Source organism: Gouania willdenowi, chromosome 17 (genome assembly GCF_900634775.1).
Source record: "Gouania willdenowi chromosome 17, fGouWil2.1, whole genome shotgun sequence".
Lineage (NCBI taxonomy): Eukaryota > Metazoa > Chordata > Actinopteri > Blenniiformes > Gobiesocidae > Gouania > Gouania willdenowi.
In genome coordinates, this window is record NC_041060.1 from 28337196 (window position 1) to 28575773 (window position 238578).

General features: G+C 38.1%; 11 protein-coding genes across 23 annotated transcripts; 7 read left to right on the top strand and 4 right to left on the bottom strand.

The window, feature by feature from the left end:
* The first annotated feature begins 5220 nt into the window (after nt 1-5220).
* On the top strand, nt 5221-11141 carry LOC114478937 (uncharacterized). 2 transcript variants are annotated; one of them, XM_028472302.1, is made up of 6 exons: nt 5221-5493; nt 6526-6708; nt 6808-7065; nt 8984-9088; nt 9350-9367; nt 9927-10442. In XM_028472302.1, the coding sequence occupies exons 1-6, from the start codon at nt 5424-5426 to the stop codon at nt 9980-9982; spliced, it is 690 nt and encodes a 229-aa protein (XP_028328103.1). In that variant the 5' UTR covers nt 5221-5423; the 3' UTR covers nt 9983-10442. The 2 variants fall into 2 exon arrangements, with proteins under 2 accessions (XP_028328103.1, XP_028328102.1); XM_028472301.1 differs by lacking the exon at nt 9927-10442 and adding an exon at nt 10455-11141 and having other exon boundaries at nt 5222-5493.
* A 7221-nt stretch (nt 11142-18362) lies between these two features.
* On the top strand, nt 18363-28427 carry cdc20 (cell division cycle 20 homolog). The gene is made up of 11 exons (XM_028472273.1): nt 18363-18490; nt 18583-18808; nt 22336-22475; nt 23187-23283; nt 23361-23486; nt 24598-24794; nt 24870-24964; nt 26865-27102; nt 27657-27782; nt 27929-28046; nt 28150-28427. Exons 2-11 carry the CDS (start codon nt 18628-18630, stop codon nt 28326-28328), a joined length of 1497 nt encoding a protein of 498 aa, XP_028328074.1. The 5' UTR covers nt 18363-18490; nt 18583-18627; the 3' UTR covers nt 28329-28427.
* Nucleotides 28428-36954: 8527 nt separating this feature from the next.
* On the bottom strand, nt 36955-43156 carry LOC114478929 (elongation of very long chain fatty acids protein 1-like). Its single transcript, XM_028472288.1, has 8 exons — nt 42428-43156; nt 41746-41831; nt 40394-40584; nt 40236-40316; nt 40098-40154; nt 39892-39997; nt 39602-39741; nt 36955-37781 (listed from the first exon to the last, which is right to left on the bottom strand). Exons 2-8 carry the CDS (start codon nt 41804-41806, stop codon nt 37473-37475), a joined length of 945 nt encoding a protein of 314 aa, XP_028328089.1. The 5' UTR covers nt 41807-41831; nt 42428-43156; the 3' UTR covers nt 36955-37472.
* A 40892-nt stretch (nt 43157-84048) lies between these two features.
* LOC114478806 (protein BTG3-like) lies at nt 84049-88935 on the top strand. The gene is made up of 4 exons (XM_028472088.1): nt 84049-84221; nt 84439-84576; nt 85323-85437; nt 88795-88935. The coding sequence occupies exons 1-4, from the start codon at nt 84049-84051 to the stop codon at nt 88933-88935; spliced, it is 567 nt and encodes a 188-aa protein (XP_028327889.1).
* Nucleotides 88936-96423: 7488 nt separating this feature from the next.
* On the top strand, nt 96424-114534 carry LOC114478939 (bcl-2-related ovarian killer protein-like). 8 transcript variants are annotated; one of them, XM_028472307.1, is made up of 7 exons: nt 96434-96584; nt 96682-96758; nt 96956-97043; nt 97174-97485; nt 99089-99217; nt 108658-108821; nt 113654-114534. In XM_028472307.1, exons 4-7 carry the CDS (start codon nt 97263-97265, stop codon nt 113777-113779), a joined length of 642 nt encoding a protein of 213 aa, XP_028328108.1. In that variant the 5' UTR covers nt 96434-96584; nt 96682-96758; nt 96956-97043; nt 97174-97262; the 3' UTR covers nt 113780-114534. The 8 variants fall into 8 exon arrangements, with proteins under 8 accessions (XP_028328111.1, XP_028328108.1, XP_028328110.1 ...); XM_028472309.1 differs by having other exon boundaries at nt 96959-97043; XM_028472306.1 differs by having other exon boundaries at nt 96437-96588.
* Nucleotides 114535-115228: 694 nt separating this feature from the next.
* Nucleotides 115229-123985, bottom strand: thap4 (THAP domain containing 4). Its single transcript, XM_028472315.1, has 5 exons — nt 123857-123985; nt 122281-122443; nt 121197-121306; nt 118598-118701; nt 115229-115930 (listed from the first exon to the last, which is right to left on the bottom strand). The coding sequence occupies exons 1-5, from the start codon at nt 123879-123881 to the stop codon at nt 115814-115816; spliced, it is 519 nt and encodes a 172-aa protein (XP_028328116.1). The 5' UTR covers nt 123882-123985; the 3' UTR covers nt 115229-115813.
* Nucleotides 123986-125548: 1563 nt separating this feature from the next.
* agxtb (alanine--glyoxylate and serine--pyruvate aminotransferase b) lies at nt 125549-131614 on the bottom strand. The gene is made up of 11 exons (XM_028472278.1): nt 131267-131614; nt 129909-130101; nt 129713-129777; nt 129502-129602; nt 129343-129413; nt 129177-129261; nt 128977-129075; nt 128803-128872; nt 126041-126136; nt 125806-125934; nt 125549-125729 (listed from the first exon to the last, which is right to left on the bottom strand). The coding sequence occupies exons 1-11, from the start codon at nt 131534-131536 to the stop codon at nt 125622-125624; spliced, it is 1287 nt and encodes a 428-aa protein (XP_028328079.1). The 5' UTR covers nt 131537-131614; the 3' UTR covers nt 125549-125621.
* Nucleotides 131615-139290: 7676 nt separating this feature from the next.
* kif1ab (kinesin family member 1Ab) lies at nt 139291-181562 on the top strand. 5 transcript variants are annotated; one of them, XM_028472242.1, is made up of 49 exons: nt 139291-139600; nt 141102-141278; nt 144170-144243; nt 144410-144589; nt 144765-144833; nt 147211-147389; nt 147472-147583; nt 148114-148191; nt 148279-148344; nt 148434-148451; nt 148537-148615; nt 148712-148790; nt 148915-149057; nt 149192-149230; nt 150699-150898; nt 152038-152117; nt 154333-154408; nt 154484-154563; nt 154643-154749; nt 154844-154927; nt 158759-158939; nt 159079-159151; nt 159705-159795; nt 159896-160044; nt 160933-161111; nt 161195-161332; nt 161429-161547; nt 161638-161723; nt 162895-163030; nt 163318-163489; nt 165256-165346; nt 165431-165549; nt 165638-165693; nt 166249-166357; nt 166459-166525; nt 166684-166768; nt 166861-166966; nt 167251-167274; nt 167405-167519; nt 169966-170099; nt 170193-170254; nt 170334-170479; nt 170741-170932; nt 171018-171089; nt 172639-172745; nt 174861-174980; nt 175141-175333; nt 175403-175521; nt 178257-181562. In XM_028472242.1, the coding sequence occupies exons 2-49, from the start codon at nt 141173-141175 to the stop codon at nt 178312-178314; spliced, it is 5148 nt and encodes a 1715-aa protein (XP_028328043.1). In that variant the 5' UTR covers nt 139291-139600; nt 141102-141172; the 3' UTR covers nt 178315-181562. The 5 variants fall into 5 exon arrangements, with proteins under 5 accessions (XP_028328043.1, XP_028328047.1, XP_028328044.1 ...); XM_028472246.1 differs by lacking the exon at nt 167251-167274; XM_028472243.1 differs by lacking the exon at nt 149192-149230.
* A 7518-nt stretch (nt 181563-189080) lies between these two features.
* On the bottom strand, nt 189081-194454 carry espnlb (espin like b). The gene is made up of 6 exons (XM_028472089.1): nt 194440-194454; nt 193181-193310; nt 191491-191609; nt 190679-190858; nt 190238-190607; nt 189081-190111 (listed from the first exon to the last, which is right to left on the bottom strand). Exons 1-6 carry the CDS (start codon nt 194452-194454, stop codon nt 189081-189083), a joined length of 1845 nt encoding a protein of 614 aa, XP_028327890.1.
* Nucleotides 194455-198041: 3587 nt separating this feature from the next.
* LOC114478940 (ras-related protein Rab-6B-like) lies at nt 198042-207053 on the top strand. The gene is made up of 8 exons (XM_028472311.1): nt 198042-198264; nt 200389-200447; nt 200907-200960; nt 201431-201536; nt 201647-201758; nt 202999-203092; nt 204650-204716; nt 206063-207053. Exons 1-8 carry the CDS (start codon nt 198195-198197, stop codon nt 206125-206127), a joined length of 627 nt encoding a protein of 208 aa, XP_028328112.1. The 5' UTR covers nt 198042-198194; the 3' UTR covers nt 206128-207053.
* A 696-nt stretch (nt 207054-207749) lies between these two features.
* On the top strand, nt 207750-223313 carry aire (autoimmune regulator). The gene is made up of 11 exons (XM_028472090.1): nt 207750-208224; nt 208340-208514; nt 208761-208889; nt 208981-209046; nt 215112-215173; nt 216024-216145; nt 218749-218818; nt 219324-219446; nt 219558-219661; nt 223008-223071; nt 223173-223313. Exons 1-11 carry the CDS (start codon nt 208078-208080, stop codon nt 223311-223313), a joined length of 1203 nt encoding a protein of 400 aa, XP_028327891.1. The 5' UTR covers nt 207750-208077.
* The last annotated feature ends 15265 nt before the right edge of the window (nt 223314-238578 follow it).

Below are 238578 nucleotides of genomic sequence, written 5' to 3' on the forward strand. Positions count from 1 at the left end.
AAAATGTGACAAAGTTAACTATATTACTCATTAAATATTTATTAACAAAATATATAAAAAAACCAAAAAAGTAGGTATAGAGTTTTCCTCTGTATTATGAAATGAGTGCATACAAAACAGTAAATTAAAAATATATATTTTTGTGTTGTTGTATATTGCAATAAAATAATGTATGGTCATATAGCACACCCGGACTTGCCTTACGGCACACCAGTGTGCTGCAGCACACTGTTTGGGAACCACTGCATTAGCCTGGGCAATGTGCTCTGCCTCTTCCTTTGTGCTGTGATCCCAGACCCAGTTTCCCTCTTTATACTCTTGGATTTCACTTTTTAAAAGAGCTCCAGCTATCACAGCAACCACAGACAGCTGCATCTGCGTCCACCATTGATATGTATTACATACAGTAAAGCGGTACAACGTGGACAGTTAACAACAATAAGTAAATCAATATAATAACATGAGCTGGGTTTAGACCGTCGTGAGACAGGTTAGCTTTACTCTACTGATGATGTGTTGTTGCAGTAGTAACTCCATATGAACGAGGCTCAAACATTTTTAAACTGTATACAAATTAATTAAATTGTACTCAATTAAATAAATTCCATGATTACACATTTCCTAATGTAGTCCAAGTATGACCAGTCGATTTTATTCTCCAAATGCTTTTATTCTCCATTCATTATTAGGAGCACAGAGCGCTTTCTTTTCTTTTCTTTTTTCCCCCTTTTCTCTAACAACCAATCACAGGTTTTAGCAGACGGCATCACACCTAGTAACGGGGTCAACCGCACCTCCTCCATTCTATCCATAAGCAGTGCCCCTCATTGGCCAGTTTAGGTCACGTGACTAAGACTAAACCTAACCCTAACCCTAATCCTAATCCTAACCCTAACCCTAACCCTAACGCTATAACGCTACGTACGTTTAATTTGGTAAATGTACCAATAGCACCGAGGGTTGTTCGTACGGTAACGAATAGACACAAATTCTGTCAACTCCTTGCTCAGAGTTGCTTTCAGAAACTTCCTGAATCACTTTTAAGATAATATTCCCTGTTAGGAATGTTTAGGCTAAATAGGAGCTCTCTGAGAGACTCTGAGAAGCTTCGTGAATACGGAGCTGATTCTTTTGTCAAAAATTCTCTCTCTGATAGAAATTGTCTATAAGAGGATGCTGGTTGTTCACTTGTTATCACAGCTGACTCTAGTTGCTTTAGCTTTGTGTTATTGACTTCAGCATACATTTGTAATCTAGTGTGTGGCTATAGATCACTGCCAGCTGAGCTATAAAAGTCCACTCTCCAGTTACAGCAAAGTGTTTATACAATAACTTCCCTTTTTGTGCTGCATACCTTTCCTTATTAAGAATGCTCTAAAAGCTAAGGCACTGAGACCCACATGCAAGTAAAAAAAGAATTTTAATCATGACGTGTCATCACATCAGCATATTATACCACTAGGTTACGCGGTCAATGATATTATATAGTGTTGCATGTTCTAAAATTAGCTGAGCTTTACTCCATACTCTGACTAAGTAATCATTGGTTATGATTCAGATCAGATAAAACAACATATCAGGAAGTTTGCACATTGTGTGTCTCCCCAATCTGTTTCTCCTGATGATTAGACTGTATGTAGAGTATCTAGGGATATCAGCGACACCAAGTACAATATGAACTGATTTAACTTCAGATGATGAATATCTTCTTTAGATGGGCACCACTGAATCACTGATGACACACAACAGTGGATAAATGTTGTTGTTGTGTACACTAGTTAATATCACTACTTCTCTGTTATTTGTGAACGGATCGGGCTGAAATTTGATAGGTATAATTTATGGATATGTACACGTCAACGCTCGGACCCCAATTTTTTATTTGAGGCCCGGGGGGCTCCAAGCGGCCCCAAAAAAACAAAAAACAAAAGTCAATTTCTCATTTATTTGCGAGTCAAATATTACGATGGTTGGTGGTACCAAATCATTGGCACATAGCAATATATAAATGGGGCCCATTACCCCGTACGTGTCACGGGGGCACCAGGTTAGATCGGAATGCAGTTTGATATGAATATTCTATGAATGAATATGATGAAACGCTCGGAACCCTTATTTTGAAATGGGGCCCGGGGGCCGACCCCCCCCTTTTTTTTTGGCAATTTTCATTAAAGTTGTTTTCTCGTTTATTTGTGAGTCAAATATTGCGACAGTTGGTGGTACCAAATCATTGACACATACCAATATATGAATAGGGCCCATTACTCTGTATGTGCCACGGGGGCCCATTTTTCAAATGACTACTCCTCCGTTAATGCTCGTTGAATCGAGCTGTGATTTGACATGGATATTCTATGAGCGGATGTTAAGAGCCTCTAGGAGACCTTTTTTTACTCTGTGGAACTGAGTCATTTGACTGAATTCTCGGGAACGTGGTAAGTACTATTCAAACTTGTTTTTGTGCAACCTCCACTCAATTTTTATTTAACTATTATTTATATGTGGCTGATATAACCCAATTAGGAAGAATGTATGAATTTGATTTTGATGTTGTTTTTTTCTTTTGTCCTATTTAATTATTTTAAGCATCACATCTCTATAACATCTTAAACTTTAGCTTATTTTTGTTTGTTTTGGTGTGTGTTATGAAGATGAAATATTTACTCTTTTTTTTTTTTTTTCAAATAAAATGTATTGTTGTTATAGATTATTTGAGGCAACACACTTAGAGGTATAGCTAAATGAACCTCCAAGGAGGTATTGTATGGGTATTTGTATGTGAACAAAACACTTATTTCAGGCCCTTTTTTGCTGTCGTGTTAAAGTTTGACTTCTCTACTTTATGTACGCTTCCGCGTCACCTCAGGTTAAAATACAACTCCAGCCTAACGTAGAGGCAGTTGTAAGAATCACTTTCTTCCATTGCTGACATCGTTTACAATCTAAAAAGCCTAAAGTACCTGAAATATCTTTAATATGATGGATTCTCACAGCTATCACCAGCACTTTCTTGGACGTTACCTGAAATTCTTTAACTGGCTGTAGTTTAAAATCACTTTAATCAACCAGCATGAGGGTTGCTCAGTTTTTTACAAGAATCGCTTTCCCTCTTGCACAGTTTGCATATTTTTATGGACATACACTTTATGCTGACGCATGGGGAGAAAAAGCACATTTTAGATTTTTTATTCACATAAAAATTAATAGAATAAACTGTATTACACATGTAACCTAATACATTAGTATTAATGCTTTATTTAACAGCTCAACTAAATGTACATCTTATATTTGAGTACATCTTCTAAGCAATCATTTTGGTGTGGAGTAATATCAAACTATAAGGTTCAAAATATATTCTATAATCATTAAACTGATAATTGCCTAGCAGCAGAAATGCAACTTTGTTTTTGCACACACTATATCCAAGGAAGTCTGAAACAAAACAAAAAAATGCTTTATATAATATTGTCCCACTGAAGTAGGCTGTGTGATTTGTTATTGTAACACCAACATGTTACATATTGCACTCAGATGTTTATGAGGCATCCATCAACTAATTCAACTCAGCCTTGTAGTTATGAAACAGATGAGTTCTTTCCTCATCAAAAATTGTTTTTGTGTGGCAGCTTAGACAAATAGTGTCATCAACAAAAAGAGTATCGACAAACTAATTATAGGTTTTTAATAAGAGTAGCAGGAATTTAGACCCTGTGAAAGCCTTGTGTCGTTGAGAGGGTAACATGCCTTGCATTCAATATTAGCTGTTACTTTACTAAATAAAATATGGTAGTAGTTTGGGTGCTTTCCTCCCCTTCTCCGTTGAAACAAAAACTGAAAATGTTAACTTTCTATCCAGGTGAGCTACATCTAAAAGATGGATGCATTTATTAAACAAAGCAAAACAAAACAAAAAACTATTTCCTGACATCTGATACATTTATTTTTTATCTACATTTGGTTAAGGCATGTTCTGTTAAGTGCCATTCCAAAATACACAACAATGGGACAGAGCATGATTGAAACAAAGGCGGAACAAAATCCCAATCCATTTTCAGTAAAATGGACAGAATTTCAGTCTAATGTATCATAAAATGACAAATATTTTAAAGGAGACCATTTATTATAATTAGGGTTGTCGATGGGCTGAAGGTTACGGTTAAGTTTATAGTTATGGGTTAGCATTGACTTATAGACAAGAAACTGTGCTTTTGTCCACTTTTCTAACAAGGGGTTGGAGAATGTTGTTCATTTGGATTTTGTCAACTGGGATTCTGACCGTTGTGGTTCTGATCATTGGCATTATGCCATGGATTCTATAACCAGGCCCTCATTACCCGTTTTTTTACGGAAGCAAATTAGGGCCAATTTTGATGGTGAAAATAATTTTGGGTAAATCAAGAATAAAGTCGAAATGTTGAGATTAAAGTTGAAATTCAGAGACTAATTTTGAAATGTCATGTCAAGATTAAAGTCAAAGTTTAGAGTCAAAATTTTGAAAATAAGTTCAAGATACAAGATCGTGAATTATGTTAAAGGTCTGCGAATGAAGTCAAGTCTACGGAAGCTGACGAGCGCCAATTCACCATATGACAACAAGACCAGATTGTGGCCGTCTATAAAATGTATCGATGAATGCGTTAAACTATAATTCAAAGTTTGGTTTAATAACAAATAAATTATTTTTCTTTTAGCTCATAAACATGGCATTGTAATCTCTTTAAGGACTCTGCAGACTGTTGTTTTGGCTCCGGTACCAACAGCTGCTACTGTCATTCCCATCTGTGGCTATTGAGGAGCTCTACGGAAACAGATTAGTGCCAGTTTTAATGGAGACGGTTGTCATGTATGGTGAATAGGCCCAAGGTCAGCTTCCATAGATTTGACTTCATTAGCAAAAAAAAAATACTTTTATCACAATATTGTGTTTTAAGTTTATTTTTTAAATTTCGACTTTAATCTCGTCTTCCGTACATGTGTACATATATATATATATATATATATATATATATATATATATATATATATATATATATATATATATACAGTACATGAGTACATGTACACAAACACCTCCATATGTTTATTAGGCTTTTACTTTAAATTTCTCTCTCTCTCTCTCTCTCTCTCTCTCTCTCTCTCTTTATTTTACAGTAAATTATATCCTGGATCAGAGCTGTATATATGACTCTGTCCTGGATGAAGTCTGCCGTCCAATAAGGAGGCGTAAACCAAGTCACATGACGCTCGACATTTAAAGTCAGGCTAAAGTGCTGAGGAAGCGGAGGAAGAGTGAGTGAACTGGGGCATTTATTCCTGATCCTGTTGTTTCTAAATGGATTAAAACAATCGTGGTTATTTAAAACATAGCAGCTGCTCCTAACTGCTCATCACTTTGCTGTGCTCGAACGAAAAGCAGGAGGAAAATGCCTTTTCTCTGCGTGTTTGTGCTGATAATAAGCCTGGAAGTATCATGGGCTTTTCCTCCTCCTGTAGGTAAGATTAGAATATATGCTTGTTTAATATACATACGTATTTGCACGGATTTGTAATACAGGTGCATGTAATTCGCACGGATAACTTCCACTAGTTTTTTTTTTTTTTTTTTTGGTTTGTGTAGATATTAGTGTGTTTTTATTGCCCTACTTTTTGATAGGGTTGTTATTTATATTGGATCTGACATTTAACAGAGCGACACAATGATACACAGATTGACACACCCTGTGTTTGTTGTTCAGTGTTTATTAAAGGAAGTGTCTATTGATACGGAAACGTATCAGTAGACAGGGAAACTATGGGTACGTTTTCCGGACCTTTTCTACATTAGCGTAATGTGCCTGTGTATTTTTACTCTGTCAGGATGGCCAAGAGGTCATGGGACTCAAATATTCTGTCTTCCGCTGCTGAGGGTTCGAATCCCACTTTTGTCATATATATATTTTCATTTTAACATATTTAACACGGCAAATTCTACCTTAAAAATACATATACGAAAAAATAAACATTGTTGGGTATTTCCTGAGTACCCAACTCACCTAACTAATAAAAGCGTTAGTGGGGTTGCTAAAAATAAATATGAGCTAAAATAAAATAAAACTGAGGAACTTTAAGTCACATGGTGCATCTATCACGTCACCTAAACTGGCCAATGAGGAGCGCGTGTATGAATAGACTGGCAGTAGATACAAACGTATCAATAGCCACAGCCTTTATTGAAACAACGAGACAGGCGTTGGTTTGAGTTGTCAAAATGTGGGGCGGATCCCAAAGAAAAATTTCCCACAGTAAACAATGTTCATTACATTAAACAGGCATGTTGCATGCACACTTTATTGGTTAAAGCAATTAGACATTTAAAGAGGAATACAAGAATAAAGAGTACTGCACACATTCATAGATGCATCGAGTTTAAAGTGAATGATGAGTTTATAGGTTTATCTGGTAACCTTTTGTGAGACAATCAACTCTACAAATCAGTCCATCGATTTCTTTTTTTTCTCGTCTTCTTCATTTGTTGCCACTCTTTAGATACCCTCATACTTCAGATCCAGCAGTGGGGAGTGGTTGGAGACCAGAGGGTCGTGGATCAGGTTTTTCTCAATGGAATCTCCTTTACCAACACAAGCCAAGAAGTCGGCAAAGTCATCCAAAGCTTGTCAGCTGATGCACTCCTTCCTGCTCTTATCAACATCAACCAAACTTTACTGCTGAGTAAGTCCATCATATTGTGTTACCAAGGGATGTTGTAAAAGGGGTCAAACTGGTATAATCAGAAATTTCCATACAATCCTTGGTGTCACTTGTCCTTAGGAAACCAAACCATTCTTCGCTCCCGAGAGTGCATACTGGAGGGGTCTCAGTTGCACTGGAGTGACCGAGTGTTTTGCAATGGAAAGGTTTATCTGACCTTGGACCTCAATGAGCAATGGAAAGCAAACATACCTCAAGCGCTGGCCCTCAAAGAAGTGTGGGACCAGAAAATGCAGAACTCAAAGGTAGAGAGTGTCCAGCTGCAGAAGGGTTGCATCAAGCTCATAAAAGACTTGAGGCTGCCCGAGGAACACTCAGGTAATCTTTACCACACAAAATATGGATTTCAGAGACTTGGTGTGTACTTCTTAGGGTTCCCACAGTCAGAATAGTATTACTATGGAGAAGCTATAACACTACTATTTACAATTCCAGAAAATCTTACAAGAACACTTGCTAATAATAAATACTACCCAATGCATTAGATGTTCTAGTATTGGCTCATCACTTTAACAGATTGTGTCTATAACAGATTGAATTCTACAGGGAAAGGTGTTTAATAATGTTTAGAAGTATGTTTACAAGCATATCCCTGAGATCAGGCAATGATACAGCGTCGGCTGTAGTTCCTAATAACGTATTTTTGCACATTGTTGTGCAGAATTCCTGTTTACAAGCAATCACATTTTAGTAGTAGTTTACCTCATAATAAGAGAGTCCTGTGTTCTTGCATGTTCTCAACCTTGCATTGTCCAAAAACACATGTTGGGTTCATTGAAGTCTCTAAATTGACTGTAGAAGTGAATGTGTTGTCTTTACGTGTTGGACACTAACTCTCATCTTGTTTAGGATGAAGACATAAGAGAAAAAAAAGTGGATAAATGAATGTTTGGAGGCCTCTTTGTTAAGAACTGTAACTTAACTTTTTAAATTTTCATTTTCCCATTCATTTTCCTATCCACATTTTAAACATTTTAAACCATCTTCAACTGATTTCAACTTTTAACATGTTCAGCTGTCTGTTCACTTTCACTTAGACCTTCAACCCATTTCAACCTTTTTCAACATTTTTCAAACCATTTAAAAAAAGGCTACTTTCTCACCCCATTTAAACTTTTTTCTGCTAATGCTAGGTTAGTGCTAATAAGGCTAATACCATTGTTAGGCTAATGCTACTGCTAGGCTAATGCTAAAGCTAAATTAATGCTATTGCTAGGTTAATGTTAATGCTAGGCTACTGTTAATGTTGGGTTAATGTTAATGCTAATGTTAACTTTTACTGATGCTAATGCTAACTTATGTTAATGGTATTGGTAGGCTAATAGTAACGCAATGCTAATGTTATTGCTAGGTTGATGTTAATACTTATTCATGATAATGCTAATTCTGACCTATGTTAATGGTAACTTACACTATGTTATTTTGAGCGAGCGGGTTGCAAAACAGATAGATGGATCTTCTGAATTTACTTATGCAGGCCAGCACCTGCATTATTATTATTATTATTATTGTTATTAATAAAAATAGTCATCAGTCATCCATTTTATTCAGGTGTAAAAAAAACCCAAAACTGCTTAACTAAGTCATCTTAAGATACAAAAAGACATTTGCTGTCAGTTGATGTAGCCTATGTGACGTCAACCTTTTACGCCTACATTTAGGCACAATATGGTTAAAGGCAAGTCAATTTCCTTTCCTCAGAGGAGGCCAAGGACTCAAGTCTGAGCCCCCCGAGTGGCATCCAGTAAAAGCAGTACTGTACATGCATCCATTCATCCATTTTCCAACCCACTTGCAACTTTACAGTTCCACGGGGGTCTGCTGGTAATTATCCCAGCTGTCATTGGGCGCTAGGTGGGGGTACACCCTGGACAGGGCTCCAATCCATCGCAGGGCAACACACACACACACACACACACACACACACACACACACACACACACACACACACACACACACACACACACACACACACACACACACACAAACACACACACTCCCATTCACTCCTACAAGCAATTCAGAGACTCCAAACAACCTGTCAGTCCTGTTTTTAGACTGTGGGAGGAAGGTGGAGAAAACCCAACGTAAGCACTGGGAGAACATGCAAACTCCACACAGAACCAACACCACTGCCAATGCATGCCCAGTAGAGTGCAAATTGTAATTCCACAGGTTTTTACATTTACTTGTTTTTAAACATATGTTTAATCATGTTACACATGTCTTTTTTTAGCTGTTGATGCCGGAATTTCTTTGCCGAAGTTTCTAATCCCGATCATGGCCTTTCTGACATTTTCCGGATTGATAATCATCACCTTAGTGGTTTCTAAGGACATGGGTAAGAAAGAATGTTTTTCTTTTTTTTTTTTTTCAATGAGTAAAAGTTTCATTTACGCATCACATGAGTTATATGCTGACTTATGTGCAGTTTATTGTTCTATAAAATTCTTCCATTATTCCTTTAATCCCTTTTAAAGAACATTGATAATAACATGACTTTGTTTTTAAAGCCTGTCTCGTCACATGATTTGGGTATGTGCTCTCATACATAAAGCACGGTCATGTGATGTGTTTTGTCTTTCTCACACTCTCTGTCTAGGCCTGAGGCAGCCTGGAGGTAAGAGAAACACATTTGAGCTAACACAATTTAGAAAACAGAAAAAGGTTACATATTAAAGGAACCTAGAGAGAGAGATGGCATTTTATTGTCTAGGGACCTTTGCCATTCCTAAAATAATATATGCTTGTGGTGTGTGGTTGGCCTTGCTCAACTTTCTTAATATATCATCCATTCACTAAACATCAATTTTAGTTTGACATTAGATGACTCCAGTACTTAGATCAGGAAGTACAATAAACTTAAGAAAACATTCAAATCTTGCCTGGCTGTGATCTCCTGCGCCGCTCTGTTACAAAATGAACAATGATCTGTAGAGAAGGGGTATTAAACTCAAGGCCCACGAGCTAAATCCGGTCTATCCTAATCGGCTTGTGGGACGATCTTGCTAAAATGGGAAATTACAATAAAGATTCATCCAAGAGTGTCAAACTAATTTTAGTTCAGAGGCCATATTTAACCCGGTTTGATTTCAAGTGGATCAAACCAGAACATTCCATGTTTTTGTGAAGGAAATATCAATAATGCTATTCCTGTGCCTTACTTTATTCATTAACAGATTTAAAGGACGGCTTACAGATCAAGGTGAATCTGCTCAGAGGCAAAGCATTCTAAACTAAACTAAATATTAGAGTGTTTTACTGTGCAGCAAATGCTTTCCTCATGTTTACTCAGAGACGTTTTAAATAATCATGCTGGGGGCCAGATCCGAAGTGAACCCTATCTGAACCGTGGGCTTTGAATTGACGTGTGTGCAATTGTCATTAATTATCATACAGTTACAGATAACTGATACCTTAAGAAATGAATGCGTTTACACATAGAACAGATGAAAAAAAAGGTAAAATCACACTTTAATGTATAAAATTGCCAGCATTTTTGTGCTCTTGTTGTCCCACACAGTGATTATTTTTTTATGCGTTTATTTAACATGATCTTTGCCCCGACCACCATATTAGCCACTGATAGGACCAAAATGTGAAATGTATACATTTTTGTCTTGCTTTAAGCCATCCTACCTTTGTTTTAAATGTGGGAAGTTGACAAACAAAAGTTGAAGCTGATGTTGTTCTGTGTTGTTGTGCAGGTGTGATAGGCTCTATCATACATTACCCTATCGACGTCATAGACAGTGATGAAGGAAAAAAAGGCTACAGCTACCAAACCTTATAAGCAAAAAGTCATTATTTCAGGTTTCTCTATTTGTTAATGTTGTTTTACATAAAATAAACTGTGGTCCTCTATGAATGTATCAAATGCACATCCACCTGCAACCCACAGTCAGAACATTGAAACGTCTTTTTCACGTGAACTTAAGCCTGCATGTATTCTTCACCCTGTTGCTTTGAATTGCACACATTTTAAGTGTCCTATGCACATGTAAAGAAATGTAAGTATAATGTAATTACTTGACTGCTTCTTTCTTTTGCTTGCTTTATAACTGAACTATGAGCTTACAGATTGTAGGTATCCAGAATTCAATGGAAGTGTTCAGTCTTAAGCAATGGTTTCTGTATGTGGCAACTTATTTCACAGGCCATGTTTAGTTCAACCAATGGTTGCACATATATGAGCACACCTCTACTCAACACTGAAAGGTTTGAAATCTGCTGATACAAAAAGTCTTAAAGCAATGTTTGTTTTCTGATTGTGAACTTTGTTGCACTGATTTTGTGTTTTTGTGCTGTTATATCACGATTCATTGTGTAATCTTGGTTTGTTCATTAATTCTTACAGAGGATGTTTAAATAAAGTATTTTTCATTACACTTTTATTTGACCTTTTTATTTTAATGTTCAGAATCAGAATCCTTTTTTTTTATTGTCATTGTACAAAGTACAATAAAATTGCAAAAGCCCCCCACAACACATTGAAGTAGCTAGGACAGATACAGTTATCATAAAAATCTACAACATAAGGTATGGTGAAAGTATTGTCAGAGTAAAAGATTCATCAGTATAAAAGTTAATCAGAATAAAAGTGCATTGGTATAAAAAGATTCATCAGTATAAAAGTTAATCAGAATAAAAGTGCATTGGTATAAAAAGATTCATCAGTATAAAAGTTAATCAGAATAAAAGAGCATTGGAATAAAATATTAAAATAATAAAAACACTCAAGTTCAGAAAGATACAGTATTTTATTTCTTATTATATAAGTGGTGATGCTGGTGTCTATGGTGTGTGTTTATTGTTTAGAGAGGAGAAGAAACTGTTGATGAGTTTGGTGGTACGTGATCTGATTGTCCTGTATCGTCTCCCTGAGAACAGAAGGGTGAAGATGTGATGACCCGGGTGACAAGTGTCTGTGAATGTTTTTTGCTCTCCTGTAGTGTCGGTTGTTTGCAATGCCCTGAAGTGATGGAAGAGGGCAGCTGATGATGTTTGGCAGTGGCTATCCGTACGGTTGCCATATCAATATATCAATGTTCTATCCCAGGGGTCTGCAACCTGCCGCTCTGGAGCCTCATGTGGCTCTTTGACTCTTTTGCAATGACTCCCTATAGCTTAAAAAAAAACTATTGAAATGAATAGTTTTTTTTTTTACGGAGGCTATTAATGATTAATGACAAATAAAATCAAGTTTTATAACAATTTGTTAACCTAAAATAAATCACGTTGTGCAATGACTTGGACACCTTTTTTCTCCACCTCCTGCAACATCTACAGACTATCAACTTTCCTGCAGTTGTGGCTAACCTTAAGTTTTAAATTTAACTGGTAAGATAACTAAACCAACAAAAACACTATTCTGGTAGAAAATAGAGATTTTAAATGTGTGGGGACAGATTAATTTAACTGCTAATGTGCAGGTTAAATATGCATGCTTTATGTGTGGCAAGAAATTAGCAATTAGCATGTGTTGACCACATGACCATGCATTATCAAATTCAAGTTACTTTTTGTAGCATTTCAAATACATTAACTAAAAATGTAAACTGAGATGCTTACGGATCTCAGTTTATGCATTTGAAGATGCAAGATACTGTTTTATTTCTTTATGTCAATTTATTTCATTTTAAACTGTTTTTAAGTTGCCGTTCACATGATCAATATCAATCAAATAAAATGAAATCAAACATTATTCTATATAATTTTAACTGTATATAATTTAATTCACTGTATTGTCTTCATTGAGAAGGTATTTTTTTGGCTCCAGGAGGACTTTAATTCAGGTGAGATGAGGCAAAATGGTTCCTTTGAGAGTAAAGGTTGGAGACCCCTGTTCTATCCGTACACAGCGCCCCTCATTGGCCAGTTTAGGTCACATAATAAGTCAGTCATTGGCCAGTTTAGGTCACGTGACTAAGACTAAACCTAACCGTAAACTTAACCCTAACCTTAAACCTAACCCTAAAAATTGTTGTGATACAGTGTTATAACCTAACCCTAACCATAACCCTAAACCTAAGATGCTACGTATGTGTACTTTGGTAAACGTACAAATAGACACTTCCATGACTTTTTCTGCTGTTGCTACCGTCTTCTGTAGTGATGATTTGTCTGCAGCTGATCAGGCTGCGTACCATGTTGCGATGTCATATGTTAAGACTCTCTCAATGGCAGAGTGGTAGAAAGCTACCAGCAGGTTTGTACATTGTATCTTTTCAGGATCCGGAGGAAATGGAGGCGTTGCTGAGACTTTTTGATGGTGGATGTAGTGTTTGTGGTCCAGGAGAGGGTGTACATGATGTGTGTGCCTAGGAATTTGTAGCTGTGCACTATTTCAGCACAGTCACCATTTATGGAGATGGGGAGATGGTCGGCTCTGCTTTTGCTGAAATCCATAATGAGTTCTTTGGTTTTGTTTGTGTTGAGAGTCCGTGTGTGGTGTAGTTTTGCCTCAAAGCAAAGAAGCAGTTTAGCACCTCTGCCAGCAAGGCATCAGTGTTCAAGATGTGGAAAGTGTTCCCCTTGAAGTGGGTGATTTGCTCCACTTCCTGCCACACCATTCTTGTGTTTTTGTCTTTGAGATGTTCCTCAATTTTGTTTTTGTAAAGCCGTTTAGCCTCTTTAATGCCCCTCTTAAGGTTTGCTCTTGCTGGAATACATGGCCCTATCACCTGATCCAAAGGCCACGTCACAAGCTCTGAGGAGTGTTTGGGTCTCTTTGGTCAACCAGGGCTTCTGGTTCGCAAAAAATTGAAAACACTTCTTTGCTGTGACATTGTCTGTGCAACTTGAGATGTAGAATAGGACAGTCTATGTGTATAACTCTGGATCCTGATTTTCAAACAGATCCCAGTCTGCAAAACAGTCCTGCAGTTGTGGGAGAGCATCTGCAGACCATTTTTACAGTTTTTGTGGTGGGCTTTGTTTTCCTCCTGAGTGGGGTGTAGGCTGGGACAAGGAGCAGGGATACAGTATATGGTCTGACAAGCCCAGACGTGAGAGGGGTACTGCTCTGTCGGCATGCTTAATATTTGTGTACATATGGTCAGGGTGTGTGAATTTGGGAAGAACAGTCTTTTACATGCTATGACATGTACTCCCTCAGGGTGCGCCTTCTGATGCTTGTTTACAGTGTCATACAGGGTGGCTGATAGGGATGGGAATCAAAACCCAGTTCTTTCTGAGAACCGGTTCCCAGTAATCCAATTCCTAAGAATTGTTTGTTTGCTTGCCTGTCAATTCCGCTTATCGGTTCCTCTTACGTCACAAATACGTAACAATAAACTCCTCCAGCTCCTGTATATTATGTTTGCTAGCACCAAGTGAAGCTCCTTCACCATAAAGTTGTTTGCTGTCCACCACGGAGAATCCACCTCCTCCACCCGCAGCAGCGCTGTCCTCCGTGCTGTGTTTGTAGCGTCTCCGTTGCTAGGCTACTCACTTCCGGGTTCTGTACACTCGCGCAAAAGTTGCTTCTTGCACAGACTTTTCTTCCGAAAACAATAAACTTCCACAAGAACACACACCTCGTCACCAGTTTATGTCCTCATAAACAGTAATCAGACACACACACACACACACACACGGCTGATGATGTCACATGTAACAACGGGGACGGCGTCTCTGAAGGTCCATTTATAGAAATGTAAACAAAGTCTAAACTAGAGCTTTACCGTTTAAATGCATAACATTAAGTGCAGCTGTACTTTTGGTTAATATGTTGTTTTTTACAGAGTAATTATTTGTTTTATGTCTGAATTAATTTTGGATCAAGTTGTTCAAGTTCAAAAGGAGCACTGTCAATATTCTCAAATGTTTGTAGCCAAAATGTGTCATATGTTGTAATAATAATAATAATAATAATAATAATAATAATAATAATTCATCAATTTTATATAGTGCTTTTGCATATATTATTATCCAGTGAAAACAATCTATACCTGGTAGATTAAAAAGAGAGCTGATATCCCTGCAGGAAATTAAAGAGACAAAGATAATATCATAAAGAGTTAAAGCAAACAAATCCATTTGTATTATTTAATTCCCTCACCCAATGAGAATCGATAAGAGAATCGGTAAGGAATTGAATCGATAAGCAGTATCAATAATGGAATCGGAATCGCAAAATTCTTATCAATTCCCTCGTGGCTGAGAGCTATCAAGTCATCATCTGTGTCTGCTTATCCTGTACGTTTACAGAGGTAATCTCACTTTAGGATTGGTTGGAACACATTTGCCTCTCAATCTCAAAACCAAGACAGGGACAAGTTTGAGTACAAAAAGCTGACAAATATGAAGTATAAATATGCAACATAATTCATTAAAAAGAATGAGCAAAACTTGAGAGCTGATTCCATGGTTAAAGAATGTAAGGAAAGCGCACAGAAGCCTTTTGTAAGGATGTAAAAATGGTTAATAATAGTAAACCCTCTGTACAGTTAATGGTGTCTCTGGGTCAAATACTGTATGATTGCAGAATACTGGCGACAACATTATAGTGTACAAAGTGAACCATATCAGGTTATTAATGTTGATGCTGTAGATAATATTAAAACGCACAAGGTTTATCAAGCAATCGACTACAAGAATTGATCTTATTGCAGCTGAACATTTCAAATTTGAGGTTAGCGCCTCTCCTTGCCTTGTGCTTTACTTCTTTTATTACAAATGGCTTCGTCCCAGACTCTATGATGAAGGTTCTTTTTGCTCCTGTGTTGAAGGATAAAGCATCAAAAGTGGGCTGTTCAGATATTTACAGACCTGATTGCCCTTGCAAGTATAGAGGGTTTTCACCGACGTCACTTTATGGGCAGTAACCAGGATGCGCGGCCATGCTGGAGGATGTTGACACTACATGTTGGAGGCTCACAGAGGTGTACTCTGTGATGGATAAATCACAGAAAAGCTCCTCAAAATGCATTATAGATGCAAAGGCACACAGGGAAGGACTTGGTCCACAGAAGAGGGCACGATATTTGATAAAAATACGGTTTATTGAGGTGCAGATCCATATGAGTCGGCTCCCTCGTCTTGGATCAATGATACCCCGGAGAGTCTTCCGTCTATTATGTATCTTGATATAGTCAGGTACCTGGATTTCACCAAGCCCATACACAGCGAAAGACCTTCAATCTTATGTTTGGAGGTCGGCTGCGGCTGCAGAGGCTCGAGTTAGCAACGGATATACTGTATATCAGCAGATAACTCAATCAGTTCTAATAATTTCACAGTGAACCTGCAGCGTAGTTACTGTAAAATAGTATACGACTGCCAGGCAATCTTAGATTCAGGCAAATCAAACAGTTATAGTCTGTTAGATGCGACTACTCTGGACCTCGAGCCTCAGACTGCTACTCCGGCTACATCCAGTGGCCTAGGAAGCAGCGGAGCCTCGAACCAGATGTAAGCGGTGTGTCAGAAGCAGGAGCAGGTCGAGCCACCAAGCTAAATGCTAATCCTCAGAGAACGCTGCTTCCTTCCATCCTGCGTTCTAATGTCCGCTCCCTGGAGAACAAACTGGACTACCTGAAGCTGGATTTAAATGTAAGACGGGAGATGAGGGCGGCTGTGTTTGCATATACATCAATAACAACTAGTGCTACAACGGTGAGCTAGTCTCATGTCACTGCTCTCCTGATGTAGAACTACTGACTATAAAATGCACTCATTGTTCTCCCCAGTGACGTGCCGTGACCACTAGGGTTGGGTAGGCACGTTTCAAATCGAGACCACCAATGACAATTTCATATGTTTCTGCAGGCAAGTGTTAATTCAATTCAAATCAATTTTATTTGTATGAAGCAATTTCCAATAAAGTCATCTCAATGTGCTTATCAAAATCTAAAATTCATAGTAAGAAAGAAAAAACCCAAGATAAACATGAACAAGAATTTAGCCATCTAACAAAATTAACATCGTAAAACGCCATTAAAGAAACATAAACAATTATTTAATATAGCCTCCATACTCTCCCAACAAGATATATCTCATGACATGGCAGCACATCCGTTGTTTGTGTTGGAAACACAGAAACGCGGAGAAAATGACAACAGCAACAACTTGGAACAGCCTCAGTGAGGAGCATCCACAAAGCCAAACCTTTCTTTTGTATCATTCACTGTGAAAAGTATGAAACATTTTTTGACCTTACCTTTGCTGAAGGTCTGGTAACTCAAATGTTGGTCTCCCATCTTTTAAAAGCTGTCGTTTTTCCTCAAAAAAAAGTTTCTCTATCATCTCTGGCGCTGTCATCCTGACTGTAGTGTTATCCCGCCCATTCTTTAGAGAACATAGCAGCAGCGGTCACATGGCATCAATTCACTAATGCACTGTGAACTTACGTAAAGCATTTAGCATTGCGCGGCTACGTCCAAAGGCAGCTCTCTACGCTGCCTTTGGACGTAAATGGTTGTCATCTTGGGGAACTGACTGTGCATGCACAAACACGTAAAAACACGCAATGGGAACAGAGGCAGAGGAGCAACGTGTCTTTGGGAGGGGGCGTGGCCTCCCTCTGCCTTACAGAGGAGTGAGACGGTGCAGCTGTTCCAGGAAATAGCACTAATTAGTAATTTGGGCTATAAAACGCACAAAATGCGGACACTTTCAAACTTATAGGTACTGTCGGCTATTGGAAATGGAAAAATAAATAATTTATAATTATATTATAATTAAAACAAATAATCCAAATAACAATTCACCCTTGGGTAGGCACTGCCTACCTTGCCTACCCTGACGGCACGTCACTGGTTCTCCCCGATCTGTTATAACTTTTGGCAGTTTTTAAAACTCCACGTTTTTCAAGGTCTGACCGATTAGTACAGCCAAAAACACGGCAATAGTTCAAAATTTCCTCTCAAAATTAAGGATTTGCCCGTTTGTGTGCTGTTTGTAAACTGGCTGCTTATCTCCAAAATGGCGACTTCCGGTTTGATGACGAGCCGTGAAAACCCTCTATACTGTTCAAAGTTCTGGAACAAATTATCCTAGCTAAGATAAAATATTTGGTAATGTGAGAGAAAAAAGTCATTATGAGGAAGAAAAGTAACTATTATGAGAAAATATTTTTTATGTAAAGTTGCAAAGAAACATACAAACATGTGACAGACTCATTTTTCAATAAAGACATATTTATGTACTTCCACTATTTTTGTACATTATGTACCATGTGTTGAATTCTAAGAGCTGAATAAACAGCCAAAATATGTGTTTTGAATGAACTGTTTTTCAAAGTGTCATTAAGAATGGTAACAGTCAGTGTTGGTAGACTGCAGCAAATGCTCAATTTGTATCTCATAATTATGACTTTACTAACTCACAATTACTTTACTCACTCATAGTTATGACTTGCCGTGGTGATATTTATTATTATTTTTTAGTGAAGAAAAGTAACTGTATCTTTCCGTCACGTCCTATACACTCTGACCGCTAGATGGCGATTAGTTTTCATACAGACTCAATCTTTCCAAACAATTCCTCTGACGAGGAAGTGTAACCAACCAATCAAACTGTCGCATATGTTGATGTTGCCATAACAACTTCCTGCGATAACGGTTGCGTCTTGAATGAGCCAATCATAGAAGCGCTTGGTGGGATTTAAAAGGTGTGTCGTCATTTCTCCCAGATTCAAATCTCCATTGAAACACAGCACTGTTGCACTCTGTGTGTGGATGAAAAGACGAACACATTGTTCTGTTTTTGCTTACACTACGACTCAATTGTTGCCGCAAAGGTATGACATTTTTTGTGTTTAACGTGTTTGTTCATTTGCGTGAGTAAGACTCATAAGTAACCGTGAGGTGTTTTGTTTTTCTTCTTTCACAGGATCACATTTCTTCTCACAATCAGGCGAGTGAGAAAGTGTCAAAGATGGCACAGTTTGGGTTTGAGAACGACATCCACAGTATCTTAAAGCTGGACATGCCCATCACAAACGCTCCCATGGCGCGGTGGCAGAGAAAAGCCAGCTCCTCCGCCATGAGCAGTTTGTCTCCCATGAAAGCTTCAAATGCTTCACAGAACTCTTCAAAAACGCCGAGCAAAACGCCAGGTAATGTTTGGAATTGGGGCAAAGATGGTTTCCATTGACAACAATGTGTAAAATCCCGCTTTACATGTTAGAGCTGGGCTCAATTATATTTTTCCTGTACAATTACGTGTAAATTACGATTACAATGACCAGCATTTTTCCCAATTACAATTAAATTACAAATGTTTTTATTAATCAGTCAATTATGTTTAGATATTCTGTTATTTTATAAAATTGTTTTATTTTATTTATCTGCTGCTGAAACTGTGCACATTTTCTTTGTGGAACTAATTAAAGTTATTTTTATTTTTAAAGTTCAATTACAATTGATCTGAGCCTGAAATAAATGACCTAAAAGTTAACCTTCCTCTTTTATTAGCATCTCTTATAACGTGTCCTAAATCAGTTGTAAAATACACTAAAAACTAGGGGTGTCCCGATCCGATATGTATATTGGATATCTGTCCAATATCAGCCAGAAAACGAATATCAGATTTTATGGGACTGCATCTAAAATTTCAGATATATACATTTATTCAGTTGTAGAATACTGTAGATGTTATGCTGAAGGTTAAAATTCATGTAACCAATTGGTTAATAATAAATGGGTTAGTTTTTCCTCATATTTACTGTTGCTGACTATTCTCTGTTTGAGTAACATCACATGATGAAGCCTTTTCTAACATTCCAGACTACAAAATAAGTAATAAAAGTATGTATGATGCATCCTGATATCGTATCGGCCAATACTCAAGGCTGCAATATTGTATCGAATCGAAAGTGAAAAAGTTGTAACGGCACATCTCTACTAAAAACAAATATCTATAATCTAATTTGTTTCTTGTCTATTGGTTACCGTGTTTGGGTTCTAAATCAGTGAAAATATAGGTTTTAATATTTTTGGTGTGAGCATCTGAGCCTTTTTTTTTTTTTCAGTATACCCCTCAATTAATTTTTTTAAGTGGTGAAATGTGGGAAAGCTTGATATGAAATAGTTTTTAGTTACATGTGTAGATCTGTACTTAAAACTAACATGGTTCCCCAATTTTGCATTAAAATATGATTAACAATTTTTTTTCATGGCATTTACAATTAAAAAGTTAATTTTCTAAACACAATTACAATTTAATTATAATTATGGCATATTTGTAATTATCAATTACACGATTCCAATTAATTGACTCCAACCCTGGAACAAACTATTTATCTTGATTGCTATCCTATGTTCTGAAACCCTTATGTAATTTGATGACTCATTAAAGAAAATGAAATAATTTAATCAAGTTAAGATATACTAAACTGGGTTGAGTTGAAACGTGTCACTTTTAGGCCATGCTTCTAACGTTATATGTAAACCACTGACATCTCATCTGTGCGCTGTATGGTAGCTGAGCTTTTATACCATAACTACCGTATTTAGGGTGTGAAAGACTGACACATTTTTCCACACAAAGCTCACTCACCATTCTTTTATTTGACTGCTAATTAATTAAAGGCACAGTGATGGAAATAATCATTTTCACAGAGTGAGGAGTATGAAATTGTTAGAAATCTCTTGTTATTCTAAAGCAGTGTTTCTGAAATGGGGGTACGCAATGGCTCTACAGGGGGTACTTGAGAGGGAAATTAACAAAAGAAAGCATTAAAAATATGGAGTTTTTTTTTTTTTTTTTTTTTTAAAGATAAAAATGATAATACTTAATATTACGGCAACAAAAACACTCAAAATAGGAGAAAAAATATACTCAATAATCAGAATTATTTGTTAATAGCCACACAACAGAGTTGGTGGAATTTGTTTTTTTGGTACAGCACATCATGCTCACATCTCCTGTGTAAGTTACATACAGTACATACAATTAAACAATGCAATATTACAGATATAAGTTACTCTAAGTATGAATTTAGTGTCCGTATGGCAGTGGGGAGAAAACTGTTTTTAAATCTGTCTGATTTTGTTGTCAAAGACCTGTAGCTCCTCCCAGAGGGCATTAGTGTGCAGTGTGGTTGTGTGTGTGTGTGTGTGTGTGGTCTGAGGTTATGTGTGACTCGTCTGTGATGCAAAGTCTCTATGGATGGGTTAGGGTTAACTGTCCAAGTTACCGTACCAGACTCTTATTAATGATGTGAGGATACTCTCAATTATGGCTGTGTGAAACTGAAGGATAATGTTGCGTCTGACTCTGAACTTTTTGAGCTGTCTTAAGAAAAACAGTCTTTTCTTGGCTTTTTTTGTAGGTATTATCTGCTTGCTGTGTCCATTTTATTGTTATTGATGTGTGCACTGAGGAATTTGAAGCAGTCCGTGTTGGGTGTGTTTTGGGAGTTGATTGGAAAAAGGAGTTTTGGGAGTTGGTGAACGAGGGAAGTCAATTTTAAGTTCCTTAGTTTTTGATGTGTTGAGCTGAAGGTTATTGTTGTGACTGCTTGGATGACCTGGGCACGACAATGGTTTTCATTATAGTCAGTGATGAGTCAGATTGTTGTCGTCTACGTATTTAAAGATGGATACTGAGTTGTGTGGCGATGTGAGCATGTTTGTGTAGAGGGAGAACAACCAGGACTATAGGACAAAGAACAAAATGACACCAAAAAGACACAAAAATACTTACTATTACCAGCAACACACAAAACGGCAACAAAGACAGTCTAAATGAGAGAAAATTTCATAAGATCACTATAAAACTAACAGACATACAAAACGACAAACAACCAAATTACACCAAAAACACACACAGAGAATAATTTAAATAATACTAACAACATATGACAATGATGATAGAAATGATATTGATTAGAACATAAACTGAAAATACAAGAGTCAGTCTTGGTCTCACATCAGAAGATGATCGTAAATGATAAACTATCAAAATACATCTATTCAGGAGGCACAAAACACGTTCATTCCACATATTTACAAAATGAGATTCTTTAAAATGTGTGTTATCACTTATTCATTCATCATAATGACTTATTGTTGTTTTTTCACAGAATTCTGAGCAAAATGTTGTAGTTGAACAATAGGGGGGTACTTGATTCAGAAATAAAAGAAAGGGGGTACTTGAGCCAAAAAGTTTGAAAACCACTGCTCTAAAGCATGAACAGTTTCTTTTACTGGAACTAAACAAACTATTCCACGTCAAAATTCCCTTTTCATGCCTGACTAGAACCATGTGTATCCTGAATTATTGTTTGTATTAGGTCGAGCCAATGGTTCAGTGTTTCATTACAACTAACTGTAATAGCCTCCACTTACATGCAAGTCTAACGTTGCCTAAAATGCAATAATTTGACGTTATCTAAAAACCGGGAAATGCTTACGCAAAAAAAAAAATTGCTTCAGAAATGAGTAATGGAAATTTGGTGAAATATTTTGAAAAAGTTTTGAAAAATCATTGTGAAAAAAGTGTGGGAACCCTGATATTAAGGATGTATACATTTAATTTTTTTGCTGGGTAGATCACGCCTCACTGACTTACAGGGTTGTTATAAGTCAACCTATTCAAATAGTCTACTGCTCATAATTAGAATGTTGATTTTTATTTCAGGCAAAGGGAAAAAAGTGACACCTTCAAAGATGGGAGGTGACCGCTATATTCCTTACAGGAACAGCAAACAAATGGATATTGCAAGTTTCCTTCTGGCAAAGGAGAATGAGTCTGGAGATGCAAAAACGCCAGGGGCATCGGTGAGTTTACACCCACACATTCAGTCCTTTAAGGGGGTTCATATGCTTTAAAATTCTACCCCAGTACGTAATAGACAATTTGATAGTCAACATGTTGATGAGGAGACTATGTATGGCCAGTCAATCTATTGAGTTGTAGAGACTGTTTTTGAGCGCTACAACACTATTGCTCTGTAAACAAACAGCCAAAACACAACAAAACTTAAGTTTTTACTTAAACACTGTTGTGTAAACATGGCTCAAGTGGGATGGGTTTACAAGTTTTAGTAAAACAGAGGCCAGGCTTAGTTAATAGTAAGGAGAAAATTCCAGAAGGAAACTGTAACGATAATAAACTAAAGAACTTTTTTCTGAATAATTTTTTGAAATCTTAAGTCTAAATGGGACTTATCACAACTTTATGTTTTTTCAGGAGTTTGTATATTTATATTCTTTTTTCATGTTCACATTGTTGCCATGGGAACTGAAGTTTATAAAAGTGGCTCAATGACACTTTAAATTTGTAGAAACCTGTAGACTTGATTTAAAACTTTGTTCTTTGTATATTCTGCATGGTACAGCTATTAATAGATCTATATATAACTATCACCCATGTTTTTGTCCCATATTAGTATGACAGACTGATGGCAGGTTGTTAAGGAGAGTACTGACCTTTTTCCCCCACTTAAAGCACTACTTTTACTGTAAGCTTTACATGTTTGTCATTTAAAGGAGAGTCAGAAGGCGTTGTCTGTCCAACTGAATGGCTATAACATTGAAGATGCTAAAATCCTCCACCTTGGTGGGAAGCCACTAAATGCACCCGAGGGTAAGGACGTGTGCAGTTTTACATGCAGGCATCTTTTGGTTGTGGAGAACTTGGTTCCATCATTGTTTTGTTTGCAGGATACCAAAACAACTTGAAGGTTCTCTACAGCCAGGCCACCACTCCTGCATCGGTCAAGAAGAACAGATTCATATCTTCCACTCCAGATAGAATCCTGGATGCTCCTGATCTTAGAAATGATTTCTGTAAGTACACACACTAGTGACAACTAGAGTGGAGTTTAAAAAAGAGTTTCATTGTGATTTTTTTTATTTTTTTTAAGTTATTTTTTTTACACCTTACTATGGTGATTTAATTTGCTATTTTTTTTTTTTTTACAAGGTCCCCTTCTTATGTATTTTCAACAAACATAATCAATGTAATGTGTTTAGTTAACAATATCAGATGTATTATACATACATTGTTCTTTCTTATAGGCTAGGCTTACTGTATGCTAAGATAAAGGAAAATGAAGTTTATTTATCTACTTCAATTACAAATTGTAAACTTGACTACTTTGACTTGCAGTCTTGTAACCATGACAACGTGACAAAATTCTGCCAATTGGAATTAATAGCAAATTTTTTAGGTAAATCAAAGTCCCAGTTAACATAAAATAAACAAGTGTATGTTCTTTTCGAACCTTAAGAAGGAAACAAAACTTTTGAACACTAATAAATATTATATTCACTCAATAACAGCAGCACACAACACACTAAACTTATTGATCACATCACAGTGAATTTATTTCCTCTGCATTTCTCTCATATCCCCTCACTGATAATAGTGGCTTCCACAACATTGTGGGTGGTTCGGGAAGCAAATTTGGAGTGGTGGAGGGAGGGAAGGAGGCAGGCCTGCTGGGTAACTGGGGTAGTGTCGGACACGGCAATGGCCAGGGCGAGGCCGGCACAGAGTGGGGTTTCAGTTCCGAGCGATGGACCGCGGACGCCGGCGCATCTTCCATGAGACGCGTTGCTTGGCGGGGGAGCGCAGCAGCTTTTTATAGCCAAAATAATTCCTCACAACTGACTTTTTGGTTTTAAACTTTGTCAAAGTCAGCTTCTGTTGAGCCTGAGGTTGTTGTGCAACAAGTTAAAGCAGAGCTTTCACCTCTCCACACACTGCTCCGCTCGCAAGTTCCGTGACTAGAACTTCTTTTTTTTTTTTTTTTTTAAATGGCAGCCGGTTAGGAAATCTCGTTTTATCGTATTATTACAAATGCAAATAATCATGTCGCCACAATGGCAACTTATTCCAATTTACATAAAGGACAATAAATGTCCTCATTGTCAAAGATGGTGTTTTGTTTTTCAGATTTGAACCTGCTGGATTGGAGCAGTAGAAATTTTCTGGCGGTGGCACTTCATGACAGTGTTTACCTTTGGGATGCGTCTCGAGGAGATATCATCCTTCTCATGAAGATGGCACATGAGGAGGACTACATCTGCTCACTCTCTTGGACCAAAGAGGGAAACTACTTGGCTGTTGGTACCAGTGACTGCAAAGTACAGGTTGGTGTGACTACAAGTTAATAACTAAAGAAAATGGCTTAAAGAACTTTTGTGCTTTTGCCACTCTTCCCACAGCTGTGGGATGTTGAAAATCAGAAGCGTTTGCGCTCTATGGCCAGTCACACGGCTAGAGTCTCCAGTCTTAGCTGGAATGATCATGTACTCTCAAGGTATGGTGGGGTTTTTTTTTTTTTTTTTCTCTGCTACTGAGATGTTATGAAGATCACATGTCGTTGCATACATCTAGTCATGTTTTTTCTTGTACACACTATCATTGTCTATGCCTGAGGTCACATGGGATACTGGGTATATAAGCTTTTGCGCGTCACTCTCTCAGATGACTCTAGTCCTGTGTCGTCACACGGGGCACACACAGCCTGTATGACGTTATAGGGTGCCCACTCTAACTTTAGTGTATTAAAGTTATTTTGTTTGGTTTTGGTTTTTGAAGTGGGAGGGTAATGCTGGGCAATATATCAATATTTCTAATTTATATCGATATATTTATAAGCCCGATATCACACGGGACAATATCGATATAGTTCATTTTGCGTTAAAATAGCAATGCATTTATTTCCATTGGCCAAAAGTCTGCATCTACAGGTATTTCTCCTCTCCCCCTCCCGTGTCCATGTCTCACACACAGCCACTGTGCCCTACGACAAAACAAGTGTAAGCTGTGGCGTACCATATCATTAAAGACATGGTCCCCATAATAATGTATGACATGCTCAGTAAAACACTGTGCGAGTGTGTGTGCATGCTGTAGAGATCCGGAGGTATCCGCGGGTCGATAAGGTTGTAAACGGGACCCAAAACAACTCGTTGGAGTCACACTTTGTTTATTGTATGCAGAAGAAGCTCAAACACTGCTTATGTCGATTCAGACAGGATGGTAACAAAGCTCCATCCATGCGCTCAGTACAACCCATGAAGAAGGCAGGTCTGACTCAACATACCTTACGTTACCATGGCTCCCTTAAAGGGACAGTCCTCAGAAGGCGACCATTACTGTGTGTGTTTAGTAGTGGGAACTGTTTATATATTATGTATGCCACTTAAATTCACAATTGTCAGTAATAATAATAAATAAATAATTGATAGTTATTTATTATAATAAAAAAAAAACTGTACAGAACTTTGGTCAGCTGAAGGTGTTTTTGAAAGTTTGATAGATTTTGATATTGTTCTCTACACCTGTTTTAAATATGACTACACTCCAAATACATGTTTTGTCATTGTGTTAATTCGTCTCTGTAAAACATGCTGTCACAGTACAACAGGGACAAGTTCACAGGTGGAAGGATTTAAGCAGGTGCACTAAAAAATCATTCCAAAATATGTGCTTCAAAACAGAAGACTAAAATAATTAATAGATTAGTCGACTACAAAACTAATCGTTAATTGCAGCTCTAGAATTAACCATGGTATTAAAGTTGATATCCGGAGTTTCTGAGAAATCTGTTTATATCATTTTTTTGAAATGCAAAAAAATATCTAACATCATTCATATACGTCAATGCATATAAGTCCCGCCTTCATCCTATAGACCCCTATACAAATAAATAATCTCGCCGCAATCGCACCGGGAAATAGGCTGTCAACTTCCTGTAGCGGAGACTGTCAAAGTGAATGCGTGTGCTTAAATTGTGCACAGAAACAGGCAGCGCGTCACAACAACGAATGGCTAAATATGATTTTGGCTCTTACCTCAGAAATGTCCCTTGCCAAAAGAATAACGATGACCTATATCAATGCGACCTTGTTATGTTCCGCGATGCACGTGCACAAAAGTAGAGGTGTGGCTTCTGGTAGAGGAAGTGAAGCTGTTTAGGCAGGGACATCGAGACATTGGCTTTTGAATTTTCTCTCTTTTCATCCTCCGGATATCAGCTTTAATCTGTTGTTTTATTAACAGTTTAACCATGAGTATCCTTAGACTGATGGCATCTGGATATCACCCAACGAGAAATAGAAGTTTTCCTTTCTCTTTTAAAGGCGAGGGATGTGGATTTTTCAGCCTTGAAAGTGTAATGTACTTTCTGTAAAATATGTTTGTAAATGTCACAGTGGCTCCAGATCAGGGCATATCCACCACCATGATGTGAGAATGGCCGACCATCACATTACCACCCTCAACGCACACTCCCAGGAGGTCTGTGGCCTGACTTGGTCTCCTGATGGGAAGTACCTTGCCAGCGGCGGCAACGACAACTTGGTGTGCGTGTGGCCCCGTGTGCAGGACGGCAGCATCAGCAACGACAGCCAGACGGTCCGCTGCTGGAGCGAACATCAGGGAGCTGTGAAGGTGAGGTGCTGCTTGCAGTTTAACCACTTCATCACATCTCAAAACGACCAAATGCAATTCAAACAGTTTCCCTGGATGAATTAAAGCACTGAAATAAACAAAATGTTAAATGATCTTCAAATTCATTGAGATGTATTCATGAATTCTCCAAGGGTTTTATTAGCTGCACAATTTCATATCAGTTTTTCAATATTGACCTACATTAGCATCATGAGCCACTTAAGTGGGGCACGCGCATAAGGATTTCCTGAATCTGAAGAGATTTTATATCTTTACAGACTCCACACATAAAGATAAAAAGTCAGGTATGAAACTGTTTTGATCATACAAATCTCAACAAAGTGTACCACACACACACACAATTGTCCAACCACTGATCTTCCTCCAAGCCAGAAATCTTGCATGATCAAACTAAATTAAGAATCTCTGGTTTGAGTATACGAATGATAAAAATAGGATTTCTTCTTCCTTTTGTTCATAATAATAAAAAAATACTCATGATCGACCCTTGAAGCTAATTTGTTTTGGTGGTTGTGTTGCACCTTGCTTTCTAGGCTTTGGCCTGGTGTCCCTGGCAGGCCAACATCCTGGCATCTGGAGGCGGTACCAGTGACCGTCACATTCGAATCTGGAACGTAAACAGCGGCTCATGCATCAGTTCACTGGACACTCAGTCCCAGGTAGATGCACCCTCTGAGACCATGTGCTGTGGTTTTATGCACCACACTAAAATCAAACTCTACAATGGCCACCTAAATGGTTAATTGCATTTCAAAGTATGCCATTAAAGCCCCATATTCTTCCTATATATTTTTTGTTTACTCAGATCTCATCCTTGGTGTTTGCACCCAACTACAAGGAACTAGTCTCTGCTCATGGATACGCTCACAACAACGTTGTCATCTGGAAGTACCCCTCGTTCTCCAAAGTTGCTGAGCTCAATGGTAAGGGGTCCGTGTGTTTTGCAGCCTCTCAGTGACTTGTATCAAAGACCTCCAAACTACTGCTTTTTAAACTGAACATTTGTAAATAACATCATCTTTCCAGGTCACGAGGACAGAGTTCTCAGTTTAACAATGAGCCCTGACTGCACCACTGTGGCCTCGGTTGCTGGAGATGAAACGATTCGTCTGTGGAAAAGCTTTGAACTTGATCCTCTCAAGAAGAAGGCCAAAGACAAGTTTATCAAATCTACAAGCGGTGTCATCCATCAGTCCATCAGATAATTTACTTGGTGTTACCTTTTTTTTTTTTAAGAGATTAACTTTAGATTCGTTTCCCGTGTTGGAGCCCGTTAATATCTTCATTTGATTAATTGTGTATACACAGGCTTGCAAATATATTAAATTTCATATTTCTCATTCATTAGCAATGATACTGTCGCTTATTTATGACTTATAATTAACTTTTTTGTAATCTGTAGGACTGGCATTTATTGAACATGGTAAATAATAAATGGTTTAACCAATTTGCTTGAGGATGTGTCAGAAAATGTGCGTTGTGTGCAACACAAACACTCGCATTCACTCATACGAGCAATTTAAAGACTGAAGTCAAGTTTTTGGATTGTGAGAGCAGGTCAGAAAACCCACGCTAGCCCGGGGAGAACATGCAAACTCTCTACAGAAAGCACAAAGTGTCCGCCCCAGGACTTGAACCTAGGACTTTCTTGCCATGAGGCAAGACACAAGTAATTATCTTTTGGAAAAAAGAATTCCAAACCCTTATTTCTATATTTCAGCTGTGACCTGTTGGTGCTGATTACTTTTTCATTTAGAATAACTAAAGTTTTAGTAGCTGCAGTAGACAATGGCATGCACCCAGTCTTTGAACATTGCCTCAACACCATTTGGTTGCTGTTAGTAACTTTATTCTCTATAAGAGAACTGAATCAGGCCCACAAAAGATTTTGCCAGAGTGAAATGACAGGGATAGTGTTTCATTACGTCAAACACATTTTAATACCAATAAATTACACTAAATGTTTCTCATGCACTTTGGATGTGTTTTAAATAAATTATACAGGGGTTCTCAAGTCCGATCCTTGAGCGACCTGGGCCTGTATTCCTAAAGATCTGAGAATTGTCTCAGAGCTCCTAACTTAACCTAAAAATTCCTTGCAAGGAGTCTTAGCTTAGGAGTGATTCCAGAATATTTTCAGAGAACTCTGAGCAAGGAATGGACAAACTCTTATCTTAGTGAGGAGGTGTTGTTGACACCCCCCCCCCGCTAGGTATGAGTCATTTCAAAAGCTGTGATTGGTTGATCCTAAAAGCTAGATAAAAAAATATACTTTTGGTGATGATGGGCAAAGGATGAACCCTCAAATCAATTAACTTAATCATACATTCTAATCTTAGGAAGACTGTAATTGTAAATTACATTTCACATGCAATCTGGTAAATGAATAGTAAGCTATACTTTAAAATTATCATACAAAATGTGTGAAAACTTTGGCCCACTTGCACAGTACTCAAATAGTGAGTTATATTTATTTGCTTATATTAATTGCCAAGCTGGTAATTTTTGCACTTTCAACGTTTAAACTCAATTTGGTATTAACAAGGGTATAATGGCTCAGCTTGTAGTAGAAAAGAACAAAGAAACCCAACTGGACAGAGGAACAGTGTTTGCTTCTTGCTTTTGCTTGAAATCTCTTCCTGTTCACAAAGACAGCTTCATCTTCTGACAGTGCAGTTATTCGTACGTGCTGATGGAGGGTTGTGACCAGTGACGTGCCGTGACCACTAGGGCTGGGTAGGCACGTTGCAAATCGAGACCACCAATGACAAGTTCGTGGTTCTGCTGGCAAGTGTTAATTCAATTCAAATCAATTTTATTTGTATAAAGGAATTTCTAACAAAGTCAATACGCTTATCAAAATATAAAATTCATAATAAGAAAGAAAAAAACCCAACAAGATCCACATGAACAAACATTTAGCCATCTAACAAAATCAACATAAAACAACATTAAAGAAACATAAACACATCACATAAAAAAGGACAAAAAAAAAAAAAACGTTAATGATGAAATTTATGAAGAAGATGAGAATGTTTGACAATGGAAGAAACGAGGTTTGATGTAAAATTATGTGTTCAAATCAGGGGACGGATCTGGATAAGCATAATGCTTTTTTCCGTCGCCCTTTCCGGCATGCAAAAGGACAAAAAAATAAAATAATAATGTGATTCTGCTCTGAATGTCAAAATGAATTTCTGTGATTGCAACCATGTCGGAAATGAACTGAATAAATAAATAAACAATTATTTAATATAGCATCCATACACTCCCAACACGATTTATCTGATGACAAGGCAGCGCGTCTGTTTGTGTTGGAAACACAGAAACACAGAGAAAAAGACAACAACTCGGAACAGCCTCAGTGAGGAGCATCCACAAAGCCAATCCTTCCTTTTGTTCCAGTCACTGTGGAAAGTACCAACAATGTTCTGACCTTACCTTTGCTGAAGGTCTGGTAGCTCAGGTGTTGGTCTCCCATCTTTTAAAAGCTGTCATTTTTTCTCAAAAAAAAGTCTCTCTATCATCTCTGACGCCGTCATCCTGACTGTAGTGTTATCCCGCCCATTAGTCAGAGAAAGTAGCAGCAGCGGCCATGTGGCATCAATTCACTAATGCACTGTGAACTTACGTATAGCATTTAGCATAGCACGGTTACGTCCAAAGGCTGCTCTCTACGCTGCCTTTGGACGTAAATGGTTGTCATTTTGGGGACCTGACTGTGCATGCGCAAACACGTAAAAACACGCAATGGGAACAGAGGCAGAGGAGCAACGTCCCTTGGGGAGGGGGCGTGGCCTCCCTCTGCCTTACAGCGGAGTGAGACGGTGCAGCTGTTCCAGGAAATAGCGCTGTTCCAGGAAATAGCACTGTTTAGTAATTTGGGCTATGAAACGCACAAAATGCGGACACTTTCAAACTTATAGGTACTGTAGGCTATTGGAAATGGAAAAATAAATAATTCATAATTATATTATAATTAAAACAAATAATCAAATAATCAATTCACCCTTGGGTAGGCACTGCCTACCTTGCCTACCCTGACGGCACGTCACTGGTTGTGACAGACCCAAGTCATTACTGCTGCATTATTGCGTTTCCCCTGTTACCAAATACCTCAGTGTTTCGGGTGATATTGCATTGTGGTGTTGGTTTGGAGAAGTAAGCGCATCTCTATTGAGATCACCCACAAGCATCGACTCCTGCTGCTGCACGATCCAATCTGTAGCGTGTCATTAATTCACTGTCATACAGTGTTTGGAGAATATCTCTCCTGCCTCTTCCGTAACTAACACACACAAAGCAAACGTCTACATTTCTAAAAGGTAAAGATGGAATGATTACAATCATGGGGACATTCTGGCCACCCACTTAAGAGTTGGTGGCAGCAAAATGTAGTCTTCAAAATATATAATTTTTTAAATCACTTTATTTCCAATTAAGATTTGACGTGCAAAAAGAATGTTCCAGCATTTGCCCCCCCAGTTTGACTACAAGACATTTCGCCATTGTAATGTGAGGTGAAATGTCTATAAGTAAAAGTCCAAATTCTTTATCTAAGATACAAGCAATATCTCAATAAACAGTATATAATAAAAACAATGTTTGAATTGGTCTACTGGTTATTGTTTTGGGGGCTGTATCATAAATATCTTGTCTTAAAGCTGCAATATGTAGAATCATGACACTTGTATGGAATCAACCACGCTCCCCCCTCCCCTCCCTGTTTTGAATTCACCGGCATCATCGAGCTCTCTGCGATTTTTTTTCTCAATGTGTTTGAGAGACTCTGACTTGAATGCATGTATCAGTCTGTAGTTTGTTGTCTGTCCTCACCTTGCAGAGGCTGTTGCCATGAGCCCCTCCTCCACCATGAAGCGCTGACATTTTGCTCAGAATATTATGAAAAAACAACTATAGAGCATAGTGATGGTATGAATGAGTGATAACACACATTTTAAAGAATCTCAATATGTAAATAAATAAAATAAAATATTATTTATACCTTCAATAGATTTATTTCTATAGTTTTCATAATTTCCTGTCATCTCCCGCCTGGTGTTGGACCAAGACTGACCTTTGTATTTTCAGTTAATGTGTTCTAATCAAGATAATTCCCATCATCTTTATTATGTTTATCAATTTTTGCAAAGAAAAAGCATTATAAATCCCCATAATGGCTATCTGTACAGTTGCCGTATCAATATACCAACATTCTGTCTGTATGCAGCGCCCCTATTTGGACAGTTTAGGTCAAGTGACTAAGACTAAACCTTACCCTAAACCTAACCCTAACCCTAAAAATTGTTGTGATATAGGGTTATAACCTAACCCTAACCCCAAACCTAATCCTAAACCGAACCTTAACCCTAAACCTAATCCCAACCTTAAGATGCTACGTAACGTAACCGTACCAATACCAATAGCACCGGGAATTGTCTGTACAGCAAACGTACAAATAGACTTTCTATTTTTAATGCTTTCATTTGTAAATTTCCCACTTTTTAAATTTCAAGAACCCCCTGCTGAGCCATCGCATACCCCTAGGGGTACAGGTACCCCCATTTGAGAAACAATGCATAACATGTTACCAGATTTTGTACTGTACAATATATGAGTCGGTGCCCTCTATGGGTTGAAACCCGGCATTGGCTGAGAATAAGGTTAGTGACATTTTGGCAGCTTCTTAATCACAGACCACCCCTGTTCCCCACCCCTCCTAATAAAACTAGCACTAGTTTACTAATATTCTGCGAATAGAGAGTATTGAGCAGATAATTAGTATAGAGATTGTTCTTTGGAGAGGTTTATACCACACTCTGGGTGTGTCTTAACTGCTCTAGAATCCACGCCCATAATCCAGGCATTTTTTAAATTACAAACCTAGTCACATGTCAGCAAAATCCTTGGGGTTTAGTTACTCGTAAAGCCAGCTGCAGCTTCATAATTCTGCTTTTGTCAGATGTTGGACATTTGATAATCTGTTCCCATTCAAGTTGTACAGCATTTATGAGGTCGGGCACTGATGTTAAACAGGAAGACATGGCCTAAATCTCCATCCTAAATATCATAGGATTCATATAGGAGTTAAATTCAAACATTAAGAGAACTGAATCAGGCCCACAAAATGATTTTACCAGAGTGAAATGACAGGGATAGAGTGTTTCATTACGTAAAACACATTTTAATACCAATAAATTACACTAAATGCTTCTCGTGCACTTTGAATGTGTTTTAAATAAATTATACAGGGGTTCTCAAGTCCGATCCTTGAGAGCCCTTGACCTGCATGTTTCCAATGTCTGGAGTGCGTTCAAAGCACATACAAGTAGTTAAAAACAAAGTTGCCAAAAGCAGCTACAGTACATCCAATGGAAATTACAACAAATACTACATACCAAATCACTTAAGACAATCTATTCTTCCCTTGTTGGGTCACATTTAAATTACTGCTCAGAAATCTGGGGAAACACCTACAAAACGTATCTTGAACCTTTATTTAAACTACAAAAAAAAAGCAATTAAGATTTTATATAAGGCACCACACAACGCACACACAAATGAACTATTTGAAAAGGCCAAATACCTAAAACTGCAAGAAATAATACACTACAACACACAGATTCTCGCATATAGGGCATCACTAAAAACACTCCCATACCAAATACAAAAACGTTTCACATACAAACACACTGCTTATGAACTAAGACATAATAATGTGTTTATACAAGAAAGGGTTAAATCTAACGTTGGAAAATACAGCACTGTCAACAGAGCTATTACCAGCTGGAATAGCCTTGATGCAGAGACAAAACAAGCGGCAAACTTGGCTAGATATGAAGAAAAAACTCGGAAGACATTTTTGCAAGAATACGAGATCAACACATCAATGAGAAAGAAGATGAACTATTCTTTTGAACTGGAGGAACACAAACAACGTCTGGGAATGAAATCTACAGGGAAGAAGGACGACACGAACAACGATGGAGAGGAAGAATAAAAAAAAAAAAAAAGAAGACAATACTGACTACAGATGAGAATAAATCCTACACAAAAAAGGACAAAAAAAAAAAAAAATGAAATTGTGTTCAGAACCAAAGAATGTTTGACCAGAGAGACAAGCTCTGATGTAAATTTTCTGTGTTCAAAATAGGGGACAGGACTCAGATAAGCAACATGCTTCTCTCGTCTCCTTTTTTGGCATGTACAAAAAAAAAAGAAGAAAAAAAAAAGAAAACTTCTGTGAATGCAACCATGTCGGAAATAAACTGAATAAATAAACAAATAAAAAAATAAAAGTTTTCCTTAAAGTGTAGGACGTTTCTCTGTCTCTCTCTCTCGTACCCTCAAGGACTGAACATATTTCCCCAGCAGGCATTTTTGCTCCTCAAAAAATATAAAAACAAACATCAGCTTGCTGCGGCCAGTCGTGTTTTTTGAGCTTACTGAATGAAACGCATTTACCTCCTAGATCGAAAATGACTACCCGGATCTTTACAGGTTCCGAGTGCAATCGAATGTAGCATTACTGCTCCAACACACCTGAATCTACTGATTTTCTCATCAAGCAGAAAGCCTGATTTTGAGCTAAAATCAAGTGTAATTGTAAAGAGTACATATATATATATATATATTCCTTATTTAGATAGCATATGTTGTGATGTGTTGTCCTATTTAGACCATTGGTATTCCAAATTTGAAAATCTTGAAAACTGATGTTGGAAATTCAATCCACTGAAGTAAAAGTAAAAAGGGTTACTTGATTCTATCTGGCAGAAAAGAGGATTTCTAAATCTGGTTCTTTTTAATCTAGATTAAACATTTTAAATATCTGGCTCCAGGATATAGTATAAAAAAATCTTTTTCACAAAAAAAAACATGTTGCTATGTATATGTATACTACATATTATGCCTCCTTTTGTGTGAATTACTGCATGGAGGCATGAAGGAAACCAGCCTGTGACACTGCTCGGGTGTTATTGAAGCCCAAGTTGCGATAGCAGCCTTCAAATTTTTCTCTTCACAATACCCCATAGATTCTCGATGGGGTTTAGGCAGTGACGTGCCGTGAGCACTAGGGTAGGGTAGGCAGGGCGTTTTAAATCGAGACCACCAATGTCAACACCAATGACGATTTCATATGTTTCAGCTGGCAAGTGTTAATTCAATTCAATTCAATTCAATTCCACTTTATTTGTATAGCACAATTTACAACAAAGTCATCTCAATGCGCTTATCAAAATATAAAATTCAAAATAAAGGAAAGCCGGTAAATGGTTGTCATCTTGGGGAACTGACTGCTCATGCGCAAACACATAAAAACAAGCTATGGGAACAGAGGCAGAGCAGCAACGTGCCTTTGAGAAGGGGTGTGGCCTCCTCCTGTCTTACAGCGGTTAGGAAATAGCGATGTTTAGCGATTTGGGCTATGAAAAGCAGAAAATGCTGACACTTTCAAACTTATAGGTACTGTAGGCTCGGAAATTGAAAAATAAATAATTTATAATTATATTATAATTAAAACAAATAATCAAAAATCACTGGGTTTAGGTCATTTGAGATTGTTGGCCAACCAAGCACAATGACACAGTGATCATTAAATCAGGTACTGATGTTAAATTCATCTGCAAACTTAAAGTAGTATCTCTATAATCCTGAACAGCAGATGGAATGTTGGGTAGATGGTTGCATTGACTTTGGACTTAGAAAACCAAGTGGACCAACATCAGCAGATCACGTAGCTCCACAAATCATCACAAAATGTGAAAACTTTTCATTCAACCCCGAGCAGCTTGGATTCTGTGCCAATCAAAACAACCTTTAGACCCACTCAGGAAATTGATTTCCAAATAAAATGCAAAATTGACTTCATCTGAAAAGAGGAATTTGGGCCATTGAGCAACAGTAAAGTCAATTATCTCCTTAGCCCAGGTAACATTCTGACCTAGTCTCTCATTAAGGAGTGGCTTGACACAAAGAATGCATTAGTTGTAGCCCATGTTCTGAATGCTTCTTCAAGCATTAACTTCAGCTACAGCCCACTTTGGACATCTAATTTACCAAGATACTGGATTTTTAAACCAAAAACACCATTATTAAAAAAAAAATCCATATGAGATACACTTCCCTGTGTGGAATATGTCTTTGATGTATGGCTTTTCCTTTTTCAATGTAATAAATCAACTTTTTAATGATATACCTGTAAGTTTACCTCATAGATAGTTTTAATTGAGAGAAATCTATCATTTAAGGATTTTTATTTGCCTTAAGCTGCGCAATAAACAACATGTAAGGACTAAAATCAGTCCTTATACGTGGCTCAGGTGGTAGAGGTGTCATCGTGTGATAGTGCTTCAAGATGACTTGTTTGTAATTGTTGTAATTTACACTATATAAATAAAAATGAATTTAATTTAATTGATCGAGAGGTTAGGTGTTCGATTCCAGTCTGTGTAAAAATGTTCTTGGGCAAGACACTGAACCCTAAGCTGCTCCTAATGGTTGATTAGACCTCGCATGTCAGCTCAATCCCATTGGTGTGTGAGTGTGAACGGGTGAATGAGCTGATATTGTAACATGCTTTGAGACTACTTCTGTGTGGGGATAAAGTCAGATATAAATCAAGTCCATTTACCATTTAGAAATGATTTTCACAAAAATAGCTTAATACAAAACTCAGATGTACCTGTAGATAAAAATTAAAACAAATACAAGTTCTAATAAAGGCAAAAATGTAATGTATGGATATTGTAATAACAGCCATTTTATATTCTTTCCAGGTTGTCTTCTCTTTCATGATGTCATCACTTTCCTAACACACACACACACACATATCTAAATCTGGTTTTATTTCAAAAGATAACTTAAAAACAAGAACAAAAACCGAAATATTTAACAATCGAATTGAAAACTTTAGTTTGGCATAAACGTTAAAGCTGTTATTTACATGTACTGTACCAGTCATCAGTGAAAATGTGATACTCCCAAGCAACTGAAGACCATGGCAGACAATCTGTGGTGCAGGTCCAGCACATGTGAGAGAAGTCAATGTTGGAGAATACTACTAATAATGAAATGAGCACCAGTCTTCATACAGTGGTCATCACAGTCAATAGTTTTTTTTTTAACAACGACTTACAAACACAAGCAGCGAGCAGAGATCACTGATCAAACACAATGTGTACGGAGGTGTGCTTACATTTTCACAAAAGACAAGATTTACATGAAATCTTCTGTGGTTTAGATGTGGCACTTTGAAATCTGTGCCACTCTTAACCTTACACATGGATAACATATCCATGATGCTTGATCTTAAAGTCTATGTATTTCTTTACCATCCAGTCACCAAGTCAAATCTCCTTCACTTTACCGAAGAGGACATTGTTATCGGTGCAGAGGTGAGCATTCCCATTTTCTTGGTGTTTGCCATTGGCCACCACAACGTTGGGCTTGCTGGTGAGGCCGTTTTGTTTAGGCTTGTTGTCACTGGCGGGGAGTCTCTTCCCCTTAATGTATGCCTGCAACCAAAAGTTGGAGAACAGCAGGAAAAAAAAGACCCCGTACATCCAGATCAGGTGAATCCACAAGGGGAGCTGGTAGTTACAGTCCTTCATGAAGTAGTACTGGCTGATGTGGATGGACACCACCACAAACTGAATCTGAAAGAGGACAGAGGAAGAACGAAAACTTTGTTAACATCTATTTCTGGTTAACAGCTGCATGATTTGTGTTCACCTTTTATTCCAGGAATGAATTAAAATGAAACTGCAAGTGCAGGGTTAAAAATGACATCGGGGTATCCACTTTTTTCTTGCTCACAAGCTTCTTGTTCAATGGACTAGTCACTGTGTATGAGCAATAGGACGGCTAACTACCGGTACATGATTTATTTGACTAAAGTCTCCTATTACACAAGGAAAGACACAGGATTGGCTCGTAAAGCTGCTTGTTTGGCCAGTGTCGCACTCCTGACATGTTTTCTATTTTGTCAATTAACATGTATTGGGTACCACTGCTCTAGTTATATGGCAAGCAAGATGTGTACCCACAGCGTAGATCAACACAACAGAGTTACAGTGCAACTAACATCACCATTTATCTACGTCCCGATCGGAACTCGGGCCCAATAACGTGGTTTCAGACTCGATCGGAATCGGACGTTATCTCCCGATCAGGACTCTTATGTATATGTATCATTATCATCATTATAGGGGTGGGCGGTATACCGGTTCATACCAAATACCGGTATATATTTTCGTTATGATGTAAATTTTTAATATACCGCCGTACCGGTATATTGATTACACAACGTTTGGAACGCTACGCTGCGCCGCGTCAGACCGGAGCCTTTTCAATGTTACACTGCGAAGGTAAACAGCAGTGCTCTGGTTATGATGTAAATGGATAAGAAAGCTCTGAAGCTGCAGAACTAGTAGAACATGATGACACAGAAGAAGTTGTGTCAAAAAGAGGAGGAGCCCTGTCTGTTGTTTGGTCGGCAGAGCAAGTTGGATGCAGAGCGGAGGTGGAGAGTTGGACCGAAGTTCTCAGACGTTTGTGAATAAAGGAGTTCAACAGCAGGTAAATCCCTACAACATTTGTTTTGTTTGGAAGAGACGAAATGTATCGTTAGCCTCTCTGGTAACTAGCCTGATGCTAGTGTGTGTGCGCACTGCGCACAGATGTTCGGGGGCATGTTTGTTTGCACGTGCATGCGTGTTTGTGTGCGCGTGCTTGCACCAGTGTTTGTGTGATTTGTGTGTGAGAATAGACCATCCCAAGTACTGCATTATTTCCTATATCAAGCGCCGACAGCAGGACGTGCAGGTGTGTTCTAAATCAACCTCTATCTGCAGACCTCACACACTTTATTCAGTAAGCACCGAATACTTTACGTGCTCTGCACCTGCAATGCCAACAAAATTAAGTTTTCATACTTTTCATCAAGAAAATCATACATTTCAATCTGTGAAACTAAATGAGGAGAGAAAGCAGTTCCTTAAAGGACATTACTGGCCTTACTTTACAGCACTGTGGCACTTTAATTTTCTTATTTGTTAACATGCCTGTTGGGTATTTTAAGATGAGGCACAATTTATTTTCATATTAGACATTTTTATTTAATATTATTCAATCTTGCACTTGGGTCTAAAGTGATTTTTTTTTTTTTAAATTTATGGCTTGATTGATGAAGCTACGTCAAAGAAGTGCTCTGTTTAGGGTTGAATGTTAAAATAAGGTGAATAAAATAAATAAAGGACATCCTGGATCTGTTTTTTTTTTTGCTTTTCTTTATCTTTTTATTGTATTATAAAAGTATTGGTTCGGGACTCGGTATCGGCAAATTCTCAAAATCAAAGGACTCGGAGGCAAAAAAAACATGATTGGGACATCCCTAGTTTGAACCACCTGGGTTACTGTGGCATGATGCCTCTAACTAAAACATTCAGAAGTGCAATATTTGAAGATAGAAACATACAAGCTGGATGGCTGTCAAGTACTTCTTCCACCACAGGTATTTCTGGAAGCGAGGTCCTGCAGCAGAGAGTCCGTAATAGAAGTACATGATCACATGGACTGCTGCATTCACCATGGCATGGAAGGAGCCCATTCCTCCAGCTACCAAGCACAGAAATATTCACATAAACATTAGTTTTGTGTATCATGTATCATAAATCATGTTGTTTGCATCACAATGGGTACAGGTTACACAAATACATCAGGTTTGTAATACTTATGTTGATTTTGTATTTACAGTCTGAAACTCACCAGGTGTCAGGGTGATGCCCCACCACCATGTCCAGGGCATAAAGGAGTGATGGAACACGTGGAGAAATGTGATTTGGCCCTGTCTCTTCCTCAGCACAAAAAATACCTGAAATAAGATGCTGTCATTAATGATGGCTCAGGAATATTATCGTATCTATTTAGTTTAAAAAAAGAAAAAAAGTTATTCATAGGCGGAAAGTTCTTACGGTATCAAGGAGCTCGATGAATTTTGAAATATAAAACAACCAACCCGCTCGGATCATCTGTGGAAGAAAAGCGGTTCTCAGGTCAGAAATTGCAGAAAGTACAATGTTAAAGGAATTCAAAAGGTGCAACAACCCTACCCTTAAAGTCTCTGGATTCCTGGATGTGTCAATGAGGTCACATCTCCATGTGAAGGTAGTTCCCCAGCCCGACATCAAGAACTAGATGTAGACACCACATCAGCAGCTGTTAATAACTGCAAGCATTCATTTACAAACCAAACGGGTTGTTTTCCTACCTCATACACTATGTAGCCGTTGAATAACACCATGCTGAGGTTATAGATAACCATGATAGAGTTAAGGGTCATAGGTTTACGGTTCGCCATGAGGCGAGGCCCCACATAAACTGAGAAGAGGACATAGCCTATGAGGAGAGTTGTCATGTGCACAGGGGTCTGCATGAGAGGGTAGTCTCTGACTCTGTCATCTGGAAAACAGACAAACACACACATGCATGTAAGCGTCTTAACACATCAACCTAGTCAGACATGGGAAATGAAACTGGTTTAATTGTTAACGCACAACTTTGCAAAGTAAAATTGACATTGTATTTTTATAAACTGCTCATTCAAACCTTGAAAGCATTACATGCTAGATGTATTGACGTCAGGCCCCTCAATACATCAGGGCAGGGGCTCCTTATGATCCCAAAAACTCATTTTAAAACTCAGGGTGACCTGGCATTCCAGGCGATAGCACCAAGACTCTGGAATAGCCTACACCAGTCTCTCCGTGAGCTTGACTGTGTGGAGTCTTTTAAAAAGCATCTGAAGACCGCGATTTTCAGAAAGGCTTTTGGTTAAATTGTTTTTAATTTTTATTATCTTTTTATGATGTTTTTACTGTTTTTTTTTAAATGATCTTGTGCTTCATGAGGATTAGCAATGATGTGATGCTGCTGTTGTTTTAGTTTAATATTTGCCTGTACAGCACTTTGTGATTTTATCTGTGAAAAGCACTATATGAATAAAATTTACTTACTTACTTACATAGGCATGTGCTCCAGTACATCCCACAAATTAGATAAACCTGCAGAACCTTCACCAAAGTAATCAGACATTGTCAAACAAATCATAAATGACCCACTAAAGTGACATTTGTAGACATTTAAAGTTGTATTATTGCTTTTGTTTTTTTTTTGTTTTTTTACTATTCACAAGGATTTACAAATTATGGTAATTATCACAAGTATGCAAATTTAAAAAACTAGTTCATGTTTTAAAGGTGGAACACATTTAACCACCGATCACTGTTTGACAGGAAACGTCTCCTAAAATAGTTTTGATCGTAAAAACCAGTAATATTTTTTCAACAGTATCTATCGTACAGTATGGGCCATTTAATACAAAAATCTTCCTGTTCATTAACATATCTGTGTTTGAGTCTGCTTGTTAACATATGTTCACTGTAAATTTACTTTTTTGGTCATTTTCAACAAATACGTGTGTACTGTCATCACACCCATGTTTAATCAATTTGTTTTGTTCTGATTGATTGAAAATCTGAAACTGAGTGACATCAAGTTGTGGATACAGTTTAAAATAAAAAAAACTAATCAACCCAGTCTTTTTTTATGAAGTAGACTCACCTATTTTTCCCTTGAGATAATCATGGAAGCTTTCAAGGCTTGATATGGCTTCTCGCAGCATGGTGAGTGTTGGCTTACTTTCAACACTGAAAATGAAGAAAAAGGCAACTATATCAGACAGTAGGTGATGATGAAGAGCTGGAATTAAGGTTGAGTGGGCAGGTGGGCAACAAAGCAGACAATCCAGCGGCTTCCTCTACAACTGAACAAACAGAAGACAGCTGGATAGACTCAAACAGCCGCTTTGTGCCCCTGGCTACAACGTTACACACAGAAAAGGACAGACCAACTGGAAGCTCCTTATGTTGCCTAATACACTACTCCAGCACTGTGTCAAAAGGTTGTGTACGTTAGTCAATAGATCTGATGCTTGAAGTCAGTGTAAACACAATGAAATACTCATGCTGACTAATAGATCAAGTTAAACAGGTGAGACGAAGAACTTGGCCCATAAGGCTGCTGTTACAAACTACAAAATTTGACTCTCTGTGGGTAGAAAAAGGCCTGACTAGTGTGATCCAGCTCATTCAAACTCCTAGCCCAGGGAAACCCTCAAAACACACTAGTCTGACCACATTGCAGCACAATGAGGCCAATTCTTTACTTTTAAACCTTAACGGTTGATCAGTGGAGGCACAAACAGGTGATTCAAATTTTTCTTTGCTTTTCACAGGTGACTCACCCTCTGAGCACACGTCCTCCTTACTCTTGCCTGGAAAAAGAGCAGCTGCACAGCCTGAGCAGGCAGCACACAATTCAGATGATCCAACAGGCAGCACACAATTCAGATGATCCAACAGGCAGCACACAATTCAGATGATCCAACAGGCAGCACACACTTCAGATGATCCAACAGGCAGCACACACTTCAGATGATCCAACAGGCAGCCACAACTGTGAGAGTGATCAGGTAGAAAAGAAGCTGACTTCATCCAGAGCTACTGTGTGGGTGGCGGCCTACACTGCTGTCCTCAAAACAGTTAAGGTAGGAAGCCAGCATGGGTTCACAGTGCTGCGGGAAATACTCAAAGAGAGGCAGGGTGAGTTAAAAGCAGGAGAGGCAGGACAAGTTGAGCAATGATAACTAAGGATCCAGGCTCATTTAGCTCATTTAAAGCCCAAGGCACTACTATAGACCATTAGTTTCAGGACCACACCCTGTTTCAGTACTTGGCTCCACCCACTTATCTTCCTATCCTTGCTGAGCCTGTTAGTGATTGGATAACCTTGTCAAGGTTGGAAAAGGGGATAGGATCAATAAGTTATAGACCAAAGCTAAATAATAACAGATCTAGGTCAAAATACAATAAAGTAAAAGGAAAGAACAACCTAAATCTATCTAAAGTGTGGCATAACTACAAATAATTATGTTCCTCCCACAGATTATAGGACAAAGGTTAAACCCAGAAATGATGCATTTACGAACCCAATGCCACATGTGCCCATCCCTTCCTGTACTGGAAGTAGGAGGCTTAGACAGCCAAAACCTCACAGCTATTTGATTAGCTCTCCTGTACCGCTGGTTTGACCTGTTCCCCGAGCAGAGATGGGTGTGTGAGCTGAGAAGCATCACGACTTTAGAACTGAAACATCACGCTGGAATGAAAGGCATCTGTGCACGAGAGAGAACAGGTGAGGGTAGGAGGCATGACCGACTGTTTACATTATTGATGACAGCTTAGCACAATAATGATCAGTCTTTACAATAAAATGTTCAATATGGGATCACTTTGGCTGTGGTGGATTTAAGACATAAACAACTTAAGTAAATAAGACGTTTGCTTCTTAATTCTTTCAGCTATTCAGGATTAACGCTGATTCCTAATGCTTGAAGTTAACATGACTTGAAATTCTACTCCGGTGATAAATAGACTGACTATGCAAATTCTTGAGATTTGGAGCCACTATAACTTTCCTACAAGTCAAGCAAACTTGACATTGGCTCATTGAGTACCTGGGGGTGTCTCTTTCCTTCTCATTCACCTGAGGGCCAAGACAGAGAAACTGAAGTTGTTTGGTTAAACAGTTAAAAGAAAAGAAAAAAAAAACCTCAGGAAAGGAGGAAGTGCTGGTGTTTACAAAGGAGATTAAAGGAAAAAAAGTTCCAAATGTAACCGGTTCACATCCAAAAGGCAAACTGACATGACTTTGGTATGAAAAAGTTCGACCACGTGCAAAACAAATTACATTGTTAATTCACTTAAAAAAAAAAAAAACATGATACTGCTACGCAGTTCAGGCCATTATTTAAGGTATTTAGTACATTATTTTAGGTGTGACCCAGCTAAACTAGTACTAGTATTTGTTGAATAATTCCTAATGTACCCAGATAGCACTCATACGTCTCGCCAATGTCGGCCTCAGATCGTGTGTCGGCATTCTACTCCTAATGCCTCATTTTGTGTGTTTTTTCCCCACAAATCGGTGATATCACTTATAAAATCGTAGAACTGTAAAATGTCACATCTATGAAGCTGTTTTTGTGCTAGGGCTCTTTTGGCTATGCTGCTTAAAATACATTTATGATCATGAACTGTGTCTCTCTTTATTTTGTCCACACATAAAAGGCTATTTAGTGGTCGTATATTGTTTTTTGTTGTTGTTTTTGTAATTCCCATATTCCTATCAGATTTACGTAAATACTCAAATATGGATATGGAGATATTTATACTAATTGAATGATCCGAGCAAAACAAAGGTTAATGTAAGCTGTAGAGAGGCTGCGCTGAGCAGCTTTAATCCATCGTCCAAACATCGCCAAACGCCGATGTCTCCGCGACATCTGCCCATTGAGCAAACGCTCTCCATAATACATCTCACCAATGCAACTTCATTCATCATGCCAACGTCAGGGAGCTATCAGGGTATATGGGATGCTAGATGTACCCTCCTATTTAAAGAGCATTACATCTATTATTTCCATTGATAAGTGATGCCCAAACAAAATGTTAATCAAAATATGTATATATATATATATATATATATATATATATATATATATATATATATATACTATTTTGGAGTTTTTTGCACATTGGCTGCTTGACAGGAGCTTTGGTGAATTACTGCTTATGTGCGTTCTTTCTGAGTGGTAACATATACTATTTAAGCTTTATTCATTGTGTCTAATTTAGCAGGATGAGCTCTAGTAGTAGCCTACATCATAATATTGGATTTCCAGGGTTTTATTTGAGCTTTGGATTCTGCTAGCATCACAAAACATACAGGTCTTTGTTTCTAATCTGTGAGACAAGCAATCTAAAATCTAGGCAGCTGTGACCTTGTAGACCTACATAAGTGTAAAGCTTTAAAAACAAAACAAAAAAAACAGTATTTTGCACAATTTGGTTTGTAAAAAAAAATCATATTTGCAGCAAATCCAATTGTATGAAGATGTTTTTGGCCCAAATATTTGACGGCTGGATGGTTGAGACATAAACTGAATATAAACATGAAACGTGGTGTCTGTCTCTGCTGTTTTTCCGAGCTGCAGTAATCCTGCACGCTAATACATCCCTGTTTTTCCTGGTCTTGTGAATCATTACCTTGGGACATGGTTTTTTTTTCTTGCCTAACAGCAGAATTCATCACACAGAAACTTACTACAACCAAACAATGCTGCATTCATGCCCAAACAGCAGTCCACCAATGACAGACAGCAGTCCCGAGACACACTGGCTGTCATCAATTAGCCTATTTTGCGCTAATTTCACTGGAGAGATGCTTTTACTGGTGTGTTGAGGAAAACAAATGATTGTCAGCATGCATTATTAAGTTTGGTGAAACAGCAGTGGGTATTGCCTAACATGGGGCACATGTGCATGCCTCTCATAGATACAGTTTTTCTATGACATTGACATTGTGGAATCTGGTCCTCCGTCGCCATTTATGGGAGTAAAAATAAAGTCAGATTTCCTGTGTGGCTAGCTTTGATTTGCTGTTTTTACGTCTGCAGATGCTGATTACTGAGAGTTTCACGTTTACATATGAATGCTATCACAAAGTGTGTGCAAAGGTCAGGCGAGGTTTTCTCTTTTATTCACACCTTTATACAAACAAACCGATGAAGAAACTCCCGTGATTATCATGCTAAAGACTGAAACTCCTGCCTCCCCAACATGGAAAAAGCTGAAGGGTTTCCTAATAATAAATGTTAATCGAAGTTAAGTAATCATTTAAAAAGAGAGGTTTTTTTCTGTCACACAGCCAGTAATATGATTAAAAATGGTTGTGAAAATCAATTATTTTTCTGGCAATTATTAATAAAGACAATGAAATCCCATCCCAAGCAGCTATCGAATATTTTAATAATCAAGTTTTTCATTGATTAAGCAAATAATCGGTTAAAATATTATTTTGCTTCATTAAAGCTACATTTTAAATATGCAACAGAAAATAACCATGATCATTTAATAATACCAATCATTGTGTTTCCTTTTGCAGAAAAATTAAATAAAATCAGAAAAAGAGAGGGAAAAAGCAGATTCGTTGCAAAAAGATTCCACTGTAGTGAAAGCGAGGCTTTGAGTCAGAGAAAATTCAACAATCATCTATTGATTTCTCATGGAATCATTGCAGCCTAATCCTAAGGCATGCCCTTGGACAATCATTTGCACACACACTAAATCTTGCAGTAAAGTTAGAGATCCAAACTACTGTAACTACCCTACTCTGGCTGTTTTAATGGAAACAATTGTATTCAAATATTTTTTAATAATAGTCAAGACTTTTGCAGCAGGAGGTTTAATCACCACCACTGTGGGACCAAGAATAAGGCTCTTAACCTCCAAATTCTCCTCAGACAGAGCAACATGGAGCCAGGATGGAGGCTGGATTTAATGTATGAACTTACATATTTATGAGAGGTAAAATGTGAAAGTTGTCTCACCCATTAAGAATGTAACAGCTTCCATTCTTCTTAAAAGAATGCTTTCTCTCCTTCTGGAAATACTTTCTACATTACACCAATTTACTTCTTGTGTTTGCTTTTTTTCTTTTTAATCTTCAATTCATAATTTTTTCAATATTTTAAGTGTTTATATCCACTTATATGAAATATTTATTTTTTTCCCTCATGATCTTCTATTAGCCTTTATTGTTTGTGTTTATTGAAAGGGGAGGAGCTCTTGTACAAACCCATTGGGCTTCACTCCCTCCTTGCACCCTAAATGTTTGTTTTCTATGTGTGCTAAATAAATAAATGAAAAATGAAATGAATGAAAAATGTATAGAGGAATTTTAGGAATTTTCCAGCAGAGCATCTTTGAGGTCAGATACTGATGTTTGTCAGTAAGGTCTGGCTTACAGCCCACAGTGCACACTGCACAGTCATGTTGGAATAGGGTCATTGCTCAACTGTTCTTACAAATACGCAGTGTAAAGAGTACTGATATACCCTACCCAAGTAGAAGTACTTGATTACAATTGTACTCAAGGACAAGTAATTCATACATAAAATACGAGTAAAATGTATCAATGAAATAGTACTCAAAGTAAAAGTTACTATTTACTTTTACCCCCCATGTTTATTGTTGGTAATACATCTTGTCATGGTTTCCTTGCATACAGTAAGCATCTCATGTATAAACTAAAAAAAGAAGAGATGAAATCTTGCACGAGTGGGACGTAATTTATTTTCCACAAAGGCATCTGAATAAAATAAAAGGTTTGTCAAAATGTACAATTCTTTTTCAAATAAAAATAACACAATAAATTAAATTCAAAATTAAACTAAATCTCAGGCTCTAAGTATAGCTACATTCATGAACATTGTTGAACGCGAGGGTTGAACAGCTGGAACAAAAGGAAAGAGAGAAAGATGTCATCATCACAGGCCTAAAGATAAAACCCAGGAGTGACGAAGAAACAAAATCGATTGAACAACAGGTCATTGACTTCCTGAAGTCGAAGGACATTGTCCTGAACCCTGACAACATCAACTCCTGCCATCTCCTGCCAAAGAGAAATGATACCAGAGCTGTAAAAATAACCTTCACGAATATAAAATTCAAAGGAGAAATACTCAAGCAAAGAAATAAACTCAAGGGAACGAAGGTGTACATCAATGAAAACCTGACGAAACAAAATGCAAGCATTGCATGGAAAGCACGCCAAATAAAAAAAGAAGGAAAGATTATGAAGACTTGGTCAAAAAACTGCAGGATTTACATCCTGGAAGAAGAGGACGGAAAACCAGTTCTCATCAAAACGATGGACAACTTGGGAAAATACGAAGGATCCACCTAAACAACAACACTACTGATGGTAATCATGGATATGGACCCAGATCTATATAAACACTGGAAATAAAACTCAGACTGTGATTATTTTACGGAGACCGATTTAAATGTGAAACCAAGAGTAAAAAAGGTCTGTCATTTATTCATTTCAATTGCTAGGTGGTGGGGTGATTAAGGATTACATTAAATTTAAATTCAAAGTGTTTATTGTCATATGTGCAGTTAGAAACACGTTTTTTTTTTTATACAATGAAATTACTGCCTTGCTTATGAGCTGGGATATAATAATGTGTTTATACAAGTTAAATCTAACAGTGGAAAATACAACACTGCCAATAAAACTAACAACAGCAGTTAGAAACACGCTTATGAACTAAGATATATTACATTAAAATACTGCCTTGCTTGTGAACTGGGATGTAGTGATGTGTTTATACAAGTTGGATCTGATCCCATCATCAGACAGTGGAGGATACAACACTGCCAATGGAACTAACAACAGCTGGATTACCCTTGATGTAGAGACAAAACAAGGTGACATTGTGGATGAAAAGGGAAAAACCTTCCAAACACCTTCGAAAGAGGAACTATTCTTGAACTGGAGGAATGCTAACAACGTCTGGCAGGGAACAAGGCCAACACAAACAAAGATAGAGAGGACAACACTGACTACAGATGGACGTTCAGAAGAAATCAAGAATGTTTGACCAGAGAGACATGTAAACCCATGTAAATTTGCGATGGTAAAACAGGGGACGGGACCCGGATAAGCAAACTGCTTCTCTCGTCTCCTTTTTCGGCATGTACAAAAAAAGAAAAAAAAAAACAAAAAAGTGAATGTAACCATGTCGGAAATAAACTGAATAAATAAATAAATAAATAAATAAATAAATAAATAACTCTAAAACAGTGTGATGCCAAATATGCCACATACAGTAGGTAATAATATAATATGTAGAAACCCCAACCTGAACCAAAAAAAGTGGCTGGGTGTTGATCAGAAATGGTACGACTAAGAACATATGGATTATGTTCAGCAGTTTATGAAGAGACCAAGAAACATGAAAAAAAAAATAAAAATCACAAAAAATAATATTTTACTCTGTAATGATACGGTGTACAAATATAAAAAAATACGTTGCTTCTTTTAAAATGTACTTAAGTACAAGTAAAATTACTGATTTAGAAATATACGCAAAGAGCACAAGTACCTATGAAAGCGACTCAATAAAAACTAGAAGATTTGCATTTCCTGAATAAAATGCAAGTAAGGATGAAGGTGCTGGCCTTTGTTGCACTGTATTAACATTAGCATCAGTTATCATTAGCTAGCATTAGCATTAGCATCAGTTAGCATTAGCATTAGCATCAGTTAGCATTAGCATTAGCATCAGTTAGCATTAGTTAGCATTCGCATTAGCATTAACCAGCATTGGCCTTAATTAAAATTAACATTAGCTGGCATTAGCCTAGCATCAACATTAACGAGCATTAGCACTAAACTACCATTAGCCTAGCATTAGCATTAACTAAATAATAGCATTAACCAAGCATTAGCTAAGATTAAGATTAAATCGGGCTTTCGCCTTTAATTGGCCATGTAATGTTAGTACATTATTGGAATTTGTCTTCTGCACTTAACCCATCCCTGAGGAGCAGTCGGCAGCCATTTTGCGGCGCCTGGGGAGCAGTTTGAGCAGTTTAAGCATTAAGCATTTGATAACTCAAAAAGTTTAAAAGTTACAAATCACAATAGCAATAGCATAAATCTCAGGAACTTTCTGAACATTTTAATAGCTCAATTGAAATCGGATAAATGGTGTAAGGGGAGTTAATGCAGACGGAAGAAAAAAAATGGGTAACATTAGCGAGGATACCTCCTACATCCTCACTAATAAAATAAGTACTTGTAATCCATTACTTTCATCTCTGCAAATATGGTAGTATGAAATTGTTTGAAATGTGTTTTAACGCTGAAGCTTTATTAGTTCCTTTCACTAGAACAAATTCTCTTAGCAACTATATACCCAGACCTAGAATTTGAGCAATTGGTAAATTGACTCTATTTATACAGCACTTTTATGACAAAGTAGTTCCAAAGCTAACGCCCAAAGAGAGCTGGCATCAGCAGACCCTGCAACCCTGAAAAAAGAAGCAAGTGGGTCAAAAAATGGAAGGATAGTTCCAAAACACTTTACAAGATCAGCTCATTCACACATCAATGGGACAGAACTGCCATGTGACACACTAGTCGATTATTGGGAGCAGCTTGGAGTTCATTGTCTTGCCCAATGACACTAGTCTTTGGATCAAACCCACAACCTCTCGATCAGAGGATAACACCCTCACCCCTCATTTTATATTGTAGAAAGATGGAAAAAGGAAACATTTTTGTGCAAGACAGCAGCTATTAGCATTTTAAAGGCTGTCAAAAATTAAATTAAGACAAAAATCCAAAAATACGCAAATTGCACCTAAACAGACAATCCGTGTACCCTTCGTTCTTTGGTTATTCTGTTTTAAAACCAAATCAAAATAACAAATAAACAGTGTGGTTGTTTTGTTTAACTGATTTAAAACAAAAATACAGAAAATGATAATTGGATATTTACGGGAAAACTATGTACGAGAGTGTCATGTTTTAATCTCACCACAGGTGAGGACCGACAGACATGGGGTGGGGACTTTTACTTTCGGACAAAAAAAGAGCAACACATAAGTCACATTACTGAGGAACTGGTGAATTGAAACATTATTAATGCATAAATAAATCAAAACAAAAACTGGTCAACCAAAGATGGTGTAATGAATCTACTGTGCTTCTCATGTCTTGTGATCAACTTCTGTGTATGTTAAAGAGTAACTAAACCCCAAACCCACTTTTTTCTGCTGAATACATACAGTATGTATTAAGTAGTGCTGTTGATTGATCCTGGTCCAACGTTTAACATTTTAGTAAAATTATTTTAATATTACGTATTTAGTTGTAAAATGTCAGAGTAACTGGCCACTAAGGGTTGAACACCAGCTATTACAAGTGCATTTTGCTATTGGCTGAAATTGATTCTTTAGATTTCCCTGCATCATCAACTTTCACTGAGAGAAGGGAGCAGGGTTTCCTCCAATCACAGCCCTCAGTGAGCAATGATTGACAGTTTTATTGAGGAAGTCTAATGTTCCATGTGTGAAACAGCCCGTTGCAGCAGTGAGGTTTTTGACTATGTGCTACTATAAAGACCAGATTCTGGTCTAATAAGAGGGCTCTTCAAGCTATGTGTGTATGTACAGACAGAGAGTGTGTGTATCCCCGTCTGTCTCTGCTTGTGCGCGAATGTGCATGTACTTAACGCTGCAGTGTGTGTCTTTATGTGTTTGTGTGTGAGGTCGTGGTGTTCTGAGAATCATGGCGAGAGTAGAGCAGGGACAGTTTGTGAGTAACGTAGCGTCCGTGGGGCTGTGTGCTATGTGTTTATGCTTGTGGGTTGTGTATTATATATAGCAGTTGAGCAGGCAGCGCTCTTTTACTGCCAGTGTCAGTGCCCAATCTTTTCACGGACCGTATCCCATCAGATCCTTTCAACACACGTCTAAACCCAGGCTTGATGAGAAGGGTCTAGCTGCAGCCATAGCCGCTACAAACCACGCTCCGTACTAGCCATCCCCCCCTACAAAATCCGGTCATTTATATTATTTGGTTTTGAAAGATCCACATTGTTTATTTGTTATTTTGATTTGTTTTAAAACCGAAATAACCAAAGAACAACAGGTACATCTGGCTCTTGCCAGGTTACACGGATTACGGTCCAAGGTCCTTGTTAGTCATTCTTCAGCTCGTTAGTCATTCAGCTTTTTGTTAGTCGGTCATTGGTCCATTCAGCTCGTTTCTTGGTTTTTTGGATACAAACTTAAAAAACGGAAATTCAACTTGTTTGTCTTATTGTCTGTTGTCATTGATGAAGCATGTTAACTGCTGTCATTGATGGGCGGTGCTTCAGTGCCCCTTTGATTGTGATTGGTTCATGTTTGCCTGTGCTTTTCAAAGTAAAACAACGTTAACACAACCACTGCTGCCTCCTGTCTGAGCCATCAGCTACAACCTGTTTGGTTGAATATCACTGTGATACAGACATGCAAATTATCTGCAAAAAATGTTTTCTTCTTCTTCAGCCCGATGCTCGCAACTAGCACGCATGAACAGAGTTGCAAAAGATTATTATTATTGTTATTATTATTATTATTATACCTGGACAAAACGTAAATCTGCTTTAAGATAGAGCATTAGTTAAGATCATTTGAGGAGTCTGATGGCCTGGGACATGAAACTGCTGCAGAACTGAGCAGTTCTAGGTCTGTTGCTATTGAACACCTGCCAAACTCAAGGCCCGGGGCCAAATCCAGCCCTTTAGAGCATCAAATTTGGCCCGCAGGATAAAGTGGGAATTACAGAATGCATGAACTATTCTGTAGAACCAAGTAATTCAGTTGTAGATATATATACAGTTTTCCCACGCTTATATCACATGGTGGCAGTCATTTTTAATCACAAATTGTTGAAAAACAAACATTTATCTTTTCCAAAATCCTACAATTTTATCAAAATTATTTGACTATTTTTTTCTCCAAATGTAACAAAATATAGTATCAAATCTCAAGGGAATATACAGTAAATATTGGATATTGTTTGTAACTTTCATTACTTTACATTGGATTTATAGGGCAGAGTTATGTTAAAATTGCAAATTTTCCTGCCTAAAATTTGCGGGTCATTTGAGATCAAACTGGTTCATATATTGGCCCCTGAAGTAAACTATGTTTGACACCCCTGCTGTGGAACCTCTTCCCAAAGGACCACATGAAGAAAGAGCTTCTCTGCCATTCTCACCACTCACTGCAGAGACCTCCTGTCTGAAGCTGCTAAAGCAGAGGGAGATACAACTTGATGGTTCTCCAGTAGAATGTGGTAGACAGGAGGGGAAACGTGGTTCTCCTCATCCTACACATCAAGTTCAGATGTTGCTGGGTTTACTGGACCACAGATGAAGTGTGTAATGACCAGTCCAGATGATCTGTTAACTGCACCCTTACCTTATTGGTGCTGTTGACCACCTCTACAGCCCTGCTGTCAATGCTGGGTGCAGTGTGGTAGGCTGAATTCTCCTGATGATCTCATCTCATCTCATCTCATCTTCTATACCTGCATTTTCCTGTACATGGTCATAGCCTAGGGGATGCTGGAGCCAATTCCAGCAGACATAGGGCGTAAGGCAGTGAAATCCTCCCTGGATGATGCCAGTCTATCTCAGGGCTTGACAGGGACAAGTTTGGTGTCACCAGCGGGACTTGAACTCACCATTCCTGCACTGAGAGGCATGGCCTTATTGATAAAATACTGAAAAAGACAAAGAATTGATAACAAGGGTTTGTGTATATAGTATCTGCACCTTTTCTCACGTTCAAGGTACTGAAACTACTGAAATAAATGAGAAAAGTGTGAGAAAGAAAACTAAAAAGTACAATTGAACACTTTATTTATATGAACCATTTGCATGAACAGACAAAACATCACTGGACACTAAAAAACAAACACTTTATTGATATGAACCATCAGCGTGAACATGAACTCCACTCTAACTCGCCATTCTCTTTAGGGCAGCAACCGAAAGAAGGCCAGTGCTGTACAAAGTCCAGCCACCTGTGTGTACACAGGATGCTTTCCTCTGCACTTTGATGGTTTGATGTGTTGCTCCACTCTCTAACACAAGCCTGACATCATACCAGGCTTTGACAGTAAGATGCAAACATGGGCCGACTCATTGCATCTTTAAAAAGATAAGTCAACGAGAAATATTGATCACTTGGACTGTAGTTCCAAAGCATACACTCAAGATAAACAATGCAAGTTCACAACAGAATTAATCTAGAAAAAGCTTTAAGTTTATGTAAAATCATTTTACACGTTTCTAGAAAACAAGTTTACAATATTTAAAACCACCATATTTAGTGGTAATCTGAAAGTAATATTCTAAAAAAATTAAGACTTTTGTTCTAATGATTCTAATACTAGGCCTACATGTCCCTATATTTCACATTTGAAAACATTCAAACAGATTGACAATGGGCAAATACCTCTACAGCTCAAACAGATGAAGGCCCGTTTGACGTCAGGCCTTAATTGGCTCTTTCCATTCACGAATGGCATTTATTTTTGTTGTGACTTCGTCCAGGCCATGGTATGCCTCTAGCAAGTCCTCCAACTGCCCCTTCAGTGTTTGGACTCTATGCATTTCTGCATTTGAGAATTAGCATTTCAAATAAATGTAGACATTAAAGACATTTCTACTGCACATCACAAATTTATCAGTGCGTAGATGTGTTTTTTAAAGTAATTAAAATATTAGCAAATGTTCTAAATGTAATTTTCTGCTGTAGGAACATGTTTTAATTTGGTGTAACGCTATCAGGGTTGGGTGGAGCTACGAGAGGACAACAATGGCCTTAAAAGCAATATCATGAGAAGAATTTTGACAGGTTGGGTTAGTCTATTTTTGTGAAACAATGAAAATAAGTCAACATGATTGTGCAATTTGACAGAATACATTTGTTGTTGCGCGCTCAGCTAAAATCTGTTTTTCCATCAAAACAATACCTGGTTCTAGATCTGCTTTGACACCATTGCCTGAATGCAATTACCTTAAAGGGATAGTTCGCCTATTTAAGACATGACGTTGTATGCAATCCTGTGAGGATTGCATACAACGTCATGTCTTAAAAAGGCAAACTATCCCTTTAACAGCAAACATGTTTCAAGCACTCTGCTTCCAGTAGAAAATCCATTCAAGAGAAATGCAGAGAAAAGAAAAAAAACATTTTTAAAAAGGAACCACCATTGGTGTTATACTGCTGCTGCAAGGTTAGTGGTTACGGTTAGACACGATACTGAATTAAAAACTGCTCCTGGTAGCTATCCTAGTGGTGTGTAAATGCTTGTATGAGGTCTGATAAGCAGGCTGGCATTTTTCATTTCTTTTTCTTTTTGAAGAAGAAGAAGAACAATCTGGGTGAATAAGTGTGTGATGGAGAAGGCTGTGCTTTGAATAACTGAACAATTAGAAAATCCCTATATAAGTGTAGTTCAGCTAATCAAAGAAAGAGAAAAAAAATGAAATTACCAGTTGTCCCTTCAGACTCCGTGACGATGTGGTCTTCCTCGTTTGCCATTGTCACCTTCAATTTCTCATGGATGACTCTCACATTTTCCTCCACTTCCACAAATGGGACCACATGAGCTACCCTTGTGGACACCATCTTTACATCTGATATGTGTGACACGTGAATGGACCTGTAATGCATATACAGTGATGCAAAACAAGTTATTATGTAACAATCAAGTATTTGTGGGATCTTCTTGGAGAGCAGTTGCAGATGATCATAGTGGACTGCATTTATCCTATCTGCTGTGTGGGATCCCTTACTGCAGGGCAGGTGTGTCATGTATAATTACTAGATTTGGGTATTTTTTTTACCCGTCCACATTAACTTGAATGTTACAGAATTTATGCTCAATATGACTACGCTCCACACATCAGTCACAGACAGAATGGAGACACGATGAAGCAAGAGCTGGACACAATGTTAAGTAGTAGGAAAACGGATTAGAAATATCAAATGTATTAAACAAATATATATACATATATATTCTATTTTATATACCAGAATTTTAAGTAATCAATTTTAATTTGCCTTACACTACCAAAAAAATTCAATCTAAAACATATGTCACAGTCGTGAAACAACAGATGCTAAGAGATTTGTGCCTACAACTTTCCTTGGCTTTAAAGTTAGGGCAGATACCACAGTACCCTTTCATTGAGAAATTAATCCCCATGCTGGACAATTTTACCTATGTGCAATATGTAAATTAAACTTAGGTTAAATTTATTTATTTATCTTTCTGTTGAGTATATTTATGTCCTTTCCTTGTTTGCACCTTTACTTATACTGTCTTGGCTGATTTGTTGGTGTCGTATTTGTTAAAATAATCTGACTCTGTGACATGCACAAGAATTCCATTGTGTTCTTTTTTTGGCATGTGCGTATGGCAATAAATTTTATTCTATTCTATTCTATTCTAAACCTCTCAGTGCCCCACCTACCTTTGATATGAGCAAGGCATGCTCACTGCTCAGACAGCTGGCCCATGCCTGCAGTAGTCAATGGTTGACTTTGTGGAGATGCTGGGAAGCTGGGAATGTTCATTTAGTAACGTCAGCATAAAAACTACCTACATAACTACAAAAAATACAAATGGAGGTTTTGTTTTGGCTAAATATTATGTGGATTACGTAGGCAAAAAGTGCCCCCATGTAAACAAAATAATAACCAACCACTCGCCCATGGAGCATTTGGGGTACAATGTTGATTTTAGGTTTTGTACAGTCACCAATCACCAAATGCAGGGTACAGCAAGTCATACAAGATACAGGATTAAATTGGATCAAAATACTGAAAGAATCAATACCTGATGTGAAACATTTACACCTTATGCACATCCACAAACATGGTCCTATTAAATATAAAATAAAAAATCTGCTCATTTGCCTCCATGGCGTTTTGATCTTATTATTATTAGAGAAGTAATTGTGATTTTACAATTATCTTTGCATTAATTGATTTCACACAATCACTATTTTTAAAATGGACTCCTGAGTCTGAAATAAAGGATGATGATGATGAATAAATAAATAAAATCACATTAATAATCTAATTTGGAATCAAACACAAATCACATCTGCTGTGTAAATAATCAATACATGCTACATATTATGTACTCTCAGTGAAAACATGTATAAAGGAAGTAAATACTGTATATATAAATATTAGTGATGCACAAAAATGAAAATTCTTAGATCATTTAAGAAAGCAGTTTACACAGTAATGGGAATTTTTTACTATTTCATTTTGATGGTCAAATGATGAACAATTGGGCCTAGAATATAAAACATATATAAAACATCCCTTTAATTCACCCCAAAGGAGATTTATTGGGTTGAAGTCAAGATTCTGTAAGGAAGAATATAATGCCCTCAAACACAAAGTTAGGGATGTCAAATTATCCAAATTGTTTAATGCTCAAGCATAAAAGAACTCAGCAGCAAAGTAATATAATAAAGCTGTTATATGTTCAGGTGGTCTGCATGTCAAGTAATAGATTTTGTTTCTTACCATGGAAGTGATTGGAACACCTGTATTTAATCAATTATTCTGAGTGAATCAATAATTTAGGTCTTTTTCAACTTTATTCAATCACATCTCATGATTATAGTGACATTCAAATAAAAATGAGAACTCAGTCATTTGCTTTTTGTTTTTGTTTTTATTTACACCTAATAACAAATGAGAGTTTATTCTGAAATTCAAAACAACAATATAAATTATAACAAAGTTGATGACTGTGCATGCTGATGTCACTTGTGTAGAAGCTAAATGCTTGTGGACTTAATGAAAGTATGATTATTTCAGTTATAGGCCTGTACAATATTATTTAATGTATACATGAATGGGCCAAATTATATGGAGAACCAAACCTGCCAAAATGAAAATTAAATAAATAAATATAAGTGGGGAAAAAATACAAAAGTTAAAATATAAATACAAATATATTGTCAAAAAATGTAATATAGATTGATAAATAAAAGTGGAAATATTAAGAAAAATACAAATATAATTTATTTTTTATTTTTATGAATTTATTCATTTATTTTGTACATGTAAAAAAATATGTTTAATTTTGTTTTGTTTTTATTTTTAACTTTTGTTTTTATTTTACATTTACCTTTCATTTATTTATTTTTTAATTTTGGCAAGTTTGGTCCTCCATTATGTTAAGCATATTTAGTATTTTATTTTATATTACGTTGTGAATCGTTGGAATGTCAGTGATAAATAAACATTTTCACCTCTTTAAAAATGTGTTGCCCGGTTGGGCAGTAAAGTTACCTCATTTATTTATTCAAATTTATTATTATGCAAGTATTCTTTTTTTTTTATTTAAGTGAATAGATTTTATTTTATTTCAATTTACAATCAAGTTTATTGATTTATTTTTTTTCTCTTTTTCCACACATGCGCATGTACAGCAGAGAGCTAAATGTCCTATGAGCGCTGTCCTCCATCGCCGGGTGCAGTGGCTCGTACCTGTAATCCAAGCTACTGGGAGGCTGAGGCTGGTGGATCGTTTGAGCTCAGGAGCTCTGAGCTACACTGGACTATGCCGATCGGGTGTCCGCACTAAGTTCGGTATCGATATGGTGCTCCTGGGGGAGTCCGGGACCACCAGGTCGCCTAAGGAGGGGTGCACCGGCCCAGGCCGGAAACGGAGCAGGTCAAAGCCCCCGTGCCGCTCAGTAGTGGGATCGCGCCTGTGAATAGACACTGTAGTTCAGCCTGAGTAATACAGCGAGACCCAGTCTTTTTACATCAACACTCTGCTCACTTTTTAACACTCACACACTAGTTTACCATACACTACCTGCACTTCATCACAAACAGCCTCTCAAGGCTTTACACTTTTTCTCTTTTCACCTTTAAACTCTACATTTTATCAATGCAACACCGCCTCCTGCTGGACGAAAACACTCAACGTTACCACGTTACTGTGATTGAGTTGCTTTTATGTGTACTTTCTAAATGAGTAATTTTAAAAAGCTCATATCCCAAGGGAGAAAACAGTCATTGTTAATGTGTTTTATTATATAACGTCCAAACTGTGGTGTCAAAGCAGAATCGTGCCACCAATCACTCAATGTGATGACAAAACAGAAATACAGGTCATTGTGACTAAGCAGGGTTTTTATCAGAGGTGTAAAGAGTACTGATATATCCAACTTTAAGTAGAAGTACTGTCACCTGATTGAAATTGTACTCAAGTACAAGTACAATTAAGTCATACATAAAATACTTAAGTACAAGTAAAAAGTAGCTCAATTAAATAACATTTAAAGTAAAAGTCACTAGTTACTTTCACCCCCTACGTTTATTGTTGATAATACATCTTGTCATGGTTCCCTTGCATACAGTAAACATCTCATGTATAAACAATAAAGGAACAGATGACTTTGTACAGTTGGAACTTAATTCATTTTCCACAAAGGCATCTGTATAAAATAAAAGGTTTATGAAAATGTACTATTATTTTTTGTTATTATCACCAATGAATTACATAAATAAATAAATAAAATAAAACTTCCATTAAATGCTGTTTCAGCGCTATGATGTGATGAATTTAACTGCTATTGCTCCCCAGGCACAGCAACATGGCTGCCCATCCCAGGGATGGGTTAAATGCAGAGGAAACTTTTCTTATGTAAAAACATATATGACCAATAAAGGTGAAAGCTCCGATTTAATTTTAAAATCTTAATTTAATTGTTGTCAGTTGTTGTAGTTTCACAATGATCATTTTATCATTTCAAAACAAATAATAATAATTTACTCAGTAATGGTTGGGTGTAAAATTATAATTAATTACTTTACTTGTTTTAAAATAAAGTAAAATTAATGATTTAGAAATGTACTCAAAAAAGTACAAGTACAAATAAAATCAACTCAATCACAGTAACGTGGGTAGTTGTAATCCGTTACTTTTACCTCTGGTTTTTATTAATCAATGTGTTCTTACTGTTGGGTAATATTTTTAGATGTACACTCCTATTAGTACCTATTTTCCCCCTTGTTTTCTCCATTTGAAGACGTCTCAGCTTCTTTCACAGAATCAGGAGGAATGGTGTCGTTAGTGTTTTCGTCCAGCAGGAGGCGGTGTTGCATTGATAAAATGTAGAGTTTAAAGGTGAAAAGAGAAAAAGTGTAAAGCCTTGAGAGGCTGTTTGTGATGAAGTGCAGGTAGTGTATGGTAAACTAGTGTGTGAGTGTTAAAAAGTGAGCAGAGTGTTGATGTAAAAAGACTGGGTCTCGCTGTATTACTCAGGCTGAACTACAGTGTCTATTCACAGGCGCGATCCCACTACTGAGCGGCACGGGGGCTTTGACCTGCTCCGTTTCCGGCCTGGGCCGGTGCACCCCTCCTTAGGCGACCTGGTGGTCCCGGACTCCCCCAGGAGCACCATATCGATACCGAACTTAGTGCGGACACCCGATCGGCATAGTCCAGTGTAGCTCAGAGCTCCTGAGCTCAAACGATCCACCAGCCTCAGCCTCCCAGTAGCTTGGATTACAGGTACGAGCCACTGCACCCGGCGATGGAGGACAGCGCTCATAGGACATTTAGCTCTAACAAAAATGACGTCACAGGAAGATGTTCAGTATGTTTTTTGACAATTGATGCTCGTTTTTACTCACAATCAGCGACATTCAAACAATTCACCATATAATATAAAATAAAATACTAAATGTGTTTAACTTCATGGAGAACCAAACCTGCTAAAATTGAAAACAAATCCGAGATTTAAAAAAAAAAGTAAAATAAAATAAAAAGTAAAAATGAATACAGAACAAAAATAAAAATATATTTTTCTACGTGTATAAAATAAACGACTAAATCAACAAAACTAAAATAAAAATTAATTATGTTTGTATTTTCCTTTTATTTATCAATCTATATTTAATTTTTGGAAGTTGTATTTATTTTTGCATGTATTTATTTATTGGTGTATTTATATTTGTATTTTATCTTTTGTATTTTTTCAACTTATATTTATTTATTTGTATTTCATTATCATTTCTTTTCTATTTTTATTTTTTTTATTTTCACGTTTCTACGATGGAGATGTGCAACCGGACGTTGATTGATGTGACCGGAAAAATCACTGAAACACATTGAGCCCATCAGGGCAACATCACAGCATACATTTGCTCATCCATTAAGAATAGACAGGCCCTTCCTCGTGCTTCTATATGACTCTGTTTTTATTAGCACAGTTTTTAATGGATTTCTTTAGATCTTTTTATCCAGTCTTTATGTGGCATTGGAATATCACCCATTTTGGTTTCTTAGTCAGACCCGAACAGTGGTGTTTAGTTTCTTGGTGGATGGTTGATACCATGGTTGGGGTCAATTATAATTGTAATCACATAATTGATAATTAATTATGATTATGACATAATTATAAGTGTATTAGAAAAAAAAACTGTTGCTTTCGTATTCATAATTGAGTTGTAAATGAGTTCAGATAATATACTTTGTAATTGTAATTGGCTAATAATGAGGTTTATTGGGTTATTTATTTATTTCAGGCTCAGTAATTGTTATTATTCGAATTACTAGTAACGGTAACTAGTTACTTTTTTTCAGTAACTAGCACAACACTGTTCAGCACCAGACTGATCCAACCACAGTGATCCACAGAACACCACAGGAAATCACTCCTGCCTGTGGCGATCAAACTGTATAATTCATCTCTATAACTTCACAGCTCGAGTGTTGTACATATTTAAATCAAATTTGTATATTTGTATTATTTTTGTAAATATCTGAATCCTATTAGTATATATTTGTATATTATTATTGTTATTATTATTATTATTATTATTATTATCTATCCTACTTTATTTTCTACTACTGTAATGTGTGTGTTTCTGATCCCTATTTTTTAAAAGTCTTTTACCTAATTATACACTTATTTAGTGTTTATTCTTTCTTTTGTCTTTGTCAACGTTTTTATTCTTTTATTTGTGATGTGTTCTGTGGCTGTAACAAAAGCAATTTCCCCCTGGGATTAATAAAGAAATTCTGATTCTGATTAACACTCAAATTTTTATTTTAGGTATTTCAGAAATATTTAAAAGTTGAAAATTCACAATAATTCTACATATGGCCCTTTTAAATGTATACAAAGTGCAAACTAGGACAGATTAATGTTGAAATTACTTGTTTTCCTGCATGAAATCCGTGGCCCACTTGAGATCAAACTGCTCTATATTTGGCCGCTGAACTAAAATGAGTTTGACGCCCCTGATTTAGAGCAATAAAATCAGCCCTTAATAAAAAGGTAAAAATGACAGAGAAAAAAGGAATCATTGTGTAAGTTTCAACATTATTCAGTTGCAGAATTCTCAGTCCCTTTAAATTCACAAATTTAATGACGCTATACAATAATTGCTGGCCTCACAATTCTACGATGGAGCATTATAGTCAGTAAAAAAAAAAAAAAAAATCTGTTTTCTGAATTATTTTTTTTTAATCCGTTTTCCGAATTCAAATTTTTTTTAATCCGTTTTCCAAATTATTATTTTTTTCCTGTGGGGATTATCTCGTAATGTTTTTTTTTTTAATACAGAGACTGGTTGCTGGTTCATCCACAGTGCTGCATATTCATCCTGTTATGGCAAAAATTGTTAGTTATGTTTATAAATACATTTACTCATGTATCTTATTCCTTTAATCCTTAAGTTGTAACTTTCATTGTGCCTCCTGCTCTACTTCGAGCTGGGTCAGGTCATCTTCCCAAAACACATGAATCATCAAGGCCAGACACAGAGGTATCCTCTATTATCACACACACACACAGACACACACACTCACATAATCACACATACACACCCAATACACATCCATTCATACACACAAGCACCATACACGCACACACCTCCAGCACAGCTGACAATCAGGAGATACCAGAGAACTGGTTGTTTTGACCTAAGAAGATACTTTTCACCCTCTTCCTACACCTCCTCCACTCTGTCCTCTTTATCTCCTGGGGGGAGGAGGGAGGGGGACTGAGGGGGAATATACGTGATGATTTTTTATTTAGTTTTATAATAAATCTTTTTTATAAAATCATCATCTTTCGACTGGACTCCATCATTCAACCAGAGCAATAAATCATGTCTCCAAATGAGGTCAACCGAAAATTTGCCATGACAATCCATTTAATGATTTTTATTTTTCGAGTTAGAATATAAAGATATTAAGGATTTGCAGTAGGCACAACTTTAACATTAGTGACGGACAGGTAAAGAGGATACTTTAGTTCTAGAGGACACAGTTGTCGCAAAGCATAGCTTGGAGTCCTGGTTGAATTCATTAGCATCCACTACAATACTACTGGCAACTTCATGGATACCGGTGGATAATAATAATATTAATGCATTTGATTTGAAATAGTGCTTTTAATAAACACTCAAAGCGCTTTACGTAATTTTCGTTCTTGTTTCCGTGTTGTGTTTCAGTAGAAAAGCATGTTAAGGCATTGGAACTGTTTCAGTTCTCCACACGTTTTCCACTGAACTAGACGATCAAATGTGAAAATGTTGTTTGTATTCATCAGAGAAGTTATACGTGGTCTAACTCACTGCTTAACATGCTAGAATATGTGCTACACAGGGCTACATAGTGTGTATGTGAGCTAATGATGGTGAACAGCTACAGGATGATAACCAGTGTTTATTACACACGCACTGTGAGGACATTTTGTGCCCATGCAGAGACGTAATTATTCATTTATAGTTTAAATAGTGTTTGCATACATATTATTTACAGTTAAAAAGCAGTCAGCTTTGTTCATTAAATTCCTGGAAACTATTGTTCTAGTGCAGTGGTTCCCAAATTTTCACAGTCCGTACCCCTTCAAACAGGCCATGTACCCCCTACTCCTGCACACTACAACGTAATGCAGCGTTTTTTAACCTTGGGGTCGTGACCCCATGTGGGGTCACCTGGAATTAAAATGGAGTCCCCTGAAATTTATAATAATTTATGATTTAAAAAAATAAATAAATAAATAAAACTGATTAAAATGTATTTTTAAAATGTTTTATTATTTTTCAAATCATAACACCACACACAAAACAAACTTAAATAACTGTATTCAATGCTTTCACTTTCACAAATTTAATCTGCATAAAATAAAACACAGTATAAAAATATCTGAGCTGGCACATCTTGTCACATTGTGCCCTAATCCTCACAACAACAAACATTATCAAAAGATAATTCTAGGAATAAAAGAAAAAGAAAATTAAATGTGTCTTTTTTCATTTCAGATGTGATTGATCCACTGAAGCAGAGGATGAATGCTGTAACCATCACTGCTGTGTTACACATGGATCACAGTTTCCTCTCAGCCTGTTGTTAATATATCATCTGCTTTGCTTCAGTTCATTTGGGGCCAACATTGTTGAATTGAATGATTGCCCACATTTGACACTACACAGATATACAGTATATGTATGAATGACATGCTTCAAGTAGAGAAAATAAGACACGAAAGCATTAAAGAAATGAGTGTTTTTCCTCTTTTTTAATGTAATATCTTTATGTAGGTCAAACAGTCAAACATTGTTTTGTGTTGTACATGAGTGACATATAACCAGTGTTGGGAACGTTACTTTAAAAAAGTAATTAGTTATAGTTACTCACTACTTGATCCAAAAAGTAACTGAGTTAGTAACTGAATTACTCTATAATAAAAGTAACTCATTACCAAGGAAAGTAACTATTTGCGTTAATGTTAAAAAAAAAAAAAAAGTTGCTTTATGTCAAATATTTCATTTTTTATAGATACATGTGTCGTGAGGTGCTTCATTAAATTTGAGTTGCTTACAACGGATGTCGACAAAGTCTTCACTCCTGGATATAATGTACACTTCACATGTAGGTTCTTGTCTTTGACCATAAGTAATTTAAACTAGTGTTTATATTGTCACCTTAAAAATGACAACTTTTCATCAGACTGCTCCACGCTCACCATCTCTGCTGCTTCATCCAATCTGTAGTGGTTGTGTGTGTGTGTGTGCGTGTGTGTCGCGTGTGCTGGCACATGTGTAAAAACACTTGCTCTGATTGGAAACCATGACACATGACGCCGCCTTAGCCAATCATAATCGCTCACCTTTGTTTTTAACCCACCTCTTCACTACAGCTGAGTAAGAAGCCAGGGATGCTTTCAGATAACAGTTTATTCAATCAATGCATGTAACGCACCACATTTAACGTTCGGTAACAATAACGGTGTTGTAACGGCGTAAAAAGTAATTAGATTACCTCGTTACTGAAAAAAAACACCATTATTTTAAACGCCGTTATTCCAAACACTGAATATAACATTCTGTCAACTGGACCTTCCATGCTGTGGTTGTTGGGTGGGTGGGTGGGTGGGTGGGGTGGTTCATGTTTGTACAGAGCTGGACTGGCAGAATGACAGACCCTGGAAAAGACTCCATCCATCCTCGAGAAGACAAAGCCCCCACTGCATGGACCATGATCACACAGGGACCAATGGTTGTTACCAAGATGGCGCTGCGGATGGTTGCCTCGGTACTGCGCTCTCTCGTAGTTGTTGCGTTTTTCTTTATTTTTGTAGTTTCTTGCTCCCCTTCTCTGGTCTCTTTCACCAGAGAAGAACTATTAAACGTAGGACAGTCCTCTGCGGATCTTTTTTTACCGGTTCTCATTGAACCAGAAAGTTATGCGGAGATTCTCACCGGAGGAGCAGCAGCTCTCTATGGAATTTGCAGGAGACGCCGCAGACGCAGACGGGGTAAACGAGCAGGCGCGCTCGTCAAACTGAGACAGCGGGGATTACGCACTGCGCTTCCATCCATTCACCTGGCGAATGTCCGCTCTCTGGCAAATAAAATGGATGAACTGCTGCTTCTAAACACCAGAAACTCGGACTTTTGCATATCCGCCGCCCTGTGTTTTACTGAAACCTGGCTCAGTGAACTCATCCCGGACAGCTCTCTACATCTACCGGACTTTCAGCTCCTCAGAGCAGACCGCGTAAAAGAGCTCTCTGGGAAGACGAGGGGAGGCGGAATATGCTTTTACATTAACCAAGGTTGGTGTACAGATGTCACAGTGTTGAAGCAGACGTGTAGCCCTAATTTGGAGAGTTTTTTCATAAACTGTAAACCGTTTTATTCTCCGCGGGAGTTCTCCTCGTTTGTCAGGGTCGGTGTTTACATCCCACCTCAGGCTTGCGTAAAAGAGGCGTTACAGCACCTGGCCGACCAGATAGCAGACGTGGAGAAAAAACATCCTGACTCTTTGCTTATCATTCTCGGGGATTTTAACAGAGCAAATCTAACCCACGAACTCCATAAATACAGACAGCATATAAAGTGCCCCACCAGGGGTGCTAACACACTGGACCACTGCTACACTGTAATAAAGGATTCATATCACTCTGTTCCCCGTGCAGCTTTGGGGCTCTCTGATCACTGTCCCGACCTACAGGCAGAAGTTTAAATCTGCTAAACCTGTAGTAAGGACTGTAAAGAGGTGGACAGAGGAGTCAAAGCAGGAGTTACAGGACTGCTTAAATTGTTTTTTTTGGTTGGTTTTTGATAAATAAAAAAATGAAAAGTGCTGGCTAGCAAAACTAAATGATGTAGCTCTTTGTGTACAAAAATAAATTACCATCCTTTCTGAAGCTACTTAGCACAGCAGCTAACTAGCGATTAGCTTAAATAGCGAGTAGCATGCTCGTAACATTCCATCAGAAAATACAACTTAACAAGACATTGAAACGTATATTCCATGACAGTCACTTGCAGTACAGTCAGTGTTACACCGTGAATATTTTCAGCTCACCTAGCAGGGAATATTTAAGTAGACTGTATGAAGCAGGCACGGATGTAGACGACAGACAACACGTGTCTACAACAGCTAGAACCATCTGAGCATGCGCAGATTCTGCTCCGGTTGCCATGGTTATCAACTGTCATAAGCACAAATAATCAGAAGATGAAAGCAGCTTCTGCAGTAGTTCTAATACAAAGTCTGGTGATAAACTACATGTTTTATCCTCCCCATCAGAGTGAATAACTAAAGACTGACACAAACAAATAAAGTAAGTGTAATATTTTAATTATGCATTTTACATCGTGACCACCAGAGGCTCCTCGTGAGCAATGTGTGAGATTTTACAGCAATACGACTTTTTTTTTTTTTTTTTTTTTTCCAGGATGAATTACTTGAGTTTTGTCAAATTAAGTTTGTTTTTAAATAAAGGATGAAAGTAAATATTTTATGTGTAAGTCAGTTTTAATGTTGGCATAATTTTACATTCATAAGTGTAGATAATTAAACTTGGAGCCACATTTTTCACAATTTCTAATTCATTTTTTATTGATAAAAAGTAAATTCAATAGGCAAGTATTAAATGACAATGTGTTTCTCTTCCTTTGAAATTAAATTATCTTCTTAAATATATCTCACCTGAAAGATATGAAAGAAGATGTGTGTGTTTGCTGATCACTCCAAAGGCTAAAGAAATGTTAAATAATATCTATCTATGTAATTATTTCTTGTATCAAACTTTTGATATTGATTTGATTGACTGTTCAGTTTGTGATATTCATAGTAAGTCTTATTTTATTTTATTTAAATGTCAGCAAACAAAAATCTTTTGGATTTTATTATAGGGTTGGGATTTTGGGTCAGGATTCTGGTTTTCCATCTCTTGACTTTTTTGGACTAATTTTGGTTTCATTTGTTTCATGTATATCATCATATAAGTTTTTATTATTTTACTTATAAAGGATGAAGAGCGAGATTGCAGCGGTGGTTTCCTTCTTGAAAGGCTGGTGAAATAAAGAATAAGGTGGAGGTGGAGAAAATGGATTTGTTTGCTGAGAGGCTAACAGTGGAGCTGCAGGAGAAGTTTGAGGGACACTGGGTCCCTGAAAAGCCCAGCAAAGGCCAGGTGTACAGGTACGCTCAGTGGGACACCCATGGTTTGTGGGTCATTCCATGTCATTAACAGTGGGACAACTGAATAATTAAGGAACAATTGGTAAACATTTCAGAATTCTTTAACACCAAAGTGCATGTGATGTCCTGAAAAAGTGTTGAAATGACATGGAGTGACCCTAACTGTCCTCTGGTCAGCCTCAGCAGCTAAAAGCACTGATCCTTGTGTGTTTTTCAGGTGCATCAGAGTGAATGCCTTCCACAAATATGACCCAGAGCTGCTGCGTGCCTGCAGGGAAAGTGGGGTTCACTACGGTGACCTGGGGCTGCCCTGGGAAATGACTCTGTGGGTGGATCCAGGAGAGGTTTGTGGCAGGTGAGGAATAAAAACACACAATTATTCTTCACTCTGTTTTTAGACTTTCTATTCCTAGGTTTGGTTTATTGGTTTATTGGTCAGTCAGAGCATAAACAGTATACACTCTGGTCAGACCAAGCTTATGTTTAGCCCCACCCCCATTTAACGTCTGGTTTACAAAATACAATATTCAATGATAGTCAAAGAAAAGTAATATACATTAGGGCCTCTGGTTATCCGTAATTGTGGAATTCATGTTCTGAATCAAAAAATTAAATCCAAACCTTTTTAGTTTTTTCTCTTTATTTAAAATCTGGTCCTAATATGACATGGAAATGCTTCACATGCATGTTTTGGGACAATATCACACATATATATGCATTTTTCTTCCATAAACAGCGAGTGTTACATACACAATCTCGATCATAATCTCGCTCTACGTAAACACATGGCTGGGTGGGATTTTGTGCAAAACTTGAGGGAGAGTCCAAATAGAAACAGCTAAATGACACAGACTAAACCCTCATGTTTTGGGAACATATCAAACATTTCCATGGTATATTTCCTGTAAAATGGGGGCTGGCCGTTGTAACATTTAATCTGATATGTGGGAGGGGTCAGATATCGGTATGTTCATGTCAGATATGTGTGCCTGGGGTCATACTGTTCAGCCATTGGTCGTGTCTATTATTAAAATCAAACGCAAATGGTTTGTCATTGAACTGACATGTTTTAATTTGTGTGTGTGTTATTGTTGCACAGGTACGGAGAGCAGAATTTCAAATTCTCAGTTGCTACATTTTCCTGTCACTCTGGTTCATCTGATGAGGGGAGCACACATTCCTCCCCCCTCACCGTTCCCAACAGGAAGTGCCAGGTAACCCAGGGAGCAGAAATTCCACCCCTCACGTTTTCTTAAACTGTTAATGTTTCTGTGTTTGAACTGATCTTCAACCTTTTCCTTTCACAGGTGTTAAATCCAGCTGCTCCAGCTTGGGAACCCTAAAAGAAGCTGTCAGGAATGGTTCATAACATTCCACAGCCTCAGCACAGCTACCGGACCCGTGGCAGAACCCCCCAACCCCTGGAGAAACCAACTAGGGGTGCCTCCTCCACCAGAGGCAGGGCCCTTTCTTTATCTTCCGAGGGTCTTTTTATTAAACAATGTATCAATTTACAAAGGCAACCGTGGCTCAGGTGGTAGTGGGTCGTCTTCTGATCGAGAGGTTGGGGGTTCGATCCCAGTACCTGACTATGTGTTGAAGTGTCCTTGGGCAAGACACTAAGTTGCTCCCAGTGGTCGACTAGCGCCTTGCTTGGCAGTCCTGTCCCACTGGTGTGTGAATGCGAGAGTGATTGGGTGAATGAGCTGATATGTAAAGCACTTTGAGACTGCTTCAGTGTGGTGATAAAGCGCTATATAAAATCAAGTCCATTTACAGTAAGATCTTTTTTTAAACAATGTATCAATGTACAATAAACACATTGTCAAATATTACATTTTCTTTTATTTTACCCCATAAACATAAAACAGAAAATCACTGGCAGCCAGTTGCCCAACAAAGCAAAAAAGACACTGTCGTGGGGATCTTCCCAAAAACACTCCAAGGAGTGTAGCACAGGAAAAAACAATGATGAGAAAATACTATTTACAAGAGTTACAATGAAACAAACAAAACAAAAAAAAAACAGGTTGAAAAAGAGTCCTTCTGTGACTCATCAGACCAACTCAGTCATCACCTGGTGTTACCTGCTCTGTAACCCAGAATCAACTTTCTCCACTAGGCCTGTATTTAAAGTAAAAGCCCCTCCTACTGGGCGTCATCAATCTCATGATCTATTTTTCCCAAAGAATAGTTTCTTCTAAATAAACCATTCCACACATTGTCATCCCCATCATTAATTTATAGGCTTTTTAATGACCTATTTTAAATTCAATCAAAACCCCAAATAACACTTATTTTCTCCCAGCAACAATTAATATCTAAATTACCCACATCATGTGACCATTTAGTGGTATCAATAAACTATAAAAAAGGCGGAAGTAATGTGCCCCGTTTCCTCATCCATTCATGGGACGACTGCAGGTAAGATTGCTTTGAATGTATGCACTTTAACAACTAGAGCTTCCAAGTGTGCACCCTTGGTTGCGCTATGACTGGGGAAGGAAGGAGAGGTTATGTTCTTTAACTGTCTGCGCCCAGAACCGCTGTCAGAAGGAAAAAGTTTGGAGGATGACGTGTCTGCTTTAGAGCTGTCTCTGTTCCGCGCTGCGGGTGTGTGTGTGTGTGCGCTGTTGCCCGCGGTCAGTGACGGACCTGCTCCGTCACATCATCCCTCTCCTCCGGGAGGTTACCGATGTGCAGAAACCTTGACAGGTAGTCAGCCACCACATTCGTCTTTCCTGATCGGTGTCGGATGAGGAACTTGAACGGCTGAAGAGAAAGATACCATCGGGTCAAGCGACTGTTTTGATCTTTCATTGAGTTGATCCAGGTAAGGGCACGGTGATCTGTTTCCAGGTCAAACTCTCTTCCAAGCAGGTAATATCGCAGGCTCTCCAATGCCCACTTGATGGCCAAGCCCTCCTTTTCCACAGTGGAATACCTGGTTTCTCGTGGCTGTAGTTTGCGACTCAGATACAGGATGGGACGCTCTTTACCAAGATCTCCTTGCGCCTAAACCGCTCCAAGGCCCACTGCTGATGTATCTACTTGAACCAGGAACTTTTGGTTAAAATCTGGACTTTTCAGGACAGGTGAGGAACACAGCAAGGTCTTCAACTTGGTGAAGGCCGTTTCACAGTCCTTAGACCAGGTTACTGGGTTTTTCTGGTCCTTACTCGTGAGCGCCGTGAGTGGTGTAGCAATGGTTGCAAATTGTGGCACAAACCTCCTGTACCAGCCAACTAGCCCCAGGAAGGAACGTACCTCCTTCTTAGTCCAAGGCCGAGAGCAGTTCTGGATAGCTTCAACCTTATCCACTTGTGGTCGCACCTCTACTCGGCCTCGTAGGTAACCAAGGTAACGTGTTTCCTGACGTGCCCATTCACACTTAGAAGGGTTAAGAGTCAGTCCAGCTTCCTTAATCTTTCCCAAGATCAGTGCCAGATGTTGAACATGATCCTCCCATGTGTTGCTGTAAATCACAACATCATCAAGGTACGCAGCACTGCAGTGTCCACAGTCCTGGAGAACCTGATCCATTAATCTCTGGAAGGTGGCTGGTGCCCCAATGAGACCAAATGGCATTACTGTAAATTGAAAAAGGCCAGCTGGTGTCCTAAATGCTGTATAGGGTTGGCTTGACTTCTCCAGAGGAACCTGCGAGTAGCCTTTGCCACAAGTCCAGTGTTGTGATGTATTTCGCTGCCCCAATCTTCTCCAGTAGGTCATCAATTCTTGGCATTGGGTAGGCGTCAAACTCTGAGATTGAGTTCAGCTTCCTAAAATCAATGCATATGCGAAGAGACCCATCCTTCTTAAAAACAATTTCTACTGGGCTGCACCATTAAGCGTTTGTCTGCTCGATCACACCCAGCTTCAGCATCTCCTCCACCTCTTGTTGCAGCTTTGCCACTAGATGTTGTGGTACACGGTAGGGTCGTTGGCGGATCGGTTGGCCCTCCTTCAGGCGGATGACATGCTCGATCACTGTTGTTTTTCCAGGGCTGGCCGAAAACAGTAATGAAGTCTGCTTGAAGACTTGGAGAAGCTGGTCAGCTTGTACTGGAGTCAGATGAGCCAGAATTGGAGAAACAGGCGGTTCAGGAAGTAACAGACCAACATCCTCTTCGTCTTCCAGGTTTACTTCCCTCACCAGCATAGCCATCCCAGGGGACTGGTCTGGTCGTTCTTTCCACTCTTTTAGAAGGTTTATGTGGTATATCTGTTTTTGTCTTTTTGTTCTCTGGTTGGTGAACCTCATAGGTGACCGGACCCATCTTCCGTGTAATGGTATAGGGGCCTTGCCATTTTTCCAGGAGTTTGCTGGTTGAGGAAGGGAGGAGTAGCAGTACCCTCTGTCCTGGATGGAACTCTCGGTGGCGAGCCTGTTGGTCACACAAGTTTTCTGGCTTTTCTGAGCTTCACGCAGGTTGACCTCTGCCTCCTCTAGATACTTTGCAAGCCGCTATCGCATCTCCAACACATACTGGACCACTCCTTTGTCGCTGGTCGGGGTTGAAGGGGCTTCCCACCCTTTACGGAGAAGATCAAGGGGTCCCTGAACATCCCAGCTGTACAACAACTCAAACGGTGAAAAACCTGTTGATGCTTGAGGAACCTCCCGGTAAGCGAAAAGCAGGAAGGGCAGCCAGCGATCCCAGTCCCTCCCTGTAATGTCTACAAACTTCTGGAGCATCCTCTTCAGCGTCTGGTTGAATCGTTCAACCAGACCATCAGTCTGAGGGTGATACGGGGTGGTTTTGAGTCCGGTGATGCCCAGTTGGTTGTAGAGGAGCTGCATCAGCCTGGAGGTTAAGTTTGTGCCTTGGTCGGTGAGGATCTGGCCCGGTATTCCCACCCTGGTGAAGAGTTGAACCAAGGCACGCACCACAGCTGGAGCAGTGATGGAGCGGTGCATTTACTACAATGAAAATGCTAATAATAGTCATTTAGAAAACAATCAAAGAAAGCAAAGTGAGAATAAATGATTAAAATCCTGCACATGAAGCCTGTACATGTTCAAAAAGGAGGAAGAGGAAGTAGAAACTTATATGATCCTAACCCTTGTACTGACAATAACTTTGGGCTTTAAAGTGAGGCAGTAACAAAGCTTTACTTCAGTAAATTTGTCCCTCAAAGAGTTTTACATTTAAAAATGTTACCCCATGCTGTGAACAATTTGTGGTGGAAACCCTGATTATGTTTTATATTTATATATATGTTCATATTCTTTAAAATAAGTTTTCCCAGGAAAATGTTTAATTCCACGTTTTATTCATACTGCTGTGATATGTACATTAAGTTAGTAGGGTTTTTTGTTGTTATCAATACTGTAATTTCTCATGAAATGCACTAGGTGACAGCAGATCTCCTTATATCCTCAAAGGTTTGCAGTGATTCTGTAAAAAAAAAAAATTGTTTGGGTCACAATCTAAAAACACAGGAACCTCATCAGCGAGAGAGATACTACATATACTTTTCTTAAATTGAAAGTGTTCCAAAGTGTAAAATAAAAATGATCCACAGTGCTTCTAACACAGACATGGGCAACTGTGGCTTTCAGTCAAATTTTGTGCGGACCCTAAGTAACTCTACAAAAAAACATAAACCACAGCAACACAAAATTACACAAAATAACTATAAAAATTTTAAAAAAGGACAACAAAAATTCACAAAATGATGACAAACACCAGCCAATCAACCCACTCTCAAGACATACGAAATCACAAAAACAAAACAAAACAGAAATACACAAAATGACTACAAAAATAGGTTTAAACTTGACAAATTCTGTATTTGCAAGGCGAATACGTACTTCGCAATTAACAATTGGCAAAAATAACAACCTGTATTTGGATTAGTTGACAAGTTATATAATGCAGAAAAAACAGATGATTGACATTGACCTTAAAAGTATTGTGGACGATGTTTATAAAAGAAACACCCTCTCCACATTTTGAAAAAAACGCGCATGCGCAACACACCTACGTGTGCGGGAGAGCGCGCACGAGACCTGTTTTCCTCGTGCACTGCTCTGTTTACAAGTTGGTGTGGACATCGGTCATACAAGCTTACCTTACAAAAGAAGATTTGCACTTTTCCCACTATGTCAGACCCGCCACCGGTAAGTGAAAATCCATTTTCAAAGGATCCGGTGTGCACCGGGCACGAGCACGAGCACGTACGATGGCCTTTCGTGAACTTGGTTGACAATTATGAGGACCAATAGTCTTGATAATCCACCCAGAAGCTAAACATCGTCTACAATTCCTTTAAATATGACCTTGAGCGAAGGTCAAAGCACACAAAACGACTACAAAAAAACAGAAAGATACACAAAATGACAACAAAAAAATCACATAAAACGACTCATAACAAACGCAATAACAGCAAAAGCTACAGAATGACTCGAGGAACACACAAAATGACAAAAAACACAAAATGAATCAAAAAAACAGAAAAATGCACAAAACAACAACAAAAACACACAAAATCTGTTGTTCTTCCCGGTATTAATGCTCAGTTTGGTCATTATTCAAAATGAAGACATGAATGTTGATGATGTGGCCTTCGATCACATTGTTGTGGCTCTGACTGTGACAACAGTTGCCCTTCTCTGTTCTGAATCTTCATCTTCCTTTAAGCTGCCCTCATTTTATCCTGATTGATTCTCTTTACGTATTTGCTGCCTTTGTTCAGTCTGTCCTTGTCCGCATATTTTCTTTAACTTCATACTCATGATCAGGGCTCTCAAGTTTTGAACTCAGTTCAGAGTGAGACTTTGGCTACAGCGGTGGTTAGGGTCAAATCTAATAAAAGACATCAATTCATACAAACACAACTAGCATTTAACATTTCTTACTGCAAGGGTGCTTATCGTGTGTGTGTGTGTGTGTGTGTGTGTGTGTTCGTGTGTGTGTGTGTGTGTGTGTGTGTGTGTGTGTGTGTGTGTGTGTGTGTGTGTGTGTGTGTGTGTGTGTGTGTGTGTGTGTGTTTATGGTTATTGTTGTTTAATGTAAGTGTTAGTGGCAGGTTTTTAGGACTTCAGCACATGGGAAATGAAGTAATTGCCTAATTTGATTAATTGTCTATTTCCATGTCATTGTAATGGACACTGCAGGAGAACCTGTTTAGAACTACAAATGAACTTTCTTCTGTTCATTCTTGTTTTTTATTTTCTTTATTTTGCCATTGAAAGAGGTCATTATGTCTCAAAATAATTTCACTAATCAATCGATTTTTATTTGTATAGCGCCAATTCATAACACGTGTTATCGCAACACACTTCACATAAAGCAGGTAAAATACCTTACTGTTTGTTATCTATTTACTTCATGACTTTGATGCTTTAGACCAGAGGTAGGCAACTTTCATCACAGTGGGGGCATAAAAATGTGTTTGTTTGATCAGAGGGCCACATGATCAACATTCATGTCAGCATTTAAAAAAATGACCAATCTGAGCATTAATACAGGAAAGAACAAAACATTTTCATAGCGATTTTGTGTGTTTTTATGTCATTCTGTGTATGTTTGTTGTTGACTTATCTAACCCATGTGAACTAAAAGTCCACTTCCTGTCATAGTTTTATTGTGACGAGCCTTGATAACTTCCGGCCCAAATCTAATCTTTTTCACCTTCAGAAAACACCTCTTAACCCACTTATTCTGGATTGATTTTAATGTGTAGCCATTTTATCTGGTAGTCTATTTATTGTTTATTACATTGTCTTTTTACTTACTTCTATGCCTCAGTATTTTTACCTATTGTTTACGCACTGCGTGTTTTTTTATCCCTGTAAAACATCTTTGAGCACTGAAAAAGCGCTATTTAAATAAAATGTATTATTATAATTATTATTATTATTATTATTATTATTATTATTATAATAATAATAATAATAATAATAATAATAATAATAATAATAATAATAATAATAATAATACCAATAGCTTAGCAAGAGCATTGTCACTTGAGGAGCCAATAAATCATTGTAAAAATTAAATTACCTCCGTCTTCATGCTGTCTAGCTGCAATGTGTTTGTGTGGTTTTTTTTTTTTGGTTTTTTTTTTTTGTCGTAATTGAATTTTTGACAGCCTTTATTATAACTGCTCATGATCTTACCTCAAACAATATAAAACCTAAATAACTCACATAGTATTTTCCCTTTAAAGTGGCCTCAACCGTGTAATATTTGGGTTCAGCACTTAGATAATAACAAGTAACTAAAAACTTGGCTCCAAAGAGCAACTTTTTAGCGTTCAAAAACTGTTCGAATTGTCCCTATAAAGCAATTATTGGCGGAGTTACAGTAAATTAAAATAATCACAGTGAGACGTTCAAAGGCCGTAGGAAAGCTGCTCATCCTAATTAACTTTTGGCGCAAAACCTGACGTGAAAGTAGTCATATGGTCATGCTACGTAAATATATTATTTTATCAGTCATATAAAACTTTTAGAGAGCCTATATCAATGCATACACGTAAAAAAAAATTTTTTTGTGTATCTTGAAACATTTTGTACGTGTGTACGTAAACGTGACAAGGAGGAGGCGTTATTTAAAATCACCTGCTGACCTTCAGTTACTCTGCGAGCAGCGAGAGACGGAGAGAGACGTGCTGAGAGCTTTGAGCAGAGAAAACGTTTACCAGACCCACAGAAAAGTCTCTTTAGAGACTCCTACAGAACCAGAACCAGACCAGGACTTCAGACCAGTACCAGACAGAGAAAGACTTCAAACCAGAGGAGAAGTTAAGACCAGGAGGAGACCATGGGGCCACGCATGGCAGAGTGTGCAGAGTGTAAGTTATGTTGAATTATTCTCATCTGATAAACCTACTTTAATCATTAGCATTAAACATGATGGAGCCTAAACATTGTATCATTTAATCGTCAGGTTTGTGTCTTTAAATTAGGTTTGTGGCCTGAGACGTTAGGTTTAAACTTTACACAGGTTTAGGTTTAAAAACGGTCGAATAATTAAAAATAAACATGTATATGCGTTCAGAAAATTGTGTTAACTCAATGAAAATAAAGAAATGCTGATAGATTTAGTCATAATTTTACTCTGAAGTGAGCGTTTGTGCTGCAGAGGTGTATTTAGTGAAAAAGTAAAAAAATATTTAAGTCCTGATCTGAGGTAGATTTGATTAGAAATGTGTATTTTATTTCATACTTTATAAATATTAGAAAATTGATTGTTTTTTTGTGTGTTTTTGTTTATTTCTAGCAGCCAGTGATGTTCAGTTAGACTGGGTGAAATGTAGTTTGCATTGTTTGTGTTTGAATATTTCTCTGATTCATTTTAATAATGCTTGTAATGTTTAATCTGTTTACTTTGCACATGCTTAATTTTACACATTGATTAGTTTCTTAATGTAGAGGGATTTCTCCTGATATTAGTTTAAATGGCTTATTTTGGCTCATAACTTACTGCACATACACAACTGTTCAATAGTCCTTCTGTGTATAAGTTACTGTGTGGAGGTTGGAGGAAACTACCAGTAGATTACAATACTTCCAATAATTATTATTTGTATTTATAAGCCTCTTTTGGACAAGTGTTGACTGTGTTGTCCATTTCACATTAATTAATAAATATATAACTTTTGTAAAAATAAATCAGTGCTGTACATGTTGAGTGAGATACAACGATCACTGCACAAATTGATTATTCATACAGTAAAAACTGTTTAATTATATTGTTTAATTGTGACCGTCACCTCCATAAGGCAGAGTAAGCTCAACTATATTCGGGGGGGGGGGGGGTTATTGGTTCACAATAAGATAGTCGTTATTGTCAACCATAGCGCCATCCCAGACCTACAAGACCAGGCAGGTAGGTGGACCGGGAGACTGTAGAACGGTTTAAATATACAACTAAATGAATGTCCAAACATGTTTCAGTTCAAAAAGTGCTTTAAAGATTTGATATTCATGATGTGATGAAATTATAATTTTTTTAAATCACTGTATACTAACCTATTTCTTTATTCATTAAATTACTTTTTTATTTTAGGTTTATTCCCTGACAGGGATGGAACGCAAGGTTGGGTTCAGAGCTGGGCAGGACCTCCAGGTTTGGTCCCAGGTTTGCCTGAACCTCCGGGTTTGGTCCCAGGTTTGCCTGAACCTCCGGGTTTGGTCCCAGGCTGGGCTGAACTTCTGAGTTTGATCCCGACCTGGTACTTAACTCCAGAAGCAGCAGAAGACACAGAAGCACCAGAAGACACAGAAGCCCCTGAGGAGGACCTTCCTGAGTGGACTGCTTTTTCCTTCTACGAGGTGACCCCTGTCTGGGAGACCCCTGAGGAGTCTGCTTCCTCAGCCTCCAGTGACTCTGAAGATGACAGTCACTGCGAGCCTGGGGCGAAGAGGCCGAGACTGGACGACAGCTCTGACTCATCTTAGAGTCATCTGTGCTTTTCCTTTTCCTGCTCCTCTGGGTTGAGTTATGTTAGAGTTAAGAATTAGAGAAAACCTTTTTAATCCCAGCAAGTGAGGACAGGAGGAGACTTTATCAACCAAAACAATGTAAGCAAAAATACTGAACACACTTTTACTGTAAAAATAAACTTGACTTTATAATAATGCTTGTAAAATGTTAAACAGGAGCACCAGCATCCACAGCTGCCTGAGGAGAAACATCAGCAGAAAGCAAAACAATTAATGTAAGTAAAGCCTCTCATTGCCACAGAAAGACACTGAACTAATGTTTAATATAAAAATAGACGTGACTTTATACTAATGCCTGTAAAATATTGTACTGGAACAACGGCATCCACTGATGGAGGAGGATGATGATGAAGATGGAGGATAGGAGCACCAGCATCCTGAGGAGGAAAACATCAGCACAGGACAGAAAGACTTCTATTAACCAATACAATGTAAGCAAAAATACTACACGTTTAATAAAAAATAAAAAAAATATGTAGACATAACGCTATACTAATGCCTGTAAAATGTCAGACAGGAGTGCCAGCATCCACTGATGGAGGAGGATGATGAAGATGGAGGATAGGAGCACCAGCATCCACAGCTGCCTGAGGAGGAAACATCAGCACAGGACAGAAAGACTTCTATTCACCAAAACAATCAATGTAAGTAAAGCCTCTCATTTACACAGAAAGAATCTGAACATGTTTAATGTAAAAATAAAGATGACTTTTATACCAATGACTGTGAATTGTCTTGTGTTTGATTGCAGAGTTTTGCTTCAGAGGAGAATCAGACAGTTCCAGCTGTTCGTCACCAGCACTGCAGTGTTTACACAGACTGCTTTGGTTTCAACTTTCTACAAAAAACTGTTGAACTTTCAACTCACTTTCCATCTGAATCCAAGCTCATCTTCATCACTGGGATGTTTCTTCATCAGTTCTTCGTACAGACTGTCACAGCTCACACATGGAGAAGATGATTTATGGAATATGACATTTAGACTTTTCCTTTTCTCAACAGTATGATGCAGTATGATGTTGATTTATTGATCATGTACAATCTAATGGTTCCCAGTTCTCTCCCAGTAGGTGTGACACGGACATCTGCACACATGTAATGGTTTATAAATGAATGCACTCGTTCATGTGTGTAGTTATGTGTGCTAAGCATAACTACATACATATATATTGTATTGTACAGAATAATAAAATGTTACTTTTTGTATATACAGTGTCTGTGAGTATTTATTAGTAGAGTACCTATACCAGGCTTAACTCTAACTACATTCATCCATGAACCCTCACCAATTCATTTGTTTTAATTTAATTTTGAACATAAATACGACAGCAGTGTATTTACTACAATGAAAATGCTAATAATAATATTCATTTAGAAAACAATCAAACAAAGCAAAGTGAGAATAAATGATTAAAATCCTGCATGTGAAGCCTGTACATGTTTAAAAAGGAGGAGGAGGAAGTAGAAACTTATATGATCCTAATCCTTGTACTGATAAATAACTTTGGGCTTTAAAGTGAGGCAGTAACAAAGCTTTACTTCAGTAAATTTGTCCCTCAAAGAGTTGTACATTTCAAAATGTTACCCCATGCTGTGAACAATTCGTGGTGGAAACCCTGATTATGTTTTATATTTATATAAATGTTCATATTCTTTCTACTATAGGATGTTTAATGTTCTGTCTTATTTATTTGGTGTTTCAAGAGCTCTTACAGGAAAAAAACTTATAAACAAATGAATACCAAAAGCAGAAACAAATCTATTGGGATTAAATAATATTTTGATTGTATTTTTTCTAAATATAATTTCATATAATCAAGACAGCCCTTCAGGATGTTTGTTGTTAGCGTGTTTAAAATAATTTAGTTGGTTTAAAATATGGCATTAAAGGCTTTTTTCTTGTTCTGTTTAGATTGTTAAAAAAAAAGTTATTTCCTTTTAGTCTTGGTATTTTATTCTTTAATTACTTTGCACAGTTTAATGTAGTTTAATAAAGTTGTAAATGTTCCCTTTTTTTCCCCAAAAATATGTTTTACCAGGAATATGTTTAATTCCACGTTTTATTCATCCTGCTGTGATATGTACATTAAGAACCATGACACATAAATTTAACTACATTTTTTTCACCTTCAAGTCATAAAACACAAAAGTCATGTTGGTAGGTTTTTTTGTTGTTATAAATACTGTAATTTCTCATGAAATGCACTAGGTGACAGCAGATCTCATTATATCCTCAAAGGTTTGCAGTAATTCTGTAAAAAAAAAAAAATTGTTTGGGTCACAATCTAAAAACACAGGAACCTCATCATTTAGAGAGATACTATATATACTTTTCTTAATTGAAAGTGTTCCAAAGTGTCAAACAAAAACGATCCACAGTGCTTCTAACACCGACATGGGCAACTTGTGGCTCAGGGGCCACATGTGGCCTTCATCTAATTTTGTTAGGACCCAAAGTAACTACAAAATAACATAAACCACAGCAACACAAAATTACACAAAATGGCTCTGAAAATGTAAAAAAGGACAACAAAAATTCATAAAATTTTGACAAAAATCAGCCAATCAACCCACTCCAAAAACATACGAAATCACAAAAAAAAAAAAAAACAGAAATACACAAAATGACTACAAAAATAAGTTTAAACTAGACAAGACCTGTATTTGCAAGGAGAATATGTATTTGGAAATTAACAATTGGCAAAAATAGGATTTGTTGACAAGTTATATAATGCAGGAAAAACAGAAGACTGACCTTGACCTTAAATATGACCTTGAGCGAAGGTCAAAGCACACAAAATGACTACAAAAATAACAGAAAAATACACAGAACAACAACAAAAACACACAAAATCTGTTGTTATTCCCAGTATTAATGCTCAGTTTGGTCATTATTCTAAATTCTGACATGAATGTTGATGATGTGGCCCTCGGATCAGAGGATCACATTGTTGTGGCTCTGACTGAAGTTGCCCTTCTCTGTTCTGAATCGTGCCCATCTTCACTCTTCATCTTCCTTTAAACTGCCCTCATTTTATCCTGATTGATTCTCTTTACGTATTTGCTGCCTTTGTTCAGTCTGTCCTTGTCCGCATAGTTTCTTTAACTTCATACTCATGATCAGGGCTCTCAAGTTTTGAACTCAGTTCAGAGTGAGACTTTGGCTTCAGCGGTGGTTAGGGTCAAATCTAATAAAAGACATCAATTCATACAAATAAACTATTTATTTAGCATTTAACATTTCTTACTGCAAGGGTGCTTATCGTGTGTGTGTGTCTGTGTGTGTGTTTATGGTTATTGTTGATTAATGTATGTGTTAGTGGCAGGTTTTTAGGACTTCAGCACATGGGAAATGAAGTAATTGCCTAATTTGATTAATTGTCTTTTTCCATGTAATTGTAATGGACACTGCAGGAGAACCTGTTTAGAACTACAAATGAACTTTCTTCTGTTCATTCTTGTTTTTTATTTTCTTTATTTTGCCATTGAAAGAGGTCATTATGTCTCAAAATAATTTCACTAATCAATCGATTTTTATTTGTATAGCGCCAATTCATAACATGTGTTATCGCAACACACTTCACATAAAGCAGGTGAAATAGCTTACTGTTTGTTATCTTTAGACCAGAGGTAGGCAACTTTCATCACAGCGGGGCCATAAAAATGTGTTTGTTTGATCAGAGGGCCACATGATCAACATTCATGTCATTCATGTCAGCATTTAAAAAAATGACCAAATGACAAAACATTTTCATAGCAATTTTGTGTGTTTTTATGTTATTCTGTGTATGTTTGTTGTTGACTTATCTAACTCATGTGAACTAGAAGTCCACTTCCTGTCATAGTTTTATGAAAGATTAAAGATTAAATCGGGGCTTTCGCCTTTAATTGGCCATGTAATGATACTACATTAATGGAATTTGTCCTCTGCATTTAACCCATCCATGAGGAGCAGTCGGCAGCCATTTTGAGGTGCCTGGGGAGCAGTTCGGGATTAAGGGACTTGCTCAACATCACACAGTGATGTCCCAGGTGAGGCTTGAACTAGCAACCCTCTGATTACAAGCCCAGCGTCTTTAACCACTAGGCCACCACTCCCCTTATTATTGTGACGAGCCTTGCTAACTTCCGGCCGAAATCTAATCTCCCCTTCCGGTCTAAAATCCTATGCGTTGTAGCCAGCCAGTTAAAATACCACCTCAACTTATACATCTCTACCCATTGCCTATCAGATATAAAAGTCTGGATGAAGCACAATTTCCTCGAACTCAACTCCAACAAATCTGATATCATTATTGGTACCCAAAACATCACAAACTCCACTCAGAATTTCTCCATTCATCTTGACCAGACCACTTTCACCATCCCCTCTCATCCGCAACCATGACATTCCCTTTGATCCAACACTCTCATTCCAACATCAATCACATAATCCGGTCTGCTTTCTTTCACTTAAAAAACATTGCAAGTCTTTGCCCGTCCATTAAATTTTCTTTTCTGCTGCTGAAACCTTCATTCACGCTTTCACCACCTTCTGACTCTATTACTGCAACAGCATCCTCTGCACCCTCCCATCCAAAACCCTCAATAAACTTTAATACATTCAGAACTCCACTGCTCACTTCCTCACGCACCCATTCCCGTAAACACATCACCCCTGTTCTTCAAAATCTACATTGGCTTCCATCCCTCAGCGCATCCAATTCAAGGTCTTACTTATTACTTTCAAAGCCCTCCATAACCTGGCCCCCTTCTACCTCACTGCCCTGCTTCATCGCCATACCTCATCTCGCTCCCTCCGCTCCTATGTCGCTGACGTCCTGTCCCCTCCCTCCAGGACCAGGCGCCCAAACTGGAGAGACCAAGTGTTTTCTATTGCCGCCCCCATCCTCTGGACCTCACTCTATCAAAACCTTGGAGAATGCATGGACCTTTTCACCTTCAGAAAACACCTCTTAACCCACTTATTCTGGACTGCTTTTAATGTGTAGCCATTTTATCTGGTAGTCTATTTATTGTTTATTACGTTGTCTTTTTACTTACTTATATGCCTCAGTATTTTTACCTATTGTTTACGCACTGCGTGTTTTTTTTTCCCTGTAAAACATCTTTGAGCACTGAAAAAGCGCTATATAAATAAAATGTATTATTATTATTATTATTATTATTATTATTATTATTATTATTATTATTATTATTATTATACCAATAGCTTAGCAAGAGCATTGTCACTTGAGGAGCCAATAAATCATTGTAAAAATTAAATTACCTACATCTTCATGCTGTTTCGCTGCAATATGTTTGTGTTTTTTTTTTTTTTTTTGTCGTAATTGAATTTTTGACAGCCTTTATGCTAACTGCTCATGATCTTACCTCAAACAATATAAAACCTAAATAACTCACGTAGTATTTTCCCTTTAAAGTGGCCTCAACAGTGTAATATTTGGGTTCAAGATTTAGATAATAACAAGTAGCTAAAAACTTGGCTCCAAAGAGCAACTTTTTAGCGTTCAAAAACTGTTCGAATTGTCCCTATAAAGCAATTATTGGCGGAGTTACAGTAAATTAAAATAATCACAGTGAGACGTTCAAAGTCCGTAGGAAACCTGCCCATCCTAATTAAATTTTCGCGCAAAACCTGACGTGAAAGTAGACATATGGTCATGCTACGTAAATATATTATTTTATCAGTCGTATAAAACTTTTAGAGAGCCTATATCAATGCATACACGTAAAAAAAAAAAAAATTCGTGTATCTTGATACATTTTGTACGTGTGTACGTGAACGTGACAAGGAAGAGGCGTTATTTAAAATCACCTGCTGACCTTCAGTCAGGATTCTGGTTTTCCATCTCTTGACTTTTTTTTAACTAAGTTTGGTTTCATTTGTTTCATGTATATCATCATATAAGTTTCTATTATTTTACTTATAAAGGATGAAGAGCGAGATTGCAGCGGTGGTTTCCTTCTTGAAAAGGCTGGTGGAATTAAAGAATAAGGTGGAGGTGGAGAAAATGGATTTGTTTGCTGAGAGGCTAACAGTGGAGCTGCAGGAGAAGTTTGAGGGACACTGGGTCCGTGAAAAGCCCAGCAAAGGCCAGGCGTACAGGTACGCTCAGTGGGACACCCATGGTTTGTGGGTCATTCCATGTCATTAACAGTGGGGCAACTGAATAATTAAGGAACAATTGGTAAACATTTCAGAATTCTTTAACACCAAAGTGCATGTGATGTCCTGAGAAAGTGTTGAAATGACATGGAGTGACCCTAACTGTCCTCTGGTCAGCCTCAGCAGCTAAAAGCACTGATCCTTGTGTGTTTTTCAGGTGCATCAGAGTGAATGCCTTCCACAAATATGACCCAGAGCTGCTGCGTGCCTGCAGGGAAAGTGGGGTTCACTACGGTGACCTGGGGCTGCCCTGGGAAATGACTCTGTGGGTGGATCCAGGAGAGGTTTGTGGCAGGTGAGGAATAAAAACACACAATTATTCTTCACTCTGTTTTTAGACTTTCTATTCCTAGGTTTGGTTTATTGGTTTATTGGTCAGTCAGAGCATAAACAGTATACACTCTGGTCAGACCAAGCTTATGTTTAGCCCCACCCCCATTTAACGTCTGGTTTACAAAATACAATATTAATTAAAAGTCAAAGAAAAATAATATACATTAGGGCCTCTGATTATCCGTAATTGTGGAATTCATGTTCTGAATCAAAAAATTAAATCCAAACCGTTTTAGTTTTTTCTCTTTATTTAAAATCTGGTCCTAATATGACATGGAAATGCTTCACATGCATGTTTTGGGACAATATCACACATATATATGCATTTTTCTTCCATAAACAGCGAGTGTTACATACACAATCTCGATCATAATCTCACTCTACTTAAACACATGGCTGGGTGGGATTTTGTGCAAAACTTGAGGGTGAGTCCAAATAGAAACAGCTAAATGACACAGATTAAACCCTCATGTTTTGGGAACATATCAAACATTTCCATGGTATATTTCCTGTAAAATGGGGGCTGGCCGTTGCAACATTTAATCTGATATGTGGGAGGGGTCAGATATCGGTATGTTCATGTCAGATATGTGTGCCTGGGGTCATACTGTTCAGCCATTGGTCGTGTCTATTATTAAAATCAAATGCAAATGGTTTGTCATTGAACTGACATGTTTTTGTTTGTGTGTGTGTGTTATTGTTGCACAGGTACAGAGAGCAGAATTTCAAATTCTCAGTTGCTACATTTTCCTGTCACTCTGGTTCATCTGATGAGGGGAGCACACATTTCTCCTCCCTCACCGTTCCCGACAGGAAGTGCCAGGTAACCCAGGGAGCAGAAATCCCACCCCTCACGTTTTCTTAAACTGTTGGTGCTTCTGTATTTGAACTGATCTTCAACCTTTTCCTTCCACAGGTGTTAAATCCAGCTGCTCCAGCTTGGGAACCCTAAAAGAAGCTGTCAGGAATGGTTCATAACATTCCACAGCCTCAGCACAGCTACCGGACCCGTGGCAGAACCCCCCAACCCCTGGAGAAACCAACTAGGGGTGCCTCCTCCACCAGAGGCACGGCCCCCTCATTTTCTTCTGAGGGTCTTTTTTATTAAACAATGTATCGATGTACAATAAACATATGTCAAATATTAAATTTTCTTTTATTTTACCCCATAAACATCAAACAAAAATTCACTGGCAGCCAGTTGCCAAACAAAGCAAAAAGGACACAGACAAAAAAATTGAAATAAAGTAAATACATAAAACATATATGCCTTTAACTCAGTAGGAAGTAAATAGGGGCTCTATTCTTCCATCTGGACTTAAGCGCTTTTTTGCACGACTGCAGTTTTTCTCCTATGGTATTCTTTGGTCCAGGCTGCTGACACACCCACCGAAAGTAAGGAGCCAAAAAACATGTTGTGTTTGAATGAACGCGGGTTGAAGGAAAGGAGGCGGTGATGTCATGTTTTTGGGCTAGAAATCATGGAACATGGAGTTTTCCCAACGCTTGTAAAAGTCATTGAAATCCGTGAAAATGATAAAGTTAACTTTTAATTTGAAACGCCTTCATTGATTAACAATATAACAGGTTGATTTGATCAGATCATTGATCAGATTATTGCAGTGTGACTGAGGATTGGCCGCATTCTTCTGTCCGAGTCACAGTTCAAAAATCTCTCCTCGATCATCATCATCATCATCATCATCATCATCATTGCAGTAGTGTGACTGAGTTAAATGCGCTGGAGATATGAGGAAATAACTATTGGCTTCCATAATACGCAGTTTTAAATATAAATTGTTTATAGCGACCTGAGCTGAGCCTCATTAAAATATGTGTGAGAACAGTTTGTGGTCCATCCTCATCTGCATATGACAGCTTGTTTCACTCTGTAGTGGATCAAACTGTGACTTTATGTTGGACATAGTATGAAAATAGTTGAATCACTGTGACCAACGTGGACAGAAGTCTGTGTCTGTCAGAGTTTTACTTAATCGCACAGCAGCAGCTGAGTGATCACAGCTGATGCTGGGCAACGCACGAGTCCGTGTGGCTTCAAATGTAGCTAAGTCCAAATTTCGAGTGCAATATAATGTTTCACCTTATCTGGGCGCTGAACTTAGCGTGTAAGAGGAAAAAGACTTAAGCACACCATAGAATGCGCGTAAAGCCAGATTTGAATGGAAACACCCACATTTCAGGGCGGCTTGACCCACAGTGTGGGATGAAGGCACTGACTTAAATAGCGGGGGAGAACAGCGCGCAGCCAAAAACAGCGCCGCTGTGCAGCTTTTTGGACTTACGTGCATGGGTTAATAGAGCCCTAAGTGAACAAAAATAAAGAGGGTTGGAAAGGAGAGGGGCAGGAGGAGTCATTGGGCTACTCAGAGGCTCGAGTTGTGGGTCTTTCAAAGTAATTCAGGAAAAGGTGCCATAATTTATCCAATTTGTCTTCAGACCCGCGAACTGTGTATCTAATATTTTCCAAATCCATACAGGACATTACATCTTTTATCCATTGTGAATGTGAAGGGGCCGTGAAATCGTTCCGCTTAAACAATGTAGCTTGTCTGGCCAATAATAATTAAAAATTTAGCACTCTGAGCTGGTTTTTGGCAAGTTAAGATCTGGAGCTACACCAAAAATTGCACAGGTTTTATGTCATCCTGTTGTAATCCTTAACGATCTAATATTGTCAGATCACACACCCTTGGCTTCAGCTAAGCGGGTTAGTGACATCCATGCCCTCTCGGTTCACCCGTCATGCGCTCAGCTCTTCCCAGGCGATGTGAGGATGATTTTGGAGCCCAACTCGGCCTTTGTGCCGACGATCATCTTTGAGCTTCCATGGCAACTAGTCAGCGTGCCCCCTCAGAAAAACATGGCTTCCAGAGACCAAACAGGGTTGCAGCAGTATTAATATGAACCTGAATCTGACCCTGAGGGAGAAGTTTAGAGTGAGTGTATCATTGAAGAAATCAGGAGTGCAGACTTTATGTCCATCCAAGCTGATGAAACACTGGACATTTCTACTCAGCGTCAGCTGGTGCTTGTTATCCGCTACTTTGACAAATTCCTAGATGTCCAAGATGTGCCACAGATTATTCCATTGCCACAGCACTTCTGGATAAGTTGAGCTCCATTCTTCCTGATGACCAGAAGAGAAGCTCATATCCCAAGCATCTGATGGTGCCAGTGTCATGAGAGGAGCTACAGGTGCTGTACAAAAGAAGGTCCGAGATGTCTATGTACACACTATGTCCACTGCTATGCTCACCAACTCAACCTTATAATGCAGAAGGTGACTTCTCAAATCCCAAAAGTGAGCAATTTCTTCTCAGACTTGGCTGGATTTCCTGTCTTTTTTTCAAGATCTCCAAAGAGAACCAGTGTGCTGGATAGAGTCGTGGCTCACAGACTCCAAGAGCAAGCACAGTGAGGTGGAACTTGTACAGCAGAGCTGTGAACACTGTTTTTGAGCACAAAGAAGACTTGCTCCAGTATTTTGAAACCATCAGGGACTCAGGAGAGTTTGATCCTACCACTGTGAGATAAGCTGGAGGGTTTGTGAGGCTTCTGGAGGATGATAGTTTCAGCTTCTTCCTGAAACTGTTCCATCTCATCATGCATCATGTGGACGTTCTCTACAGCCAGCTCCAGAGGTGGACCATTGACTCAGTCTTTGTTCAGAGATTCATGCAGCAATTCACCGACAACATACAAAACATCAGGTAAATTTATGTGTATGATATGCTGTTTAATATTATTGAGATTGTGTTATGGAGCTGGGCAATCTGGACTAAAACTCATATCTTGATATTTATCCTAAAAATGGCGATAAATGATATAAATTTTGATAATTTCAATTAAAATGAAGTGTGACCAGAAAGACAATTCAGGGTTATATTTTCTGATTAAAAATGCCACACAGGCACATTTATAAACAATATGTGCCACTTTTGGCTTTTTTCTCCTATAAGGGACAGCATGTAAAAGCAGCATGTATAAAATAAATAGTTTTTATACATTATTAAGTCATATATTGGAAAGCTTACTCATATATATTTCCACATTGTATTAAATTGGTGCATTCACTTTTTAGGTTTGTGACACCATCTTGGGCCATGCAAAAGAAAGATGTTCTTTCACAAAGCATCTGATCAGTGCTACACTGCTGCAGGCAGACAGATTTCAGCAGTACAAGAGCCAGTTTCCTGAAACAGCACTGGACACCACCGTTGAGGCTTACCCACTGCTGAACAAGAACAAGCTGAAAACAGAACTGGCTCTCATCTACAGCAATGATGATTTCAGGAGCTGAGGCTCTGTACCAGCTCTTCATGGGTAACAATCTTCAGGACACCTTCTCACAGACTGTGGCTCTGCTGAAGATCCTCATCACAACTCCTATGACCACAGCTGAATCTGAGAGGTGCTTCTCAACACTCAAGAAAATCAAGACCTTCCTCAGGAACACAATGTCACAGGATTGTCTCAATGCATTGGTCATGCTCTCTATGGAGAAGAAACTTATCAAAACCATCCTGACTTTAACCAAAGAGTCACTGAGAAATTTGCTTCTGTCAAGAACAGAATGGCAACATTTATGTACAAAATGTAGAACATATAATGTTGCTTTTTATAGTTTTGTTGGTGTTTTCCTTAAGTATATGTTTGCTTGATTTTTGCAGGGTCCTAAATTTAATAATTTCAAATCTTGAATTTGTCCATATTTAAATGTGAACACACACACACACACACACACACACACACACACACACACACACACACACACACACACACACACACACACACACACACACACACACACACACACACACACACACACACTCCATTTTGTATACTGCATTTGTTCTTGTTTATGGGTTCTATTGCAATAAATGTGGTTAGTTTTAAAGCAATTCTGTGACTGTAATTTTTCTTACTTATTTGTTCAAAGCTGCACAAACCCTGTTTTTGGGGTATGTCTATTTTGGAGTTGTAGAGAAAAATGCACCACCTGCCACTGATATTCATTTTCCCATCTACACTATGGAAGTTCTTGTTGATGATGTCATAGGATCTCTCAGAAGACGCTTCGCTGATGATGTCATTAGTGTTTCAATTAGAAAAAGAACAAAAATATAACTGGCCCTCACAGAGCATGATAGGTAACAAAGTTTACATTATTTTAATAACTATTCAACAATTTATAATGTTATTGTTATTTCAAATACTAAAGGTATGTTTTGATTATAAATTAATTTATTAGTGTATATAAAATCAATGTAGGACTACAACATAGGGTGAAAATCACAACATGGGTGGAATTGAGCTGCTTGATGGAGGTCTGCACTCTCCAAGTTACTAGTTACTTTCACCAATGGTTGGGTTTAGAAATAAAATGAATTAATTTACTTGTTTTAAAAATGTATTTAAGTACAAGTAAAATGACTGAATTAGAAAGTACAAATAAAAGCCACTCAATCACAGTGACGTGGGTAGTTGTAATCCGTTACTTTTACTTTTTATTAATCAATGTGTTCTTACTGTTGGGTAATATTTTTAGATGTACACTCCTATTAGTACCTATTTTTCCCCTTGTTTTCTCCATTTGAAGACGTCTCAGCTTTTTTCACAGAATCAGGAGGAATGGTGTCATTAGTGTTTTCGTCCAGCAGGAGGCGGTGTTGCATTGATAAAATGTAGAGTTTAAAGGTGAAAAGAGAAAAAGTGTAAAGCCTTGAGAGGCTGTTTGTGATGAAGTGCAGGTAGTGTATGGTAAACTAGTGTGTGAGTGTTAAAAAGTGAGCAGAGTGTTGATGTAAAAAGACAGGGTCTCGCTGTATTACTCAGGCTGAACTACAGTGTCTATTCACAGGCGCGATCCCACTACTGAGCGGCACGGGGGCTTTGACCTGCTCCGTTTCCGGCCTGGGCCGGTGCACCCCTCCTTAGGCGACCTGGTGGTCCCGGACTCCCCCAGGAGCACCATATCGATACCGAACTTAGTGCGGACACCCGATCGGCATAGTCCAGTGTAGCTCAGAGCTCCTGAGCTCAAACGATCCACCAGCCTCAGCCTCCCAGTAGCTTGGATTACAGGTACGAGCCACTGCACCCGGCGATGGAGGACAGCGCTCATAGGACATTTAGCTCTCTGCTGTACATGCGCATGTGTGGAAAAAGAGAAAAGATAAATTAATAAACGCCTTAAATTAAATAAATTGAAATAACAAAATAAAAACTATATACTAAAAAAATAATACTTGCATAATATTATTAATAATAATAATAATAATAATAATAATAATAATAATAATAATAATAATAATAATAATAATAATAATTAAATGAGGTCATTTAACTACCCAACAGGGCAACACATTTTTAAAGAAGTGGAAATGTTTATTTATCACTGACATTCCAACAATATGTTTAACTTCATGGAGAACCAAATCTGAAAAGTAAAAGTTAAATAAAAACAAAAGTTAAAAATAAAACAAAATTTAACATGTTTTACATGCCTAAAATAAACAAACAAACAAACAAAGAATTATATTTGTATTTTTCTTAATATTTCCATTTTTATTCATCAATTTATATTTAATTTTTGGACTACATTTTTTCTTTTTTGCATTTGTTTATTTACGTAGTTATGTATTTATATTTGTGTTTATGTTTTAACTATTGTTTTAATTATCCTTTTATTTCACGTTTATTTATTCATTCAATTTTCATTTTGGCAGGTTTGGTTCTTCATATATTTTGACCCATTGATGTATACATTAAATAATAATGTACATACATAACTGAAGTAAATATTCAGTCCTTTCATTAAGTCCACAAGCATTTAGCTTCTGCACAAGTGACGTCAGCATGCACAGTCATCATTTTTGTTATAATTTATTTTGTAAAAAGCATTGTTTAAAGTAAACTCATTTGTTATTAGATGTAAATAAAAACCCAAGAAAAGCAAATGACTTTATTCTCGTTTTTATTTGAATGTCACTTTAATCATGAGATGTGATTGAATAAAGTTGAAAAAGACCTAAAGTATTGACAATTGATGATCGTTATAAATGAGGTAATTTCACTGCTTAATCGGGCAATAAATTTAAAAAAAAGTAAAATGTACGTACTTATCACTGACATTCCACAATACGCAATATAATATAAAATAAAATACTAAATGTGTTCAACTTCATGGAAGAGGTCAGGGTAGCTTAGGCTGCCTGCCCACTAATGACCAAAGACACAATAAGCACTGCTATTAAAGATGGAGCACATCAAGGAGGATGAAACTCACCTGTGTGTAGGAATGGGAGGAGCTATACCTAAACTCACACATGCTGACACGGCAGGGTGTGAAGACAGACAAGAATCCAGATTGACTTAGACAATGCTGACAGTGCATATTACATGTGTAGAGGGGAGGCAGGGGGTGTGATGTAATGCAGCTATGGGCCAATGAAAATAGTAAAAAAAAAAAAAAAAAAACATTTTTTTTGGATTTCAAGAGACTGTCACCTAAGATCCAATGCATAGATCCAACTACTCATTAGTGATTGGAACAATTAATGTACGTAGCTCACAGCTGATAAACTTACAGGGAGCTGAGACATGTGCAAAGTTGTTTACTGAAGGCCCAAACATGTTCCAAACCCCCAAAAAAAATGTTCCAAATTTTGAGGGGCTGGCATGTCCACCAGATAGGATGTATAGAAGACATTTTTGTATATTCTGAGAGTAGGTGGAGCTATATTAGTATGCCAATTTTCAGTTTGGTGTCATTTTTGAGATATCGGAAGCTGAAAGTGGAAGAAAAAGGATGCACGAAAATCGACACATACCCACCTCACTAAATTGTCTATATCTCAAAAAGTATTCATCTGATCAAACTAAAAATTGACTGTGTGCCAATTGAATTATTAGGGACAATTAATAAATAAAAAAAATTCTGAATTTTGTTAGACCAAAGGTCATTGGATGTCCTGAAAATTTGTTGAAAGGACATGGAATGACCCTCAGAGAATAGACACAGGAATATTGAACTCACAGCCTCTCAATCAGAAGAAGACCCTCCTTATCACTGAGCTTCTGCTTTTGGATATTCAGATGCTCCTGACTGTTCTGCTCCATGATCTGATCTCCAAGATTTTGCTGCTCTTGTAGCTCCCGCTCTTTTTGGAGCATCTCCCTATTTCATCATCTCCTGCTTGGCCGTCAGTTTATTTTTGCAGTCTTGCAGCTGTTGTTTGAAAGCCTGGACCTTGGCCTCCATCATCTCCTGCTGCTGCTCACTATCTTGCAGGACTTCTCTCTTTTTCAGCTTCTTCTGCTTCAGATGTTCAGAACCTCATCCATTAACATCTGCTGGTGGGCTAAATCTCCCTCCATTTAGAGATTGTTGTGCCCCACTCGTTCCAGGTCCTACTCTAGGAAGGGATGTTCATCCTGGAGGTCTAACTTCTTCTTCAGGTGGTCGTTTGCCTTCTGACATTTGTCGTTTACCTGCAGATACTCCTTGTTTATCCTCTGCAGATGCTCGATCTCTGCCTGCTGTTAGCTCTTGTTTGCTTTGTGTTTCTTAATATTCATACATAACTTATTTCAACACTTTTGGGGCACACATTTTTGGTCCCTAGGAGTCTGAGTGAGAGTTCTTGGTCCGAGGAAGTGTAAATCTTTGTGTCCATTCAAAGTATCCTCATGTCTATCTAACAAACCAATTATATCTGACAGAAGCAGCAGAACGTGGTGCCACACGTATTGCGCACCCATGAACCAGACAATTTGCCACTGACCCTTGTCATTTTTTGTACTGCGTTGTAATGTGGCGTTGAAATGTGAGGAACTCTGTCACATATTAAAATTCCTGACATTTGCAACATGTCAGTGCTCTGTGTTACCCCAGCATAAGTTGTGATTTGATTGTAGAACCTGTCTGGTATGTTTCCACTATTTTCTTTAGGTTCCTTTTTAGTATGAACTGAAATGGAATTTGATGTGAATTGTTTCCAGGTTTGGGTAAAAAAATTTAAATGGGGGAAAGAAATGAACCTTAAAGTTAGTTTACTATGAGGGTGAAAGCTGCAGCTACTACTGTGGACTGAATAGGTAACAAATGCCAGGATTTTGAGAGGAATAGCTCGCTGCAACATTGGAGGAAAAAGAGAAGTACAAACTAGTTCATTTTTGGAACTGAGAACTTAGTTCAAAATTTGGAATTATGAACCAAGTACAGAACTAGTTCATTTTAAAATGTGTGGACTGAACTTTGAACTAGTTTATGTAGTAGAAGGTGAACTTTCCAACACTGCGAGGAGCTACATAGAATAAGTTATTTTTGTAATATATTACAGTAATATATTCCTTTTTGTAGTACCTCAATAGTGTAACTCATTGTAAAAGTGAAAAGTGGTTATATATTACCAGTTAAAATCAAAGTAACTGAAGTTACACACATATTTAATTGAAATGCATATTTACTTAGTTTTCTCACAGTTTGCAATTATATGAGGAAAAAAAAGATGATCATTATAGTTAAATATAACTTATGGGGAACAAAATAGAGCTTTCTGCTCCTGAAACAGCAGAGGGGTATTCCATAAAGGAGGGTTAACAAACTCTGAGTCTATCCATAAACTCTGGGTCAACATACCCCGCGAGGGGAAACTCTGGGTATCTGATTCCATTACAGCTGGTATGAAGTGGGTCAATCAACCTTGAGTATGTAAACCTTGGGTTACTTACGTGCATGCGCCCGATAAAAAGCCATCATCAATGGATCGAAGATGAGTCGAGCTGCCATGGCAACCACCCGGAAAATAGTGATTTATTCACCGTAATGGGTGAAATAAGCCGGTGTTTGAGGAATATGAGCCTGTTCTAAAGGTGCGTTCAGTCTTCAGTGACTATAGTGGCTTAAATCACCCGTAATTAGTCACACTTTTTGGTCGCTTCATCACTTTATTGCTTCAGTGACGTGATGAGCGGTGAATAATATGAATAAAATGTGTCTGAGGAGACGTGTCAACAGCATAGGATGGCTGCATAGAGAGCCCTCCTGTTACACTGGATATTAAGACAGTAAATGCCGCTTGATATTGCATCATTTATATTGATTTTTAATGGAATATTGTCGCTAGAGTCATCTCAACGTCCTAAAAAATATCATAAAAAAACACTGAAGCGGGACGCGAAACCACGAACCATCGATTCCAAGAGCAGCATCACAACTCACTGTGCCATCATATCTTCAAAGTACCGTGATCTACAGATTTAACTGTATAACAATAAAAAACAACAATCAAGCCTTAAAAGTGGATTTATTTAAATTATCATCTCATCCTTTATATTATCCACTGGTTTGTATTCAGGGAACTTTACTACAGACGTCAGTAGATGTTTTAATGCAGATCAACCTCTCAGTATCTTTTACTTAATGATCTGTATCCACAATGTTATAAAGAAAACTGTCGTTTGCACAAAAAAAAAAAAAAAAACGTAAAGCAACACAACATTAGTAATGGTGTGAACACGTCTGTGGTGTGTGATGTTACTAATGTGTTTCAGAGAAAAGTGTTAAGGTTCATTAAAGTGTTCAGAAACGGTGTTCAGGTGGGCGGAGCCAGGTAGAAACCCAGGTTTTCTTTGATAAAACCTGCCAGCGACCAGGTTTAGTTCACGGACAATGTTGCCATGGTAACATACTCAGAGAAGAACATACCTTGCGTTTAGGAATGGGATACTCAGAGTTTCCCTCATTTGAGCCTAAACATACTCAGAGTTTGAACATAACCCGCTTTATGGAATACCACTCAGAAGTATTAGAAACAAAACTTAGATCGATGTTATTGGAGCACTATCAGTGTCATATATAAACAGTAGTATTGTAATATAATACATTTTTATCCCAGTAGTAATATAAATATATTAGAAGTTTAGAGTAATTTATCCAACACTGATAAGAATAGGTTGAAAGCCATAACTCAAGAACCACTTTTATCTGACCAATGGAGAAAGGGTGAAACAGCGACACTTACTGGATGTAAAACATATCACCAAGATTTTTTTTTTTTTTTAATGAAATTACATTTTTCTTTGTCAGTTGTCCAAAATTCAGTCACGTAGTTCTACTATTTCTGGTATTCACTGCTAGTTAGACTGCTTAGATAGAGATTAGAATCTTGTTAAGTAAGATCATAACTATACTGGTTCAATCGTTTGTCACATTTTTAGATTTATTATTTATAATATTATTTATTGAAAAGTGGCGCATTAAGGCAAACACATTGACACCCGAAGTACATCCATACATCCATCCATCTTCATACCCGCTTATTCCTGTTTTAACAGGGTCGTGGGGGTCTGCCGGTGCCAATCTCCGGCTCTCATAGAGCGCTGGGCGGGGGTACACCCTGGACAGGGCGCCAGTCCATCACAGACCCGAAGTACAACTTCTGCTTATTCAAACTCAATTAACTTCAAAATGAAAAAAAAATAAAATAAAAATCTATTAATAATAATAATAATAATAATAATAATAATAATAATAATAATAATAATAATAATAATAATAATAAACTCATCATGTTTTAGTACCTTAGTTTTATTGAACTAGGCTACTTGTGAATTAAAACTTGTGGGACACCTATATCTATTCTCAGTGCTCTACAGTGGATTAAAAGTGCGACACTTCTGTTTTTAGTTGGGAACACTTGGATCTAATCCGGTTGTGAACGAGAGAAACGAAGCAGCGTTTGATAAAGTCACACTGCACAGCCGGTAGGCGGTGTCATAGGGGCGGTGTGAGATATTACCACACCGGGCTGTCTCTGTACAAATTCCAACGCCCTCGCTGACCACCAATGGGAAGATGGGACAACAGGTAGGCGTCCGTCAAACGCTTTCTTCAGTCAGCGCAGGAGGCGAACAAGTGGACTCAGGGGACGTTTTCCCGCTCCGGTAGGTGAGCTGCTGCCCCGAGACACTTTACACTGGAAGACACGGCGCTAAAGTGTGGCTTTTTGGAGAGCTGAACATTATCATTAACTGCAAACAGGCGTTCGAGTCGGGTGTTTCCATTATCGGACATATTTGTGAAACGAAGGGACAGCATACTAACAAACAATGCTGAAGGTAAGAGAGTATTTCTTATTAAAATAAATAAAATAAAAAAGCTGGTTAGGTCTTTTTTTAAAGAATGTGCAGAAAAGTTACCCCCCCCCCCCTTTTTTTTTTTTTTTTTGTAATTAAAAAAATAATTTAACCTAAAATCAAAGGAGTGGCTGTAACCATGTCTGCCAGTGAAATATTGACTTTATTTTTATCAACAGCAGTTGTTGCATAATCCAAGTTGTGTAGCAATATCTTGACTATCCCACCATGTGACTCACAACATTAACGCCTCCATCGTAATCTTATGTAAGTTTTAAGATTCTCTAGTGTTTTCAGTGTTTTTTGTTTTTTTGTTTTTTTTGTAAATGTTAAAAAAAGATCATTTCATTGTGACAAATAATTTTTTTTCATTAAACTTTACCCCGGTCTTTTACAGCTGTCACTTTGCCTTCAACGCTGACTTTATAACTCAGACCATCCAGAGAGGTCATCAGCTCTCTGACCCACATCCTCTGCTCAAGTGTCATGGACGTCCTGCGTAAGTCTTCCGTGTTTGCTGCAGAGGTCCTGGATGTGTTTGACCGATCAGTGACCGAGAAGGATCTGGTGTCCCAGTCCAGGACGCTGTGCAGAGACTACATCCTGTCTAGGATCAACCAGAATGGACTGGGATGGTCCAAAAACGAGCTTAATTTTCCTCCCTCCACTGCAGCACTTGCTGAGGTGTCTGTGGTGCTTCTGTGTCTTGGTAAGGATTACAGTGGATGTACTTAATCTTATACAGTGTAGTTAATTTTCTGCATTTATAACCTATGTCAGCTCAGATTAATGTGTGGAGATGCTCTTTTAACCAATCTCTTTGTTGAGTTATTCACCTCAAGTTGTCACATGTGCACCACTATCTAATGTCTATAATTATCACTTGTCCTTATTATTGTCAGTCAAGGAAGCACAGGTCAAATCTGATATCAACAAATATAAAAGAGGATTATTCCCATATTCAAAGTGGCCATAGTTTAGTTTAATTTAATGCAGCCATGAACCAAACCATTCAATATATGATGAATAACACACACAGTGTTCTGTGATGCATCTGATGGAAGCCGACCTTAAGATTTATTAGCAACATTTCAGCGCAGCAAATCATCCATAGATGCAGTTTGGTCATGTGGAAACATCTGTCAAAATAAGGAAGCATGAAGTGTTTGCTTCCAGGATTGACCGATTGTCCTTTGCTTTGAAGAATACATTCCTACATGTGTCAGAGATCCCTACATCCTGCAAAGCGGCTCTTATGATGAACAAATGAGATACAAACAACAAAACAATCTCCAAACTCTTTCAAGTTGTGTTGTTTTTGTCCAGCTTGGTGATTAAAGCATGTTAAAAGCTTATTACAATCAACTAATGCTCGTAATTTGAGTTTGTTTCTACTTACGGCTGCATTCAGTATATAATCAAAGCTCAAAGTCTCATTCCTACTTTTACTAGGGCGGTGTATCACAATGTGTCTAGACTTTGAACAGCTTGTTCGAAAGGCAATTCCCTTTTATTGGGGCACAATGTTTAACAATATTAATAATTTACCAGATTATGAATTGATTATCATGTACTTGGTCTGCGTCAGATTGGTACATTTTCCAGCCTATCTAGAATGAACTTTTCTGTTAAACGCTTTGAGAAATAATATGTTTGATTGTTTCTTGGTAATACAAATGCTGTAAAAAAATTTAAAAAAAAGTCCCTTATTTTCAGTTGATTTCACAGTTACGGCTGAAAGCTGCACAACCTGAATGTGTTCGAGATGTTTTCTTATTTGTGTGGAGAAAAGAAAAAAAAACATCATACTCCAGAGCTTTCACTTGACCTTGTTTTGATGTGAAGCTTACGTTTGATTAAAGTAACTGGTACCAAACTGTGAGAGGAGACCTGATGGATCAATAGGACCTTTGATGTGATTCTTAGACTGATCTGAATCCCTTGGATCTTGGGATGAAAACAGCCTAAATGGTCTGCTGACAGCAGCAACTTCTCCATTGATGAGCACATTTTCATGTTTTACCTGAGCACCTTGACACCAGATCAAATCCTCAGACTCAGTGTAAGGGCATTCAATAGCCTGGTCAAAGTGTTGCACTGTAATGTTAAAAGTACTTCACTATCCTGCTGTGAACTTGAGCTCACACCAGTAGGACAAACTGACTCAAACTGTCTCTGCTGTTTTTTTTTGTTTTTTTTTACATCACTTGTGGTTGATCTGTTTACTGTCATTGGTTCATACCAACTGTGCTCTTTCCTCACATGCTTTTCTCCTTTTTTGTCCCTGCTCTCTCTCTTTCTGTCTTGCGTAGGCGACGAGCTGGAAAGCCTTCAGCCGGCTTTGTACAGGAACGTGGCGCGGCAGCTCAACATCTCTGTTTCCATGGAGAACATGGTGTCTGATGCTTTTATCGGCGTGGCAACAGAGATATTTGCAACAGGTACAGGACCCGACGATGATGCCTATGATGATGCTTTAGGAAGTGAGATCCATATATGTCTGCTGATGGAAGCACTTGGTATTTTAGTATCTTGCCTTTTTTTTTTTATAGAGACTTTTGAGTTATCACGATCTTCTTCACACGCAACAAAAAACATTTTAGCACAAGAAGCTTTGATTGACATTTGAAAGCTAATTCTCTTGAACTGAAAACAAGTTTTTAGGGTGTTGGCTGACATGTATATGATTATTATTGTTGATCTATTAGACGTTTGGCTGCAGGGTGAAAGGTGTTGCTCTTCTTAGTTAAGCAAAATATGTTTTTTTTTTTTTTTTAATTAAGATTCTGGCGTAGGTGGTATGTTAATGGTACGATTGGGATTTTTGCCCAAGTAGAGTCATTTTATTTATTACTCGACACAAAAATACTTCTCATACTTTTTCTGACAATACTATATTGAAAATTAATGAAAAGAAAGAAGAGTAGGGATATACTGTTGACATTTTGAATGCTCTGAAATGCACTTTAACCAGTGTTTTTTTGCTGATGATGAAACTTTCCTAAGTCCTTTTAATGCCACTTTTCCTGAAATTGTAGTGAGTGCTACTCTGTGTAGGGCATTCCACCCCAGTGAAGCTGAAAATCAGGAAATATTGTTTTTAAGAGTTGCAATTTATTTTTCTTGTATAAATAATTGCTACTACTGTTTTGCACTTTTGATGTGTGTTTTACATGACAAGTGCTTTAACAGTGCAATACACTGCAAAAAGCACAGCTTTAAGTAACAATGATATCTCAACAGTTTTTTATGGCTGTCTTGATGCTTGCACTTTCATTGGAACAAAATACCTCCTTGATCTAAAGTATTAGCCAGTTTTGAGGCGTCAAACAGGATATTCTCAGATAAAGAGGCAATTAATTTAGGGTATCACAGTCACACACTAGGTTTCAGATTAGGGATGCAATACCAAACAGTGTATTTGTAATTGCTGTGTATAGTTCAATACCAATTGATTAGATTTGATTATTGAATCAGGCAGTTGGGCTTTGAAAGAATAATGTTGGCTATGTGGAAGTTCTGTAAGGTTAGTGATGATTCCAAAGCCGACTGCAGGTTGTGCACTACAGACACATCCATCGGAAGTTCAAAAAAGGTTTATTTAATACTCGTATAAATACTCCGTATTGGTGAGTACTTGTACTTCAAGAAAAATAAAAAATAAAATGGCATGGGACATCTTTATCACAGTTGTTATCAGCAGTTTCCAACACAGAAATGTGGTGAGTCACATAAAGGTGCAGAAGTAGGGCTGGGCAAAAAATCGATTTACTCGAATTTGTAGATAAAAACGATTTTCATTTTGCAAATTCGAGTTAAAAAAAAAAGAAAAAAATGTTATTTTTTATTTATTTGTTTTTTTTCACCACAGTTTTTTCTGACTTTTTTGCATTCCGATGTGAGCCAGCCCCCTCTTTGTTTACATTAGTTTACCCTTTGAGTAGGCTATATATGCGCCACAGGCATGTTTAATTTTTTATTCATACTATGCTGAGATGTTAAGGGAAGAGTTTATTATTTTTTTAATTGTAATGTTATATGTTCAGGGCTCGACACTAACTATTCCAGTGTTGGCACTGGTGCGACTAACTTTCTCAGTTGCTCGCACCAGCACATAATGAATAGTTGACTTAACTGGCGTACCGTAGTTTTGTATGATGTAAAGATTGACAATGACTCAAGATATATTTGCTCAATGTTTTAATGTTTTAGTGACAATGTTAAGTTTTTTTTTAAAAGAAGACGTAACAATTTAAAAAAAAAAAAAAGAAAAATAACAGTAAAGCATAACAACAGGTTACATGTATTCTTTTTTTATTTTGCAGAAAGGCTTTACTTGATTTAACTTGTAATTAAATTCAGAGGGTCCAGCTCTTATAGTGGGGTCTCCTAACCCTCTTCCCCTGGTCAGGGGTCTGCAACCTTTACTCTACAAGGAACCATTTAACCTCATCTCACCTGGATTAAAGTCCTTCTGGAGACAAAAAAATATCTTCTCAATGAAGACAATACAGTGTAATAAATTCTATACAGTTAAAATTATATAGAATAATGTTTGATTTAATTTATATTGATAATGTAAATGGCAACTTAAAAATAGTTTAAAATAAAATAAATTTGCATCAAGAAATAAAACAGTATCTTTCATCTTCATATTCTTATGCATCTCAGTTTACATGAACACAATGTTTTATAAAGAAGATTTTTTTTTAGTTAATGTATTTGTAACAAAAAGTAACTTGAATTTGATAACACATGATCATGTGATCAACACATGCTAATTACCCATTTCTTGCCACACATAAAATGTGCATATTTAACCAGCACATTAGTGGTTAAATGAATATGTTCCCGCACAATTAAAATCTCTATTTTTCTTCCAGAATGTGTTTTTGTTGGTTTAGTTATCTTACCAGGGATTTAAAACTTAAGGTTAGTCACAGGAAAGTTGATGGTCTGTAGATGTTGCAGGAGGTGAAGTAGGAAGGTGCTGAGTCATTGCACAATGTGATTTATTTTAGGTTAATTTGTCATTCATCATTAATAGCCTCTGTAAAAACAAGTATATATATATTTTAAAGCTATAGGGAGCCATTGCAAAAGAGTCAAAGGGCCACATTAGGCCCCAGAGCCGCAGGTTGCATATGAATCAGAACAGTATCATAATGAATGAACTCTTGCAGGGTTTTTCACAAATGCACATGCTTTGTTTTGCAGTTATATTTCAAATTCACAAATGGTCACAATCTATTTCACAAATGCACACACTCTGGTTCACTAATATATATTTGTTTCACTGTTGTATTTCAAATTCACAAATGCACAGGATCTGTTTCGCAAATATATATTTTCTGAAAACTTGTAATATAAATTCTGAAATGCACACTCTCTACTTCACAAATATTATTTTGACACACTTGTAATAGAAATCCACAGATAATGCAAATTGCTGAATGTGCATTTACCAACTGCTTCTGTGCCGTGAAACAAACTGTGTATTTGTGAGAGAAATGTGTGTGTGTGTGTGTGGTGAATTATGAGACTGCCCTGACGTTGCGGGTCAACGAACGTCACCATTGGCTGATAAAACTGATCGACAGATTCATCATCAAATCAGGTGTGTTTGCTTTCAGCCAATCATATGGCTTCTTACATTTTCTCCACACTCTTGTTTGAACACTGCTTATGCGCACATATCAGTAGCTCTGCAATTGGTTTAAAAGTGTGGAGAAAATCTAAGAATTACAGCAATAAAGTTGCACTTTTGACATTATATCTGATGTCTGCAGTCATTTTTAAGTGCATTAAAAAAAAATCGAGAATCGAAACTAAAATTTTTCTTTCAAAAAATCGGAGATTTTTTTTAGGCAAAATCACCCAGGCCTATGTAGAAGTGAACTTTTTTGTACATCCCATGCTGACGATCGCTTCTCATCATGGACAAGCACCTTCAGGAACTATATCGTAAACTTCACCCATATAGAACAGTAGAAACTGACTACAGTAGCATAGTCTACATGACCAGAATTGGTACCAGACCACTGCACTGGATGTACTTGCTGCCATCTTGTAATGGCCAGAGCACTTTTTCTGGACAAGAAGGCAGTGGGCCTACATGTTGTTCTGATCAAAGTTTATTCACCATTAGCAAAGGTGGTGGCTGTCAGTGCTTTTGGTGATGTCTAGGAGAGCGAATTGCATTAGCCATGGATGTGAGGGTTTTACAGCCAATGACTGATGTCTATTACTAGGGATGTCCCAATTAGGGCTGGGCGATATATCGAATATACTCGATATATCGCAGCTTGTAGTCTGTGCGGTGTTGAAAATGACCATACCGTTAAACTCGCGGATTTTTTTTTTTTTTTTTTTTTTTTTTAAAATTTCTTAGTGGCATTATGCACAAAAGGTGCACTTAAATTTAGTGTTGTTTTGAAATGCCATCTTAATGACAACATGCACAAAAGGGCACTATTTGTTTTAAAATATTGTGGTGGCATTATGTACAAAAAGTGCACTTTAATTTTGTGTTTTGAAATGCCATGTGAGTTGCATCCTGCACTAATGTCTTGTTTTGAAATGTCTCTGTGACAATTTTGCACAGAACGTGCACTTTCTGTTGACAATTTTATGTTTGAGCCACTCACTGTTTAATCAATACAGTTATGTCAACTTTGACTTAGTTGTGATATCCCCTTTTTTGCATGAAAGTTTAAAATTGGCATATATTAATGCAGTATGATCAAGAATGTTTTAATGTAGACATATAGAATCATCATACTGGTGTGATTTTGTGCATCAAAGTGTTAATTCAAGGGTAATGCAAAATATCGAGATATATATCGTGTATCGTGACATGGCCTAAAAATATCGCGGTATTTATAAAAGGCCATATCGCCCAGCCCTAGTCCCAATACAACTTTTTCACTTCCTTGGGTATTGGCCGATACCGATTTCGATCTGATATGATATCAGCACGAATCATACATACTTTGATTACTTATTTTGTAGTGTGGAATGTTAGAAAAAGCTTGATCAAGTGATATTATTCAGAGAACAATAGTCAACAATTCATGCTAACGTCAGTTATTTTTTACTATCAGTATATGGTGGAAACAACTGAGGGCGGGGACAAACAACAACAACTTATCAGAGCGCTTATATCGGAGATTTGGGATGCAGTCCGATAAAATCCGATATTCGTTTTCTGGCTGATATCGGACCGATATCAATATTGGATCGGGACACCCCTACCAGTACAAGTAAAGGGGCCTGACTCCTTTCTGATGGTTCTTGGATATGTGACACTATGCTTCAGCAGAGTAGACTTTTGTAAACAGCGTGAGATATCATTATCAAGCTTTCATGGACGCTTTGTCAAGACATCCAATAGTCAAACGTTGTAAGGTTTTTGTTTCAATAATTGCTTTGATGTGAAAGACTTAACAGTGTATGGTTGTACCTAAGGTTGTCCAGATTCAACTTTTTCACTTCCGATATGATACCGATATTGCTGCCTTGTGTATCGGCCAATACCGATATTGATCCGATACGATATCAGCACGAATCATACATACTTTTATTACCTATTTTGTAGTGTGAAATGTTAAAAAAGGCTTGATCAAGTGATTTTACTCAAACAGAGAACAATAGTCAGCAACAGTAGGTTACTTTGTTGGAGTGTGAACCACAGTCACCTATGGATAGAAGTGCTGGAGCGGAATTTTTTTTTTATCAAAGCGCTAATATTGTTGATTTTAGATGCAGTCCGATGAAATCTGATATTCGTTTTCTGGCTGATATTGGACCGATATCAATATCGGTTCAGGACACCTCTAGTTGTACCTAAATGCTTGTATGTTTCAACATTACTATAGCATTTATTTTTGACTAGTACCTGCTACGTTTTTGTTAGTAGTGTATGTTAGGGAAGGAGTCAATATAAGTTTCTAATGTTTTAATTGAAGTCGGTATTAGAGGAAAAGCTTATTGCACTTGAGATGGCAAAATACATAGAAGATTCAAAGGACTCTCTAAATAAAATGTATATTTGTCCCCTCGGTGATGAACTATCTCATGACTCTGAACAAGATAAATAAGACGAAAGTATAAAAGAGTAATGCAATTGCTAAGTTCTTTTGTGTGGACTTTTCAGTTTACTTGTACTTGTGTTCTATGTGTTGGTCATTTGTACTGCATGCCCTGACAGCTAACTTTCTTTGTGTCCTATTTAAAGCAACAGTGACCTTTAGAAGCACTCCAAAAATACCTGCTTGAAGTCTTCAAGTATAAATGAGATACTGGCAGCAATAAAGGCCAAAATCTGGCATATTGCCTGGAAAAGTTCAAAAAGGGACTTGCCTGATATATAATTTTCCTGCTTGTTCTCTGGTGGCTGTGTGCTTGTTTTGACGTCATTTCTCTAAACATCATGGGGTTTCTCTGGAAGACAAACAGTGGTGAACTGGGGCAGCTCTGGTCCTTTGGGATAGATTGAAACTTGGGATGTTTGTTTTTCCTGTCCATTGTGGATTTTTAAAATTATTGTTCTATTCTCTGCATAACATTGTATGTATGCATATCATTTAAGGCAGTTTGGCAGTCATTTGAGCAGTGTTGTCTTGCTGTAAAACAAACATGATTCATCTCTCCTCCATACATCTTCATTGTCCTCACTCAAAACGGTTCCCTTATCCAACTCCTCCTTGTCCTTGGCTTCATTCCTGACAACCTGGGCTCTATTCCTGGCCCTGCTTCTCAGTATGGAATGAAACATGGCGTTCTCTGACTGCATCCGTGAACTCTTGTTTAAGCTCACCCAGAGCCCAATCCTCTTAAGGCTGCACTCCGAAGCCAGAGATCAGCTCTGATCCAGAGCCGTGACAAATCAAGTTTGGCTAAAGAAGGCTAGTGCCATTAATTATTAAGGCTCTTACAACCACCCCTTTTTCTCTAGAAGCCGGATGCCCTCGATCATCAGGCCGGAGAGTTTTCAGGGCAGCTTGAAGTGAGCCACTTAAGCTGTAGAAAAAACAGACACTAGCTGGGTTTCCATTACTGATTATTGCAAAATAAAAGCGATGTTTCAAAATGTCGACAATAATTGCATAATTGCCCTTTGAACGTATTTCCATTGAAGGATGTTTTAGGTAGGAGCCTTGTAACTCCCGTGAAATCTTATCCTGTGAGACTTTGTTGCAGGAAGACGGACGCTCCAAACATCCTTATAAAACTCTGCATTCCTTTGTTGATTCTGCAAAACTTTGAAAACAGTTTTTTGGCAGCAAGGAAACTTCTAAAACATGCAGGATTGTGGCCCTGAAAGACTTGGACTTCCACCCCTGCTTTACACCGTAGTCGGGAGGCCCAGGGGTGACCTTTACCTGTCTCCTCAGGCCAAATCTGGTGTTGCTCTGGGTCAACACCCGTCAGTGCCCAAGTGGTGGAAGCATCAAAACAGATGTGGATTGGAAAACTGTGTTTATACCTCCAATACGATAAACTCATTTTTTAAGAGCCTTACTAACTGCTACTAGTGTTCCCACCACGCTCTGTTCACAACACACACCCATTGTTTACAACACTACGACAATTTGTTATTAAAACCAGTTTTAGTTATGCATAGGGGGCTGCCTCGTAATTTTAGCATAATTTACAGTCATACATACATTGTAGACCTGATCATAGATATACAAGCTACCCTAAACCACACAGGGTGGCTCTATCTCTTAGTTGCAGGCATGGGCTCTACCAATGACATTTATTTCAAAATGCATTTTGGGAGCATCTTATATAACACTTAAGAACCAACTCACTGTTTAGTCACAAATGCTAACAGTGGAAAAAAAGACAAAGATTTTATTGTTTTATAATTCAGACCCTCAGTTTTCATTTCTACTGTGGTAACTTAAATATGTCCTTGCAAGCAATAGTGCAGGAATCAAAGGAGTGGCTGATGGTTATAAACAGTAATTCCTTTCAAAATGAATTTAAAGAGATACTCTATCCAAATTACAAAGACATCTTAACTGACAGACTAGTAGGACTGAGAGGTGATTCAGAAGTTGTATATACAATAAGAAGGACTTTAAACTTGGTTGACTTGTTTGATTAACTCTGACCTAGTGATTACTCAAGGAAGTGTGCCATTCACGGAACTCCAACTTGTTTTATGAGGAAATCTATGTATACCTATAAATACAAGAAACATCAGTGTGGGTGTGTGTGGAGCACATATCTAGTGTCTGAACAACCTGAACAGCGTGCGCAAGGGCCGATGGTGTGCATCCATTACTTTGGACGTTTTTGGTTGCGTTTCCAAAAGTGCATTATCATTTTATTTTGAGATTACAGCTTCCGGTTTCGACTGTAGTTCCAAAATACCCACGGTACCCCGCGGTGCCAAATTGTAACGGTTCCTACTATACTAGAAATTCTACGCGACGATACTTCCGGTGCCAGTTTCCGCTACATAGCGGTTGCCTCTACTCTCCTCCCGGCTTCTCTGCACAGTCTAAGCTCACTGCACGTTCCTTACTTGAAAACATACCAACATGGCAACCACTGCAACTGAACTCCACAGCTGTTGAATGATTGGCTGTTTGCCTGTTAGTGGTGACGTCCGGAGATATGATAGGCTGTTTCCGCACGCTGGGTTTCTGCTGGATTAAAGGAACTGAAGACGGCTCTGCTTCGACAGAAACTCACTTCAAATCAAACAAGCTAAAGTTCTGTCTCGCCTGGACGCGTGCACGGCTTACAGTCACAAATATGAGACAACACATGGCAGAAGCACCGGGCCCGAGCGGCGAGTCTGCCGCAGCGTCATCAGTGGCATCACTAATTTTGCTCAAAAAAACAAACTTCAAAAGTCCCATTTGGAACTATTTTGGCTTTAAACGAGGCCTAGACGGTAAAGGAATAGGAGATCCACTGTGCAGGCGCTGTCACCAAGCTATAGGAGCCAAAGGAGGAAACACTTTTTTGTTTGTTTTTTATTTACAGAGATATTTACAATGTACAAACAATGTTTACAAATTATATACATACAAAGGAGGGATCACATCCAATCTCATAAAACACCAGTGACGTCACCCAGAAAATATAGTTTCTCAGGGAATCAGTTTGTTTATTGTATTTTGTCTTCTATGGTTTATTATGTTGGAGAAGGAGCATTATTGTCAAATATTTTTATTTTTTTTTTTTAAAGATTGTGAATTTGTTATCCTAATTTGATTTTTTTATGTTAGTTAAACATTAATTGATGTGCAAAGAAAACTGAATGATTATTTTTTAATTTCCACCATATAAATTCTAACTTAATTTACTCGTTTTTTTATTGCTTATATGCTTTTGTTCATGTACTTGTTCATGTACAGTTTAATAAATTGCTTACATACAATAAAAAAAAGAAAAAAAAAAGGTGTTTACCTTGTCCTAAATTATCTTTTATTCCTTTTTCCCATTTAGGGCGATGATTTGGTTTGTTTTATTGGTAAATAACTTTAAAATAGTCTAAATGATTTGAATGAAACAAATCGTGACGAAATTGTGACCGTGATTTCACAAAGAAAAAATCGTGATGTGATATTTTTCCCATATCGCCCACCCCTAATTTGAAAGCTAAAGTTGATAAAAATGCCTCTCAAGACATTCCTTACACAAATTAATAGCAGCGTTATTATACTGCCATCTGAATTGCATTCATGTGATGGGTTGGGTATCACTTGAAAATTAATAATTTTAAATGTGAAATGTTATGCGTGTCTTTATATATAAATAGAAAAACCTCTGTATTTTATTATTGTTATATTAACTGTTCACCTTACACTCAAAAAAATGTTTCAGGCCTCTCCCTCTGACAGCGTTCTGTTCACTGCAGGTGTAACGTGGGGTAAAGTGGTCGCTATGTATGCAGTAGCTGGAGCTCTGGCAGTGGACTGTGTCCGGCATGGCCAACCAGCCACAGTTCACATCCTGGTGGATAACTTGACACAGTTTGTTAGGAAATACCTGGTTTCGTGGCTGAAGAGGCGTGGAGGATGGGTAAGCCTGTCAAAACACATTTCAAACAATGATGATGCAGAAAAGAAAAGGAGAGGGCAAGACGTGTTTATTTATTTATTTTTTTTATTTTTTTTATTTTTTAAACTTGAATTATTGTCCGTAGTTATTTATGTTAGATCTAACCATAGAGTGTGTGGTGTGAGATCCCAAAGACAGTTTAATGATGAAAAATTGGAATGTAGTGGTGACCTAAGTGGGATTTATGGACTCACAAATGTATAAGCCTTTTTACACTTATAGTCATAGCTGGCGGTGTAAACAGCAAGTCTGACAGAGATTTAGATCATTGTTTTCCCCGTTTGAGCATTGATTCTTATAAAAAAAAAGTTGCGGAGAGGTGGTATTGGTCTCCGAGATAGAAATGCTGAGTTAGCCGCGAATGCTGCACGCGAGCTAAAATTTCAGGTTTTTCCTGGTTTTTCAACATCAATCAGCTAAACAGTGCTGTTTCACTTATCGGCCTGTCCATCTTGTGCACTTCTTTCAAATTTGTAAAATAATAGCTTAATAAAAATAATCATGGACCTGGTTAGTGAATGGTTGACCTCGTAAATTTACCTTTTCAAAGTGAGAACTCATACTGTCCTTTTCACACTTGGAAATCTTACTTTAATTGAATTAAATTCAACTTTATTTGTTTAGATCAAACCACAACAAAGTCATCTCAATGTGCTTATCAAAATATAAAATTCATAATAACAAAGAAAAAACCCAACAAGATCCACATGAACAAGCATTTAGCGACAGTGGGAAGAAACAACTCCCTTTTAACAGGAAAAAATCTCCAGCTGAACCAGGTTCAGAGGTGGCAGCCATCTGCTTCTACTGGTTGAGGTTAGTGGACAGAAGGACCAACAGAACAGGATAGAGAGATAGAACATCAGAGTGTCCCAGACTAGTTGAGTCGTGAACCACAGATCAGGAACTGCCATCATCAGCTTCATGACACCTGAGAAGGGCGAGGAGAAGGCACTGACTGCAGAAAAACATGATACCATCTTATCCAGTCAGCCTGCCTTGGCGCTCACTGCCAGTGGCCTAGTCAACACTTAATATAAAAGTTACAAATCTCTTTCCATTTATTGGTAAACTAACAGCAATTCCAAGGTCTGTAAATGTGACCGTTCACAGACAAGCCCATGTCCGCTCTAGTGGCTAGATTATGTTATGATTCAGTCCTGTTTATGCGGACTGTAAATCATAACCAGCTTCATCAGAAGTTGAATCTCTTCCCGTTTATATTAAATCTAACACCGACTCCAAGGACTGTAAAATGCGACCGTTTATGGATGAGCCTATGTCCGCTCTAGCGGTAAGTTAATGCTATTATACGGTATACGCTTCAGCATATACTGTAAGTAGGTATTGAGTTTAGCCATAATAATAATAATATAAACACTATTAAAACACTAATGATCTCTGGAATAACATTACAAAGCCGTCAGGTTGTAAATATCAACAGAGTGAACGTGCTTGTTTACGTTTTTATACTTCTCGACATATGACCCCCCCCAGGTCGTGCATGCGCACTTCCAGAGTGTGAAAAGGCTTATTAAGAATGTATCATATACAAAATTGTAGAAAAAAAGTTTTATATAAATGTAAATAACCTAGTTTTGATAACATTTCGATCCTTAAAAAATTAAAAACTGCTTTAAAGTTGCTGTAGTGTCATCGGGTACATACTGTAGTTCTAATGTGTCATAAAACGCCTAACCCTTGCAAAAGTTGATGACGAGTTCATTTAAGACATTTACGGAGAGACGTTTCAAACATTCCAATTGCAATTCATCATGTAGAACAGGAAAGTCTAACTTTGTGTAGTTCAACAGCCACATCAGCCTCAGTTGGATCTGAGTCTGTAAAATCATGGCATAAAAAACCTAGAAATACTGAAATCTTTTGTTTGAATCTACAAAGACATCTGTTTGTCAAAGATCTAAAAATGATGCATTTATTTACCAACATTTCTATGTTTGTAACTGGTATCACTCTATATAATATAAATCAGCTATCAATTTGGTAATAACTGTCTTTTATTACCAAAAATACAACTTATTAAAAAAAATATATATCCAAGGTAGTTCACAAAGAATATAAGTTATAGGTTTAGAAAATTCCAGTGTCAATATTAGGGAACTACGGAATAAATTTAAATCTGTTAGGATACAAATTATTGCTCTTTTACATCCAGCTGCTGAGGCACTGCAGTCTGTCCACATTACTGGAGGAATGAGCAGCGCTGTTGTTCTAAAATACAATTATTATTATTTAATAATTACAAAATTCTACCAATATTCCTGTAATTATTCACAGTCTGAGAGTGATGCACATTGCCTTTTGAATAGGGAACCTCTGTAAATTCACTCACAGTCAAAGCAAACGGCTGCAGACGGCAGCTGGAACAACTGTATTTGTCTACTTTCACTTTGTGAAATATAAATCTCGTTCAAACATGATCAAAAGCTAATTCTAGAAAAAACATCGCCAGAAATTCTTGATATCAACATTTGGTCATGATCCAAAACAGGTTGGGAACCACTGCACTAAATACTGTTTCTTTCCACTTATTTACAAAATGAGATTATTTAAAATGTGTGTTATCACTCAGTAATTCCATCATTATGCTCTATAGCTGTTTTTAAAGAGTTTTCTAAGCCAAATGTAGTAGTTGGACAAAGGGGGTACTTGGATTCAGAAATAAGAGAAAGGGGGTACTTTTGAGAACCACTGCTTTAAGTGAACAATGACACAGGTGTCTTTTAATTTGAAAAACACTGCTTCCAATTTTGTGGGAACAGTTGATGAAGGCTGTTTGTTATTCCAACATGACTCAGAACCAGGACCATTAGGACATGCTTGGATGAGTTTGGACTGGCCCACACAAAGCCCTGACGTCAACTCCATTGAACACCTTTGGGATAAACTGGAACTCATTACATTTGTTGTCATAGTATATAACTCAAAAATAGCAGACACATTTGTAAAGAGTAATTTGAAATGTTTTGTTTGTATCCTCAATATTTGAAAATGGAAAGTATTACATCAGAATAACCTTTACATGAATTAGGTTTTGTTTTAGGCCCAAAGGCTTGGGTTGCAGAAACACCCTGACACGCAGGGACATGACTGGGAACCTTCACTGAGATTACATGATGTAATCTTTAAAAAGTAATGAGTTGTTTTGTATTGCATGTTTTCAGTCCTACTCTCACTTTATCTCATACATTTGTCATTAAAAAAAAAAAAGAAAATAGAAAATTAACTTTCACGTTACAGCGGAAGTTACTTTCTAGTGCAAAGTCATACCATTACTGCCTATTAAATAGTATTGGATTACTACACTTTTTTCAGTCCAACAAAGAAAATTTAGTAGTCATACACTTGATGTGTTTACCATTACCAGTGTTTCTCAAATGGGGGTAATCAAACTTAAGGTTGGGCACCGAGAACCGGTTCCTAACGTCTGGTTCCGGACCCGTTACGAAGATGTTTGAATTTCAGATATTTTTTTCGACGTGCACTCCATACAACTATTACAATTTAAACAATTCACACATTTACTCATTTATATACAACATATAAATGATTTACAGTCATATACTGTTTACATATGTACATAAAGAAAGAAGTACTTGGGGTACTTTTACTTTAATCAACAGATTTAAGGATTCACAAATGTCCAAAGTTTCCACTGCTCTTTTGTCTTATACTCCATGTAAAGAGGTCTTATATTAGTCTATTTTATTTTTAAAGTGGTGCAATTTTAGTGGCTTTAGACTCCAATTACATTTATGTCTATGATATATTCCCTACAATATAAACAGGTTCAAAATATAACTATTCTTTTTTGAGTTTCTGTTTCCGTTGTATCCAGAATAATAATAATCTTTCTCAACAAGAAATGATGATTGATTTGTCACATGACTGCTCCAGAGTTTGAGTTTGTTTTATTTAGTTTCACATCTACCTGTAGCTCTTTGTTTTTGAGACTGCTGCCAACTTGTTTGTAGTTTTATTTCAGCAAGTTTCAGTTTTACAGTTACGGTTACATTACAGCAACCAAATTAAACTGTATCAACTAAGTGAATTAATAAAAATGGCCTGTGTAAAGGCTTTTTCAAATGAAAAATTTCTCCTGTGAAATCTGCGACCTGTTGATCTGCACAACTCAAAGAATCGGAATTGAGAATTGTTTAGGACAGGGATCGAAATTGAGAATTGGAATCAGAATTGTTAAAATCCAAACAATGCCCAACCCTAATCACACTGGATATTACCAGCAACTCACAAAAACACACAAAATAAGAGAAAAATATACTGAATAATAAAAAGAACAGACAAACAACAATAATACACACAAAATGATGTTGGAAATGATCTTGATTAGAACATGAACTGAAATACAAAGGTCAGTGTTGGTTCCACATCAGGAGGGAGATGAACGTAAATTATATAAATCTATCCAGGAGGCACTAAATACTGTTTCATTCCACTTATTTACAAAATAAGATTCTTTAAAATGTGTCATCACTCATTAATTCCATCTTTATGATCTGTAGTTGTTTTACACAGAATTCTGACCAAAATGTAGTAGTTGGAGATAAAAGGTGTACTTGTATTCAAAAGTAAGAGACGGGGTACTTGAGCTTTTAAGCTCTTTTAAGCTCAAGTATCCCCTGTCTTATGCAATGAAATGGCAGTTTTAAACCTTGTGACTCGTAAAAACAGCTTTCTATTTGATTGGACAAAGATTTGAACACACAAATCTCCATAGCAATGAAACACAGTGTGAATTTTCTGATTTACAGAGAGATATCACAAAGTGTGTGGTGAAGAAAGATCTCACCCCTGAACAAAACTGGATGTCCTCAGCCATCGAGTCCCTGAAATACTTCCTCACCACAATATACGTCTACGTCATGAAGGAGTTGTGAGAATCCGCTGAGACGTAACGATAGACTCTGATGCATGGGTGGTTAATGGCCGCTGAGCTCTGTGTAAGTGTTGGCTGGCCATTGGATGAATCACAGCCTGCTGGTGAATGAACAGTGACTGTTTGATCTGCAGCCTGTTGTGTGGTCAGATCACTGCATGTGATTGCCCTTCTTTCAGAAAGTTGTCACTATGATCTATTTAGGAGCATTAAACTGCTGTTTGTACCACTTTGCCTCTCATATGCATTTTTCACTGGTTTACACGAAACACTCCAGTGTTACCAGCAATGCAAACTGGTGTCCTGTTGCTAATAGATGTGTTTTCTGTGAATTACTTGGGATCATAAGCAAAGGGAATGGATCTGTTATGAGTTCATATTCAGGGGTAAATCTGAGACGTGTACCACAAGCACTCCATTGTTTTTAAACACAACTAATGGAACATTAGCTGCTGTTGTGGTACTAAAAACTAAGAAATGACAAGGTAGGGATTTTAAGCCTGAAAGAACAAGAAAGGTACAACTACTGACTGTGCACATTGTGTTCTTTTTTTAAACCTGTACAAAGTCTATTTATGATTTTATTCTTTTTTTCCCTACGATGCCAATAATTTCAACAATCCAGACAACTGCATTATACAGCTGGATATCCCAACTCTGTAGGTGCTGTTGTGTCAAGTATATCACTTTCATAATATACATGTGTTGAATGTGTTTTTTACTTCAAACCACAATAAAAACATCTTCTCCAATTCACTCTGTTTTTATCACACCAATATGTGTTATTTTAGCCCTATTCATATTTGCTTATCCTAATCAAAATCACAAGAGGCATAATTATATTCATGTCAAAAATTTATATGTAGATATACATAATGTATATATACTTATTTTGATGTTTCAACAAAACCTAACCTTATGTTTAGCTGACATTAATTTCCTGGTCAGTCTCAACCTTAAATACGCTTTGTTAACCTTATAAAATTAAATATCATTTATGAAAGAATACTTAAACATTATATGAAAATATAAAAGTCTACAAATGTATGGGGGAATTAATGAAATCCTAAAAAAAGTATTTTTGGCATTGTCATACGGGACAATAGTTAGTTAAATAAAAAAATTAAAACAAATGAGTCAGTATTCAGGTTAGAACAATAACAGTGAGACTTTTTGTAATGTGCAAAGTCTAACAAAATCTACCTGCAAATGGTAAGAAAATGTAAAACATTTAGTTAATTTTAGGTTGTTTTAATGCTTTACTACAAAGTTACATTTTAGAGGTATACTGTATATACCTAAATCTGTTTTAAAAAAAGCTGATAAATATATGTATTTACTGTTTGTCAAAAACAAGTTAAATCTGTATGAAATATATATATATATATATATATATATATATATATATATATATGAAAGATACTGTATTAAACTGACCCATGCAACAATAGACATGATTGCATATGTATTTTTATTTCATTATTCAGTACAACCAAAAAAAAACATGAGTTGGTGAAATACATTCGCCTATGTATATTTGACAGTTAATATTGTATTCCAGTCAAATCTTTAAGTCCAGTAAGTGCCAGCCAGGTCTACTTTGCTCCAAAGTGCCACTTCAACAGGAAACAATGTAAGCAAGAGAAGATGGCCTCTCAGAAGCCCACAAACCAAACTTGGACATTAGAAAGCACAAAAGGAAAAAGCAGCCTTACATGGTCACTGACTTAAACCAACACATTCTGCATGCAACAATAACTATGAGACTCAACCATACAGCATCACAGTGCAATGAAATAGTAAAAAAAACATTCCATCTATAACCTTTAATATCAACATGAAGCAATGAGGCCTTGGTTTAGTTGCACAATGTGCTTGTTATGATATCATTTCCTCCAGACCTGCTTAATGTGCTTTTATTAGTGATAATAATCCTAACCCTAACCCAAGTGATTATCCAACTCTTTCCCACATATGATTTCATTAACCACACCCACAGTAGTTGCTTGTCTATTGACAGGCCAGGCCTGCTGGTTCATGTTGAGCGATGGTAGGTGATGTGCAAGTGTTGTATTAGTGGCTGGTTGTCTGTAGCCATGGAAACGGTCTGCTCCAGCCTCCCATCTGGACGAAGCTGAAACACGCGACAAATCTGAAAAACAAGAGCAGACGAGGTCAGCAGCAACATCCCACAGAGATATTTTATGTGCTGAGGAGATCTTTAACGTTTCATGTAATCTTAGAAAAGATCACTTTAGCTTATGATACATTGCTTTTGTGGTACTTTGGGCAGAGACATCCTTCTTAGGGTTTAAAAAAACTAAACATTTCTCCTTGTTCGGTTACTCTGTTCAAGGCCACCAAAATCCAAACAATCATTACATTTCATGCAAAAAAAAGAGAAAATAATTCCATGAGCTCAATATTTCTCAGTTAGAGGAGCATCATCTCAGAAACCTGTTGAATCCCTGTATGAAAGAGCAATAAAAATAATGAGTAAGAAGAACCACCAAACAACCACTTGCTCTCAAAAATGGAGGGAGTTATCATGAAAAAATCTGGTCCATTTTTTCTATTCTAGTTCAAAGTAAATATATGAATCAGTTTCTCCCATGCTGGATAAATTGTGGATCAGTAAATGTTAATCACAGCCATCTATACTGGATGTGTTCAAAAAGAAGGAACGACTGGAAAAAAACAGAAATGATAAACATTATGGGAGATAATATAGTGTTGAATGTCAATATACTGTACATTTGCTATTTTTCAGCTGAACATGTACACTGTAAAGATACATATTTGTTAAAAAAAAAAAAACATAGGAAGTGGTACGATGATGACCCCCCAACTATGGAACAATGGATCCACACTATTGAGGAGATGTATTTAATGGAGGTTCTGACAGAGATCCCAGTGGGAGGAGAAATGAGAGAAATGGACATTATACAGGAACAGGAGCAGCGACATTGTGATGTAAGAGGAAAAGTCACGTTTGACCCCGTGTGATTTGAAATCCTTTTCCCCTGTAATTTAATTTAATTTAAAAAAAAAAAAATATTGTATTTTTCTTTTTAATAGATTAATTTTTATTTTTCAATTGTTCAAAAAAAATAAAAAGAACGTTGCAAAAAACACAAAACTAAACAAAAGCCATTCTCGTACCACCACTGTTATATCCTACAAAACTACAAGCTCCTGAGCTTTGTAAACTTTCAAAAATTCAAATTTGCCTGTCTGATATATAAAGTCCTAAACAGATTAGCTCCGCCTCCACTACATGACTTCATCAAACAGAAAACAATTAGTGGGTGTTAGAGGGGACTGTGAGATCCCTTAGGCGCTTCACCTTTGGGAAAATGTTCCATCTTTCAAAGGGAACTCCCTGTGAAACATTTTACCACTCTCAGTAGAGCTGGGCAATATATCGAGGTTCCAGATATATCAAGTTTTCTTTTTTGGCGATATGGAAAATGACAATTTCGATATATTTAGATTTTTTAGCTTATTTTGTATTAAAATAGTTGCTACTTCTCAGAACAGCATGAAAAGCAAAATCAGATGGATTTGTGAGTTCATCCTAACCCTGACCTCCTGCTAAACAAGCCACACTAGAGAACTCACTCACATGTCCTGTCCCTTATAGAAGAAAAAGACTAAAGTGGCACATATTGTGCAGCTATTTGTTGATTAATGTCCCAGTCCTGTTTTTTTCTGCCTTTTGTGGATTTTGTTGTCCTATGTATTTTTGTTGTTCTTTTGTGTATTTTTCTGTCTTCGTGAGTCGCTTTGTGTATTTTGGTATGTATGTTGTTGGATTTTTGTTGTCCCATTGTATATTTTTTCTCCTTTTGTGTCCTTTTCATTATTTTTGTTGTTCTTTTATGTATTTATCAGTTCATATGTACGTAGTTGTATTTTTTGGTTGTCCCATTGTGTATTTTTTCTCCTTTTGTGTATTTTGTTGTTCTATGTAAGCATTTGTGTTGTTCTACTGTGTGTTCCCCTGTTAATTTGTGTTTTTGTCGTCATTTTGTGTATTTTTTGCTGTCATTTTGTCCATCTACTTTTGGGGCCACTAGTAGTTGCTCATGTTTGTGATACACGCTCATTTTTTTTTTTTTGATGTTATTTTAGCCTGTGTGGCATTTTGCATCAGCAATATTAACCATGAATTGTCTTTCTGGTAAGACTTTATTTGAATTAAAATTATTGAGATTTATATTGTATATCGAGAGTCAGGCAATGCTCCAGTTATAAAAGGTTTCAAGGGTCATTTGAAAGTGTGACCCAGGACAAACCTGAACAGTGACCATTATCTAAATATACCTATGCATTAATACTTACATTTTTTTTCTCCGACTCGGTGCAATAATAATATACATAAACACATCTATTAATATTAACATGTGCATAGGCCTATGTGCAATAATATTAGCACTTTAACTAACAACCAACCAGGCTAAGGGTGATGTGCAATTTCTTATTTAAGACAAAATATTAGCACATTTAACTATAGCACTTTATCGTCTGCCTTGAGCCCTTTAGCTGCAATGGTCACTTTATTTCTGGTCGTTATATTATACGTCTTTATATTTTATTGTACTGTCCATGCTGTCTGATTTAGGAGGAGTGGTTTTTCTTCTTCTGTTGTTTTTAAATGGGATTTCTGTTGTACACAACATCAACCTGCCGGAGACCACGGATGAAAACTGTGGCTACAATCTGGCACATTTACATGTTCATGCTCATTAATGTGCATTGTCCCTTGTCACAAATAAATAAATAATGTTCCACGATAGAAGCAGATGATGTGTTTTACCTGCTGCACATGTGGCTTCTTAGCAAAGGAGACTCGGCCAATAGCGTGTGTCTGCAGGTTCAGCTGATGTCCTGTCAACTCTCCTTCCTCAATCTCTACAAGGCCTGCACAAGTACACAGAATGTATTTACAGTCAGTTTAAAACATGATTTGATATATAATAATATAGCAAATAAAATATCTATTACACAAAGGCAGCAACATTTTATTTAGCAAAATCAAAGCAAATCAATGATTACCACTCAAAATCAAGAAATCCAAGATGGCCACCATCTGTATTACCATTTTGGATATTTTGTAATAACTTTGGTTTTACAGTGCAGCAAAAAAGTATTTAGTCAGCCACCAATTGTGCAAGTGCTCCCACTTAAAAAGATGAGAGGCCTGTAATTTTCATTATAGATATGCCTCAACTATGAGAGACAAAATGAGAAAAAAAATCCAGAAAATCACATTGTAAGATTTTTAATGAATTTATTTGCAAATTATGGTGGAAAATAAGTATTTAGTCAATAACAAAAGTTAATCTCAATACTTTGTAATGTACCCTTTGTTGGCAATGACAGAGGTCAAACATTTTCTGTAAGTCTTTGCACACTGTTGCTGGTATTTTGGCTCATTCCTCCATGCAGATCTCCTCTAGAGCAGTGATGTTTTGGGGCTGTCGCTGGGCAACACGGACTTTCAACTCCCTCCAAAGATTTTCTATGGGGTTGAGATCTGGAGACTGGCTAGGCCACTCCAGGACCTTGAAATATTTCTTACAAAGCCACTTCGTTGCCCGGGCGATGTGTTTGGGATCATTGTCGTGCTGAAAGACCCAGCCATGTTTCATCTTCAATGTCCTTGCTGTTGGAAGGAGGTTTTTACTCAAAATCTCACGATACATGGCCCCATTCATTCTTTCCTCTACACTGATCAGTAGTCCTGGTCCCTTTGCAGAGAAAAAGCCCCAAAGCATGATGTTACCACCCCATGCTTTACAGTAGATATGGTGTTCTTTGGATGCAACTCAGCATTCTTTCTCCTCCAAACACAATGAGTTGAGTTTTTACCAAAAAGTTCTATTTTGGTTTCATCTGACCATATGACATTTGCCCAGTCCTCTACTGGATCATCCAAATGCTCTCTAGCAAACTTCAGACGGGCCTGGACATGTACTGGCTTAAACAGGGGGACACGTCTGGCACTGCAGGATTTGAGTCCCTGGCAGCGTAGTGTGTTACTGATGGTAGCCTTTGTTACTTTGGTTCCAGCTCTCTGCAGGTCATTCACTAGGTTCCCCGTGTGGTTCTGGAATTTTTGTTCACCGTTCTTGTGATCATTTTGACCCCACAGGGTGAGATCTTGCATGGAGCCCCAGATCGAGGGAGATTATCAGTGGTCTTGTATGTCTTCCATTTTCTAATAATTGCTCCCACAGTTGATTTCTTCACATCAAGCTGTTTACCTATTACAGATTCAGTCTTCTCAGCCTGGTGCAGGTCTATAATTTTGTTTCTGGTGTCCTTTAACAGCTCTTTGGTGTTGGCCATAGTGGAGTTTGGAGTGTGACTGAGGTTGTGGACAGGTGTCTTTTATACTGATAACGAGTTCAAACAGATGCCGTTATTACAGGTAATGAGTGGAGGACAAAGGAGCCTCTTAAAGGTCCCATGTCATGCTATTTTTCACCAATCTCCATTTGTTCTAAGATCCCCAAAAACATAGTATATGAAGCCTAAATAGCACTGTAATGATGTTTACAGCACAGAAAAGTCAATTTAGCGTAACATGGGCCCTTTAAAAAGAAAGTTACAGGAGCCAGAAATCTTGCTTGTGACCAAATACTTATTTTACAGAGGGATTTACCAATAAATTCATTAAAAATCCTACAATGTGATTTTCTGGATTTTTTTCTCCTCATTTTGTCTCTCATAGTTGAGGTACCTATGATGAAAATTACAGGCCTCGCTCATCTTTTTAAGTGGGAGTACTTGCATAATTGGTGGCTGACTAAATACTTTTTGCCCCACTGTATTTGACATTGAAGCATGATGTCAGTTCTGAATTATAAATTCTGATGTAAATTGAGCTCAGAGCAAGATCCAAGATGGCTGCCATTTGTATTGCGAATTTCAATCTTATCATAACTTCGGTTCTGTTAGATGTAAAAACATGATCTTAGTGCCAAAATGTATGTTTTAGTGGACAAGGGTTGTCATGAAATGGCTGAAGACACTGTAAATTGCATTGAGAGCAAGATATGAGATGGCCACCACACAACGCTTCACATATGAAAAGGGTGAAATTGCGATTTCTCTACAGCCACAATAACTGTGTATGACAAAGATGCCTTTTAAAGAGTGAGCAATTTGATTTAAATCCCCATCAAAACATGAATTAATATATCTATTTTCATTTATTTCTCAGGAAGATTACATCCATTGTGATCCTGGTGCATGCATGCATACGCATTAATCTGTTGTGTTTATTTTACAGCACTTGCAAACATGTGCAATGATTAAACTCAAACTTTTGACGTAGATATCTGATTAATATTTAAATGAACGTAACAAATGTTAGAATGATTTTCAAGCAGATATGTGGTGAACTGTACCTGAGTTCTGTGCAATAATGAATGCCACTCGGTTGGTCCCAGGCTCCATTCGAATGAAACCCGTTTCTCTGTGCAAAGGCTTTTTAGTCTCAGCATGAAACGCACTGAACCTGTTGAAACACATCATGTGCGTCAGATTTAAATCAGCTGTGAATGGAAACAAGCTTCATAATGACAGATCAAATACCAAATGTGGTGGTGAGCTCCATTTAGCAGCTTAGGAAGTTACAAAATTAAGAAACATTTTACAGTAATTATTTATCTAATGATAACAAAGGTAAATGCTAAATTAGCATCACTAATATTCAAACAGATTAAGGTCAAACAACCTGTGTATTGTCTTATATATAGGGCTGGGCAAAAAATGATTTAATCTATTTATCGAATTTGTAGATTAAAAAGGATTTTTATTTTACAAATTTTTAATTCATATTTCTGACTTTTTTGCGTTCCGTCCTTGTGGATTACCGTAGCACGATGTGAGCAAGCCCCCTCTTTGTTTACATTTGTTTACCCTTTGAGTACAGGCTATATGTGCACCACAGGCATGTTTAATTTTTTATCCTCACTATTAAAGATTAAATCAGGGATTTCACCTTCATTGGTCATATGTGTTATTACAAATGAAAATTGTCCCCATCCCTGGGGAGCAATGAGCAGCCATGTTGTGGCACCTGGGGAGCAGTTAGGGGTTAGGGGACTTGCTTGGCATCCCACAGTGATGGTATGGGTGAGGTACGATTACAAGGACAGCGTCCTTAACCACTAGGTCACCACTCCCCCCAAATGCTAAAATTGTTGAATGACAGAGCTTTATTTACTTTTCATTTTGGGATTGTTCTATGCATTTTAACTCTTGAGGCCAATCACAGCAATAAAGTTGTACTTTTGACAATATATCTGATGTCTCAGTCATTTTTCAGTGCATTGGAAGATAAAAAATCAAAAATCAAATTGAAACTCAAATTTTTCTTTAAAAAAATCTGAGATTTTTTTTTTTTAGGCAAAAATCGCCCAGCTCTACTCATGCATAACATAATGTAAAAAATAAATATATAGTAAAGGTACAGTCTGCTTCACATACATAAAGTTTATGACTGGTTGCCCCACATGGCTGAAGTTGAGTGTTTCGTTGTAGCGAAAAGGAAGGATAGTGGGAAAACAGCCCTCTCCAGGTTCATCAGACTCCCAGGTACCCAGCAGCCAGTCCAGAGGCAGGATTACTGGGTTTAACTCCACTGATGTGGCTGAAACACAAACAGAAACCTTTGTTATTATGAAAGCATGGAGAATATGCATCCATTCAGCAGTTTTCACTCTAAAACGTATTCTAACTGTGGAATCGTTTCGCTTTGGTCTTTCCAGTGTATTCAGTCGTAATTTGAAATGTTTTTGCTAAATTATCATTGGAGGAGAAATGTCTTGTATTGCTGTTGGTAAATACATGCTGACAGCTGGAGGGAATAATATGTATTCTCTCTACCATGGCACCAGTTTACGAGATATGCATTTTTTCCCCTTTAAAGTTTATAGGTTATCGTTGAAGGTGAGAAAGTTTGTTCCACACATTATGCATGTACCAACCAGTACATACAATTCTAATGTAGCTCACAAGATACTGAAGCTCTGATTGTAGATTATTTACCATGTTGGTAATAAATGATCTTGTAATTATATATATATGATATATATATTAGGAGGGCTGCACAATTATGGCTAAAATCCCAATCATTTTGATCGATATTTGTAATAACAATTATTTGTCATATTAGGGAAAAATCTGTGTTTTTATTGCACTACTTTTAAACAATGTGTACAGTTTACAGTGCAAAATTAGGCTTTAAAATTGAATTATAACAAAAAATACTGAATAACTGAATAAATACACTATTACAGAGGGAAGAGCCCGTATTTTATATGTAAAAAATTATTTAATTGTAGCAACCAAAATCATGATGACGACAATTAAAATTTGATTAATTGTGCAGCCCTAATATATATATATATATATATATATATAGACCTATTAATCGTATTATCAATTTCCTGAAAATTGAGTTAGACTGTCCACAGATAAATAATACTGAAAAAAATAAAGAAATGAATAAACATAAGTAAATAATACATTCATTTTGTTTTTTTTAAATAACATAGCAAAAACATAGCCTCCTTGGTGGAGGATTAGTTTAAAAAAAGTCTCTTGAAAACGTGTTTGATAATTAAAATTGAGGATGGTGTAATACGGTCTTTGTACAGTAGGTGGCGTTAAACTGAGGCAGACAGACAGTAAAACAGGAAGTTCTGGTAATAAGGTAAATTAATTAAAAGACACCGTATAAACGATATTCCTCTTATAGAGTCCTCCTGTATTCCTATTTTTTTCATGAAAACGTTGGAATAATTCATTGTTAAATAGACGCAGAATTCATACGTAGCATTCATTAAGCTTGTCCGTGTCCTGAAGTCACCTCTCATGCGTTTGTCCGTTTAGTCTCTGTCAGAATAATCACTTTGTCATAGGGTCACTGTGTTGCATTCTGAGCTCTAAACGTCACATTTCATGCAATAAAACAGTTTCCTCGGTCACTAGTTTGATAAAATAATAATAATAATCAAATAGACACGTAAATAGACAAAATAGCAGATAATTAATGACTAACCTGTGTGATTAAAAGGGCACGTCATTATATAAGCAAACCGCAGTCAGACGACAGACAACACACATATGAGCAAGAATAGAAAATAAGGTCAGAGCCAAACAGTGACGGAATGACGCATGTGACGTCATTTATAAGGAATCCTGGGAAATGTAGGGGCGGAATATTCAATTCAACTTTATTTATACACGGTTAATTACGGTACACGGTTCATCTCATTACAAATAATTAAGTTGTGTTTTAATTGAAAACTCCAATATTTCCACATGAGCAATGATGGAGACGTGTTATAAATAATTATATTTGACGTGTTGATGCAGTAATAGCGCTTTTATTACGACTTAAACGTTTTATTCAGAGTTGATCTTTCAACATTGTATCATTATTCATGTATCAACACTTTTTCAACAATTAATTGATCAGCATTGTTTGGATGTTGGTATAACGTTATTATTCTACTGGTATATTTCAACAAAATGTTTAAAAGTTATGGTTGTAAAAATCCTGTCAATTTGACATACAACTCCAACTACAACTCCAACTCAACGTTGTTTAGACGATGAATTAATGTTTTTTTTTTGTTTTGTTTTGTTTCATAAAATGACATTATTTCAACAACATTTAAACATTTAATGTCAGTCGAATGGCAGCTGGGAGAGACTGTGTATGGCTGCCAAAGTGACATGGGTTTGCGAGTTTGGGAAAAACACAGAGGTTAGTCCCACTAATGATCTTTTTAAGAACAATGTTGTCTTTTTAAAATTATAAGTATAAATGGGACTTATCACTTCTATATGGTTTTAATGAAGTTTCATTTCATATTTTCCTGAAATATAATATTTCAATGTTATATTTCATGTTCACATAAGCTCCATGACACTTTTAATTTGACCCATGTGGATTTCATTTAGAACTGGCTTTTTTCTTTTGTCATTTTTGTCAGTAAAACTATTGCTATATAGATCCATAGATCGATGTATAAATATATATTGTCACATATGCCAATATGTCGTGAGCAGATTCTTGTGTGTGCAACAATGGTATGACAGACTGACAGCAGGTCATGGGAATACCGACACTTTTTGTTTAGTTTTTTTTAACTTAAAACACATGGTTTACAACTGTTTTTGTAGTACAGTTCTATTCATATTACTTCAGAAATGTTGTTGCATGTCATATACATTATGTATTATGTATGTCACTTAAAAAAAAAATTCTATTAACCCTCTAAACTCACATGTGAATTAGAAGAAAAAAAATGGTTTGTATCTTTATTTTGTTAATTTTACATTTCCTTTGAGAAAAGGCCAAATATTTCAAGGAACAATCTAAGTCGATCTTTACTCGAAATACACATTCACATTTGTTCAAAAATAGTCCAAATATCCTGTCTTTATTTCTACAGTAGTTGTTTGTGTGTGTTTTCAGGAAGGACCAGTTTAGATTACAAAAAAAGTCATGCAAAAATAAATCTATAAAAGAAGCGGTACGGCTATTCATGAAATGAAGGCTCATGAGGTTTTCCACAAAATAAAGCTTACTTTATTCACATCATCAGTGCTTGCAGCACAGTCCACATGACATCATGTGTTTCATTTCTTAAGTATTATTATTTTTAAAGGTACAGTAGATCTTTATTTACTTAAATCTCTGCAGTGAAAGACAGGGCAATGAGCTGACACTTGTATAGTTGGCTCTGCCTTGCATAAAAGCCCTGTTTGTTCATCAATGAGTAAGTGCACAGCCAGTGGTTTGGGGGTGTGGCCTCTCAACCCCTGGTCTTTTTGCAGTTCTTGAGAGCATCTGCCAAAGCCTGCAGTGCCATGTCAGCATTTGTCTTCTCACAGTTGTATCCCATCAGCCCGATTCTCATCACCTAATTACAAGAAGGGTTTAAAACACAAAGTGGAAAAAACACATGAAAGTGTTTGGGGAAGCCAGCATCTGCTCACCATGCCGATGGAAGGGCCAAGACCTCCTGTCATCTCCATCTGATGGTTCTTCATGATGTAGACCAGCATCTCCCTCCAGTCATAGCCCTCAGGGATAGCAATGGTGGTTACGGAGGGAAGTCTCAAATCCTGCAATATGAAAGTCACGTGATGCACAATATTTGCAGTTTGCTTGTCCTTGTATTTCAATTTTCTTTTCTATGAAGTCATTTATTTGGGGTGATGTTATGCTCACTCTTTCAGGGATGAAGAGCTTAAGGCCCAGGTCTTCCAGTCCTCTCTGCAGGTAGCCTGATACCTCTTTGTGTTTCCTCCAGGACTCCTCCAGCCCCTGGAGAGAGACACATGGATTAAAAGACACATAAACGGCCTATAAACAGTTATTGGCTTCATAAAAGGCAAACATTTGAAGACTGTTGCTATTGGTCCAGACCCGGACCTCAGACAAACCTGACTATAGTTACGGCACTTCCTGTGCGGACGCGTCCGAATGCCGAATGCTGGTAGTTATATCACTGCCGGACCCGCCTGTAACTGCCGGACCCGTGTCTTTCTAGCTATAGTTCTGTCAGTTTTATTTTAGCCCTAACCCTAACCGTAACCCAGGAAATACCCTAAAATGTTTCTCTTTTTTCGTATATGTATTTTTAAAGGTGGAAATTGCTATGTTAAATATATTAAAATAAAAAAAAAATGTATTGGATTCAAACCCACATCAACGGAAGGAAATATACTTGAATCTAGCATCTTAGACCATTCGACCTTTACACTTATGTAGAAAAGGTCTGGCACTGGAACTGCGCATGCGCACGGGAAGTGCCGGAACTATAGTCAGGTTTGTCTGAGGTCCGGGTCCAGAACTACAGACACTTCAAAATTTGAATGACTTCTATGAAACTGTAAAAGGGGAGTGGCCTAGCAGGGGAGTGGTGGCCTAGAGGGGAGTGGTGGCCTAGAGGGGAGTGGTGGCCTAGTGGTTAAGGACACTGAGCTTGTAATCGGAGGGTTGCCGGTTCAAGCCTCACCAGGGCCGTCACTGTGGGATGTTGAGCAAGTCCCTTAACCCCGTACTGCTGCCCACTGCTCCTCAAGGATGGGTTAAATGCAGAGGACGAATTCCATTAATGTACTAACATTACATGGCCAATTAAAGGCGAAAGCCCCGATTTAATCTTTAATCTTTAAAAACAGTACAGTAATTTGGAAATTTGCTCAAAATGTAAAAAGAACCGAAGGCATCCAAATATCAAGCCTAAACCTAAAAGAACGGAAATAGTTACACCTGTAGTTATCAATTTTGTTTTATATTGAATTTGACTTCTTACAAGCAGAATACAGCCATTATTGTGCAACAACATAGTGTGTATTATGTAACACAGATGTATTTAGTTTACTCATTTATTTATTCATGCATTTACAGCAGGGTTGGGGTCAATTATAATTGTAATTGCATAATAAATAATCAATTACAATTATGGCATAATTATAATTGTATTTTTAAAAACATGTTGCTGTTGTAATCATAATGAAATTGTAATTGAGTTTAGATAATTGACTTTGTAATCGTAATTTCCATGAAAGTTCTATATATATATATAAAAAAAATAGACACTTTCTAACTTATTTAGCCTTTAAAGGTGCAGTCTGCAACTCTTATAAAAGTGACTTTTTGTCATATTTGCTAAAGTTGTCACTATGTAAGCACAGCTTTACATCAAACTAGTAGTTTGTGTGGAAAAAGAACCAATCAGAGCCAGGATTGTGTTTGATGGGCTGTCTGACAGCTGTTGCTCACAAGCCCCGCCCCTTTTCCGGGGCTGTAGCGCCGTCGTTTTTTACAGTGTATGGTCTGGACGAGTAGAAGATGGACCTTTCCGCTTGAAAGGTAATTACTGTTGCTTGATTTACATTATGTTTGATTTGTAATTGTTACACTAGAACTCTGTGGTGCATGTGTTTGTTCATGTGCGCTCAGCAGCCTCCGTGTGGCTGCTGTAAGTGACACTGTGTTGTTGCTGCAGTTGCTGAGGTGTGTGCACATTGAGAGAGAGAAGCGCTGCAGTAACATGCTTTTAACAGTGCATGTTGTATTACTGTGATGCTGCTGTCAGACTAACGTTAGCTTGTTTGCTCCTCTGAGGGAGGGACTTTGGAAAGTTTGGAGGCAGGGCAAGAGAGCAGCGGGGAGGGAGGGATCTGAAAGTCGTGAACTGCACCTTTAAAGGGGCCATATGTAGAATTTGCAAGCAATTTCTACCACCACCAGGAGGCAATACACCTTTGAGGCATCTAGTCTGCCGGAAATTAAAAGAATCCTCCACTCTGAAGCTCTCAAGGCGTCAACGGGACGAATACAAGTGTAGTTATTTCAGAAGATGACATCTTCAAGTATTTCACCTCCAATTGAACCAAGTTACAATGAGTTCACGCCCAGGATGGCCTAGTTCAGGGATGGCTCTGCTGTAAATAGGCTTATATTCACCCAACCGGTGGAAAAAAGATACTACAGGTTGCCCTGGCCGGCAATATTTATTAATGTATATATAATGATGTAATCTAAAAAAAAAAAAAATCACATATGGCATGTCAGCTAAAGACATGTTTCTTAACATTCAAATTTTGATTTTAGGAATTTTAGACATCTTTAAAAGTCAAAAATTGACAATAATTCTACATATGGCCCCTTTAAAATACCAAGTTTTATTCTTATTAAATGTACAGTATTTGGCAAAGACTTTCTGGAACCTCCCTGTAGTGCCAGTGTTTACCACCTGGGGTCGCAGATCCCCTGTTGGAAAGCTTGTTTCCAAAGCTCTAGTTATAAATCTTCACATTTTCCTGTCCTTAAAATGCCCTCTCTTGTTGTTGTATTAAAATAGATTTTTAAAACGTCCTCTGTCTTTGAATGTTTTATTGGAGAATCTCTTCTCACTGTTAACAAGTTAAAAAAAAACTGCACATTATTTCTGTAAATAATAACAAGGAACATCAAATTACCGTCTCTGCAAGAATAGCCAGACTCTCTCTCAGAGCAAAGAATCCAGATACAGGACCAGTGTGGTGATATCTGAAACCAGATCACACATAAGGTCCAGGTAAAGCAATATCTGATGGTCTGAGATCAGTTGAAACTATTCTGGAGCTGTAATCAGTTGTTAGCAGTTCACTCACGCTCTGGCTGGTTTTCCATCACAGCCCCAGTAATTGGACAGATGTGTCATATCAAATAGGTAAGATACTGGTTTTGTTTTCCTGTTAAACATCTTCTGGCTGGATAGAGGCAATGATACAACAAATTGTACTGTATGTATAGGTTCTTATTGCATAAGGTGAACTATGTCATCTTTACAGAACACATCACATGTTCTTACCATGCTCTTTCATTAAAAGAAATGGGTGCTGTGCCTGGTGGTGCGTTCAGAGCCTTCTGAGAACCAGTATACAGGATGTCAATGCCTGGAAAACAACAGGAGACAGAAAAAACCTCACATAGATTTGTATAAAGCAACAAAACTGGAAAGTTGTCAGGTGTCTTACTTTGTTTGTCCATATAAATTGGTGCCGCTCCAAGTGATGCCACTGTGTCGACCAAAAATAAGCAGTTATGTCTGTAGAGAATTTGAACAAGCGGTGCAATAATAATTAAATGTTCCCATTGTAATGCTTGTTTATAGGTGTCATGCAAAGGAGGCTCACTTTCTGCAGATGTCACCTATGCCGTCCATTGGGTGACAGAGGCCAGCAGAGGACTCTCCATGTGTCAGGAAAAACAACACAGGCTTGTGTTTTTCAACGGCCTGACAAAGATTTTAAAAAAATCAATCTGTTAAACTTAAAAGTTTCTGATTTTTACACTTTACCATTCACTAAAATGTAATGCTTCAAAATCCTGACACTTAGGCTATACCTGTTCAATTTCCTTATTGGTGAAATATCCTCCAGGTGCCTTTACCATTTTGTGTACATTGGCACCTACAAATAGGACACATACAATCAAAATAGAGCTGGATTGTTGTCAATTAAAAATAAATGAACAAAAAATATATCATTACTTTCAATCGAATCATATGGATCTTCTTTGGAGAAGAGTAAAAGTAACTCACCCATTCGCTCAGCTATTTCTGCCACTCGCTCTCCCCAGATGCCATTGACGGCTACGAGCACACTCTCCCCGGGCTCAACTGCGTTGAACACCGCACACTCCATAGCAGCGTGCCCAGAACCACTCATTGATATTGTCATTTTGTTCTCTGTCTGAAAGGCGTATTGGATCCCTTTCTTGATGTCATTCATGATCTAATGCACACAAACATATAGTTTATTAACATACTGATAAAGATTATTCTGATGTAGCTCTACGATTGTCTAAGACAGTGGTTCCAAACAGGGGTATGTGTACCCCTAGAGGTACATTAGCACGTGGCAGGGGGTACGCAAGGAGATTTCACAAAATAATCAGGAAATGTTTCAAATGATTCACTAACAGCGCTATTTCCAAAAAAAAAAAATAGGCAGTGGCTATCTGTATGGTTGCCAAATCAATATACCGTCATTCTATCCGTACACACCACTCCTATTTGGCCAGTTTAGGTCGTGTGACAAAGAATAAACATTACCCTAACCCTAACCCTAAACATTGTTGCGATATTGGGTGATAACGCAATATCGCAACATCTTGTAGCATCTGTACAAGTACAAGATGCTACGTACTTGTACTTGGGTAACCGTACCAATAGCACCGAGGGTTGTCTGTACGGCAACCGTACAAATAGACACTTTTAATAAAATAATATAATTTATTGTAATTTATTGAAACAGGATTATTTTATGCTGTAGAGGCCCTTTTATAGGAGACAATAATTAGCTACATTGTACAAAGGAGACTGTATTTACTTACTTCTTAAGTAATCACATAAAATTTGTAGTTGAACTAAATTAGATTACACTCATTGTTTTGAATTTGTAGATTAAATCATAGGGAACCACTGTTTGAGACACATTTATAGGGCTTTAAGAGAGCTTACAAATGAAAAAACGCATGCGGAATTATGGTACTTGTGATATGAATAGGGGGTACAAATGATTTGACAAAAATGCGAAGGGGGTATACCGGACAAAAAAGAAGGGGAACCACTGGTCTAGGCGGGTAACATTTCTTAGCGTGTCGCGTTGCTCCACTATGATCTGTGCGTAATTACGCACAACCTTTGGCGCGTCAAGCAACCGTTATTGAAGTTGTTTTTTTTAATTAAATGAACTAACACTTTGTTATTCACTGATATTATAGGCATACAGATAAAGAAAAAAATAATAAATAGTATAAATGCACACAAAAAAGACGTAGTTAATCTACTACAACATGTAGAAGACGCAATATAAGTTTAACCAAAATGAAGATTAAAATCAGGCTAAAGAGTAAATCTAATTGGTTAGATCAGAGCCAGCCTAGACTAGAGCTTACCCCGTACATTTCTGGGTGCAGGTGACCAATTATAGGCCTGCCCCCAGCAGCTAAAACACGTGGAGGAACGTTGGAGGGACCCGGTCCGAACAGGTACCGGAGAGGCGCTTCCAGCGGTCGGAGAAGGCAGGCAGGCGGTGGGACGGTGACGGAGGACATGGAGCGATCCAGACGCTGCAGCACAGGTGCGTTCCTGGAGAACAGCGGAGCGTCCAGAACTGCTGCCTGCTGGGCGAGCAGCGCGCTCCGCCCGATCAAAGCTCGCTGCATCACGGCTTGTGTCCTGTTCCCGAGAAACCTGCACGGAGTGAGGTCCCTCTGACACACGGAGAGACTGAGCCTGAATGGGTGTTTGGTTGAAGATTTTAAACAAACAGGGTCTTTGACCTGTTGGCCACACTTGTGCGTCACTTGACACAGAGGTTGGTAGTGGCAGGTGTAGCTCACAGTGACATATATCATATACTGTAGGTAAGGCGACCGTTATATATAAACACTTTTATGAACACTTGCTGTTATACCTATTCGATACATGAAACGAGAGGTGTCCCGATAACACCTTTTCCTCTACTGATTGATATTGCTACCTTGATTAGCCTATTGGTCAGTACTAATATCGATCTAATATTATCAATATCATACATATTACTTATTTTGTACTGTGAAATGTGGAAAAGGTTTGATCAAGTGATATTACTCAACAGGACAACAATAATCTGAGCCAGTTATTATTAACCAATGGGTTACATAAACTTTAACTGTAGAATATTCTACAAAAAGTTAGAAAACCCTGAAAAATAAACTCAATAAATTAAATAAAGACAATATATTGATTTTAGATTAAGGCTAATATATTCTGATCACTTTTTTTTTTTTTTTTTTGCTGATGTCAAACCAATATGTGATATCAATATCGGATCAGGACGACCTTAGAAAAAAATGATTAACAGATATCGGTCGTTTAAAAGTAACATGTTTTTCTATGCATTTTTATATGGACTTGGTAAAGTTTACTTCAATTTATACTTCATTTTTTATTTTATTTTTCCTCATTTTATGCATTAAACCTGTATCCAAACACAGCTCCACTAGGTTATAACATGTTACATTGAAAAGGCCTATTCATTGTGATTATTTAACCTATAGAATTTAAAGCACTGACTGTTGAACTGAGTGGAAAAGTGCAGCCCCAGACATGGCAGCTTAAAACCGGCTGAAGTCAGTTTGCAGATGGTTTATTGATTTTGTCTGTCCCTGGCTGTAGGTACACCAGCATTTGGTTTGTCAAGAGGAGTCTCCTCTCAGAGAGCCAATCCAATGGCTCAGAGGATGGAGGGGCCCATACACACATACACTCACACATACGCACGCACGCACAAGAGAGCCAAGACCTGTTATTCTTGAGCACATTGTATATTTGCTTTTTTGCTGCATTTTCTGCAAAACAATCTGAAACTTCTTGCCAACTTCTTCTCTTTTCTAACTGTCATTTTGTCAAGTGTGAACCATATAATAGTTGAAGCATGTTAGTCATTAATGAGGCTTATTCTTATTATTTATTCTTCTTATTAATTTATGTTTTCAGTTGCATTATTCAAAGCCTGACATAAAAGCAAGATTCTCCTTTTTCTGAAGCATACACATTTTTGTTCTGCTTGATTATCAGACTATTACGACTGCATTTCCTAACGGTTATGCCATAGGATCTGGGGACGGTGCCCCTATCTGAGTGTGACTGGGTAAATAATTACACAGTTTGTAAATAAAATGGATCTGAATTTGTCCTTTCAATGGCCTTTGCCCTTTACTCAGCTCTCACAAGATACCCAAACAGCAACACAAGTAGAGGACTGACCATGAGACATGTTCAGAGGGCAATAATCAGAATCAGTCAGAAGTACTTAATTTATCCCAGGGGAAAATTGTTTGTGTTACAGCCACTCAATAAATATTACAAATAAAAAGAATAAACACTAAACAAAGAAAGAAAGAAAAACTTACATAATTAAGTCAAACACTTATTGAAATAAGGATTAAATATGAGTACACACATTACAGTAGTAAAAAATAAAATGAGATAAATTATAATAATAATACAAATATAATACAGATATATACAACAATCAAAGCTGATGGGTTACAGTGATTAATTGTACACTTTGATCGCCACAGGCAGGAATGATTTCCTGTGGCGTTCTGTGGAGCACCATGGTTGGATCAGCCTGGTGCTGAAGGTGCTTCTGTGACTGACCAGCACATCATGGAGTGGGTGGGACTCATTGACCAAGATGGCCTTAACCTTGGATAGGTTCCTCCTCTCTGTCACCACTGTCACAGAGTCCAGTTTAATCCCCACAACGTCACTGGCCCTGCGGATGAGTCTGTTGGCATCTGTGACCCTCAGTCTGCTCCCCCAGCAAACAACAGCGTAGAGGATCGCACTCGCCACCACTGACTCATAAAACATCCTCAACATTTTCCTGCAGATGTTGAAGGACCTCAGCCGTCTCAGAAAATAGAGGTGGCTTTGTCGCTTCCTGTAGAGGGAGTCAGTGTTCTTCCCCCAGTCCAGTTTATTGTCAGTCACCACTCCCAGGTATTTGTACTCCACAATGTCCACACTGACCCCCTGGATGGAAACAGGGCTGACTGGTCTCTTGTTCCTCCTCAGGTCCACAATTAGCTCTTTGGTCTTTGTTACATTGAGCTGTAGATGATTCATCTGACTCCATGTGACAAAGCTGTTCACAGCAGCACTGTACTCCACCTCGTCCCCCTCCCTGATACATCCAACCACTGCAGAGTCGTCAGAGAACTTCTGGAGATGACAGGTGTCAGTGCAGTAGCTGAAGTCTATGGTGTAGGTGGTGAAGAGGAAGGGAGAGAGTACAGTTCCTCGAAGGCCCCGGTGTTGGTGATCACATTGTCAGACACACAATATCTCAGGCGTACATACTGTGGTCTGCCAGTTAAGTAGTCCACAATCCAGGACACAATGGAGGAGTCAACCTGTATCTCTGTCAGCTTCTCACCCAGTAGGGCTGGATGGATGGTGTTAAAAGCACTGGAAAAGTCAAAGAACATGACTCTCACAGTGCTCGTTGGCTTGTTCAGGTGAGAGTAGGTGATGGCGTCCTCAACTCCAACCTTGGGCTGGTAGGCAAACTGTAGCTGGTCCAGGTGTGGTCTGACAGATGGTCGGAGCTGCACCAGGATAAGGGTGTACTCACACTGGCAACTAGGGCCGTTCCAAGCTCACAGCAGGAATCCCCCCCTCCCTGTCCCCTTTCTGGCACGGTAGAACGGACGTGATCACCAGCTCAACTCGGTTCCCACAGAGAAACACATCATCATGTTAATTTATGACACACGTATGGCGTTACGTCACCATTAAGCGACTCTGGGTTTGTTGTTGACAGTACATTCTGTTAAGTTCATATTTTCTGTTGCGTAGGGTAACTATAAACTAAGATTTACCCAGACACGTGCGCTTTTCACGGACTGGGTTTCCCAGGGCCCCTGAACGCATCACGTTAATTTAAATGATTGTAACTCTGCTCATATTTGTTCTATCGGAGAAATTCCACCAGTTTATGAAAGATAATAAGTTGCTCTTTACAGCCAGTGTCGGTACATTGCGGTAATTTTACTCACACGTAACGTAAACATTAAAGATGCTGCTTTGTTTTGACGAAATCGACACAAGGAACAGAGAGAACCAAGTGAGTGAGAAAGAAAGATTAAAACAGAACAAATAATGGTGGATTTATTAAAAATGAAAGACTCTCTCTGACGATAAAAACCATCATGAATGGAGGTTAAAATGGATTTGAAAACAAAGGAGGAAACTGAGCCTATAAAGGTAAGATCAGTTTAATTTCTGGATCAATAAATGTCGTTCTGATTTTGTGGAGCTTGTCTTTGTGTATATTAATATAAGTGTAAATAGATGCTTTTAATGTGTGAGACAATTTAGGACAGATTATTTGTGTGTTTGTTTAAACTTTGTGTCTGTCTGTGTCCATCTGATCATATTTATCTCCATCACTTTCAGTTTTCCTTTTGATGAACATGACATTATCTAACTCTTCTTTTTATTCTTCTTCTTTAAGTCCATACAGAGTGGACACGCCCCTCCCTGGACATTAAAACCATGAGCTGATCCTAGTTTCCATCATCTGGTTTAGACCCATCACTTCCACAGACAACAGACAGAATAAAGCTCAGAGTCAACATGGGAACATGGGATGCACTTATTTATTGAAATGTATATTAAATGATTATTTAATTTTCTGTAATTTTATTTTTTAGATGTTTTTAATTGTTTCAATAATTTAGAGACTTAAGGAACAGATTGTTATAATGCATAATAAAGGTGATTTACTTGAGTCAGCACTAATTTCAGATTGTTTTTAAGTCTTTGGATAAAAATACTTTAACAGGACAACAATGATGTGCAAAACTGCAGTAATGTTGGCTTCATACAATAATAATAACAACCACTGCACACATCACCAGAGAAGCATCCAGTGAATAATTTACAAATAAAAAAAAAGTTCACTGATGGTGACATTGAGATCTCAATGTCACCATCAGTGAACTTTTTTTTTTTTTTTGTAAATTATTCACTGGAAGCTTAGATATTGTGTGACAAAGATATCAAAGTTTGTTGTTTTGAGAAGAGTCATATTTATGATTAAAGGTTATGATTGTATTATATTCTAAAGTTTAGAATGATCTGGTTCGTCTTCCTTTCTTTCTGTTCACAGCATAACCTTATATTTAGTTCTACAAAATGTGTTTACAGCTAATTTTACTAAATATTGTTACACATCATCCTGCATGTGCATTATATACAGTATAAATGTGTAGATTTAACCAACTGTTGGAGAAACCATTTTATTAAATACAAAGCAAACAACATGCAAACAGAAAAACAAAGGTAGAAATAGTGTATTTAAATTATGAAATTAGTGAGTTGTTAAAGTGCTGAGGTGCAGTGGAGGGTCTTCTTCTGCAGATACGTGATGATGAGGGGTCTGAGTAAAACCCAAAATTCCATGGTAATTTTGAGGGTATAAACATGCATATAAACACATTACTGGTATATTAACCCATATAAACCAAAAAATATAAAAATGGGACATTTTACGGCTGCAAATGTGTAACATATTACTGGTATTTTGAGAACAGGACACATGTAGATTTCTGAGCAATTCATTATAGTTGTGCAGGACTAACAGGAACTCCACATACTGAAAATTGGTATTGCCACATGTGCATTAACACGACACGACCTAAGAAGAGAACTAAAATAAGATTAAAAATAAATAAATAGTTGCAACAATTTGCAGTCTTGTTCCAGGTTCTGTTGTCATAATATTCCCATCCTTGTACTTCCAATGTTTAAATGTTTTGTTTTTAAGGTTCATGTTACATTTTGCAAAAGGTTGCACTTTATTTCTGGCTTATTGATTTTTGTTTGGAAAATTATTACCCTTTGTTTCAGACATTTCATTTATTTGGGCTTGTATTTGCGATGTTCTGTTTTTGGTTACATTTAGATGAATAAATTAATAACTACACTTTGCTCCCCAAGACACTGTGTTTGTTTTCATTCTACAGAGTTTGTATGTGTCCCAGAACACTGAAACACCATATATATATATTTATATTATTTATACATTAGCAGCTGTACAATGTCCAATTTCCATTTTTTTTCTGGGTTATATAATAGCCAACCACATGTGTCCTGTCCACAAAATACCAGTAATATGTTACACATTTGCAGCAGTAAAATGTCCCATTTCCATATTTTCTGGTTTATATGGGTTAATATACCAGTAATATGTGTTTATATGTATATTTATACCCTCGGACCTGATGATGAGCTGCTACACTCCGTTACTGTCCCGCTGTCGGCTGAACAAAGAGAAGTCCTGACGGTCATGTTGTCCTCTTCCTCCATGAGTTCTCTGTGGTGTTGTTCATATTTATCAGGTAACACCAACTCTGAACTTTTCATCGGCTATCGAACACTTCTGACACCGCTATCATTGCGGAATGCGGATGTTTATGTGCCGTAAAGCGTCGCGCGGTACCAACGTCATCACATTTTGCGCGCGGGTCGAGTCGAGTTGTGTGTGCGCATGCGCGGCCAACCGTGCCAGTCTGGCACTCTGTTTGGACCACCTCTTCCAGCAGGACCATCGGCCCGTTAACCCCCTGTGGTGCAGTTCACACCTACGCAGGCCAGACAATGGCCCCCCATGGTTTCACACATGCACAGAGCTGGTTAGGAACGGTTCTGGTTGCCAGTGTGAGCACACCCTAGTCTCCAGGGTCTTCATGATGTGGGAGGTCAACGCAACTGGTCTGTAGTCCTTGGAGCCACTGGCACGTGGCGTTGTTTTTGAACAGGAGTATTTGACGTTGTAATGATTTTTCTTGATCACTGTTATTGTAGCTGTATTTCTCACTGTATGTCGGGAAACAAAAAAAAAAAAAAAATGTTTACAATAGTGTGAATAAATAAAGTCAGTGTTGTGAAAATGATATGCAGTAGCAAGTTCTTTGCCATTTTAATGCATCACCTGCAGGGCTCACTAGGAAAATCCATTTAAAAGCTGATTATTGTAATACTATAACAACCATCTCAACCTTTTCTTTTTTTTTAAGAAAATTGATTTGTGCAAATATGCGGCAAGTGTCGCAGGGAAGTAAACTCTCAACTATCAGCTGAGTCAGCTGTTTCAAACACTCACATGAGCTATTACGCCACTTTCTTCTCCTCTTCACCTTTTCTGGTCACAGGAATAATCCATTTAAGATGATAGTCCATTGTTTTTTCCAACCCCCTGCATTGCATTGGGTCACAAACATGTCAGATCATCCCACAACGGCAATACAAGGTGGTATAACAGCGACTATAAGTGAAACTGTTGTGAGCGCTCTTCGGTTTATCTATATACTGGATTATCTACTATATATGCTGAACGTAAATGTATTAACTGTGATATTAACTGTAATATCAACCTGCCTTCAGTATGTTTGTTTTACCTGTGAGATAGTTTGAGAGGTAGGAGGAGCCAGGATTGTCAGGGGGAGGAGTTTCCTCATTATTACGTCATAACACGAGAAAAGTCCAACTCGCCCATTTGGAGCTGATTTTTCACAAAATGTAGAAAAAGCAAGAGAGGGAGGAAACTGTAGCAAAACCATTATAAAGTGATTTTTTCATAAAACTGCCCCTTTAAAGAAAATAAAGGCCAATTACAAATAGTTAAAATGTTAATAGTTACAATATAATTATGCCTTTATTTTGTTGCTTCTCCAACTCGTTCTTCCTTTTTCCTCTTGCTTTGCAGTGTAACCACTGTGCCAGAAACCGCGTTAGTGACTTTCACTACTCTCAGATTGTTAACCCACATAGACTTTTGATGAGCAGCTCGAGCAGCAAATAGTAATGCTTAAAACAGCTCATGGATAGCTTAGTTGGTGGAAATATCTCTGATTGGCTGAAGTCCAGCGTCATGCTCCTGTATTTCTAAAGCTCATTGACAGAGCCAGGAGAAGGAGAATATATTCACTTAGAACACTTGGATTACAATATGCTCAAAGATGATTTTTGACCAAATACCCCCAAAAAAAAAAAACTTACATACTGCAGCTTTAAGCCAAAAAGAATAATCCACAAACAAACTGAATCCTAAATCAATGACAAAAAGTTCAAGTCCAGAGCAATATTCAATCAAAAATAAACCAACATACAGAATGAAAGAAAGCACATAAATAATCCATATAGCCTCAAACTCCAGATGTTTTGGTCTTTAAAGCGTATTGTTGCTTTAGATACAGAACAGAAGAGAGTTTAAGAAAGATGGACGCAAGAAAAGACAATAAAAATCTTGCAGTGTCAAAAAGGCTCAGAGGATACACAAGAACAAAAATGATCATCACTGATAAACACCGGAAATTAAACCTGTGTATATCGCGCATCCATACTGTTGATGATGCTAATGCTGATGTCGTCACCGCCTCCCAGTATCCTTGGCACAGCTGCTCCGCCATTTTCCTCCCATTTGCAGACGGACTGACGTCCCATTCCAAACAGCAGCATCCGCATCCACCGCCGTCTGTTGAAAGCCAACAGTGGACACGACGTGCTCCTCTGCTGCTGAGGCTGAAGCGGATTCTCCATTAGGATGCGAACAGCGGAGTGATGCTGTAGGTTCAACCAGAGGAAGAACACAGAGAGAGAGAGAGAGAGGCGTCTCCTGATCCCTGTGCTGTTCTGAATGGGATTTATTCTATAGGACGGTCTATCCTTCTGAGGTGAGTGTTTCATGTCTTCACTGACGGTCTGTCGCACCGTGATGGCTGTGTTTGAATTTTCATTGTGAATAAGAGATGACGCTGCGTCAGGGTGCCGTGGATTTATGTGCTTGTTTGTCTGCGTGTGTGTGTGCGCGCGCGCGTGTGTGTATGTTTTGGTGAAGAAAAAAATAGTCCAAAAAAAAAATAAAAATCGCAGTATAATCCAACATGAACGATCTAAAGACAGACGGGATGGGTGTTTTTGGCGCAGTGGTGATGGAGGATTTGGGATCCGTTAGGTGCGTCTGTTTGCGCGGCCTGGATTTGAGGTGCGGCCCGCAGGGTAAGACTGAGGACACAATATTTACACTGCACTCAAAAATCTGCAGTGTCACGTGTTAAACTAATCAAACGTTTGATAAATAAATACATCATAGCGTGCGTGATGGGTTTAATAGTTTCTTCTTATTGTTTGCTGCGACTCAGATGGATGTGCGCTGTATGTCTTTAAGCAAAACGCGTTGTGGTTTTGACAAAATATTAACATTTAAATGGGCTCTCTTTTTTAAAAAAGAAATAATCTAGATTAGGATAATGATTATTTATGTTTAAAAGGTGAGGGAAAATGATGGATTTGTTCAGATTTGTAATTCAGAGGATGTAGTGTCATCACACAGCCTTGTAAGGATGCTGGTCAAACAGGAGCAGCCATTTTACTGCTGATGATCATCATATATACCAAAGAAGCCTATGGACCAGCAGGCTCATTTTATTTCATAATCAACAATGTCTCTATATGTATGTGTATATATTCTGTTTTTTTATTGGGCAATGCCTTTCTTCCCTCTTTCTCTCTCTGTACAGGCACATGTGTGTATATATCTTCTATTTTTTTTTATCATGCTGTTTTTATTTTGTTTTATTTTATTCATCTGCTGCTGAAATTGTACAAATTTCCCTTTGTGGGACTAATAAAGGTTATCTTATCTTATCTTACTCTAATTGTAGCCTACTTCCAAAGTAGGATATAATCATATCCACTGTATTCCAGAATGTTTTATGATATTGAGCACAACTAATGTGTTGGGACAATAAATCAGTAACAACAATAATAATAAAAATCTATACAAACAGTTTAATTTGTGGTTACACTCTTACTAGTTGAAAACCCAAACAGATTGTGTTATGTTGGTGTTGATTATAACCCAAATAGTCTGAGCTCTTGAAAGTTTAGAAGGAAAGTAGAAAATCAGTCTCTTTAACTTGGAAAATAGTCCAATCCATGTGCACCCATTCTCAAGAAGTAGCAGGTCCAGGAAAAAGATAAATAGACAGAGCTGTGTGACACGAGTTAAAGGTCTAAACATAAATGGTTCCTTTGTCATTATTATATACTGTATCATATTACAGAAATCTCTCAATATCTCTGCCACCTTTAAGTGTACATTAAAATAGACTGTGCTATGGGCAAATAAAGTAATAAACGTCAGTATAACTTCCAAAAATTCTAACTTTGCAGGTGCCTGGTGAGCATCTGCAGCCACACACATCTCCGGTTCATTCACACACACTTGCCTGCATACCTGCATCATGGCGGCGGCTTCAGTAAAGGTTGCAGTGAGGGTGAGACCATTCAACTCCAGAGAGATTGGGAAGGAGAGCAAGTGCATCATCCAGATGACTGGCAACACTACCAGTAAGTACAAATTCATCTTGAAGTTAGCACTTGTTGAGAAACTGTTTTTAAAATGATTAACCAAGTCTTAGGGTAGCATGGTTTATTATGTGTTTATTCTTAATGGTGTTTTACACAAAAGCAATTAAAAACAAACACTTCAAATGTTTTTTTTATTTATTTATTTTTTTAATTTTAATTTGTGGTATATGAGACATATACTGTCTGACCTTCCAATAGGTCTACTATTGATTGTAATACAATTAGCTACATAATAATTGCCAGTTCCTATTGGTGTATTGACTGCTTTTGTTTTACAAGACCTGTCAAACAGAGATAGTTGTAAACATGCCTAAAAGTTCAAAAGAGTTACCACAGAAAATATGAACTGAAGCGAACCCTACAACATTAAAATCTGATTGGTGGAGAATCTTGTCACTCATGTTACTGAAATGTTAGCTATCAACCTGATTGGCAGCACAAAGAAAAACAATGAATTAGGATGCGTTTGGTTCAGGATATTTGTACTAAAGTATATGGAGAAGGATTTAAAAGAAATTGCGCATGTATATGTCATAATAAAAGCAACATTTGTACAGTGGGTGGTCTACAAATTAGTTGAAATATTGTATAATAAATGGAATGCAATTGTTTGTACACAGCAATCTATTTGATAACATCTATTTGATGTCAAAGATTTCCATTGATACATTTCCTCAGTGTTGGTGTGACCATCATTTGTCTCATGCAGCACAACACATCTCCTTCACATAGAGTTGATCAGGTTGTTGATTGTGGTCTGTGGAATGTTGGTCAACTCCTGTTCAATGGCTGTGAAAGTTGCTGCATATTGGCAGCAATTGGAACACGCTGTCATATACGCTGATCCAGAGCATCCCAAACATGCTCAATGTACAGATCCTTGCAACATGGGGCAGTACATTGTCATGCTGCAACATGAAGTGATGGTCGTGGATGAATGGCTCAACTAAAGGCCTCAGGATCTTGTCACGGTATCTCTGTGCATTCAAAATGCCATCAATAAAATGCACCTGTGTTCGTTGTCCATAACATACACCTGCCCATACCATAACCCCACCGCCACCATGGGCCACTCCATCCACAACATTGACATCAGCAAAGCGCTCACCCACACGACGCCACACGAGCTGTCTGCCATCTGCCCTGAACAGTAAAAACCAGGATTCATCCATGAAGAGAACACCTCTCCAACGTACCAGACGCCATCGAATGTGAGCATTTGCTTACTCACATCAGTTACAACGACAAACTGCAGTCAGGTGGAGACCCTGATGAGGACAACGAGCTTGCAGATGAGCTTCCCTGAGACGGTTTCTGACAGTTAGTGCAGAAATGCTTTGCTTATGCAAACCAGTTGTTGCATAAGCTGTCAGAGTGGCTGGTCTCCCATGATCATGGAGGTGAACATGCTGGATGTGGATGTCCTGGGCTGGTGTGGTTACACGTGGTCTGCAGTTGTGATGCCGGTTGGATGTATTGCCAAATTCTCTGAAACGCCTTTGGAGACGGCTTATGGTAGAGAAATGAACATTCAATTCACCGGCAACAGCTCTGGTGGACATTCCTGCAGTCAGCAAGCCAATTGCACGCTCTCTAAGAACTTGCAACATCTGTGGCATTGTGCTGTGTGGTTAAACTGAACATTTTCAGAGTGGCCTTTTATTGTGGCCACCCTGAGGCACACCTGTGCAATGATCATGCTGTCTAATCAGCATCTTGATATGCCACACCAGTGAGGTGGGATGGATTATCTCTGCAAAGGAGAAGTGCTCACTAACAGATTTACACACATTTGTGAACGACATTTGTGAGAAATATGTCTTTTGTATTTATAAAAAATGTTTTAGATCTTTGAGTTCAGCTCATGAAAAATTTTAGCAAAAACTAAAGTGTTGCATTTACATATTTGTTCAGTGTAGTTTGGCAACACAGTAGAGAGTAGAGAGGAGTTGAGCTTCTTGCCAGCTTCAGAAGCAAACAATAGCTTCAGTCAGGCCTGTGTGTGTGTGTGTGTGTGTGTGTGTGTGTGTGTGTGTGTGTGTGTGTGTGTGTGTGTGTGTGTGTGTGTGTGTGTGTGTGTGTGTGTGTGTTGTAGGTACTGCCACAGCGCTCGTCTGTCTCCACACAAGCTATACACGGACCATAAAGGAATCCTTGTGTTTGTTGGGCCCAGATTTGGGGTCAGCTGAAGCAAGTGGAGGAGAGAGCTTAGTGCTGGTGTGAAGTGTCTGTTTGCACCTCTAATGAAATGAAAAAAATAAAGGAAATTTTAACAATTCAGCTTGGCAACTCTTTTTTATGTTTTGTGTAAGGGATGTTCAATGTTCTCTGTAATCTAGGCAGGACATCTATGTAGAGCATTGAAGATTCTCTAAAAGGCTAAAGCAGCATGTGAACGTAAAAGAAGTTGTTATTGATGATTTCATTCATTTCATTTATTCAGTTTTTTAATTCAAGCAGGGAAAATAAAACAAAACACACAAAAAAAACCTCTTTGTGTACAAGGAAACTCCAACAGAGAAAAACAATCAGAGATGTTCAAAATAATAGATAAGATCCATGTACACTCATAAGTGCAATAATATGTCTACTCAAAAAGGAGTGGGAAGAAGAAAGACTTATTTAATCCAACCCCAATTGCTTAATCAACAAGTTTCATCATATTGTTTCCGTCTGTTTGGACTTCTAGAAATACACAAAAAGTACGAAACAGAATAGGAAAAAAAAACAAACTAATAATCATTAACTAAGATATACAAGAATACAAAGCAAAAAACCAACAATGGTAATACATTTTATTCAGTTCCATTCACATTTAAAGACAATAATAGCCATAGATGTAATGATGTATGATCTGTATTGCTTTTCAGCAATCCTGAATCCCAAACAGCCAAAAGAGAACAAGAGCTTCAACTTTGACTACTCTTACTGGTCACACACTACGGTAAGTGGACAGACCAGCTTTCACCAAATGTTTGCGCTATAAGTGGTGCAAAAAGAAATTACCTGGTTTTCTAGATATACATTTTGAATATTCAATATTATATTTTGTATTTCTCATCTGTGGTTACAAAGAACTAATTTCCTCTCCCTACTCTCTCTGCTCTCAGCCTGAGGACATCAATTATGCCTCCCAGTTGCAGGTGTACAAGGATATTGGAGAAGAGATGCTGCTCCATGCTTTTGAAGGCTATAATGTTTGTATATTTGCCTATGGCCAGACTGGAGCGGGCAAAAGTTACACAATGATGGGACGACAGGAACAAGACCAGCAGGGAATCATACCTCTGGTAAAGCACAGCTATGATCAGATCAAAAACACAACTTTGCTTTTACACAGAAAAACAAATGATAATAAGGTTTTTATTGGTACATTTATTTTGCATTTGACTTAAAATCTGCTACTTCAATGAAATATTTGGCAGCATGCTGAGCGTGAATTCACCAAGATTTGTTTTGTTGTAGCTGTGCGAGGACCTCTTCACCAAGATCAATGACTGCAACAATGACAACAGCATGTCTTACTCTGTGGAGGTGAGCACAACCAGAACTCATAATGTATATTGCTTCAACAGGTTTCTGGGTACGAGTATTATTACACTGAAAGGGATACCTACTCAGTAATACTTTTATTGTTTATAGATTAAAGCTGCAGTATGTAGAATAATGAGATGCTTCACACACTCCCCCTCCCCCCCACTCCTGAACGAAACTTACCGGTCTTCTTCTGAATGCTTGTGGGAACGTGCACAACTGTGGAGCTCTGAGGGATTTTTTTTAGTAGATACTAGTGACAAATGTAGGGACTTTATCTTGTGTTATTGGAGAGTTTTCTTATGTTTTAGAGACATAACAGCATGTAGCACTCGCTGCTGTGAGGACAGTAAGAGGCTCACAGCCACAGCTGCTCCTCACACAAGCAGCCGTGCTGCAGCGAGCCCAGCTGATCAGAGCAGACACACTCCACATCCACACTGCAAATATATTGTCTGTTCTCTTCATATTAGGTAATGTTCCAATTAGGTTTACAAGTGATTTATCCCCTCTTTTTCACTCTCTCTGACTCAGTATGTGGGGCACACACTCAGTCAGAGCTACCTCCGCAGAGTCCGTTCCTCCCAGGCACGTTTGTGCCTATATTCTGTTGCTTGTCCATCTCTGCCTTCCTTTTTCCTCTTGCTTTGCCGTGTAACCGCTGTGCCAAGAGCCGCGATGGAGACTTCTGCTGGAACATCTGTCATCATAGACTTTGACGAGCAGCTCGAGCAGCCAATAGTAACGCCCAAAACAGCTTCATGGATCACTCTGTTGGTGGATGTTCCAATCCAATCCAATCCACTTTATTTATATAGCACATTTAAACAACAAAACGTTTCCAAAGTGCTGAACATGCGACCACAACAATAAAACCAAAACAATACAAATGAGCTCTGCCACTAAATGAGTATAAAACAATAAATAGTTTAAAAGAATAAATATAAATAAAAACACATTAAAAACTATAAATAAGAATAAAACTCAATAACATAAAATAAAAGACACAGAGGACCACACAACTTACGCGGTGCTAAAAGCCAGAGAATAAAAGTGAGTTTTGAGACGAGATTTAAAACACTCCACGGTGGGGGCCGTACGGATGTGGAGGGGCAGAGCGTTCCACAGCTTAGGGCCGACAACGGAAAACGCTCTGTCCCCTTTAATTTTACGGTTCGCCTTCGGAACCACGAGCTGGAGCTGGCCCTCAGACCTCAAAGCGCGCGGGGGTCGGTAAATTTGGATGAGGTCTGTGATATACTGAGGGGCCAGTCCATTCCAAGCTTTAAAAACAAACAATAAAATTTTAAAATCAATTCTAAATTTAACAGGGAGCCAATGCAAAGAAGCAAGGATTGGGGTGATGTGTTCACGCTTTTTGGTCCCTGTTAAAAGTCGTGCCACTGCGTTCTGGACTAACTGCAAGCGGTAAAGTGCCTTTTGGCTGATGCCCGAGTAAAGTGCGTTGCAGTAGTCCAGACGGCTTGAAATAAAAGAGTGCACGACTTGTTCAAAAAGATTAAATGATAAAAAAGGCTTAACTTTGGATAAAAGACGAAGATGATAAAAACCCGATTTTAAAACGCCATTGATCTGTTTATCAAATTTAAAATCACTGTCTATGGTGACGCCAAGGCTGGTGACTTTGGGATGCAAATACTTTTGGAGTGATCCCAAGTCCGTGAGGGTACATCCAAATGCCATTATTTCTGTTTTTCCCTCATTCAGTTTTAAAAAATTCTGGGCTAACCAAGCCTTGACGTCACCCAGACAGTGGAGCAGGGGTGTCAGGGGACTGTGGTCATTCTTTGCAATGGGCATGTAAATTTGACAGTCATCTGCGTAGAAGTGGTAAGACATGCCATGTTTCTTAAAAATCTCTCCAAGTGGGAGGAGATATATAGCAAAAAGAATGGGACCCAGGATAGATCCCTGGGGGACTCCACAGTGAAGTGGGGCAGAAGATGAAGTGGAGTCCCCCAGCCTGACGGAGAATGACCTCTCCGACAGGTAGGACCTAAACCACTCCAACGCGGTCCCCCTGACACCCACGCGATCTCTTAGGCGATCTAAAAGAATTGTGTTGGTGGATCTCTGATTTCCTGAAGTCCAGCGTCACGCTCCTGTATTTCTAAACCTTATTTACAGGACCAGGAGAAGGAGCAGAGATTCACTGTCCACTAAGAACACTTTGGATTACAAAATACTCAAAGATGATTATGGATTTTTGACCAAATTATGCCAAAAAAGTAACATACTGCAGCTTTAAGTTTAAAGGAAATGAAATACAGACTTGTTGAAATTGAAATTGTGATATTTGTTGATTCTTGAAAATAATGTTGTTACTTAAAACTAATTAGCCTCTTCTATGTGACAGGTGAGCTACATGGAGATCTACTGTGAGCGTGTGCGTGACCTACTAAACCCCAAAAACAAGGGAAACCTGCGAGTCCGTGAGCATCCACTGATGGGACCTTACGTCGAGGATCTGTCCAAACTTGCGGTCACATCCTACAATGACATCCAGGACCTAATGGACTCAGGGAACAAGGCCAGGTAACAGTGCAGAGAGGAGTCAAGGTGGAACGTGAGTTGATGGACACAAATGTTTGATTATGTTTCTGTGTTTTTTTTACAGAACGGTGGCTGCCACCAACATGAACGAGACCAGCAGTCGCTCCCATGCTGTTTTCAACATTATTTTTACTCAGAAGAAGCACGACACGGAGACGGACAACACTTCAGAGAAGGTTTGGACATTAGCGCCAGAGGATCTTAATCTTCGCATTGAAATGCCAAGAGAGGCAAAATTTTTATTTGATTCAAATGAAACAGCCTCGGTCCTTTTGAGTTTCTATTGTGTGCATGTTCTCCTTGTGCTCTCATAGGTTTTCTAGAGACTCCATTTTCAGCTTAAAGCTGAAAGACACAAAAATAGTTTTACTGTGTATTTTCAAGCCCCTAGAATTTTGTAATTGGTAAAAGGAACAAATGGCTGCATGGATGTGATTATGACACAGAGCTAGAATAGGCTTCAGCATCCTTTGCATCCTTGTAAAGTTCCATCCGTCCATCCATTTTCTGACCCGCTTGCTCCTTTTTTCAGGGTTGGGGGGTCTTTGTAAAGTTGGTAAATTAATAAATGAATGACTGTAGTAATGGAAGGTTTTCTGTGGCGTAATCTAACCCTGCCTTATTGTATTAACTGGAAATCAGCAAGCACTTTCAGTTGTAGTACATCTTATTGAACAGTGTGTGAACATTTGTGTGGCCCTCATAGGTCAGTAAGATCAGTCTGGTGGATCTGGCTGGCAGTGAGCGAGCAGACTCAACAGGAGCAAAAGGAACCAGGCTGAAGGTGAGAGAAGCACTGCAGTGAATATAGGCAGTTCAATGGACACGTTAACTTTGTTAAACTGCTTTGTTCCTTTTATTGTTTTTTCAGGAAGGAGCAAACATTAACAAATCTCTGACCACGCTGGGAAAAGTCATTTCTGCTCTTGCTGAAATTGTATGTTTTTCTCCTCTTTTTCTAAATGCAATTCAGAAATGTTTTGTTTTCCAAATAATTCACATTTTGAATATTTATTTAATTTCCAGGATTCTGTTCCAAATAAGGTTTGTGTTACTACATATTATTAGTTGAATTTGTTTGATAATTATGTTTTAGATGTTTTTTTTAATTAATTTTTTTGGTTTACAGAACAAGAAAAAAAAGAAGGTTGAGAGTTTTATTCCTTACAGAGATTCAGTGCTGACATGGTTGTTGAGAGAAAACCTAGGTATGTAAACTCAACACAACTCATCTGTCTTTTTTCACAGTTGTAAACTGCTTATATCTTAATGTAATTACTTTTGGGGGGGTTTCTGTGTTTCAGGAGGAAACTCTCGCACAGCCATGGTGGCTGCACTCAGTCCAGCTGATATCAACTACGATGAAACCCTCAGCACTCTCCGGTTTGAAAACATCAACTTAATATTGGCTATATTTGCATTGCATGGCTCTATCTGTGTAAAGTGGTAAAGAAAACCTGATGAATCTTTGAAATTTAAATGTTTGTGTGTGTCTTCATCTCGGCAGATACGCCGATCGAGCCAAACAGATCCGCTGCAATGCTGTTATCAATGAGGACCCCAACAACCGACTGGTCCGTGAGCTGAAAGAGGAGGTGGCTCGACTCAAAGACCTGCTGTATGCACAGGGACTGGGCGACATCATTGAAAGTGAGCGTCACACATTGAAAACAATCTTACACACATATGAAAAGCAGCACCCTGAGCTATTGCTCAGGTCATTCTCTCAGAAACGTGGGAGCCTCTCACATATATACGTTTTCTCTTCTCCTCTGTCCCATCAGCATATCGTTGCACCAGCACTGCTATCACTGGTTTGAAATGTGTGTATAACTCATGCAAGCCTGCTGCTTTGCAACCAATAGAAATGAGCCCTGAGTCGGCCTTGTTCATGCACCAGAGACCAAAATGTCAAAACCACAAGAAGATTTATTTTGAATATTAATCAAATCAACAAACAAACCAAAACCTTTAAATGGTGGATTTTGGGGTGGACAAGAAATATACATAATAACCTTGTTTTCATTTTTTCTGTTGTTCATATTCTTCATGGTAACACAATTCTGCCTGTAAATATCTGAGACTAAGACATTTGATTCCTAACCAAAATCCTCCAAAAATGTACTTCTTTATTTACATTACCAACTCCCCCGCCCCCCCATTCTCTTTAACTGCAGAGAAGAATCTCTTCAAATTATATTTAAAGCAGAACTAAGTAACTTTTTCAGCTTAATAAATCCTTCTCGTTGTCCCTGTGAGAATAATACAAGTAATAATAATAATAATACAAAAAAAAAAAGTGTTTAAGGGGTGATTGGGGGTCTTTCATCTTTCCCTGCCTCTGACCTGGTGGCAAGACGCACTGCTTTATGGCAGCCCACTACAAACTAATGCTAGATTATGACCAGTCCCATGGCTGCACACGGTTGTCTACAAATTCACTTTTCTCAAACTTATATCAAGGCAGAGCCAGCAAAAAAAAGGCAGAGAAGACCTTTGTCCGAAGGACGGAGCAACTCCATGCAGTGACAGCTCAGCAGCAACACACAGCAATTCACACACACCGTCATCGCGGCAACAAGCACACTCACAACCCAGCGCTCCATCAGGCAGCACACAGGGGGGGGGGGGGGTGCGGAGTGTTTACAACGGTGACATAACCAAAAGGGACCTTTAGGGGGAGCGCTAAGCGCAAGTTACTTAGTTCTGCTTTAATGCTAATTTGCAACCATGGAACAAAAAAGGATGTACTGGGGGGCGCTATTTTCTCTGTATCCCTGCTTTTTGCGTGTAGTGAATGTTCTGACTAAAGGAGCTAAAAGCCAGCAAATCTAGTTGTAGTTTAAAGGCGTTTGTTCAAGCTTAAAACACACGCACACACACACACACACACACACACACACACACACACACACACACACACACACACACGCACACACACACACACACACACACACATAGGCTTTGCTTGTTGAATGCATTTACTGTAATGTGTAAAAAAGCTTTTAAAGTTAAAAGAATGTTTGGCTTTGATTCTGTCTGTAATTATTTCCATTGCTGTTTTTATAATGCCTTTGAAGACTTTTGTTAAACTATAGATTTCTGCCTCCTTGACAAATATTTTAAGCTTTCTTTTTCTTTGTACTCTTCTCTTTTGTTCCTCTCTTTTTCTCCTTTTAATCCACGTGTTTCTCTCAATCCCTGATGTCTCACATAAAATTCCCGGCATCTGCCCCTACCTTCTCCTTCCTTTATTCCTCAATGTCCACGTGACGCCTCTCTCTCTGACAGACCTGTGCGATAACAAGAACTTTGTGAATAATCACCAGGCTGTCAATCAAAGGGGTGATCTCTCCACAGTGACCAACGCCATGACAGGGATGAGCCCCTCCCCCTCGCTTTCAGTCCTGTCCAGTCGTGCTGGTTCTATCAGCAACCTGCACGATCGCATTTTCAGCCCAGCCAGTGAGGAGGCAATTGAAAGGATCAAGGTGGGAAGAATGAAGTGTCAATATCAATGTGAAAGGGTGTGCAAATGTCAGTAAGGGTGAGGTGTGTGGAGGATGCAAACGCAGAGAAAGAGGCAGCAGCCAAGAGTAATGATCTCCTAACAAAAATATTTAAACTCCAAAACCTTATAAACACAGTTTATATGGTTTTGGAGTTTAAATGTTAAACTACCAAATAATGGCAGACAAATAGTAACTCAAAATCAAACAAAGCACAGTTCTCACAGCAAAGTACAAATCGAAGAAAATCCAAAAACAAAAGTATTCCCTGACAGAACAAGAAGACATAGTCATCAACATCCCCCTCCAAAAAAAAAAAAAAAAAAAAACAAGGGCAATAACTGGAAACATTTATGACACGCTTCTCTTTTTCGAACTCCATCAAGATATTGATACCCTGAAGCCACACACCAAATTTGGTTATTCTATTTTAAACAGTTTCTGAGAAAAAATGTTCTTTAACTCGAACGGACAAACGCATGGACGGACGGACGCACAGATTGGACGGAGCCCAAACCTATATTCCCCTTCCACTTTGTGGCCAGGGATAATAATTAAAAGAATGACTAACTGCCTGAGACAAACACACAGCTGAAAAATAACACGACGGCAGCTACTGACATTACAGACAAAGACGATGCACCAACAAACACTTGTGTTAATGCAGACAAGTGGAGACAAGAAGGAGGAGTGTACACACTCACTTACACACAAACTAACCAGACAGGGCTGCATTGGACAAGAAGAGACTATAGAAGCGACTATGCCCACACACATGCATGGAAACTGTGGGAAAACTAAAACAGATAAACAACAACAAAAGACTTTATAATAGAATAAAAAATGATCAGTAAAAAAAATCCAGAAAGGATAAAGAGCCCCACTGGGACTCTAACCTTGAAACACCAAATGATGAGACTTGACTTAAAGTGCCACAGAATAACTGAAAATAATAATAATAATAATAATAATAATAATAATAATAATAATAATAATAACTGAAAATTAACTTAAATAGTAAAAACAAAACACAGCACTTTGCACTTTACATAAACAATGATGAGATGTTTTCAGTAACCTAAAATGATTTTGAGTATTACTTTTTTCTAACTTCATAACAGGAAACAGAGAAAATTATCGCTGAGCTCAATGAGACTTGGGAAGAAAAGCTGCGTCGGACTGAAGCTATCCGTATGGAGAGGTTTGTACTAAATAATAATAATTTATCATTTGTTCTTGTTGTGCTGATGATTGGAGGCTGCTTTGTCAATAAAATGTGGTGGTTTTGTCCTCATAGTGAGTCAAATCAGCTGACTCTAAAAAACCAAAGGAAAAAAGTTAACACTGAATTTAGTTCAATTTGAATTCCCTATCACAACAAGCCCAATTTTTATTGAATGTATCACCTTCATTGTCCCCTGAGCAATCGCTGGAGATATAAAGATATATATTACCTTTCTGCAGCTTTGGTCAAAATGTTATGAACACATTTAACCCATCTTTGGGATCCTTTAAGGCTCTGTAGGAGGTTCTACTTCTTGTATAAAGTCATTTAAAACAAAGTTTTAATCTCCACTTCTACACAAAAACAGTTACATTTCCAAGTCTTCAGACGTGCTGTTATACTTCTCAATTATCTATCCTTGTGGCTAAACAATTGACTTGATCTAGCTACTTTGGGACCTGCACCTGCGTAGATTGCGCTTGTGCTGTCCCGGATTCTTTTGGTGGGTCTTGGCCTCGTGTTCATGGTTGTTCACAGTACAGACCAGTCTGGGTCCCTTCCTCTGCTTGTGGTTGGCAGAGTCATGCTCGTCGACCGCATTGGAGCCTTGGACCCTTAGTCTGGACTCACAATAATGTGTGGCGTTTTTATAATACCTGTTTTTCGCAAACCTTCTTAAAGGTGATCAGACTCATGAGACACATCTTGAATAAATGATGCGACTCACCAAAAGTGAGTTACCCATCCATCCATTCCTCCATTTTCTTCCGCTTTATCCGGGGCCGGGTCACGGAAGCAGCAGTCTCAGCAGAGACACCCAGACCTCCCGATCCACGCACATCTCCTCCAGCTGTTCTGGGGGAACCCCGAGGCGACACCAGGCCAGCTCAGAGACATAGTCCCTCCAGCGTGTCCTGGGCCTTTCACGAGACCTCTTCCCAAAAGGACATGCCTGAAACACCTCCCTAGGGAGGCGACCAGGAGGCATCCGAAACAGATGCCCGAGCCACCTCAGCTGGCTCCTTTTGACACGAAGGAGCAACGACTCTACTCCGAGCTTCTCCTGAGTGACTGAGCTTCTCACCCTATCTCGAAGGGTGCGCCCAGCCACCCTGCGAAGGAAACTCATTTCGGCCGCCTGTATCTGCGATCTTGTCCTTTCGGTCATTACCCAAATCTCATGACCATAGGTGAGGGTAGGAACGTAGATCGATCGGTAAATTGAGAGCTTTGCCCCCCGACTCAGCTCCTTCTTCACCACACCGGTCTAATACAGCGACCGCATCACTGCTGACACCGCACCCATTCGTCTATCGATCTAACGCTCCATTCGACCCTCACTCGTGAACAAGACCCTGAGATACTTGAACTCCTCCACTTGAGGCAAGGACTCTCCACCGACCCAGAGGGGGGAAACCACCTTTTTCTGGTAGAGAACCATGGCCTCAGATTTGGAGGTGCTGATCCTCATCCCGGCCGCTTCACACTTGGCTGCAAACCGCCCCACTGCATGTTGAAGGTCTTGATTTGAGGAAGCCAACAGAACAACATAATCTGCATACAGCAGAGATGAGATCCTGAGGTTCCCAAATTGGACTCCCTCCAGTTCCTGGCTGCACCTAGAAATTCTGTCCATAAAAATAATGAACAGAACCGGTGACAAAGGGCAGCCCTGGCATAGGCCAACATGCACTGGAAGCTCCTGCTGCGGTCATGTGAACTTTATTTGTCTCCTAGTAAGAGAAATTACTCCACAGAAAGGGCACTACATCATATAATACATACCATAAAGAGCAACACATACTATATACATCAAATGCACTTATGCATATGATATAAATGATATATAAAAACAACACATTGTGTATCAACATCAATTTTAAAACCTAGTGTCACCATGGGACAGCACTGCCCCCTTTGGGCACAAGTTTGGAATTGTTTATTGTACTCTGCATTGGAGGATGGGTGATGGTCACAAAAAGTCAAACCTGCTAAAAGAATATGTATTAATACTAATAAAAGAATGACTACCTTTTTGGTGTCAATCTATGAGTAAAAATTAAGACATTGATATTATTATTATTATTATTATTATTATTATTATTATTATTATTATTATTATTATTATTGATAAACAAGTTACTACTTGTAAAATCCAGTTTGATGACCTGACTTTTTTGTCTTTATGCAGAGAGGCTCTCCTGGCTGAAATGGGCGTGGCCATGAGAGAGGATGGGGGCACTGTGGGTGTCTTTTCTCCCAAAAAGGTGAATGTTTTTACCAATCATATAAGATATGCATCCAACGCCAACTTATAATACAATGCTTGTTTATCACTGTAGACCCCACACCTGGTGAACCTCAATGAGGACCCGCTGATGTCAGAGTGCTTGCTCTATTACATTAAGGATGGCATCACCAAGTAATGATGTGGAATTGCTCTTTAAAATGTGAATTTTCTCTGTTTTGGCCATGAATTGTAACAAAATATGTGCTTTTAGAGTTGGCCGTGAAAATGCAAAAACTCGTCAAGACATTGTTCTCAGTGGGCACTTTATCAGTGATGAGCACTGCACCTTCAGCAGCACCACCAGCTCACAGGGAGAAGGTAAACATTGTATCTGAATCTGTAGCTCCATTTGTAACATTGTTTTTGTCACTTTGTCGCCTGCTCGTGATGGATGACAATATTCTGTGTGCAGGTTGCGTTGTTCTCGAGCCATGTGAAGGGGCAGAGACGTATGTTAATGGAAAGAGGGTGATGACTCCTATCATCCTGCGGTCTGGTAAGTTAAATTTATTAAACCAAGCAACTTCAAATGTTCCCAATAAAACTATTAAACTTGAAAGAATAAAAAGGAAAGTGCAAGACGTCTGATACCTGTTCCTGCTTTTCAATCATGCCATAAATAGGATTTCTAAGTGTACTTTAATCAGCTGCTGATCAAGATAATAATTAAACACATGAATAGAATTTCAATGTACAAATAATTAACTAATCAAAAAACCATCTTGATATATACTAAATCTTCATCATCCTCTTGGGGTGGTATGTTTGTCTTCCTCAAGCTTGATTCCCCTGGCCTGGGAGTTTGAGGGTTCTGCAGAATCTAAGCTGTTCCTTGCACTGCACACATCTGGACTGATGCTTCAGATATTTTACCTGCAGGAATTTGTTGGATTCAATCTCCCAGTTTTGCGGTCACTGTGCCAAGTGGCCGATACCACAAGTATGCCTATACCTGGGGACCACGTGGGCTTTGAGCATCCACATCTGCTCAAGTTGTTCTCCGAGCCCTTGGTACTTTTCCACTTTCTTGTGTTCCTGCTTCCTGATGTTGCAGTCAGTCAGCTGGTTTTTCCACATCTATGACCACTACCCTCTGCTGGTGTTTGTCAACCACCTCTGTGTCTGCTTCGTTAGCTCTCAGCTGTTTGTCAGTCTGACAGTCATGTTCACTATCCCAGCCTATGTGCCTCTTCATATAGGCAAATCCCAACTGCATCTTAGACCCCACCACTATGTGCTGGATCTTCTCAGGGCCTCTTTGCACAGCCAGCACAGCCAGGTCTGATTTGCTGTGGTAGACCCTGGCCTTTTGGCTCTTTTGCTCAGTGCTTGTTCTTCTGCTGCCATTATTAGTCGCTCTATGCTGCCTGTTTGTCCAGCCTTCTTCTGGTAAGTCTTCTTGATATCTGCCACTTCTTCTATCTGACGGTAGTATGCTCCATGTAAATGGACTTGATTTTATATAGCGCTTTATCACCACACTGAAGCAGTCTCAAAGCACTTTACATATCAGCTCATTCACCCAATCACTCTCACATTCACACACCAGTGGGACAGGACTGCCATGCAAGGCGCTAGTCGACCACTGGGAGCAACTTAGGGTTCAGTGTCTTGCCCAAGGACACTTCAACACATAGTCAGGTACTGGGCTCGAACCCCCAACCTCTCGATCAGAAGACGACCCACTACCACCTGAGCCACGGTCGCCCTGTAGGGGTTTGTCCCTCTGAGTAGCTTGCGCCTCCACACGTTGTCCTCGTTTGGTGATTGTCTGAGACATTTACTTAGCAACTAATCCTTTGGAGCATCTGCTTGATGTACTCCTAGAGTTTGGATGTTTCATCCTGGATAGTGGCTCTAATACTCACGAGTCCTCGGCCTCCCTCTTTCTGCTTACACTGGATTTCCACTGGAGGAATAACTACTCCATAACATCTACGCTGCAGTGTAATCTACTCTGTGATGCGTAACTGTTGCAGTGAGTTGTCAATACAAAGAGAACCACAAAGCCATACAAACAGTCCATTGTGAGGAGCAGAAGAAAATCAACTCGGTCCTGCCTTGTAGATCTTCTGCTTTTGTGGAGATTATTGTGATTCAACCATGGATAAGTGCAATATTTATATGTGGAAAAAACTATTTATTCTAGTGCATTCTGAGCATACAGCTTGATGTTATCCATGTAATTGTAACTGACTCATTGTTACACAATTTATAAATTGGTATCCATAGCCAGACTTGTTGATGATCTGACTGAGGGGGTTGAGGCCAGAACTGCAGTGAGTTTCCTTGGTATATGCCACACTTGACGTTGACCTGGGCAATGGGCTTTGTGTTGACCTCTATGACGGTCTTTTTTTTTTAATGAAGTGTCCTGTTGATCTTGTACAGTTCCAGACAATCCAGCATCAATGTGTGAGACATCAGTTTACATTTGCTTGAAGATTTCCTAATGGTAACTTAATAACTGAGCTTCGGTACAGGAATGCCAGGATTCCACTGTTCTCATGATCACCCTTCTCAGGTCAACAGCTATTTTATTGAGGTTGTTTGTATTTTAAGCTTGGTCCCCAATCACTCAGGGTAAAGATTGATTATGACGTCTCAATTGCTGTGTAACATTGTTCAGTTTCACTGATCTGTCGTTGTGATAGCAGCTCAGTGCCTATGGATGTTGGAACAGTGACAGTCTGCTACTAGATGTTTCTTCATTCCATCTATTTGTGGGTTTTGGTATCACATTCTCTGCATATATTACCTATTTCTGGGATTGCTGATATAGTAGCATTCCATCAGTTCTGTGTTTTATGTCTTTGCCCATTTATGCTTTGTTCCAACTCCATCACGTTGTCCTCAACACCTGACGCGGACCTTGTTATCCTGGGTGAAGTGTGTCATTAGTGGTATTGCTCATATTTGAGGTAGATGGGTAACATTAGGGATCTTGCCTAAGGACCCTTACTGGACGATGGGTTGCCTCAGCCCTTATTCGAACCATGTGACAGTGTGACACCATGTACAAATGCATGCCTCTGCCAAGTGCCAAAAATCATTTTTGCAAGATGTATGCAGTTATCTAGATCAGTGATTTTGAGCATGGTACGATGATAATTTACACTTTAAAGGCTTGTACAGGAAGTCTATCGGGTGGGGGCCCGGTCTCTCCCCAGTAAGACGGTTTGCCCACTGTGCAAACTAAGATCTGTGGGGCATCTGGGGGCACCTCTTTACGCAGCTACTGTGAATGCATAGCCATGTCTGGGACTTCAGAATAGCTTACGCTGTGACATAGCTTCGAGCTGTGTCACTCTTGTAAGCCCACACTCACCCCCTCTGTTCCCTTCTGTCTTCATAGAGTCTGAGCAGTGGGATGTTACCCCTCTAATAATTTCACCACTTCTAGGCCACTACACTAGCACAGCTGTTTTCACGATTAACAGCATTACGCTATGCCAGTGGTATTACCAAAATGGCTATGCTCTTAGCCTTCTTTTTGTTATCTTCCAAAATTCTTTTCCCTTGTATTCCCTCCCTCAGTTGAGTGCGACACTGTCTTCCCTTTTTATATTTTTTTTCCTCCAAATAAATTTGGGTTTACCCTTCCCTCTGGATGGCTGGTGACAGTCACAATTAAGCAAAAATAATGTGGTTATTATTACTTAATTTCTTTTAGAAAAAAGGAAACAAATATAGATGTCGCAAAAAAAAAAAAAAAAAGCACTTCTTATAGTGTTAACCTTCAATGACATATGTAGACATGGGGAAAAAGAAAAGAGAAAAGCTAGTTAAAAAATTACATAATAATTTTGGACATGTTGCCAAAGATTGGGATTTTTTGATTTTTGAAACTGATTCACAGTCCGTATATTGATCCCGCAGGCAAGAGAAGTGTACACCTTACAGTTCATTTAACGTAAAGTAAAGACGATCAAAGATACAATCAAAAATTAACAAACTGACGGCAAAAGAAGACTAACGACATGGTAAAGGAAGACATCACTGAGACAAAGTGAATGTAAAATGTAAAGAGTGGGACTAGGATTGATAAACAGCGCTACTTAATACCAAAAAACTGTACATACTGTATGTATTCAGTAGAAAAAAGTGGGCTTGGGGTTTATTTGCTCTTTAAGTGCTAACAAGAGGAAGACCCTGAACTAGTTAGATGATTAAGGTTATACCATTGATTTACACAGGATGAAAAACCATTTAGAACCCAGTACATTCTGTACTTTTTTCCTAACTGTTTGATATATTTTATTGCAGAAAGACAGATTTTATCATTCATTGTAATAAGTTAGGCTTTTTCTTGGTTTTGATTTTAAAGGGAATCGCATCATCATGGGCAAGAGCCATGTGTTTCGCTTCAACGATCCGGAGCAAGCACGTCTTGAGCGTGAGAGGACGCCATGCGCTGAAACACCAGTGGAGCCTGTGGACTGGGCCTTCGCCCAGAGGGAGCTGCTGGAGAAACAAGGCATTGACATGAAACAGGAGATGGAGCAAAGGTGGGGTGAAAGCATAAGATGGTCATGATCATCAATATAAATTATGCTGACACTCATGGTTACTTTAAAAAATATTTTGCTATTTTGGTGTTGTTTTAATGTACATTGGTATTAAATGAAGTTCCTTCAAATCTTTCAGGCTTCAGGAGCTTGAAGATCAATACCGTAAAGAAAGAGAAGAGGCCAGTAACCTCCTGGAACAGCAGAGGCTGGTGAGTGCACTCTGGTGCTGTCAATTCAATTCAATTCAACTTTATTTATGTAGTGACAGTCATTTTTGATGAAAATACTCAACACAACATGAGCAAGCATTAATGACGATGGAGAAAACACACTCACTTTACACAGGAAGAAACCTCCAGCTGAACCAGACTCATAGGACTGGTTGGGGTTAGTGGACCAAAACAGGACAACAGAACGGGATAGAGAAAAAGATCATCAGAGTATCACAGAATGGTTGAACTGCAAACCAAATATTGTCAGCTCCAATGCCAGGATACCTGCAAATGCTAGCTAAGAGACAGGAGAAAGCACAGACTGCAGAGAGGCATGGGCTATAAGCATGGTCTTATATCCTCAACCCTATCTCAGACCCACCCAAGTGGGAGGAGAGGAAGCCAGAAGGGGGAGGAATGAAATAACTGAGCTGGTCCCAATTATAATTTTTACATATCTAAATCTTCATTATCTAAATTTGACTTTGTTCTACCTTGATTTTATTATTTTTAATATTGAAATATCATCATGCTACTGTTCTTCACATAGGATTATGAGAGCAAACTGGAGGCCCTTCAAAAACAAGTAGACTCTCGGTACCTTGAGTCACCTGAAGAAGAGGAAGAACCAGAAGAAGAAGGTGATAGTCTCACTTTTGCCAGTATACATTTGTGACATATTCCTCGCCAGTTGATGTTTAACAGAAATGCTATTCTTGCATCACCCGGTTTTCTCTGCAGTGCAATGGACAACGCATGAAACAGAACTGGCTCTTTGGGCTTTTCGAAAGTGGCGGTTCTATCAGTTTACTTCGCTCAGAGATCTGCTGTGGGGCAATGCCATCTTCCTCAAAGAGGCCAATGCTATTAGCGTGGAGCTAAAGAAGAAGGTTGGGAAACTTTTGAGAGCTATACTTAAAATACGTGGTTTCAACCATTGTGTTTTGTCACAGCAGTGTGTCTTGAGACATTTTCAGATATACCGTATAAAGTTTTACTCAGGGGCTCCAAATAGGTTTTTTGCTCTTATTTTTTTGTAGTCAGAGTCCAACTGTCATCCATGGCAGTAGGTAGCACAATGAGGCTGCAATGTGGTGTACATCTATGTTGAAGCTCACAAACGCTCTCAAATGTAAATTCTTGAAATATTGTAGCAAAATCTTCAACATTTTTTCTAGTCACTTTGCACAACATACAATACAATCAAAATGTTTCTCGGTATTATAAAATCATCATGATGCAAGATAAACTTGCATTGAAATAATCAAATAGACCAAAACAGGTAGAATGTCATCTTCCTCTAAGGGAACATAGTTTATGATCTGCCTTTTCCCCCCTCTCCTTTCCTCCTGTTTTTCCTTTTTTCATTTAAACATGATGGTGCCACAGATGGCTGTCTCGGTGTGTTGGTGCGCATGTTCTTCGCACCAACTGCCAAGTTAAATTCTTTGTGCTGTTTTAAATCAGAAAGAATAAAATCTTTTCTGATTCTGATTCACTTTGTAAAATTAAGGATACGATGCATGACTATGATTGCTGAGAAAAAAGACATTGTTGTGGGAGAAATTGCATTCCTTTCTTTTTGGCAATGAATGGAAATCATGAAATAGCAGTAATACCATTAAACTATTTATATTTTAATGTATACTTTGCTTGATATATATAAAACAAGACAGTGGAGACTTTTTACAGACAGTAAGATGTGTTTACTGTACAAAATTATTTTATGAACCAGCCGGAACTCTGTCTAACACTCTAATCCTGTGGTGTCTCTGCAGGTCCAGTTCCAGTTTGTCCTGTTGACCGACACTCTCTACTCTCCGCTCCCTCCTGACCTTTTACCTCCCAGTGTGGCCAAGGAGAGGGAGAGTCGACCCTTCCCTCAGACCATAGTTGCCGTTGAGGTTCAAGATCAGAAGAATGGAGCCACACATTACTGGACTCTTGAGAAACTCAGGTACTTACAGGTTTGAGTTGAATGCAGGTGGGGAACATATGACCATGTAACAATTGTTTTTCTATTTGTGACCCCCCCTTTAGGCAGCGGTTGGACCTGATGAGAGAGATGTATGACCGAGCAGCAGAGTTGCCCAGCAGTGCTGTGGAGGACTGCGATCACGCCTTGACAGGCGGAGATCCATTCTATGATCGCTTCCCCTGGTTCCGTTTGGTTGGCAGGTCGGTAACCTTCATCAATTCATGCGACACAGAGAAAACATGCATGTTGTTTCCACAACATGTTTCTCATCACTTACCCTTTCTTTATTCACTCAGAGCTTTTGTGTACCTAAGTAACCTGTTGTACCCGGTGCCACTGGTGCACCGCGTGGCAATTGTCAGTGAGAAAGGGGAGGTAAAGGGCTTCCTTCGAGTGGCTGTACAGGCCATCTCAGGTACAAATACCAGTCAGCTGGGTGGCATATTCTGTCACTTACCTGCTGTGTTAAGTGTAACCTCATGCTTTCTGTTTTTTTCTGTTTTAGCTGACGAAGAGGCCCCAGATTACGGCTCTGGTGTGAGGCAGTCCGGCACTGCTAAGATCTCCTTTGAAGATACACAGTTTGAGAAGGTACTTGAGATTTCCTTATTAGAAAAATAAAATGTGCACAGTAACTTCATTAAAATGTCACCACAATGTGTTTTTGGGAGTTATCTTCTAATCCAGTGGTTCTTAACCTTCTTGGAAGTACTGTACCCTGCAAGCATCATCAGTGCATTTACTGAACCCTTTATGACTGAAAAAATAAATTAAAAATGATTTCTTTGAAACAAAAGTATTTTTTTCAGACACACACCAAAGCCTTGGCCGATTTTACGCTTTGTTCAAAATTATTTTAAGTCTTATAAATTAATATTTAAAGTGTAACTACACCCCAAGCCCACTTTTTTATGCTGATTTCATATGTATTTGGGTATTAAGTAGTGCTGTTTATTAATCATAGTCCCACTCTTCACATTTTAGTTGTAAAATGTCAGTTACTGGCCCCTTTGGGTTGAACGCCAGCTATTACACTTTATCTTTGGTATTGGCTGAGATGGATTATTTGGATTTTGGTGCGTCACCAACTTTCACTGTTGGCCCCGCCCCTCCTATAAAAGCTGAGAGGAGGGAGGAGGATTTCCTCAATCACAGCCCTCAGTGAGCATTGATTGACAGCCTTAATGAGGGACTCCTCTATTCAGCGGTGATGTTTTTCACTCTGTACTTTTATAAAGAGCAGATTCTGCACTAATCAGAGGGTTCATCAAGCTGTGTGTATGTACAGATACATCATGTGTATATTCCCGTCTGTCTCTGTGTGCGCGTGCAGACGTGCATGTACGTCTTATCGTTGTGTGCGTGAGGTGGTGGAGAGCAGGGCTATAAGGCTGTGTGTGAGCTTCATGTCGTGTGTGTCTGTGGTTGAGTGACACATCTCAGCTGTGAACTCGGTATGTGTGTGTGCAGACACATTCTCTGTCTCTGACCGGCAGCCTGAGTGGGCGTGTCTTACTGCTCCAGGAGTAACGCCCTTAATCAAGGCATTTTTTTAAAATATCCCCCTTAGTGGCAGATCAGCAGAAAGCAGGGGTTTAATTATTATTTAAAATCAACATTCAACATTTTATTATTGTAATTTATCTTTTAAAACTATGTATTTTGTGCAACACATTTTTACTATTTTTACTGCCAAACTCCTGAGACTGACTCAACTAACTAATCATGTATGTAGTACAATAATTTGTGTTCTTGGATTTAGTTTCAGACTGATTCAGCTCCTGGTGGTCTGTCACACTCCAACACCTCTCAAGAAGAACTGCGTATTGTAGAGGGGGAGGGACAAACCTCTGAGACAGGAATATCTGCAGATGAAGTCAACAACAACACCTGTGAAGGTAAGCAGCCACATTTAAGTAGTTGCTTGACTTGATAATCTGTAGGCCATGCTAGTGTTTTTTCACTGGGGAGGGAAGATAAATGAAAAATGATGCATGTGTTGTAGACTGTCAATCTTGAAATCATCCAGGTCCTTTTTTGCCGTACCTGCTTGTTCTATCATTTAGATCAATAAAAAAAAAAAAAACTGAGTTGATATAACCACACATCTACTTCAAGTGTATTTTCTTTTTTAAAAGGTAGTGTCTAATATTAGTCTTTGCCTCTCTCGATCTGACTTATGTAGCCTCACAGGAGGTTCCCTGCAGCCCAGTGAAGTCTTTGGATCTGGATCTGGATCTGTCTCCAGAAAAAGCTCTGTCCCACCTGAAGATCGGCAGCACCTTTACCTTCAGAGTCACCGTCCTACAGGCTTCCAGCATTTCTGCAGAGTATGCTGACATCTTCTGCCAGTTCAAGTAAGTAAATTATCATTTTTTTGCATAATGAAAATGTAAGTTACCAACTTATATTTTAAAAAGTTTTACATGAATTCTGACCTCTCACTGGCATTAATTGTGGTTCTTTTTAATCATTTAATTGTATTATTTTCTTGTGTCTATATCCATGCTTTAATGAAAGGAATGCAATGCACAATGTATAGAAGCAATACATAGTGTCTGTGATTGTGATCATAGGCAGTAGGATCGAAGGAGTGACAGACGTAATGTGGACAGTGAATAAATCTGTCATTTTCAGGGATAAATTGAGCTAGAAGGCCAGGCCATTGCCTGGAATTATAAAAGTGATTCTGATAATTCAAACTAAGGGAATGGCTACAGGTAGAGCTGCTAATTGTTGAAGGTATGGGGGATGGATGCATGGATGGATGAATGGATTGGTGATATTGTGATTCTTAAAAACGTTAACTCATTATTTACTACATATTACTTATTTCCAAAGCACAGAAGGTTCTAGAGAATGAAATACAAAGCATGAGCAACATAGTTTCCAAAGGTTAATATGAGCAATTCTTGTTTTAAAAACAAAGAAATGGATGAAATTTCCAAAGTTATCATGCAGTAAGGGCCCTATTCGCCAATCTGTACTGAAGCCCTTTTTTTACGTGCCTGCCAGTACGCACCTCCCTTCTGTACGTATTCTCCAGTCCAGGCTCCTGACACGCCCACCGTCAACCAAAAGTGCGTAATCTGTCAATGAAGGCGGTCTGAAGCCAGAGAGGCGGACTGAGCCTCATGTCTTTTTTTGGGGCTGTCTAGAAATCACAGAACATGAAGTTTTCCCAACGCCTGTAAATGTCATTGAAATACGTGAAAATGATAAAGCGCACTCTTAATTTGAAATGCCTTTATTGATAAACAATGTAACAGGTTGATTTGATCAGATTATTGATCAGATTACTGCAGGGTGAAGATTGGCTGAACCACAGTTAATTCCTCTGTTTTTTCTCCCTCATATTAATGCCAGATTAACGTTTGCTTGTGTGAAAAGACTGATTTTATAAATTTCTTACATTCCTGCAATTAGAAATGATCAGCGTGCATTAGTCGTCATCATCATCATCATCATCTGTCATCATCATTTCACATATTGTTTACTCTTGTAGTGGATCAAACTGTGGCTTTTAGTTGAACACAGTGTTAAAATAGTTGAGCATCAGTCTGAGGTCTGTCACAGTTTCTTTTACCAAGCTGCAGCCGAGGTGCGCACCACAGCACACCCTGCGACAATGCTCCCATTGTCCTTCCAGGAAAAGGAGTGGACAGCATGGGTAAAATATAATGAAATGTAACACATTTTGTCCCGCTTTGAACTGGTAAATATGAACATATTAGGAACTCTGATGGTCAAACTATTGGCGTGCTTGTGTTACTCCCCCCTTCACCACCCCAGTGACAGTGTGACAGTGTCAGTATGAATAGATTCTTTCTGAGTCTCTTTTGCAATATTATGTGTCCGTATGGCCTGAATTGTAACTAAGTCTAAAGTTCTACTGGCACTGCATTTATTCTAGATTCAGAAGCGCATAAGAGGAAAATAACTTAAGTCTCCTGGAGATTGCGCGTAAAGCCAGAGTGCTTAACTGGGATCAAGGCACGCAGTGACTGACTCAAGTACAAGGGGAGAATAGTGCACAGCCAAAAACAGTTCCACCGAGCAGCTTTTCTGACTTACGCGCAGGCCCTAAATGTGCAATTTACATGTGACATCTCATTTATTCTAGCTTCATCCATCGTCACGACGAAGCCTTTTCCACTGAGCCACTGAAAAACACAGGCAGAGGCCCTCCACTGGGTTTTTATCATGTACAAAATGTAAGTGCTTCAGTGCCTATTTTAAAAATCGTTACTGGTGCATATTAAGAAAAGCTAATTTTCTTTTCTATTACCTTTATTAAGATCACAGTGGAAGTAACCATGTCCTTCCTGGAGTACATCAAGACTCAGCCCATTGTGTTTGAGGTGTTTGGCCATTACCAGAAACAGCCTTTCCCTCCCCTCTGCAAAGACCTAATCAGGTCAGGAAGGAACTTGAAACTTGCCTGTCCTCTTGTTTGTGAATACTTAAATTATTCTCTTAACCTTTCCACTCATGCTGTCTTTCAGCCCACTAAGGCCAATCAGAAGGCAGTTCCCTTTGGTGATGCCTTTATCCAAACCAGGTTGGTGATTACTTTTTATGACAGCATATGGTCATGGTAAATTCTAACAACAGCAAAAACTGTGGTGAGGCTGTTTGAATGTTTGCCTGTAAAAAGAAACAAATTATGAGCTACACTTTACTGTCACATACAGTATAAACAGGTACATAAATGACATTTGTTTTTTGTTTTTAACCCATATCTGAGGAGCAGTGGGCACCCACAGTTGAACTCCTGTGGAGCAGTTAGGATTAGGGGTTTTGCTCAAGAGCCTACAGTAATGGCCCAAGGCAAATTCAAACCAACAACCCAACAGTTATGTGTCTGCTTCTTTAACCATTTACCCTTATCCAGAGCTGTCTAGAGTTTTTAACAAAGGTGGAAGTTTAAATTGTCACAATATTTATTTATATTATACCATAATTTTACTGGACCAATCCCCTTGAGATCAGATTCAGATGAACAGTATTTAGGTCCTAAACTAATCTACCACCTTAAGCAAAGTGACTTCTGAAGTTTTTAAACAAAAATAATGCAAACGTGACAGATATTTAGTTATTTTGATTGTTGTTTTAGTACCGGCTACAAAGCTCAGCACTCTGACTCGCTCCACTGCTGGTCCCTGCCACGCCAAGTACGACCTCATGGTTTTCTTTGAGATTTGTGAGCTGGAGGCCAACGGAGAGTGAGTCCTTTTCTTTGGGGAATCATCAAAGTAAAACAAAAATTGGGAAATACATGTACATAGATTTTACAGGGATACTAATTTCTCTCTCTCTCTTATAGTTACATCCCAGCTGTGGTTGATCACAGAGGAGGGATGCCCTGTCATGGGACATTCCTCTTACATCAGGTGAGATTGTGTGTGTGCTGCTTTAACAATACTTGTAAATTATCACTAAACACATTACAAATATGGTTCATTGTATTAACAATATTAACCTATTTTAGCTATCCTTTTGTATTCATCTCTGAGACAAAATCCTTTCCCATCTTCTGATGACTCCACAGGGCATTCAGAGGAGAATCACTGTCACCATTGCTCATGAAACTGGCAGCGACATCGAGTGGAAGGAGGTGAAGGAGCTGGTTATTGGTGAGTAGAATATTTAGATTAAGTTCAGATGAGTTGAAATACTATAAACAAAGCTACCATGAAGAAACTTTATGACCCTTGTGTTATCCTAGGTCGTATTCGAAACACGCCGGAGGCAGATGAGACCATCATAGACCCCAACATCCTCTCCCTCAACATCCTGTCATCTGGATACTTCTGGCCAAAACATGATGACAAGTATGAGCTTTGGGGAATTTTATGTTCACTGCATGATGTCATTAGTCTCTATTTACTAATCCAACAACCCACTACAGTTAACTGTACAGTTAACAGTTGGAGATAAATATTTATATTACATAATTTGATTGTATTTCTATTTGTATTCTTCTACATGTCATTTGCATTGCAGCGTCAAAAGAGCTTTTAATGCATGTTTCTGCTCAAATCATTTTCTTTTGCCAGATTCAAGTTTGAGTAAAACATTTCTAATTTCCTTTTCTCATCTTTTTTGCTAATTGCAGCGTCTCGCTTGGAGTTGATCATAGGTATAACAAATTTAGGCATTTATTGCATTGTTAATAATATTAGAATATTCATTTTAGGGCTTTTTAACAGCTATCTTGGTTTTCATTGACTGCTCCTATTTTAGACATTTTTGTTTTTTTCTGACTGCAGAACCTTTTATCGGTTTGAGGCGGCATGGGACAGCTCCATGCACAACTCTCTACTTCTTAATAGAGTGACTCCATACGGGGAAAAGATCTACATCACTCTCTCTGCTTATCTGGAGGTAAATGAAAATGGGACACATTCCCTAATGCTGAGTATGACAATTCCAAACACAGCTTAGTCTTACAAATGTGTGCTGGTGTGCACGGTCATGCAAAAAATTTAATCTACTCAATTTTAAAATTGAGTAGTAGAAGTAGTAGTAGAAGTTAAAAAAAAAAAAAAAAAAAAAAACTTTTTCCTGTATAATGTTGAATGATTCTTTTCAAGGATTTTGCAAACAAAAGGAAGGTTGGCTATTGGTCTAAAATTGATAAATCGCTTGCAACAGGCTTTGGTACTTTTGCATCAAGTTTTAATATTCTCTGACATTTTATTTAGACCATTTAAAAAAAATATGCAGTTTAGCCTCAACAGTGGAGAGAGTAGCAGCCTCCTGTACTGAGATTGGGGGCTGGTTGCAAAGAAATATGCTCTCTCCTGCCTGTACCTGTTCGTACTCTCACTGCAGCATTCTTGATCAACTGTAGTCTTTTTAATGAGTTACTGGAACATTCTTGACAGTAAATAATTACAATAAACTAGTCTAGATGTAACAAATGCATGATTAGTTTTCTGGCATCACTCTGGGTCAGTGAAATCACTTCTGGTTTGTCCTGGATAAGAAGGAGAAAGTTACCGCTCGTCCATGATTAAATGTCTTTAAGAGACAGGCCTGGAGTTTTAATAACTGATGAGTTTCATCTGATTTAATTGACAAATAGAGATGTGTATTATCCACATAGCAATGGACATTTATTGTATGGTTCCTGTCTGATTATGTTACCTCGTGATAGCATAATATGTAAAACAAAAAAAAATAGTGGTCCTAAAACTGAACCTTGTGGAACTCCATAATTAACTTTGGCGTGCACTGAGGAGATTATTAACATCTACCAAACCAGTGCTGTTCCTTTACTCCCAAAATCAATTTTCAGTCTCTGCAGCTATAAATCATGATCAGTTATATCAAGAGGACCAGACATGAGACCAACCCTGCGTCTGAGGCTAAAGGTGATCATTGGTTACTTTTACTAGACAATGGCCCCCCCATGGTTTCACACATGCACAGAGCTGGTTAGGAACGGCCCTGGTTGCCAGTGTGAGTACACCCTAAGGCAGTCTCTGTGCTATAATGGGATCTAAAGCCAGACTGAAAGCTCTTGTCTAAATTGTTCCTATGTTGATTAGGGATGTAACGAATCACTCAACTCCCGATACGATTCGATTCACGATACTGGGTTCACGATATGATTCTCTCACGATTTGTTTTACAAAATGGGACTGTAGACATTTTTTGGGTTCAAAACTATAAAAAACTGTACTGTTTTTCTTTTATTTTTCATTGTCAAAATAATCCCTTGATAAACTATTCAAAACAATGCAGTTTAACTAAAAATAAATCTTGAATGAAATAAATAAAGGAATAATACAAATGAAGCAGAAGCCTATTAATTTAAATTCTGGTTCTATAGTAAACAATGCAAAACTGCATAATAGTTCTTTTTTCTTTTTAAAAGTGCAACTGAAAATGTATTTTGTGCCTTAACAATTGGACTTTAAAAAAACACAGTCATTGCACTGTATTTAGGGCAGATATTTGTTTGGACCAGCAGAGGGCGTTGGTAACCCAGTGGTCGGTTGGCATGCAGATATCTTGCAGTGAAGAAGAGATGCTATGCTAATACAAAAACTTGACTTTTACAGATACTGTATTCACGTAATATTACAGATATTATTTCCGTGTTATAAGGGTAAAGAATCATTCAAGAATTTAAGAGTAGAAGGCGGCCAGAAAGAAAGTAGTAGCAGATTCCGCCCGCCCCGGCACTTCCGGATAGCGCCCTCTGCTGTTTAAAAAAAGTACTGCGATTCATTTTTCACAGTATCGATGTGTACAGTGATACCTATGAATCAATTTTTAACTGCCTCACGATTAATCTTTTCAAGGATTTTGCAAACAAAAGGAAGGTTGGCTATTGGTCTAAAATTGATAAATCGCTTGCGTTAAGGTTAGGCCTTTTAAGGAGAGGTCTAACTAGAGTTGTCTTAAAAGCCTGTGGCTCATAACAGTTACTGAGGATTTGTTGATCCAATTCACCATATTAGTGCTCATCAGTGGAAAAGTGGAAAAACTTTAAACTGAAGTTTGGATCGGATCTAAGAGACAGGTTGTGGTTTAGAAGCACGATTGAAGTCAGCTCAAATAGACCAATAGGAGTAAAACGGTGTAGATAAAAGCTGCATGTTGGAGTTATTTCAGCAGCTGATTTGTTTAAGAAAAAAAAAAAGCTGCAATTGTCTCTCTAAATATAATATTGTTATGCGACTGGCACCACTGTTGTCCTTATCTTCACTTCTCATTTACTCAGTATTCACAAAATGTAACTTTTTTAAAACCAGAATGGTTAAATATCGTTAAATTAAAATCAAATTGTTATTTAATTGCCCTTTTTACTTTTGCCCAGATGGAGAACTGCACTCAGCCCACAGTTGTCACCAAAGATTTCTGTATGGTGTTTTACTCTCGTGATACAAAGCTGCCAGCATCCCGCTCCATCAGAAACCTGTTCAGCACCGGCTGTCTCCGACCCTCAGAAAGGTATTAAAGGGTTTATGGATGACTCAAATCTAAATTGCTTAATTATTAAGATAAATTCTTAATTTCACATTTTCTTTGTCTAATTTTATCCAGCAACCGTGTGACAGGAGTCTATGAAATCACCCTCTGTCATGTGGCTGATAACGGGAGTCCAGGTAATGCAGAATCAAAGTAAAAGTACTAAAAAGATCTTGTTTGTGAGGAATTAAAGATGAAATGGTGTTTGTGGATCAGGCATGCAGCGTCGTCGCAGGCGTGTTCTGGACACATCGGTGGCGTATGTCCGAGGGGAAGAAAACCTGGCTGGGTGGAGGCCTCGCAGTGACAGCCTCATCCTCGACCATCAGTGGGAGCTGGAGAAGCTCAGCTTACTACAGGAGGTCCGTTCAATGACGGAATAAAACATGCAAACAAAAATTTCAACTGGAGATTAGTTGCACTTCCATGTTATCAATTATTGCTAATCTCAAAAAAACTATTGTTAAAAAGTTACACAAAGGAATAGCCACATTTTCTAAAGTAATCACAACTAACAATTATTTGCAAATACAAATATAGGGCAATTAGAGATGTTTGCACTGCCTGCACCAAATGCCACCTTTCTTGCACCTCTTAGAGATATTTCTATTTGTCTTGTAAAGGTGGAGAAGACACGGCACTACCTGCTGCTGAGGGAGAAGCTGGAGGCGACTCTACAGGCAGGACAAGAGGCACTCTATAAGACCAGCGACATCAGCGACTTTGCAAAGAGCCCCGTTCTCAGCCACTGCCCCGGGAGCAGCAGCCCTGCCCCTGACAGCCCCAACCAGAGGCAGAGGGAGTTGGCTGCAAAGGTGAGTGCTGCTCCCTGAAGCATCAACAATAACATAGGTCCTAAATCTAGTTAGTTATTGTTGTCTTTCACTTGTTTTCTTCCAGTGTCTGCGTCTGCTGATGCACACCTTCAACAGGGAGTACAGCCAGGTGAGCAGCAGTGCCAGTGAGAGCAAGGTGAGCCCCAGCCTAGGCCCTCTAACCCAGCCCTTCAATCCTTCTCAGCCAGATGTTTACAGCTGTTCCTCCACCAAGTCTTTTAGCCCTGCTTTCCCCATCTCACTTCACTCACTGCTGCTCATCCTCAATCATGGTTTTGTTTTATCCTGTTTGTCTAATATTACAGCTAATTTCATTGTCAATATCTTTATAACTTTACAAACTCACCTAGATTAAACAACATGCAAGCTTCACTTTGGATTGTTTTGCGTTGTTTTAACAGGCTGGTTACAACCAAATGCACAAGACAGCAAAAAGACTTACTTTTTTATCAGAATAACTGTCTCAAGTAAAAGTCCCTTAAAGAAGGAGGGTCAAAAACCTGTTATTACAACTGGCTTGTCTGGACACTATTTATTCTGGTGTCCTATCACCATCAATGTCTTGGAAATGTCCATTTCAAAAGTAGAGGGTGAAAACTAGATCTTAAAACAATCCGTCTAAACTTGTAATTGAAACCCACGGCTAATCTGAAAACAGGTGATGAGAGCTGCAATGGTCACTTAAAGAAACCTCTTTTTTTCAGTCGACTTTGCCATTGAAAGGACATACAATTCAGCCATAACAATATGACTGCTGGCAGGTTGTGAGTGGTCAGCGTGCCAGTGTTGATGCTTGTCTATGCCATCATTAGGTATTGACTTAATGATAAATGCGATCTGAGAAGGTTTCTTGTTCTGAAAAATCATATTTCGTCCAAACATTTATCTATCACCTTTCCTCAATATTAACATGTAGTGTTTTATCAAAGCAGCATCTGCTGATGCTCGCAGGCTCTATCTGATGGCTTCAATCATTCATGAATAAATCAAGGAATATAAAAAACAGTTTGAGGTATTGACAAGAACTCAAAATTTTCCAGATCCCAATCTAATCTGGGATCTGTGGCTTGAGTTGGATAACAATGTCCAAGGAATGGCAGTCTCACATTGTGGCGTGCCTCTAATGCCTTAGGGACAGATACTTCACCACACCTTCAGCTGTGCTGATGAATCACAGCTTTGTCTTAGATATAATCAATGAAACCTGTATTCAACTTACTCCATAGGTCTGGTCAAGACCCTTAAAAATACTTAGTTTACATTTCTGTTTTTTCTTTTCTCATAGGTAATCTGAAAAGTTTAATTACTAAAGTGTTGTTGGGAGCTGTGGCATCCTATAGTCTGTGACATTTTAAACATGTGGCAACAGTTTTACCAATCCTACATTGAAATCATTCACCATGTGGTCATTCCCTGTTCTCCCTTCTTCTGTAGAGAATGCAAAGCTTCCACTCACGTATTAACCCTCCCATCCTCTTTAACCTGTTAACCAGCAAGGGGCTCTTAGACCTGTTGAGGATTTGTGTTAGAGTGATGGTTTTACCAAATATTGATTATTGAGTTCACTGAATGCTATGTGTTTTCTCTGCTTGAATGTTTGTTGGTGTTATTTTTCCATTCCTGTATTTGTCTTTTTGTGTTTGTGTTGTTCCTTTGCGTTTGCCTTCATGTGTGGGGGTGTGTAGCTTTCCGAGATTTCGGCATCTCTGATGAGAGACTCCTCCTCATCCGTGAGCACGCTCACTCCTTCCTCTACTTGTCCCTCACTGATAGAGGGACATTATGACTTCAGGTAAACTTCTACTTGTTACAGCATCACAGAGATGGTCATTGTTTAAAGCAGTGTTTTTCTGCCTACTGATTAACCACGACTCCAACTTTGTGGACATATTTTGGGAAAGGTCATTTTTTTAATTTTTAATGTAACTTTACACCATTGCACAACACCAGGACCATGAATGATTGTTTTGATGATCTTGGAGCAGAATAACTTGACTGTCCTATAACAGGGACTTTTCTCATCCTAAATCAGTTCATTAATGCTCTACAAAATTCTCACAGAAACACTCCAACATTTTATAGAGAGCCTTTCAAGAAGTAGTGGATGGCTGATCAATCTAAATATCAATAATACCCACACTCTTGATGGTATTGATATTTATATTGCCTCACTTGTCCAGGGTAACAACCCATGAAAAATGCATGTAATGAGTTTCCTTTCCAACTTGCTATTTGACCAGTCATAGTCATAGTGTGGATCCGATTTGTCTCTTGAAGAAAATCTGATTAATAGCAAACCTGCAACCTCGCCCTCTCTGTCAGTTGAAGAGTATGATTTTCGTCAAAGCCACTTTGGCAGAAAGGTATAGGCCTTTGGGTTTTAAATCTTTGGTTTTTCATTTGACCAAAAAAGCTACTTTTGGACATCCTCAGTGAAGGCAGTAGGACTGGGAGGTTTCATTTGGCTTCAGCAAGGCCCTGTAGAGCTGCAGCATACTTTACCAAATCATTCCACTTTGTAATTGGATCCTTCTGGATTTATTTGACAGTCTTCATCAGCCCTCCATCATCCAGGATCAAACCTTTGTTTTTGAGATGATTGCTGACTTTGACCAATGCATTCCCTAGTTTGGTTACCAGTGATGGGGTCAGGAACGCGCAGGTATCACTGTCCCAAAAGTGGATATTACAGCTTTAACAGTCAGCATTTAGTTCTTTGGATCAGTGAAATCCTCCAACCTTTGGAGGGTGCTACAGTGCATATCCTTGCATTTTGGACCAGCCTGCCAAGCTCTCTCATCTTTTTCTGGGTAAGCTGCTGATTTTTGGGTGATAGTCCTTCTTTGTTCAGCTGCTGCTGTCCAAAGTAAGTTATCCAGGTTCACCAACAACCATATCTTTAACCTAATCAGCAGTCATGTAACCGATAACCAACATCAACTCTTTGGACATACGGCGGCACTGTTCTTGCCCGACATTGGTCTCTCCTTGATGGTTTCATATGTCTGGTAAAAATTATTTATGTATATTATATTTAATGAAGTCTCAAACATCTACCTTTACACATGGCTATTTTGAAGGCCATGTTTTGGCCCACATTGGCCTGCCCTACAGCAACATTGTTTTGGTAGGCACCTCTGTTTCTGACATGTCCAAGGACTTTCTGCTGCGCTGCAACAACCATGATACCACAAAATAATGTATTTAAGCCATTGAAAAACCAAAATAAAAATGTCAGAGCTACAGAAATAGACAGAATAGGAGGGAATTGCTCCATCGCCTCATCATTTTGTGCACTTTGCTTATTCATTAGAAATCCAGTGCTGGCAATATATGGAGGAAATAGAGGTAATACTGATCTATTACTACTGATCAAAAACTATCAAAATACCTCAAAAACACATAAAACCTTTGAATCACGCACGACTCAAAAACTAAATATCAATCACAAACTAATGCCTTTTGTTTTTCAAATAAGAAACAGACCTATCAAACAAATACAACATGTTTTACATTTACAAAATAATACCCTTCAAGTACAAACTACACTCTATCCCAGCTGATTCAGGACAGCTGAGATAGAGTCCAGCCTTTAGAGGATGGCTTGACAAGTAACGCAGCCTCTCAGATAGAAAATTGCTTTTCATGTCAACCTCACCCCAATGTCAATACATTAGTATGCATAAAGTTTCTCCAAGCACAGCAACATCAAGATTTTTCAAGAGCCAATGCATTATAATCGTTGTCTGAAAAGTATTAGTATTGTTTAAGTCTGTTTTAATATTATAAATATACTGTAAAGGTTGTGAGCTTTAACCAGTACATATGCATTGATGGTGCACTGAGATGACATGCCTTTTACGTGTATTAAAAATATGTTCTATATGCTGTGTTTTTCTTTATGTAGACTCACTGAGCCCAGTTCTGGAGCCTCTACCCCTGATCTGGATCCGTTCAGCCCAGTGGACAGAAAGAAATCCCTCAGAGGCTACACGTTTGTTCCTGACATCCAGGAGATTCGTGTCAGGTCAGATCACATACGAAAATATTCATGATGATGTTCTTGGAGGTGCTCTTTCACTTTTGGTCATGGTGTTCAGCAATCATCATTTCAGATCTATTGGATGTGTAAATTCGGACAGGTTTTCATTTTGTCTCACCATGAGTATTTGCTTCATTGTTTGCAGCCCCATTGTGTCAAAGAAGGGCTACTTGCACTTCCTGGAACCACATAACAGCGGCTGGGTGAAGCGCTACGTGGTGGTGCGCCGGCCTTATGTTTACCTATATCGCAGCGAGAGAGACAATGTGGAGAGAGCCGTCATCAACCTGTCATCTGCAAAGGTGGAATACAGTGAGGACAAGCAGACTCTACTGCGGGTAAGACCAAGCCTTCTTTTATTATGCTGTTTATACAATGATTATTTATTGAAGTGTTGACACTTTCAGACTCCTAACACATTTGCTGTGTGTACTGAGCATCGTGGGATACTGCTGCAGGCCACCAATGACAAAGAGATGCATGATTGGCTGTATGCGTTTAACCCTCTGTTGGCTGGCACCATCAGGTAGGACCGAAACCTCTGAAACACCCACAATGCAATTCAATTTCCCAATTAGGATTTATTTACCACTGTGACAGGAGTTCAAAATATTGTGGATTTTGTGTATGTTTTACAAAATCTGTTAATATCAAAACCGGAATTAATAAAAGCTACAACCTCAACTACCAAAACTAAAATGACTATTTATAAAAATGTATCATGTTTAGGTTTAGCACAACGCGTTTGTCTTGTGATCAATTTTTCCATTAGTTTGTAATGGAATCCAAGCATATCTTATGATATGTGCTTGATTCTACAAGATATGCTGACAGATTTATGTTAAAAGGTTGTAAATAGCTGGTAGCTAAGCCACGGAAATAGCGTTCACAAGCAAAAAATTATACAATCACTAGAATTGACTGGGAAAGTGCAAACTGGTTATGAAAAATCAGTGGTGCAAAAGTTCCACATACTGTTGCAACAACACATCATCAGTAGGGTAAAACTAACCTGTCTCACGACGGTCTAATCCCAGCTTTATCTTGTACTGCCTGTTTTTTTTCATACAAACAAAATCAAGTGTGTTATTGCTTTTCTTTTGTGGGTGTGTCATCCCAAAACACTGTGATGTTTTTGAAAGATTAGTAGTCCACCGTACAGTAGTAAAATATGAAAAAAAATGTGTACAAATTAACTTCATTACTTGAGTGAACATACAGATATTCATTGTTAAAATCTACTCAAATACAAGTAAAAGCAGTTTATTTGTATTTGCATAAAAATCATTTTTGCGTTGAAAGTAAATAGAAATCTCAAACATAATTGAAATCAGAAGTTTTCAACTGGTCTCACCCTCGGACCCACATTTTGCCAGACATTAAATCGCCACCCACTTTTTTTTTAAAAAATTCAACCAACCAAATTTAGTTTTTTTAAAACACACATGTAATCTTTTTTTTTTAAAAACATAGATCTATATTTTTTCCTGTGCAACATGCATTTCACAGCATGCCCGTCAAAAGAAAAGTTTCTTTCAAAAATAAAAGGCAAGTCCAACATGAGACATTAAGTATTTATTTCTTTTTGACCAGCTGTCCACGGCCCACCCAGTAGGTCTGCGACCCACTTTTTGGTCCCAACCCACCAGTTGAGAATCACTGATTTAAATCATCATAAGTGAAATTTAAAAACATGTTACATATTTATAGTAATACAAGTGAATATCACACACACACACACACACACACACACACAATTTAACTAAAACAAAACAACTAATCATGCAAAGTTCAAAGCTTCTTTTGTTTAACCAACCAGTTTCATTAAATCACTTTTACTCCCTGATACAAAAGGTTTGTTTTGTGACAAACACCTACTGTATACAACATAGGCCTAAGATACGGTCACAGATGCTCAAGTAAATAATGTTCGTAAACTTCATAAATACTCTACTGAAACTATTGTTCAAACTAGAACACTATTGTATGTGACCCGCCGCTCTTTAGTTTATTCTTCCACTAATGAGCATGACGTATTACAGTAAATGTATAGCAGAACTGGATCAAACTGTATGAGCCTCAACTTTTTTTATTTGTATTAAATCTGAAGCAGTAAAGAAACGTGTGAAAAAGTAACGAGGGCGTTTATAGAAATGTAGTGAAGTCAAAAGTACAATATTTGTCTGTCAAATATAGTGGAGTGAAAGTAATAAGTTACTCCCCAAATAATACTTAAATATAGTGCTTAAGTGAATTTACTTGGTCACTGTCCACCACAGTAAACAAAACTGTTTATTTATCATGTATTGATCATTTATTATGCATAATATTATAATCAAGCTCATCACTGTTTAGTATTAATACCTAGTCATCATATTGCTATGTGTTTAGTACACTTCTCTAAAATACTTCATTGATGAATCTGTGTAAAAATATCATACATTTAAGAAATAACTAATTAATACATTTGTAAATCAAGCATTTCATTATCAGACCACATTTTTAATTGTTCCCTAATCCTTAAAAAAATGTACAATTTTATAAAGCACATTAACAGGGGTGTCAAAAACTTGTAGTTTGAGGGCCACAAACAACCCAATTTGATATTAGGTGAGATTTTCTGAAAAAATCCCAGATTGTCAGGCCAGTAAAATAGCAATTTTACCATTGTTGTGCACTAGTTTGTACTTTCACATAAATATAATTCTAAATATGTATTCTTTTATTATACATTAATATGTATTATTCTTCTGAAAGAATAATCCCTTAATTCTGTAAAGCGAATTTGAGTGTCCAAAAAAGCACTATATAAAATTGATGCATTATTATGATTATTATTATAAAAAAAGGAACTTCTAATACTGTAAATGTAAAGCAGCAAGTCACAGATAGCAGTACAGCTGGGAGTTTAACTTTAAAGTTTGTGAAAAAATTGTCTACTGGCATCAAATTGCAAGCCCCTGCTTATATTGAGGAGTTTTATTGAACTGGTGAATTTGTAGGGACTACAACTGTTGTGGTGACGCACTTAATGATTCATGCTATTGTTGTATTTTCCTGCTTTGGAAAATAATCTGGTGCCTACAGAACAGGATGCTCTGGCAGCTCGGATTAGGCCCTTTGGGCTTGTGTTTGATGCCCCTTCACTACTATATTCAACATTCAACAGTGGATGGAAATAAATTGCAGTTGAATTTGTTTTTAGGGACCAAAACAATGCAAAAGGTTCCTTAATCTCCATGCTTTTGTCTTTCCCCTCAGGTCGAAGCTCTCCAGGAGAAAGTCCGTCCAATCATATCCATCCGCTCAGAGGATGTGAAAGGTGAACAATGGGACACAGCAAGCAAAATCATCCAATCCTAGCTACACTAAACTCAAATGAACATAGACTGTATGACAAACCTATTAATAGAAACAGTTAATACCCTTTCATGTGATGGTAGCAAGAGTTCTTTCCCTCTTTGAAGAAAACCTTCTGTCAGTTGTTTTTGCAGTAATCAGCCCCAAACCCTGCATGAGGTGCTCCTTTTTAGCATATTAATAATCCACCTTCTTCAGATAACGTACCTCTGCTGGCCACTGGGACTAGAACGTGATAGTGTGCTTGTAGAAAACGGTCATTGTGAGTTTAGCTGCATCCTGTAAATAAGCTGCTTGTCCTACTGCAAAATCACGTACATCTGCACTCCAGACATTACCCATCAACCATTACATCCTCAGCTCAGGAGGAAAACTTATCACATCCAGTTGCCTCTGCTTAGGTTGGCTTGGATTCCTTATTTCCCTGCAGAGGTAAATGTTTATTAGGTGTTTGTTTAAACATTCAAGTAGCAAAGAAGAAAGATTTACAGAGAAATGAGTCACATGTTCATCTGTGCTTTGATATCCTTCAACTCCTTCCATGAACACTTTATCTTGACCGAGTTGAAATAATCCACAATCCTAAGAGATTACTCCTCAGTTTGTAGGTGGGTTTAAAATAAAAAAAAAAAAACATTTACACATGTTGCATGGCACTTTATTGTTATTATTTGGTTGATTAATCCTTTACTCAATTATTTTAACCAAAGCATATTTTTTTTAATTTCTGTATCATAATAGTTTATTGCATAGTTTTGTTTGCCAGAGGTTGGGTTTTAAAGAAAGTTTGACAATTTGGGAAATTCACTCGTCATTTTCTCTACGGAATTAAATTATAAGGTTGATTCCACATAATCATAAGGGTGCCCACAGTAAACACATTACTACTTTTGTCAAACTTGGTCCTCTGCACAAATTTGCATGCCCGATCGTTTGATTTTGGTTGTCTCGGAAAAAAGGCAGGATCGCAGATGGCCGTTTGATTCATCTGGAACTTAATGTAAATGTCCTCACATTTGTTAGATACTTGTACAATAAGAACGTGTAAAGCCTGATGTCTGAGAACTGCTTCACACAATCAAGCATGTAATAAACATGCTTAGCGCTTTGGAGGTGCATATCTCACTGCCGAGGTGCCCAGAAGCAAGGCACCGAACCCCAACACTGCTCCCTTCATTGTAAAGCGCCTTTGAGTACCCAGAAAGGCGCGATATAAAATTGATGTAATAATAATAATAATAATTAATTCCGTGATACAATGAAACAATGACAAGGCTTCAGTTGGAGTGTCAAACAAAAAAAGTGAATTTCCCAAAATGTTACTAGAAAAAAAACGGGTGACATTTTATATGATAATGTTGTATCTGCTTTGTAGTTTATTTTTGTTTTTTTTTTCACCAAAAAAGCACTTATTCTGTCTGTTAATGGCCAACAGACCTGCTACCGTCTATACTTTCATAATTTACAGACTTCTATTGTAGCTAAACAGAAAAGACAAAGCTCTCATTGACCCTGGACCTGCAGTCTGTTGAGGGCATTTGCTTTGAGTGGACATCCATGCACCAGATAGTGCCTCCCTTTGTTCACCTCTTTTTTCATCTTTCCTGTGCCATCATTGTTTTTACAATTGAGGCTAAGCTTTTTAATGTGTGTCTAACAGTGAGTCCTGTTATGTAGCATTCGAGGCTATGAATATTTTATTTTTAGAGAGCAAATATTATCAATGTTTCACTGTAGAGTGTTGCTATAGCCTGTAAGCCGACTATATATGTTGCCTTTAAGCAGTGCCCCTCTCAGCTTTAAGCTGCTTGATATCAGACAGCCTTGTGCATATTCTAGAGAACAGTGTAGTATGACTTTTTCACATATGTCACTTGTGTTTTTAGTGTGCCAAGATGGACCCAAGTGTTTGAAATGGGTTTTTTTTGTTTTTGGAATTCAAAATTATAAGACTAAGGTTAAATATCTGTTAACGGACCGCAAACATTTGGTTTTTATATAAGTTTAAGGGCCTGGTCAGCCAGCCAGTCTGCCTTTACTACCTTTTATTTTTCTTTATATCAGTTTTTGGTCACAGTCAGTTTAGGCCTTTCACATGCCACAGGCCAGCCAACCTGTTTGAGCAATGAAGCCTAAATCTGTGATGTATTTCACTAATGACTTGTTTTAGCTACACTCTCAAAAAGAATACAGCTGTCTTAATATTGTCTTGGAGAATATAAATATAGGTAAATTGATTTGGGCCATTTTGGCATATACTTTTTTTAAATATCCACATTATGTCTGCTGGTAGAGAAGACAAATTAAGAGTTTGAGTATAAAGATTTGAAACTTAAAATGTATTACACTTGCACATTAAGCATATTCAATAACATTTCCAGGTGTGCTTTAAAGGATGTATGAAATGACAGATTTCCCACCCTGGTTTTGTTCGTGCTTAAAGGCTCTGTCCAGCCTTTTCTAACTCCAGAAATCAACACACGATTACCAGTTGTTTAAAACTAGCCGCTGCCTGCATTGCTTGGTCTAATAGATTAGAGGTGTTTTTTGTTTTTTTTCAATTACTTTCTGAGACAGTTTTTATGTGCAAGCCAGTAATTGTTGAACAATACACAGCTGATAATTTGAATTTGGCTGCTGTAGTCACAGTAGTGGACAGAAGCATGCAACACCATTTATCTTCTGCTGTTCCTGTGTCCCTTGTTCCTGTCCTCACTGCATACTGAAGACAACAGCTTTCCACTCTTGAAGTGCTGCTTGTTAAGTATTGTCATTCTTGGTCCTTGTAATGAGTAACTGGAAACCTTCCTCTTGGCTCTGTCATGTATATAAATGGAGATTTTCTTTGGTCTCATCAAACAGATGATTCTAACCTTTATTCCTCTGTATAACATGTTTAATAAGAATAAATGACCTGCTGCTGCTTTGCCAAGTGTCCCAAAGAGTACAGATAGGGGTCAGTATGGCACATCGCTGCAGAGCTATGGATCATCAGCTACCTATTCTGGATGACCCCGCAACAATTCCATTATCTGTACTTCTTGTTGACTGAAGCAGAGTCAGGTCCAAGCTTGTGATAAAGTCTTAATCTCCATACTCACATTTATCTTTTGTGTGTTCTGGAGTTCTTTCTCATGTCTGTGGACACATAATGAAAAGTTGTCAAGAACATAATGAGGCTAATAAATAAATAAGTGTTGAACCATGTGAGTGTGTTTCTTTTTTCTGCACACAATTTGTGTGTGGAGTTACAGTAGGATCAGTTTGACGTCCACTGCTGTCAGTAGTGGTAAAAAGGCCCAATCGGGTGCATCCATCCATCCATTTTCTGACCGGCTTGCTCCTTCTTTCAGGGTAGCGGGGGTCTGCTGGTGCCTATCTCCAGCTCTCATCGGATGTTAGACAGGGGTACACCCTGGACATCGCAGGGCAACACACACAGACAGACAACAGCTCACACATTCACTCCTGCACGCAATTTAGAGACTCCAATCAACCAGCCATGTTTTGGGCTTTGTGGGAGGAAGTCGGAGTAGCTGGAGAACATGCAAACTCCACACAGAAAGGGCTTGAACCCAGAATGTTCTTGTTGTGAGGCGGATGTGCTAACCACTTAGACACCATACGTAAACCATTTATAAATAAAATCTAGATTAAATCAAGATTTATCTTTTATTTTTATAATCAGCAGTTTATCTAATATACATTATGTATAATATGCCCTTCAAACAAGCGCTCAATGATTCTGAGCCACAATACAGAAGACATGCATCTTTATACTACCTACTAAATGTAGGACGACACATCATGGCACAGAATATCGCAAAATTGAAACGTCACAAGGTGTATCGTCGAGGGCACGAGTGGAATCACGAGAAGGAACGGGGGGTGGGGGGGTGGCTAGATTTGTAAAAAGAAATCCACACAATTTATTACACACCTGATTGGGTTTGTTGAGATACCATTTGAGTTGAAAAGGTCATACCCAGAGTAAGTATGTCAAATAAACATAGCTATTTTTCCAACTGCAATTTTTTTTGTCCTTTTTCCTTTCCAAACATATTGCTTTGTATTTTTATCTTGAGCACAGTATCATCTACCATGTTGTATCGTGAACTAATTGTATCATACGACCCAATGACGTGCTGTGAGCACTAGAGTTGGGTAGGCAGGGCGTTGCAAATCAAGACCACCAAAAGCTGTTGTTTTTCCTAAAAAAAAAAAAGTTGCGAAAATGTCTTTAGCTTTAGCTAGAGAACGTAGCAGCGTACGTACGTTCACAATGCACTGTGAATGTACGCATAGCATTTAGCATAGGGCTATGATAAGCACAAAATGCTGACACTTTCAAACTTATGTAGGCTATCGGAAATTGAAAAAAAAATTATGATATATTATAATTAAAACAAATAATCAAAATGCATATTTCATTCATTTCAATTCACCCTAGGCACTGCCTAGCCTGACTGCACGTCACTGATCCTACCTCTTCTTCTACCTACCACCAGTTGTTGCCACACTATTCCTGTCAATGTTGAAGGCCTGAAAACACTCTGTCGCAAAATATTATCATTAATATATATATATATATATATATATGTGTATATATATATATATATATATATATATATATATATATATATATATATATATATACATTGAGAGGGATGGTGATTGTTAATGTTTAGTGCAAAACATTACTAAACGTAAGTCATAGTGCATGGCAATCTTCACATTCAGAGTGAACTATCATTGAAATCACTTTGTATCCACAGTTGTGTAATAAACAGTAGTTGTATAACATACTATTCCATTCTGAGTGATAGCCTACATAGCTTAATCAGGTACAGTAAAATATCACATAGGGAAAAAATGGTTGGATGTCCAACCTGTAATCATTCACCTCACATTTGGTATTTGTTACTCTATAAATTATTTGGTGTGGTATATGAAGTTTTTACAGAGCTGGTGTACTGAGCTTTAGTAGGAATTCTGATAAATATTAACCAAAGCTGAGTGATTTTGCTGAGAAGCTTGAGAATGATCAACATGATGCCTGACTGGTGTCAGAGAGCTAAAACACGTGTACCTTCAATACACACGTGTGTGTGTATGTACTGTGCAGTCTTCCAGTTATTAATGGTGTGCTGGTCATGTGCTTTGCAGCATGCTACCATTATTAAAGCAAAGTCCACCACACAGAATTAAAAAACAGCATCTGAAACATTTGATGATATTGTCAAAAAAGAAATATGCTAATTAGGGATGTAACGATTCACTCAACTCCCGATACGATTCGATTCACGACACTGGGTTCACGATACGATTCTCTCATGATTTATTTTACAAAATGGGACTGCAGACAAATTTTTTTGGGGGGAAAAAAACTAGAAAATACTGTATTATTTTCCTTTTATTTTTCATTGTCAAAAGAATTCCTTGATAAACTATTCAAAACAATGCAATTTAACTAAAAATAAATCTTGAATGAAATAAATAAAGGAATAATACAAATGAAAATGAAGCCTATTAATTTAAATTCTGGTTCTAAAATAAACAATGCAAAACTGCATAATAATAGTTCTTTTTCTTTTAAAAGTGCAACTGAAAATGTATTTTGTGCCTTAACAATTGGACTTTAAAAAAAAAAAAAAACCGTCATTGCACTGATTTACGTCATATTTGTTTGGACCAGCAGAGGGCGCTGGTAACCCAGTGGTCGGTTGGCATGCAGATATCTTGCAGTGAAGAAGAGAAGCTATGCTAGCAGACAGAGCTAATAGAAAAACATGACTTTTACAGATATTTAAGTAATATTACAGATTTTCTTTCAGTGCTAAAGGGGTAATTAATCATTTATTAACATATTTAAGAGTAGAAGGCAGCCAGAAAGAAAGTATTAGCAGACTCCGCCTACACTTGTGGATAAAAAGTACTGTGATTCAATTTTCAGAAAATCGATATCAACCGTGATACCTATGAATCGATTTTTAACTGCCTTACGATTAATCGTTACATCCCTAATGCTAATGCATTCACTAATAATATGTAACAGCTGCTAAAAGCTTAATATTTTATTTCATAACTTTGTAATATTATAAAAAGAAACAATAAAACCCTGAGCAGTCTAAGGCACTGTGTTCAGATCGCAGTCTCCCCTCAAGAAATTGATTTAAATTTCACTTCTGACATTACCTTTACTAGTACAGTGCCCAAGTATGCATTCACGTGGGAGCTTCAGTAGAGTTAATTATGTCCAAATGAGTATGTGTTTGAAGGTTGGATGTACAAAGAGGTGTACATACTCTGTAGTCTGTAGTGTTATAAAAGGGTTTATTTGCGGGTGCAAAATGAAACAGTGTGTGCGATTTCCCTGGTTTAATTCTATGGGACATGAACATGATAAATGTGTTGTTGTTTTTTTACTCACTTTTCGATTTTTCTGTTTGGTGTATTTTTCTGTAATGTATGTTTTTTTGAGTCATTATGTGTATCTTTCTGTTGTGTTTTTGTGTAATTATAGTTTTTTGTTGCCATTGTAGTGTGATTCTGTTGTCATTTTTTGTATAAATATTTAATTTTGTGTATTTTTATGCATTTTTGTTGTAATTGTGTGTACTTTTTGTATAAATATAGTTTAGTTTTTTGTTTTATTTTACACATTTAGCATATTTTTTATAATAAATACTGTGTGTGTCTACATCCATCTCCTCCTTTTTCTGTAATGTAAATTTTTTGGAGTCATGTGTATTTTTTATTCTTTCAGTTGTCTTTTTGTGGTTTTTTTGTGTTTTATTTTACTCATTTAGTATATTTTTATTATAAATAAATAAATACCGTGTATGTGTGAAATGTTTGAGACGCTGATAACCAAACTTTATAGCGATTGTAGCGCCAATCAGAAAAACAACAAAACTACGCAAAACAAAACGCAAAGCTCCAAACTACATGAGCGAGTAAGTAAATCAAAGTACTATCTACAATTCGACTGTCTTTTTTTAAAAAACAAAAATCATGTTTTACCTTCAAACCGAGTGGTCAGAGCTTAGCTTCCATGCACGGCACCGCACAGAATCCGCAGTTTTTAAGATGGAGTATTGAACAGGTTGAGGCCAATACTGACTCTAGTGAAACAGCGCGTTATTGAGCAACAGTTACATGGTTTAAACAATGGGAAACGTGTCTCCACTCACCAGTGGCTGACGTTTTTAAAAAGATCTATTCAAAGAGCTCCCGTGTTTGAGACGCTAACAATAGCATGGCACAGGAGGAAGTGGAGGAGGAGTGGCCGCACACACGACTCTTGCTCGGGTGAGGAGCTCTGCAGTGAAATAGATATAGATGGTGCGCTAGCGCTCCCTCACACCCTGAGGTAAAAAGCTGAATAGGTTTCATTTCGGGGCCGTCCAGAAGTGAAATTAAATTAAAATAAACATTTTGAAATGACCAAATTACTCCAAAATAACAGATACACACACTCGGGGTATTTGGAACCCGTCGACCGAGTTTCAGGTCGAACTTGCAACGCTTCGGGGAGATATTTGCTCCACACACACACATCCACACATCCACACACACACACACAGACCTTTCCATCATTATAGTGTAGACTAGCACCATGCCCGTCGGAAGTATGTATTCATGTGGGAGCATAAGGGGTATATTTGCGGGTGCAAAATGTGGGTGCAATTTTCCTGGTTTAATTCTATGGGACATGTGCATGACTTCATCATCACTTTTATATTTTTTTGTGTGGTGTATTTTTCTGTAACGTATGATTTTTGGAGTCATGTGTATTTGTGTAACTTTCTGTTGTCTTTTTTTGCGTAAATGTTTGCTGTTTCTTTTTTATTTAAATTTTTTTGTAATGTATGTTTTTTTGGAGCCACGTTTATTTTTGTATAATTATTGTTTTCGTTGCTATTGTAGTGTGAATCAGGAGTAATTTTGTGTATTTTTCTGTAAATGTATGTTTTTTTTAAGTCGAGTACAGCGCCCGTCGGAAGTATGCATTCATATAGTGGGAGCTTAAGAAGGTGCGCTATTACCTCCTACATGTCACCTATTATTTTGCTATCTGGCTCACAGGCTGGGGGTATTTTGTACCCCCCCTCCACACACCCCCTCCTCCCGACCTGCAGTGATGACCCGTTTAGCCCGGTTAGTTGATGGTTTTATCTCACCATCTCAACAATACCAATAATCCACTCAGGTCCACACATGTTCTGTGTTAGTATGTGGTGCTGTGAGCTGCTGGATATGTCACAATATCACTCTGTAGCGCGATAATCTCCCTTTTTCCTGCTTCTTCCTGCTTTGCTGGGTAGCATCAGTGGCTAATCTCTCCTCTAAAGGTGTACTGCTGCCATCTTCAGTGCACAGTTGGTCACTACACACCCCACAGCTAAGATATTGATGAGGGACCCCCGCCAGGGTGTTTTCTAGTAATCCCCGTGAAAAAAACGCAAATGACGAGTTATTTCGTTAATGGCACTGAGCGTTTGGATTTGAAATGACGAGTTATCTCGTCAATGGCACTGAGTGAGTTAATTTACCTCAACATTACATATTCATCAGAGGGAAACGCGCTAAATGGATTGTGGGTGCATTGTGACGTGCTGAACACATGCAGTCGTGATTCCCAGGGGATTATACCCCTTATTAGAGCATGGAGTGATGTCTGCACACGTTTTAATACCCCTAAACCTTTAGTGAATCCGCCCCATAGTCCTCTAATGGGTTGTAATGGGTGTTGTCCAGAAAGACACAGTCGTGCCGGGTTGTAGCTGATCCTCATTGTAAACCCATCACACTCCTTACACACCATGCAACACCATACTCATTCTCATTCCACTCACACTTAGTCTAGCATCTGATGTTTCCATGCAGGCGGACCTGCTAATACTGTATCGTGTTTTTCTGCAATCAGTGCCTTCTCCTCACCCTTCTCTCTCTTTTCTGTTTCAGGTGTCTTGACGTTGGAGATGGCAGTTCCTGATCTGTGCTTCATGGCTCAACTAGTCTGGGAGACTCTGATGTTCCGTTGTCCTCATTCTGTCCACTAACCCCAACCAGTCGAGGCAGATGGTTGGCACCTCTGAGCCCGGTTTTGCTGGAGATTTCTTCCCGTTAAAAGGGAGTTTTTTTTCTCCCAACTGTAGCTGATGCTTGTTCATCTGGATATGTTGGGTTTTTTATTTTCTCTTAATAATTTTATATTTTGATAGTGCTTCGAGATGACTATGGTTGTAATTTGTGCTATACAAACAATTGAACAATTAAATTGAATTGAATTAAAAGAGCAATAATTCAAACTATCATCCAAGTGACAGCAAACACATCTGCACAAAAACTAGTTAAGTGGTTGATCCATTGTTAAAATTTAAAGTCAGAACATTTAGGAAATTAGGAAATTTGTCAAAAGTACTTGAATTTAAACGACTGCAATCCCAGAAAATTTTACACAAAATAGAAATGATGGTATAGTAACATGAATCATCTTTTAATAGCAGTGGGCAAAATTTGAGACAAAAAACAAAAAACAAATGTAAGAGGGCCCGTGTGGAGTACTGTTGCAAGGTTAGATTTATCCAGTAAATAACAGGGAAACAATGAGACAAGCAAACAGGTAGTGTGTTTCCTTTCCTTGCCTCTGCCAGTCTTTATTTTCATACACATATTGATGTATTTCAGTTTCACTTAATTGTATTTTGGTTTTCATTTCTTTCTTCAAAAACAACCTTTTATCCACATTTCAATTTAGGATGCACAGAAATATACATCAAATTATACTTTGTTTTATATTACATACAAAATATCTCAAAACTTCAAAATAGTTTGTGTGTTATTATTCTTGTCACAAGTGTAAATTAATTCAGTCCTGTTACTTAGGAGCTTCTTATGAATGCAATACTGTTGCATACAGGTTCATACAAGAGATTAAATCCTCGCTTAGCATTATGCTAACAAACCACATGGGAAATCCCATAGAGAAACGGCGAAGCTAGCAGAGTTAGTGCTACACTTTTTCACATGAAAATGAGTACTAACATGAAAACAAACATTCTTCATGAATCCACAGTTATTTTAACAGAGATACAGTAGCTTTACAAAACTAACATTACAACATGGGAGCTAGGGACAAGCCATGACCAACATACAGTGGCTATGAGCTAAGCTAACACTCATGAGCTTCAAAGCTAAAATACCTTCAGACTCTCAAAACACATCCTGACACACACCTATGGATGGCTTCAGCTTCTACATGTTATAGAAGAATATTAGTGACCACAAGTATGTGATTTTAGATTTTACTCACCTGTAAACAACAGGGAAATAATGAGACAAGCAAACAGGTAGTGTTTCGGTTCCTCGCCTCTGCCAGTCTGAAGACGAGGGCTGTCGCACACTAAACTGTCTCATCTGGAGGTTACTCCTCCTTGTGGAACAAATTAAAACCACACTAACTGAGATTTTACATAAAGTAACAAAACAACGGCTCCCATTCACAGATTTACATATTGAAATACACACAAATAAATCACAAAATGTGATCACACATTTCTGTGTGTCACACAAACACTACCTAATTTCTGTAAAGTAAACATTTGAGGTAAATCCAGATTTAAAAAATAAATCATGACATGACATTTCAACCTCAACAGCAACCAGTTAGCCAAATAAAAACACAATTGCAGCAAAAACATTCAACAAATAAGAGTAACTTCAGCTTTCAAAATCAAATAGCTCTGCTTCTTTCTCTTTCCAGAAAGCAAAACTGCGGTCAATATATTTACAGATGTCCTCATTGTTGAAACAAGAGAAGTTTGTGTCACTGCCACTCTCATCTGGAGTGGCACTTTGAACTACAACCTTAGGTACTGATCTAGATTCTGGCAGCAGCTGTGATGAGGGTGACGGACAACTACACAGCTCCATTCCACCAAAAAACTCAGCTTTGATGTCCTCAAAGCCATCGCTCCACTGTCGTCTTCCAGACTGGATTTCCTCTAAGACAGCTTTGTGGAAGTCTCGCACCTTTTCCCATGGGAAGCTCCCGACATGGTCGAATACCTCGAAGCAGAGCAGATGCCTCATCTTCCTTTCCTCAGGTGAAAGCTCCTGCTCTAAGATATGGAAGTAACCCAGCATAAAGAGATCAAGGGTCAAGCTGTCATGGCTCACAGCAACATTGTCAACTTCTGGCAGGAATTGCTCTGGTGAAAAAGTCCCCCGGGTAGGAGAGATTTGTGAGGAGTTTGCACTTTTATGACCTCGTTTATTCTTCCAGGAGTTGAGCATTTTTTCTACCACAGTGCGTTGTCGACAGAACTGTAACATGGAGGTAATTTTCTGCTGGGGCTGTGCCGCTGTCACTTGGCCTTGTCGCTTCCTTGCTGCTCTCACTGAAATAGCATATGCAGATCTCTTCCAGTGGCTCAGAAACAGCACCACTATTCGCTCTTTTCTCAGACTGGGGGTCTCCTTTACAGATACTGTTTTTATATCACCAAGTTCACAGCTTTTCAATCCTGGAGCCCTTGGGGTTTTTAGTTCCTGTCCTTCCTTTAAAACGCCGGCAAAGGGGTAAATGCTACCAATCTGACCCTCAAAGTTGGACCTGAGATTTCTGACAGACACACCAGACTTTTGAATTTCCCTCTCTACCTTCTCTCTTCGTGCTCTGCTGTAGTTGTTGCTCTCCAAACGATGACTAAATGCAGAAGCCATTCCTATGTGTGGAATCCTGCATCCACCTGCGGATTCTGCATTCACTGACTCACTTCCTTGGCCATATTGCTCCAATCTGTGCCCTAAATCAATAGCTGGATTTGTTGTTTCCTGAACCTCCTCAGTTATGCCATCTGCCATCCTCCCCTCACTCTCTATTTCTGTAGCTTGTGGCAGTGTAGCGACCAAAAGAGACATGCTTTTTACAATCTCTGACACACGACTGCACAAGACTGGCAAAGATAAGTTTAACTTTCCCTCAGAGTCCATCTGTTGCAAGACGTCTTTGTTCAGGGAAATGTTGACAATGGGATCTGGTAAGATTGCCCTGAGCTCCTCAGTCAGCCTAGTCAGCTCCAGCTCGTACGCCTGGGAGCGTTTCTGCAGGGAAACTGATTCAATCTGCTGTTGCAGGTAAATGAGATCATCCTCTGTTAGCAGCTCACCAAATGGACCTAAGACTGCATTTTGGGCTTGGGAATACTTCCAAACATCCATTGATGCATAGCCATTAATTATGTCCTGTTTGGGAAACAAATTTAAATGCTTGTTCATTTAATGCAAAGTGAAACAGCAGCAGAGATGAAGAGTACCTGTCTCCTGAGCTCCTCCTCGTCCTGCAGTCTAACCTGCAGCTGACGCACCATCACTTGTCGTTTCCATTCTGCAATGGGACGTCCAGCCTCATCGTGAGTTGGAACCAGGGAGTCGATGTCAGCCAGGATTATGTCAACAATCGGGACATTGTCCATCTCCTCCTCACTGTCAAGTTTCTGCATACAATCAGATTAGGTAATAGATTTTTTGATTAAAGTGGAAATGTGCCTCTAAGTTGCTTTTGTTTTTATTGTTTGCATTTAGCTGATTGGCTAGCTTTCTTGATTTATTTATTAATCACATACAGTCATGGTTGCAAGATATTGGAGTCCATCCATCTACCCCCATCCATCCATCCATCCATCCATCCATCCATCCATCCATCCATCCATCCATCCACCCATCCATCCATCCATGGTTCATAGCTGTCAATCACTGGTTTAATGAAGCTTTTTGAAAGAAGCAGGAACTGACTTTATCTCCCTATTCATTTTGGAAATATCAGCTGTGTCTAGTTTTCACAGACATCTTCAAATTGAGTTCCCTAAAAAGCCTAGCAAGTAATAGTTTTTCTCTTCTCTTTTCATTTGGCTGTAAATACAATCACTTACACTCTTTTATATTGTTGATAGTTTCATATTATTAATGCACCAAGAACATCAAGACAAATTCCCTGTAGGTGCGCATGTATGTGCAAGTACAGCATAGGTTTATTCCTACAGTGAATTTCGAGACTCCAATAAACATAAATGTTCTTGTTCCGAGTATGAAACATAAAATGACTCTTTTTTAGTTAAGATGCTGATACCATTGGTCCAGTGAAGACAGCAGTAAAGCCAGCATGCCTGAGAGATTTCATAGACTTCATGTGAGACATCAGTGTGAGGTCCTTCTCCGGAGGCCTCAGATGGCTGAGCGACGTTACCACTGTAAGTCGATGGTAAAAAACGATCATGTGTCAATTACACTGATATCTTACCAGTATAAAACCACTAGTATACTCAGTGTTTTCTTTCAAATGACAGAGGACACTAATCACGCAAAAAATAAAATAATAAAAATGTTTGTTTTTTTAAAGGAAGGTATTATAAATAATATCTAAAAACATATTTCATAGCAACCAGCCTCTGCCCACATAAACAGGATGACTATCAAATCCATCACATTCAGGAATGATTATTTGACATTTAACAATATTCGAGACTTGAAGAGTGGCAGTAAATGAAAGCACCAATGTTCACCAAGATTGGGGTGAATTATAATTGTAATCATGTAATTGATAATTAATTACAATTATGGCACAATTATAATTGTAATTTTAATTTTATTGAGTTCATATAATTGACTTTGTAATTGTAATTGCCATGAAAGTTCTAGAAAAAAGGTCAATTGTAATTTAAGGACAAACTGAGGAAAGATTTTACAGTTCTATCAACAGTTCTAAACATATGACGTAAAGAATTATTAAAATGTGTTTCATATCAAGCTTTCCCACATTTTACCTTTTAAAAATATATTAAAACCTATATTTTCATTGATTAAGGATCCTAACAAGGAAACCAATAGGAAATAAATTAGATGATATATTTTTACTGTATTTTACAGCTGATTTAGGACCCGTTAGCATAAGAGATGCTAACAGAAAGCTAACACAAGAGGAAGGCTAACTTTTATTAGGTTATTCACTTCAGGCTCAGTAATTATTATTCATTGTAATTGACTTTAGTAATTACGAATGTAACTGTAATTGTCTGAGGATAAAAATAATTTTTTTTTGATTGTAATTGTAAAAAATGCTGGTAACTTTAATTGTAATTGAATTGTAATGAACATGGGTAATTAAAAACGTAATTGTATCTGAAAAAAGTAATTTACCCCAACCCTGATGTTCACCCTGTAACTGCAATAACATTGAATATTTATATTAAATCTGGGTGAATTAATGTGTTATTATCACATGAACGCAGTAATTAATTAACGTCGACAATTATTTTATCACGCATTAACGCAGTTTTTTAATTATTATTTTATTTTGAAAGTTCGTTGCTCATTGGGTCGGATGTTCTTATGTTACATGATGAAGAGCCGGTGTCATGTACTGAGTTCGCAACCTACTGAGATTGTATATGTGCATATGCTCCCTAATAAAATAAAAATGTTTCTGCTGTTACCTGTTTAGAAAAAAAGAAAACTTGCTGTTGCTCAGACGGTTGATACTAGCTCTGGTCTCTGGGGGTATATTATGTTGTACTACTGTGTAAAGGGAATTTTGCTCCTGATAAGCACCTTATTTGTTTGTGTTAATTATGCTGTTGCACTTTTGTCCATATCGCAGTACTTTTTTAAATAAAAGTGGGCAATACACTACGTTTGAAAATATTATTGAATTTTGCGCACTGCGATTAATCGCGGTTAATCGTTGCCCAGCATATATATATATATATATATATATATGCGTAACAACACAATGTGACACACATGCTGTTTCTGTGGATTACCTGAGGAGGCCACCTGTACATGTTGGATTGAGCCTGTGGTGGTTTTCTTTGAGGCTGGGCTCAGATGGGAGAAAGTCACAGCAGGTGGAGTGGGATAGCGAGGCAGCGGCAGCACTTCCTTCACTGGCTGCTGGGAACATGTGTGCAGTAGACATGAGTGATGTTTTCAAAATATTGATACTATTTTTTTTAAATCAACCACATTTCTGGTTTTTACAAGTTTGGTCACCTAATCAAAACTTAAAGTGTAACTAAGCCCTGAACCCACTTTTTTCAGCTGAAAACATATGTATTTGGGTATTATGTAGCGCTGTTGATTGATCCTTGTCCCACTCTTCACATTTTAGTAAACTAATTTTTAATTTTGCGTATTTAGTTGTAAAATGTCAGAGTTACTGGCGTCCAGGGGTTGAACACCTGCTTTTACAAGTGAATTTTGCTATTGGCTGAAACTGATTATTTGAATTACCCTGTGTCATCAACTTTCACTATTGGTCCCACCCCTCCCATAAAAGCTGAGAAGAGGGAGGAGGGTTTCCTCCAATCACAGTCCTCAGTGAGCATTGATTGACCTCAATGAGGAAGTCTAATGTTCCGTGTGAAGCAGCTGTGATGTTTTTCACTCTGTTCACTAATCAGAAGGTTCATTAAGCTATGTGTATTGTATTTACAGACATCATGTGTGTATTCCCATCTGTCTCTGTGTGTACGCCTTATTGCTATGTGCGTGAGGTGGTGGGACTGTAGGGCTGTGAGTGAGCTTCACGACATGATTGTGTGTGTCTGTGGTTGTATTGACACATCTCAGCTGTGAACTCACAATGTGTGTGTGTGTACAGACACATCTTTCTGTGTATTACTGTCTGTCTCTGTGCACAATGCTGACTGGGCGTGTCTTTATTTATTTATTTACGGCAATGCATGTTTTGTTATTGCAATTAAATACATTATTTTATTGCATAATTGTGACATCACTAGCCCTTCCTAGGGAAGGGTAAGAAACACTTTATTTAAGGGAGGATATAAAAAGAGAGGGCAGTATTACACCTGGGTGAGGGGGAAGGGAACAGGGAAGAGGGAGTCAGGGTAGGGAATGGAAAGGGTGGGGAAGAGTTGACTGTTTTAAGGTGAGAGTGAAATGTGATGTTATTATGTTGCATATAGTGCTTAAGATGCCCCAGAGATCCCCCCCCCCCCCCCACTTCACTCTTTAAAGTGAAGTAGGTTGTGTTTTATCCCTTGTCATGATGAGTCGTCACCTTGCTGTTCTCCATGATGACTTTGTCCTCTAACGCTCTGATGATTCAAATGTGCACGAGCTCTTTTTGTCTGATTATAGGAAGAATAGGAAGAGAGCAGAATACAAATTACAGAAGCACTCAATGACCCCTGCAGTGGAAACATGTGACACACACACGCACACACACACACACTACGAGTCATAATGTAAACAGCTACAGATCACATCTCATGGTTCCCAAACAAGTGGTGAAATGATACTCTGGTCAGTGAATGTAACACAGGCCTCACAGAGAGCAGGAGAAAGCCTGTTAGAGTTTAAGAGACATGATATGCTGCTTCAGGTGTCCCCCACCCACTTCCATCTGATTCACAACAGCTAAAGCTATGAATTATATCCTATTACATAAGTAGAACCTTTCACAATATGAAAATAAAAACTCAGGACCCAACATTTTCTCTGTCTGTCTAGCAAATCCAGACCTCTTGGACATTTGTACTTAACTGTGATAATTGAATATTGGTTTAGTTTTTCATATAATAACTTTGCATAGAAATTTGAAACCACAATTTTGTATATAACATATTAATATATTCTATACTGATCAAATATATCAATCAGTTGTTGTTTTTTTTTTTTACTCTTTTGGCAACTCTGTTTGATCATGTGGAAAGGTTTTGTTTTTTTCATTGAAATACAACATTTAAGGAGATATTTAATCTGATACAAATATATAATATATATATATATATATATATATATATATTTTATATATTTGAAATTGAATCAACCATAAATCTATAATGCCCCTTAAGTTGACATTATGTACATTATCCTTGTATGCTCTCTGCCTTTGCCATATATAAGTATAGTCCAATATTATGTAATTGTTTTTAAATCAAATATATTATTGGAGCCATTCATCCCAGTGATCAAAATCAGAATGCAAAAAATACTTACAGATTTTTTCCCCCTCCAAAAAAAAGGGATTTCAGATAATGTGAAGAATAAAAACATGTAGAAAAAGAGGATTTTTCCAGGTAAATTCTAGCCTTTCTCTGTGTCTTCCTTTAACATAGAATCCAATAACACAAAGACTAAGATACAGCATTACTCACTGAACCCAGAACTCTGATGGGGGTCCTTCTTAGTGTGCATAATTTAAGGGGTTGGATTAGATGACCTGGACCTGGAAGTATAAAGCTATCACAATGTGAATGTATGTAGGAGGGGTCTCATTGTCACCTGTTTGGCTTGTGTGTGTGTGTGTGTGTGTGTGTGTGTGTGTGTGTTCTGTATTTCTTTGAGGGTCCTTATTGTGACGATAATATTCACAGTGCGTCATCAACAGCCTAAAGCTAATGTTATCTAGATGCTTTTATACAGAAAAACAATGTTATTGTTGCAGCAGTAACTGTCATTTTCATACACTATTTTTCATCTTTCAATTTGTTTTATTTCTTTCCAAAACTTTCATGAACTCTACAGGCTTCTGGGACATCATGATGGTTTTAGACATTTCCATTAAAGTGGTTAGATGGAGGTTTACATAAAGAGAATGATGATCTGATTTCATTTCATTTCATTTTATTGTTTATTTACAGTAACAGGGACATTGTGCAATAGACAATTTCACAAGAGTTAGCAAATAGCTCATTTACATCTCCATACATCAATATGATTCTATCTGCATTAGATTTGCATTTCAAAATGTCTCTCAAAATCTACTTATGCCAATAAAATATGACAGGCTTGAAAATGATTAGCATAACAAGTTAGCTGAAGAGTGAAAGGGAACAATTAGACCCTGGATGTCGTAATGTTAAGAAACTGTGAAATGTTATGAACTCAGCTTATGAAATATTTCTTGGAACTTATCTTTTTAATTTTTTTTTCATTTCCGACCCATTTGTTCAAACCACAGTTTATTGTTTTACTTGAAAGATAAGATAAACAACAATATTACTGAGATTATGTCATTTAGACACAACTTAATAGGTTACATTGAAACAGGGTCAGAGTGGTACTTATTTTCATTCCTGTAGTTTAATGCCTCAGTGATCGTGAGTGACCTATTATTTTTTAATAAATGATGTATTATACTTGTTACTTGTTAAGTCTAGTTCTGTAAAGTGTTGTATTCAGTGTATTTTTCCTAAATATTCAGTGCACTTAAGGCTTGCTTCCAGTGATGGACGATATCCGATATGTCGATATTTTATAGCTCATTTCTCCGATAACCAATGTTGATACCGATAGTTCTCCCCTTCCACCTAATTGCTAACCTGGCCAGAGCCAGATTGATGTGGCCCTCCCTCTAACTCAAGTTCTCCACATTGATCTGGGTCTGGCAAATCCTTTCAAAACCAGGGAGGGGCATGAACAGAACGCTCGAAGCTGATTGGGCCAAGTGCCTGTCCACCATGATTTGATGATGTCGTCATTGGCATGCGCCGTAGAGACGCTGCTACAACAACAACAAGGCTCTGCTGGTGAAAACTTTTTTTTGGGATAGAAATACTACGGTCATTATGTTGTTGAATGACTTTTGCCATTTTTGCAGCGTATGTGAGTTAAAGGCACGTTAACCATCCTTCTGCGTCGACATCTTTCTGGTGTTTGTGAACACCAGGAGAATCCACCTTGCTGGCAAGGTTACCTATATGCAAAGATCATAGTCTCTTTAGAATTAACATACATAATTATTTGCAGGCGACAAAGCTTAAAATGATGTAACTTCAGTAATTATTCCATTTGCAAAATAAAAGTATATAGGATACTTCAACTTACTTTATGATGTAAAACATGTCACATTTATTCACAACAATTTTTTTTTAACCAAACAATGAAGATACTTGCAGCCAGGTACTGCCTACCAACCTATTAACATATTGTATTGAGGGTAAGAACAGCATTTTATTAAGATCCAAGCAGTGTCACAATATATGAGGAAAAAAAATCAAACTGTTTGGAAATCGATAAATTCAGTGAATAATTGTACTTTGAGATTGTTGATTGCCTCGTTCCTCCATTGATTTACAAGCACCCCTGCAGTCTGCTCCCCACATTCAGGATGGCGGCCCCTAGTCACTCATACGGGCAATGAAGCGTCTACACAAATAGGTTTATGGGTTGATCAAGGAAGGATGCTGATACAGTGTATACATTTTTAATGAATGAATTGGTAAATCCCTCGGTAAAATAAGTATTTGGACACTTATATTAACAAGCAAGATTTCTGGCTCTCACAGACCTGTAACTTCTTCTTTAAGAGGCTCCTCTTTTGTCTCTTAGTTGAGGTATATATGATGAAAATTACAGGCCTCTCTCACTGTATATCTGCCCCACTGTGTACCCCCCCCCCCCCCCCCCACACACACACACACACACACACACACACAAATGAAGAGATAAATTAATTAATAAATAAATAGATAAAGAGTGAAACTTCAAACCGACCCACTGGGAATGTCTCAGTCCTCCCACCACTCTATAGTACTACATTTCGTCATTGTGGCTAAATGTTGTCATTTAATAAAAATGTCTAATAATTTACTTCCAATATTCTGAAAAATGCAAATCTCTTCAATAAATTACTAGATAGGTGAGGTCGCGCATGCGCACTAACTGCTGAGAGTGACAGAAGGATGCTGCGCTGCATTCCCATCATTCAGTGAGGAAAGGAGGATCCCCTGCGAACTCCACGGAGGAAGACACATCCAGCCACAAATACACACCACATCAGGCCGATTTCAGCCCTATTTATCTGCCACCATGTCCGCAGGAGGAGATTTGGGGAACCCTCTGAGGAAATTTAAACTGGTGTTCCTGGGAGAGCAGAGCGGTGAGTCAGCGCTCGGGTGGAGGTTTTCCTCATCCAACGTGCGTAATATGTTGGTGGTCATGTATGTGAATCTGTGCTTATTTGAAAAGTTAAAAGCGGATTCGTGTAGATAATGGGACTGTCTGTAGGCTTAAGCGCTGCGTTGCGCCTGGCACAGAGAGGAGAAAAAGGCGCACCGTGAAGACTCATCAAAAATGTAAAATCCTAAATAAAACATTCAAATTAAAACCAAGTATGGAGATCACTTGGATTAAAATGCGGATTAACATTGTGATCATTTAGATGGCGCAATTTGTTCTATATTGCATCATAGCGGTGGGTTTTTGATTGGATGTTTTGATGTGGTGCAGTGGCCGATAATGCGCCCAGCCTTTTCCTAATAAAGTCTTTATTCTGCTTACATCGATTGTTTTCGACACAAAAAGGGCATTCAATTGCTTTAAAACACACTGTTTGAGAACAATGAGTGTTTTTAAGCATGAAACAGGCAGCCCCCGTGTGTCAGCCCGGGACACACCCTATAGGCAGCCGATGTCGGTAGCGTCTCTGAAAGCTTTTTAGTCTCTTTTTACAGTCACCTATCAGCCCAAATGTTATATAACATCATCAATTATCGATATATTAAAGGAGGGAGTGGTTGTCAATGTGTTTTGACATGATGACTCAGATTTGATAAGATGATCGATAATAATGGTTTAATGCTGAAAAGTAAATCACTTATAGCAGATGAGCCAACATCCCCTAAAACTGTCAACAATCAAACCTGGAAAACAAATGTGTGTGTGTGTGTGTGTGTGTGTGTGTGTGTGTGTGTGTGTGTGTGTGTGTGTGTGTGTGTGTGTGTGTGTGTGTGTGTGTGTGTGTTGAAGTGGCCTGCACTGCAATGTTGCTGCTCTCCATGGTGCTGAAGCTGAGGCCTAGTGTGGCCACTGCCCAAGACTGGCTCTCAAAAATGGCTCTTAGCACACAGAGCAGTGCAGGAGCAGAGGGCCATCCACGGTCATATCTATACTCATACGTGCATTCAGCTGCAAAATGGAGCAGGAGATGATGCTGGGAGAGGCACGGGAACAAATGGAGATCATAATCACCTTGCTCTTCTTAGGAAGTCTCCATTCTCCTGAAAGCAGCCCATTTAGAGAACAAATGAATGTACATCACCTGGTATTGCCTTGTCATAGTCCTGCCCTGCTTGCAATAAAGGAGGGGAACCATCCTGAAACAAACACAGATGTAGAGTTATTTATACAGCAGGTTATTGGGTTTGTACAGTGTTATATTATTGGCAAAGTCCTGGAAAGTAGTCTGTAATAGATCACTAGAAAAATACATTAAAAATGTATCTTTTATGTTCTATAGATTTGATAGATCTGCCTCACATCAAGAAGGTCCAGGGTTCATGCCCTGGAGTAAAATGGAAGTGCCTACCAAGAGAAAAACAAAGAGAAAACATGCAACACCCCCCCCCCCCACACACAGAAAGTTTCAGTAGTTAAACCCAGAGTTCACCACTACAAAAAATAATAACTTTATATCATTTCTGAAGATGTCTTATATTTGCCGCCATGAAAGAAAACACTTACTTATTTGGGTTTGATATTCTTACACAGTAAGCTCTCTCTGACCATGTTGGTCCTTGGTTTTCTGCAGCATTGAAAAAACAGATATACTGTATGACCAAAATAATCCTGTAAAGCAGTATCAGTAAAGATTTACAAAATATACAGTTTTTACTGTCACACATCAGCATTCTGTTTGAGATCAGTGTATTTGTGAATTTTAGGTAACTGATTTAACAGAAGTACATTCTATTAAATAAAGTACAATTTATAATCCCTGCTACCATCATCAAATATGTTATCAAAGTAACAAATGTTATTATGTTGCAATTACAGCTTAGTTTTTTAACCAGATATGTAGTTTCTTGCTATATGCACACTATGGACTATGGGGCGCCAAAGCCACAAGTTACTCATGCTTCTATTTAAACTGCAAAGTAACTCTTAATAATTTAGTGTAAAATGTGTGTGCAGCCATATAGAAATATATTTTTCATTGATTTGAACATCTGATGATGTTATACATGCTCTATGAGGTATTGTCTAATGGTGTGCTCTTTTTCAGTGGGGAAAACATCCCTCATCACCAGATTCATGTATGACAGCTTTGACAACACATATCAGGTGAGTGTTCCAAACTAAACTGAAGAATATGGTGAACACTTTCTCTACTTACTGTATATTTAGGTCTCATAGAGAAAAAACATAGCTATTAACAATTGAACGACTTGGTCAGAGCATTTCTAAATAGACTAAAGGCAATCATTGTGTGGTACTAGTCCATAGGGGTTAGTATCAAGTCTAAGGTCAGGAAACGGTTCAAGGGGAGGAGAAAGTAAACCAGTATCAGGATATTAAAGATATTATTTAGTCCAAGGCAAATTCATATTTAGGAACTGATCAAGCTGATAGTTTTCTCTCCTTTTTAGCTTAATTATTTTTACAGAAACATTGTAAATGATTGAACGGAAAGCAAACAAGATGATATTTAAACTGATTAAAAATGGGAACACGTCTGAAACCCCATTCACAGGCTAATTCACTGATGTTTTTTAATGCTCTCCTGCTCTCTCTCCCTCACAGGCCACCATTGGAATTGACTTTCTATCAAAGACAATGTATCTGGAAGACCGAACAGTAGGGAACTATTTTTTAAATTTGCTTACAGAAACACATGTCCACATGAACTACCACAGCTGTTCTTTGCAGGGGTTTTAGTCTGCCACATTTCATATATACTGTATAGCATTTTGATTCCCACTCTGTATTGACTAATCCTTGATTTAATTTGCATAATTATTGCTTCCTCACCCACGAACACGATTAGCCTAAGGTTATTTCTGTTGGTAATAGCTTTGCTGCACAGATGCATACATTTTCTCACCCAGTTAAGTGAAATCATAATCCACAGATCATCTATTTAAGCAAGTAATATACTTTATTTTATTTCATTTTCTTTATTTTAGAAGATTCTATACTCTGCAGGAGCCCATAGATTCTCTTCATGGAGGGTTTTTTGCACTTGTACAGCCTGTGTATGGTGTGATAGTAGTCATTGATGCAGCAACTGAAGGTGATTGTGTTTTTCTATGCTCCTGCACATGCAGGTAAGGCTGCAGTTGTGGGACACAGCTGGACAAGAGCGCTTCAGGAGCCTCATTCCTAGCTACATCCGGGACTCTACAGTGGCTGTGGTTGTTTATGACATAACAAGTGAGCAGCAGCCTGGGAAGATCATGTGTTGCATTGGATATCCGCACCGACAATGCAGAGCCACTAAAGCTTTGAATGCTTTTATGACTTGATGAATTTTTTCTCCACAGATGTGAATTCATTCCAGCAGACCTGCAAATGGATTGATGATGTCAGGACAGAGCGAGGAAGTGATGTGATCATTATGCTTGTCGGCAACAAAACGGACCTGGAGGAGAAGAGGTGAACAGTGTGGCTCAAACATTTATAACCTTAGATGGATCATTTAAATCGGAAATAATTCACATAATGACACCAAAGCCCCTATTTTGTCAATCTACAGTACAGTGCACATGGCACCTTAAATTATTTAAGGTGTGGACATAAGGTGTGGTCTTCCTGAAGGAAAGGCAGAACAAATGAAACAGCGCTCTAAGACATTCATTATCCATGTAATGATGAGGGCTTTTCTCCTTTTATTTTTCATTAAATCATTGCTAAATTACTCAGATTCCAAATAAAGAGCGCTACATTTAGTGTGCACATTAAACATTGCACACACAGCATGTGATTTTCATCTGCCAACGTTTTATAAGCATGTGCAAATGTGCTAAATGGATTAATTATAGCCAATAATAATTTACCAGTTTGTAAGATTTGCAAAAGTGTGTAAAAATTTCATGAATTAACCCCATGCTGTTAATAAAAATATTGTTTTCAGTCTGTGAACTGTATGGAAGCCCGTTTCCACCACTAAAGTCATTAAGTAATTATGAGATAGAAAGTCATTAAGAGAAAGAAAGTCATAATTATGAGGGAAGAAACCATAATTACGAGATATAAAGTCATAATTATGAGAAAGAATGTCATAAATATGAGATATAAAGTCATAATTATGAGACAGAAAGTCATAATTATGAGATATAAACTGAGTATTTGCAGCTGTCTACCGACACTAACTGCTACCATTCTTAATGACACTTTGAATAATAACTTATTCAACACACAAATATGTGTTCATTGAAAAATTATTCACGTTTTTGTATGTTTCGTTGCAAATATACATTAAAAATAATTTTCTCATAATTATGATTTTACTAGCTCATAATTATGACTGTCTATAATGATTTAAAAAACAATATTGTCAGTAATGCCATAGAACTGTGACTTGTGAAAATGCCAAAATTTAAAAACCCTTTGGTTTGTGCAGGACCCTGCCTATGATTGAAAACACCATACAACCGGGAGCAAAATCAGTTTTCTAATCCCTTAGATTAGAAGATGGTAGCACAAGGTGCACCATGCATGCTAACACTGGACCAGGAAACCACTACACAATGCCTAATATTTAGAGAGATCCCAGCAATAGCACAGGAAGCTAAATGCTAACTTGAGCACGTAGGCTTTGAAGGCAAAATGCAGCGCAAACTTCTTCTATGTGCTGCCAAATAATATAGAAAATATGATGCATATTTTCCTGCAGGCAAATCACGATCGAGGAGGGAGAACAGCGGGCCAAAGAACTGAGCGTCATGTTCATTGAGACAAGTGCCAAGACAGGATGCAATGTCAAACAGGTGATTCCTGCTGTTTCATTATTTTATGTTGCATTTCGGGGGTTCGAAAAAATAATTGGCCCCGAGTCAATTACTGTAACTCTTGGGACATTGGGAAAGTGATGGGGATACATTTGTAAGCAAAGCCAGGCAGATTAATATTAAAACTCAAATGTTAAAACAAATGTCCAAAGAGAAAAGTAGACGGCTCAGAAAGCAAACATTGATGCCACTAAAACTAATAACTGCCATTATACATGTTTTGGGTAATGTAGAGGAAGAAACTTATTATATTTATACATAAAATGTATCAATGCATTCAACCCTCCCTGAGGAGCAATGAGCAGCTTCACTGCTAAGGACCCCGCTCAAGAACCCTCTGCTTTCTTGTTTATTTCATAACCCTGAGGCCATCATGGCCCACTTCAGATTAACATATTACCTGAAAACTCTTTTAAACTATGACACAAACTGTACCTGAATGAGAATAAACAACAATGGTAAAAAAAAATACCTAAATGTGTAGGTTGATTCTAAGACCTTTTCTCACTTCATGGTACTATAATGTGTATACATATTGATAACTGTGCAGAAACAGAATGTTTATACAAATCCAGGCTACCAAAGTTTAGGTAGGCATTCCTTACTATATATATATATATATATATATATATATATATATATATATATATTTTAAAAACTTTGTTCATTTTCTAACCAAATCATCTGAGTGAAGGCTCATCTGACCCTGTATCATAGGATAAAAATGACAAGTATACTTATATATTAGTATATATATAAATATATATATATTATATTAACATATGCTAATAACCTAAATAACAGGGTATTAATGCCTGGTTTAATACTATATATAATGAATGTGATGGAGTCAGTAACTCAGGAGTGTTTAAGTAAATTAGACACAATATTGATTACCTACCTTTTTATTTTACATTTTCCTTATTTTATTTTTATAGCAGACATGGACAAATGGTGACCCAGGCTCACATGTGGCCCACTGCATAATTTTATGTGGCCCCCAAAGTAAATGTACAAAATGACAGAATACAAAATATACAAAACAAACGTAAGAATACAATAAAAAATGCAAAAAATCACAACATTGCAGGAAAATAGAAAAAAGAAATTCCTCTAAAACACAACGATAGCAGTAATACACAAACTGACTAAAAAACATGCAAAGTTACAGAAAACGAAGTTTTCACAAAAAGACAAGAAAAACACAAAAAATCACTCCACAATTTCTCAGTACTAAAAAACAAATATATATATATATATATATATATTTATATATATATATATATATATATATATATAATAAGAACCGTATTTTTGTTGGTGGTACCAGCTTTTATTTTTATATGCTGTCAGATTAGAAAGATCAGTCTCATTACTAACCAATAAATACATTATTATGGCAAGGGATAATACTAAATAGTCCTAATATAGTATTATTTGTAGAGGACTTGCTGTGCGCCATCTGTTGCCACAGCTTTCCATTTCTCCTCCTTCTTTTTCTAATCTTTACATCTCCTCCCTCTCCTTCACTCCTAGCTGTTTCGTAGAGTTGCAGCAGCTCTACCTGGAATGGAAAGCTTGGACGACGCAAACCCTGAAGGCAGTATCCTTTAGAAGCCATGAGTCACTGTGCTGAGAGCCAAACAGCTAAGAAACAGGCATCTTATTTTTAATCTCTTAGTGGTTGCTGGCACAAGCACAGACAGCACAGCTTCCAGTCTAGCAAGGCGTCAGCTATTAAAGCTTTTATGCCTAATGTAGGAGACGTTGTCAGAGCCAGCATGGCACACATTCAACGCTCATAGATATATATTACCACAAGTGGCTGTATGGGCTATGACAGGAGGAAGAGATGAACACTGAGAGGTAAAAAAGCCTAAATGAAGTCCAAAATTAAGACATTTAATAATTTTGTAGATCAGTATTTTCTCTCTGATGATGCCAAAGATAAACTGTCAATGTTTGCAACAATCAAACTTTTGTCAATAAACCTCCTGTTGCCAATATTCAGGAAACACAGTGACTCAATAGGTTTAATAAGTGGGAAAGGGTTAGAAATGACATAATAGGTTCTATATGTGCAATGTTGTTCATTCTTCTATTTTTCTCTTTACACCACTCTCAAAAATCACTGCTCGGTCTCTTTATGCCACTAAAAATTACTTTCTTTTTTTTATTATTGTTTACATTTTTTAATTACCTAGTTTTTCTTACAAAAAAGACAAGACAATTTATGATGTATAGTAATCCTTTTTAGAGTTTTTAGCTCTCTACTAACCAGTATGTGTTTCTTATTCCTTTTTTTTGTTTTTATCTTTCCTTTTTTCTTTTGTTTTCCTTTTTTTCATATTATTCCTTTAGAATTTTTACAAACATCAGTGGTGCTTATGAATTCAATAAAAAAGCTTCCCTTCATGTTCAGAAGAAATTGTCACACAACTGACTCACAAAAAGCATTTAAACGTATATTTTAATATCCATTATATTTCTAATGCTGGGAAACAAGTAGACAAACTGCATTTAGAGATAAAATGCAAGTGAAAATGCTCTGGGCTCAAATATTCTGCTCAAACTATCAAATAAATGTTGCCATATCAAAACAAAAGCATTGCCAGAAATATCTCTCCCACTTGGCGTGGCTTCATCTCAGGAGGAATGCAGATGCTTACAGCATTCTCACAATCTATTACTATTACTCAATATTTACTCAAACACAGCACATTCATTTGAAGGCAAAAGATATGATCAAATGTCTGCGACTGATAAAATGATATACAGTATATATATTTTTTGTAATAATTTGTTTGAATGTTTCACCTGCAGGTTTTAATCTATAGGCAGCATCTTTAGACTCCTCATCACTGAAGTGCCTTTATTTCTATATCAAGTCATGATATTTAAATTGTTGTCATTTTTGGATTGTTTTTTTCTTAACCAGACAATTTGCAGTGATTGACATCAAGCTGGACAAACCGGCTGAGCCCACTGTCCCTGAGGGTGGCTGCTCATGTTAATGCAGAGCTGCAGTCTGAACAGCTCCCTTCACACCATAGGCTTGTTGTGTTGCTTACTACTGGTTAGCTTCCAGTTGACTTCTCTAATTTGATATAGGATTCCAGCCGTGTATCTGATTGGACAAATCAAATGTTACTTTTCAGTCTTCTTCAGTTGTAAAATATTGTATACTTTGTCAATATGTAAGTGACTGGAGGAGGGATAAGAAAAAAAAAGCAACATATGAAGATGAGTTGGAACCAAAAAGGCTTGAAAAAAGAAAATGGAGAAAACCAGAGCAACAATGAGTTCTTTTTGCTGTTATGTTTTGTATTTTTTATATATAAAAAGGGAAAGCACCAAAAATGATGCCTAAACACAGAAGGAGAAAAAGCAGGGAGTTGTGCAGCCATTTTTCTGGATGGCTGAACACGTCTGAATGTTTGCAGCACGCATGCACGCTGACCTTTGACCTTTGGCTTACCGTCCAGGTTCTCTCTGCACTCTGGATGGAGGCTGATTAACATAGAATGTTTTATAGCATCTCTCTATAGCATCTCATGAGGAATATGTATCTCATTTGATATTCCCACAGGGGTCGACTTCCAGTAGGTTCACCTAACAGTAGCTGTGAAACGTGGCACTCTATCTCTCTATGGATTTAACTTTTATATGACAAAGTGTGCTGTGATTTAAGGGAAAAAAAGAAGTCATGTAAAAGACAACTTACTCTCACAAGTCTCTTTACTGTCCTTTAAATCCTCACCTCCTACTCCTCATCCCTCCATCCTGGTAATACACATATAACATCCCACTGTAATGCACTGCACTGTATATAATAATGTAATATGTATGTTGTGAACGTCCCTCTGTAAAAGTGGTCTTTGTTCACCAGTATGAATAATGTAATATTGTTCAATGATTAATAAAATACAAATTAAAGGGATTTACTCTGCTAACCATCAACAACAGACCTGGCTGGCACACATTCTAAACTCTGCTTAAGTCATTAGTTTGACAGTAAGTGTTTGTGTTTTCTGGTTTATAAAATGATAACAGTGATGTTATCATGATGTAAGTATGATTGGGATGATAAGCTATATAAAAAAAACAACAACAAAAAAAACAAGTGCATGCATTGTATGAGACTCTAGTTAAAACAAAAGCAGCCTACAGTTTTGGCCTTGTAACCACACACCAATGAGCTTCCCACAAGACATCACATGTAACATGATCTTGGACCATTTCACGTCCATTAAGACACACATGGACTGAAATTAATTTGTTTACTGCCTCTTCCATGATCCTGGAGAGAGAAAATGTTTCCAACAAACTTCAAATCAACCACATCTGTTTTGAGATGTAAAATCATACAGATGTAAAAGCACAGACTGGCCAAACCAGTCGTTTAATGTTGTTGTATTAGTGTATCATCATGCACCTGTTTGTGGCCTAAATAAGTAAAACCATAACGATCAAACCCTGTATTTTCAACATGATATGTTTTTGAGATTTGTATAGAGAGCTCAATTCATTTTCATTTTCAGTTTTTCAAAGAATAGACAGAAGAATGGGCGGGAGCTAACAGCCTCTCGATCACTGACTTATTTGCTGTGCTAATTCCCTGCCAGCTACCAGCGGTGACTCAGCAAACCAGTCAGGTAAGGGGAAGTTGAAGTGGAAAGAACCTTTTAACTGAAAGAATGACCCAACACGTCATTGAGGGGTGTCACACTGGACAGAGGCGGTTGGTGAGATATAGACATATATGGTATATAATAAAAATTAATCATGGGTTTATGGATACAGTTACATGTACCTGGAATGTATTAAGACAAACTGAAAATACATTACCAGTTTCTTCATTCAAGCCATCTTGGGTCTGCGTTTAGTGACTTCTCAGGACACACCTCTTCATTGATCTCAGAACCTTTGGTTACTTTGAACCTCAGTTGTATTCAAACCCCATCATGTCCAGAGTGAATGTGCTTAAGGACTCAAATCTTCGCTCTCTCCTGAGGGAGCTGCGGACTGACATTGCCATGGCGGTCCAGGATGCTTTCCCCCTTATCTATGGCTTGGCAGACAAAAACATCATCACTCCGCAACTGCTGAAGGTATATGAAGTAGATTTTTGGATTCACTTTTCAAGTTTTTGTCTGCACAGATCTCCGCGAAGGTCGTTATCTTGAACAACTAATTTCTATCATCATACTGTACTTCTTGTTGTAGGACACTCTAGAGAGAGAAAGTAGAGAAGGGATCCACAAAGCTATGTATTCCCTGCTGTGCTGGGTGTTGGAGCAAAACACATCCACCATCCGAGCATTCTGGAACAACCTATCCAAAGATTACAATCTGGAAAGTTATCCCAAGATAAAACTGCTGCTTACTAACTTCAACTCCAGTATGTCCCTCACAATATATGTTCATACAAAGTGAATATGAAATTACTGGCTTGACATTTCTATCTAATTAACTGCTTTTTTTTGGGCCAATCAAGTTCATACATGCCCTTTTGGTTGCCTAAAATTGAACAAACAAATCCACATATAGTAGTGTTTTTTTTGTTTTTTTTAAAATTAGATAATCAAACTTTATCATTCCTTTTTTTTTACGTGTCTACAACACTAATAGTTTCATGTGTTGGCAGTAGAGAATGGAGCGGCTCAGAGGAAACATAGCAAGTCGTGTGGTGGACGTAAAACTCTACACAACGGGAAGAAGAGCTGTGAGGACAGAGGATCAACTTCTCTGTACTGTGCCAGGACAAGTGATGGAGGTAGAGGTTAGCTGCCACACTTCACCTACTCTGTCCAGTTCTTCTGCCTGGTTGTCAATGAACTCTCACTGTTATTCTCTGTTTTTTTAAGGAAGCAAAGTGATGCTGGTCAGAGTAAAGGATGGAGCCTTTGCCACACAGCAGCCATTTAAACACAGTAACTACAACAACAGTTCAATGCAGGGATCTAAAATTAGGCAACCAATATGTGGTTTTATTGCTTACTTTAAGCTTTTATAGTATTTATGGTGAAAGTAAGAGAACTGTGGGATTTATCACCTGTTAAAATACACAAACAAAAGTAACAGGATAAACACACATCTTTGCATTGCAGGCAAATCATTGAGCAAAATAATGAATCAGCAGTAACATATGAACAATACACTATCACACTGTAATCACACACTTTTTACACAGTGGTTACAATTTTTAGCAGTTTCGTCCTCTTGATATCGTTCTCTTCCCATCATTCTGATAAAAGTGGAGCTTCTTGTCATCTGCCAAAAGGATGTGATCTATGAATTGAGCAGGCTATTTTAGTTGGTCTTTATTCTGGTTCTGCGGTTTTTGAGGCTTAAAAATGGTTCTTACTAAAGGTGGGACGTGGTGTGGTGGATAGATCTCTGATTGGCTGAAGTCCAGCGTCACGCTCCTGTTTTTCTAAAGCTCATTTACAGGGCCAGGAGAAGGAGAAGGAGAAGAGTAGGGATGGGAATTAATAAGAATTTAGCGATTCCGATTCCATTATCGATACTGCTTATCATCATTATTACAACATATGACACATTTTGGATACAAACATTTGAGAATATTTACAGTCCTCCTTTTGAACTTAAACAACTTGATCCAAAACTAATTCAGACATAAAACAAATAATTATTCTGTAAAAAAAAGAACATATTAACCAAAAGTACAGATGCACTTGTTGTTTAGGTATTTAAATGGTAAAGCTTAAGTTTAGCCGTTGTTTACATTTCTATAAATGGACCTTCAGAAACACCGTCCCCGTTGTTACATGTGACGTCATCAACCGTGTGTGTGAACATGTGAAAGAGCAAACTAAAGACAACGATCAGTACCAGTCCGGACATAAACTGGTGACGAGGTGTGTGTTCTTGCTGAAGTTTGTTGTTTTTGGAAGAAAAGTCAGTACAAGAAGCAACTTTTTCACGAGTATAGAGAACCAGAAAGTGACTAGCGTAGCAACAGAGACGCTACAAACACAGCACGGAGGACAGCACTGCTGCGGGTGGATGAAGTGGATTTTCAGTGGTGGACAGCAAACAACTATATGGTGGTTTTCAGAAAGAACCGGTTTTTAATTCCCATCCCTAAAGAAGAGATTCACTGTCCACTCAGAACACTTTGGATTGCAATATGCAATACAATGTAATAAGATGGTTATGGATTTTTGACCAAATAAAACTGAAAATTATTCTACAAACTGCAGCTTTAATTGATGGGTAGAACTGTTACATCTTCAGCCTCACTTTTATTTAGTTGTTCTAATATTCTAATGTTTAGTTTTGCTGAGCTCACCAGTGATTTCCTATTTTTTGTACATTGTAAACGACTGTTGATTAGGAATCACTTTTTGCTTCCTCCAATGTGTTTGCTCAGATTCATCAAGACAATGATGAGTTGCTTCCCTGATTGGGAATTTATCTTGGAGATATCAAATATCACAGCTGAAGCCTGCTTGTCGTAAATAAAACAATAAGCAAATGCCTGCACATACCTAGACAATAAACATCTGAGCTCAGTGAACTGCTTTTACTTCAGTTGGCTTCAGAAGTAGAACGCACCTACAGTGGAACAAAAAAGTATTTAGTCAGCCACCAATTGTGCAAGTACTCCAACTTCAAAAGATGAGAGAGGCCTGTAATTTTCATCAGTTATACCTCAACTATGAGAGACAAAATGAGAAAAAAAAAACACGGAAATCACATTGTAGGATTTTTAATGAATTAATTGGTAAATCCCTCTGTAAAATAAGTATTTGGTCACAAGCAAGATTTCTGTCTCTCACAGACATGTAACTTCTTCTTTAAGAGGCTCTTTTGTCCTCCACTCGTTACCTGTATTAATGGAACCTGTATGAAGTCGTTATCATTATAAAAGACACCTGTCCAACCTCAAACAGTCACACTCCAAACTCCACTATGGCCAACACCAAAGAGCTGTTAAAGGACACCAGAAACAAAATAGTAGACCTGCACCAGGCTGAGAAGACTGAATCTGCAATAGGTAAACAGCTTGATGTGAAGAAATCAACTGTGGGAGCAATTATTAGAAAATGGAAGACATACAAGACCACTGATAATTTCCCTCGATCTGGGGCTCCATGCAAGATCTCACCCTGTGGGGTCAAAATGATCACAAGAACGGTGAACAAAAATTCCAGAACCACACGGGGGACCTATAGTGAATGACCTGCAGAGAGCTGGAACCAAAGTAACAAAGGCTACCATCAGTAACACACTACGCTGCCAGGGACTCAAATCCTGCAGTGCCAGATGTGTCCCCCTGCTTAAGCCAGTACATGTCCAGGCCCGTCTGAAGTTTGCTAGAGAGCATTTGGATGATCCAGTAGAGGACTGGGCAAATGTCATATGGCCAGATGAAACCAAAATAGAACTTTTTGGTAAAAACTCAACTTGTCGTGTTTATAGGAGAAAGAATGCTGAGTTGCATCCAAAGAACACATTACCTACTATAAAGCATGGGGGTGGTAACATCATGCTTTGGGGCTGTTTCTCTGCAAAGGGACCAGGACTACTGATCAGTGTAAAGGAAATAATGCATGGGGCCATGTATCGTGAGATTTTGAGTAAAAACCTCCTTCCATCAACAAGGGCATTGAAGATGAAACATGGCTGGGTCTTTCAGCACGACAATGATCCTAAACACACCGGCCGGGCAACGAAGGAGTGGCTTTGTAAGAAGCATTTCAAGGTCCTGGAGTGGCCTAGCCAGTCTCCAGATCTCAACCCCATAGAAAATCTTTGGAGGGACTTGAAAGTCCGTGTTGCCCAGCGACAGCCCCAAAACATCACTGCTCTAGAGCAGTGTTTCCCAACCTTTTCTGTCTCATGTACCCCCCGAGGCCTCTCTTCAGATTAGGAGAACCCCTTCGTAGTGTTGTAGTAGTCGAGACCGGTTTTGGTCTCAAGACCTAATTTGAAAGGTCTCGGTCTCGTCTCGGACTCGGAAGCATTTTGACTCGGTCTTGTCTCGGACTCGGGCTGCCCGAATAAATATTAGCTCCCTGGTAAAGATAGTAGCTCTAACAACAGGCAAAATGATAAACTGGTGATATTACAGCCTGTGCAGCAGTATGGGGACGCATTTACTCCGCCTTTGGGTCCTAGTGCCTGCCGGCCGGTGAAGCCTGTTCCATTTACCGAGGTCCGTGTGTGTTTAATAAATCCGTGTGTGTCCGTGTGACAGTCTGCATGTTTATGCTTCCGTCCATCCACTCTTTTCATTGTATCCATCTCTTTTAAGTCTTTTATTGAATAGTGTTGGCTGTAGTCCGGGCCGCCGCCATCTTGAATTACGTTGTCACTAGCTCGTCATCACCGCAAGTCGCGGTGCGACTTAAACATACAAGACAATACACAGGAACAAACAACCCGACAGCATAGATCCAGGGAGCAGTATTTCTTGCAGTATAGGGGTGTGTGTGTGTGATGTCCATCATATATATATACTGTATATATATATATATATATATATATATATATATTAATAACAAAATATTATATAAAAATAATTATGGGAGTAATAATAAACATAAGATAAATATATATACACATATAAAGTAAGAAAAAAGGGGGATAAATAAATACAATTTACATAATCCAATATATAATAGATATATATATAATATCCATGATACAATAATGAAATACATATAATCATAGTTGACATAATGATACAAAGATGAGTTTTATATACACAGGCTATTTTCTTTTTAAAGTGGTGTTTTTTTGTGGCTTTAGACTCCAATTACATGTATGTATATAATATGTTCCCTACAATATAAATAGGTTCACAATATAACAATTTTTTATAGTTTCTGTTTCCACTGTATCCAGAATAATAATAATCTTTCTCAACAAGAGCTGTTGATTGATTTGTTACATGACTGTTTCAGGGTTTGAGTTTGTTTTATTTAGTTTCACATCTACCTGTAGCTCTATGTTTTTTAGACTGATGACAACTTGTTTGTAATTTTATTTCACTTTTACAGTTACAGTTGGGGACCTTTGTAATTGAATACCCTAGTTACATTACAGCAACCAAATTAAACTATATCAACTAAGTGAATTAATAAAAATGGCCTGTGTAAAGGCTTTTTTAAACTAAAAAATTATTTTGTGAAATCTGTGACCTGTTGACCTGTACAACTCAAAGAATCGGAATCGAGAATCGTTTAGAACAGGAATCCAAATTGAGAATCGGAATCAGAATCGTTAAAATCCAAACGATGCCCAACCCTAGCAAAGAGGAAACATTCTGGGGTGTGTAGGTGACCAGCCATGTTATTTCTTGGCAGAAATGCTTTTAAACACTTGCTGTACATTCAGCTGACATAAAAATCTTGTTTTCAAATATGTAGAATAATTGTGAATTTATCAGTAGCAGTAGTAGTTTTAATATTTTAGTAAATTTTTTGCAGGCACCTTTTTCTCCATCAAATGTATTTAAAAGAAACTGAAATTAAAGAGAGAATGTTATTTAACTGTCAAACCTTGTCATAATTTTATTTATTTTTATATTTTTTTAAATTAAAAAAAAAACTAAATAATATATATTATGTTGTGGTCTTGGTCTTGGTCTCAGCTTGTCTCGGTCTTGGTCTTGGTCTTGACTCGGTCTCGGCTCCCGGAAGTCTTGGTCTTGTTTTGGTCTCGGTGCATTCTGGTCTCGGGCAAGTCTTGGTCTCGGATAGTGTGGTTTTGAACACAACACTACCCCTACGTCACTCCAATTCAGTAACCTTTTTTGTTTTATTTACATGTTGTTAACATGTTGGACTCTGAAAGCTCCTACAGCTTGAAAATGTCAACCTGTACGTTTAACGCACACTAAATATCAATTTTGTGCATTACAATTATTGTAATAAGTACCCCCAGCAATGTGTTCAAGTACCCGTAGGGGTACACGTACCCCTGGTTGGGAACCACTGCTCTAGAAGAATGGGCCAAAATACCAGCAACAGTGTGTGAAAACCTTGTGAAGACTTACAGAAAATGTTGACCTCTGTCATTACCAACAAAGGGTACATTACAAAGTATTGAGATTTATTATTGTCCAAATACATACTTTCCACCATAATTTGCAAATAAATTCATTAAAATCCTACAATGTGATTTTCTCACAGTTGAGGTATAACTGTGATGAAAATTACAGGCCTCTCTCATCTTTTTAAGTGGGAGAACTTGCACAATTGGTGGCTGACTAAATACTTTTTTGCCCCACTGTATACATTGTATTCACATTTCTACACTGTTATCTTGACTTCAAATATAAATTAGTTAAATGACTGCACTTAAAGGTCATTTTAATTGTTTGATTCTAAATGTACTGTCGTTGTGTGAAGGGTGGATTTCTTGTACAGCGACTTTGAGTACCCAGAAAAGCGCTATATAAAATTGATGTATAATAATAATAATAATAATAATTAATCATTTCTAGACCTGACTGAACTAATTGTTCACACTGAGAATGTGAAACCAGAATTCTGATTTATGTGTGCCTGTCCTATCTTCTAGTCCAAAAACAAAACCCTGTGTCCTCAGCATTCTCAGATAATGGTAGTGATGATGATGATTGTCATGATGGTGGTGATGATGATGATGAAAACAATAATAAAATTGACTGAAGCTCATTAATTTTGAATGACAATGTACAACATAGTTTTCATTGACGATATATTTTCGCCTGTCTAAATCTATGTTTTAAAGGCATTATATTTTTTCTAATAAAATCAAAATAAGGCTAACCATAACTAACAACATCCAATCAGTGACTACATTTTAGCTATGGCTAATTCATTTATAATGTGAATGGTGAAAGGGCTAAATGAGCCAAACAGATGTTTGAAATTTAAATAAAATCTAAATATATTTGTATCATAAGAACTAAATCTACAACTCATATTTGCTGTCAATAAATGAATAACCTTGATGCAGTTACTTTCCTGTTAACTTTCAGATGGAACAATAACCTCAGCATGTACTTCGCCTCAGCACCAGGAGGGGACAGACACACCCTTGGTACCAGCTGAGACTACCATGCCTACCACACTACACTCAATGAAAGCTGCTTGTGTTTATTTTTTCTGAAGCCTCCCCTCCTCTCTCTCTCTGTGTGTGTGTGTGTGTGTGTGTGTGTGTGTGTGTGTGTGTGTGTGTGTGTGTGTGTGTGTGTGTGTGTGTGTGTGTGTGTGTGTGTGTGTGTGTGTGTGTGTGTGTGTGTGTGTGTGTGTGTGTGTGTGTGTGTGTGTAGGTACAATTTTGAATGACAATGTACAACATAGTTTTCATTGACGATATATTTTCGCCTGTCTAAATCTATGTTTTAAAGGCATTATATTTTTTCTAATAAAATCAAAATAAGGCTAACCATAACTAACAACATCCAATCAGTGACTACATTTTAGCTATGGCTAATTCATTTATAATGTGAATGGTGAAAGGGCTAAATGAGCCAAACAGATGTTTGAAATTTAAATAAAATCTAAATATATTTGTATCATAAGAACTAAATCTACAACTCATATTTGCTGTCAATAAATGAATAACCTTGATGCAGTTACTTTCCTGTTAACTTTCAGATGGAACAATAACCTCAGCATGTACTTCGCCTCAGCACCAGGAGGGGACAGACACACCCTTGGTACCAGCTGAGACTACCATGCCTACCACACTACACTCAATGAAAGCTGCTTGTGTTTATTTTTTCTGAAGCCTCCCCTCCTCTCTCTCTCTGTGTGTGTGTGTGTGTGTGTGTGTGTGTGTGTGTGTGTGTGTGTGTGTGTGTGTGTGTGTGTGTGTGTGTGCGTGTGTGTGTGTGTGTGTGTGTGTGTGTGTGTGTGTGTGTGTGTGTGTGTGTGTGTGTGTGTAGGTACACAGTAATGATGATGAGTGTGCAGTATGTAAAGATGGAGGGGAGCTGATTTGTTGTGATGGATGTCCTCAAGCTTTTCATCTGACCTGCCTGGAGCCTCCACTCATAACAGTACCAAGGTGAACCCAACCCAGGCTTGAGTAGGACTGTTTTACAGTGTATTTCAATTACAAGATTACAATTTCATTTAGCAGATGCTTTTATACAAAGCGATGTACAACACAACTAGTCAGGGTTAAGTGACTTGCTCAACGTTCCACAGTGATGGTCCAGGTTGGAGTCAAACCCGTGACCCTCCGATTGCAAGCCTTATTTATTTATGTATTTAATAAATTATTTGATAGGGATAATGCAACGTTAATGAACACCTGCATTGAAACAACAAAACAGACGTAAACATGCCAGATTATAGCCACGGGGCTCGTTTACATCCGTAGTCCCTAGGTAGATGACAGAAATACAGAAAATACAACAAACAATGTTACAGAAATTAATAAGTACAAAAAAGTAAAAGAAGAGTCACTTAATGATCACAAGACTGGTTTACTTTAAGCCACACTTTGAGTTTAATTTTAAAGATAGGAAATGTGAGACATTCCCTAACAGTGAGGAGGAGACTGTTCCATAATTTACAGGCCTTCACAGACACAGCATTTTGTCCAAAAGCTGTTCTTCTGAAAGGAACCTCACAGTCACCTCTAGAGGACGCCAGTGTCCTAGCACCACTGTGAGTCTTTGGTTTAAATAAGTCAGACAGGGGAGGTGGAGCTAATCCATTTAACACTTTCTAAAGAAAACAGTCATATTAAAAAAAATTTAAACTTCTCTAGGCTCAATATGTGATTATGTTTTTGTATAATATTGCAAATATGGATGGACATTGGCTTTTTACAAAATACTTTTAAGGCATTTTTATAGAGCTATTCTATTGATTTGCGTGTGTTCACAGCAGGACCAACTTGTAAAACAATATTCAACATGTGATAAAATCATAGAATATAAAAACACTTCAGCAGCCCTAAATGGTATGAATTGATGAATTTGTTTAAAATTTCGTAGATTTAATTTCACTGTATTAGACATTTTTTTTACATGTTTTTTAAAATTTAATGTGGAGTCATGGGTCACACCAAGATACTTAAATTCTGAGACAATTTGTCATTCTTTTCCTCTTAAAATGACGCCCGATTGTTTTGTGTCGTGAGACTGTTTAGTGAACAGGAAGCCTGCTTCCTTAAAGAGTAACTAAACCCCAAACCCACTTTTTTCTGCTGAATACAGATGTATTTGGGTATTAAAGGTAGGGTAGGCGATTTTCAAAAGCTAGCATGATTTTGAATGTAGCCTCCCTGATGGATTTTCTTCGTTCCTTTTTCAGAGCACATAAGATCTTAATTTCTGTCAGGACATGAAGACAGTTTCAATCAAAAACTTAAAAAGTGTATCTGGAGGAAATTGCCTACCATAGATTTAAGTAGTGTTAAGTACTGTTGATTGATCCTGGTCCAACTTTTTACATTTTAGTAAAAGTATTTTAATTTTGCGTATTTCGTTGTAAAAGTCACTGGCCTCCAAGGGTTGAACCCCGGCTATAACAATTGAATTTTTCTATTGGCTGAGACGGATCATTTAGATTACCCTGTGACACCAACTTTCACTGTTGGCCCCGCCCCTCCCATAAAAGCTGAGAGGAGGGAGGAGGGTTTCCTCCAACCACAGCCCTCAGTGAGCATTGATTGACAGCCTCATTGAGGAGGTCTAATAGCACGTTCACACCAAACGCGCCCACAGCGTCAACAGCATCAGGTTTGCATAGACAACATATGGTGGACGTGCTTCTAGGAGTGTCGAGAGGTCCCGCTGCGTGTCCCGCGCCTCCTGTGCGGTGCGTTTTGAAGCTTTCCATGCGGCGGACGCTGTGCGTTTTGAGATTTCAAGCTTTTGACGTGTGTCCGGCGCCTCCAATGCAGCCGACGCTGGAGTTGGGATTGTTGAACATTTGGGCAGCACGTCGACCAATCAGGAGCTTTCCCCCAACCTTCCCAACTTGTGTGGATGGTCTCCAGTGTTGTTGGCGCTGATGACAAGCGTACTGATTCAATGAGCACAAGCGTGAGGCACGATTTTGACGCCCGAAACGCGTTTGATGTGAACGTACCATAATGCTCCATGTGAAACAGTCCGCTGCAGCTGTGATGTTTTTGAATCTGTGCTTCTATAAAGAACAGATTCTACGCTAATCAGAGGGTTCATCAAGCTATGTGTGTATGTACAGACACATAGTGTGTGTATCCAGGTCTGTCTCTGCGTGTACGCGAACGTGCATGTACTTCTTGCTGCTGTGTGTCTTTTTTTTTTGTTTGTGTGTGTGAGGTCACGGTGTTCTGAGGCTCATGGCGGGACTAGAGCAGGGACTGTTTGTGAGTAATACAGAATATTGTCTGTGGGGCTATGTGTGCTGTGTATTGTATGTAGTAGTTGAGCAGGCAGCAGTCTGTCACTGCCAGCACTGACCTGAGTGGGCGTGTCTAACTGCTACAGGAGTAACGCTCATAATCAAGGCATTTTTTGAATTTCCCCCCTAGTGGCAACTCAGCAGAAAACAGGGGTTTAGTTACTCTTTAACTGCTACCCCCGACCACCACCACCACCACCCTCACAGACTGGCATATGTAATCTGTATTTCAGCATATAAATTTGACAAGAATCTACTTTTTCACAGTGGACCTTGGCAGTGTGCATGGTGCTGTGGAGACAGAGTGAAGGCAGAAAAGGCTAAGCAGCCTATAGAGGTACGTTGTTAAGAGAAGAGTTTATATTGTACACGTAGCTGAAACAATACAATGTAATGTAAGTGACCGGTGATTAAGACATACCTCAATTTATGTCTGTAATAGTTATAGATGTACGTAATGCTGGGGTTACAAAAAGCCCGACAGGTTACCAATGTCAAACCTGTGTGATTCATGACACTCCAAGCGCAACCTAACTTGAGATGCAGTGCGTAGTATTTATGGGGAAATCTTTCAATAATGCTACAAATGTGACCATATTTATTGATATTTTGTACTGCATTGTACATCGCGTTGAAATGTGAGGCACTCTGTCACAAAATCTAAATGCTTGGAGTTCATATTGTGTCAGTGCTCTGTGTAATCCCAGCATAATATACAATTTAACAACTGTTGCTTGTGTCTCAATGTTGGTGCCTGCAAACAAAGTACCAGTAGATTGTGTTTTTTTCCGGGACCGGCATTTTAAAAATGGTGATCATTGTCCTAAAATTAAATGACTCAGGTACAATCTAAACCTCAGCAAGAAAACACCAATGACTGCACAGATGTATCGTTCTACTCCTTTTTGCCAACTTCCTCCCCTAAGGCCACAGCTCCTGTTCACACATCTAGTGAAAGAAACCAGGTAAGCCATACAGTTTCCCTAGCTCTTTTCAGTCATCCTCTGTATTTATCACATGCTAAATGGTCAAGGGAATCCAGTCATTTGCAATATTCTTTTGCTTGTTTCTTCAAGGTGGTTGATGTTAAGGATGTTTGCGGTGTTTGTCATGTTGGAGGAAACCTGTCTTACTGCCATTACTGTCTGGCACCTTTCCACCAATCCTGCATCTCTCTAAAGTAAGACAAACTTGAAACACCTCATTCTCCAAATTTTTTTAATTTTTCATCACCTACTTTACTTAACAATCTTCTGACTTTTATTCCATTTCATACCAATATATTCTTCTTCTTTTCCTTTGACAGTTCCCTTCAACGGTCGCCACAGCCATTTCTCTGTCTCCATCTAACCCTACCCTCTGCATCCTTTTCTCTCACACCAACTGACTTCATGTCCTCTCTCACTACATCCATAATCTCCTCTTTGGTCTTCTTCTAGGCCTCATCCCTGGCAGTTCAAACATCAGCATCATTCTACTGATAATAGCTGGGTTTTTATTACAGATTTTATTTTATAAATGGCGACAAAGTATAATTGTATTCCATTGATTGTTGTTTTGGGCTGGAGCCTCGCAACTCCTGCGAAATCTTGCCACAGGAAGACTAACGCGCCAAACCTCTTTATAAAACTCAGCATTCCTTTGTTGTTTCACGCCTAATGTGGTGGTAATAATTTTTTATATATAATGCTAAGAAATGTCCCAATCTCCTCTTCTGTTTACATGTACCGCGTCATGTTCACTCAAAGAGAAGTGGTCATGTGACCAGGTACGTCACGTCCTGTGAAGTGTATTTGCGGAAAAGGTGTTTCCATGGCGCTTTTGCGACACATTTCAGAATAGAAACTTCTGAAATACTTCCTCATTAAAGCTCTTTTGCGATACTTGAATGCTTTTTCGAAATTCAGGTATTTCCATTACAAGTCTGTATTGCGCTATTTAAATTTTGCGCATTTCCAAGGGTAATGGAAACGCATCTACATTTACTGACACTATTTGGGAAGACAGTAGCTCAGTCAGTAGGGACATGAGTTGGGAATCAAAGGGTCGCCAGCTCAGGTCCCAGGTGCAGACCAAAAAATGGAAGTTGTTCTGGTAGCTGGAAAGGTGCCAGGGCACCTCTTGAACAAGGCACCAAACCCCTACACTGCTCTGATGCGCTCCCTTCATAATAAAAGCAGCCTCACTCTGACATCTCTCCATTAAAGCATGTCCACAGGTCCTGTTTGTGCATGTGTGTAATTCGGGCCTATATGTGTGAGCAGCAGGGTTGGGGTCAATTACAATAAATTTTTTCCACCTGAAAGTCAATTACAATTACACTTACTACTCCCTTTTTAAGTCCAAACCATCTCAGTCTGGCCTTTCTGACATTATCTAGAAAACATCTAACATGTATTGTCCCTCTGATGCACTCATTCCTGATCCTATCGATGTTCATCTTCATCTCTACCACCTCCAGCTCTGATTCCTTCTTTTCCTCAGTGCCACTGTCTATAAACCATACAACATGCCTATTCTCACTACCGTTTTGTACACCTTTCCTTTGATTCTTCCTGAAAACGCTGGCATTTTGCTCACCTCATTCCAGCCTGCTTGCACATGTTTCTTCACCTCTTTTTCACACTCTCAGTCAATAATATAATCACCTAAATATTCAAGTGTGAGTTGTTTTTGTTATACAACTACAGCTATTGTCCTCAATGTAGGGTTGTAAGCTCAGCCTTGCAGCTGTTGGGTTGTAGAGTAGTCTAGCCAAAGACGGTGGTAGGAAAGCGACAACAGAAGTCTTTCTACCTTTAGTGAGCTTTTATTTACAGTGGTTTTTATAAACAACATATGTTCACAACACTCTCCATGCAAACTTTCCTGGAAACAGGTGGAGTAGCTGCACCTGTTTGTGGACCACTTCACTAAAGGGTGAAACCCACATTCCCTTAATTACCAAACAAATGTACCAAACTCTGAAATCAACATTAACTCATTTACATAACTAAATGACATAAATAAACAAATTAAATCAATCTGCTTGCTAAATAATCATTGCAAGTCACAAATGAAAATGTCAAACAAAGAAGAATATCCCCCTCAGTTGGTATGGCCCAGATATTCAATTTATATAGTGCAAAATACAACAAAGTCATCTCAAAGTGCTGAACAAAATATAAAGTGCATAGTAAGAAAGAAAGAACCCAACAAGATCCACATGAACAAGCAATTAGCGATAGTGGGAAGAAAAAATTCCCTCTTTTTTATAGGAAGAAATCTGTAGTGGAACCGGGTTCAGAGGTGGCAGCCATCTGCTTTGACTGGTTGGGTTTAGTGAACAGAAGGACAAACACAATAGGATAGAAGGATAGTCCATCCAACTGTCCCAGACTAGTTGAGCCGTGAACCATTGATCAGTCCATCCAGGTGCTCCAGACTAGTTGAGCCAAGAACCATTGATCAGTCCATCCAGGTGCTCCAGACTAGTTGAGCCGCGAACCGTGAATCAGGAACCGCCAGCTCCAGCATCAAGACTCCTGAAACAGAAAAGAGAGCAGAGGGCGAGGAGTGAGCGGTATGTTGGGTTATGCAATGAGGGAAAGAAGTGGGGGATTGGCTACAAAACGGCACAACTGTGTCTGACTGGACATCATCCCATTGCAGCCCATTAGAGCTATGTATGGATGGTGGATCGTGTTTGAATATAATGTTGGTGTTCTACAATATAATCTTAGCTTCCTATTTTTAGGTTTAGGGCTTTGTTCCTAGAGGTTAGGTTAACACTATTATACAGTGTACGCTTTAGCAAATAAGTAGGTTTTGAGTTTACTTTTAAAGGGGGAGGGAGTAGCAGCCTCCCGTACCGAGACTGGGAGCTGGTTCCAAAGGCGAGGCGCCTGGTAGCTGAATGCTCTGCCTCTTGTTCTACTTCTAGATACTTTAGGAACTTCCAGATGTCACCAGAGATAAGTATGTGGTGACATCACCAACTCTGACATGGCAGGAAATGATGGTCCTGCACACTAAACAAAAACATACAGTGAGTGAAGAAACATAAAATGATAGTCAATGAAACAAAGCCTAAATAAATATATTTTAATAAACAGTATGTAGCGTTAAATGTCTATGCTTTGATGTAAACTATAACTAAATGCTGACAAACAAACCCGTGACAATACGTGTTTGCTACAGTATGTTATAAAAGCAAAAGTAATTTATAGCTAAATTAATAAAATGCAATTTTATATATATATATATATATATATATATATATATATATATACAGTATATACAGTATATAATAAGTGACAATATGGTGAATCCACTCATAAAATAATGTGTCTAAAATAATGTTTCCGAACACAGGTGATGATTACTGTGAGATTTAATCATTTAGTGACAACAAAAAGAGAGTTTATTCAAAAATCAGAGGTAGTGTGTATGCTTTGCATGGTGCACTGTGGAAAATGAGTTATTGATTGAAAGAAATATAGACCAGCACCTCTCTGACTCACTCTCAGTGATTCTGTGTTTCCAAGTGGAAGATCTGTCTGCCTGTCCTGCTGCTCTGTACAAAGAAAGCCTGAATCCATGGACACACAGGTGTGTGTGCACACGTTCACATTACGAGGTCCTCTCTGTAATCAAAAACCTTCACTATCTGAGTGTCAGTTTGTGAGAAAGTGTGTTTTCTGTGTCCCTAGGTAGCGCCGGATGTTCAAAACAATGTGGTTTGGGATCAGACTGCCTCCATTTCTGAGCCCATCCTCCAAAAACATGAACTTGATGCTATCCTGGGAGATGTGAGTGAGGCCCATGCTGTATGTCATCATTACTATGCTTAGTTCCTCTAGCACACACAATGGCTGCTCCTCTTACCTCTGAAATGTGAGATCTAATGTCCACTCTGCTGAAAATAAATGCATTTGGGCATAAAGTAGTGTTGTTGATTGGTTCTAGTCCAACTCTTGACATTTTAGTCAAAGTATTTTAATTTGGTATATTTGGTCGTAAAAATGTAAGTGACCGGCTATTACAATACAATTTTGAAATTGGCTGAGAATGGTAAATGGTAAATGGACTTGATTTTATATAGCGCTTTATCACCACACTGAAGCAGTCTCAAAGCGCTTTACATATTAGCTCATTCACCCAGTCACTCTCACATTGTGAACTTGGCCCCGCCCCTCCTATAAAAAACTAGCAGTCTCTGCAATCTGTGGCGAGTAGGTTGGATTGAGAAAAGTGTGAATAGAGAGGTATATTGAGCATTGAATAAGTAGTTAGCATAGCATGAATAGTTTTGTAGATGTTATAGTATAGACTAGACCTTTATTGATCCCCATAGGGGAAATTCACACGTTGCAGTAACACCATAGGATAGCAAGAGTAAACCGTAAGAACAAAAATATAGACCAACATAGGGTAATAGTGCAAAAATACAACTGTGGGACAGACATAAAAAAGAAAAAAGATCAAAATAAAATACATTTAAACACAATTCAAAACAAAAACAAAACAACAATAACAACAATGGTATAGAAAACACAACAATGTGCAAATTACAAATTGAGGAATTTGGTTGGGGGGGATATCAGTGTTGTTACATTTATTGTTAAACAGTGGTGTTGAACATAATCAAGATTACAAGATTACAGACGTACAAAAGCAACGTACAACACGAGAGGGACTTGCTTAACATCCACAGTGATGGTCCAGGTTGGATTCGAACTAGTGACCCTACGATTACAACGCTTCCTTCACCGTAATGTCACCACTGCCCATAATCAAGGCATTTTTGGAATTTTCCCCCTCTTGGCACGTCAGCCAAAACCTGGGGTTTAATTATGCTTTAAGGACAAAAATCACGGGTGGAGGAAAGCAATGAATCATACTCCTAAGAGCCTTTTTTTAAATTTAACAAACAGGTTTTTTTTTTTTTTCAAAACACTCAGGGTGTTTTCTTTCTTTCTTTTCTTCTTTTTTTTTTAAAAATGTTCCTTTAAAAAACATTGTTTTTAAAATAAAACCATTTTACTAATCTCTGCTTTTTAGTAACACATTGTAATGTATTATTTCTGCTTTATGAACTACCACAGAGTTCCATTGATGGCATCCTGCAGTGGACCTTTGGCAATGTTGGATGCAACATTCCAGCATCACAAGAATGCTTCCAGTGAAAGGATATAAATATTCAAAATGATGTTCAGATACACGATCTGATAACTGACCTATGATGGACAGTTTGAGCTCCACTCACCAACCTTGGGGTCAAATTTTGATAGATTTTAAGAACTGTGACAGCCAAAACTTATACTTGGTAATTACCACTTCCAAAGAAAATGTAAGTATATTGCTGTAACATCACAATTGAAAAATTTATTGTATTTTTTCTTTAAAGCTATGTTAATTTAACAAAATGAAAAAAAAATGCATACCAATAAAACACTTCCATTATCTGAGAATCTTTGAAAATGTAACATCTTTGGAATTAGAATAATGCTCACAGTATGTAAAATATGTCCCATATGGTGACGCCATGTTTCCTTCCAAGGCGGGCCCTGATTTAGCTAAAATAGGCTCTAGCAGACAGTAAAGTATTAGTACAGTAATGGTCTAATGGCAGGGATTTCCCCCTGACAACACTAAGAGGGGCCAGACTCTCTTTGAAGCACTAGAAATAATGATATAATAAACCCATGCTTCATAACAGGAGTGGGCAACACTATCACAGCGGGCGCCAAAAAATGTGATTGTGTCTGATCCGAGGGCCACATTATCAGCGTTTATGTCAAATTTGGAATAATGATTGATCTGAGAATGTAGGGGAAAAACGGTTTTGCCTTTTTTCTTACTTTGTCTGTAGTTTTGTTGTTTTGTCAGTTTTTAGTCATTTTGTGTGTTTTTGGAGTCATTTTGTGAGTTTTTGTTATATTTTTGTGTTATTGTTGTAATTTTGTGTATTTTTCTGTCATTTTCTGCTGTTACGTTGTCGATTTGTGTTTTTGGAGGGACTTTTTGTATTTTGTTGTTTTCTGTATTTTTTATCATTTTGTGTAATTTAGTTGACAGTTTGTGTGTCTTTGAAGCTATTGTGTAATGTGTTGTTTTTTGTGTTTTTGCAGTAATTTTGTTTGTTTAAGTGGTTGTTGTGTCTATCTTTGTTGTCATTTTGTGTATTTTAGGAATTTTATGTCTTTTTGTTGTACATTTTGCTGTCGATTTGTATGTTTTGGGAGTTATTTTGTTTATTATGTTGGGCTTTATATTTCTTCAACTTCTTGAAATACAATTTTTGGGGATTTGTTTTGGGGGCCGCACAAAATTAGATCGAGGGCCACCAGTTGCCTATGGCTGCTGTATAATGTTGCTTGGTTTGTGATTTTTACCATTTAAAAGATGTGTAATGGACTACCCCACACACACCCTCAATGCAGTGCTTAGACAGTAGATACCAGCACTTAAACATAAACTCAAGCTCACCTCTTGTAGCATTTGCTTTGCTTTTCAGTCAACTTTTAGCTTCTTTTTTCATACAAGGGAGCTCGGTTTTTGTAACTGTTATCAAGATATAGGGACAATTCTCACAGATATTGTACTTTGGTGTATTATACATTTTAACCTTTGGTTTTGTGTTCATGTCTAAATGGAAAGAGAAAGTATCAATGAAAGTGCAACGTAGTACAACAGAGGGCAGTATAGTTTTAGATGAGCATTACCCAAACAGTGTATAAATGCACACATGTTGGTTTTGCAGAAGATCATAACAAAGACAATCCTAAGTGTGCAAAAAATCATTGAGTCACAAAAAAGTTCTCACATTTTACCAGATGGTTTCAATACAACATTTTATACACACAAAAAAATGTCTTTGTTTTACGGCAATTCCTTAAGGACCAAATCACTGCGATGAGGAATGTTGTTTTTGTTTTACAATTCATGAGTTTTAGCAAGACTGCCAGTAAGATGGAACTGGGCCAGGCAGCGCACAGATCTTTCTCCCTTTGGTATTTGGTTGTCATGGCTCTGAGCTCCAACAGGCCCAAAACAAAGGATGAGAAACATGTATCTGTGCTTGTTTATTAATCAGTCCTCTAAACCCTAAGGGTTCATAAAACATCCTGCATTACTCTGAGATGACACATATTTGTAACACAAGAGGTGGAAAATAGGCTTTCAGTATAAGACAAACTCATATGTTACACATACATTCATAATTTGATTTTCTGCTTGTGATGTTTTTACGTTCACTTAAACTTTCTGCTTTACCATCACCTATACCCGCTATGCATTTGATGTTCATATGACACTGCATGGAAAGACTGATAAAACATTGTGGTTGCGGTTCAAGAAAGAACAAAATAAAGTCTTTTTTCCAAACACTGGGGGCTCCCATCTTCAATTGAGGGAATTTGTGGTTGTTCATGCATTGTGCTTGGCTGTGTACTGATTTGAACCATGATTATCAGATAACCATTGCAAAATGAATAGAGAAATTCTGTTCTTCTGCAAAAACATTTTGGACGAGAAATGGAGATTGCCAAGATGTTGTAACTAAACACAGTTCAAACGTGCTAAAAAAGGAAAAGACAAAAAAGTTGAAAATAATGCACAGTGTAGTTTGGGACTCTTCAATCAAAACTTTGTGAATTTTCATTTATTACTATTATTTAAAAAGTATTGACTTATGTCAACCATGTGTAAAATTCAACTGCCTGCTTGTGTCATCAGACTCCAGGCAGAAATATGTTCCTTGTTGGCTACAATATCTGTGGTATCAGAAATGTTCAGCAACTCATTCTCAAACTCAAAGTTTACTGAGGTGTAAATTAAAGTAAAGTTAACAGAATGTTGATTCAAAGATTTTAAAATTCCTTAGTGCATCATCATTCCCATGGGTAAACGTTTACATCGAAAGGCTGCGTTTTTCCCAAATGACACTCTCAGCCTTGGGAAGTGTTTGAGCAGCAGTAAAAACAAGCTCACAACAGTAAGCATTACATCTTTCTGTGTGAGTGCCTGAAAAATCACAAAGCCAAATTCCTCAAACACACATCCTGTCACATCCCTATCATTGGTGAATAAGCCTTTTCACACTCTCGCTGTGGTTCAGTTCTCGCGCATGAGGTCAAAGGTCAAGAAGTATAAACTCGCCATAGCTGATGGTGTAAACAGCGAGTCCGACGGAGATTTAGATCATTTTTTCCCCGTTGGAGCATTGATTTTTTGAAAAAAAAAATTACAGAAACATGGTATTGGTCTCCGAAGTAGAAATGTTGAGTTAGCTAATGCTGCACACGAGCTAAAAAGTCAGGTTTTTCCTGGCTTTTCACAATTCAATTAAATTCAACTTTATTTATATAGCGCAAATTACAACAAAGTCATCTCAAAGCGCTTAACAACATATAGAGTCCATAGTAAGAAAGAAAGAACCTAACAACATCCACATGAACAAGCATTTAGCGAAAGTGGGAAGAAAAAACTCCAGTGGAATCAGGTTCAGAGGTGGCAGCCATCTGCTTCCACTGGTTGGGTTAGTGAACAGAATAGGATAGAAGGATAGTCTATTAGAGTGTTACCTTGCTTCCTTCCTACTGCTGAGCTGCTAAACACTATTAAAATGCTAAAGATCTCTGGAATTAAATGTGTGTGTGAGTGTGAACTAGCTTGTTTACGTTTTTATACCTCTCGACCTATGACCAAGATGCAGTTTTGTGAAAATTGGAGAAGAGAAAAAACTTGAAATAACCCCCAAAATATATTTCAACATGTTGAAGACGGTAATATGAAGTTTCTACCTATTTCTCAAAGCTCAGAAATCTAGCAATGGTTTATATTATGTATTCACTATACCAGGGGTCTGCAACCTTTACTCTCAAAAGAGCCATTTTGTCATATCTCACCTGGATTAAAGTCCTTCCAGAGCCGTAAAAAAAAAAAAAAACCTTTCTAATGAAAACAACATAGTGTATACATTTCTATACAGTTAAAATTATATCGAATAATGTTTTGAAAACAAACTAAATTTTTTTTTTTCAGATAATGTATTTGAAGGGCTACAAAAAATAACTTGAATTTGACAACACATGTCAGTCAACACATGCTGATTACTAATTTCTTGCCACATATCAAGCATGCATTTTTAGCCGGCATGTTTGCAGTTAAATGAATCTGTCCCCACATAATTCAAATGTATATTTACGTCCAGGATAGACTTTTAGTATTTTTGAAAGCTTTAGGGAGCCATTGCAAAAGAGTCAAAGAGCCACATGAGGCTCCAGAGCCGCAGGTTGCAGACCCCTGCACTATACCTACAATGTCTCATTCAAAGACCTTGGAAGTGAGCAGGTGAACACGGAATACTTATTAAACTGGCAGATTGTAAACAGAGGAAAGGCATTAAGCTTCAGTATGTAGAATCGTGAGACTTGTATAGAAACAACCATATTCCCCCCTCCCCTCCCTGTTTCAAAACCTATTGTCCCATACGGTATACTGGTGAACGCTCCAACTGTGGAGCCCTTAGTGACTTTTTTCTCTAAAGAGACTAGTGACAAATGTAGGGACTTTATCATGAGTTATTGGAGAGTTTTCTCATTCATGAAAGCTCGTATCACTCTGTCGTTAGTGTCCTCCAAAGCAGCAGAGGCTGCTGCTGTGAGCTCCTACCCCGTCACATAGCTCTCACACAGGCAGTGGTGATCCCAGCTGCAGGTCAGAGCCACATCACTCAACATCCAGACTGCAAATGAATTGTCTGTTCTCTCCACCTTGGGTGTGCTTCTCTTAGGTTTACACATGATTTATCCAGTGTGCTCACGCTCTATGTTCGAGCAGACTACGCATGTCACCGACCTCCGTGGATTCCGTTACGCCCAAGTATGTTTGGTCCTTAGAATGTTGCTTTTGTTGTTGAAAAAAAAAAAAAAAAAAGAATGTTGCTTTTCCACGTGGGTCTTCTTTTTTCTTCTTGTTTTCCTGTGTCACTGTTGTGTCTAACGCTGCGATGTAGACTTCTGCTGGAATGTCCACCATTGTACCTTTACTACAGAGGACATGAACGCGCATCGACTTTAGTCAGGCAGCCAATAGTAACACCCCACAACAGCTCATGGAGCACCCTGTTTATAAAAAGATCTCTGATTGGCTGAAAGGTCATACCATGCTCCTGGATTTATAAAGCTCATATACTGGACCAGGAGAAGGAGTAAAAGTGCACTGTCCATTCAGCACACTTTTTATTACAACATGCTGAAAGGTGTTTATACATTTTTGACCAAATGAAGCCAAAAATGTTTTAAGAGTTTAACAATATTGCAATGGCCAAGTTCAGGTTAGTGTGGTCCTGGAGCATATGAAATCAGGAGCAGGTTTAGAGTTCTGTGGAAGATCAATTGGGCAGAGGGATTTGTTTATTGTGTCCTTTTCCCATCCAAAGTCTTCTGGGTTTAGTGGTGGTGGGTCAGAACCAGGATTTTTACCATAGAACTGTCTGAAAATGGGCCCTCTTCATATTTTCAATGAAAACTTCCCTCGTTGATGGAAGAGCATTCAAGTCTGGGGAAGATGAATGACCCTTCCCATTCAAGCAGCCTTGTACAAGCTCATAGGCAAACACCTCCTTCACATCAACATCTATGTTACTGGCTAATAATGCAATGACCCTTGAGTAGATGGAATTCAGGTCATAAACCTTAGATTTACCAATCTTCACAGATCTGCTGGAATCTTCTCTAGCTTCTTAGAAACAGTATTGTTAAATCCCTCGGGTCATGCTCAAAGTCTTTTAACATTGCCTCTCCAATCACGATGGCATTTTCATCATTTGCAGTTCCTGGCGCTAGCTTTGAAAAAATGCTAGCACATTCCTAATTGTGAGTGTTTGCCTAATCCTATTAAAACACAATTAAAACTGGCCTTAAACTTGATCAAACTTTGAACATACACTATTCTAGTAACGTTTTAGTATTATTACTTACATTAGGTGCCCTCATTACAATGACAGTCATGGTTTGGTGTCTTTCCTAGGCAAAATAACTTTGAAGAAAGGCATGTTAAACATGTGCTTAAAACAGCAGTCCCATTGCAACAGTGTTTTTCAGTAACTAGGCCCTAGACTGATTTCTAAGACATGATGAACAAAACAAAAGTGAAAACCATAATTCTTTCATGACCAACACCCACCCCGCGTGTCATAAATTTGAGGGGGAAGGGTTAATTTGCAATACTATACTCTATAAGCACATTTCCAGTTTGTTCATCACACTTAGTTGAAAAAACAGAGGAATCTGAAGTATTTCAGAATTTGCCTGTATCCAATAGAAAGGGGTTAAAATCATGAGTTGCCCAACAGATATCAGCTGTCACCCCCTTGTTTATGATAAGCATTCCCTAGACTACCAGAAAAAAGAGAAAAACCTTTAGCCAACAAAACCATGTTCACTGAAATTTAGGGGTTTGGCTCCCGAACTAATACATTACTGTAATCAATCAGTTATTAACTACATTTATTACTACCTTGATTGTCCAAAACTATTGTCATATCTGGAAAAAAAAAAAATCTACTGGACAATGACAGAGCAGGTACTGTATCTGCACACCAACATGGCGCACCTTTAGTTCTATTCATTAATTGAGTATATGAGCACCCCCTATATGACATCCCCTCTAGGATGTCATGTCAAGGCTTGAGGGGCCGCAACATAAACAATACACCACAGAGAAATCATAGTTATTTAAATATAATAAAAGTACCAACAGAACAAACTAAGAGGGATTGGAGACCCTGGCCAAACTGAACAAAAGTAGGGAGGACACTGGGCCAACCCTATGCAGGGCCGACGTCCCAGCGTCCACCCTCTAAAATACAAAAACATAGAAAAGACTAAACTATCGGAACACGAAAACAGGACTACCAGAAATCTCCAGTCTAAACTAAAATAACAAACATCTCCAGTGGGGAGCTGATGAACTCTCCCCACGTCTGCTGCTAGTCAGCTGTAACACCCCCACCCATAAAATTGTGAATGGGGAGCCCTGCGTCCACATTCACAAACTATTTCAGGTGACTGAACACAACTACTTAAAATCACCTGAAAAACAAAACAAAGGGTGAGTAAAATGACACAAAAAAAAGAGCACAACACGACAGAAGTAAACTCAGGCGTCCAAAACAGTGTGCCAAATTAATGCACACAAACGAAAAATCCAGGAATGAAATAAATCAGTGCTTCACGAAAGTGTTATGGCCAAAACCCCAAAACACAAAGCAAAGATTTAAGCTGCTAAAGTGATGATGCAAAATACTGGCAAACGAGGAACAACGTATTAACGTGATATCCCAAAGTTATCTTAAAACTAAAATAACTTTAGGCAAAACGAATCACGATAATATTCTCCCCTCAAGGAGCGACGACAGATGAACGAAAGTAGCACAGCAACATAGCCAGTGCCAAACTGGCCTATTACCAAAGTTACTGCATGACAGACAATGAACCAGTGGTAAATTAAACTAAGTACTGCAGTGCACTATAACAAACTAAACACACATAATGCCACTGCAGCCCAATTTACCACATACCCACACCCACAAAGCCAGTGATGAAATACTGCACCCATCAACACAAATCCAAATGTCACTCAAAAGTGATCCCGGACAAGCCCCCAATTTATGTCACAACCGCCTCTAGGATGTCATGTCAAGGCTTGAGGGGCTACAACATAAACAAGACGCCACAGAGAAATCAAAGGTTTATCAAAAGTATTTATTAACAAAATTCTAAAAGTACCAACAGGACAAACTAAGAGGGACTGGAGACCCTGGCCAAACTGAACAAAAGTAGGGAGGACACTGGGCCAACCGAGCCATCGTCCCAGCGTCCACCCTCTAAACTGCAAAAACATACAAAAGACTACCAGAAATCTCCAGTCCAAACTAAAATAACTAACTTATAAACATCTCCAGTGGGGCGCTGAAGAACTCGCCCCACATGTCTGCTGCTGGTCAGTTGTTGTTCCTCCCTGCTTCTGGTCCTCTCAGCCTCTTATACAGCTCCTCCTCCTTCTCCTACCTGTTTGCTGATATGAGTCAGGTGTGTTAGGAGAGAGGAAGAAGGGCAGGCTGAGAGGCCATGAGGCACCAGCTGTAACATGAATCCTAGCTAAATAGTGTCCAATGATAGCAAAACAGCTTTGCGTATTACCTACATCTACCCCAAAAACAAAACTTCTTACCTTTATCTTTAGACTGCTTTCCTTCATCAATTCTCTTCTTGTGTTTTTCGCTCAACACGAATAACTCCTTAATAATAATGACATTTGCGTGAGTCTTTTCTCTAAACAGGAATATTGGGTACCTGCCAATCATTCCCATAATACCTGATGACTGATATTACAGGGTGTTAGAATATTTACAACCTTTACGCAGAAGTGGTCCATTTATTGGTAAATGTATCTACATCAATTATCCAACATAAATATTATGGGTTTCACAACACTGTATTTCTCATATTGTATGAATTAAACCTAATTATGGTGTGTGTCTTAGCAGGTAGGAGCAATAGGGGGTAAAGTAAGTCAGGGAACTGCTCTGTCCGACTGATTAGCTCAGGTGTGGTGAGAATTAAGCCTGTGCATTATTTTTTGCAGTGAGTGGCTGGAAACACGAGGAGTGCTCTGTCTAGAACAAGCAAAACGTCTGATTAAACACGTCATTATAACATGCCTGTTATGAAAATGTTAATGAATGTACTTTACATTAAGTAGAAGTCTATTAGTTCAAAGATAACAGCATTTTTGGTAATCTCTCTGTTTGCTTAATGAGATGTTCACTTCCAACATTCCTGAGTTGCATAAGAGCACCATTATGAGTGAGGTCTAATTTGTTTGTGGTCACAAACAAACATCACAAGATTCTCATCTCGCCATGTTTATACCTGTAAAGTATCCCGTTTTGGCCGGGAAACTCCCGTATTATACCCCTCTTTCCCACCATCTTTCCATATTATTATTTTTCCTTAAATATCCAATATTTTAATGTAATAATAATTAAAAAATGCCTTACTAAACTGAGCGCCGTCACAAGCCTGCCACTCAGGCCATTTCAGGTGGCAGTTCTCACGAGATTAGTGCCGACAGCGGCAACAAACCAGGAAATAACTCAGAAAAGAGATGATGAATGAAGACGTTCTGGTGAAAAAAGAACTGTTGTAAATAGGTTGTAAAATGGGACAGATAGCTTACCTTCCTAAAGAGCAGCAGATGGGACACAGTTACACGTTCTGTTAGATTAATAACTGAGATTTTAACGTCTCCCACAGCGGAAGGAACGAAGTAAGTCACCATGAAAAATCAGCGTCACAAATATACACTGGTTTATAAAGTGTTAAAGGATGTAAAGTCTGCAACAAATGTGTCTAATAAGTCATTAGTGAATACCAGAGAACCACATGACTGATCATGAGAAATTAAAAGAAAATATCTAAAGAAAAAAAAATTAATGTTAATGTCTAACTTAAAGACAGGCAATGTGAAATTAATAATAAATATGCAACGTGTTGACTAGTATATGAACTGTAAGTATATTAAATAAACACATGTGCTTCATATACACATTTATGTTTTAATTTAGGCTGTTTTATAATTTAGGAATTAGGGCTGGGCGATATATCAAGATTCAAGATGTATTGGGTTTTATATATATATATATATATATATATATATATATATATATATATATATATATATATATATATATATATATATAATAGCTTATTATGTATCAAAATACTAGTTTTAGGAGTCGCTGCTTTTACTTCTCAGAACAGCATGTAAAGCTCAGTATAATATATTGAGATATGAGTTTTGGTCCATATTGCTCAGCCCTAGTAGGAATGTTCACAGCATTTCATTGTTAATCAAGGTCGACCTACCAGATTCTAATCACATAATTCTATATGTAAGTGGTTAACAAGTGGGTATTTTAGATTTATTGTCCACCTATCTTAAAATATAAGGGATACTGGAGCTTGATTGGGCAGGTGGGACGACTGGTAGTGGGTGCAAGAAAATGTCCCTTTTTATCAAATCCAAAACTTGACAGGTATGCATGTTTGTGACACTGACAATATGTATAATATAATACTGTAAATAAATCTTCTTCCACTGTCTACCTTTCATTCTGTTCTCCACTGGGGTGAGAAGAAAAAGAAGGTTTTTGGTCCATTTGCCTGTAGTCTGAACATAGCCTGAAGGCCCAAACATACTTGGGTGGAACGTACATGGAGTGGCCCTTACGGAGTCCAGGCAGGCGTCCACAAGGCAAGTGAGAGCAAACCTCAAATTTTAGGACCGTACGGACATCGACCGATCTGCATTTCACCCGTACTGTGAAACAGACCAGGGGAGATGGAGACTTTGAGGAGAGACTGGCAGATGAGCTTTGAAAGTACCATCACATTTATAACACATCCCAGAAAGAGTACAAGGACTATAAAAAAGCACAATGGCTTGTGGGAAATGTAGGATTTCACTGGAAACTACTACTCAAGGTGCGCTCGACTATGAAAGCTCTGATGACTCCGCTCTGCCTACGTTCTGCCCAGGTATGTTTGGGCCTTTAGACTTGGGAACACTTGCACACACAATTATTGTATAAACAGATGTAAATTAACACAATTGTTGCATAAATTAACTGTGCACACAGCTGATTTATCCAAACTATCAAAACTAAGGGTCTACGCTGTAGCCTCATCCCTGTGCTGTGAAATCAAAATCACAAACATTTTATACATCTCCATCACTCCAAAATATGAGATTAGAACCCAAATCCAAATGTATTCCTTTCCCCCCATGATCCTGAGCTTTAAAAACATAAAACATCTCCAATAACCCTTTTTCACCTCCTTCACCTGATGAAGTTTATGGGGCTCTTGGTCCAATCCTGGCTGATCTCACTAATTTATACAGTAGTTTATTTAACTTTTATTTGAGTCCTTTTTTAATGTTAATTAGTCATTGCCTGTGGTCAAGTCACATCCTTGTCCTTTTCGTTCTGTTTTGAGGAGAAAAATGAGCTTTGTAAAGCTGAATAGGAGTAGGCCTAAGTATGCTCCTAAGTATGCTGTGGCTGTTCCCATGTGTCCCCTCTGGAGGGCAGATAATGATATGCTGGCAGGGCAGATTGCTGGGTTGCCATCAGTGTGGAACTATAAACACAGTAGAGAATGCTCGTTAGTACATTCCAGAAGAGTCCTCAACTGGGGATTCTTGGAAGAGGTTCTCTCAGGGGGTTGCATTCTTGCTTTGGGACGACACCACTTGCAGAGTCTCCTGTGATCACTGCCCTTTTCGCCTGCGAGAATTTACATGATGGGGAATGAAGACTAGCAGATGTTGGACATTCCTTTGCACACTGTGATTGTGTCCTGGGTGACAAAACAATTGAGGAGGTCACCAACGTTAGACATTTGTTCCTATGGTTTTACAATGAAGCAAATGTAAGTGAGTTGAAAGCTGGTGTGTATACTATAAATATTGTATAATACGAACGTGCATAACTCCAGCAAAAATTATTAAAAAAAAAAAAAAAAAACCTCTGAAATGACCAACCAAATGCAATAAGGATATTGCATTTATATAAATTTGGTGTAATGCATTAACAAACTAACTTACTAGCTGTATTTCATCTAATTTTTCACACAACCTCTAAGATAAATTATCATAAAAATCTCATGTTCTATACTGTAAGAAATTGTCGTGTAAAATCCTGCACTGTTTTCTTCTCTTTACAATTACATCACAATAGAGTTTCACTTACTTCAAATGACTTTTCATATACTGGTGTTTATTTTTATAAACAAAGATGTTGATTTCATTTACTATAACCACGGTTAACAAACTTAATGAGGTATTATATAAAATTTAAATACCAAATGGTTTAGTTCAGAAAAATGACAAATAAATGAAAAAGGAGAGACTTAGAAAAAGTACAAGAGCAATTATGTGAAACAATTATTAAAACAATCACCAACAGAAATACTCTTTTCTAAAATGCAAACATCAAATGTGAACCATCTTTTTAATTGTTTTGGAGCATCTTGCCACAGGAATGTACCATACTTTCATTGATAAACAAAAAATAATAAATAAAATAAATTAATAATGAATCAAATCTAAATTATTTTGAAGCAAATAAAACTGGCAACAAAGGGGAAGTAGCAATGTCTGCGTTAATATGACATTCCGGAAATGTTAAGTGGCTGCTCTTATATATGACATGAGCATCACAGCTGATGATCAGCGTTTGCTCTGTTCAAACCTAAAAGGTAAAGCCGTTTTTATATATATATGTAAAAAAAAACCTTGAATTTAAACCTATTTAATGCAATTAAAATACAGTAAGAGGAGAACAAACTTAACAGAAGGATGAGCCCATCCATGGCGTCTATGAACGAATATAGCCAAGAACCACCAGCCAAACCGTTACTTATACAAAGGATTACACTGTATGTATTCGTTACACTTGATCTGCCCACCGTAAGATATTTGTTGGTTAAAACACCTCACAATTAGTTGCTTCACAGCTTTTTAAAAAAAATGATCATAAATATTCTGGATTAACTAATTACTTCTTATTCATTTAAGATTTTGCTAGAAACAGATCTCAAGAAAGTATTACCACAGCACAATCTCTTTCAACACGATATAACATTACAGTTCATCCAAAATGAATAATCAGGTCTTATCAACAACTTTCTTTTCCTCTGTGTTTGATCTACAGTATCTTGAAGCTATATATACATTTTGTTTTGTTCTCGGATGATAAAATGTACATTAGACGACGATAAAATGCATGTTTTAATCAAACGATGAGACAAAAACCCTCTGGATTTAAAAGCGATTGATAAACAAATACAAAATAAGACAGCTATCTTGATGCTTATTCAGCCCCAGCATAATTTAACAAACCACGCTTGTTTCTGAGAACATTACGCTGCTCTATGCGGGGTAGAACAACAAAGGCGCTTTTCATTCATTTTAATGACATTCAAATGCTTTTTTTAAAGCACACTTTTACTATTGAGTATCAACAAAGTTTCTTAATAGTTATTTTTACCCTGGATTCCCCCTAAAGCCATAAAAATAGAGTGTCTGAGTAAAACACTACAAAGAACTACTTTAGCAAACACAATACACTCTCTGTATGTCTGCGAACACATCCAGCTTTTGAGTTGCAACTATTAACATATCTCTGTGCTGATTCATCACCACCAAAGCAGAAGGATATTCATTTTTCCCATCAACACTATTTCACAACTGACCTTAAGAGCAAAACAAGCAGAACCACACCTAGCCACTGAGATGAAGGTAAATACTAAAGAAATTAGTTACTATAAAGTTCAAACATGTGATGTAAGGACAAGAATGGATGTATGATCACTACTTTACCTCAGATATCTACTTTTTACATGTTGGAGGGGTAAATCTAAATTATATCTACACACACACACACACACACACACACACACACACCCCATACCTGCCTGCATTCCGCTCATTGCCTCTGTTCCATGAAAAGCCATTGAGTGAACACAGATACAGGCATAGTGCCCTCATGCATTCTAGCTCTCTTTCCATTGCAACACTGGCCAAAACCAGCCAGTAGATCACATGCTATGTAGCTCTGCAGTAAAGGAGCACAGCTATCTGCTGGGAACACACATGCCAGGACCCTAATGAATGAGTGGCATTCTGGTGACCCCCCCAGAATGGCAGTGGCCTGGTGGGGTGCAGGACTTTTTTAGGACTGAGCGTCGTATTGCTGGATCACTCGCCTTAGCAGGCATGCTGTCTCCGGGGAAGAAGTCTGCTAAGTGTCTTCACACCCGATAAAGGCAGTTCACATAGGTGTTTTTAAAGAGCTCTGGGGACTCTGGGGGACAGTCGTATTTTTGTTGTTTTGAATGTAGTTATGTAGTTCTTCTTTTTACAACATTCTTCAATCACTTACATAGATAGATAGATAGATAGATAGATAGATAGATAGATAGATAGATAGATAGATAGATAGATAGATAGATAGATAGATAGATAGATAGATAGATAGATAGA

Excerpts from the sequence above, each read along its gene's own strand:
- LOC114478940 (XM_028472311.1), top strand. The coding sequence starts at position 198,195 with ATGTCCGCAGGAGGAGATTTGGGGAACCCTCTGAGGAAATTTAAACTG. Across the intron at positions 200,961-201,430 it reads TGTATCTGGAAGACCGAACA|GTAAGGCTGCAGTTGTGGGA; the intron begins GTAGGGAACTAT and ends CTGCACATGCAG. Across the intron at positions 204,717-206,062 it reads CGACGCAAACCCTGAAGGCA|TGATTGACATCAAGCTGGAC; the intron begins GTATCCTTTAGA and ends GACAATTTGCAG.
- LOC114478806 (XM_028472088.1), top strand. The coding sequence starts at position 84,049 with ATGAAGAGCGAGATTGCAGCGGTGGTTTCCTTCTTGAAAAGGCTGGTG. Across the intron at positions 84,222-84,438 it reads AGCAAAGGCCAGGCGTACAG|GTGCATCAGAGTGAATGCCT; the intron begins GTACGCTCAGTG and ends TGTGTTTTTCAG. Across the intron at positions 85,438-88,794 it reads TTCCCGACAGGAAGTGCCAG|GCAGACAGATTTCAGCAGTA; the intron begins GTAACCCAGGGA and ends ACACTGCTGCAG.
- espnlb (XM_028472089.1), bottom strand. Across the intron at positions 191,610-193,180 it reads TGTACAGGTGGCCTCCTCAG|TGGTAACGTCGCTCAGCCAT; the intron begins GTAATCCACAGA and ends ATCGACTTACAG. Across the intron at positions 190,112-190,237 it reads ACAAGCTACAGAAATAGAGA|GTGGATGCAGGATTCCACAC; the intron begins GTGAGGGGAGGA and ends CAGAATCCGCAG.
- aire (XM_028472090.1), top strand. The coding sequence starts at position 208,078 with ATGTCCAGAGTGAATGTGCTTAAGGACTCAAATCTTCGCTCTCTCCTG. Across the intron at positions 208,890-208,980 it reads TGCCAGGACAAGTGATGGAG|GAAGCAAAGTGATGCTGGTC; the intron begins GTAGAGGTTAGC and ends TGTTTTTTTAAG. Across the intron at positions 215,174-216,023 it reads AGGGGACAGACACACCCTTG|GTACACAGTAATGATGATGA; the intron begins GTACCAGCTGAG and ends GTGTGTGTGTAG.
- cdc20 (XM_028472273.1), top strand. The coding sequence starts at position 18,628 with ATGGCACAGTTTGGGTTTGAGAACGACATCCACAGTATCTTAAAGCTG. Across the intron at positions 24,795-24,869 it reads CCAGTGACTGCAAAGTACAG|CTGTGGGATGTTGAAAATCA; the intron begins GTTGGTGTGACT and ends CTCTTCCCACAG. Across the intron at positions 27,103-27,656 it reads AACATCAGGGAGCTGTGAAG|GCTTTGGCCTGGTGTCCCTG; the intron begins GTGAGGTGCTGC and ends CTTGCTTTCTAG.
- kif1ab (XM_028472242.1), top strand. The coding sequence starts at position 141,173 with ATGGCGGCGGCTTCAGTAAAGGTTGCAGTGAGGGTGAGACCATTCAAC. Across the intron at positions 148,791-148,914 it reads GAAACCCTCAGCACTCTCCG|ATACGCCGATCGAGCCAAAC; the intron begins GTTTGAAAACAT and ends TCATCTCGGCAG. Across the intron at positions 149,058-149,191 it reads ACTGGGCGACATCATTGAAA|CATATCGTTGCACCAGCACT; the intron begins GTGAGCGTCACA and ends CTGTCCCATCAG.
- LOC114478929 (XM_028472288.1), bottom strand. The coding sequence starts at position 41,806 with ATGCTGCGAGAAGCCATATCAAGCCTTGAAAGCTTCCATGATTATCTC. Across the intron at positions 40,317-40,393 it reads ACGGCTACATAGTGTATGAG|TTCTTGATGTCGGGCTGGGG; the intron begins GTAGGAAAACAA and ends GTCTACATCTAG. Across the intron at positions 39,742-39,891 it reads GGGCATCACCCTGACACCTG|CTGGAGGAATGGGCTCCTTC; the intron begins GTGAGTTTCAGA and ends TGTGCTTGGTAG.
- agxtb (XM_028472278.1), bottom strand. The coding sequence starts at position 131,536 with ATGCAGCGAGCTTTGATCGGGCGGAGCGCGCTGCTCGCCCAGCAGGCA. Across the intron at positions 130,102-131,266 it reads TGCACCCAGAAATGTACGGG|ATCATGAATGACATCAAGAA; the intron begins GTAAGCTCTAGT and ends TGTGTGCATTAG. Across the intron at positions 129,076-129,176 it reads TCTTTTAATGAAAGAGCATG|CCAGAAGATGTTTAACAGGA; the intron begins GTAAGAACATGT and ends GCCTCTATCCAG.
- LOC114478939 (XM_028472307.1), top strand. The coding sequence starts at position 97,263 with ATGGACGTCCTGCGTAAGTCTTCCGTGTTTGCTGCAGAGGTCCTGGAT. Across the intron at positions 99,218-108,657 it reads AACAGAGATATTTGCAACAG|GTGTAACGTGGGGTAAAGTG; the intron begins GTACAGGACCCG and ends TGTTCACTGCAG. Across the intron at positions 108,822-113,653 it reads TGAAGAGGCGTGGAGGATGG|AGAGATATCACAAAGTGTGT; the intron begins GTAAGCCTGTCA and ends TCTGATTTACAG.
- LOC114478937 (XM_028472301.1), top strand. The coding sequence starts at position 5,424 with ATGCCTTTTCTCTGCGTGTTTGTGCTGATAATAAGCCTGGAAGTATCA. Across the intron at positions 5,494-6,525 it reads GGCTTTTCCTCCTCCTGTAG|ATACCCTCATACTTCAGATC; the intron begins GTAAGATTAGAA and ends GCCACTCTTTAG. Across the intron at positions 7,066-8,983 it reads GCTGCCCGAGGAACACTCAG|CTGTTGATGCCGGAATTTCT; the intron begins GTAATCTTTACC and ends GTCTTTTTTTAG.
- thap4 (XM_028472315.1), bottom strand. The coding sequence starts at position 123,881 with ATGACGTGCCCTTTTAATCACACAG. Across the intron at positions 122,444-123,856 it reads GTGCCCTTTTAATCACACAG|CCACATCAGTGGAGTTAAAC; the intron begins GTTAGTCATTAA and ends TTTGTGTTTCAG. Across the intron at positions 118,702-121,196 it reads CATTATTGCACAGAACTCAG|GCCTTGTAGAGATTGAGGAA; the intron begins GTACAGTTCACC and ends GTACTTGTGCAG.